This window comes from Panthera onca, chromosome A2 (assembly GCF_046562875.1).
Source record: "Panthera onca isolate mPanOnc1 chromosome A2, mPanOnc1 haplotype 2, whole genome shotgun sequence".
Taxonomy (NCBI): domain Eukaryota; kingdom Metazoa; phylum Chordata; class Mammalia; order Carnivora; family Felidae; genus Panthera; species Panthera onca.
The window spans coordinates 115,353,343-115,633,372 of record NC_138340.1 but is presented as its reverse complement, the minus strand read 5'-3'; the positions used below and the strand labels follow the sequence as shown (position 1 = coordinate 115,633,372).

At 39.5% G+C, this 280,030-nt stretch overlaps 3 protein-coding genes, 1 long non-coding RNA gene, 1 other non-coding gene and 1 pseudogene across 8 annotated transcripts; 3 read left to right on the top strand and 3 right to left on the bottom strand.

The window, feature by feature from the left end:
* Nucleotides 1-53,998: 53,998 nt before the first annotated feature.
* TRA2A (transformer 2 alpha homolog) lies at nucleotides 53,999-75,905 on the top strand. The gene is made up of 8 exons (XM_078441381.2): nucleotides 53,999-54,204; nucleotides 64,510-64,643; nucleotides 68,294-68,459; nucleotides 70,008-70,196; nucleotides 72,900-73,015; nucleotides 74,077-74,202; nucleotides 74,695-74,762; nucleotides 74,919-75,905. The coding sequence occupies exons 1-8, from the start codon at nucleotides 54,169-54,171 to the stop codon at nucleotides 74,927-74,929; spliced, it is 846 nt and encodes a 281-aa protein (XP_078297507.1). The 5' UTR covers nucleotides 53,999-54,168; the 3' UTR covers nucleotides 74,930-75,905.
* LOC144614952 (uncharacterized) lies at nucleotides 54,211-64,435 on the top strand. The gene is made up of 2 exons (XR_013553304.1): nucleotides 54,211-54,820; nucleotides 63,917-64,435. It is a non-coding gene; the product is annotated as an uncharacterized LOC144614952 (long non-coding RNA).
* A 36,956-nt stretch (nucleotides 75,906-112,861) lies between the features above and the next one.
* On the top strand, nucleotides 112,862-267,341 carry IGF2BP3 (insulin like growth factor 2 mRNA binding protein 3). 4 transcript variants are annotated; one of them, XM_060632711.3, is made up of 15 exons: nucleotides 112,863-113,411; nucleotides 114,782-114,842; nucleotides 161,403-161,451; nucleotides 220,754-220,805; nucleotides 220,898-220,961; nucleotides 230,300-230,581; nucleotides 234,586-234,720; nucleotides 235,982-236,104; nucleotides 238,229-238,364; nucleotides 239,919-240,044; nucleotides 256,422-256,538; nucleotides 260,367-260,441; nucleotides 263,856-263,987; nucleotides 264,670-264,783; nucleotides 265,067-267,341. In XM_060632711.3, exons 1-15 carry the CDS (start codon nucleotides 113,237-113,239, stop codon nucleotides 265,163-265,165), a joined length of 1,740 nt encoding a protein of 579 aa, XP_060488694.1. In that variant the 5' UTR covers nucleotides 112,863-113,236; the 3' UTR covers nucleotides 265,166-267,341. The 4 variants fall into 4 exon arrangements, with proteins under 4 accessions (XP_060488696.1, XP_060488694.1, XP_060488695.1 ...); XM_060632714.3 differs by lacking the exon at nucleotides 112,863-113,411 and adding an exon at nucleotides 113,473-114,095; XM_060632713.3 differs by lacking the exon at nucleotides 265,067-267,341 and having other exon boundaries at nucleotides 112,862-113,411; nucleotides 263,856-264,040; nucleotides 264,670-264,781.
* LOC132679282 (small nuclear ribonucleoprotein F pseudogene) lies at nucleotides 152,452-152,776 on the bottom strand (annotated as a pseudogene).
* LOC144615775 (U6 spliceosomal RNA) lies at nucleotides 158,163-158,266 on the bottom strand. Its single transcript, XR_013554398.1, has one exon. It is a non-coding gene; the product is annotated as a U6 spliceosomal RNA (small nuclear RNA).
* A 43-nt stretch (nucleotides 267,342-267,384) lies between the features above and the next one.
* Nucleotides 267,385-278,083, bottom strand: MALSU1 (mitochondrial assembly of ribosomal large subunit 1). The gene is made up of 4 exons (XM_060632715.3): nucleotides 277,636-278,083; nucleotides 275,978-276,156; nucleotides 269,596-269,677; nucleotides 267,385-268,174 (listed from the first exon to the last, which is right to left on the bottom strand). Exons 1-4 carry the CDS (start codon nucleotides 277,889-277,891, stop codon nucleotides 267,993-267,995), a joined length of 699 nt encoding a protein of 232 aa, XP_060488698.2. The 5' UTR covers nucleotides 277,892-278,083; the 3' UTR covers nucleotides 267,385-267,992.
* Between the last annotated feature and the right edge of the window lie 1,947 nt (nucleotides 278,084-280,030).

Below are 280,030 nucleotides of genomic sequence, written 5' to 3'. Positions count from 1 at the left end.
GGAGCCTGCTTAAGATTCTCTCTTTCCCTCTCCCCCACCTCCCACTCACTCACTCTTTCTCTCTTTTTCTCAAAAAAAAAAAAAAAAAAAGATACTACTTGTAATAGTTTCAAATTAAATATCAAGCACCTAGGAATAAATCAAAGAAGTGCAAGATCTATATGAAGAAAACAGTTTTAAAAAACATAGAAGAAGGGGTACTCGGCTCAGTTGGTAGAGTATGCAACTCTTGAGCTCAGGGTTGTGAGTTCCAGCCCCATGTTGGGCATGGAGTCTACTTAAAAAAATAATAATAATAAAATAACATTGAAGAAGACCTAAACAAGAGATAATATGTTCATAGAAATTGCAATGCTGAAAAATGTCAAGGGATGCAATGCAATTCCCAATAGGTATTTGTGTGTGTGAAACTTTAGCCAATTAAAAATTTTAGGAAAGATCAAAGGCAAGCACTCATGAGGAAGAAAAGAAAGTAAAAGAGGAAGAAGAGGAAGACTTGTATTATCAGATATCAAGTTTTATTATAAAGCCATAGTAATTAAGGCAGTGTGATATTGGATCAAGAAGAGACAAATACGCCAATGGAACAGAATAAAGAGCCCGGAAAGTCTCACCCATACATGGGAATTTATATTGTCATGGTGGTGATGCACAGCAATGCCTAAAAAATGGTTTCAATAATTGGTGCTAGGACAAATAGATCCCCATTTGGAAGAAAAACAGTGAAATGATACCCTTCACATCACATACAAAAATCAATTCCAGTTGGGGCACCTGAGTGGCTCAGTCAGTTAAGGGTCTGACTCTTGGTTTCAGCTCAAGTCATGATCTCACAATTTGTGAGTCTGAGCTCCACATCGGGCTCCACACTGACAGTGCAGAGCCTGCTTAGGATTCTCTCTCTTTCTGCCCCTCCCCTGCTTGCGTGCTCTCTCTCTCTCTCAAAATAAATAAACTTAAAAAAGTCGGGCACCTGGGTGGCTCAGTTGGTTGAGTGTCCAACTCTTGATTTCAGCTCAGGTCATGATCCCAGGGTCATAGGATCGAGCCCCACATCAGGCTTCCCTCTGAGCATGTAGCCAGCTTAGGATTCTTTCTCTCTCTCTCTCTCTCTCTCTCTCTCTCTCTCTCTCCCCGCCTCTGCCTTTCTCCCCCACTTGTGCTCTCTTCTCTCTCTCTCTAAAATTTAAAAAAAAAAAGTATATGTTGAAAAAAATCAATTCAAAAAGAAAAAATCAATTCCAGGTGGGTAATAGACATACATTTGAATGGCAAAACAACAAAGCTTTTAGAATATAAAATAGGAGCATATATCCATGACCTCAAGAGTAGGGGACACACCTAGGGTGCCTGGCTGGCCCAGTCAGTAGAGCATGCAACTCTTGATCTTGGGGTTGTGAGGTTAAGCCCCACATTGGGGCAGAGTTTAGTTTAAAAAAAGGCGGGGGGGGGGGGGGGGGCGGAGCCTGGGTGGCTCAGTTGGTTAAGCATCCAACTTCGGCTCAGGTCATGATCTCACAGTGAGTTCGAGCCCCACATTGCTTCTCGGCCTTTTGGCTAAGATCAAGTGTGGAGTTCAAGCCCCACGTCAGGCTCTGTGCTGACAGCTCAGATCCTGGAACCTGCTACAGATTCTGTGTGTGTGTCTCTCTCTCTGCCTCTCCCCTGCTCGTGCTCTGTCTCTCTCTCAAAAGTAAATAAACAGTAAAAATTTTTTTAAAAAATAGGAGACAGCTATTTTAAACTAATCAAAAAATACTAACTATAATAGAAAACCTGATCACTTTGACTACATTAATATTTAAGACTCAGTTTCATCAAATGACATCATTAAAGAGTTAAAAAGCAATCCTCAGAGTCTAATAAGAGATTTACAACATTATACTGTACATCTTAAACTTCTACAGAGATGAATGTCAATTATATCTCAATAAAACCAAAAAAAAATTTATAACACGTATGACCAAGAAAAGTCTTATATCTGGAATATATAAAGAACTACAATCATAAGAAAAAGATTTGAACAGGCAAATCACTAAGAAATTCAAATAATCAGTAAACGTGAAAACATATCAACTTCATATGAAAACAGGGCAATTGAAACCACAGTAAGAGAATACTACACCACCCACAAGAATGGCTAAAATTGGGGCACCTGGGTGGCTCAGTCGGTTGAGTGTCCAACTTCGGCTCAGGTCATGATCTCACAGTCTGTGAGTTCAAGCCCCGCATTGGGCTCTGTGCTGATGGCTCAGAGCCTGGAGCCTGCTTCCGATTCTGTGTCTCCCTCTCTCTCTGCCCCTTCCCTGCTCATGCTCTGTCTCTCTCTATCTCAAAAATAAATAAAAACATTTAAAAAAAAAAAAAAAGAATGGCTAAAATTGAAAAAGACTGAAGGGACACACGGGTGGGTGGCTCAGTCAGTTGCGCATCTGACTCTTGATTTGGTTCAAGTCATGATCTGAGGGTCATGGGATCAAGCCCCAAGTCAGACTCTACACTGAACATGGTGCTGCTTGAGATTCTCTCTCTCTCTCTCTCTCTCTCTCTCTCTCTCTCCCTTTGCCTCTCTCCCCCACTCACACTCTCTCCCTACCTCTCTAAAATAAAAAAAATAAAAAATAAAAAAGACTGAAAATGACAACTGCTGACTAGGAGTGGAGGAATGGGAATTTTCACTTCACTCTAGGAAGAGTAAATTAATAGACCAGTGTGGAAAAAGCATTTGGCCTTATCTACTAAAGTTGAACACAGGCCCATACATGAGCCAGCATGTCACTTCCAGGTATAAACTCTTAGAAAGGCACTCTCATGGGCACCAGGATGCATGCCAAAGAATGTTAATAGCAGTACTATTGGTATAGCTAAAAATGATAAACAGTCCAATGTCCTCTATCAGTAACATTATAGATAAATTGTGGTATCATTGTATAATGGAATGTAATATGACACAAAAATGAACCAACTACATGCAATGATATATATGAATCTTAAAAAAATAATTTTAAAAAGAAACCACTCACAAAAGAATATATACTGTATCACTCCATTTTTATAAAGTTAAAAAATATGAATAAATAATGCATACTTAGGTGTTAAAACTGTAGAGAAGAGTAAGAAAATAGTTAAGTTAATGACTGTCTCTAAGACAAAAGGAACTTTATGGAGAAGAGTTGAGACTGGGAAGAAACAATAGGTTCGAATTCTACAAATCTTCTGTTTCTTGATGTAGATAGTGGTTACACTGTTGTGGGCTTTATGATAATTAGACTACATATTTCTTTTTATTATTTATGCATTTTTCCACATATGTGGTACATTTACCTATTTAAAAATAAAAGAGCGTAAATCTGGAGTCAGATTACATTCTTTCGATTCTAGGCCCTACAGCCTAATGACCCTAAGCAAGCTTCATAATTTCTCTAAGTTTCAGTTTCTCCATCTGCAAAATGGCAGTAGTAAAGGTACATCATGAGGCATTATGAGATTAAAATGAGAAAATGGGTTAATGTGTGTAAAGCAGATTGCATAGTGCTTGGCATATGGCAAGACCTCTGGAAATATATATTGTTATCGTGATCACGTTAAAGTATTGAAGACACTGAGACCAGTAAAATCATGAGATGGTCCCTTGTGGCAGGGGGTAGGGAGGAGAAGATAAATATACGAGCAGCCACAGTGGAATATATCTGCTATACGGACAGTTTTCTCTATATATCACTGCTGTCTAAATGGGAAAAGTGTGCATGGTAGCCTGGCATAAAGGAAAAGAGAATACAGATCGTGTGCACAAAACGTGGGATAATCTAGGTAGAGATTACCTCAGCTGTCCCATACAGTAGCCACTAGACATACGTGGCTTTTTAGAACTTGCCATGTGGCTAGTCTGAATTGAGATGAACTGTTAAGTATAATCTACACACCAAATTTTGAAGATGTAATACAAAAGAATGTAAAATATCTCTAATAGTTATAAAATACTGATTATATGTTAGCATGATAATATTTTGGGTATATTCAGTTAAATAAAATATATTATTCAAACTAATTCACTCGCTACATTTTACTTTTCAAATAAGACTACAGGGTGCCTGGGTGGCTCAGTCGTTAAGCATCTGACTTTGACTAAGGTCGTGATCTCACATTTGGTGAGTTGACGTCTCACATTCAGTGAGCAGGAGCCCCGCTTTTGGTGAGCTCAAGCCCTGTTTTGGGTGAGCATGAACCCTGCTTCAGGTAAAAACACGATGATCCCCGGACGAGCCCTGCTTTTCTCTCTCTCTCTCCCTCCCTCCCTCTCTCTCTGCCCCTCACTCACTTGTGCCCTCTCTCTCTAAAAAATAAAATAAAATTGCATTTGTGCTTTGCAGTATACTTCCATTGGACAATATTGCTAAGGAGATATATGGGGTATATGGGGAAGAGAAAAAAAAAAAAAGGTAGTACAGAGCAAGAACTTAGAGGGCCTCAAATGCCAAACCAAGGAATTTTACTTACTTTGAAAAGTTCTAAGATGAAGAGATGGTTATGAATTTGTCTATGAGACTCTATCTTGTCATGTAGTATTTATGTATGTTAAATCAATCTCCTATATTAGATTGATAATAATAAATAAGAACAGATAGATTATTATCCACTGTTAGCAGACACTGGTAGAAGGCACTCAGTAAATATATGGTGAATGAATGAATCCTCCTGCTGACCTCATATGCAAAATCTCCGGACATCATTTATATTTAATAAATGCTGTTTGACAGAGATTTCCTTGGCCAAGATTCATTCAATGCTGTTTTCAAGATTTCTTACCACCTCTATTCTATCCCACATCTTGGTGGACAAAGAGAAATTAATTTGGAAGATTTGAGAGATTATAATAATGATCATTATCTTTTCTAGCACCTTACAACTTAGAAACAATTTTCTTAGATGGAATGAGATGTATTGCCAAACTCCTCACATTCACTTATCAAAGCAAGAAGTGGAATCCAAAGAATGTAATCAGCTTCTCAAATAAATTTAATCAGAGTTGAAGTCTCAGATAGGAAAGTGCCTTGTTAGCAATATAAGAGTGAAAAGGTAGTCTATTCCTAAAAGACAAGACTAGTAATATTATGCTAATAAGAAAAATAGCCTTTCCAGGGGCTAATCATGTTGTCTCTCAAGAAAAGAGAAACTGAACTGGGAGAAAGAATTGGAATTGGAGGACCTTTTTCTACTCTTATTTATGAGACAGCAGGACACAGCTCAGACCTGACGTATTGCTCAGATTTGCCGAGGCCATACAAAGAACTCTGGACTAAACCTGTAGGGAGATGTGGCTCTTTCCTGAGAGTTTGAAAAGGGGAGAACAGGAGGAAGGAGAGACAGATGAGAAATGAAGGGAGCCTCCCTGAAAGACATAACCATTCTTGGTAAGGACTAAAGAGCACGTTCAAGTTAATCGAATCTTTGTTCTTCCTCCATCATGATGTTTCTGTGATTTGCCTGACCCTTCATGGACAGTTCTATTTTCCAATATAGTATATCAAAGTGTTTCTTTCATCTGAGGGAGCTTCACATGCTAGGGGAGGGATCACCCTGAAATGTCTTTCTTCTTTGGGGTTTGAGGATGTGAGAGGAGCCTGGCAACCACAGGAAAAGCTTCTAATCAAAAGTATAAGAAGATGGCCAACAGACACATGAAAAGATGCTCAACACCACTCATCATCAGGAAAATCCAAATCGAAACCACAATGAGATATCACTTTATACCTGTCAGATGGCTAAACACAAAAACACAAGAAACAATAAGAGTTGGCAAAGACATGGAGAAAAAGGAACACTCCTGCACAGTTGGTAGCAATGCAAACGGGTGCAGCCACTGTGGAAAACATTATGGAGTCTCCTCAAAAACTTAAAAATAGAACTATCCTATGATCTAGTAATCCTACTACTAGGTATTTACTAAAGAGGTTTTTTTTAATGAAACACTAATTTGAAAGGATATATGCACCCACCCACCCCTATGTTTATTGCAGCATTATTTACAACAGCCAAATTAGGGAAGCAGCCTAAGCATTCACTGATGGATGAATGAAGAAAATGTGGTATACACACACACACACACACACACACACACACACACACACAGAGAGAGAGAGAGAGAGAGAGAGAGAGAGAGAGAGGAATATTACTCAACCATAAAAAAGGATGAAATCTTGCCATTTGCAATAGCATGAATGGAGCTAGAGAGTATAACACTTAAGCAAAATAAGTCACTCAGAGAAAGACAAATACCATATGTTTTCACTCATATGTGGAATTTAAGAAACAAAACAAATCAACAAAGGAAAAAGAGAGAGAGAGAGACAAACCAAGAAACAGACTCTTCACTATAGAGAATAAACTGATGGTTACCAGAAGGGAGGTGGGGGGGGAGGGGAATGGGTGAAAGAGCTGAGGGAGATTAAAGAGTGTACTTGTTTTTTTGTTTGTTTTTGTTTTTGTTTTTGTTTTATTTATTAAATGCCTGCAGGCTGCAGGCTCCGAGCTGTCAGCACAGAGACCTACGTGGGCCCAAGCTCACAAACCGTGAGATCATGACCTAAGCCGAAGTCAGATGCCCAAATGATCGGGCCACCAAGGCGCCCCAAGAGTGCACTTGTCATGATGAGAACTGAGTAATGTATAGAATTGTTGAATCACTATACTGTACACCTGAAATTAATATAAAACTTTATGTTAGCTATACTGCAGTTAAAACTTAATAAAATTAACAAAAAAAAAAGGTGTAAGCAAGAGTTTGGGCTGAGATACGTATGCCCCTTATACTAGGAACTCATCATATCTCACACAATTGAAATGTAGCCTACTTTACAGAAGACAGATCTTATTCATTTAAACTCCCAGATATAAATTGCAAAAAAAAGTCAGAGATGCTGCATCCCAAAGCAACACAATATACTTTCTTCTCCAGTGCCCATGGAACATTCTCCAAGATAGATCACATACTGGGTCAAACAATAAGTATAAAAGAATTAAGACCATACCATGCACACAGACCACAATGCTATGAAATTTGAAATCAACCACAGGAAAAAGTCTGGAAAACCTCAATGTAAAGAACACCCTACTAAAGAATGAATGGGTCAACCAGGCAGTTAGAGAAGAAATTAAAATATATACGGAAACAAATGAAAATGAAAATACAACAATCCAAATGCTTTGGGATGCAGCAAAGGCAGTCCTGAGAGGAAAATGCATTGCAATCCAGGCCTATCTCCAGAAACAAGAAAAATCCCAAATACAAAATCTAACAGCACACCTAAAGGAAATAGAAGCAGAACAGTAAAGACACCCCAAACCCAGCAGAAGAAGAGAAATAATGAAGATCAGAGCAGAAATAAACAATATAGAATCTAAAAAAATTGTAGAGCAGATCAATGAAACAAAGAGTTGGTTTTTTGAAAAAATAAACAAGATTGATAAACCTCTAGCCAGGCTTCTCAAAGAGAAAAGGGAGAGGACCTGAATAGATAAAATCATGACTGAAAATGGAATTATTACAACCAATCCCTCAGAAATACAAGCAATTATCAGGGAATACTATGAAAAATTATATGCCAACAAGCTGGACAACCTGGAAGAAATGGACCAATTCATAAGCACCCACCCACTTCGAAAACTCAAACAGGAAGAAATAGAAAATTTGAACAGACCCATAACCAGCCAAAAAAATGGAATCAGTTATCAAAAATCTCCCAACAAATGAGAGTCCAGGACCAAATGGCTTCCCTGGGGGAATTCTACCAGACATTTAAAGCAAAGATAATACCTATCCTTCTCAAGCTGTTCCAAAAAATAGAAAGGGAAGAAAAACTTCCAGACTTATTCTATGAAGCCAGCACTACTTTCATTCCCAAACCAGACAGAGACCCAGCAAAAAAAGAGAACTACAGGCCAATATCCCTGATGAATATGGATGCAAAAACTCTCAACAAGATACTAGCAAACCAAATTCAACAGCATACGAAAGGAATTACTCACCATGATCAAGTGGAATTCATTCCTGGGCATCAGGGCTGGTTCAATATTCACAAATGAATCAATGTGATACATCACATTAATAAAAGAAAAGAACCATATGATCCTGTCAATCAATACAGAAAAAGCATTTGACAAAATTCAGCATCCTTTCTTAATAAAAACCCTCAAGAAAGTTGGGATAGAAGGAACATACGTAAACATCATAAAAGCCATTTATGAAAAGCCCACAGCTAATATCATCCTCAATGGGGAAAAACTGAGAGCTTTCCCCCTGAGATCAGGAATACGACAGGGATGTCCACTCTCACCGCTGTTGTTTAACATAGTGTTGGAGTGGTGGCATCAGCAATCAGACAACAAAAGGAAATCAAAGGCATCAAAATTGGCAAAGATGAAGTCAAGCTCTCACTTTTTGCAGATGACATGATACTATACATGGAAAACCCTATAAACTCCACCAAAAGTCTGCTAGAACTGATACATGAATTCAACAAAGTTGCAGGATACAAAATTAATGTACAGAAATAAGTTGCATTCTTATACACTAATAATGAAGCAACAGAAAGACAAATAAAGAAACTGATCCCATTCACAATTGCACCAAGAAGCATAAAATACTTAGGAATAAACCTAACCAAAGATGTAAAAGATCTGTATGCTGAAAACTATAGAAAGCTTATGAAGGAAATTGAAGAAGACACGAAGAATTGGAAAAATATTCCATGCTCGTGGATTGGAAGAATAAATACTGTCAAAATGTCAATAGTACCCAAAGCAATCTACACATTCAATACAATCCCAATCAAAATTGCACCAGCATTCTTCTCGAAGCTAGAACAAGCAATCCTAAAATTCATATGGAACCACAAAAGGACCCGAACAGCCAAAGTAATATTGAAGAAGACCAAAGCGGGAGGCATCACAATCCCAGACTTTAGCCTCTACTACAAAGCTGTAATCATCAAGACGGCATGGTATTGGCACAAAAACAGACACATAGACCAATGGAATAGAATAGAGACTCCAGAATTGTATGGCCAAAAGTATGGCCAACTGATCTTTGACAAAGCAGGAAAGAATATCCAATGGAAAAAAGACAGTCTCTTTAACAAATGGTGCTGGGAGAACTAGACAGCAACATGTAGAAGAATGAAACTAGACCACTTTCTTACACCATTCACAAAAATAAACTCAAAATGGATAAAGGACCTGAATGTGAGATAGGAAACCATCAAAACCCTAGAGGAGAAAGCAGGAAAAAAACCTCTCTGACCTCAGCCACAGCAATTTCTTACTTGACACATCCCCAAAGGCAAGGGAATTAAAAGCAAAAATGAACTATTGGGACCTTATCAAGATAAAAAGCTTCTGCACTGCCAAGGAAACAATCAACAAAACTAAAAGGCAACCGATGGAATGGGAAAAGATATTTGCAAATGACATATCGGACAAAGGGCTAGTATCCAAAATATATAAAGAACTCACCAAACTCCACACTCAAAAAACAAATAATCCAGTGAAGAAATGGAAAGAAGACATGAATAGACACTTCTCTAAAGAAGACGTCCAGGTGACCAACAGGCACATGAAAAGATGCTCAATGTTACTCTTCATCAGGGAAATACAAATCAAAACCACAATGAGATTATCACCTCACCCCAGTCAGAGTGGCTAAAATGAACAAATCAGGAGACTATAGATGCTGGAGAGGATGTGGAGAAACGGGAACCCTCTTGCACTGTTGGTGGGAATGCAAACTGGTGCAGCCGCTCTGGAAAACAGTGTGAGGTTCCTCAAAAAATTAAAAATAGATCTACCCTATGACCCAGCAATAGCACTGCTAGGAATTTACCCAAGGGATACAGGAGTGCTGATGCATAGGGGCACTTGTACCCCAATGTTTATAGCAGCACTTTCAACAATAGCCAAATTATGGAAAGAGCCTAAATGTCCATCAACTGATGAATGGATAAAGAAGTTGTGGTTTAAATATACAATGGAATACTACTTGGCAATGAGAAAGAATGAAATATGGCCTCTTGTAGCAACATGGATGGAACTGGAGAGTGTTACGCTAAGTAAAATAAGTCATACAAAGAAAGACAGATACCATGTGTTTTCACTCTTATATGGATCCTGAGGAACTTAACAGAAAACCATGGGGGAGGGGAAGGGGGGAAAAAAAGACACAGAGAGGGAAGAAGGCAAACCACAAGAGACTCTTAAAAACTGAGAATAAACTGAAGGTTGATGGGGGGTGGGAGGGAGGGTAGGGTGGGTGATGGGTATTGAGGAGGGCACCTGTTGGGATGAGCACTGGGTATTGTATGGAAACCAACTTGACAATAAATTTCATGTTTTAAAAAAAGGCAGAGGTGAACATCCAAATTATCAAGATCATAATGACCACTGTATTTCCTAGCAGACTCAAGGTCATACTCACACACACTCAGTAGGTTAGATTTTAACCAAAGAGAAGGTGCAAATATTTATCTTTTTTTGCTGATGTACCTAACCACAAAATTACCTACATTTTGCTCATTATTTTAAAATTCAGAATGAGTACCCACTGTAAAGTAAATGAAATGATGAATTCTATAGCATTCAAAACTCACTACTATACATTTTTTTTCCACACAAGGAACTAGATTTAGAAGTTAAATCCTCCAGGGACTCCTAGGTGTTCAGTCGGTTAAGTATATGACTCCTGTTTTCGGCTCAGGTCATTTGGAATTCTCCCTTTCAAGATAAATAAATAAATAATTTTTTAAAAAAAGAAATTACATCCTCCAAATAGTCTAATTTAGATTAAAAGGATTCAATTTTTAATAATTGTGTTTGATTAATCCCAAGGATTAAGCTACTTTCCTTGGCTATGTCTTAGTTTACCCATTCATTAAAAAAGGCTAGTTATGGGGGTGATGGGTGAAATAGGTGATGGGGATTTTAAGGAGTTCATTTGTCATGATGAGCACAGGGTGTTGTATGGAGGTGTTGAATCACTATATTATACACCTAAAACAAATATTATATGTTAACTAACTGGAATTAAAATTAAAACTTAAAATTAAAAATAAAATAAAATAAATGTTTAATATATAGGTATCTCTGATTTTTGTCAGGTTGATTATAAGATCTAGTCAATCAAGATGTATGACACTGTGAATTTCAGAAAAGATGTTACATAGTGCAGAGTTTATCAATATTTTGGTCTAAGCATTACCTAACCTCATTGTGTTTAATTCGTATGATCCCGAGAGCTTTGTCTGTCATACATTCCATTTTAACGTGTTCTATAAAATTCAAACATTCCAATACATTCCCCATTGCACACTACTCAGATCAATCCTTTGGCAGAACAGATAGATGCAACCTTGAAACTCAGTGCCTGTCGGATCCATCTATTCCCACCCACATCCTGTCAGCCATCTCTCTCAGATTCCACCAAAAATGAGAGGGAGGGAATAAAGAGAAAAACTAGCAGGCATTAACGACACTCTCTCCTCACTTCTTGCCTCCCTGCTCTTATGGCTGATGATAACAAGCAGGGCACATACTCTCAGTTATCATACAAATAACTGTCAATTCAATCACTCCACACCCAAGTATTTATGGAGCACCAACTGCCCAGCTTCATGGCTAGTGCCTTGGAGAACAAGCCAAGCACAAAATAGGCCCATGCTTAATGATTTTACAAGGTGTTTGGGGAAACAAGCCCAACAAGGAGAGTAATTAAAGAGCAATATAGATATTACTAAATGATATGATACCAGTGATATTACAGAAATACAAGATAATACAATGTTTATAAAGTGCTTAACTCAGACCGTCTGGTGGATGAGTAAAGTTCAATCATGAAAGGACATTGTTAACTTTGGATCCCTATTCTTCTGTTACCAACACTATTGGGAACTCATAACCAAAATGTTCTATACAAGTACAGAGGCAATAACATGTGTGGGTAAAACATAGCAGCTAACATTTGTAGAATTTTCAAAGCATTTTTGCATTATCTCATCTAATTTTTATAACACTCTGAGAAGTACACAAAGAAGATATTATCTCAGTTTCTTTGTTGAGGAAACAAAGGCTCAGAGTAGGGACATGACTTGCCCAAGGAGACACAGACTGTTGGTGGCAGAGTCAAGATTAGAAATTAGATCTTTTGAGGGACACCTGGGTAGCTCAGTCAGTTAAGCATCTGACTTGATTTCAGCTCAGGTCATGATCTCATGTCTCATGAGATCAAGCCCCATGTGGGGCTCTATGCTTAAAGTGTGGAGCCTGCTTGGGATTCTCTCTCTCTTTCCCTTTCTCTCTGCCCCTCTCCTGCTCACATATGCACCATGTGCATGCACGCACATGCTTGCTGACATCTCGAGGACTCTACTCTTTCAATAATAGTAGCAGTCTGTTTTCTGAATAGCTGTGTAATGGGATGAAAAACTAAAAGCATTTCCCTCCCTTTTCCTGTGTATGGGAGCAACCATAAGAATGTTGGGGACTTTAGTTTTCTTTCCTACAATTTCCTATTATCCACACCAGCACCTCACTTATATTAGGTGTTCCAAATAAACATTTGTCAAGGAAGTCAACCTTAGGAGCACCTAGGTGGCTTAACCAGTTAAGCATCAACTCTTGATTTTGGCTCAGGTCATGATCTCACAATACCTGAGGTCAAGCCCTGCATCAGGCTCCATGCTGACAGCGCATAGCCTGCTTGGGATTCTCTCTCCCCTCCCTGTCTGCCCCTCCCTGGCTCACTCACTCTCTTTCTCTCTCTCTTTCTCCCTCCCTCTCTGTCTCTCAAAATAAATAAACATTTAAAAAAAAGAAGTCAATCCTATACAATATTTTGGAGAAAGATTGATTTGCTCAGGGCAGAGGTTCTCAACCAAACTATAATTCACTACCTGACTCACTAAATACGGATTTTAAAATTATTCAAGTTTCCAGAACCCAATTCATGGAAATTTTTATTCAGGGGGTCTTGAGTGAGGCCCAAGAATCAATGTTTTTAAAATGATTCTGCAACAATTCTCATGAGCCACCAGATTTGGAAACTTCTGGTTTAAAGCATCTTGTTTCTCTTTATTCCTCCCTCCCCTCAGATTAGTCTGTAGAGAAAAGCAAAAAAGTAGATGGAAAGAGGGGTGTCTGGCTGGCTTAGTCAGTAGAGCATGCCAGACGTAACTCTTGATTTTGGGGTCTTGAGTTCAAGCCCCATGTTGGGCATAGAGTTTACCTAAAACAAGAAAAGTAATTGGGAAGAGAAAGACAAACACATGGGCCTAAGGATTAACCCTTGGGAGAGACCTGCCCCAGTCCTGATGGTTTTCAGTTCCAGTCCCTTATGAACTTCAATTTGGTTTCAGCCTTTGGATTCATTTATTTAAGTATTTATTTAGCAATAAACCAGATTCTGGGAAAATAGCAGTCCCTACTCTACTGGAGTGACAGTCCAGTGAAGTCAATAAACAAATGGATGCTATAGCAGAGGATGATAAATACTATGAGGAACAGTAAATCAAGATAAGATGGAGAGTGGCAAGGGGCATGGGAACTATTTTATACAGGGAAGGTCTATATGAAATGAGTTCCATAAGACACTTCTGTATCCCTATAACAAATGTACCTTGTCTGAAGGCATCTTGATTAAAGGGATCAGTAGGATTTCCTGATCGCAGGCAACAGAAACTGATTCTAATTATCTTAAGAAAAAAAAGGAAATATATCAGGGATTCAGTGAGTCAATAAGACACTATAAAACAAAAGTGAGAAGATAGATAAGAATTGAGGCTTCACTGGAGTGTCCAGGGGGCCAACGACTGTCTTTTAACAAGGATGACCTGGTCAGAACAACTCCACCACTGCTCTGTGACATTGCTAGCTTCACAGGTACATTTAGTGAATCTTAACAGTCTCTCAGGGCACCTGGGTGGCTCAGTCGGTTGAGCACCTGACTTCTGCTCAGGGCATGATCTCGCGGTCTGTGAGTTCGAGCCCCGTGTCAGGCTCTGTGCTGACAGCTCAGAGCCTGGAGCCTGCTTCAGATTCTGTGTCTCCCTCTCTCTCTGTCCCTCCCCCGCTCATGCTCTGTCTCTCTCTCTCTGTCAAAAATAAATAAACATTAAAAAAAAATTTTTTTTAAACAAAAACAGTCTCTTCACCTAGGCATCATTTGCTCCAGACTTAAAGCTCCAGGTTTAAGAGACTGAAAAGGTCAGTCCTAAGGTGGCCACCTGCCAGTGTTCTAGCTACAAAGAGTAGAAGAGAAGGGAACTCCCTTCTGGGGCAACCAAGGAGGGGAGCACAGCACAGTATCCCCAAAAGTTGCCATCTAATAAGAGATTCACCATGCAGGTAAGGCCTTGGATAATGGCCTACCAAAAAAGGCAAAAATTCCACTATATGTTTCTGTTTCTTGCAATGTAATTAGCTGTGACATAGCCCCCAGAGGAAGGCTATACCCTAAAACCAAGTCTGAACATAGAATGTAAAATTCTGTTCTATCCCAGGACATTCAATAAGCATTAAGTGGGCACAATGCCAAGGTGTTGAAGACCCAAATGTGAGACCAATAAAAATATTTATTTTTCTAGGCTTAGTGATCCACATGGTCTAGGTGAGGAAACAAAACACATAAAAAAGAAATTTCAAAATAAGATAGCATATGCCATGGGCCAAAAAGTGTTACTGCTAATAGAAAACAGTTCAGTGTAGCGCTTAAAAGCCTTGCTCTAGAACTACACTGCCCCAATCTTGCCACCATCCCTTATGAGGAACAAAACCCTAGGAATGTTAGTTTCTCTGGGCTCAATTTCCTCATTTGTAAGAACATGGATAATAAATATACCTACCTTGTAGAGTTCTGGTGAAGATTAAACTAAAATAATCCACGTAAAACCCTTCCAACTGGGGCGCCTGGGTGGCTCAGTCGGTTAAGCGTCCGACTTCAGCTCAGGTCACGATCTCGCGGTCCGTGAGTTCGAGCCCCGCGTCGGGCTCTGGGCTGAGGGCTCAGAGCCTGGAGCCTGCTTCCGATTCTGTGTCTCCCTCTCTCTCTGCCCCTCCCTCGCTCATGCTCTGTCTCTCTCTGTCTCAAAAATAAATAAAACGTTAAAAAAAAAAAAAAAAAAAAAAAACCCTTCCAACTATGCCTGGCCAAAACATAACCAGCACTAACATTAACACATAATAAGCTAAGTTAATAGCTACAGTATTTCATCAGTATCAATTAATGCTACCGGTTATAAAAATACATCATTATTTTATGAATTATAATGAAAGAAAATCACTTCTGATCAAACTCGGATACAATACTTTCTATAACTTAGACTTTTTCTACATAATCTCATCCTCCATGCCATCAGGGATGTTGGTGACGCAGCATTGCTTAAGAGTCCTCCCTGGGGCATCTGACCAGCTCAGTCAGCAAAGCATGTGACTCTGGATCTGGGGGTCATGAGTTTGAGCCCCATGTTGGCTATGGGGATTACTTGAAAAAAATAAAATCTTAAAAAAAAAAAAGAGTGTTCTCAATGATCTCTGGGATTATCTACCAAACTACTGGCATCCATTCTGTAGGTCATTCTGAAGATCAACTACATTCAACCTATGTGGTACCGATAATGTGTTTAACTCAGTTGAAGTGATGACAATTTGAACAGCTATGACCACATTTACCTCTGACCAGACAATTACATCTATGTCGTAACTGCACCTGGCTGATAGTGATTGCAGACATATCCTGATTTCATAGATGTTAACATGTGAATTTATAAAATTATTAGAATTTATACAATTTTAAGGGACTCAGAAGATGACAGGAGTTTGTTCAGGAGTTCAAACTCTAGTTTTATAAAGTGAAAGGACAAAAAGGAATAGCTTTGACAGATGTTTGCAATGAATCATCTTTGTTGCTGTAAACTTTTAGAAAACTGTTAAAATTGTTACTATAGTGAATTCTAAAAGGAAAGCATTTTCAGAACTGCCAGGCCAAACTGATCTGCAGAGATTTTTTCAAAGGAAATTTATCTAAGGGAAATCTGCTTAAAGTTCTTCCACATGTTTAAAAATAACAACAACAGGGAGCCTGGGTGGCTCAGTCGGTAAACCTCCAACTCTTGATTTCACCTCAGGTCATGATATCACAGATCGTGGGATCGAGCCCTATGTCAGGCTCTGCACTAGTAGCATGCAGACCCTGCTTGGGATTCTCTTCTCTCCCTCTCTCTTTGCCTCCCCACCTCCCCCCACCTCTCAAAATAAATAAATAAACATTTTTTAAAATGCTCTAAAAATAACAAGAACATAAAACATAACTTCCTATGCCATCCACCTCTCTGCCTGAGTCCTATCCTTTAGGACTATACTCACAAACATAATCACTCTTTGTTCTACCTGTGGCCTACCCCAACCCACACCCTGCCAACATTGTGTCTTCTCTTTTCCAAGGTCCATCAATTCTGAAGGTCAACAATTGGAGCTGAGCTCAGTTGTGTGGCTCTTCTACTGGTCTTAGTTGGAATCACTATGCATCATCTAGCAACTTGACTGTTGCTGGGTTGTCTAAGACGGACTCACTCACATGTCTAGTGGTTGGCCTGCCTGTCAGCTTCATGTCTCTCCAAATGGTCTCCTGTCCCCAACAGGTCTAGACTACTTTAACACTAGTGTCAAGAAAACAAGAAAGTGAGAGCAGAGGCTGCAAGGCCTATTAAGACCCGGCCTAAGTACTCCACATTCTATTGGCCAAAAACAAAACAGGCCATTTCAGATTAAAGGAGGTAGATAATGAAACCAGAAAAGACCCTGAATAGCCAAAGCAATCGTGAAAAAGAAAACCAAAACAGGAGGCATCACAATCCTGGACTTCAAGCTATACTACAAAGCTGTAATCATCAAGACAGTATGGTACTGGCACAAGAACAAACACTCAGATCAATGGAACAGAATAGAGAACCCAGAAATGGACCCACAAACGTATAGCCAACTAATCTTTGACAAAGCAGGAAAGAATTTCCAAAGGAATAAAGACAGTCTCTTTAGCAAGTGGTGCTGGGAAAACTGGACAGCGACATGCAGAAGAATGAACCTGGACCACTTTCTTACACCATACACAAAAATAAACTCAAACTGGATGAAAGACCTAAATGTAAGACAGGAAGCCATCAAAATCCTTGAAAAGAAAGCAGGCAAAAACCTGTTTGATCTTGGCCGCAACAACTTCTTACTCAACACGTCTCTGGAGGCAAGGGAAACAAAAGCAAAAATGAACTATTGGGACCTCATCAAAATAAAAACCTTCTGCACAGCGAAGGAAACAATCAGCAAAACTAAAAGGCAACTGACAGAATGGAAGAAGATATTTGCAAATGACATATCAGATAAAGAGTTAGTATCCAAAATCTATAAAGAACTTATCAAACACAACACCCAAAAAACAAATAATCCAGTGAAGAAGTGGGCAAAAGACATGAATAGACACTTCTCCAAGGAAGACATCCAGATGGCCAACTGACACATGAAAAAATGCTCAATATCACTCATCATCAGGGAAATACAAATCAAAACCACAATGACATGCCACCCTACACCTGTCAGAATGGCTAACATTAACAACTCAGGCAACAACGGATGTTGGCAAGTATGTGGAGAAAGAGGATCTCTTTTGCATTGTTGGTGGGAATGCAAGCTGGTGCAGCCACTCTGGAAGACAGTATGGAGGTTCCTCAAAAAACTAAAAATAGAACTACCCTACAACCCAGCAACTGCACTACTAGGTATTTATCCAAGGGACACAGGGATGCTGTTTAGAAGGGCCACATGCACCCCAATGTTTATAGCAACACTATTGACAATAGCCAAAGTATGGAAAGAGCCCAAATGTCCATCGATGGATGAACGGATAAAGAAGATGTGGTATATATATACAATGGAGTATTACTTGGCAAACAAAAAGAATGAAATCTTGCCATCTGCAACTACGTGGATGGAACTGGAGGGTATTATGCTAAGTGAAATGAGTCAGAGAAAGACAAATAATCATAGGACTTCACTCATATGAGGACTTTAAGAGACAAAACAGATGAACATAAGGGAAGGGAAACAAAAATAATATAAAAACTGGGAGGGGTACAAAACAGAAGAGACTCATAAATATGGAGAACAAACTGAGGGTTACTGGAGGGGTTTGGGGGGGGATGGGCTAAATGGGTAAGGGACTAAGGAATCTATTCCTGAAATCATTGTTGCACTATACGCTAATTTGGATGTAAATTTAAAAAAATAAAAAATACAATTAAAAAAATAAAATAAAGGAGGTAGATAAATAGACTCCACTTCTTTGGGGGAGGAACAGCAAAATCACAAAGGGATGTGCATACCAAGAGGCACTTAGCATTTGATTTGCATCATCTCACTTACTTTCCTCAACAACCTATTAGGAAGTCACTATTGTTATTATGTCATATTACATATGAGTAAGGCTGATACACTGAACAGGTGGGATTCATTAGTTATAATTCAAAAAACAACTGTCTTTCTTTTCTCCCCTTCCCCTTCGCACCAGTTCTTTAAGGATGAAATCTAACATAAATCCTATGACTTTTCTGGTCACTCAGGTAATAAAGTATGTTTATAGGCTTCTAAAACAGTCTTAGTTCAGCATTTAAACATTTTAATTATTCAGTCCCATGTAATAGGATGGCTTCCAACTTCTCATTCTACAATGGTCATAGCACTAATTGATTCAAGCAAGAATCATCAATGAATGTTAAGCATAGTTGGTGGAAGTTTGATTAGAAAAAGGAAATTTATGTTGTTTCAATATATTTTCCTTCAAAATAATTACTCATTACAAATGGGAAAATCGTAATTTTATGGTAGAGAAATCTGGCAGATGCCATACGATCCAAACAAAGTCAACATGAGGGGTGTCTGGTTAGCTCAGTCAGTGGAACATTAGGCTCTTGATCTCAGGGTCATGAGTTCTACCCCACATTGGGCATGAAGCCTATTTAAAAATAAGAAAAAAAGTTAACATGAATAATGAAACAAACTGGCACCATATGCCTCTTCATATAAAGTGTTAAGAAGAACAGAGAGTCAGTTATGAAATACCCCTGCTACAAATGCAAAATTTCAATCTAGTCATTGGGAACATCTAATAAAGTCAAATTGAGAGATGTCCCACAAAATAAATGGACTATAATCTTAAAAATGTCAAGGTCGTAAAAGACAAAAATGGCTGAAGAACTGCCCAGATTAAAGGAGATTGAAGACACATGACACTAAATGTAATGCATGAGTGGGATCCCACTTCAGGGTCAAGAATACCTAGCACAATAGTTCTCTCCAAATATCCTATTCTAATTTCCAGCCTTCCCCTCAGGATAGGGGTGTTGTCAGCTAAGTATTGGGAAACCAATGTTCACCTACCCCTTCTTCAACTTCTGATTTGGTGATCTTACCTATCACTTTAGAATTTGGGATAGTTTATAACCATTTTGGGGGGATCATTCCAAATGGGGACAAGAAGAGTCCTATTTTAACATTCCATTACATGCGGAAACTAAGGCCTTAAAAGTTTAAATAACTTGTCCTAGGTCATAGATAATAAAAAGGAGAGTTGGAATTCCAAAATTAGTGTCTTAAATTTATTCTCACAAATTTCACGTTAGTAGATTTAGCCTGTTGTTCTGAGCAGATCTTTTTAGATCCTAATTAGGTTACTTAAGGAATTTGCTCTACTTTTTGTCTATCAAGCACTTAACTGTGATGTGATTTACATAGTCTCAGTTTACTTTTTTTTTAATTTTTTTAATGTTTTTATTTATTTTTGAGACAGTGAGAGACAGAGCATGAGCAGGGGAGGGGCACAGAGAGAGGGAGACACAGAATCCAAAGCAGGCTCCAGGCTCTAAGCTGTCAGCACAGAGCCTGACGCGGGGCTCGAACTCACAGACTGTGAGATCATGACCTGAGCTGAAGTTGGACGCTTAACTGACTGAGCCACCCAGGCTCCCCAATCAGTTTACTTTTTATAACTGTATCAGGTAGTTATTTTTCCCATTTAACTGACAAGAAAATTGAGGTTCAGAGGAGTTAAATGGCATGCCCCAGATCTCACAGCTAGTAAGGTATAAAGCCCAGAATCAAAGCCACCTGTATCTTGGGGCGCCTGGGTGGCGCAGTTGGTTAAGCGTCCGCCTTCAGCCAGGTCACGATCTCGCGGTCCGTGAGTTCGAGCCCCGTGTCAGGCTCTGGGCTGATGGCTCGGAGCCTGGAGCCTGTTTCCGATTCTGTGTCTCCCTCTCTCTCTGCCCCTCCCCCGTTCATACTCTGTCTCTCTCTGTCCCAAAAATAAATAAAAAACGTTGAAAAAAAAATTAAAAAAAAAAAAACAAAAAAACAAAGCCACCTGTATCTTAACTCCAAACTCATGCTCATAGTCACAATGCTATTCACCTCCCCACTGTATAAACTTATCTCCAGCTTTTACCTCACCTCTTTGATAAAGGATTTGAAACTATTTTTATTTAAATGCAAGGATGCATATCAGTCACAAACTGCAAAGGAGAGAAACATTTAACCCAGAAGTGGGAGGGTAGCAGCCAACTGACATGATGGAGATGGAGAGGATGATCTCACCAAAACAAACAAAAAAACAAAACTTAACAAAAGGAAGAAACTCAAAATGAGTACAAAATGAGGGCTTTCTGGAAGCAAAGGCAGACAGGAAAATCACATAGTTCTCAAGGTAAGGAAGAAATGTCAACATTCTTACCAGATCATTAGGAGGTGTGTCTACTACTGCATAACAAACCACCCTAAAACTTAGTGGTTTTAAACAACAACCAGTTAATTATGGCCCACTTTTGATCCCATGGTGACATTGGTCAACTGGGCTCCATAGCTGGGTGATTTTGGTGTTCCACATCTGGGGGCTCAAATGGTCTGGAGAGGTTCTAGATGACACACAATTCTGGCACCCTGTGGACACCTGAGAGAACTGCCCAGCTGGAATAGTAGGAGGGCTAGGCCTCTCTATCCATATGTCTCTGGGCCTCTGTCTCTGTCTCTTCCTCTCCATGTAGCCTTCTCCACATGAGCTCTTCATGTTGCCTCTTCAATATGGCAACTGGACTTCTGACCTGAGCTCAGAGCTACCCAAAGTGAGCATTCCAAGAAAGTAGAAATGGAAGCTACCAGTCTTTTTAAAGGGTAGGCCTAGAACTGACACATTCTCTCTTTTGCCACATTTTATTTGTTAACACAAGTCACAGGCCGGCCAGATTCCTTGTAGGAGAGACTACTACCCAAAGGTGTAAATATCAGGAAACATAATTCATTGGAGCCTTCTTTGGAGAATAGCTACCACAGACAGAGTTCAACTTTATTCCCTAGAATTTTACTATGACATTATTACATATATTATTTTTACTAAAATTTTATAGAAAATACAAAGGTCGGGTGCCTGGGTGGTTCAGTCAGTTAAGCATCCAACTCTTGGTTTCGGCTCAGGTCATGATCTCGCAGTTTGTGGGGTCAAGCCCTGCATCAGGCTCTGTGTTGACAGTGCAGAACATGCTTGGGATTCTCTCTCTGTCCTCCTCTCTCTGTACCTCCATGCCGTATGTCTCTCACTCTCAAAATACATAAATAGAACTTAAAAAAAATACCAAGGCATGCTACCTTTTACCATGACTTTTTACGTGACTCTTTTTTTTAAAGTGACTCTTAAGAAAGTCAAAATATAATGTCAACTGAGAGAAAGGGTATTTCTGAAGAAACCCAGGGTAATGCATTGCAAACATACTGCTTAATGATAATTTGAATTGATTTAGGGGTAAAAGAGAATTTATAGAAATAGATGGTTAACATTTCCCTTGGGTTATCCCACTTGAATATCTATTGCTTTAGGAGGGAATATTTTTTGCAGGTACAATAGGTAATAATTCTAAAACTAGTGGATGACTGTACCAATGTTCACCACCCAAAAGATCATTAGAAATATAGCCAGCGCTGAACAATATTAGATATCAGGAAAAAAGGACAATTATGTGATGTATTACTTTTTTAATGTTTTACTTTATTTTTGAGAGAGAGAGAATGCGAGCAGGGGAGGGGCAGAGAGAGAGAGAGACACAGAATCTGAAGCAAGCTCCAGGCTCTGAGCTGTCAGCACAGATCCCGACGCAGGGCTCAAACCCACGACTGTGAGATCATGACCTGAGCCGAAGTTGGATGCTTAATGGACTGAGCCACCCAGGCACCCCATGACTTACTATCTTAATAAGCCTTACCTAGATACAGGAAAGAGGCTAAAGCTAGCATGAGGCTAAAGTTGAAATTGCTAAAGAAGCAAAAATCACTCATATTTTTCCAGGATAGGGAGACATTTGGTCATTTTCATGATTTTGGACAATATACTGTACATATTTTGTCTCTGTTTGGACAGGTGTCCATCACAATCACAGAGAAGCCTTGTCTGATATTGGTGTTCTGTGAAATTATTTATGTTCAATAGGAGAACATCAAGGCATAGCTGTGGGTGCCAGGCCAGCTCACAGCAACATCAGGTGCTGATAGTACTTACATCACCAGCTGTTAGTACCAAACCAGCACCCAGACATCAGGGGCTCTTTTCCTCTGTCTCAAGTGTAATAGCAGGGAAAAAGAAAAGGAAATAATCTTAATGTCTAATTGCAGGGGACTGGTATAATAATTTTGGGTATTGTGTACCCATGTAATGGAATACTATGCAGCCATTAAAGTGGTGTAATGGAAGAATATTTAATCACATATGAAAATGTTCCCTATATTGTTAGTGTAAAGACTGATTACAAAGCAGTATTTATAGTGTAATTATAGTTTGGTAAGCTATACATACACATGCATAGAAAAAAGACTGAAAGAACATAGACAACAATATTAAAACTGACATATCTGGGGGCATCTGGGTGGCTCAGTCCAACTTCAGCTCAGGCAATGATCTGGAGGTTCCTGAGTTCCAGCCCCACATCTGGCTCTCTGCTGTAAGTGCAGAGCCCGCTTGGGGTCCTCTGTCCCCTTCTCTCTGCATCTTCCCCACTTGTGCACATATACCCGTACATGTGCATTCTCTCTCCAGCTCAAAAATAAACATTAAAAAATAGTAAAATAGGAAAAAATAATAATAATAAAATAGGGCACCTCAATGGCTTATTGAATTAAGCATCTATCTGACTTGGGCTCAGGTCATAATCTCACGGTTCATGAGTTCGAGCCCCATATTGGGTTCTCTGCTGTCAGCTCAGAACCTGCTTCAAATCCTCTGTCTTCCTTTCTCTCTCTCTGCCCCTCTCCCACTTGTGCTGGCTCTCTGTCTCTCTCTATCAAAAAATAAACTTTAAAATATAAATTAACAAAAATAAAATGAAATGAAATAAAATAATAAAATTGGCATATCTGGTTGCTCACATTATGGCAATTTTTTTTTCTGCTACTCTATATTTTCCAAAGTTTCTCAATGCAGATGTATTACTTTTACAATAAGAAAGAATGGTGTTGTTGCTGTTGCCCTTGTTGTTTAACAAGGCTCACAACATGAGTGAAAACCCAGAAGCAGAGATTCACAGACTGAAAGGACATCCAAGGGCTTCAGCTACTAGCATGCATGGAGCAAGATTTATATTGCAATATGCAAATTAAGGATACTGACTTGTATTTCTCCACAGATAAGGGTAAAAAAACGTAGTTTTGAGGACACCTCAATCGGTTGAGCCTCCGACTTCAGCTCAGGTCATGATTTCACGGTTCGTGAGTTCCAGCCCTGCATTGGGCTCGCTGCTGTGCTCAAGGAGCCCACTTCAGATTGTCTATCCCCATCTCAGTGCCTCTCCCCCACTTGCACTCTCTCTCTCAAAAATAAACATTTTTTTAAAAATAGCTTTGAATTAGCTCAAAAGAATTAGCTCAAAATAATTAAATCGACCAGTTTTCACAATAACCCTAAAACATAAATATTATTATGATTTCCATTCTACAGATGAGAAAACTCAAAATGATTAGTCAAGTAATTTTCCCAAAGCCCTATAGCTAACAAGTGGTAGAGAGGAATTGAATCCAGACCTTCTGTTTCTAGAGTCTGTGCTCTTAACTTTTGCTTGAAAAATTAAGGCAGATTTTAAACATACTTGTCATAAAATCACATAAATATTCCTGTACTCTCCTTAGACTTTTAAATTTTTTTAATGTTTATTTATTTTTGAGAGAGAAAGAGACAGACAGAGCATGAGCATGGGAGGGGCAGAGCGAGAAGGAGACTCAGAATCTGAAGCGGTCTCCAGGCTCTGAGCTGTCAGCACAGAGCCCTTTGCGGGGCCTGAACTCACGAACTGTGAGATCATGACCTGAGCCCAAGTCAGAAGTTTAACCAACTGAGCCACCCAGGAAGCCCCCTTTTGTTTTTATGTTTATTTTTTGAGATAGAGTCCTTAGACTTTTAAAATTCTGTATGTCATCTCAATGGGCCAGCCCTAAATTTCTTAAGCCAAGTAACTGACAAAAATGTTAGTCTCAAGGATTGAGCCTGGGAGATTTAGAGTCAGAAAACTCTCTTCAGGGGTGCCTGGGTGCCTCAGGTGGTTAAACATCCAGCTTCAGGTCGGGTCATGATCTCGCATTTCCTGAGTTGGAGCCCCGCATCGCATCGGGCGGGCTCCCTGCTGCCACCTCAGAGCCCCCTTCAGATCCTCTGTCCCCTTCTCTCTCTGCTCCTCCCCTGCTTACTCAGTCTCTCTCAAAAATAAATAAACATTAAAAACAAAAACAAATTAAAAGAAACCTCCCTTCAGTTCAGTAATTTCCAAAATACTATATATCCATATATGTGTAAGTAAGCATATGTAAGCAGTTTTTTTTTTATTATTACAAAGGTAATAACCATTGATTGAAAAAAATATATATCAAACATGGAAATATAGACTATGGAAACTGAAAATCAATACCATAGATTTTAATGTTTGTGTGTCCCTCCTCTCCCTCTATCTCAAAATTTATGTTGAAACCAAATCCCCAATGTGATGGAATTTGGAAGTGAGGCCTTTAGGAGGTGATTAGGTCATGAATGGTATTTGTAGCCTTATGAAAAGACCCCAGAGAACTCCTTTGCCCCTTCTGCCATCTGAGAACACAAGGAGAAAACAGCCACCCGTGAACCAAGAGGCAGGCTCTCACCTGCTGCTACCTTGCTCTCAGACCTCCTTGCTTCCAGAACTGTGAGAGATGGATTTCTGCTGTTTGCAAGGCACCCAGTCTATAGTATTTTGTTATAGTAATGTGACCATAATCACATTGGTCAGTGCAAGACTTCTCTTTTGGTGTTGTATTTATTCCTTCACTTCCAATCCTACTTCCTTCTTCCAACAGGAATACACTCCAACGTAATTAACTTGAGGTTCTTCCCACATACTTCCCTACATTTACTCAGGTAAATAGCATAGAGTACGGGTTAAGATTCTGGAGCCAGATTTCCTGAGTTCTATCCCAGCTCTGCCACTACCAGCTGTGTGACTGTGGGCAAGTTAACTAGCTTCTATGTATCTCAGTTTTGTCACCTAAAAAATAAAGAAAAAAATCAAAAAGGAAAGAAAGAAAGAAAAGAAAAGAAAGGAAAGAAAAGAAAAGAAAAGAAAAGAAAAGAAAAAAGAAATCATACCTACCTCATAGGATTGTTATATTAAATGAGCTAATAGTTATCAAATGCCAAGAACAGTGTCCAGCACATATTAGGTGATGTAGGTGCTAAATGAATGTCAAATAAATGTGCATCACTGAAAAAACATAACTGGCATTCAGTTTATTTCTCTCGATGCTTTCTTTTTTAAATCAACCATATCATGATATATAAATCTAACTGCATGCCGCATTTTAACTGTCCACTCCCTTCATGAGGCTCATCCTTAGTGTTTGTGAGGACCGAGGCAAAAGACCCAGGAGGCCTATACACCATATGTCTAAACATTTTAAAAAACATTAAGTGAAGGTAAGACACTGTAAAATTATTCCTTCTCTTTGACAAATATTCCTTCCTAAGCACAAAATAGAAACATATCTGTACAACTCTGATTTTTACATGACTTAGATTTGGCAAAAACAACAAGAGGACTAAATTTAATTCTTTTTGCCCATGTCTGGTTATTCTGTTGGTGGACTGGTGACATCTGGAGGAGTAATAATGACATGTGTAATTTTTAAATTGGATATTTAGGTGGCTCAGTCAGTTGAGCGTCCAGCTTCGGCTCGGGTCATGATCTCACGGTTTGTGAGTTCAAGCCCCGGGACAGGCTCTGTGCTGACAGCTTGGAGCCTGGAGCCTGTTTCGGATTCTGTGTCTCCCTCTTTCTCTGCCCCTTCCCCGCTCATGCTCTGTCTCTCACTCTCTCTCAAAAATAAATAAACATTAAAAAAATAAAAAATAAAATAAAATAAATACATAAATAAAATAAAATTGGAAATTTATTCCAAAACTTTTTCTTGCCTTCACTTCAATAAAATCGTTATAAAATAATAATCAAAATTTTCCCCTCATCATGATCTCACGGTTCTTGAGTTTGAACCCCACATAGGGCTCTGCACTGATGGCTCAGAGCCTGCTTGAGATTTTCTCTCCCTCTCTCTCTGCCCCTCCTTCTCTCTTTCTCCCTCAAAGTAAATGAATAAACTTTCCATGATGATGAGTGATGTTGGGCATCTTTTCATGTGTCTGTTAGCCATCTGGATGTATTTTTTGGAAAAGCGTCTATTTATGTCTTCTCCCCATTTCTTCACTGGATTGTTTTTTGGGTGTTGAATTTGATAAGCTCTTTATAGATTTTGGATATTAACCCTTTATCTGATACATCATTTGCAAATATCTTCTCCTATCCATCAGTTCCCTTTTAGTTTTGTTTCCCTTGCCTCCTGGGACATGTCTAGTAAGAAGTTGGTGTGGCCAAGTTCAAGGAGGTTGTTGCCTGTGTTCTCTTCTAGGATTTTTATGGCTTCCTGTCTCACATTTAGGTCTTTCATCCATTTTGAATTTATTTTTGTGTATGGTGTAAGAAAGTGGTCCAATTTCATTCTTTAAAAAAAAATAAAGTATTAAAATTCCCCCCTATTTTGTTTTCTACTGGCAGTAACGTCAACTTAAACTTTCTTGAGTGGTTATAGTTATTTTATAAATTTTTACTAACTTGGAGAAATCTCACTCAGCTGAAGCCATACTTAGATTTTTAAAAAATGAACCATGAGGGGCACCTGAGTGGCTCAGTGGATTAAGCATCCAACTCTTGATTTCAGCTTAGGTCATGATTTCATTGTTCGTGAGTTTGAGCCCTGCATTGGGCTCTGCTTGAGATTCTCTCTCTACTCTCCCCCTGCACTCTCTCTCTCTCTCTCTCTCTCTGTCACAAAACAAAACAAAACAAATGAACCATGAAATTTTTCAACTTTTATGTTGAGCTATAACTTGCATGCAATATAAATGTACAAATCTTAAGTGTATAACACAATACCTTTTTATGTGCTTATACACACGTACACACCACTCAGATCAAGAAATAGATCAGCTCCTCAGAAGGCTCGCTGGTTTACTCTCCAATCTGTACCCCCACAAAGTGACCACTATTCTTACCTCCATCCTTATATAACATGATAATGAAATGATACCATCACAGTGCAATATTGCAATGCATATGATAAATTATTGTTATAACAGAAAACATTACAAGTACTTTCATTTTACCATACAATGGCTTTCAGTTATATTGCTACTTCATCTCTTAAAGCCATGTAGATCCTTAGAATATTAAAGTTCTTTTTTAAAAATTTCATCATTGTAGGGCACCTGGTTTGCTTAGTCAGTGGAGCACGTGACTCTCAATCTCAGGGTCATAAGTTCAAGCCCTACACTGGGCATGAAGCCTACTTTAAAAAAATAATAATAAAAAAATAAAATTCCAATGTTGTGATACTACAAAGTAAACCAAAACAAGTATACTAATCAATTTGTTCAACATCTCTTCATTTGAGACTATATCTTAATCTATCGTGGCCAGAAATCATGCTCTATGGAAATTAGTTTGATGGTTATTTATACATGAATCTTCTTACTTATGAAATTTATATAAAACCTTTTTGTTTCTTTGGTCTAATTTCCTGATATTTCATTTGAATGGTATTGTTGTTGATCTTTTGATTTAGAAAAACTTTTTCCTAAAATTAAAGAAATTATTATTTTCAAAAGTGAAATGTAGCTATGTAAGGTTTTTTTTTTTTTTTTTTGGTAAACTTTTGCTAAAATTAGTAATAACAATGAATAGCTGATACCAAATAATTGTGACCAGCTCAACTTCAAAATAAAGTTCATTTTCCTACAAAGGCCACAAATTGCTCTTTGTTTGAAATCTTCTATTTTTTAACTTTTCTAATGCATCTTGTATCTTGTCTAAATTAAATCCAATTTGACAAAATTTAGAAACATTTTCCTCACATGTTCAAGAGTAATTTTATAGGGGTGCCTGGGCATCTCAGTAGGTTAAGCGACCACCTTTGGCTCAGGTCATGTTCTCACAGTTCATGAATTCGAGCCCCTCGTCAGGCTCCATGCTGCCAATGCAGAGCCTGCTTGGAATTCTTGCTGTCTCCCTTGCTTTCTCCTCACTCTCTGCTCCTCCCCAACTTGTTCTTTCTCTCTCAAAATAAAGAAATAAACTTTTAAAAAAAGTCCCTGAATAACAATTCATTAAAAAAAAAAGAGAGACAAAGTGATTTTTGTATATGCTTCCTCAAGATGTTCAATGTTTGAGCAGATTCAGAATGTTGTATGTGATCTTTGATTTGCTCCAAAGAATATCACTACAATTGACATGATTAAGACCAACAGATTCAAACAAAGTTCATAAATGGTTTCAGGAATATCTCTAGATTTGGTGCTAAATTATGGTATGTACACTTTTAGCAAAGCCTTTATGGTAGACTTCATCATGCATGGACCAGATCACCATCACAGACATGTACCAATAGTGGTACATATACCACTAATACATCTATTACATAGGATTTACTGGGAAAGCAAACGTAGTCTCCTAAATTCTCACTACCCTATGACATAGGCCTGATGTAGATGTTCTCAGTGCATCTTGGTCAAAGTCCCAGGGTCTGCCTAAGGCAATGGACTAGCTCTTCCACAAACACTCAATGAGAAGGACTCTGCCTGCCCCTGTTTTACATATTTATTAACTGGACTAAGAGAGTGTACAGAAGATCTAGTTTCTCCAAGAAACAAGAATATATCAAGGCACCTCAGGCCCAAGAAGAACACTAGAAGTATGTAAATCCAAGGCTGAGTTCTTCCACCCAGGGCCTTGGGAACAGTTTTGAAGAGTCTCTACCTGCTAGGAACCCTGGCATTAGCCAACAGCTTAGCTATTCCACTGCAGACAGGTTCAGTTCCACTGAGCCAGCTCTCTGGTAAGCTACCAAATGAGAAAATGTTCTTCCAGGGCCATCCAAATTTGTTTCTGAGCAGACTTAACCTTCAGCAATATTTTGAATCAATGCTTAAAATTGACAAATATTTTCTCAGTCCGTCTTTTAAGCCAAAAGTCTATACTTTTTTTTTTTTTTTACAACAGGGGTAATACCAATCAAATATTTCTTAAATTTTCACTTTGTTTTCTTACATAGTTCAAAAGTAAGTGTGTGTGTGTGTGTGTGTGTGTGTGTGTGTGTAATTATTCAACATGACTTTACACAATCTAGTTGAAGTTGATAATGTACATACTTAAGTTTTTATTTTATATATGATTTCTTCTCTCCCTTTACTAGCCATTATATCAATAATCTCATACCGAATTTTCCATCCTAGATAGTGATCATTAGTTACCTGTCTTAAATGTTTACCCATTCTGGCTTCAACTTTCAAAATAATTTATTCTAAATTTAGTTCCACTGTTTTCTGTAAATGTTGTGCTGTTAAAATAATATTACTTTAGGAGTATTACAATAATGTCCTATGTCAGTGTTTACTTGTGTTGATAAATGCTATCATTGTTTGCTGATTACTCAGCCTTTTCTTTTCCCAGCTCCAGAATAGCATGTGTGTTTTTGTGTGTGCCAGTGACATTTTTGTTCTTTTCATCAGAAACCAAAATATTTCTAGTCACAAAAACTTTTGCTGGCCAAAGCGGATCTTGAAAACTGGTTGTGAAGTATGTAACAGTATAACAAAATACATAGCCTTTAAACTTAAAGTATAAAATATAAATTCTACAGTTCTATATTCCATTTAGAAGCATTTTGGTATGAAGGAAATGACTAAATTTTTTTCTGAGTAAAAATAAAAATTCAAAGTTATAATCATCCAGTTGGAACAGAAGAATGTGATAGTCATTGTCCAGGATCATTGTTCAACAAACATTGAAAACCTCAGGGTTTCTCTTATTCATTCAATCTGCTGATTTCATATATAATTCTCAATGAATTCTATTTGCTTCAGTCAGTTACTAAACCTTAATTAGTAAAGAATGTGAAATTACAGAGATTTCATTTGACCTGTTCAAGTAGTGATATGAAAAAAATAATTTTCTTCCTGCTTTCACTGCATTGATCAGTTACTAAATCTCATTAAATAAACAATTTGTAATCTCTTCAGGAATCTTAAGTGAGTTATTCTCAACAGAAGTCTGTTTGTTTTCATTGTTTCCAATTTTTATAAATTTAAGCAGACTTCTTCTTTTTAAAGACTTTCTATTTTGAGGCCCATGGCTGGGTCAGTCAGCAGAGCATGCTACTCTTGATCTCAGAGGGTCATGAGTTCAAGTCCCATGTTGAATGTAGAGCTTACTTTAAAAGGCAGGGGGAGGGGCGCCTGGGTGGCTCAGTCGGTTGAACGTCCGACTTCAGCTCGGGTCATGATCTCACAGTCTGTGAGTTCGAGCCCCGTGTCGGGCTCTGTGCTGACAGCTCAGAGCCTGGGGCCTGTTTCAGATTCTGTGTCTCCCTCTCTCTCTGACCCTCCCCCGCTCATGCTCTGTCTCTCTCTGTCTCAAAAATAAATTAAAAAAAAAAAAAGTTAAGAAAAAAAAAAAAAAGCAGGGGGAGTGGGGGAGGTACTTGGGTGGCTCAGTCAGTTGAGCCTCCAGGTCTTGATTTGGGCTCATATCATGATCCCAGGGTCATCGATCGGGCTGGGTATGGAGCCTGCTTGCAATTCTCTCCCTCCCTCTCTCTCTCTCTCTCTCTCTCTCCCCCCCCACCTCTGCCCCTCTCCCCTGCTTGTACTCTTTCTCTCTCTAAAATAAAGTTAAAAAAAATATATTAAATACATAAAGTTAAAATACATGTAAAAGTAAAAATTCAACTGAAATTTCATATACTATTTTCAAAAAAAGTCTTTTTTCTTCTAAAGTATCCACAATTATTTCTTACATTAAAATGCAATATATAAATTATAATAGATATTAGAGTATTCAGCCAAAATAGTTTAAGTAGAGCTGAATTTTAAATTTATTTTCCTAAAAATTTAACTAAACCTTTTAACACATTTTTATGAAAGTAAAACTATTCATATTCTATCACTCAGTGTCCATTTAGTTGTCAATTTAAAGCATCAGCTTTCCATTTCAAGCATGTTATGTCTAAACCACATATACACATTTAGTAATATGAGTTGTTCGTTATTGCAAAAGTTCCTCAGCTGCTATATATATCTGCTGCAATACAGTGCTAATATATGAGTACCACAAATTGGAATACCAAGAGAGAAGCGAACAGATGAATACTCAGGGCTGTTGGGAAAGGACACTTCATTGTGCAAGAACCTATTGCATTTGTAGCATCTGAGAGGAAGGAGTTGCCAAGTAATTCATTTTCTCTCTTACATAAGCATTTTTGTCACACCAGTGTTCCCTGTCCTCCAAAGCCATGTCCATCTCCAAGGCAGGCAGCAGTGTAACCTACAGACCTACACAACAATGAAGGTGTTCATACCCATTTTTAAGGACATAGGACAAGATACGTGAATGCATTTCCCTAAAGCCTAAATAGCATGAGTAACAACAGAGAATACATTCAGTTACAGGTCAGTCCATGCTGGCCCTAAGTACCACATCACTGACCAAGCTGCCCATGTGTACTTTAAGAAATGTACTTTTGGGGAGATCCTGGGTGGCTCAGTCAGTTAAGCATCCAACTTCAGCCCAGGTCATGATCTCACGGTTCGTGAATTTAAGCTGCATTGTCAGTGCAGAGCCTACTTAAGATTCTCTCTCTCCCTCTCGCTCTCTGCCCCTCCCCCACATGCATGTGTGGGCGTTCTCTGTCCCTCTCTCTCAAAATAAATAAACTTAAAAAATAAAAGAAATATACTTTTTGTATCTTTGTGATATGTGAAGACTTCTAAAGTACAGGGTGCAGAGCAGAGGCCCCTCTTGCCCATGTCTAAGGTACTGTCCCTATGTTGCTGCCTGTCTTTTGCTACAAACAAAATTATGATAAACATTCTCATTTCTGTCTCCTTAAGGATCTGTGAAGGGTATCTCTGAGATACATACTCAGGAGTCAAATTGTTGGGATATAAAATAGAACACATTTTAATTTCACTGAATATTGATTGCTCTCTAGAACAGCTATACTAGCTGACACTCCTTCTGAAATACATATATTCCCTATTATTCCATACAAATTCATTATTTTCAAAACCAAAATGGTATGGTCCTTTACCTATTGTTTCACAGTTTGAACTTCTCATTTGTCTAGTTTGATACTGATCCATTGGCTGGATCTTTTAGGCAAAATTGTCTAACCAGTAACCACTCAATTGTACCAGCACCTGAGCCATATTTCTGCATCCTTCATTCAATTAATATATTTGTTTATCCAGACACAGATTTTAGCAAACTATTAAGAACTGTTCCAGGCACTGGGGGAACCCAAAGACAAATGAGGCATAATTCCTTACACTCAAGGACCTTGGAGTCTAGAAGATGTAATAAGAAAACTATTCCAAAACCTTGTAGAAGTCAAGATTTACTGTCATTTTCATGGAGCCTGGGTGGCTTGGTTGGTTAAGCATCTGACTCTTGATTTCAGCTCAGGTCATGATCTCATGGTTTGTGAGTTCAAGCCTTCATTGGACTCCATGCTGATAGTGTAGGGCCTGCTTGAAATTCTCTCTTTCCCTCTCTCTCTGCTCCTCCCCGGTTCCCTCACATGTGGTCTCTCTCTCAAAATAAATAAACTTAAAGAAAAAAAAGATTTACTGTCATTTTCACTTCTTCTTTTACAAATTCATTAATCCTATCAAAAGAAAGAAAGTTAGATAACCTGAAAATACATGTCCCTAGCAAACTCTCACTTCTACCAATGTGTTTACTTGGTAAGAGCACATAAATGATAATCCTTTGAATCCTTGAATAATCCTTTTCTGAATCTTTCTCAGGAGCAAAATCAGATTTGAGTCCTCTAACTTCTTCTTTTGTATTTGCTTATATCTGATCTTGATTTCATTCTCCTTGACTTTCAAAATAACAACTGTTCAACTATTCATTCTAGACCATCGGAGTGTGCTGGACACAATTCATGCAGTCTAGTTGATTGAAATTATTGAGACCTCTGCACAACTTAGATGCTTCATTTCTCATCCACCTTAGGCTCTAGTTTCTTCCAGCCCACTTTTGTTTTACCTTTTTAAGTATGAAGACCACTCTCCTTGACATAGAAACAGACTCAAAGAATTCTGCTTACTCTGCTACTTGTTCACATTACAGTCAGTGCCAAGCATCAGACCTAATCTTCCTTCATCATTTTGCTCTAAATAGGATTTACTTTTTTCATATTTATTTTGAGAGAGAGAGAGAGAATGAGAGGGGGAGGGGCAGAGAGAGAGGAAGACAGAGGATCTAAAGCAGGCCCCGCACTGACAGCAGAGAGCCTGAAGTGGGGTTCGACCTCACAAGCCATGAGATATGACCTGAGCTGAAGTCAGACACTCAACCAACTGAGCCACCCAGGCACTCCTCTAAAGAGGATTTATGAAGCTTTTTTATTTGTCCTCAGCAGATTTTCTCTTTTTTAATTTTTTTTTCAACGTTTTTTTTATTTTTGGGAGAGAGAGAGACAGAGCATGAACGGGGGAGGGGCAGAGAGAGAGGGAGACACAGAATCGGAAACAGGCTTCAGGCTCCGAGCCATCAGCCCAGAGCCTGACGCGGGGCTCGAACTCACGGACCGCGAGATCGTGACCTGGCTGAAGTCGGACGCTTAACCGACTGCGCCACCCAGGCGCCCCCTCAGCAGATTTTCAATTCTCAACTCATTTGGGGCTTTAGTGTTTTTACAGATTTATGACATTCTCTCTATTCATCCTTAGTCATATTTCCTTATTTCCATCATTTGTAAATTTTCTATTAAAATCTGAACTAATCAGAAAATACCTTAGGGGAGCCTGGGTGGCTCAGTTGGTTGAGTGTCCAACTCTTTATTTCAGCTCAGGTCATGATCCCAGGGTTTTGGGATTGAGCCCCACGTTGAGCTCTGCACGGAGCATGGAGCCTGCTTCAGATTCTCTTTCTCTCCCTCTGCCCTTCTTCCCCACTCAGGCTCTCTCACTTTCTAAAATAAAAATTGGGGTACCTGGGTGGCTCAGTCAGTTAAGCATCCCACTTCAGCTCAGGTCATAATCTCACAGTTTGTGAGTTCAAGCCCCATATCGGGCTCTGTGCTGACAGCTGAGAACCTGGAGCCTGCTTCAGATTCTGTGTCTCCTTCTCTCTCTGCCCCTCTCTCGCTCACGCTCTGTCTCTGTCTCTCAAAAATAAATACACATTTTTTTAAAATTAAAATTAAATACAATAAAAATAAATTTAAAAAATAAAGAAAATATCTCATGCTATCACACTAGCTTCAACACACCCCCTCTTTTCTTCTTCATCAAGACCATTTAAAATTATGTAATCAGAATTGAGAATCTAAGGGCAACCCAATCCTCTTGATCATGGTACATCTAGCATAGTACAGGGCAAATACATATTTAATGAATAATAATGAATGAATGAAAAATCTCTTCCATGGATTTATGCTTGTCTTTTCTTTGAACTTTATATAATCTGAATTTTTTTGTAATTTTTAAAATATGCTTGGATATCGTTATAAAAACTTACGACTTAGGTAGCGTCACTTTCTCCCTACATTACCGTCATGTTTATTTCAGTTAATTCCAATTTAAAAAAATTTTTTTTAATGTTTATATATTTTTGAGAGAGAGAGTGCAAATGGGGGAAGGACAGAGAGAGAGGGAGACACAGAATCCAAAGCAGGCTCCAGGCTCCGAGCTCCCAGCATAGAGCCCAAGGCAGGGCTCAAACTCACTAACGTGAGATTGTGGCCTGAGCTGAAGTTGAATGCTTAACCAACTGAGCCACCCAAGTGCCCCAGTTAATTACAATTTTTAAAACGTACACATCTTTCTGTGTTTATAATTACTAAAGATGTTAACTTAGGACTATGGAAGCTGCTCAGAAAAAGCCTTCTTGGGGCTGACACCCCTCACACCTACATGTAATGATTTTGTTTTTCATGGTCAGCAGAAGGACTAACAGCCAGTGACAACTGCTTTGAGGAAAGATCTGTGCCCTCTGCAAACTGTGTGTAAGGTGATATTCCATATCAGGATAGAATTTAAAGCACCTTTAAGTCCCCTGCTTATGTCCCCTGGGGTTAAAATTTTTATTTGCTTTTTTGATATAGTTGCCTACAGAAACATTTTGAGAGAATCTATTTTCTGTGTATCCCAAATAAGATGAAGAAAGATGTTGTAATTAAATGTTGCCATTAACTCACAATTTCTACCTTTGGGAAAGTTATAAAAAAGACAAACCTCTCTCCCTGCTTCCTTCAACTGTTACTGGTAATAGCTCAGCTGTCCCTTTAGGTGTCCCCTTAGGTGCTGTGGGCTGTGGGCACAACCCATCAAGGACCAGTTGTACCCAGTCTGGACCTAAGGCCGTGAAGACTACTGAAAGAATCCTGCCTTCAGCAGGAGCCTGATGACATGACAGGTAATGTCTGGACATTGCTTTGCTTTATATTTGCTAAAGAATTAAGGGGACTTAAACTGTATTAATCAGTCTTCCTTGCTTCCATCCTTTAGTTTCTATCTCATTGTAATGAAAAGAATTAAGGTGTGTTCCTGCCTAAGCAGGCAGTCAAACCCAATTTGGGGAGCCCCTAAAGCTGTTATAAAATATTAAGGCAAGTTAGAGTTACTAATTGTTCCAAAACTGTATGTTTTTCCCATCTTGTATAAACTCTGATATTTTAGATGGAACATAACCTTGGGGCACCTGGGTGGCTCTGTTGGTTAAGCATCCAACTTTGGGTCAGATCATGATCTCACCGTTTATGAGTTCAAGCCCTACATGGGGCTCTGCTTAGGATCCTCTGTCTCCCCCTCTCTCTGCCCTTCCCATGCTTGTGCGTGCACGTGCACACTCATTTGCTCTATCTCTCTCAGAAATAAATATTTTTAAAAAAAATTAGATGGAAGATAGCCTCATTTTGACACCATAGATGACTCTTGCCATTAAAAATATGTGCTTCATGGGGCACCTGGGTGGCTCAGTCAGCTAAGGATCTGACTTCAGCTCAGGTCATGATCTCATCACTCACGAGTTTGAGCCCCACATCTGGCTCTCTGCTGTCAGCATGGAGCCCGCTTCAATTCCCATCTCCCTCTCTCTCTGCCCCTCCACAGCTCGTGCTTTCTCTCTGTCTCAAAAATAAATAAAAACATCAAAAAAAAATTTTTTTAATGTGCTGTGTATTGTAAATTCCATTTATATGAAATGCCCAGCATAGGCAAGCCCAGAGAGACAGAAAGTAAATTAATGGCTGTTAGAGGATGGAGAGAAGGGAGAATAGGGAGTGACTACACAATTGGTATAGGGTTTCTTTCTGGGGTGATACAAACATTCTGGAATTAACAGCAATGATGGTTGTACAACATTATAAATAAACTAAAACTCAATTATGCAGTTTAAAATAGTTTAAATGGTGATATTTACGTTATGTAAATTTTATCTCAATAAAAAAAATTGGGAGTAGGAACCTGACTGGCTCAGTAGGAAGAACATGCAACTCTTGACCTTGGGGTCCTGATTTTGAGCCCAATGTTGCATGTAGAGATTAGTTAAAAAAATGAACTGAGACGCTTTGGTGGCTCAATCAGTAAAGCGTCTGACTCTTGGTTTCCGCTCAGGTTATGGCCTTGCAGTTTTCATGGGTTTGAGCCCTGCATCGGGCTCTGTGCTAACAGTGCAGAGCCTGCTTGGGATTCTTTTTTTTTTTTTTTTTTTTAATTTACATCCAAATTAGTTAGCATATAGTGAAACAATGATTTCAGGAGTAGATTCCTTAATGCCCCTTATCCATTTAGCCCACCCCCTTTCCCACAAGCCTTCCAGTAACCCTCAGTTTGTTCTCCATATTTATGAGGAGCCTGCTTGGGATTCTATCTCCCACTCTCTGCCCCTCCCCCACTCGCACTGTCACTATCTCTCTCAAAATAAATAAATAAACTGTAAAGGAAAATTATTTTTAAAATGAATAAAAAATGAAAACGTAAAAAAATTATTTTTAAATCTTGTTTGTTTTGCTCTAATATTTTAAATTTAGTATTGTCAAATGTAAGGGGAAATATAAAGCAACTTATATAAAGCTGCAGGAGACTGATGTTAATAAAAGGTGAGTTGGCCAAAGGGGGAAAAAAAAAGAAGGAAACATGAATCTTTGAGGCACCTACCTGCATTCAGGGACCCAATGTGGCCTCAATCCCTGACGTTGGCTTTCTAGCATTCTCACACTGCCACCTGGTGGCTTTGGATCCCCAAATCTGTCTACTGCCATACCACCCTGAAGGAGCCTGATCTCTGAATCCCCATACCAAGTAAGGTCCCATATTTATGACTGACCATCTCTTAACCATTCTTCCCTCCAAGCTTGCCCTCTTCTTGTTGTAAAGGACATGCAAAATGAATTCCTTGACAAGGTTTGAAAACCCAAGTGGGTCAGCGTATTAAGATCTACTGAACTGTGGGGCACCTGGCTGGTTTGGTCCTTCCAGCATGCAACTCTTAATCTCAGGGTCGTGAGTTCAAGCCCCACATGAGGTGTAGAGTTTACTTAAAAAAATAATAAAAAGATCTACTAAACTTCCAAATAATTGATCAACATATTAACTCAGAGAGGTAACAGAGGTAGAATTTCAGGTGCACCCCATTGTTCCATCAAATAAATATGTATTGAGCCTGCTTTGTGCCAGGCACTGTTCAAAGCCATAAAAATGTAACAGAGAATATAACTGATAAAAATGGAGCCATATTCTTGTGAAGTGAGGCAGGACAGTAAAAAATTAATGAACTAGAGTTACAAATATCAACATGAATGCATCTCATAAAAATGTAAATGTGTATGTGTATATATGTATATATAACTTAAGGTACATTGTATGAATAGGAAAGGAGTACATGTTAACCACCTCTGGAAAGAGGAAAACACCAGTTTGTAGCATTTGCTTATTTCTGTAATATACATACTACTGTTGTGGCTAATTCTGAGTTATTTGGTGGTTCAAGAACCAGCTCACAATATTCCTACAATGTTAACAATCAGCCCTTGTGAGCCTGTATGAGCATGCTCCAGCACCTACTGCTGGATTAGTTGACCCCGTCTAAGAGCATGGATGATTCATGCCTAGTAACAGAAGGGAAGAAAGAGTAACAGTAGAACTACTGTTGGGTGACTAGATAGGGTGGTAGGAGCTTATGAAAATTCTTGTTTTCCTAATGATATAGGAAGAAAGTGAGTAGAAGAGGGAAAAGTTTTGAAATTAAAGACAGAAAAAAGAGGAGTGAGGGACCAAGATGGTGACATAAAAGGCTCCTGAACTTCCCTTCTCCCATGGATGCATCAGATATACAGCTACACACAGAGCAATTCCCTCTGAAAGAAATCCAGAAATTGGGTGAGTGCATTAGCTGATTGCACATCAGGCAAATGAGATAATACCCATATAAAAATGGGTAGGAAAGGCTTAGATACACTCTCATCATAAACTCCACCCTGGCACAGTGCTGCACAATCAGGAGGAAACCCCAATTCCATTTCTTTCAGGTCAGTCCTCATTGAGGAGAACCAGCATATCCCTGAGGATCCAACTTAAAAGTTGGATCACACATCTAGTGTCCCGATTTTTAAGGCTTCCACCTAAGGAATGGGCCCCCAAATCACCTCGCTCTGAGAGTCAATGGGGCTTATATTCACAGAAAAGAACTAGTTTTCAAATATGCAATGGTGAACTTCCCCTGCCCCCAATACTTGAGCCCCACACCTGGACTCAGCACAGAGGGAACAGATAAAAATGCCCATCTCTCAGTTTCTCCCTGAAAGGGGTTAACTCCAAACTTTCACATTTACTGCCTAAGAGTCTAGCTTCTAATAAGCCTGCATCTAGGTGCTAACTGTGAGCCTTCCTTTTGAGACTCTTGGCACACCTTTTACTGGGAGCCAGTAAGAACAAAAATGGTAGTTTGGACAACACGTTTTGAGAGGCAACCAGGAGCTCAAGCCAAGCTGATTGGAAAAGTTCATCTCCTGCACAAGACCAGTCTGTCAAATGGGAGAGGTGGCTGTCTTATGTACTGCACAGAAACCAACACAGAGAGTCATGGAAAATGAAGAAATGGGAATGTATTCCAAACAAAAGAACAAGATAAATCTCCAGAAATAAATTGTAATGAAATGAAGATAAGTGATTTACCCAATAGAGTTCAAAATAACAGTCATAGAGAAGTCAGAACAATTCATAAACAGAATTTCAACAGAGATAGAAAATATAAAAAAAGTACCAAACAGCAATTACAGAGCTGAAGAATACAACTAGCTGAAAATTTTAATAGAAAATCATCAAATCACAAAGGAAGAGAATGAGAGAGGAAGAAAGGAACAAAGTAACTACAAAGCAGCTGGAAAACAACAAAATAGCAATAGTACATTTTGCAAGTTTATACTAACAATAATTAAATGTAAATGGAATAAATTCTCCAATCAAAAGACATAGAGAGGCTGAATGGATTAAAAAAAAAAAAACTGAACAATATGCTACCTACAAGAGACTCACTTCAGCTTTAAGGACACACATAGACTGAAAGTGAAGCAACGGAAAAAAATATTCCAGGTAAATTGAAACTAAAAGAAAGTAGTGGTAGCTATACTTATTTTAGACAAAATAGACTCTAAGCCAAAATCTGTAATAAGAGACAAAGAAGGTCATTCTATAATATAGAGGTCAATCCTCCCAAAAGGATATAACAATGGAAATACTTCTGCATCTAACATCAGAACACCTAAATATATAAAGCAAACATTAACAGACCTGAAGAGAGAAATAGACATCAATAAAATAATAGCAGGAATCTTCAGTATTGCACTTTCAACACAGGATAGATCATTCAAACAAGAACAGTAAGGAAACACTTGACTTAAACTGCATGGCTGTTTCCACAAAGTAGCAGAAAGGAACACCAGGAAAGAGTGGACATTTCCCAGATAGAATTATCCACCTGGAAGAGCCAGTCTTGCAGCTAAAAGACATTCCCTGTGGTCAATCGCAAGCATAGCTCTACCATCTTGTTTGTGATATCAATTATTATGATTTTGTCAAATCAACATTTGCTAAGTAAAAGCCCTGGTGAGCCATGGCTCAGCAAAGGACCATAAGAAAAATTGAGATAGGGGCGCCTGGGTGGCTCAGTTGGTTAAGCATCTGACTTTAGCTCAGATCATGGTCTCACAGTTTGTGAGTTTGAGCCCCACGTCAGGCTCTGTGCTGACAGCTCAGAGCCTGGAGCCTGTTTTGGATTCTGTGTCTCCCTCTCTCTGTGCCCCTCCCCTGATCACACACACTCTCTCTCTCTCAAAAATAAACATTAACAAACTTTTAATAAAAAATTTTAAAAATTAAAAAAGAAAAATTGAGATAAAGAAGTTTATACTCACAGGTCCTGCAAAATGTACACAGCACACCTTGGATCACATGTTTTCTGCTACTTTCCACTGCACTGCAGCATACTGCCTATGCAGAATGCTACTGCAGCTTCCCAACCCAAATTGCAAGCTCCAAAAGAAACAATCAGATTCTTCCCAAATCTCAGAGCATCGCTCATTAAAACTACTTTGAGTTGCCTCAAATGTGTTTTTCAGTCTATTAATTACCCCACAGAAGGTAAATTTCCTCATTGAGTATTAAACCAGCATGTTTCCTGACCCCAAGCACAGATCCAGCTACTATTAGGACAATTGGCTAAGATTTTCACAAGTCCCTTGCATTAATGGCAACTCCCACCTAGTGTGGTTTTCCAAGGTACCAGGCATTGTCTTTAGAAGAAGGAGACTCTGCTTCTCTGACCACTGTGTTTGTGGATGGCACCAGGACTCAGAGTCCTAACCAGTATGATAGGGGCATCTTTGCTCAGGAAGTCATGGCTTCTTGCAAAGGTGAGTATGACTGGGGCAAGGTCTTCTGTCACTGCATATCTTGCTGCTGGCACACCTCATTCCCTGATCTTATGGGATATTATGGATCTCATCACTGGCACATACTAGCACAAGATCCAATGGCCTAATATAAATATTCCTGGCTCAGGGCTCTTGGGTGGCTCAATTGGTTAAGTGTCTGACTCTTGATTTCAGCTCAGATCATGATCTTGCGGTTCATGAGTTCGATCCTCACATCAAGCTCTGTGGAGCCTGCTTGGGATTCTCTCTCTCTCTCTCTCTCTCTCTCTCTCTCTCTCCCTCTCTCTCTCTCCCTCTCTCTCTCTCCCTCTCTCCCTCTCTCCCTCTCTCCCTCTCTCCCTCTCTCCCTCTCTCCCTCTCTTTCTCTCCCTCCCCCACTCATGCTTTCTCTCTTCCAAAATAAATAAAAAACTTAAAAAAAAAAAGATTTAAAAAATACTCCTGGCTCTATTAGACACAGGAGTCCCAGTTACAGTAATTCTTGGTAACCTTTCTAAATTCCCCAGAGGAACCTCATATAGCCTATAAGGCACAGCAGGCAAAACTGTAAAAAGAGTACAGACTAAGTGAGATGTATCTGTATTTCTGAAAGAGTTACCAATGGTGATGGCCCCCAGCTCTCTTTTCCTGTTGTAGAAATGGATGCCCTCACCCAACTATACACCTGGAGGAATAAACCTAATTTCTGCCCTTTTTTATGATAGCTGCCAAATGGAAACCTATCCAAATGCTTCCTCCAGTGAAAATAATAAATACAATACAATTTTGGCCAAAGCAAGATACAGAGGGCTATGGGCTCATCATTAGAGATATGCTCGACATCAGGGTCATTAGGCCCACCATCTCTCCATTTTATAGTTCTATCCAGCCAGTTATTTTATTTTCCTTGATTTTAGAGAAAGAATATGAGCAGGGGAGACGAACAGAGGGAGAGAAGGGGAGAATCTTAAGCAGTCTCCATGCTCAGCATGGAACCCAAGGCAGGGCTCAATCCCACCACCCTGGGATCATGACCTGAGCTGAAATCAAGAGTCAGACGCTTAACTAACTGATCTACCCAAGGACCATTCATTCATTCATTCATTCATCACTCATTTATTCTATCTGGCCAGTTTTAAAGCCAGCCACCAATGAATGAGGATTAACAGTTGACTATTAAAAATTAACTATTGGCAAATAACCTCTCCTTTAGTGTCCTGCCCACCACTCCCTTGCAGTATATTCAATAAACTTCTATCTCCTTAAAAAAAATTGACTACTAACAATTGACTACTAAAAGCACAGGTTCCCACCACTATAGCTCCCATTCCCAATATTATAAAGATAATAGATGACATCCAAAGGGCTCAGGGACCCTACTTTGACATCCAAGATGTAGCCAACATGTTTTATCTGGTCCCCAAAACTGAAGCCCCATACCTCAATTTGCTTTCAGTTTTGAGGGCACCCAGTACACCTTTACTCAGCTGCCCAGGGATTATCTAAATAGCCCTGCCATTGTACATACCCTATGCAGACAAGATCTAAAGTCACTTAAACTAGGGCACCTGGGTGACTCAGTTGGCTGAGCATTCGACTCTAATTTCAGCTCAGGTCATGATCCCAGGGTCATTGGATCAAGCGCTGTGTTAGGCTCCACAGTAAGCATGGAGCCTGCTTAAGATTCTCTCTCTCTCTCTCTCTCTCTCTCTCTCTCTCTCTCTCTCTGCCCCTCTTCCCCAATCTCTCTAATAAAAAAAATAAAAAGAAATAATAAATAAATAAATTTCACTCAAACTAACCCACTGCTGCCTTTAACATCATATAAATGACATTCTCTGAGTCTGGGAAGACTTACACCTAGTAACACAGCACTTACAGCAAAGAGAATGGACCATTGTCCCACATAAGATCGAAGGACTGACCACTTCTTTTACGTTTCTCAACATGGTTGGTCAGCTGAAGGCTGCAAAATTCCCCTTGCCTCCACTCCTCACAATCAAGCCTCCCACTACACTATAGCAGGCACAGCACACATAGGGTCTCTTCATCTTTGGACAACACATTTCACATTTATCCACGCTACAGAGGCCTATTTATGCTGTTACGTGCAAATTGGATTTTTTCTACTGGGGAGAAACTCAACAACCTGCATCATGGCTGGCCCAACAAGACATGCAGAAGGCCCTGCCCTTAGTCTCTCAAGGCTTAGACTTCTGAATTGAATCACTGATGATGCTTCATTATACCTCATGTAGTCTTTGGAGTAAGCATGGGCTCTGCCCATGGGATTCTGGACCAAATATCTGCCCCAAATAGCAGCCAGGTACAAAACAAACACCAAATTTTGGCAGGCTACCAGGCCCTTGTAAAGACAAGAATATTTTAATTTTTTTAATGTTTATTTATTTTTGAGAGAGACAGAGACAGAGCACGAGCAGGGGAGGGGCAGAGAGAGAGGGAGACACAGAATCAGAAGCAGGCTCCAGGTTTTGAGCTGTCAGCACAGAGCCCCATGTGGGGCTCAAACCCATGAACCGTGAGATCATGACCTGAGCCGAAGTCAGCCTCTCAACTGACTGAGCCACCCAGGTACCCCTAAAGACAAAAATATTAACAGGCTCCCAGCTTCACACATCAAGTCCCCATCTTGTCTTGAGTCCAGGTTTCAATGCAAAAGAGACTCAGCATGGCCACTGGAAATCATACCTTTAGGAAAGGGCTAGACACAATATCAAGGGCCTTTCCAAGGTTTCCCCCATGCTTAGCCCCTTGTCCCCTTACATTTAGGTGCAGCTAGAGGCACCTTCACTGCTAGTCACTCTAATAGTCTGGGGAGCCCTTTGGGAGCAACTGTCTAACATGGAAAGGGAGTGGGTAGCAGCACCATGGTACACAATGCAGCCTGCTGAAAGGCTGCAGCATATCATCCTGCTGGCCGCATATCCCTAGTCCAGAAAAGCTCTCCTGGCCCAGCCCAACCAGCAGAGTTGGTGACAGGTGCCTGACTCTATAACAGGCCATAAAAATGAGACTCCCAAGGGCTCACATTTTTACTGACTCCTGGATGGTAGCCAATAGGCTCACAGTCTGGTCTGGACAATAACAAAGGGATAATTTCATGACTCAGGGAAAACCTATCCACTTGGAGAGAGATAACCAACTCACATATGCCAATTATGGTCAGTCATGTTTCTACACACACACACCCCAACAAACACCAGGAGCACATTATAATAATATTGCAGACTCTTTATCCAAATTACATGTCTGTTCCAAGGCCCTGTATGAGCGACCTCCCAAAGTATCAGACACAGCTCTGGACACAACTATTCCTCCAAAGATGTCATACCCACCAGCAGAGTGGGTCCATATTACATCAGACCACAGGGGAGTGACAGCACTCACTGATTGGGCATATTGTTCTTACATCTCCCTCATCCTGGCTCTAACCAAACTGGTGGTAAACAACTATCTCCCTTTGCTCCCAAAGAAAACTCTGGAAGGCTCTGGAAGACATGTATCTCCTGGGGAAACAGACCCCACTCACAATGGTAAATTGACTTGGGGGGGGCTGATGCCAGCCTCTGCTGAAGCTACTAAGTATACAACCACAGTCATTGATACCTTCACTAGGCTCCTGACCACCTCCCAGCATGTCATCTCCTTCTTAACCAGGTATATGCTCATCCCCTTTGGCTTACCATACATCATAGATTCAGATCAAGGTACCCATTTCACCTCCAAAGTTGTTTGGTCACAGGCTCTGGAATATGGAATCTTGTGGAATTTCAACCTAGTTTACTAGCCCCAAGGGGTTATAGAGATAGCCATAATTACCTACTCAAAGACTTGTTTCTTAAGCTTTTAAAATTTATCTCTGTAATCATTTTTTCAATGTTTATTTATTTTTGAGAGAGAGAGAGAGAGAGAGCGCGCAAGCGGGAGAAGGAAAGAGAGAGAGGGAAACACAATTCAAAGCAGGCTCCAGGCTCTGAGCTATCAGCAGAGTCCAACATGGAGCTTGAACTCACAGACTGCGAGATCATGACCTGAGCTGAAATCGGACACTTAACCAACTGAGCCACCCAGGTGCCCCACTTCTTAAGTTTTTAAACAATAAGTGGTCCCCAAATAGATAGAAATTTTACCCCAGGCTTTAATACCGCTTAATTTTATTAAGACTTTTTATACTGGGAATTTTATAATTTTAACACTGCTAAATCTCCCACATCAACTATCAGTCTCCTCCAAAGATTCCCCTGATAGTATTTCCAGGGAACATCCACTCCTTTCCTATCAGAGAGGATATCACTCATCTGCTCACCAGATAAATGTTCTCTTTACCATGTTGATTTTTCTTTTTTTTTTTTTTTTTTTTTAATTTTTTTTTAAATGTTTATTTCTTTTTGAGACAGAGAGAGACAGAGCATGAATGGGGGAGGGTCAGAGAGAGGGAGACACAGAATCCGAAACAGGCCCCAGGCTCTGAGCTGTCAGCACAGAGCCCGATGCGGGGCTCGAACTCACGGACCGTGAGATCACGACCTGAGCCGAAGTCGGCCGCTTAACCGACTGAGCCACCCAGGTGCCCCTCCATGTTGATTTTTCTAACACCTTGCCATCTTACACATGCTGACAGCCTGATCAAGGGCAGATTGTGCAATATGACCCTATTATAAGATAGTCCAAGGAGACAAACCTCTACCAAACTGCTTAGCAATCACGATTATACAAAATATCACTGGCCCAGACAATGGTTTAGTACCAGCAGCAAAGCTAAGGTCACCAGCTTTGCCTCACTATTTGGGTTATAAAGTCTGGCTAATTAAACCAAATTCATCAAAAATTTTGCAAAAGATTAAACCTATACCTCCAGGACTCACTAGCAGAACTGTTTAGATCTCAGAGAAAAGAAAAAAGGCCTTCTGCCTAGTGGGTGCCAGTCACATTAGGAAATGAAATCCAAACAGAAATCCTGGGATCTACAGATGCTATCAGTAGACCAAGACAAGGCCCCTACCCCACCTTAAGGGAAGAGGGAAATGACCTCTTGTTCCAAAGCAAGTACACTCATCCTTTGGTCAGTATCTAGATTGCTCGATGGAAGGAGGCCCCACCAGCTAGTTGAATGCAAATGTTTTCCACTGTGGCTATTACTCTTCTTGTGCAAAAACCCAGATAATGGTGTTGTTAGTAGACCCCTGAGGTCTAACACTATTTTAGGTGTGCTGGAATAAAATCAGCCAGGTGTACAACTGTGCCACAGGACTGATGCTGGTGGGCCCTGTAGGAAGAGCTTTCACCAGTGTTTCATGGGACATAGATTCTGACCCAAGGCTTACCTCCATCTACGTTAAAAGTTGCGAATGCAAGTGATACTTAAATGAATCACTCCATCCTGACACTATGTCTCATTATTTCCCAGGTGGAATGGCCTTCCCAATGTAGCTAAATTAGACTCCTCTGGTTGTGCCCTAATGAATTTCCTGTAGTTGTAAAGGGATAATCTCTGGATTGTAAAGCTGCTATCCACAAAATGCCCCTACAATTAATGTACAATGTGCCCATAATCTATATAAACTGTGAATGAAGTCTCCAAAAATCTTGGTCATGGACATTGCATGACCCCTGCAAGGTGCACTCCTAACTCCATGGAGTTCACAGGGATCTGTTCACCTAGTGACAGAGCCCATACTGGTAGTTCCATTCTAAGTCAGGCCTCTAGCATATTCACTTGGATTATATATATATATATATATATATATATATATATATATATATATATATTTAAGTTTATTAATATAATCAATCTCTATGCCCAATGTGGAGCTCAAACTCAGGACCCAGAGATCCAGAGCCACATGCTCTACTGACTAAGCCAGCCAGGCACCCCTAAGATTTTTATTTTTAAGTAATCTCTATACCCAACATCCCTGCTTGGGATTCTCTCTCCCTCTGTCTCTCTCTCTACCCTTCCCCCGCTCACTCGCTCGCTCTCTCTCAAAATAAATAAATAAACTTAAAAAAAAAAGGAGTTGCATGCTATAATGACTGAGCCAGCCAGGCACCCCAAAATGAGGGTCTTTTTTAAGATATATACTTGGAATTTAACACCTGCCAGCCACTCCCTTTTATAGATTCCCACCTGGGAAGGCCATCCTTCCCCTGGCAGGCCTCTACCACCCCCAGCACATCAACACCTCAGACTACGTGGCCCCAGCCTGACAGCTCACTGTTGGAGTTGACTGTATCTCAGATGGCAATGCCAGAACCCAAGAGACAGACGAGGAAGATAAAGCATTCCAGCCTCAATGGACATTGGGACTTTCCTCTCCCAGAATGTCTCCACACCGGGGGAGAAGTGACTGTGATGACTGTTAACCTCAAAACCGAGTTGCAAAAATACCTCCAGCTGATCCACCCTGAGAACCCCACAGAGTACTATTTTTCTGAAATAGCTAACTGCTTGCCCTGCGAATTTTGCATCTGTCAAAATGTTTGCAAAACTGTAAATGGCCCTGGCAGCACTAGACATCACTTCATCCTTATGGCAGGCCAAACATTCTAAACAACACTAGCCACAGTAAGGCACTTTGTTGCAACATCTCTAACTTGACTTGCTCAGATCCCATAGTTAGGGAGATCTTGCTGCTGTGTTCACTGCTCAGTGTACGAGATTACAGCTTTTGCTTTCCACCCTAGCCGTCCATGACAGACCCTACTCTCAATTTTCCCACCACAATCACCGGCACCTTCTCAACTCCTGAAACTGCTACCTACGATCCTCTTCACATCTTATCCATAAGCCCTTCCCTATTATATGCCACGACCCTGCCCCACACCACAACCTAGTGATCCAGACCTGACATGGCTATTCATACAAACCTCCAACATAGCAACCTAGGCCTTTCAAGTAAAATGGTATTGGATTTGTTACCATTCAGGGTCAGACCTACAGCCCCATGTCACTATCTATCCCACTTCCTAGTGATCAGCCCCTCATCCTAACCCTCACCCCCCAAACATCACAAACCTCATTTAGGCTAAACCAAACCCTAATATAGATCCCAAACAGGGCACCCTGTGGGTAAGCATCAAAATAATGAACTCTTGGGGCGCCTGGGTGGCTCAGTCAGTTGAGTGTCCGACTTTGGCTCAGGTCATGATCTCGCAGTCCGTGAGTTCGAGCCCCGTGTCGGGCTCTGTGCTGACAGCTCAGAGCCTGGAGCCTGCTTCGGATTCTGTGTCTCCCTCTCTCCCTGCTCCTCCCCTGCTCATGCTCTGTCTCCGTGTCAAAAATAAATAAAAACATTTTAAAAAATTAAAAAAAAATAAATAATAATGAACTCTTCACAGCAGTACTTTCTAAAGGCTACCAAGTATACTGAAACACAAAAGGCTGGACTTCACCCTTGTATACTCACAACCCCTTAATAATAAATAATGTCCCAGGGCACCTGGCTGGATCAGTCAGAGGAGTATGCAACTCTTGATCTCGGGGTTGTGAGTTCAAGTCCCACGTGGGGTGTAGAGATTACTTAAATAAAGTTAAAACTTAAAAATAATAATAATAAGCAATGTCCCATTCAAATTCTACTGTGTACCTAATTCAAGGGACCAGGAGCAAGTTCACTTGACCCTGTCCAGTCTGCAAGCAGTCCAGAGATGACCCTTATTACTGCAACATTGTTACCTCTAATATTCTAGCTACACTTTGCCACACTTTATGCTACTGGCACCTCTCCACTAGATACGTCCTGCTGTTGTGCCAAGAAAGCCATTCTTATCCCTATCCTTATTACCACTGGATGATAGGCATAGCAACACTGCTTCCATCCTAGCCAACAAAATCAAATATTAAAAAACACTCAGCATGGCACAGAAACAGACACATAGACCAATGGAATAGAATAGAAACCTCAGAACTAGACCCACAAACGTATGGCCAACTAATCTTTGACAAAGCAGGAAAGAATATCCAATGGAAAAAAGACAGTCTCTTTAACAAATGGTGCTGGGAGAACTGGACAGCAACATGTAGAAGGTTGAAACTAGACCACTTTCTCACACCATTCACAAAAATAAACTCAAAATGGATAAAGGACCTGAATGTGAGACAGGAAACCATCAAAACCCTAGAGGAGAAAGCAGGAAAAGACCTCTCTGACCTCAGCCGTAGCAATCTCTTACTCAACACATCCCCAAAGGCAAGGGAATTAAAAGCAAAAATGAATTACTGGGACCTTATGAAGATAAAAAGCTTCTGCACAGCAAAGGAAACAACCAACAAAACTAAAAGGCAACCAACGGAATGGGAAAAGATATTTGCAAATGACATATCAGACAAAGGGCTAGTATCCAAAATCTATGAAGAGCTCACCAAACTCCACACCCGAAAAACAAATAACCCAGTGAAGAAATGGGCAGAAAACATGAATAGACACTTCTCTAAAGAAGACATCCGGATGGCCAACAGCCACATGAAAAGATGCTCAATGTCGCTCCTCATCAGGGAAATACAAATCAAACCACACTCAGATATCACCTCATGCCAGTCAGAGTCGCCAAAATGAAGAAATCAGGAGACTATAGATGCTGGAGAGGATGTGGAGAAACAGGAACCCTCTTGCACTGTTGGTGGGAATGCAAATTGGTGCAGCCACTCTGGAAAACAGTGTGGAGGTTCCTCAGAAAATTAAAAATAGACCTACCCTATGACCCAGCAATAGCACTGCTAGGAATTTACCCAAGGGATACAGGAGTACTGATGCATAGGGGCACTTGTACCCCAATGTTTATAGCAGCACTCTCAACAATAGCCAAATTATGGAAAGAGCCTAAATGTCCATCAACTGATGAATGGATAAAGAAATTGTGGTTTATATACACAATGGAGTACTACAGGGCAATGAGAAAGAACGAAATATGGCCCTTTGTAGCAACGTGGATGGAACTGGAGAGTGTGATGCTAAGTGAAATAAGCCATAAAGAGAAAGACAGATACCATATGGTTTCACTCTTATGTGGATCCTGAGAAACGTAACAGAAACCCATTGGGGAGGGGAAGGAAAAAAAAAAAAAAAGAGGTTAGAGTGGGAGAGAGCCAAAGCATAAGAGACTGTTAAAAACTGAGAACAAACTGAGGGCTGATGAGGGGTGGGAGGGAGGGGAGGGTGGGTGATGTGTATTGAGGAGGGCACCTTTTGGGATGAGCACTGGGTGTTGTATGGAAACCATTTTGACAATAAATTTCATATATTGAAAAAAAACCAAACCACTCAGCAATTATCAACTACCCTAACCAACCACATGCAGACACTACATCATATTCTGAGTCTGATGCAGCAGTAGTAATGCTCACTAGTACAAAGTAGTAATGTATAACCAATTGGCATTAGATTTCCTATTGGCTAAAGGGGGTGGAATCTGTTCTTTACAGGGCACTTCTTGCTGCATGGACATTAACAACTCAGGACAGGTACAGGCCAACCTCCAGAAGATGTGTCAAGATTTATATATCACTCATCATGTAACCAAAGTATTTCAACAAATTTTGTGACTCTTCCAATAGCTGTTGTGATAAACAGTTTCCCCTGCCTCCCAGGGCCTCCCCTTATGCACACCTTAGATGAACCCGCCCCCCCACACACACACATAGAGTTTACTAAAACCTCACCCTTTTTTATTTGAACTGACAAACAAAATGTGAGTCGAGAGCCTCAAACCTCTCCACCCTCAGACCCTAATAAAGGCATGTGCCCCAGGTCCTATCACTCTCTCTGCCCGTATCTGCCTTGACCTCCCATGTGGCCCTGTATGTATGTATAGTATGTGGCCCATACTATGTATTCTGTCTAGGGTTGTGAGTAATAAACTTCTCTATCTCAATTTCTCTTGTGGTCGTTTATTGACCCATATCCACCCCAGGGCTCTCCTTAACAAATGTTGATTTAATAAATTCATGCCAAAGCTTTTGCACAGCAAAGGAAACCATCAACCAGAGGGAAAAGCACCCTATGGAATGGGAGAAAAATTGCAAACCATGTTGTATCTGATAAGCGGTTAATCCCTAAAGTATACAAGGAACTCATACAAAAAACAAAGAACCCAATTTAAAAATGGGCAAAGGACCTGAATAGACATTTTTCCAAAGAAGAAATATAAATGGCTAAGAGGTACATGGAAAGATGCTTTGGGGTACCTGGGTGCATCAGTTGGTTAAGTGACTCTTGATTTGGGCTCAGGTCATGAGCTGATCCGATTGACTGTGAGATGGGAGCCCCAGATTGAGCTCTGTGCTGACAGCATGGAGCCTGCTTGGGATTCTCTCACTTTCTCTCTGCCCCTTCCCCACTTACGTGCTCTCTCTCTCTCTCAAAAGAAACTTTTTAAAAAAAGATGCTCAAAATCACTAATCATCAAGATTTGCATAACTTATGCAAATCAAAATCACAATGAGATATTACCTCATATGTGTTAGAATATCTATTATCAAAAATATAAAAAATAACAAATGCTGGCAAGGATGTGGAGAAAAGGGAATACTTGTACACTGTTGGTGGGAATATAAACTGGTGCAGCCACTATGGAAAACACTAAGTAGGTTCCTCAAAAAATTAAAATTAGAACTCCTATAAGATCCAGCAATCCCACTTCTGGGTATTATCCCATGTTCACTAAAGCACTATCCACAATAGTCAAGGTATGGAAACAACCTAAGTCTCCACTGACACCTGAATGGATAAAGAAAATGTGAGATATATATATATATAATATACATATATATATAATATATATGTATATTATATAGCTGTTATATATATCTATATATATAGATATATAGATATATACATATATATAATATATATGTATATTATATAGCTGTTGTATATATCTATATATATAGATATATATCTATATATATTATATAGCTGTGTATATAGATATATATATATCTATATATATTATTTATCTATATATCTATATATATCTATATATTATATAGCTATATATATCTATATAGCTATATAATATATCTATGTATATAATATAGATATATATAGATATATATAATATTCAGCCTTGAAAAGAAGGAAATCTTGCCATTTGTGACAACATGGATGAAGTTTGAGGGTATTACGCTAAGTGAAATAAGCCAAGCAAAGAAAGACAAATACTGCACAGTATCACATATACAGAATTAAAAAAAAAAAAAAAGTTGAACCCAGAGAAAGAACATTGGTTACGAGGGCTAAGAGGTCAGGAAAAATAGGGAGAAGCTGGTAAATGGGTATAAACTTTAAGTTATGAATAAGATTTGAGGATCTAACATGGTAACTATATTGATAATACTGTATCATATAATTAAAATTTGCTAAGAGAGAACTTAAGTGTTCTCACCAAAAATAAATAAATAAATCAAATGGACTGCTTGAATTGAGATGATGGAAGGATTGCAGTTAAAGTCAATGACAAACTTCATAAGTAAGCAAGTGACTGAAGGAGAGTGGAGAGCAAGAGTCTTGCAGCAAAGGAACACAAGGAACTGAGAGTCTAGGATGTTGGAGCACGCATCTACATGGGTAGCGAAACCACCAAGTTTAAGACTGCTGCAGTGTTGAAGAGGGCAGAAAAAGAGGAGCAAAGTAAGTGACTGCATCAAGGAGAGACAGTGTTTGATAAAGTCTGATATGGAATTCAAAACTGAACTTATTACAGGGAGTGGTCTGACTCTTGATTTCAGTTCAGGTCATGATCTCATGGTTGGTGGAATTGAACCCTCATCAGACCCTGCGCTGACAGCACGGAGTCAGCTTGGGATTCTCTCCTTCCTCAGCTCTCTGCCCCTCTCCCATTCGTGCAGAGTGCTCTGTCTCAAAATAAATTAAAAAATTTAAAAGAAATTGACACAGTTGTCTTTGCGTGGAGACTGGAGCCAGCCAGGAGCGAGGCAAGGAACTGTGATTTTTCATTATAAACTACCTGCGCATGTATTATGTCAATAACATTACAAAGGGCAAAAGGTTGAAGAAAAATAATAGAAGTGCTGAAAATACCCCAACATAAAACCGTATTAATTAAATACTGTATACGCTCCCTGTTTTTTTCTGTACCATCAGAATCCATTTTGAAAATATTTAAAGGGCCCAAGATCAATAAAAGCTCATCTGGCGACTGAAAATCTTCAAAACAACTGACGTTAAAAAGGGGCCCTAAGTTTTGAGACCACTCAGCCGAGGATTCGATTCCAACGCGCCAAGGCTCAGCATACACGCCATTCCCCCACCCGCTAGGCCGGGACCGCCACAAAGCCTCGCGGGAGGCGGGGCCATGCCGTCACAGAGACGTCCCGCCCCCTTACGTCGCGCACTAGGAGGCCAGAAGGTTTCTGGCGGGGCCGGCGCCATTTTGCCGGAGCCTGCGACCGAGTGGGAGTGGAGTGGAGCGGCCGTTGTTGCCGACTCTTTCCTCCTCCCCACGGTCCAGTCAGCGGTTGATTAGGCCATCGGCCCTCAAGCCGAGACTTGTCTCTCATTTAGTTTTGGGGAGCGTCTGGCCGACATGAGTGATGTAGAGGAGAACAACTTCGAGGGCAGAGTGAGTACAAAGCCGCGGGAGCCGTCTTCGGCGGCGGCCCGATGCTCGGGGTTTCACGGGGACGAGCGCGGTCGGGCGGGGTTGCGGGGAGTCCTGCGGGGTCCCGCGGGGAGCAGCCTCTGGAGCCATCACGGTTGTTTCCTCACATACCAAGATGGCTTCTGGGTTCCACTCTTTCCCCAAACACCACGGATAACCCCCTCTCCCCCTTTTTTTGGAGACTGACTGATAACCTGGACTCCTAGGTCCGATTTCCCCCCGCAGTGGCGCGCTCCCTTCTCCCCACCCCTGAGGCTTCCTTATCTCTGTTCCGAGGAGTGGGTCCCCGTCGCGGTGGGGCGGGAGGAGACGGCAGGGAGTTCCCCTCCGGCCGGATAGTGGTAGGTGCTTCCTGCGGTGGCATTTCTGGCGACCCCGAGCATCGTAGAGGGTCTCGGGGTCGAAACTGCGCGGGGCTGTTGTCCGGGCGGGGAGAAGCTGGCGTGGGACTAGCTGGGGCCTGTGTCTCCTTGGCTCTCTATTGCAGTGAGCGGCCGCGTCTCTGTTGGAACCGGCGGCGTTGCGTCTATAAAGGCGAAAGCCTTGAGGTTGAAGGTGGGACGAGCCTAATGAAGTGGTTAGTCAACGACCGCACCGACCCTTAAGCGTTCTTAAGACGAGAGCTGTGAGGGGAAAACTACGCAAGGAGCCCTTTCCCCTTAATGTCCCTTCTACTTTCTTTTCACTTCAAAATGAATGTGGAAATGCTATAACGCCTGATTTTTTAATTCCTTGATGTTGGGTTTTTTTCTCTCTTCTTTATATCTCAACTTCTAATGCTTTCCTTCCTATGATCTTTCATCTAAAAACCACTTCTTTACAGGTCTTTACGGTAAAAAAAAAAAAAATCTTACATAACTGAACAAATTTTGTGGCTCAGTATTTTGAAAATAGCTAGTCAGTTTATACTGTTCTCTACTCAAAACGTTACCTGAAAATTACAGGCCCTCTCCCATTTCTCTCCTCACCGCAGCCCCCAGCAAAGAGGGCCTCAGGGATTTTCATTATTTGGGGTCGATGAATATAAACATCACCAAGATACGTTATCCTCAGCCTAAATACACTAGAACGTTAATCAGTGTTTGAGTTCTACTTCCGAAGTTACCTTACAGTGGTAATTGGTGGAAGTGGTTTAGTGTTAAACCCTGAAAAGAAAATCCCCAGGCAGCATGTTCTTGCTGTTGTGTTGGTATTCTGGTTACTAGGGGAAACGCATAAAAGCCTTTAAGGTGTGTGCTGGTTGGAATGAATTTTGGCTTTTTTAGAAGTTCGTAATAAAAGTACTTAGAAGCAGACAGTTAAATCGGAAGGTTGATTGAGGCTTTTATTCTTTGTGAGGAAAGAGATTTAAATAGGTTAGAAACAAAACTTTTTTAATGCCTGTAAGATTGGATTTTTAAAATGAAATCTGGGTCACAGATACAAGTGAGTAGTCGAACCTGCTTATTTTTTAGTGTGGCGTATTGATTGTCCCAACAAAACTTTTTAAAACTCTTCTAATAAAAATATGTGGTGATAATTATAAGCTGATTGTTTTGATAACATTAGGTAGTTGTGGGAAGAAATTTGGCTGCCCATTAATCTTTCCTTCCGTTGACTTTAGTACAGAAATTTATTTTTTGTTAATGTTTGTTTTGATTTGGTTTGTGGGGAAGTGAAGAGGACTACTATTTGGGACCTTGTTGTCCTTTAAGTTCTTACTTTTTAATTAGTCATCAAATTGAGGAATGGAACAAGTTTGGGGTAATTGACACTTTACCCACCTAAGAAGGCAGTATATGTAAGATCCCCACCCAATTTTAAGCTAAAATGTATGTAGGCATTAACATTTTATGTTAATAGAAAACGGGTTCTTCCTCCTCCCTGCCCCTTACAGTGTTTACTGTCATAGAAAATATTTTTTGACATGTGATACCCAAGTGTATGTTAGTGTAAATGAACTCAGTAGATTGAATAATGCGTTCGCCCACCCTTACCTGTTACATCTTTTTTTTTCTTTTGTAGGTTGGGGTAATTGTCTTTATTTGTTATTGGTTAAAGAATTAGAAGAATGCCAGAAGCTTTTCTGAGGGTGTACTTTTTTCTTTTTTAAAATTGTTTCTTACAACAGTTTAACATTCACTAGTGCTTTTGGTTTCTAAACTGTTGTGATTTCTTAGCTGCTAGCCAGCAGTTTAAAAAAGTTTTTAAACAATATAGTTGTCATGTTATCTTTGTATCTAAATGTAATGACCATTTAGAAACACTCAAAAAAGGATTTTCAAATGATGTTTTTGAGGTTTTTAAGTAGTTATACTTCAAATTTTGTAACTAAAATGAAGTAGAGAAAACATTGACGGATCAGTTGAGATTTCATTTGCTTTACCTTTAGAATAAATAGCACATATTAACCCCATGTTACTGAAAAGATATTTGGAATTAGAGGGCAACTTTTTTATAGCATTTCAGAATCTTAACCACACCACACCTCCTCCCCCGATTTTTGATATGTTTTCTAATTTATTCCTCACGATACTTTTGTGAGGGCTAGAGTATTCTTAGCCATTTTAGAAAGTAAAGCAGGCCTAGAAGACCATGCCAGGAATCTGAGATTTACAGGTCCCAGTCCATTGCTCATTGCATACATTATGCTGTATATATTTTGATTTACTTTTTAAAAAGGAGCACGTGTACTTGAGCATCTCAGACATTAATAGAGTTTGTGAGAAACAGTTTACAGGAGCTTAATTTTCCACTGTGGATTAATGTTTCTTCCATTGTAGAGGACTGGAATAAAAGAACGTGGGGAAAGAAAATATAACTGGCTGAATTTTGTTATAAGTAACCCTAATAGTTAACCCAATCAAAATTCCCTTCTGCCTAAGGTAAAACTGTCAAGCATCTGCTGCCTTTTAAGTAAAGGTCAGGTGTTCTTGAGGGAAATAGAACTTGGATTCTAATTTGAGGTGACTGTCAGCTCAAATCTGGGTAAAAGTATATAATCACGTTCCCAGCGATAGAAGTAATAAGGAATTCAGAAAATGAAGCTGGGTGATTTTGTGAGGTAGGGGAAAGGGAAAGCTTTACCTAACACTGGATCTTACAGTTAAGGAATAGATGACAATGAGGAGGTTGCTGGTGCAGTAATAGATGATAGATTTGACTAGATATGCAGTTAGATAATAGAGGGTTTTGAATTCTAGATTTAGGGATTTGGACTTAATCCAATATGCTATAAGAAGGCATGTATGGATTCTTAATTCTGGGAGTGGCATAATGAAAGGAAATTTAGCAAAGAACAGAGGGACTGGTGGTACAAGAAGAGCAGCAAGGCACACGAGGTATTTAAGGAAGGAAATTGTAAAGACTCTGGTCCGTAAAGAATGAGACATTTTTACTTTAAAATAAGTAGTAGGTTCCTTAAAACAATTTGCTTGGGACATGTATATTAAGTTTACAGAAATATTTTATTTTTTAAAAATTTTTTTTCAACGTTTTTTATTTATTTTTGGGACAGAGAGAGACAGAGCATGAACAGGGGAGGGGCAGAGAGAGAGGGAGACAGAATCGGAAACAGGCTCCAGGCTCCGAGCCATCAGCCCAGAGCCTGACGCGGGGCTCGAACTCACGGACCGCGAGATCGTGACCTGGCTGAAGTCGGACGCTTAACCGACTGCGCCACCCAGGCGCCCCAGTTTACAGAAATATTTTAAATGGAAATGTCTTTCTGAGCTGAGAGTGAGGCTGGTACTTGAGCTGTGCCTTTCCATGTCATCTTCATAAAGAGTTGTTTGCTTCCCACAGCTTCGATTAAAGTTAGGATTTAGGTCTCCAAAAAATGTTTAGACTTCTTCATAGAAATTATGGGGAATGGAAATTTTCATTTTACTTATTCACCCTCTACCCCTAATTTTTTTTTAACGTAACTTAGAATAACGTTAAGTCCGTTTTTTTCTCATTCATTGGCCCATGGTTTTTAATAGAGGTTAAAGATTTTCATGTAGGGTCTATCTTATAATTCCACAGTTGAAGAGGAAAAATGCTACTTGTCTCCTTTTCAGAGTTTGTTAGAGCTTCTTGAGTAGCTAGAATATTTTTAAGTGACTCCTAGTGTTCCTCTTAACACATGATATGGTTTGACTGGATGACAGAAGCAAAGAGCAAAATAAAAATTCGTCTGTACCAGTTTGGAATTAAAATGTGTGTGCGTTAAGATATTTTGTTAAAGAATAGCAGAAATATCGGAAGCTTTTTTCTTCTCTGAATCCTGATTTGTAATAATTGGGGTGATGATTGAGCTATTCAAAATCCATCTTGGTGACTGGCTTCTTTTTAAAAATAAAATAAAACTGGGCTTAAAATTTTTCTATTGATGAAACTTTAATAAATGTGGGAGTACAAGGGAGGTTTGCGCTCTCCCTTCCTTTTAAAAAAATAGGAATAAAAAAGAATCTCTATTTTACAGATAAGAATGTCAGCGTTTAGCTTTTAAAAATACTTAGTTCAGTTTCTTAAGCAATTTAATTTCATATATATCATCACATCAACTTGTTACAAAAGGGTAAGACTTTCTTTCCCATAGTAGTGACAGTATTAAACTTGACAGTCTTGTTTTACGTTTAATTTATTTATTAAAGTTAAGTGCTTTCATCCAGTTTTAATGCTTTTTTTATTCCCTCTGTTAAGCAAGGAATTGCTAAACTTAAGGAAACATTTTTAATGCTCAAATTTTAATATTTGAGATTCTTTCGCTGCTCAATATAGGTAGAAGGTAGGATTTCTAAAGGGAGCAATGTAACTAATTGTACCCCCAGTGCAGATTTGTCACAGATGCTTAATGATTCGTGCCATTCCAAAAATGAGAATAAAAAATCTTGAGATCTGAAAGAATGTGAAGGGATTTAAATATTTAGGAATGAGCTTTGTTTACGGATTTACAGAATTTATTTACCTATGGTCTGTGTAGTGTAACAAGTGTGAAATGGCCAAGGATAATCAATAGTTTCTTAGAACCTTCCTGACAGTGTAAAAACCTACTCTTTGATACTATCATTGGGTGCTCAGGCATCAAATAACTAACCCTGGGACCTTTGTAAAAGGTATATAGTCACATGCTAAATTAGTTAATACTGATTGTTATTTGTTCACCTGTCCTACCAGATTTAGCAGGACAGAAGTGCAGGTGAGGAAGTGTTAATGATCAGATGGGGAAAAGAATCTGGAAACACTGTTTAAAAAAAAAAAAAAGTTAAGAGGGGAATAATGAAGGAAATGTGGTTTCCCCTCCCTCCTCTAGATTATTGCCAATATATAGTTGTATATAATCCTTATTGTCTCATGATTTTCACCAAAATGAAATTTTGAATTATGAGTGACTAGGCCTGACCAATCTGAGGTAGAAGAAAAGTTATTTTTTTTAAACTAAGGCCCTGTAGTTTACTCAAGATTCATAAATATTCCCATGATATTAGAAGATGAGAACCTAAGAAATTCTATAGCAGGTTCTTAGTAAAATTTTTTAGCTATTATTTATTGGCTTTTAATATAACTAAATTTTTTTCATGTTAAAATTGGTCATAGCTAGCCAGTTTATTGACCACACTTAAAATTTGTAGAAAAGGCTATAAATATTTCAGGTGATTTCATGGTTGTGACTAGTTTATATTTCATTATTTATGCATAAGTAACAATTCTAAATTTCTTTAAGCATCTCCAAAATTATTCCAAACTGTAGAGAATGTAAAGACAAAGTGTTAGTATATCTGTGAGCCTTTGCAGATGGAAAGACCACTTTAACCTCACTTAGAATGCAGCACACAAGTGTTTTCTTTTTAAGGAATTACTCTGATAGCAGTTATGGGTTAAGACAGTGAAAGTATTTCTTTTATAAGCTTAAGAGTCTAAGAGAAGCAGCCTATCATACTCAAGAGGAAGGAGGCAGAACAGCTGTTTATGTAGACTGAAATTAAAGAATTGGATAAACACAGGTTTCCAATAAGCCCTAAAGAATGAAGTTCTTAGTACAATAAATATTATAAGCTATTTGAGTATTTTAAGTACACCACCCCCCCCACCCCCCCACCCCGCTTTGGGACATAAAATTTGCCTAAATGCACTAGTGTACTTTTATGGACATAGATTTCCAATTTCATAAAGTAGTGGGAAAATATATTTTGAGAGAGCTTGTTTTTTAAAGTTTATACTATTATCATAGAAACTTGAATTTGTATAAACTTGGCACTATTGGTATGGAATTTGCATTGCCATAATATTAGAATGGGTTACAGCTTAGCATTTATATTGTGATGTGTTCATTTTAATGGGCTTTCAAGTACTAAACATATATGTTGAAATTTTTTTCTTCCATCTATTATGATACTAGCTGTATTAAAAGACTGCAATTATTGCTTACCTTAGGAATTGTTCATGTTCTGCAACAATGTGTGCATATGTTTAATAACCTTTTTTTCTTGATTAAAAGAATAGTACATGGTTGTTGTAGTTATGTACGGTGTGTAAAATGCTGCTGTATTTTAACACAGATTGCTTGAATTGGATATACCGTGGTACATTCCTAGTATTGTGGTTAGCTCTCTCGTTTTTATTTTTGGCTGTGTCCTTCAGCTGCCACCAGAGGTACCTTGATAATAAAGAATAGTTGAAAGAACCGACACCGTTTAAGCAGGTTGTACTATGAGAACTTTCTGCCTGGCTTCTGGTTTATAGTAGGTAAGGTAGACTGGAAGCCTGTTTAAGATTGCTTATAAAAATTTGGATATGACTTGGTTGAGTCATTCTGTCCATTTTTTTTATTTTAATGGTTGTTGGATCCAAATGCAGGTTACTGAAGAATTTGCAGAATTTCTTGACTGGGCAGCTTTAAGAGCCGATTCAGTGTAATCAAGTGAAACAGGACAGATAACAGCCCTTCTCAGTATTTTATTTAAGTTTTATGTATTTCTCCGGGGGAAAAGTTGAAGTTATGATTTTGTAATAAAGATAAGTCTCAAAGGTAGAAAAGGATAATCTAGCATTTGTCCACAAAGGTTGTAGGTTGGTGTCTAATGCACAATTTAGTGAAAATGGTACTTCGTACCAGCTTTTGACAAATAAGTTACTTAAAAATGGCAAATATTAATTGATATGACCATTTTTCTTTGTGAAGACTGTTAACTATATCAGTTCTTAGAATGAGGGGCCTTTTTTTTGTATTACAGTAAAAATTCTGAATTAGTAGTTTATTCTTCAAGTTAAGTTCACTGACAGTTACTAATTTTACCTTTTTAGATTGTATCTAAATTGTTTTCAGAGGTTAAAATGATAGTGACAACTTTGTAACCAGTTGTTAACAAGGGAGGTAAGAGGACTGTTTCTTAACCTTGAATGATTCCATGAAGAAATTTATGCAGATTTAAGTTTTCATGATAGAAAAACTGAAGGATAAGCAACAAAAGAGGTATTAGGTGTTTGTGAAACCTTAGATAATTAAAAAGCAAGACTTCTTTTATTTTTTTTAATGTTTATTTATTTTTGAGAGAGACAAATGGACAGAATGCAAATAGGGGAGGGGTAGAGAGAGAGGGAGACACAGAACCAGGCTCCAGGCTCTGAGCTGTCAACACAGAGCCCGAAGAGGGGCTGGAACTCATGAGCTGGGAGATCATGACCTGGGTCACAGTTGGCCACCCAACCAACTGAGCCACCCAGGTGCCCCAGCAAGACTTCTTTTAAAATAGCCTAATGTCTTTTGAAAAAATACTCTGTCATGTCTTAATGTTTTAACAAACCAAAAGGAAAGTTTAGTTTTTTCCAGTAAGTTCTGTGCCAGAACTGAGATTGAAACTTTAAATTTTAAGATGTTACTAAGTTAGCTTGTTTACATTAATTTCTAAGAAATGGCAATTTTCAGCACTATTGAATAATTTTCAGTTGTTATATTTATTTCTGAGGGAAGACTTGAAAATCAAACATACACATATTTGGACCATAATATTTTTACCATGTACTAGAAAGCTTCACATAAGCATTTAAGAAAAAACTTAGATTTTAATATAAGACTGATTTATACAGTTGTAAAATTAAACATTTTACGGTGTCACAGAGTATTCTGATATGTATGTAAACATGAACTGTGGTCATATAGTGTTTCATCTACTGCTGTTCAACAGCATAAATGAATAACATAGGATCTGTGTTATAGAAGGGAAAGCAGAGAGGGGAAGATACTCTTTTCACCTTAATGAACCAGCCTGTGTAATGCTTCAATTACAAGCAAATTGGCCATACTTTTTTTTTTTTTTTTTTGAAGTACAGAATATGCTGCTTTTACAGTTTTCAGTGAATGAAAAAGCCTAAATTGCTGTCCCTGCTCCAGTCATCTGTCCAGGAATTTAGAGACTATAGAGAATTTAGAGAGATGTGGTGAAAGACTTACAGGTAGCTAAATGGGAAAGGTTGATATTGAAGGAAAAGGTAGCTATATGTTTCAGTTTTGTTTGCATCTGAAAAAATAAATAGGCCTGGCAGCATTTGTACAGTTCTTGATAAGTAAATCTTTGGACATTAAACTCAAAGAGAAAGTTTTAAGGAAGTTGCATGATAGTCTTATGGCATAAATGAAAATGCGTGTGAGGTTGGGGTAATTATTTACAATGATAATCAAGGCGTAAATGGACAGAGAAACCGGACTGTCCCATCCTACTTTGGTCGTAATCATATATCTGTCAGATTAAGAAACAGTCTCTTATTCAGTTTTAAATCATTTGATTTGGAAAGTTTTGATTTATATCCAACTTTTTCAGAAGCCAGTCAGTTTTCTGATATAGGATATAGTTACTGAAGGGAATATATGTATGTGTAACTGCATAAAACATGGAAAACTAATAAAATTGGTGGGATCAAAAAATAAAGACCATGATACTAATTGTATAATTTTTTGTACATTATGATACTTCATGATAATACAGAATATTAAAATGGCACAGTTGCAAAATTACATGTATTAGTAATTTATAAGCCAAAGGGGGCATTTTAAGAATTTCATGTCCTCTTTTCCCCGTAAGTTTATCTTTGTGCTTTATTTCAGAACATATGTTTCTGGTTAAGTTGGAGTGTGCAAAGATAGTGGTCAAACATAATTGGGAAAAGATGTTAGTAATTTCACTAATTTTTTTTTTTTTTTTTTTTTTTTTTTTACTTTGAACATCAGCATGTGTTCTCTAATAATTGAGTTTAGGTAGATGTGTGCAAATTTCAGCCCAGAATGCTTTGCTTTAACTGTATCTTGGTATCTTAGCATGGCTTAGTGAAAGCTCATTTTAAGATAACTAAGACTTCAAGTTATAAATTAGTAAATACTTAATACATACGTGGGGGGGATTACAGTTAATGTTAGATTTATGCTTGGATTAATTATTTATATTAAAATTGTTCACATTTTAGGAAATAGGATGAAACATGAAAGGGGAGGAGGGTGAAGAATATGGTAAAAAACATTTAGAGAAATTCAGTAAATTTTCTTTGTTAGAAACTAGACTTTTGAAAAATTTTAAAGATTATAAAATTGTTTTTTAATAAACTAGTTATTTGCACTTTACCTGCTGGCTTTTCCATTTGGTAGATAACATTCTGAACTCCAGCAGAGTTTTATAATCCCCACGTGCTTAAATATACTAAATGTTCTTTTTCCATTAAGGTTAATGTTCGTGAAGAAATTGAAGAGTTTTTTCCAAGAATGTGGAAGATAAATCAAGATAAAAGAAGGCTAATGAAAAGTATTAAAGATCAGAAAATTAAAATTGAATGGGGGAAAAAATTGAACAGAAGATTGGTCAGATAGAAGCACTTGAATATTTTTTTTAAGGCTATTTTGAATTGTTTGAATTGGGGAAGAATACACGAAGTATGAAAAATGAAAAACTCAATGAAGAATGAAGAGAAGTAGAAAGCAAGAGTGAAGTAGAATTAAAAGAATCTGGAAGAATGAATGGGTCCTAGGTTAAGTAAATGTATGGTTTATGTTCCAGTGTCTGTATGATCAAGTTGTAGATGAATTTGCATGATTACTTAGTTAATAGAGAATTGGTGATCTGGTTCAAGTAGGGAATTATTGAGGACAGTTAGCAGTATTAACAATGGGTTATTAATGAGCTGAAATTTTTTCTGGAGGGTGTTGCCTAACCATTTGTTTTTCAGGAGCAATCAATATAAATAATTACGGTACTTTAAATGTTAGGTGTTAGGCATCTACGTGACCAGTGCCATTTGTAATACTGTCTTCTTTGTTAGGAGTCTCGCTCTCAGTCAAAATCTCCAACGGGAACTCCTGCTCGTGTAAAATCGGAGAGCAGGTCAGGATCTCGTAGTCCATCAAGGGTTTCCAAACACTCTGAATCCCATTCTCGATCAAGATCAAAATCCAGGTAAGTGTGCTTAAAATAGTACTTAAAATGCTTTCCTTGGATTTTTCAGAGCAAAGTGGTTTTTTACTAAATTCCTTGTTTTTGCTGCATTTTGTATAAAGATTAGACCAAAGACCAAAGAAATTTCATCCAAAACATGAAGTAGTTTTTCTCAAACTGTGGAGTTTAGAAATGAATGTTCTAGGGGTGCTTGGGTGGCTCAGTCAGTTAAGTGTCAGTCTCTTGATCTCGTTTCAGCTCATGATCTCATGGTCTTGGAATCTAGCTCCTATTGGGCTCTGCACTGAGTGTGGAGCCTGCTTGGGATTCTCTCTCTCCCTACCCCCTTCCCTACTCTCATGCATGTATGCTCTCCCAAAATAAATAAATAAAAGATTTTTTTTTTAATGAGTGTTCTAGATAAAGATTTAGATAAGGCAGAGTCATCTCCAGTTAACCTATCAGATGCTGGCTGTTAATATAGATTCAATATGTATTGATTGATTTAAATGCATTTGGCATCTGAGGATTGGTTTTTTATTTCAGTATTTGTACAACCAAAAGGTAAATTTCTCCATTGGATACTTGGCATGTAATTTAGAGCGGAGAAGGTTGATGTGTCTATGTTGTACTGGCTATCACAGTGATTTGAGAAGCTGTTTCAAGATTCATATTCCAGCTACATCCTTTACCTGAAGATTGTGACTCAGTAGGTCCAGGTTGGAACTCTTGTCGATGTAATTTTTTTTTCTTTTTTTTTTTTTTTTTAAGTTTGTTTATTTTGATAGAGATGGAGATAACATGAGTCGGGGAATGGCAGAGAGAGAATCCCAAGTAGGCTCTGCACTGTCAGTGCAGGCTGCATGTGGGGCTCAAACTCACAAAACCATGAGGTCATGACCTGAGCCAAAACTGAGAGTCAGATAGTGATGCTTAATTAACTGAGCCATCCAGGCGCCCCTATAATTTCTTAATTGGAGACATAATTTCTTTGTGTAGAGTTTGTTTGCAAGGGAGCATGAGACAAAAAAAATCCATTAAAAGGCTATACTTTTCTTGAGTCCACAGCTATCTTTTCTGTCATATCCACGATCCAACTTGATTCACTAACCACTCTAATTAAATCATGTGCAGAATAGCACTGTGTAGAATTTGGGTGTGCAAATGGAAATGAGCATGTTTTCATTTTAGGACCTTCACACTTGTTGTTCTCGGCCTAGAATTCTCTTCCCTCAGATATTCAATCACTTAATTCATTCTCTGTGTGCCACCTGGGAACGTTAAAGAACATACACACCTTATTGCCTTACTCTTAATTTTTTTTCGTAATACTTACCACTATCTGATTCAGAGAAAAGCTTAGGCACTCCTGAAGGGTTTTTAATTTATGTCATTTATCATTACTGTTTAAAAATAACAGTTGAAGGGCACCTGGGTGGTTCAGTTGTCTTAAGTGTCTGACTTAGGCTCAGGTCATATCTCAAGGTTCATTGGTTCTACCCATACATCAGGCTCTCTGCTGTCAGCACAGAGCCTGCTTTGAATTCTCTGTCACCCTCGCTGTCTCTGCCCCTTCCCGCCCCGCAAAAAATAAACATTTTTCATTTTTTTTAATGTTTATTTATTTTTGAGAGAGTGTGAATAGGGGAGAAGCAGAGAGAGAGAGGGAGACACAGAATCCAAAGCATGGTCCAGGCTCTAAGCTGTCAACACAGAGCCTGATGCGGGGCTCGAACCCATGAACTGTGAGATCATGACCTGAGCCGAAGTCAGACACTAAGCCAACTGAGCCACCCAGGCGCCCCAACAATTGATATTTTAAGTGACAGGATTTCTTATTAATGTTTGTTTATCTTTTACAGTGAGGCTGTAAATTAGTGTTAAGGAAAATGGGAAATCTCTATATCTTAAATGTGCTAGGAACTACATCTCCAGGTCTTGCCAAGGAACTTTTGCTTTTGCTTTTGCTGTTCCTAGAATACTTTTCCCCTGTCTACCTAGTAAAATATGTCTCCCAGCTTCATTGTTAGCCTTCTTTGTTTTGAATAATCTTCCCTTGTTAGTTTAATTCTCTTCACGCATGTGCTCTCTTTTTAGACACTCTGGCCCTTAGCATGTATAACATTTATTGAATGCCTTAAACAAATTATTTTGTAAGACTGTGATCGCTCCATGGGGTGCCTGGATGGCTCAGTTGGTTAAGCGTCCGACTTCAGCTCAGGTCACGATCTCGCGGTCCGTGAGTTCGAGCCCCGTGTCGGGCTCTGGGCTGATGGCTCAGAGTCTGGAGCCTGCTCCTGATTCTGTGTCTCCGTCTCTCTCTGCCCCTCCCCCGTTCATGCTCTGTCTCTCTCTGTCTCAAAAAATAAATAAACGTTAAAAAAAAAAAAGGACTGTGATCGCTCGCTCCTGGTCTGTGTGTTTATCAAAGATGGATCATGTGAATAGTAAATAAATAGCAGAGTGGCTGGAAATAGAGAAAGGAGAAGAACTAGGGAATCAGCAGGGGAAAGACAAGTGAGATGCTGTAGTAAACTTGAAGAAATGAAGACTGTTAGACATGAAGACTATTACACGGGCATTTAGGTTGTTGGATTAATTTAGGAGATGCTGGATTGCAGTGGGCTAAAGAAAGATTGGAAAGGAAATGACACTTAACAGTGAAGGGAATGTAGAACTATATTGAGAAGATGGTAAGAATCAAAGGATTTTACTGTGGTGATAATGACAGTTGGTGATTGGTCTTTGTTATGGTAAGATACACATAACAAAATTTACAGTCTTGGAGCACCTGGGTGGCTCAAGTCAGTTGAGCTTCCAGCTTTGGCTCAGGTCATGATCTCACAGTTCATGGGTTCGAGCCCCGCATCGGGCTCTGTGCTAACAACTTGGAGCCTGGAGCCTGCTTCAGATTCTATGTCTGTCTGTCTCCCTCTCCCTCTTCTTCTGTCCCTTCCTCCCTCCCCCTCTGTCTCTTCCTCCCTCCCCCTCCCCCTCCCTCTCTCTCCCCCTCCCTGTCTCTCCCCCTCTCTCTCTCTCTGCCTGCCCCTCCCTCACTCACATTCTGTCTCTCAAAAATAAGTAAACATTTAAAAAAAAAATTTTTTTTTTTAATTGACAGTCTTAACCATGTTTAAGTGTGCTATTGAGTAGTGGTATTAAATACATTCACATTGTGCAACCATCACTACCCTCTGTCCCAGAACTCTTCATTCTGTAAAACAAACTCTATACCCATTGAACAGTGGCCCCTTGTTTTCCCCCTCTCCCAGCCCTTGGCAGCCACCATTTTACTTGCTAGCTATATGGTTTTGACTACTCTAAGAACCTTATATAAGTGGAATCACAGTATTTGTCTTTTGGTGGCTGGCTTGTTTGCCTTAGCATAATGTCCTCAGGGTTCATCCATGTCTCAGAATATTGCAGGATTTCCTTAGTGCTTGTTTTGTGTTTTTCTTTTAAAAGAAGATAGAGGTGTAATATGCTTGTAAGGTATAGTGTGAAAAGAGTGAATGTAGAAGGGATAGACTGAGAACAAGATGATTGTATGATTAAGAGAACAAGAAGAATATACTTGCCTCAGAAAGTAAAAAGGAGCTGGGGTACATGTATAAATCCTTGGCATTACCCATTTGCTTCAGTATTTTCACTTAAATTTATTTCTCTCACAGGTCGAGGTCAAGGAGGCATTCTCATAGACGTTACACTCGATCCAGATCCCATTCTCACTCTCATAGGAGACGATCTCGAAGTAGGTCATATACACCTGAATACCGGCGTCGTAGAAGCCGAAGTCACTCTCCAATGTCTAACCGGAGAAGACATACAGGCAGCAGGGTATGTAGTTTTAAAAAATTAATGAAAACTTATTTTGTCTTAGGTGTTTAGTTATAGCATAATATCTTGCTTTCATGAGACTAGACCGTCTTTTTGGATTTTTTTTTGTTTTTGTTTTTGTTTTTGTTTTTTTTTTTTAACATTCATTCATTTTTTTGAGAGAGATAGTATGAGCGCAGGAAAGACAGAGAGAGAGGGAGACACAGAATCCAAAGCAGGCTCAGGCTCTGAGCTGTCAGCACAGAGCCTGATGCAGGACTTGAACTCACGAACAGTGAGATCATGACCTGAGCCAAAGTTGGACACTTAACTAACTGAGCCACCCAGGCACCCCTAGACCGTTATTTTAAACGGTCCAGGGGGCACCTGGCTGGTTTAGTCGGTGGAGCATGCGACTCTTGATCTTCAGGTTATGAGTTCGAGCCCCTCATTGTGTGTAGAGATTACTTAGGAAATAAAAAATAAATAAAGTGATATTCCAGAAACATCCTTAAGCATATGAATATTATTTATATTCATTTAAATATATTTTATTTTCTTGGGGTACCTGGGTGGTTCAGTCAGTTAAATGTCCAACTCTTGTTTTCAGCTCAAAATGTGATCTTATGGTTCATGGGTTTCAGCCCCAACTGCAGGGCCTGCTTGGGATTCTCTGTCTCTCAAGATAAATTAAATATTAAAAAAAATATATTTTTTATATATTTTATTTTCTTGACTTTTGAGTGAAAAGTTGAAATTTGTGAAGAAAATATATGTTCTACGAATTAAAGTGAAAAACTGAGCTGAAAATATTGAGATTAAAAACTTTTGGTGGAGGCTGAGGGAAGCTGGCAGGGAAATACATGTAGTAATAATAATAGCTAACACACATTCAGCACTGTGCAGAGGTTTTCAATGCATGTAATAGATAAGCAAGTTGAGCCTTGGATATGTGACATTGATGTTTGGATTTTGGCTAACTGGCAGAGTCCAGGTTTCAACCAGGCTGCTTGCCTCAAACTTCCTGTGCTTAACTTTGGTGCTGTGTTTTCCCTCTATGTGATACTGAATCATTTAACTGTAACGGAATCTGCTGTTATTTAATGATGCTTTGAAATGTGTAAGTACATTTTTCAAGTTAGGATTGTGGGAAAATTGAAAGAATATCCTTAATGAAAATGGAGGAAAGCACTTAAAGATGAAGTCATATTAAGTACAAATCTGTAAGGTATATAACATTTGAATAAGCCACGAATAAGGCTTTAAATTTAAACTAGGATGGATTCTTTGGATACATTCTGAAAATTGCAGGACTAGAAATAGAAAGTAGGGATGTTTTTATTTAGGATACAACTGGATGTATACTCCAAAGAAGGGGTGAGTGTACTGTATGTAAACTGTAAAATATTACTCATCTGGGTTTTTTCCTCTTAAATTCTTCTTTCCAAGTAACTTGAAGTAGTGTATAGTCTTTGTGTATTAGATGAGGTGTTCAAAGTATTTCTGTGTGGCTTAATTTTTACTTCAGTTTGGAGCTTGAAATTAAATCACATCTTAAATATTCAACAGGCAAATCCAGATCCCAACACTTGCCTTGGAGTGTTTGGCCTCAGTTTGTACACAACAGAGAGAGATCTTCGTGAAGTATTTTCTCGATACGGACCATTGAGTGGTGTCAATGTGGTTTATGATCAGCGAACTGGACGATCACGAGGATTTGCTTTTGTTTATTTTGAAAGAATAGATGACTCAAAGGAGGTAATTTTATAATTATCTGTCAATTTGACATTTTTGAGGTACATAATTATAATGTCAGGTTATTGTTAAAAGTTGACTGATAGTCTCCCAGTTCCATAACATGTTCTCTTTCATTCCCTGACCTGAGTCTATTCAAACTCTTCCTCTCAGTGTTACAGTTTGGAAAGTGAGATGTATGTGTTTGAGTTAATAGAAAAAATAAAGCATATGAATATTCTTCTTTGACTAAGTCTTATTCATACTCCCAAGAAGGTGATTAAACTAACTTTCTAGAAATTCTATGGTATTTTCAGTTGTCTGGCAAGCTCAGTTGGTGGAGCGTGCAACTCTTGATCTGGGGGTTGTGAATTCAAGCCCCATGCTGGGTGTAGAGATTACTTAAAAATAAAATCTTTTTTTAAAAGTTAAAGAGAAACTATATAATATTTAGGTTAATCTGTTTAATTTTGTGTCACATGAGCTCCCCATGTATAGAGTGTGTTTCCATTCATACTCATCTATTTTTGTTCTATAATTAAAATATACCTAGAAAAAACTGGTCTTTTTTCATTTCTTTTCTTTTTTTTTTTTTTAATTTTTTTTTTCTTTTTTTCAACGTTTTTTATTGATTTTTGGGACAGAGAGAGACAGAGCATGAGTGGGGGAGGGGCAGAGAGAGAGGGAGACACAGAATCAGAAACAGGCTCCAGGCTCCGAGCCATCAGCCCAGAGCCTGACGCGGGGCTCGAACTCACGGACCGTGAGTTCGTGACCTGGCTGAAGTCGGACGCTTAACCGACTGCGCCACCCAGGCGCCCCTCTTTTTTCATTTCTTGTTTTTATTGCCATTCTTCATTTTCCTAATAGTGATCATAATCAATATCAATGATTTGAAATTGTGCTATTTTTTTTTAAGAAATTGCTTTTTTAATTATTTTTTAAATTTATTTTGAGAGAGACAGACACAGTGTAAGTTGGGGACAGGGAGAGAGAGAATCCCAAGCAGGCTTTGCGCTGCCAGTACAGAGTCTGATGTTGGGCTTGAATTCACAAAACCATGAGATCATGACCTGAGCCGAAACCAATGGTCGGATGCTTAACCAGCTTAGTCACCCAGGCACCCCGGAAGTTGTGCTATTCTAATGTATTTGATAGTGGAATATAAAGGGAGCAGTAGGCTTACTTTCTCTATACTAGAGTTCATAGCGATCGGGTTAGAAAATTCCATTTTAAGGAATTTGAAGCCCATTGTTGAGTTTTCATCAAAACTTTTTTTGTTCTTATCGAACCTTAATAAATGTCGGGTACCTGGCTAGTTCAGTTGGTAGAGCATGTGACTCTTGATCTCAGGGTCGTGAGTTTGAGCCTCACGTTGGTACTATTTTACCTATAGTAGTTATCCAATTACTATTTTACATGTGATAGTAGTTGGATATGGGTTGTTTGTTGCTCTATGTATGAACAGTATTTGCGACATAAACAGTCATAATAAAAGTTCGCATATTTTTCAAAAATAATAGATGCTAGTGGCATCTAGTGGATAGAGGCCAAAAATGATACTAAACATCTTACAATTATAGTGCACAAGCTAGCCACCCACAACATAGAATTAGCAGTCCCAAAGTGCAAAGGTTGAAAAACCCCAGATAATTCTAACAAAATAATCCTCCAGGTTGTAAATCATTTATGTAATAGACGTTCTAATTAGCATTCTCTAAATGTTTTAATCTGTCAAATATTACCTTTTTTGGTTACATATTTGTGATTTATTTCTGGTCTCAAGGGATAAAGTTATAAGCTTAAAAAGTAGCTGGAGGAGGTGCCTGAGTGGCTCACTTGGTTAAGCAGCCTGCTCTTTGATAATCTGCTCAGTTGGTGATCTCCTGGTTCATCCCAGTGTCTCAGGGGCTCCGTACTGAGCATGGAGCTTGCTTGGGATTCTCTCTCCTCTCTGCCTCTTGTGTGTGCTCTGTCTCTCTCAAAAAAAAAAAAAAAATTAGTAAACATTTTTTTTTTTTTTTAATAAAAATACTAGGATATCTGACCTGAAGTGAAGGTTGTGAAGTATAAAACAATACCACAATTAAGATTTTTTTAAATATGAAACTTATTTGTCCTAGCTCTTGATTCTTCCCACAACCACTCCGCCTGGTTTATTTCCTTTATAAGATAAAATGAAATTGGTTCCAAAGAACTTTGTAATGTACTTGAATTATTGTCACATTTATTGGTATTCGTGCCAAAGGGCAGAATGTTAGGGAATGTGAGCACAGGTATAAAGACAGGAGCATTTGTTGGCCGGTTTAAAAGTTCTTTTATATTTGGAGTTCACTAGGTGGCGGTGTGTTACCTAAGAAATAGTTTTAGGTGAGCTGAATGGCAGTTTCTGCTTTGAGTTGCCTAGACTGAAACTAGTAACTGCAGCCTCGAGAGTTATGCAGGCTTCCCAACTTGTGTGGTTTTTTTCTCTGTAGCTGCCCCCAGTGTTTAAGCAGAGGGATGCTTAAGTGTCTGTGTGTACATTAGAAAACTCAATACTATTGACATGCATAGAGCAAGGATTAATAATATAAAATCCTGGTCCTTATTGTTTAGGAAAGAAGTGTTTAGAGAATTTTAATTTTTTTTAACTTCAAATGGAAAATGTGTTAAATTTGTTGGCAGTTTTAGTAGTTTCTTCTTAGTAAAATATGCATGACTTTCTGTGCCTGTTCTCTGTTAAAGGCAATGGAAAGAGCAAATGGAATGGAGCTGGATGGTCGAAGAATTCGTGTGGATTATTCTATTACCAAGAGAGCGCACACACCTACACCTGGCATCTACATGGGCAGACCAACTCAGTAAGATAACATGTTTTCTAAGCTAAACTGTAAGAGCCAGAAATTCACCAGAAATGCATGCAAATTTTTTTATTAATTAGCAGATAAAATGATTTTTTCCTATAATTAGAATGGAAAGCTTAATTTGTACATATTCTAATATCTGTTTGAGGAGGGGGACAAATTAAAGCCATCACAGTTGTTCCTGACTCTTTGCTTGATGCTAATACAAATAGAAAAATTATTAAAGATGAGAAAAATAGTGTATGCTTTTAAGCATTCTCTTTCTATTCTTACATGACTTTGGAAGCCTTGTGAATAGGGAAGGGTTATTGGATAGTGATACATATTTTTTTTTTAAGTCAGTTTTCACATTGCAGAAAATAAAGAGGCTTTTATATATGTTTTTTTTTAATATAATACAACCAAAGACAGTATTGCTAAGAATGAAAGAAGGAATTACTTTCAGTTATTTTGAAGCCTGAGGAAAATGTAGGGTTTGGCAAGGAGAGCCTACAGAAAACTAAAGTGAAAATAATGTACCTATGATTAGGAGTTGGGAAAAGTACAGGAGAAAGTGCTTAGAGTTTAAATTCACTGCCAAAGTCTTATAAACCAGATCTCAAAATTGTTGTAGTGATGCGCCTCAGTGTAAGGTAGTTAATTCTTTTTGCTGTTCCGGGTTGGTTAACCTTTTTTAATTCATGATGTTTATTAATTGCATCTGAATTAGTCTTAAGGACTCACATCTTAAGCATTTTGGTACTGTTTCCTAGCACAGTGCTTCATTTCACCTTGTTGAAAAGAAAAGGTCCTGCTGGTTTGAGTAGTATAAAAGAGCAGTTTATAATTTGGAGAGTTTTGGGAAATCATTCCTGGTTATTTATGTAATGAATAGGAAGCCAAAGCAGAATAATACCATGGGAGTCAGCAAAGTGAGATGTGGAGGTAACCGACGCGAAAAGGGATAATCTTTCTTTCTACATTGTCTTCCCTCCTTCCTCCGTTTTATTTAAGCACCAGTTGGTATTAAATGATACTGGAAAATCACATTGATGTAAAATTTTTATATTTTTCTGTAGTAGTGGCGGTGGTGGTGGCGGAGGTGGTGGTGGAGGTGGAGGAGGTGGCAGGCGTCGGGATTCTTACTATGATAGAGGATATGATCGTGGGTATGACAGATATGAAGACTATGATTACCGGTACAGGTAATGTTTTAATTTGTAATTTTCATTCTAAATTAGATTATAATAGTATTTAGTACTTTTAATTTTTGTTTCATATACATTAATAAAATATTTAAAATAGATTTTACAGGGACATGCCTAGGTGGCTCAGTTGGTTAAGCAACTGACTTCAGCTCAGGTCACGATCTCAGTTTATAAATTCAGGCTCTGCACTTTTGCAGAGCCTGCTTGGGATTCTCTCCCCCTCTGTCACTGCCCCTCCCCCACTTGTGCTTTTTTTCTCTCAAAATTAAGTAACTTTAAAAAAATAGATTTTATATGATGGTTTCTTGAGGAAGGGGGAAATTATTTTCTCAAGATTGAGAACAGAGGTCAGTAATCTGTATTTGCCAATATTTTGTTGTGTCATATGCTTGCTGTTCTAGTATTAATTGGCACACAGAGAATGTAATGGTTATTTTCATCTGCCTCAGTGATTATGTGGTATGCAAAGTAATCTTTTATTTCCTACAGAAGAAGATCACCTTCTCCTTACTATAGTCGATACAGATCACGATCAAGATCTCGTTCCTACAGTCCACGTATGTACACTTTTACTTTGTGGCATTAAGAACCATTCGTAATCAATGGTTTATTTTAGAAAATCAGCATATATGGAGATTGTTCATAGTTTGACGAATACTAGGCAAGTCAAACTATAATTGTCATTTTGACTTTTATTTTTTGCTCTCTTTCAGGACGCTATTGATAAACAGAATGGTTGCAGATGAGGACATCTTTCTCTCTCTCTCTTTTTTTTTTTTTTTCTTTTTTTTGGTTTAGTTTGGTGTGTTTCGTTTTTTGTTTTTGTTTTTGTTTTTGATTTTGGTTTGGTTTCTGTTTTGTTTAATTCTGGATTTCCCCAAGCTTCTAATCCTTACTCCTTTAAAAAGAACCTTTGAAAAAAAAAATCTTTGGTTTATTTACCATCTACACTTTGTCAGTTGTATTGCTGTTTCCACCCCTTTTAGTATACTCTTAAAGATGTAATTGTTGTCATTTTGAGTAAACATCTTAAGTAAAAAAGGAATCCCCAGTGTTACACTTTGTAAATGTTTTTTTTTTTTTTTTCCTTTGCTTTGCTTTTACAGAAAATTAACTCCTGGCTAATCAAATGAGGAAAGAAATGATCTTTTTAAAGCTTCTTTTGTGTTAGATATTGTATTAGACATTGTACTAGAGACCTGCATTTAAAACTCCTTTTTTAACAACTTTTGGGAAAGATAGTAACACATAAAGTAGTTCAGTCATGTCAAGTTTGTCTGGGGTGGCATGGAGCAGTCAAATAGTGTAGAAAGTTTGAAGCTATAAAAGAAAACACTTGGTCATTTCTTTTGAAGAATGAAATTTTTGAGCCCTAAAAATTGTCCTTTTTTTTTCTTTTTTTTTTTTTTTAAGAGATGAAAAGCTTGTGGACTCCTACAAAACATGTTGTATTTAAAATACATCTGTTAAAATTTAAAGTGTGATTTTTGTGTTGAATTTATTGAAGTTTAAGTATTCCCTTAATCAGTGAAGGACAACTCTTATTTATTACTTAGAGCAATTGTATACTTTGCTGTTAGAAATTTTGGTATTGGGACAATGGTTAAGCAGGCTATTATTGTATAGTATAGAGTCCTTAGAAGATAAGTGTGAGGAAAAGTAGTCTCCTTTCAAATAAAAGTTAATTTCTTTGAAAATGAGACTGTCTCTTTTATTGTGGTAGAATGGGAAACTATAACTGGATTGATTTGGGAACCAGTCCCTTTCCTAACATATTTGCTATACCTGATTGTATAATTCTGTCTCTTCCTCAGTCTTTAAAATTTTTTTTAAGGTTTATTTCTTGAGAGAGAGAGACAGAGTACAAGCTGGGGAGGGGCAGAGAGAGAGGGAAACACAGAATCTGAAGCAGGCTCCAGGCTCTGAGCTGTCAGCACAGAGTCTGACTGGGGGTCAAACTCATGAACTATCAGATCATGAGCTGAGCTGAAGTTAGACACTTAACCAACTGAGCTACCCAGGTGCTTCCTCTTCCTCTTCCTCCTGCTTCCCTTTCTGTCAGCCAAGTTGTTGATACTGACAGTATTCAATACCAAGCACCGTGGTGAAGGAAAGATAATATGGTGTATGTCTTCAAGAAGCCCACATTCTAATAGGGAACATACTCTAATGTTAGGTGAAAGTGTTTTAGCAAAGAGGTGGATTATGTTTCAGGCAACTTTTATAAAAAAGGATAGGAGTGGGGCGCCTGGGTGGCTCAGTCAGTTGGGCATCCGACTTCGGCTCAGGTCATGATCTCGCGGTCTGTGAGTTCAAGCCCCGCGTCGGGCTCTGTGCTGACAGCTCGGAGCCTGGAGTCTGTTTCGGATTCTGTGTCTCTCCCTGTCTCAAAAATAAATAAACGTTAAAAAAAAGGATAGGAGCGTGAGCTTTGTTTTCTCCCTCAAACAGTGGAGATAAAATTAGATTATTTTAATGTATGTAATAGACTGATGAAATCTATGAGATTGAAGTGGCCTTGGGCTATTTTTTAAGGATTTTGTTTTAAGCAATTTCTGCACCCACCATGGGGTTCAAACATAACCCCAATATCAAGAGTCACACATACCACCAACTGAGCCAGCCAGGTATCCCTATTAAAAAACTTTCGGGGGTGCCTGGGTGGCTCAGTTGGTTAAGCGTCCAACTTCGGCTCAGGTCATGATCTAGCGGTTCGTGAGTTTGAGCCCCACGTCGGGCTCTGTGCTGACAGCTCAGCCTGGAGCCTGTTTTGGGTTCTGTGTTTCCCTCTTTCTCTGCCCCTCCCTCCCTCCCCCTCTCTCTCAAAAGTAAATAGTTTAAAAAAAATTTTTTTTAAGCTTTTTCAAAATGTCTTTTTAAAAGTTTTTGCCAATAAAGAATAGCCAGAGATCAATCTCTTGCTGGTTCCTAGAGAATTTAGCTCTTTTAATTCAAGTTATTGCTTTTTTAATTTGAGAGAGAGAGAGACTGAGTAGGGGAGGGGCAGAGGGAATCTCAAGCAGGCTGCACACTTGTCAGCACAGAGCCTGATGCGGGGCTCAAACCCACCAACCTGAGATCATGACCTAAGCCAAGACTAAGCAGATGTTTAACGGACTGACCCACCCAGATGCCCTTAAGCAAGGTTATTAAAAGACTTGGAATTGCCCTGAAAGAACCATTAATCTGTTGACTGTAAAAGTACTTTAAAGATTTAAGCAGCATTATCACCCACAAAAATAAAAACATTAGCCACAATCTGTTAGAGAAAAACCTTGGAGAAGAGACAGTAAACATCAGAAACAAAACATGTAGATGTTATGTACCTGCTAATGGGAAGGAGAATAGGGGAGTAAGGGGGACACAATTTTAAATAGGGTAGTCTTTGCAGGCTTCCCTGAGGTGAAATTTTGAGTAAAATCTAAGGGTGATAAAGGAGGGAGCCTTGTGCATACCTGGAGGAAGAACATGCTAAGTAAAGGGAATAGCAAATGTAATAGCCTTAAGGCAGTAGCATACCCAAAATGTTGGAGGAGGAGGCCAGAGAAGGCCAAGATGGTAACCAAGGGCTGGATGCTGCTGGAGAGAGGAAGGGAGTGGGAGGGGTGGTTTCAACAGTCAAGAAGCAAATTCCTTTATAGAAAAGGGAACTTTTTTTTTTTCATGTTTTTATTTATTTTTGAGACAGCATGAGCAGGGGAGGGGCAGAAAGAGACAGACACAGAATCCAAAGCAGGCTCCAGGCTCTGGGCTGTCAGCACAGAGACTGACACAGGGCTTGAACTCATAAACTGTGTGATCATGACCTCATCATCATGCCATCATCATCAGCCAAAGTTGCAGACCTAACCGACTGAGCCACCCAGGTGCTGCAAAAGGGGAACTTCTATCAGAAGTAGTGAGTGCATGGGTGTAATGTTATGTATTGAATATTAGGATAGATATTAGGCTCAAGGACTTTAAAGGCTAGATGTGTTAAATTGTGTAAATGTACAATTAGAAAAGGTTTTAGGAGCACCTGGCTGGCTCAGTTGATAGAGCATGTAACCTGATCTTTGGGTTGTGAGTTCAAGCCCATTGGGTGTAAAAATTACTTAAAAATATAATCCTTAAAGGGCCTGGGTGGCTTGATTTCCACTCAGGTCATGATCTCACAGTTGGTGGGATTGAGCCCCACATTGGGCTCCGTGCTGGCACCTGAGTGGCTCAGTCAGTTAAGTGTCTGACTTGAGCTCAGATCAGGATCTCACAGTTGGTGAGTTCAAGTGCTGCCTCAGGCTCCACACGGACGGTGCAGAACCTGCTAGGGATTCTCTTTATTTCTCCCTCTCTGCCCCTTCTGTGTGCTCTTTTTCTCTCAAAAATAAACTTAAAAAACAAAACAAAAAACTTTCATACCAATGCCAAACTTAATGCTTTGCATGTATGAATTTTTTTTTTCCCACCCAAGTAATTTAAGTGGATTGAATGATCAAAATATGCATTTTTAGGGGCGCCTGGGTGGCTCAGTCTGTTGAACGTCCGACTTCGGTTCAAGTCATGATCTCACGGTTTGTGGGTTCAAGCCCTGCGTCAGGCTGTGTGCTGACAGCTCGGAGCCTGAAGCCTGCTTCGGAATCTTTGTCTCCTCCTCTCTCTGCCCCTCCCATGCTCATACTGTCTCTGTCTCTCAATAATAAATAAACATTAGGAAAAAAAAAGTCTCCATTTTTGTGCTATGAAGTATACATTGAAAGGTAAGATGAGGGCGCCTGGGTAGCTCACTCAGTTGAGTATCTGACTTTTGATCTCAGGTCATGATCTCAGTTTGTGGGATCTAGCCCCACATCAGGCTCTGTGCTGACAGCGTGGAACCTGCTTGGGATTCTCTCTCTTCCTCTCTGACCCTCCCAAGCTTAAGCTGGAGCACACTCTCTCAAATGTACCATTGATGGGAGTCATGAGTATAGACAAGAAAATTTTAACTTTCAAGAAAGCAAACAGGTGCAAGCTTTGCCAATTTAACCTCCCATCAACAATATAGGAGAGAGAGGTCTTGAGACAAGATGTTGAAATTTTACTAAAGGAAAATAAGCTATACTCTGAATTATTTACACAACAAAATTGTTTCAAAGTGAAATTACCACTTTATAAAAACATAAACAATGTGGCCAGAAGAACTAATGGAGGAACTCCTCTGGCTCGGTAAAGCATGTGACTCCAGATCTCAGGGATGTGCATTCGACCCCTAGGTTGGGCATACAGTTTAAAAGAAAGAGCTAATGAAAAAACTACTGAAACTAGGGAGAAAGTAACACTACATAATGTTAGGACAAAAATGCGTACTGTGGAATCCTGTATACTTGAAATGATTCTTCACTAATTCTGTGCATTTGGGTAATTGATCCCCAAAAGCCTATCCACTTGAGAAACCCACACATGCCGTTTATAAAATTTGAAAGAAAGCTATTGCTTAGCACAAACCAGTCATGAGTCCCAATGGTATACTGTGCTGTGCAATTTACATGTCTCTGATGGTAATTTAATCCAGGGATAAATTTTTATGGCATAATTTTCAGGCTTATATAAATTTTCAGGCTTTTGTTTGTAAATCTGAGAGGAGAGGCATACTCTCTTGATGCAGGAAATGTAACTGTCAAGATGCATTGAACAGTGGATTGGGGATAAAGTTGACAAATTTGGGAAAATTCAGACTATCAAAAAGAGGGCCTAGGAGCACCTGGCTACTTCATGAGGTTGGTGGACCCTGCAGCTCTTGATGTCAGGGTTGTGGGTTCAAGCCCCATGTTAGGAGTGGAGCTTACTTTATTTAAATATGTATAAAAAGGGGGCCTAAATAGGCTATCCTCTCCCTTCAGAGGCGAGCATGAGCACATGGGTACAGGTGCTACAGTTTTCTAACAGTGGTGTTCTGATCACGTTAATTTGGGAAAACTTAAAGTATGTACAGAGGGGACATTGGAGTGTTGGTGTTTAATTTGTATAGTTTTGGTTGGAGAAGATGAAAAGGTTGGAGATGGATGGTAGTGAAGTTTGCACAATGTGAATGTGCTTAATGCCATAGATCTGTGCACTGTTAACAAGTATGGGGTGCCTGGGGTGGCTCAGTGGGTCAGGCATCCAGCTTTGGCTCAGGTCAGTGATCTCCTAGTTCATGAGTTTGAGCCTGCATTGGACTCTGCACTGGCAGTGCAGAACCTGCTTGGTATTTTCTGTCTGCCCCTTACCCACTTGTGCTCTCTGTAAATAAGCTGTTAAAAAAAAATGGTAAAAATATGTAGTTTACCACACACAGACATAGTAAAAAATTGAAACTCCTTAAAGATCCACACATATCTAATTTGGTATTATTTCTCTCTGATGTATCCTGCCATTTGATAGTTATAAAATGATTAGGTAGCCAAGGAGGCATGAAGTTTGCTGCATGGTTGGTGCCTGGAACGGTGTCTGGTGTGGAGTAAGTGCCCAATAAATGTTTTTATGAATGGATGGGAATAGTAACATGGGAAAAAGATTGGTTGGGTCCATTAGCTAACTTCCCAGTCAGAAGGTTCCATCAAGTTAGGGGTGCCTGGATGGCTCAGTTGGTTAAACGCCTGACCTCAGCTGAGGTCATAATCTCACAGTTCTTGAGTTCTAGCCCTGCATCAGGCTCTGTGCTGACAACTCAGAGTCTGGAGCCTGCTTTGGATTGTGACTCCCTCTCTGCCCTTCCCCTGTTCACACTCTGTTTCTCTCACAATTAAACATTAAAAAAAATATTTTTTAGGGGTGCCTGGGTGACTTAGTTGGTTAAGTGCCCAACTTTCGCTCAGGTCATGATCTCAGTCTGTGAGTTCAAGTCCCCCGTTGGGCTCTGTGCTCACAGCACAGAGCCTGGACCCTGCTTCCAATTCTGTGTCTCCTCTCTCTGCCCCTCCCCTGCTTGCACTCTGTTTCTCTCTCAAAAATAAGCATTAAGAGAAAATTTTTTTAATTAAAAAAAAGTTCCATTAAGTTAAAGAACTAAAGCATAAAAGGAGTATACAGAAGGGATCTAGGCTGAAAGTATATTCAATCATGATGACCCTAAAAACAGAATTGGTTTTATTATGAACCTGTCTAATAAAGGGAGAGAAATGACAATTTAACAATTATGCAAAGGATTGAGTGCTTAAGTCACCTTGAAAGTTCATTTGTATGGAACACTGAGATTCCTGATGTCAGATAAGTGAAGCATTCTGATATTTACAAAATCAAATGCAGAGATGTCAGTGGAAAATGTTCTTTTTTTAAATTTTTTTTTAATGTTTATTTTTGAGATAGCGCGTGCAAGCAAGCAAGTGGGGGAGGGGCAGAGGGAGAGAGGGAGACCCAGAATCCAAAGCAGGCTCCAGGCTCCAAGCTGTCAGCACAGAGCCAGATGCAGGGCTTGAACTCACAGTCTGTGAGATCATGACCTGAGCCAAAGGTGTACACTTAACAGACTGAGCCACCCAGGTGCCCCTTTTTTAATTTTTTTAATTTTTTTTTTTAATGTTTATTTTTGAGAGAGGTATAGCACAAGCAGGGGGGAGAGGCAGAGAGGTCTCTGGGCTGACAGCTGATGTGGGGCTCAAACTCCCAAACCATGAGATCATGACCTGAGCTGAAATCCAACGCTCATTTGACTGAGCCACCCAGGCGTCTCCAAAATGTTGTTATTATTTTTTTTTTTTTGAAAACAAAGACATGAATTTTGTTTTCCGAGTACTGTATATTAAAGATTATTTTCAGGGGCGCCTGGGTGGCTCAGTCAGTTAAGCATCCGACTTCCAGCTCAGGTCACGATCTCAGGGTCCGTGAGTTCAAGCCCCCCGTCGGGCTCTGGGCTGATGGCTCAGAGCCTGGAGCCTGCTTCCCATTCTGTGTCTCCCTCTCTCTCTGCCCCTCCCCCGTTCATGCTCTGTCTCTCTCTGTCTCAAAAATAAATAAACGTTTAAAAAAAAAAAATTAAAAAAAAAAAAAAGATTATTTTCAAGCGGGCACCTGCCTGGCTCAGTTGGTAGAGTTATGACTCGATCTCAGGGTTGTGAGTCAAAGCACCACGTCGGGAGTAAAAAGTAAATCTTTTAAAGGGTAATTATTTTCAGGGCACCTGAGTGGCTCAGTTAGTTGAGCATCAGACTTTTGGTTTCTGCTTACATCATAATCTCATAGTTTGTGCCCTGCATGGGGCTCCATGCTGGTGGTGCAGAACCTGCTTGCAGTTCTCTCCCTCTGCTCTTGCTCTCAAAATGAGTAAACTTGAAAAACAAATTATTTTGGGGGTGCCTGGCTGGTTCAGTTGGTAGAGCATGGGATTCTTGATCTTGGGTTTGTAAGTTCAAGCCCCACGTTGGGTGTAGAGATTACTTAAAAAAATAAAAATCTTTTTAAAAAGTTATTTTCACTAACTTCTTTGTAAAGGCATACATGTATTTGTAATTTAACTTTTAATACAATATAAGTTATTTATATGGTCTGGTTCCTCAGGATTTAGTGTTTTCCCTTTTTTAAAAAAATACATTCTAATGTTTATTTACTTTTTTTTTTTTAGAGGGTTCCATTTATTTATTTATTTTTTTCATACTGAAGCTTTTTTATTTTTTTATTTTATTTTTTTGTTTTTTCAATATGTGAAATTTATTGTCAAAATGGTTTCCATACAATACCCAGTGCTAATGTTTATTTACTTCTAAGAGAAAGAACCCAAGGGCGTTGAGGCAGAGGAAGAGGGTGGGGAACAAAGATCCAAAGCAGGCTCTGAGCTGACAGCAGCGAGCACAATGCAGAGCTTGAATCCATGAACTGGAAAATCATGACCTAAGCCTAAATCAGACACTCAACTGACAGCCACCCAGGTGCCCCTACCCTTTTTTTTTTTTTTTTTTTTAACTATTTATTTTGAGGCAGGGAGGAGCAGAAAGAGAGAATCTCAAGCAGACTCCACACTGTCAGCACAGAATCTAATGGGAGCTCAAACCCACATACCATGAGATCATGATCTGAGCAGAAATCAAGAGTTGGATGCTTAACTGAGCCACCCAGGCGCCCCTAGTGTTTACACTTTTTTAAATACCATAAATTTATATTTTTTAAGTTTATTTTTAAGTCCTCTCTACATCCAACATGAGGCCCAAACTCATGACTCCGAGATTGAGTTGAATTCCAACTGAACCAGCCAGGTGCCCCATTAATACCATAAATTTAAGTATAAGACATGAGGAAAAAATATTTGTTGTTTTCTATACATGGATCCTGATTCCATTTGTGCACTACTGAATGGGAAGCCTGATAGAAACATTACAATATAAATCCCAAATTTATATATACATTTAAATGGAGTTTCAGAATGCTCTTGTTACATTCATCAAGGTGTCATCTTAAATTCCGGCAGACATTCAGATACAGAAAATTCTATCAGCCCACATTTGGCATCATACTTTGGAAAATATAGAGTGGGAAGCAGAATGCAGTAGGGCAGTATGGCATTCCACAAGTTCATATATAGTCCACACAGCAGTACAACTTGGTGCAAGGTGATGAAATCCACACTGTGTGGAGCACCTGGGTGGCTCAGTTGGTTAAGCGTCTGACTCTTGATTTTGGCTCAGGTCATGATCTCTTGGTTCTTGAGTTCAAGCCCCAGGTTGGACTCTGCACGGACAGCACGAAGGAAGCCTCCTTGGGATTCTCTGTCATCTTCTCTCTCTGCCCGCCCATGCTCTCTCTCTCTCTCTCTCTCTCTCTCTCTCTGTGTGTGTGTGTGTGTGTGTGTGTGTGTGTGTATCTCTGTCTCTGTCTCTCTCTCAAAAAATTTTAAAAAGGGGGAGGGGTACACCTGAGTGGCTCAGGTGACTTCAGCTCAGGTCATGATCTCACAGTTCACGGGTTGGAGCCTGTGTTGGGCTCTGTGCTGACAGCTAGAGCCTGGAGCCTGCTTTTAATTCTGTGTCTCCCTCTCTGTCTGCCCCTCCCCGACTTGTGCTCTGTCTGTCTCTCAAAAATAAACATTTTTTTAAAATAAAGGGAAAAAAATACATCTCTTAAAAAAAAAAAAAAAAGGAAATCCACATCCTGCAAGTGCAGGACTCTCCTTGCTTTGAAAGTTTTATGCATTGGCACCCAATATCTCTTGTAACAATTCCATAGGTATAGCTTCCAAAATTCCTGGAAAACATGCCCTGTTATGTTACTGCACTTGGAAGCTTCACAGTACAGTGTCCCCATCAGATACAGTTCTAGTCTAGAAGTCTAATTTACTAATCAGGTCATTTTTGCCATAAATAAATGTAATAGATTTGACAGTTATCAGGGTGCCAGAGAAACAAATGCAACGAAACAAATGCAATGAAAGGTCATTTGAAAGGTCAAATTCTCATGCAAGTGGGGGCAGGATTTTGTTAAAGGAATAGAGTCCAGAATAGATGCAAGTACCTATGAGAATGTACATGATAAATGTGACATTTCATATTGGTAGAAAAAGGACAGAAGATAGTACAATTGACTCTTTGGAAGGAAATAAATTTACACTCTTGCCTTATACTACATTAATATAAATGACAGGTGAATTAAATGTGTAAATATAAAAAATAAAGCTATAAATTAACCATTTGACAACCACAATAGTAGTAAGGCAAGCAAGACTCCTCAGTGGTTGCTAAAACTAGTAGGTATAAGGTTTTTTTTTTCTTTTGAGAGAGAGAGGGCGCAAGTGAGCAAAGGGCAGAGAAAAAGGAGAGAGAGAATGGGGCTCCCTAAAGCAGGGCTAGGGCTCACCCAGTGTGGGATTCAAAGTCACAAACCAAACCGTGAGATCATGACCTGAGTTGAAGTCAGATGCTTAGCTGACTAAACCACACGCAGGCACCCCAAAGGTATAAGTTTTAAGGAAAGATGAGAAACACAGTCTGAAAATCTCTCCCTGCAAGCTACTTGCTAATTACTAAGGGAAAAAATCTGTATAGTTTTATACCAGGGAAACCTGGCAAACTCCCCTTACCTAAGTGATCAAAATTAATATCACCAGTAGTGGGACTAATGGACATTATATGCTTCCTGATGGGATGAACTAAGGACAATATCACTTGTTGCATTCCATAAAAATACATAATGATTCTAATCATATGGAAAAACAGGTAACTACCAGTCAAGAGACATTCTATAAAGTAACTGATCTGTATGCTTCAAAATTCCCAATGTAATGAAAGAGAAAAATTGCAGAAGATTCCAGATTAAAGGAGACTGAAAAGACACAAAAGCAAGCAATGATTTGTTTTATTGTTTTGTTTTTAAAATATTTTTCAATGGGGGCGCCTGGGTGGCTCAGTCAGTTAAGCATCCAACTTTGGCTCAGGACATGATCTCATGGTTCATGGGTTTAAGCCCCGCGTCGGGCTCTGTGCTGACAGGTCAGAGCCTGGAACCTGCTTCAGATTCTGTGTCTCTCTCTCTGTCCCTCCCCCGCTCACACTCTATCTCTCTCTCAAAAATAAATAAATGTTAACAAAATTTAAAAAGTATATATTTTTAAGTGGTTTATTTTCACTCAAAAGGATTCATACTATTTATTAATCATTCTTCTAGCACTTCTTAAAATCAGTTTCATTGAGGTATAGTTTACACAAAATCATTCACCATATTTAAGTGTACAATATGATTTTTGACTAAATGTGTACAGCTGGGGTTTACATTAATTTTATAATCTACTTCAACAGTTACAGAGAGCTGTACAGAAACTTTTTCATATCATCAATTATGCTTAGTACTTCTTTAGTACTTATTAATTCTTTTTTTTTTTTTTTTAACGTTTATTTATTTTTGAGACAGAGAGAGACAGAGCATGAACAGGGGAGGGGCAGAGAGAGAGGGAAACACAGAATCCGAAACAGGCTCCAGGCTCTGAGCTGTCAGCACAGAGCCCGACGCGGGGCCCGAACTCACAGACCGTGAGATCATGACCTGAGCCGAAGTCGGACGCTTAACCGACCAAGCCACCCAGGCGCCCCAGTACTTATTAATTCTTGAATCAACTTTCCAGACAGATTGAATTGGTGTGAAAAGAATGTTAAATTTAATCTTAAGTAAAAGTTAAGTAAGTTAAGTCCTTGGTAAACTAAGGGTTAATCTACTCTTAGGTAACAGATGTGTCATAACAAAACAAAGTGATAACAGTGATAACCAAAATTTTATTTAGTAAAATAATTTTAATTCTTTGGCCTTTTAGTCTGTAGAGATTTAGTAAAGGTCCTGTAATTTCCACAGTAAATTACAATTAGACTTAATTTTAAGATGTGTGAAGATTGTTAAAAGTTGTTTATTAGATTAAAAGTTGCAGGCTAACACATTTAAAATTTTTACATCAAGAGTTGAAATAAAGGGTCAGTGCACCTGCATGGCTCAGTCAGTTAAGAGCCTGCTTAGGAATCTCTCTATCTCTGCCCCTCCACTGCTCAGGCTTTCTCTGTCTCAAAATAAATAACTAAACATTTAAAAAGTAAAATAAAGAAAAGAAAAGAAAATACTATTTCAGGGCACCTGGGTGGCCCAGTCAGTTAAGCATTCAACTCTTGATTTCGGCTCAGGTCATGATCTCGCAGTTTGTGAGTTCGAGCCCCGCACTGGGCTCCATGTGGCAGTGCAGAGCCTGCTTGGGATTCTCTCTTTCCCCGTCTCTCTGCCCCTCCCTCCGTCCCACTCTCTCTACTTCAAAAATAAATAAATAAACTTTAAAAAAAAAAAGGACTTTCTAACCAAAAGTCAATTGAGAAAATTCAATTAACCAGATCACTCCAACACATGATCTAAACTTTACTATCTCAACATGAATGCTCATAGAAACGGCCCTAAATTTGAGTTGAAGTTATGTTGATATTATATAGTACTTCAAATCTGAATTGGACATTTAGATTTAGAATTCTCAGTCATCTCTTGGACAACAGAATACTAATAATACATTTAAAAACCTAATTGACAGTTTAAATTATTTATATATCTTAGAATATACACAAAACATATATTTTTTTGGGCGCCTGGGTGGCTCAGTCGGTTAAGCGGCCAACTTCGGCTCAGGTCATGATCTCGCGGTCCGTGAGTTCGAGCCCTGCGTCGGGCTCTGTGCTGACAGCTCAGAGCCTGGAGCCTCTTTCAGATTCTGTGTCTCCCTCTCTCTGACCCTCCCCCGTTCATGCTCTGTCTCACTCTGTCTCAAAAATAAATAAACGTTAAAAAAAAATTTTTTTTAACACCATATTTTTTTTACTTAATAATAGCCAAACTAGTATGAAAAGGTTGGTTTTAAATTTACTTATTTGGTCTTAAATTTAAATAACCACTTTTAGGAATATACCTTAGATATACGTGCATATGGGCACATATACATGAATATACATAAATATGTATAAAAATGTTTCATGTATAAAGTATGTATGAAAATATGTATAACATTCCTTATCAATGCAGCGTAGAAGTCCATCAACAGGAGACTAGTAAAATCATATAATGGCAATCCATTCAATGGAATACTGTTACTAAAACTTGCAAAAGAGGGGCTCCTGGGTAGCTCAGTCAGTTAAGCGTCTGACTCTTGATTTTGGCTCAGCTCATGATCTCACCATTAGGGAGTTTGGGCCCCATGTCAAACTCCATGCTCACAGCAGGGAGCCTGCTTGGGATTCTCTCTGCCCCTCCCCCACTCACACGAGCACTTTCTTTCTCTCAAAATAAATAAACAAACAAACAAAAATAGCATGATTATTACTTAAAAAACAAAACAAACAAAGAAAAAAACCTTGCAGGGGCGCCTGGGTGGCTCAGTTGGTTAAGCATCCAACTTTGGCTCAGGTCATGATCTCCAGGTTTGTGAGTTGGAGCCCTGCCTTGGGCTCTGTGCTGACAGCTCAGAGCCTGGAGCCTGCTTCAGATTCTGTGTCTGCCTCTCTCTCTGCCCCTTGCCCACTCTACTCTCTGTCTCTCTCTCCCGAAAATAAACATTAAAAAAAAAAAAACTTGAAAAAGAAAAACACTTTAAAAATGATATAATCTAAGGCACCTAAGTGGCTCAGTCTATGGAGCATGTGACTCTTGATCTCAGGGTTGAAAATTCAAGCCCCATGCTGGGCACGGAACCTAGTTTAAAAAAAAAAAAAAAAAGATGCATAAATAAACCCTAAAAAAAATTTTTTTTAAAGGGGTGCCTGGGTGGCTCAGTCTGTTAGGCGTCTGACTCTTGTTTTCGGCTCAGGTCATGAAATAACAGTTTGTGAGTTCAAGCCACGCTTTGGGCTCTGGGCTGTAAGTTTGGAACCTGCTTGGGATTTTCTCTCCCTCTTTCTCTCTCTGCCTCTCCCTGACTTGCTCTCTCTCTCTCTCTTAAAAAGTAAATAAATAAACATTAAAAATTTTTAATAATTTTATTTCCTTTATTTTTATAATTTTTTTAATGCTTATTTATTTTTGAGAGAGAGAGAGAGACAGAATGTGAGTGGAAGAGGGGCAGAGAGAGAGAGAAGGAGACACAGAATCTGAAGCAGGCTCCAGGCTCTGAGCTGTCAGAGCTCAGACGTGGGGCTCGAATTCACAGACCTTGAGATCATGACCTGAGCTGAAGTCGGACACCTGACTGAGCCATCCAGGCGCCCCAAACATTAAAAAAAAATTTTTTTAAACGATACAATCTATATGTACTGATAAAACCAGTACATATTCATATTCATAAGGTGAAAAACATCAAAGTGTATAGTAGTATGTATTCTATGCTGCCATTTATGATTTTGTGTGTGGTGTATATACGTACATGCATGAAATGCAGATGTGTACATATTTGCTGTAAATACTTTGGAAATACATGTGAAATGGACATGGCAGTTTCCTCTGGGGAAGGAAATAAATTTATTGCAGGTCGCATATTGAAAGAAGACTTAATTTTCACAGTCCATTCTTTAGCACTATCTCAATTTTTTTTTTTATTTTTTTTTTAACGTTTATTTATTTTTGAGACAGAGAGAGACAGAGCATGAACGGGGGAGGATCAGAGAGAGGGAGACACAGAATCTGAAAGAGGCTCCAGGCTCTGAGCTGTCAGCACAGAGCCCGACGTGGGGCTTGAACTCACGGACCGCGAGATCATGACCTGAGCCAAAGTCGGCCGCTTAACTGGCTGAGCCACCCAGGCGCCCCTAACACTATCTCAATTTTTAAAAAATCAATGTTTATTGTCTATTTAAAATAATTTAAACAGGGGCGCCTGAGTGGCTCAGTCAGTTGAATGTCCAACTTCAGCTCAGGTCATTGAGTTTGAGCCCCTCATCAGGCTCTATGCTGTTAGGTCAGAGCCCGCTTGGGATCATTCGTCCTCTCTCTCTCTGCACCTCCCCCACTCATGCTTTCTCTCTCTGAAAAATAAACATTTAAAAACAAAATAAAAATAAAATCCCCTCTAGAACAAGATACCCCTTAGATTAGGTAGTTTAAGGAAATGAGTCTTAACCTAGGGTCCATGGCTAGAAACAATGGATGAACTTTAGAGAGACTGTGAACATTTAAATATATACTCAGAACTAGATGTGTTTGTATGTGTGGATATTTTTTCTAAACAGCTTAATACTCCTATTGGATTTATTCCTAACCCTGCCCAAATAAAACATCATGGTCTTTTAGAGAACAGAATTGAAGCTATGTTTTGGTTTGAAAATCATGAGTGGAAATAATGGATGTTGGGAACCCATATTTTTCATTGTGAGAAAAGAAAGATAGAAAGATGGAATAAGGGAAGGTGAGGAAGATCTCTGTTGGTAGGGCTTGAACTGGAAGTTATCAACTGGTGCTTTCTTTTATTAAAATATGTTTCCTCAGGCTCCTGGGTGGCTCAGTCAGTTAAGCGTCCAACTCTTGATTTTGATTTTTCTCAGGTCATGATGTCACAGTTCATGTGATGGAGCCCCACATCCAGCTGATGGTGCAGAGCCTGTTTGGGATTTTGGGATTCTCTCTCTTCCTCTCACTCTGCCCCTCCCCACTCACACACCTGCTCTCTATCTCTTTCTCTCTCAAAATAAATAAACATTAAAAAAACATTTCCTTTTATCAGTATTGCCCTCCCTCCAGAGAGAGACAGAAAGCTTAAACAGACCAATTTCTAGAAGAAATAGATAAATTTATTTAAAAATGAACCCAGGAAAAGACATTGATCCCTTTTTGTAAAGTATTCTTTCAAATCTTCTGTAAGTATAAATTCATTTAAACAAAAACTAAAATAGGGGCACCTGCCTGGCTCAGTTGGTAGAACATGCGACCCTTGATCTTGGGGTCATGAGTTTGAGCCCCATGTTAGGGGGAGAATTTACTTTGAAAATAAAAAAAGAATAAAATGTCAAAATATTTCAAAACTATATTTTGAAAGGAGAGCACTGTGGTTAAAGCATATTCAATAATAATAAGCAAAAAACTGGAAAAATCTTACCTTTATGGTAAGAATGATCCTGGGTTTAGGCACCAAAACCTCATGGAGACACATGTGTTGTTCCACTATTGGTGATGCTAGGTTTGATTACTTTGTTAATGTGTTGACCGCCAGACCTCTCCACTGTAAAATAAATACATTAATTAATTAATTAATTAAAAATAAAATAAAATAAATTCTTTTTTCTTTTAAAGAAAGGAATGAGTGGGGCGCCTGGGTGGCTCAGTGGGTTAAGCGGTTGACTTCGGCTCAGGTCATGATCTCGCGGTCCGTGAGTTCGAGCCCCGCGTCCGGCTCTGTGCTGACAGCTCAGAGCCTGGATCCTGTTTCAGATTCTGTGTCTCCCTCTCTCTCTCTCTGACCCTCCCCCGTTCATGCTCTGTCTCTCTCTCTCTGTCTCAAAAGTAAATAAACGTGAAAAAAAATTTAAAAAATAAATAAATAAATAAAATAAAGAAAGGAATGAGTGACCCAATTCCTCCAAAAACACTTCTATAATGGGGCAGCTGGCTGGCTCAGTTGGTAGAGCTTGTGACTCTTGAACCCCACGTTGTGAGTTCAAGCTCCATGCTGGGCGTGGAGCCTACTTAAAAAAAAAAAAAAAGAACATTTCTAGGGGCACCTTGGTGGTTCAGTCAGTTAAGTGTCCGATTTCGCCTCAGGTCATGATCTCGTGGTTTGTGAGTTTAAGCCCCGAATTGGACTCTGTGTTGACAGCTTGGAGCCTGGAGCCTGCTTCTGATTCTGTCTCCTTCTCTCTCTCTGCCCCTCCCTCCCTGCGCTCTGTCTCTCTCTCTCTCAAAAATAAATAAACATTAAAAAAATAAAATAAAAATAAGAACATCTTAAAAAATTTTTTTTGATGTTTATTTATTTTTAATTTTTCACTGTTTATTTTTGAGGGAGAGAGAGACAGAATGCGAGTAGGGGGAGGGTCAGAGAGGGAGGGAGGGTCAGAGACAGAGCCCGATGCAGGGCTTGAACTCACAAACCGTGAGATCATGACCTGAGCCGAAGTCACACGCTTAACCGACTGAGCCACCCAGGCACCCCTAATGTTTATTTATTTTTGAGAGAGACAGAGACAGAGTGTGAGCGGGTGAGGGGCAGAGACAGAGGGAGACACAGAATCCAAAGCAGGCTCCAGGTTCCAAGCTGTCAGCACAGAGCTTGAGGCAGGGCTGGAACCCACGAACTGTGAGATCATGACCTGAGCAAAGCCAGGCGCTTAACTGACTGAGCTACCCAGGTGCCACAACAATAAGAACATTTCTATAATGTATGTCGTATGAATCACTACTCCTGGGCTTGTTGAGCATATGGAATATCACTTAACTAACTACAATGCAAGTAGGCTTAGAATACTTTTCAGCAGGGGTGCCTGGGTAGCTCAGTTGGTTAAGTGTCCAACATCTGCTCAGGTCATGATTTTGCAGTCCTGTGAGTTCGAGCCGTGTCGGGCTCTGTGTTGACAGCTCAGAGCCTGGAGCCTGCTTCAGATTCTGTGTCTCCCTCTCTCTCTCTGCCCCTCCCCAGCTCACACTCTGTCTCTCTCAAAAATAAACATTAGAAAACAAACAAAAAGAATACTTTTCAGCAGATTAATCCTTTGGAAAACAAATCATGGCATCATATTGTAAGAAAAAAGAAACTAGTGTCATATTGTTTAGTACATAGGCAGAAAAGTTAAAAAGATTTTGAAGTTAAAAAGATTTTGAAAGATCACCTATAAGATACAGCTATACCATACTAGACAAGAATACACTGACCTTAGCACTGTGTCTCATTATTGAATACTCTATGTATTTTTTTTTCTTTTTTTTTTTATTAAAACAAAATTTTTTTAATGTTTATTTATTTTTGAGACAGAGAGAGACAGAGCATGAACGGGGGAGGGTCAGAGAGAGGAAGACACAGAATCTGAAAGAGGCTCCAGGCTCTGAGCTGTCAGCACAGAACCTGACGCAGGGCTTGAACTCACGGACCGCAAGATCATGACCTGAGCCGAAGTCGGACACTTAACCGACTGAGCCACCCAGGCGCCCCAGAATACTCTATGTATTCTTAAGGACTAGTTTCATTAGTTTTGATTTTTTTGAACCTTTGACTAGAATTCAGGTTTCATTTTATAGGTAGTAGAATCAGAAGAGGAAATGATATCCAAAGGTCCATGAAATATGTTTGCTCCCTCTCTCCTTAAAAGTGATGCTTTAATAGGGTTTCTTCTTGGTGATGAAAATGTTCTGGAACTAGATAGTGGTGATGGTCACAAGACATAGTGGATATACTAAATGCCACTGAATTGTACATTTTAATATGTACATTTTATTTTTCTTAAAGATTTTATTTTTAAGTAATCTCTATACCCACCGTGGGGCTCCAACTCACAACCCTGAGATCAAGAGTCGCATGCTCTACCAACTGAGCCAGCCAGGCACCACTAACATATACATTTTAATATGATCAAAATGGTGACTTAAAAAAAATTTTTTTAATGTTTATTTATTTTTGATAGAGAGAGAGTACAAGTGGGGAGGGGCAGAGAGGAAAGGAGACACAGAATCTCAAGCAGGCTCCAGGCTCTGAGCTGTCAGCACAGAACCCAATGCAGAGCTCGAATCCAAGGGCCATGAGATCATGACCTGAGCCAAAGTTGCATGCTTAATTAACTGAGTCACCCAGGTGCCCCATGTGATTTTTTTCTTTTTTAAGTAGGCTCCACATCCAGTCTGGAGCCCAGTGCAGGGCTTGAATTCACGACTATGAGATCAAGACCTGAGCTGAAATCAAGAGTCAGACACTTAACCAACTGAGCCACCCAGGCACCCATAGGATTTCTTTTTTTTAAATAATTTTTTATTTTTAGAGAGAGAGAGAACGCAAGGTCGGGGGGGGGGGGGAGAGAGAGAGAGAGAGAGAGAGAGAGAGAGAATATTAAGCAGACTCCATGCTCAGCATGGAGCTTGACATGGGGCTTGATCCCACGACCCTGGGGTCATGACCTGAGTGAATTAAGAGTTGGATGCTTGGGGCGCCTGGGTGGCTCAGTTGGTTAAGCATCCAACTTCGGCTCAGGTCATGATCTTGCGGTCCGTGAGTTCGAGCCCCGCGTCGGGCTCTGTGCTGACAGCTCAGAGTCCAGAGCCTGTTTCCGATTCTGTGTCTCCCTCTCTCTCTGACCCTCTCCCATTCATGCTCTGTCTTTCTCTGTCTCAAAAATAAATAAACATTTAAAAAAATTAAAAAAAAAAAAAAAAGAGTTGGATGCTCAACCAACTTAGCCACCCAGGCACCCCTGATGCTAGAATTTCTAAAGATTGGTGCCTGAGGACAAAAATCCACTCACCCCTCCTCTCACCTTTTAAAAAGTGAGGTTTTTGAAAACATGAGTCCTGTCACAAGTATAACTTTAGATGGAAATGTATTATCCTTATCATATTCTTCATTTCTTCCCAGCAGAATAACTTAATTACGATCTATATCCCCCTGTTAGCTGTGACATATGTTTCTCCAAACAATATTTAAATACTAAATGGCAAAAACTAAGCAGTAAAGAAAGTCATCCTGGGGTAGCAGTTTGCTGTTTCAGGAGAATCAGTAAAATTTTACAGTTGGAAAGGACTTTCTTTAAAGATCACTTAGTCCAGCCCACTCATTTTCAAATTAGGGAACAGCTAGATAAAAACGTACAAGGCTAAACCTCTGTGTGACATCATTTAGGTGAGTTCAATTTATTTAATCATTAATAAGAGTAATTAATCATTAGGTAAGAGTATCCTACATTTGGGAATATGACAACATGCTGATATGATAATTTCTACTTAACCACTTTACACACCAATCAACACCCCGATCAACAATTTTTTTTTTTCTCTGTCCATTTGCTCAAGAACATAAAGAGTGCAAAATAAGCTTCAGCCTAGGTAAGAGTGAAGAGGAAGAATGAGGGGCTTTGCTCTGAGCCAATAACCATTACCCTGGAAAGAGACTGAGGAGTTATCATGTATAATTGCATTTAAACAGCAACCTGAAATGCAGTCCCAAGAAGCCTGAAATTTACTCACCCTGGCTGATACTCACAAATTACTGAAGAAGTCTTTAGACAATTTTTACTTTCACAAATTATAGTGAATCCATGCCTGGATGTTGAATATTGCTTCCAGAACAATGGAAGGAAGACAGAAGTCTGGGAGAAGGCAACACATGATCAAAGGCATCCACCAATGAATAATTTTAAGAGATAAGACTGGAAGAACCAGGATATTTATAATCTAGAAAGTCAAAATAAGAGGATATATGACTGAGTTTCAAAACATTGCTGAAAGAAACGGGGGGGGGGGGGGACAAGTGTGAACTAGTTAATTAAATCCAGGTATTTTTTTTATTTGTTTTTTTATTTAAAAAAATTTTTTTTAATGTTTATTTTTGAGACAGAGACAGAACATGAACAGGGGAGGGTCAGAGAGAGAGAGAGAGAGACACAGAATCCGAAGCAGGCTTCAGGCTCCAAGCTGTCAGCACAGAGCCCTATGTGGGGCTTGAACCCATGAACCATGAGATCATGACCTGAGCTGAAGTCGGACGCTCAACCGACTGAGCAACCCAGGAGCCCCTATTTTTTTTTTTAATATAATTTATTATCAAGTTAGCTAACATACAGTGTATACACTGTGCTCTTCACTTCGGGAGTGGATTCTCATGATTCATTGCTTACATATTTAAAATTAGCGTGCTTTCCATCATGAGAGATGTTTGGGGGGCAGGGGGCATTATTTTCTTTTTTTTAAGTGTTATTTATTTATTTTGAGAGAGACAGAGACAGCTCGAGTAGGGGAGGTACAGAGAGAGGGGGAGAGAGAGAATCCCAAGAAGGCTCCGTGCTGCCAGCGCAGAGCCCAATGTGGGGCTCGAACCCATGAAACCATGACCTGAGCTGAAACCAAGAGTCAGATGCTTAACCGACTGAGCCACCCAGGCACCTCAGGGGGAGTTCTTTAGAGAGTACATAGTGAAGTTCTTGTGATCCCTTGACTGCCAATTTCTGTTATGACAAGAAAAACCAAGAAACCTCTGGGTGACAATAAAAAATTAAGAAATATTTTATTTGAGGGTCTCCTGGGTGGCTCAGTTGGTTAAACGTCCAGCTTCGGCTCAGGTCATGATCTTGTGGTTCATGGGTTTGAGCCCTGTGTTGGGCTCTGTACTGACAGCTCAGAGCCTGGAGCCTGCTTCAGATTTTGTGTCTCCCTCTGTCTCTGCCTCTCCCCTGCTCACACTCTGTCTCTCTCTCTCTCTCTCTCAAAACATAAATAAACATTAAAGATATATATTTTATTTGATACAAGTTATTTTATGGAGTGTCTGGATGGCTTAGTCCATAGAGCATGCAACTCTTTATCTCAAGGTCATGAGTTCGAGCCCCATGTTGAACGTGGAGTTTACTTAAAAAAAAAAAAATAATAGGGGCGCCTGGGTGGCTCAGTCGGTTAAGCGTCCGACTTCAGCTCAGGTCACGATCTCACGGTTCGTGAGTTCGAGCCCCGTGTCGGGCTCTGGGCTGATGGCTCAGAGCCTGGAGCCTGCTTCCGATTCTGTGTCTCCCTCTCTCCCTGCCCCTCCCCCGTTCATGCTCTGTCTCTCTCTGTCTCAAAAAAAAATAAATAAAACGTTAAAAAAAAAATTTTTTTTTAAATAATAAAAATAAAGAAGTGTTGTTTTATGAAGGCACTTTTATTTTAATGAAGGCACTTTGGTATTTTCATTTCAGATATGTTCAAGAAGGGTTTACAGAAGTTCCTAAGTAAAAGCTTTAAACTGGGCCATTAAAGAAAATTAAGAGCATTTTGGACACATCACTGACATTTTTAAGGATTGCATGAATGACATTTATATGCTGCCTCTTAAGGGATGGTGGGCAAGGACCACACCGTATGCATCAATCTCTATACTCCACAGTGCCCTACACATTTTGAGGCCGAAATATTCGGTGAAAAAATAAGTAAACACCACTTCACCAAATGTTGCTTTTTTCTTTAAGTTTGTTTATTTTGAGAGAGAGAGTGCCCGCGTGAGCAGGGGAGGGGCAGAGAGACAGGAGAGAGAGAATCCCAATCCAGCATGGGGCTCAAACTCATGAACCCTGAGAGCATGACCTGAGCCAAAATCAAGAGTCAGAGGCTTAACCTGACTGAGCCACCCAGGCACCTCTCAAATGTCTTTTAACGACACTATTAAACAGAGAATTGCAGAGTTGAACAAATCCAGTTCAAAGTATACCCAATACATAAAAGTCTTTACAGAAAAATGTATCTGCCATACACATCATTTTCAGAATGTAGTGATTATATATGTATTTTTTTTTAAAGCTAACCAAACAATGAAACCTTATGACATTATACTACTACATTTTGGATGATGCTAACTATTTGATATTGCCTATCATAAAATAAGAAATGTGGGGCGCCTGGGTGGCGCAGTCGGTTAAGCGTCCGACTTCAGCCAGGTCACGATCTCGCGGTCCGTGAGTTCGAGCCCCGCGTCAGGCTCTGGGCTGATGGCTCGGAGCCTGGAGCCTGTTTCCGATTCTGTGTCTCCCTCTCTCTCTGCCCCTCCCCCGTTCATGCTCTGTCTCTCTCTGTCCCAAAAATAAATAAAAAACGTTGAAAAAAAAAATTTAAAAAAAAAATAAGAAATGTAAAAATTGGGGTGCCTGGCTGGCTCAGTTGGTAAGGCATGCAACACTTGATCTTGGGGTTGTGAGTTCAAGCCCCACTTTGGGTATAGAGATTACTTCAAAAAAAAACCATAAAATGGGGCAGCTGGGTGGTTCAGTTGGTCAAGCGTCTGACTTTGGCTTGGGTCATGATCTCACAGTTTGTGAGTTTGAGCCCTATGTCAGGCTCTGAGCAGCCTGCTTGGGATTCTGTGTCTACCCGCTCTCTCTGCTCCTCCCCCCAGTCGTGCTCTGTCTCTGTCTCTCTGTCAAAATAAATAAATTAAAAAATTTTTTAATGTAAAAATGAAGGATTCCATAAAAATAAAAGCATATATTTCACCATCTGAAAATCATAGCTATTTTAAAGTGAAAGGTAAAATGAGTTTACTGTAACTTCCTAGAACCCCATTTGATATTTTATATGAAGTTCTCAGCAACTTTAATTTTTTAACCCAAGAACTGTTGTTTAAGGAGTTTAAATCAGATTGGCTCTTTTTCTGAAAATTTTGCCATTTCCTCTTTTCATACAAGACTACCTCAGTAGGACTACATCATAAACGCTTCATGTTTACTCAGGATATTTTGCCAAACGTGATGAAAATCATTCATAATAAGCCTTTAAAAAGTTTCCTTTGAATTAAATTCTCTCTATTCTTTTTTTTAAAATTTTTAATGTTTTTATTTATTTTTGAAGGAGAGATTGAGACAGAGCATGAGCAGGGGAGGAGCAGAGAGAGAGACACACACAGAATCAGAAGCAGGCTCCAGGCTCTAAGCTACCAGCACAGAGCCCAATGCGGTGCTCAAACCCACAAACTGTGAGATCATGACCTGAGCCGAAGCCAGACGCTCAACCAACTGAGCCACCCAGGCGCCCCTAAATTCTCTCTATTCTTAATTTTTACAAGTTTATGTATGAATAAACTTCATGATACCTTATCTGATCTGACTGTACTGATAATGAATTACGGTCAAAGATTTTTCATCAGCCTTATAAAACTGAAAAGTACAGAGCTCCAACATATTTTGGTTCAGAATTAGTTTATAATCTCAATCCCACAGTGGCTTATTTTTTCTTTGAAACTCGGTCACCACATGCCTTTGACTATTATTATTTTTAATGTTTTATTTGTAAGTAATCTCTCTGCCCAACGTGGGGCTTGAAGTCACAACCCCAAAATCAAGAGTCACTCACTCCACCAAATGAGCCAGCCAGGCACCCCCAAATTCATATTTTAAAGTTCTCATATCAGAGGAGAGAGAGATTGTTTCTAGTTTCAAGGATCAGAGACACCTTCATTGAAAATAATGTTTCAGTTGAGGTCAAACCTATATGTGTCTAAGCTCTGAATAATCGATATATAATTATTTTAAGTTCATTATATTACATAATAAAAGAACAGAAAAAAAGAGGTAAGTTTAAAATATAAAGTGCACAATATGTCTACCTTTGAATGTGTCATGAATGTGAAACATTTTCAACCTGAAAAAAATAACAGGTTATGAATTAAAAGAAAAAAATAATAAACCCAAATCTGATTATCTTCCTTGTTTTCAAAGAATTATTAGTTCTGGATTTTAACCATAATGACTTCTCTCATTAAAAACATATTTAAATTTTTGCAGTGAAATAAAAGTTTTATCAAATAAAAATCTCTTATATTGCATTATTAATAACTCCAAAGTAGCAGAACCAGATTAAAAGACTTTTATTTTTTTTAAAGCCTTTTATTTTGGTAAGCACTGGGAACTATAAACTAAATAAGCTAAATAATCTTTTCTGCTAAGTTATCATTGAAAGTCTTCATCTACTTTCACATTTAAAAATTTGTGTTAACGAAATACCCTTTCAATTTGCCTAGACTTTAAAAATTTTAGTCTTTGAAAAAAATGGACATGTCATAGGTGAAAGCACCACCCAAATCTCTTTTGATAAATTCCAGTTAACTGCTTTTTTGAGGGCATTAAATTTTATTATTTTAAGCAATTGAAAACTAAAAAATGTTTTCTAAATCACTCAGTTTGATCCATCAAACTTCTCCCTCCTTCATTTCATGAGAATGAATTAAACACATAAAATGCACAGGGATACTCAAATCACAGATATTAAAGCTTGAGTCCTATAACTGTGCTTATGTTAAATATTTAAAATCAAGTTTCATCGGCAGAATTTTTCCTTCGAGCCCTGCTATTGCCATTATTTTTGCTAGGTTTTCAAATGCACCACTGCTAAAGCTATTTTGCAAGGAGCAACCATGCTGAAGTTCTTTAATTCTATGGAAAAGTTCCTTTTGAAAGTTGCACAGATGAATGTTTCAACTCTAAAGGGGAAAAGCCCAAGCCAGAGATAGTCACTACAGCACAAATGAAAATTTTATGTCTTTTTCCTAAGTTATTCTTGCAGAATTTTTCAAGAAACCACCAAGAATACAAGTAAACATAAATATTTAAACTGAGCACTTTAAATTATTTAAATTCAGTATATATGATTTAAATGTAATGATATTTCGTTTCCCTTTAATTTGATCTAGAATATCTTCCAATTGGTCTCAAGAAGCTGCAGTTATTTTTTTTAAGTTTTTATTTTTTATTTTTTATTTTTTTCTGTAATCTCTACACTAACACAGGGCTCAAACTCAGAGCCCCAAGATCAAGAGTGACATGAAGAGGCTCCAGTTGTTGTTCTAATTATCTATAATTTGTTTCTATACAATTAAAATATCTAAATTGATATATCTTCAGAAATCTAAAGGAAGCAATTAGAAAACTAATTTAAAAGCCAACTGTAGTTATTAGTAAACATTCATACCGATTGATCATCTACTAATTTGACATTTGACTCATCAATTTTTAAATTCTTGACCTTTTTTTCCTTTGTTTACTCTCTTTAGCCCATAAATTCTGTAAAATGGTAATAATTTCTTATCTAAGTTCATATGAAGCATGAGGATCTGATTCTAACAAAGGAAACCATTGATTATAAAAGACTGTGGAGGTGTCTGGCTGGCTAAGTCAGTGTAGCATGTGATATTTTGTCTTGGGGTTGTGAGTTCAAGCCCCTTTTGGGGTATGAAGAGTGCTTAAAAATAAAATCTTCAAAAAAAAGACTTTATTAAAAATATTCTTTTAATGTTTATTTTGAGAGAGAGCATGTGTTGCACACTTGAGGGTCAGAAAGAGGGAAAGAAAGCATCCCAAGCAGGTTCTGTGCTGTCAATGAGGACATGAACCATAAGATCATGACATGAGTCAAAATTAAGAGTCAGATGCTTGACTAGGCCACCCAGGGGCCCCTGATCTGTGGTATTTGAATAAGCTTTCTTTTCTCTGAAACTGGTTACATGTACACAAAATACGGTTCTCTGTATTATTTTCCAGCAGTAATCTCTTCCCCTCTTGGATTTTATAGAACTTTCTGAAGTGGTCCAATAATTTCATTATTTCATTGATGTATCTGGTCTTACTCCTTTTCCTGAAAACTAAATTCCAAAAATATTTGTAGAAAGCCTACTCAGTGCTCTGTTGTTGTGAAAAAGGTAAAGGATGGTGAATGGTGTAAATAGTTTAAACTGTCTTTACAGCTGTGGAAACAAAAGCCAAGAAGGTTAAAAACAAAAACAAAAACAAAAACAAAAACTGACCCAGGGTCACAGGAGGTTCAGCTATATACATAGAAAACAGGTGCCAGTGTAGTATCCACAATTTATGAAGATCAACAGATTTAGAAGTTTAAGTGTAAGCACAGGTTTTTTTTTTTTTTAATGCTTATTTATTTTTGAGAAAGAGCGAGCAAGTGGGGGAGGGGAAGAGAGAGAGGGAGACAGAGAATCTGTCAGCACAGAGTCCAATGTGGGGCTTGAACTCACAAACCATGGATTCATGATTTAAGCAGAAGTCAGGCTATTTAACCAACTGAGCCACCCAGACGTCCCAGGGCCACTTCTAATTCAAAGACACAGCCAACTGGTTGTTGTGCTCTTAGGTTCATGCATCTCGTTAGGAGTGGGAAGCCAGGAGCATTTATCACCAATGACCACACTCTGTACTGGTGTCAGCAAATAAGAGCTCATGGCAGTTGTGCTTCTGCAAACTGTTCTCCAAGGATCCAATACATAGGAGAGGAGGGAAGAGTTTGGATTACACCATGGGGAGATGTGAATGCGCATGTGCATGCGTGTGTGTGTGTGTATGTGTGTGTGTGGTAATACACAGCTCCCCCCACCCCTGAAATTTCCCTAAGGCAAAAAGAAAAAATCCAAGCTCACTGTTAAACTATTGTTAATATAGAGTAAATAGGAACATCCCATTTTTGAAGTTTAATATGAGGAGGAATTTCTTAGCTTGCTGCTAAGAATATGTGAGGTGGTTATTAACCCCTAGAGGTCCTGATGTAGCTAGCTGGGTCTTGGATCCAGTTTTTGAGAGCACACAAGAGAAATCCTGGGTGAAAGAAATCAAGCGATCTTCTTCCTTACCAGCCTTTTACATTGAACTGATTTTTACCTGTTTGGGATACTTTAAATGAGATTCTGAGCAAAATTACTAAGATAAGCCATTATTTTTTCCCCCAACATCTCTTTTACTTCAAGGATTTTGCTTTAACTTTCAATGATGTACAGAACTTCTTGTTAGGATAAATGTAGGTGTTTTTTCTTTGTTTGTTTGTTTGTTTTAAAGTAATGTATTGGATCTGGGCAAACCTCCCCGTAGGTCTGTTTACTTACCACCAAAAATAGGGAAAAAAAGTATTTGCTATTATCTCGCACTCAGAACTATTAAATGGTTTCATTCCATGATAAACACATCTCAGCCCTGCCACTGAACTAGCTGTGTGTCTATGTGCATTGGACCTTCCCTGACCTCAATTTCCTCAACTGTAAAATGGGAAACTATTTTACCTAATAATCCCTAATACCTAATAATCCTTCCAGTCTGCAAATTATAGAATTGTTTTACTATGAAACAGCTTCTACTGAAAGTCATATTTAAAAAGATACTTTGTATAATTCCCTAATTAAAAACACAAACAAAAAAAAAATCCAAATTTATTTATACAAAGTATCCAAGAATTTGGAATATATATATAAAACAGGGGAGATGTTTTCCTATATTGAGTCTTATAGTGCTAGCCTGCAACATACATTGCCTCAACCTCTTTCTCTTTCTATTAAATAAAATGTGTTACTAGTTTATACTTCCAAAGACAAAATGTTAGCTACCAAAATTATAGTTTAGAGAAACTGTAACTACTTACAATAGTGAATCTAGATCTTCTGGTTAATACAGCCTTTTCCTGTTACAAGCACTATAAACACTTCGACTTCACTCTATACCACAGAGTCTGCTTTCTTAACTTTACATCAACTCTAGCCTGGATTTTTGAAAACAATAATTAATTTGCATATTATATTGGTATATCCATAGTTGAGTTCAAAATCCTATAACTTCATATTACATTGCACAATCACTTTGATAATGCCACTGTGTGGCAAGGTGCTTGAACTGTATTGCTTTCAAATTTCTGTTTGAATATACAACCTCTAATCAGTTATATATACATAAAATCAAATTATCCAATATTCTTAAATTCTTGGTTTATTTTTTAAAATATCAGTAAAACCTGTTTTATGAGTTTATAAATGCCATTAAATCTGTTGGCTTTTATTTCTTTTTAAGACTTTTTTTATTTTTAAGTAATCCCTACACCCAATGTGGGGCTTGAACTCAAAACCTGGAGATCGAGAGTTGCATGCTCTACCTACTGAACCAGCCAGGCACCCCTAATATATTGGCTTTTAATAGGTTACATTTCAAGCTTTCATGGAAAAATTAGAAGGAAAATAAACATATTTTAACCTATAGATAATAGATTTTAACAAAATAATTAATAGTCTTCAGCTTAACTTTCGTGTTTTTGACTTTTCCTCGAGGAAACATGAAAAAAAAAACCTTTAACAAATTAAGTAAAATTTTTTTTATATCACAAAGTTACATTAAATGAAACTATAAACTATTAAAGAGATTCTTCCCAAGTTAATTAGTAATATCTGGATACTAACCATACATTCAAGTTTTAACCATTAACTGTTTAATCAATGGAAACTAGAAACCTGATTACTAGATTTTGTTGTGGGAAGATACTTTCATTTTTGGCTTAATCAAGAGTTCCACAAATAACAAAAACAAAAAAGAAAACAAAAGGAGTTTCACAAACATGCTGATTTTGATCTTTTTTTCTTGCTTATGTATCTTCTGTCTTTGGGTGTAAGAGACTTTTCCATTAACTGCCATGTGTGAGAGTAATTCAGCTTATTATAACATTAGCAGAACACTGGTATAGATAAGAAAATACATGCACTACTTATTGCAAAATAAATGATAATAAACTGTTTTGTTAATTTAAAAAGCAATGGTTATTCTTCATCTGTTTAAAATCTCTAAGTGTTAAAATGTTTGGCTATGCTAACATAACGTGACCCTACCCTACCTTCTTGGTAATGAAATAATTTAGGGATATTTAATAATCAAAGAAAGAGAATATCTTACAACAATAGTAAAATAGTAATAGGAATGGACTATCATTGATTGAAACAACATTCTTAACTTAGAGCCACTGAGAACTTTACTGGTGGTCACCTCTGAAGCAACATTACAGTTTAATCCATTTCCTTGTCCGTCAATAAATATCAAAAGAGCAGTAAATAACAGGACCCAGCTTTCCCTTAAAATCTGAGTTTCCTCTCCACATTGAGGTTTCAAAACATGTTTCAAAACAGCAGCAGACCATATCTTTGGCTCTTTTTTTGTCAAGACATTTTGTCAAATAATGCTACTTTGATTAAAACAAGTTATCAACATATAGATTGTGTGTACAAACAGAAGTGGTAGACAATCCAACAGAAGAGTTTTGTGATAACTTCAGATTTTGTAAATAAATTCGACACCACTTTCAAAACAGGTCATCATCTTATTCTGTAACTTTTAAAATTGATCACATACATGTTTTAAAGATGTTATTGGGTATTTAACGTGTATACTAAAATAGTCTTTTAAAAATAGAAAAGAAGGCACAGAAACATGAAAACATTTTGAATTATTTAAATTCTAATGTTGATGTACTAATAGCATCCTAATTCCAGTTCAATCTGTATTTACTCTTCTCTCTCCAGCTTCCAAAATAAACTGAAGAATTCTGATGGTGAAGAAAAAAGTTTAATGATAAAATTGTGCTTACTTTGCCTGTTTTAACCTGCAGCCTCAGAATTTGAACACAAGTTCTATCTTGCTTCACAAATCTCCACAAAAGGCTTCTCAGCAGGAATATGTGTATATATTCTCATGTCCAATTGCACACACTGACTGCATTCCATACCCAACAAAACTGCCCTCAACTAGATTTGTTGCTGTCGAGGGGAAAGAGCAATGTTATCTGTAACCCTATTATCTATTTTAATGGATGAAAATACCCAATTTTTTTGTTAATATTTAAAACAAAATTCAAATTAATTTGTTTTAAAAGTTCACAATATTGGTTCTAAATTAAAATAAAATTTGAATAGAATTATTGTTGCCAGAGGAAAGCACATATAATGCATTACACTAAAATTTTAGATTTTTTAGTTTGTTTTTTATTGGGCTTTTTATAGATGGCCATTCACTTAAATCAAAACCAAAAATGTCATTTTATTCTTGGTAGTAAAGAAATATAAGAGCAAAAAAATTACCATAAGATGTATGGTAATAGAATCAAGGAGCAAAATTCTAGGCAATTTTCAACAAACGAAAACAAAACAAGGTGACAGCATTCTACATTGAATTGTCCCAGAACAAAATGTCAACATAACAGAGACCATACATGTTTCGGAAGTAATAGAATTGATATTTTTTTCTTTTTTTTTGTGACCTTTGTTAGTGTCCTTTCATGAATTAGATTTTTAATAGCTGGATTAGAAATATAATGTATTAGAATTAGAAAGAATCATACAGTTATGTTAGCTTAATGAAAAATATTCAATAGTAATATATTTCTAACTTGTTTGTATCAAATTATACACATTTTAAGAAGTCTTTACTAATATTTTGGGGGGTAAGATTTAGTTAGTTTTAAATTATTCTCCAAGTCTTGGAAAGTGCTAGGAAAAACATTTTTAGATTATAAATAAGATATGAATCGTTTACAAAGAAAAATAACATTAAAAATAGAGAAATTACTTCAATGACCGGCACAGGACACCCCCTTGCCAAAATTAAATAAGGGAAAACTATCACACAGGTCCAATTATTGATATTAAGCCTCAGCTCAAATAAAACTTTGCCTTAGGGAAGGCAGTGGCAACTGTCATTTTAAAAATAATTTATTGTAAATTTGTCATTTGAAAAAAGCAATAAAAAATACCACCAACTTTTGTTTTTAAGCAAGCTACCCCCAAAAAAAGAGTTAAAAATTTCCAAACAAGTGTTAGGCACAAATTTTAGGACAAATCTTTATAGTGTCAATTTTGATAAAGATTTCAGATCTTTAGTTTTGTTTTCTTTTCTGCTATGTCTCATGGTCTCAGATTCTTAAGAACTTCAGCTGAAGTTCTTTGAAGTAATGATAATTCTCACCTAGCCTGCTGTTTCCATCTTTAAAACTGGGATCATCATACTAAGAAGCTCAGGACCAAAATGTAAACTGAACTCAAGAGGGAATGAATTTTAATGAGTCAAAGTGGAAATGGTAATAATGGTCTATACCATTATTCCTGCAAGTAAGGAATTTACAAATATACTCTGCCTTATTAAAATCTAAAAATTAACTTTCTATTTATAGACAACATGAGGAATTCCTCAGTTTATCTCTAAAATCATCTAGGAGCTGATTTGTCTATAGCTGATTTGTATATACAGGTCACAAAACCTGCTGTTTCATGAAAGGGACTTTTAGTTCCCAAATTTTGTGGAATGGGATTCTGGAAAAGAACTGGTCAGGAAAACAAAGGGTTCTAATAAGAAAATGGTAACTTAAGATATGTCTTTTAAATGCACGTGTTAGAAAACGCTGAACACTAGCCATAACCTCAGCATGTGCTTTGCTTTCCGGTTATCTGAGAGGAGAGTAGGTTCTTATTGTTCTTTCCAGTGGGATTTCATGCCTGGATTACTGTCCCATTTTGCTCCATTAGTTAATACATACTCTCTACCACCTTCCCTCCACCTTTAGCAAGGAAACCTGCAGGATAAATGAGTTACAACCCAGAAACCAATTTAAATGCCCAACTCTTCTCAGCCTCTCCACACCCCTCCCCCCACAGACAAATGCCTATCTTCTTTGTTTTCTGTGGCCGGTCAGCAAATAGTTATGTACACACACCAATTACCAAAGACTCTTTCCACTAAAGGTCTCATTCCTCCTTCCTCCCAGGAGAATAGCAATAATAATGAATATTTTAAAGTTTCGCTCAAGTGAAGCAATAACATAAAGGATATAATTGCAATAAAAGGAATCATGTTTATCTACCACTTTAACATCATGTGTAAAGTTACCAGATAGATTAAAATTCTCATTCCTGACATAATAGTTGAAAATTTAATAAACCAATTTCTCCTAACCAGAACAAAGTTTATTAAAAGAAAAATATTGGTTATAGAAATCTTTGAATTCAAGAAAACATTTGAAAATATCTCAGGTTTTAGAGTTTTGACTTGTCCAGATTAAATTTGGAACTTTTTTTTACAAATTGAAATTTTCTCTAAAAATTCTTTAATGTTTTTTCTACTGTGTCATTTTCAAAATATAAATATTACAGATTATGTAAGTCCCAACTCAAAATCACTTTACAAATAATCCTCTTCGGATTTAACATTTTTTTAGGTGTTTAAGGGTTATCTAAATTATTAACTCTATAATCTTCAGCATTACACTATAAATGTAGCCTCTAAGCTTTAATTTGTTCAACTCAAGAGAAACCATTTGTAAGTTACTCAGTTTCTGAGAAATAATTTTACATGAAAATTTCAAAAATACATATCTATTAACCACTTTATTGAAATGTAGTGAAAATATATATACAAAATGTAAACAAAATAGGTCTGTATTTTAGAAGTTTTTCTTTCCTGATTAAGTCAGTTTTTAAAATTTTGTTTTAAAGAGTTGCTCAAATACCTTTTAGTTTTATGGTAGGTAGTCATTTACATTACTTAAATTAGTTGGCTTTTAGAGATTAAAACGAAAGAACAAATATAGTTTTTCCAAAAGAACTTAGGAGGATGATGTAACATCCCTACTAGCTAAGAGTTAACAATATAGACAAATTTTGAACTCACAGATTTAAACCGATTCTCTCAAAGTTTTTTTACTGAGCAATTATTGTTTTACTGTTTTTTTTTTAACCAAATCAAGTACTCTGTCAAGACTTAAAAAATGAACAATTATTTGTGAATAAATTATGTTGTATTTCTGATTAGTACATTTCATTTTCTTTAGATAATGAAATAATTTGAGTCTGTTATGAAATTAGATATAACAAACAAATTCACACTTCCTTCTTTTCTGTCATGGCCAGAGTTCTGATCTTTATTTTTGAGAAGAACAATAGCAACTTATGTATACAAATACAAACGCACCAAAGACACCACTACCTAGAATACAGCACTACAGATGTTAGCTCTTTCAAGGTTAACCAAATTAAATAGGATTATTCGTTTGTTTTGTCCTTTTCCAAGACAAACCCTTATTTATGTTTCTCACCGTCTCTACCAAACCTCAGTAAAATTAGAACATTTCAGTTACAGAAATCGCTAATCCTACAAGGTCGGTCTCAGCTTCTTTGGTCTTAGGGCAGCTTCAACGAAAACGTGGTCTCGGCATAGTTGACTTTACCCGGAATTTTTCGTTTGCTTTTTTTGGAGGGGTTGTTTGGTTTTGCTTAAAACAACCCTGTGGACCACAAAAGGGGGTTAGAAAGGGAGGAGGCAGAAAGAGTCGGTTTTTCTAGAAGCCCAGGAAAATTCAGGTATCTGAAAACGTATTTTCTTGTTTTAACTAAAAAAGAGGCATAAATTCTAAGATGTTGGAAAGGGGCAGGGAGCCTATGTGACTCCAGCTGGTGAGCATGGCGCAAACCGAGGACCTCCGGCTGCTGGACGTTGGGGGAAGGGTGGGGACTCTGCGGGCACCACGCGGTCAGCCCAAGGGGCGGGCTCCACACGCACACGAACTATTTTCTACTCTTCCTTAGTTACCTCCCTTTTTCCTCCTTGGGGGTTGGGGTTGGGGGCTCGAAGTTAAAGGGCAGGAAAAATGAGAACACGAAGAGAACTCAATCCCACCCCTCAACAACAAAACCAATGAGAGGGAGCAAAGAGTTATTTTCGCGCCACAAAAGATGGAAATCCAAGGGAGGCTCGGGGTCCAATGAATGGAAACCAGCAAACAGCTCCGGCGGAGGCAGCCGACGGTGATAGGCTCCCTCCGTCCACCAATCGGGTGAGCGAAGAAGGCCCCCCCGCCCCCTCCCCAGTCAGGGGCGGTGTCTCTCTCCACGCCGGTTGCTCAACTTGGTCTCGGCGAGTCGGCCCCGCGGAGCGCGAAACTCCGCCCCGGGGCCGCGTTTGCGCGCCGCGTGCCCCCGTCTCGCGGCCCCGCCCCGCCCCGGACCGAGGCTCACGGCTGAACCAGGGCTACTTGCAGTCTCTCTCCGTGGGTACCAAACCTCCCCCAGCGCCAGGCAGCCCTCTCGTACACTCGAAATAGGCCTGAACACACGCTGCCTGGTCGGTTGCCGCGGCCCGCGGGCGGGCGGGCGCACGCTGGAGGAGGAGGACCTCAGGTGATGTGTGGCGAGGGGAACTGTAGAGGTTCCCCTGACCCCCACGTCCAACTCGTCCATAGCTCGGCGCGGAGGAACAGACCCCGAGGCGGAGCCAGGAAGTGCCTGTCCCGCCACAGGGCCAGTGATCGAGGCCCTCCGAGGCGAACAGGCGATCGACGAAGGATCTTCACAGTGGGAGCTGCAAGAATCCCGCCCTCTTTTTCCGGGCAGAGCCAGGGGCAAAAGGAAACAGCCCCATCTTCTCATCTCCTGGGGCACTATTTCTGATTTTAAACAAAAATTACTGAAGGCAGATTCTGGAGAGCAGAGTTAGGTTATCACTTATCATGCATCTGGTTTAAACACTTAAGTCCAGGAGAGCTGTTTGAAGGAGCAAGAGTATGTTAAAAAACACCTATGGGGCCCAGGCGAGGACGCGGCGGGCATTGCGTGCCCACCCCGCGGTAAGGACTTCGGCTCTCCGGTGGTCCCAGAAGCGGCCGGGTGTTAGGAAGGGTAGCATTAAGAATGCCCTTTGTTTCGCCTCTACCTGCTCAGCCTTCGCTCATAACCTGTGGATACAGCAACGGTAACCGACCTTCTAAACAGTTTTTCTCCTTTAATAGTACACTGATCCATAAACATTTTTACTGCCTTCAGGAGATAAGGAGTAGGTGCAGCTGTCCAAAGAGTAAACAGGCTGCAGTTGGTGACACTCAGCCGCATCAGAGCACACACAATAGGTGGGATTCTCTCGTGGGGTTAAAATTAGGAGCTGCAACTGCTTCGGCAAGAACTCGAGTAGCCCATATGCAGTGTTAATTTCCTGTGTGAGACTCCTTGGAAGACTGGAAGTTAGACTAACCTTACATTCATTTTTGAAAATCCACTAAAGATACTTTTGCACTTGAAATGCCAGTAAAAAGACAGTTACCCATGTTCTTTTTACTCAGCCAGTGAATACATAGTTACCCCTTAAGTGGTTGGAAGACTGGAAGTGGAGTGCACTGTATTCACCACCCTTTGATGTCTGAGCTTATAGAACTCCTGTATGTTTTTAAGGTCCAAGAAGGAGTATCCAGTTTGTTAAAATAATACACAGATTAAGTTCACGAGTTCCAGGAACATATTTCATCAAAACAGCACACAGTTGTCTTAAATTCCAGCTGTTAGATGTGTTTGATAGTGACCGACAGCACGGGCTAGTATTTATGGAAAATAAACAATTTATCCCATGCTTTGGAAGTAGATACTTCCTTAGGTCGCAGTTTTAGTAAGAGCAAATACAGTGACCAATCCAGAAGGCACCATTCAAATGACTTTGGAAGCAAGCTGAATATAGAAGATTTGTTCTTAATGAAAAATTACTAAAAGCTAAATGATCAAAAGACTGGTTTGCAATATTTAAAGAGATACTTAGAAAAGCAAATATTACTAAGTGAGTGAAAACACATTTCTCCAAATAGCTTTTGATCACATGCGACAGGTACATGAAAAAAATTTAATCATTTTTGATATTTACATTTTGAGTACTATGTAAGTTAAAGGAAGAATACATATTTTTTCTTTTTTAGAACAAAGGGCTTCTTTTTAAAAACATGAAAAGGAAAATTAAGCTCTTTTTAAAAGTTAAACCTAACCATAAACTTAAAATCTCACCATCCAAATGTTCTTTATAGAACTCATAATATAGTTCTAAGTATTATTACACAATAGCACATCGATCTCATAAAGTAAAAACATTTCACTAAATTAAATGTCAATGAAAATAGTGTGAAAGTGAGTTTATATTTTTTATATTTAAAAAGTTGGATTTGCTTGGCAGAAAAAGAAAAACCTGTTAGAAAAGTTGCATTTAAAATGGATGATCTGACACCTTCCGGTTCCTTAACACAAAATTATAAGTTCCTTTTAAAAGAAAAGATGTAAATGCTTCATGCAATAATTCCCACATGTTGAAAAAATTATGTCATTCATCTTTTAATTGGAAAACATACACTTTTAAATGCCATACACAGATTTGACAGAGAAACGAACTCATCAATTTTAAATACTGAAATGTTTCCATTTAAATCATATTTTCTCTATCACACAATATATTTTCTACTAAGAGTACCAGGTCTTTAAAGATTCCTGTTTATATTTCCCTGCTACATAAAGCGAATTTCATTCGCTTTTTAAAACTAATCATTTTTCGTCTTTTCCATGGAATACCTGTTAAAAATATACCACAAGTAACTGGTGGAAATGAAGCTTTTGAGTAGAGTGCACAATCATTAAACGGCACTTGCAGATTTCCACAAGAACCCGAGCACTGTGTTCATTTCCGTATTCCTCTTCTCCAGTCTACATTTTGTTGGCCCAGTAAAAGGCTTCACCGGGCCCAGACCCTCCCCCACACACCCACCATTGTACTCGTTACATCCAGGGGAAATTATGAATGGTTCTCATGGCCAAATGCTGGCAAAAACGAGGCAGAAAAAGATTTCAACAATTTTTCAAGTGCGAATATCACCTAGGGGTAACGCAGAGCGGTCTTCCTGTTTTAAGAGTCCCAAGTTCTCCAACTAAAATTCTTTAAATAAAAGTACCAGCCTACCCCACTCCTCCTCCTCTGGAAACTACAGGAAGAAATGGTTTCCGTTTAGATACCGACTTGTCCCACTATGACTTCTCTCCTCCGGCCTCCGAGGCTCGGGGACCCCCCCCTCCCCATCCCCACGCCAAATACCTCCGCCCCTGCGCTCCCCTCCCCCACTGGTGGCCAAGCCCGCCCCCGGCCTCATTTATCTCTGAGCCTTTTCTGAATCGCGCAACCAATCGCAAACGCGAAGCCGAGAGCCAACGCGAGCGCAGGCGGAGGAGGTGTCGCCCAGACACCCGCCCAGGACGCCGCGGGCTCCCATCCCCCACCGCCCTGGCTCGGGGCCGCCCCACTTCCCCCGTGCCCGGGCCCTTGAAGGGTGCATAAGGTGGGGCGCGTCTGCCCGCTTCTCTCGCCCCCTCCCATCCCACCCCCTCGCTGCGTTTCCGCCCCTGCCAGCTCTGGAAACGTGCTTGCGGCTTTGCAGAGGTTATACTTCAAATGTCATCAAAGCCACAAGGCGAGTTCGAAATTGCGACTCTTTGGGTTTGTTAATTACCTATTTAAAAAAATCGAATATTTAAAACTCTGGTAACTAGAGCTGAGAAATTGCCTAATTAGCACCTCCACCCGAATCTCATTAAAAAAAAAAAATCTTCCCTTCCTCCCCTCCCCCTCAGGATCCGCCCCGACCAGATAACCCTTTCTAAACTCTGTTGTGACAATCAGCGCCGCCAGCCGCGCTCCCCTCCGCGCCCCGGCTGAGGCTCCTTTAGCATTTTTTTTCCCCTCTTCCTCCTCCCTTCTCAGGGTCTCTCGCTCAAGCTCCTTTCCCCTCCCCCTCTCTTCCTCCTTTTTCCCCCGAAACCCACTCTAATTCAGGCGCTGGGATTCCTCACGTGAGACGTTGATTTGTAGTTTGAACACGTGGCTCATTCAAAAAGCCGGACACTCGGAGCGGATTTTTTCCGCCTCCTGCGCCTTCGTCCCCCCCCACCCCTTCCCCCTCCCTCCTGCCAGTCACCCTTCTGGGTTTTTTTTTTTCTTTTTTCTTTTTTTTTTTTTTAAGGGGAGGCGGCGCTTGCCCTCACGTAGTGTGATATTTTCACAGTCCGCTGGCCGATGCCAAAGGGGTTGGGGAGGAAGAGACAAAAAGTAGTTCTTCTCCCCTCCTCCTCCTCTCCTTTTTTCGCTAATCCCGCCTCCTCCTCAGAGTTAGGAAGACTCGTTGATGCGTTTGGGTTGTAGCAAGGCTTTTTCTTTTCTTTTTTTTTTTTTTAATATTCAGAAAAGGAAAAACAAGAACCTTCGGATTTGATTTTTCGCTCGTCGTTCTTGTTCTTGGTTGTAACTGTGTTGGTGTGTTTTAACGGCGAGAAAACGAAGAGAACAAAACCCGCCGGAGCCCTCCATCACTGTGGGTGGTTTTAATTTTTCGTTTTCCTGTGAATTTTTTTTTTAAATAACAACCACTCTTCACAATGAACAAACTGTATATCGGAAACCTCAGCGAGAATGCGGTCCCTTCGGACCTGGAAAGTATTTTCAAGGACGCCAAGATCCCGGTGTCGGGACCCTTCCTGGTGAAGACTGGTTACGCGTTCGTGGACTGTCCGGACGAGAGCTGGGCCCTTAAGGCCATCGAGGCGCTTTCAGGTGGGCCCGCCCCAGCCCCGCCGGCGCGCCCGCTCCAGCCCCGCGCAGCCCGCCCGGGCCTGCCAGGGTCGCGCACCCGGAGCTAGGCCCGCGGCTGCCACCGGGGCGTCCACACAGGGCCCCAGGCCCAGGCGAGAGCGGGCGGGGAGGTGGGGCGAGGCCCGGGCGCCCACGCGCGTGAGGTCCAGGGTGCTTTCTTCAGCTTGGGCTCCAACCCGGCTCCCCTCCTCCCGGGGCGTTGCGGGCAGACGGCGGACGCGCTGTCCAGAAAGCCCCGGTGCGGGCTCGGACGGGAGCTGGGCTGGGGGAGGCGCGACCGCGAGCGCCGGACTCTCAGCGCTTGCCCCGCCCGGGCCCAGGCGCGGGCTCCAGTCTCCGGCACGCCGGGCCTTGGGGGCCGAGCGCGGACGCCCGTTTCTTCCTCGCTCCCTCCCTTCCTCCTTCCTTCCTTCCTTTCTCTCTTTGCACGTTATTTACGGTGTTGGTTTCGTAGTTCCCCCGTCTCCCCCCAGACCCCAGGCGCGGGAGAACACAAAGTGGCCTCGACCCTGATGCAGAGTGAGGCCGCGGGCTGCTGCCTGAACACAGGCGGCCCGGCGCTTCCTCTAGATCCTGCGGGACGCAGGCTGGTGCGACCTAGGTTCCACGCTCAACCTCCCCGCGTCCGACGAGCTAGAGGGGCAGGTGGGCGAGGGCGGCGGGTGGTCGCGGGCAAGGGAGCCCTAGCTGCGGCGCCCTGCCTCGGCCTTTCTCTTCGCCCCGGCCTCGGGGGGTGTCGGGGCATGCTCCGCGCGCGCGGGACCTTGCGTGGCGGGGCTGCGCTCAAGTCCCTCCAGGAGCCCGTGTTTTTTTTTGCGTGGCGGGCGCCGCGCTGTCCTTCGCGCCTCGTTCATTCTGTGCGGAGGTGCATCTTTGGCGGTGCATTCTGCGCCTACCCTGTTCCTAGAGGGCCTGGGCTTGAAGTCGGAGAAGGGCCCTGCGTCCCTCCCTGAAAAAAGCCAGCGTAGCCGGCTCTTCGGAGTTTGTCTTATGGGAGTGTCCAGGGAGGTGGGCGGAAGGGCCGTCGGTCCTGGGGCTGTCGTGGGGTTGGGTGACCCCCTGAGGTGGGCGGAGGCGGCCTGGGGGTAGAATGTTACCCAGGTGGTGGGCTAGCCAGTCGACCCCCGCCCCCCCAACTGTAAGTTGTACACACAGCCCCGAGGGGTCAGCTTTCCACCCGCGCGGGTCCGGGCTTCCCTTCCGGCCTTGAGACGCATCCGTGCCGTGGGGGTCTCTGGTCACTTGTGTCGCCGCTTAGGCTGGGCGGGTCCTTCTTGCGGGAAGAGCGGCTAAACCCAGCCAACTGTCTCCCACCTCTTGTATGTCCGCAGGTAAAGTGGAACTGCACGGGAAATTTATGGAAGTTGAGCACTCAGTCCCAAAAAGACAAAGGTGAGCTTATTTATCATGTTCTCATTAATTCTTTTCTCACTTTTTTATTGGGAGGAAAGATTCAACACAGCTGAAAACTTCTTTTTCTCCCATGCTTTTTGGATGGCTTTATTTTATGCTGGATGGCTCGGCGTTTCTTATTCCTTGCATTTAAGTTTATGGCAGGTGTGTGCGGGCGCGCTGCTAAGGAATAAAGGTCTTGTGTGTGGTTCTTGCCACTGGATTATTACTGGTGAAGTCTCTCAAAGAAGCCCTCACAGCTGTATGTTCTTCTAAGGTGCTGCAATAGGAAATCAAAGTCTTGAAGGGTGATTTGGGGACTCTGTAAGAATTAGGAAGTAGTGGGTGACCCTCTTCCACCCCCACTACCCACCTACAAGTACAGGATAGGGGAAAGCCGCTGCAGACACGCGTGGGTGTGGAGTGCCTTTTCTTCTCTGCCCCCAGTTGGCGGCGAGGAGTCAGAGAGGCCTCGGAGGCGGTCTGTGTATCTGAGAAGAGTGAAATTTGCTGATTGGAACACGTGAGTGAATGCCTGGGCTTCTCCTGCCCAGAAGCGCCTTTTCAGTCATTCTAGAGTTACACAGGTTGCTGCATACCAGCCTTTTGTTTCCCGCCCCTTCCCCCCCCCCCCCCCCCCCAATATTTTTGCTTAGAAATAACCACCAAGAGAGCGAAGACTAAAGATCTGTACTACTTACGCACTGGGATTGCACTTTTTGGAGAGCATGTGTAGTGTGTCACTTTACAAAACGTTTGGAGACTGTTTTAACCTCTGGAGTATTTTGAAGAAATGGCTCCTTTCTCAAGAGCAGGCCAGATTCTCGCTCTGTCGCTAACTGGAAAGGCGCTGCTCCCTAACTGGTGCTGGGTTTAGCTTGTGCTTTTCTGGGTTTTACAAGGTGAGGTTAGAGTTTCTGCTTTTCTCCTCCCATTCTCCCCGCTTCTAAACCTGGGCTAAGCAATAAGCTGAAAGTTAACCTAAATAAACTAGGACTGCATGTGTCTGGTTGGATATAGGTGAGTGTGTGTGCTGGAGGGCAGGAGAGGGTTGCTGTGCATTTCTCTGGTGCTCTGCAGAGAGAGATGGCTGTATAAAATGTCATCATCTGCTTATTTCTATATTGAGCTCTCTTTCAGGTAAAGCATTTTTACAAACCTTGTTTTTAGTTAGCTGGAATTTTGTGGATTTCTCTTGTTCATGTACTTAATTTTCATTAGGACAGTTGAAAAGACATTTGTTGGATGAGATAGGTTTAGTTCCAGTTGGGAATTTTGGTGGGGTCAAGTTATTTCACATATAGAGGGGTATTCTTTGTTAAAAGCTTCTAAAACAATAGAAAGGTACTGAAAAGTATCTAAATTGATTTCTCTCTAATAGGAATTAGAAAATTGAGGGTAAAGTCCTATCTCCTTAAAAAATTTAAAGGCATAGTCTAAATTGTATACCTAAGGGGAAAAAATGTAAGTACATTCTGCAAATTCTAATTGGTTTCATGTTTAGCCTGCGTGTCCTAATTTTCTTCAAATGTTGAATAAAAAAGAGGCAAATGGTTGTGTCGGACTGGCATTTGAGCATTTGAGAGTTTCTAAATTTAAACGTTAAATGTCTGGCATTTTTCAGATACAATTTATGGACCTGCATGTAAATGCAGATTACTTAGCTTTGCTCTCCTGATTTTCTTTTCTAGCCTGGTGTGAATTTCTCCCCATGTGTAGTGAATTAAATTAAAAACATCTGGTAACAGCCTGTTTTATTCTTAAAGACTTTTGCCCAACCTGAAAAACGTACTTGTTACTTTATAACGAACAGGGGTTCCTCTTAGGAAAGCATATAAGGTAAAATGCCACCAGTGGCAGCAAGTATTTATATCAGTGGGTGCTTTTTCGTTTCATTAACAACGTAGATTAAAATTTCAGGCTTTATTTGGCTTACCTTAAAATGCTCAGTATTTTTTAAAAAATGTTTTAACATTTGTGAGAGAGGCAGAGGCAGAGAATCCTTAGTAGGCTCCACACTGACAGCAGAGAGCCAGATGCAGGGCTCCAACTCAGGAACTGTGAGACCATGACCTGAGCCAAAGTTGGACGCTTAACTGACTGAGCCACCCAGGCACCCCTATAATGCTCAGGATTTTAAATAACTATGTTAGTAGCAAGTAGGAATGAGTACGTTGGAGACAACTATTTACAGATAGGGGGAACAATCAAGTAAGTCCTTTTCTAGTGTTGAGATGGTGAAAAACAAAAGTAGAGGTTTCTTTTTCTGAGGGAAATTTGCTGGAAATCTGTATTACAGTCTTGTAACTGAACCTTGGAACTGTGATACAGTTTCCCTTATCTGGACTGTTCCCCTGTCTGAATAGGCTTTGGGAGAGGGCTGAGAAGACAACCCTGGTGAGTCATGCTTAGCCCCTATAAGGGTCAAGCAGTTGTACTGGTGACCGTGCGTTGAATGCTGCAGACCAGTCCTTGCCAAGTGAGCCTGCTGGACTTCTGGGTGGAGTTCTTTGTGCTGAGCAGCCCTTGCATTCCATCCCATCACCATGTGGGCATCTGAGGCAGGCACACCCACATGTGCAGTAGTGACCTTTATACCTGCTGTGCAAGGCATGTTGGGAGCCTGGTGCTGAAGAATGCTTATGGCAGCACTCTGAGATGGATGAATGGGCTTGCAGCAACTAAACAAGGCCCAGGAGGCAATTTGAAGCTTTGACGTGCTGGCCCAACTCTGACTGGGAGCTGAGCTGGGTAGGGAACCTTTCAGGAAGGGGCACTGTTGAGTTTGGTTCTGACCAAGCTTAGCTCCTGATTTACTGAAGTCTCCAGGGAATGTGGAAGGAATGTTGCTTTGCTGCATTCAGATATCCCTCAGTTGTGGAGGATTATAGCACTATTTCACAGAGTTTGAGAGCCCCGTGTCCAGAATGAAGAGAAAATTGCACTGAGTATCTGTGATAGTGTTGCGCTTTCAATTTCTAAAATAAAAGCTCTAGCACATGAATACTTGGCTTCCCTCTGAGGTATAATCCTAAACACTCCCTCCTCCCCGCTCTGCCTTGTTGGATAAGGGTGGGTGTAAAAATTGTGTGGCTTTGAAGTCTGTAGCTCTCTTGGATTGGAAGAACCACTGGTATCTTGTGGGACCTCATAGGTGCCCATCTGTGATGTAAATCGAACCGATTTCCTTTTTTATATTGTGGGCTGTTGGGCCTGGGAGAGGGAATAGGAAAGTTTCTGACACTCTTGGAACAGAGAGGATGGTAGTTTTAGTTGGTTTGTGATGACTTTTTTAAGTTATGAAAATTTTTCACATTTTTGGTTTTTTATAGCTTAAACTTGCTTATGATTTAGCTGTCAGTATTAAGATTATGTGAAGGCAAAATATATGTGAATAAAGAATAAAAAATAGTAGGATATTATAGTTAATATTTTTTCCAGGAAGGATCCATTAAGCCAGACTGGTGTCTCAGCTCACATGTCGGTGTTTTTTGTTTCCTTAAAAAATGAAAATGAAGTGAACAACTTATTTCCATATTACAATCTTGAGGTTAACATGTAAATTAGACATAGTATAAACTTTTTTTAAATGATTTATTTTTTTATTTTTTGGAGACAATAAGAGTAGGGGAGGGGAAGAGAGAGAGGGAGACACAGACTCCAAAGCAGGCTCCAGGCTCTGAGCTGTCAGTACAGAGCCTGATGCGGGGGCTCGAACTCCTGAGTCGCGAGATCATGACCTGAGCCAAAATCAGACGCTTAACCGACTGTTGAGCCACCCAGGCTCCCCAAATAGACATAGTAAAAAAAGTTACTGGAGTTTTAAATGTATCTTACTTTGAATGGCTATTTAAAAGCTAGTGCTGCATTTTAACCACTGTTCGGTATAGACTGGGATGGTGTGCAGTGTGTACATTAGCTAGGGCATATGATCCTGTTGTCTCGGGCCAAGAAAAGTTGCTTTCTAATTTAATTCTTTAAAAGTTTTTATTTATTTTATTTTGAGAGACAGAGCACAAGCAGGGGAAAGGCAGAGAGAGAGAGAGGGAGATAGAATCCCAAGCAGGATGTGCACCATCAGCGCGGAGCCCAGTGTGGGGCTCGAACTCATAAACTGTGAGATCATGATCCCAGCCAAAATCAGAGTGCCCCAAAAGCTTGTTTTTTAATGCTGAACATTTGAACGTAGGCATGAACAGTTGTGTTGGTCCTTGATTATTAGTTTGGTACAGGTGAATATCGTGAGTTAGATTTCTCTTACAGAGATGTGGGGTTCTGAATGTTAGGAAACTCTTCATGGCTGGAAAGAATCATAAGCAGTGTCTTTGGAGTGCTCAGTTTAAGGTCAGTAGTGCATGACTGCTTAAATGATAGTAGCCAACAAGATTTTTCTTGATTTCATGTTGTTTCCTCAGTACAGCTTGAGGGAGAGTAAAAGATTTCTTACTTTGGCATTATTAGAATTAAAACATATAAGTGAATGTTGATAAGTAGCTTCTGTGTGGCTGTCCACAGTAACAAGGAAGACATTATGGAAACATGACATGTGCCTGGAGCCAGTGGGAATTGAGAATCTTGGCTTCTGTTTCTGGCTTTCCTTTTGATTTATTTGTGTGATCACTTACATTCTCTGTCCATGCCAAATGCCACTATAATAAACTAACGGGGCATAGTTTGTTCTGAGGTTTGCTGTTCTGCTTGAAATGAGTTACCAGCTAAGGCTTAAAAATACCTTTTGGAACTAGATATGAGGTTTTCCCTGTAAGGAGCTTGTATTTGCTGTTGTTTGGTAGCTCAGTTACTTTTGCGTGTGTACCCCTTTAGGGCAGTCAGCAAGAGGGAAATGATCTTTGTCATATTTTGAAATCCTTTTGTGAGCCATACCATTGCAGTTAATGTGTTGTTATAGGTCTTGGATTTTGTATTAAAGTGAAGCTGTTGAACCACCTGGATATATATTTGAAGCAACTCTTTGTAATTGTCTTTAACAGTGTTGAGATACAAACTTTCCTAGCGGTGACTAATTTTTGAATTGTAGGATCTATCTATTTTTTATTATATGATTTATGTATCCACCAACTTTGGCAGTTGGTTTAGTCTGGGAGGATGGAGAAAGGCTGTGCTATTCTTAGCCAAGTTTCCTTTATTAACTGTTGCCTCTGATTCAAGCTTCTAGAGTCACAAGACAGGAGGTGGCAGTGTGGTAGCAGTGACCAAGGGATAGGATTGGCGTTTTAGTTAGAACTCTGCCCCATAAATCTGATGTTTAAAAAATTGGCGTGAATCGCCAGGGTTTTGCTTGAAAGCTGGTGGCAGATACTTTTCAGTGCTCTATTAAAACTGAGGGTGTAATTTATCATGGTCTGAAACTGCTGTTGGGCAAGTATTGGTAAATAAACACAGTTGTAAACATTAATATAGTATGTGGATTTTCTTGCCCTGAAGGGGAATACATAGTACATAAATTATGCATTGTAGAGAAGTATCTTGAAACCATTTAATTTGATTAGGAGGTAGTTTGAAGTTATTATACATGGATTCTTTGAGAAATCTAATCGAACTATAAATTTCTTGTAAAGATTTTATTTTATACCCAATGTGGGGCTCCAACTCAAAATCCTGAGATCAAGAGTCACACATTCCACCAACTGAGCCAGCCAGCCCTCCCCCCCCCCCCCCCCCCAAGTGGATCTCTCTAAGTTAAGAGAGGCTTAAGTCCTTAGGATAGCTGGCATTATCACTTAGTTGTTTAGAAGTTGATTCCACTGTTATCTTGGTGTTTCCAGTTATCTCTTGCTGCATAACAAACTACCCCAAAACTTAGTGACTCAAAACAACTTATTTTTCCTCACGATTCTCTGGGTCTGCTTGGCGATTGTTTCTGTTCCATGTGGTGTCATTTTGGGTCATTTACTGAGCTGGTCTAAAATGTCTAAGGAGGCTTCATTAACATGGCTGGCCTCTTCGTGCTGGTCTACGTGACTTTTCTCCACAAGATACCTGAACGCTTGGTAGTAGCCCTTGGCTGCCAAGTGAGAGTAGAAACTGCTAGGCCTCCTAAAGGCTAGGCCCAGAATTGGCACATTATTCTATCCCATTCTGTCGACCAAAGCAAGTCACAAGGCCAGCACAGATTCAAGGGGGATATGGAAGTAGTCTCCATCTCTTGATGGTAGAGTGGTATGAATGTACAGAGGGGAAGGAATTGATAGTGTGACAGTCTTTGTAGATTGTTTTCCATACATAAGAGGAGGGGAGGAGTAGTGGCTTCAAAGTGATGGGAACCTAAAATATCTGAAAATTGCATTTAGCACTAGAAATGGGGAACCAGTTTCCATTGTAATATTTTGGCAAGAGATGATATTAGCTTTGGAGGTAATGAATAGTGGTCAGTGTGTATTTTGAGAGAAACAGTTGTGAGGATTTGCTGATAGATTAGATGAAAGCTTTGAGAAAAGTAAAGCATGATAAGATTTTTTGGTCGGGGTGCCTGGGTGGCTCAGTTGATTAAGCATCCAACTCTTGGTTTTGGCTCAGGTTGTGATCTCACTATTGATTAGTGAGTTTGAGTCCTGCGTCAAGCTATTTGCTGTCAGTGCAGAGCCTGCTTGGGATTCTTTTTCTCTGACTCTCTGTCTGCCTCTCCCAGCTTGTGCTCTCTCTCTCTCTCTCTCTCTCTCTCTCTCTCTCTCTCAATAAATAAACTTAAAAAAACTCTCAGTAAAAACCTTTTTTTTTTTTTTTTTTTTTTTGGCGGGGGTGAGGAGGTCAGAAAAACTAGATGGAGAGTGGTGTCCTTTACCACAATGGAGAGTATTGGGGAAGGAGCAAATTCTTGGGTAGAAATCAAGAGCTTCATTTTTGGCATATTATGTCTCTAATGCTGGTTAGAAATTTAAGTGAAGAAGTCAAGTAGGTAGTTGAATATATCAATCTGGGGCGTAGGAATTGGAGGTGAAAATTAGAGGTGTTATTAGCTTGTGATATTTAATATCCTAGAATTGGACAAGATTACTAAGGGACTGAGTATGGGGCTTTAGGAGGGAGGAGAGACCAGCAAAGGAGAATGAGGGAGGCCAGTAAGGTAGAGGAAAGCAAGCAGAGTGAACTGCTTCTGGGAGGGAGATTCATGGAGAAAGCCTGTGGATAGGAAGGTGTAATCAACACTGGAATATCAGTGAGAGTTTGTGATTTGGATGGATGAATGTGAATGGGATTGGTATTAAGTCTCCGTCTTCTGGTTGGGCAGTAGGTAGATGGAGAGTGATTTACAAATTTTGGAGCAACCTGGACTGTAGCCTTTCTTTCAGAAGTCATTATCTTAATTTTTTAACTTTCCAGAAACGACTCTGATCATGTTATATTTATAACTTGCTAGAGATGGAAGAGTCCTAAGTTTAGTAGATAGATCCTCTTGCCCGTGGACAGGACTTGTTTGTTTGAGTTGACCTACTCTCTGGCATCTGTTTCAACAGTTGTGGTGACTGAGCTCACTTTCTAGATAACCCATTCTACTTTTTATTAATATGCATTTGGAAAATTCTATGAAGCTGGCTTAGGTTCCAAGGCAGCGTAGACCAAGTCCATTGTTTCTCTGTGGTTTTCTAAAGACTTGATTTGAGGAGGTTAACTAATTGGAATTAAAATAAAAACTTAAAAAACAAAAACAAAAAGACTTGATTTGACAAGCAGGGTTGAAACTATTGGCCAAAACATTTATGGATATCATGGGCTGAGTTTAAAATACTTGAATCATTTTATTATTTTAGGATGCTGAATAAGTAAAACATTCCTTCCATTTTATTCATAAAAGTTTAGCTATAAGAAATACAAGAAACCTTTTGTATAAAGTACCCTAAATTGCCTCATTTTCGCTTATTTAAAAACCCGGTCCTTAGTAAAGCAGCTTTCTCCTCAAATTGTGAATCCTGGTTTTGGCCACAGAAGTCACCAAAACCAGGTGATGTGTTAGATCAGTTGATTGGAGACAGATGACTTGATCTGATTAACTTTTTAAAATGTGTATTTATTTTTGAGAGAGGGAGGGGTGGGAGGGGCAGAGAGAGAGGGAGACATAGAATCCCAACCTGGTTCTGCACTTGTCAGTGCAGAGCCTGATGCAGGGCTTGAATCCATGAACCGTGAGATTATGGTCTGAGCCGAACAAAATAGAGAGTCAGATTCTCAACTGACTGAGCCACCCAGGCACCCCTGATTAATGCTTTTTAAGACTCGGTTTATGCAAGTCCTTTGATCAATAAAGTACTACTTTCAGAATGTGTCCAACACCTTCTATTTTAAGAAAGGCAAACCAATGAAAATGAGATAGCGCAATAGATTTTTTAGTGGTATTAGTTATTCTACCAAAGGATTCTCCATAAAGATTTGAGAGAAGTGACTTGCCCAGGGCACTGCAGGTAATTAGTGGAACCCATTTTCCACATCCTTTGACTCTGCCCTGCCTTCATTCCTCTCATTTAAGTTGTCAAATCCTCAAAGTGGCTTACACAGCAACTTGCTCATGTTTGCAGTGGCATGTTGGAGCAGAGATGTCCTGTTTTCTTACTTTCTCTGAAGAAAAAAGAAATCTTGTTTGGCTTCTTTCAAGGGTTGATTTATTGTCTTCCTGTAGGAAAAAGACAAGTATAGGTATTCTGGAATCTGGGGCTTACTATAGAGTAAAAACATCTGGGTGTCCTGTTTCAAGATGGAAAGAGGAACTGCTTCTTCCTGGAAGGTTTTTTTTTTTTTTTAATTTTTTTTTAGCAGCTTCATCTTGATATAAATGAACTGCAGAGAAGTTGGAGGAGGGCCCAACAAGGTATGAGAGTAGAACAGAAGGCATGAGGAGGTAGATGCCATGGCTTTGTTGCAGCCATATGATCGTGACTCCTGGGGTATGTTTTAGATTGCAAAAGAGGTAGATGTGTCCGGAATGGCATCCATGGTGCCTGGTTGTTCCAGCTCTTCACCAAGTTTAGTAGGATCCTGGCTTGCAGAAGGAAGTTGTTTAAACTTGGGATATTGTTAAGAATTAGGAGACTGGGGGGAGGAATTGTGCTGGAACTTTCTGATTAGGAGCCTTGATGCTTTTACCATGTGCCCTTGGTGAACTGAAGGGCATCGCCAGAAGAATGTGGGACATGAGGTCTAAGATCTGGGTTTGAATCCCAACTCCATGTTCTAAATGCATGATGTTGAGGGGTGCTTGGGTGGCTCAGTTGATTAAACTTCAGCTCGGCCAGCTTCAGCTCAGGTCATGATCTTGCGGTTTGTGGGTTTGAGCCCTGCATTGGGCTCTGTGCTGACAGCTCAGAGCCTGGAGCCTGTTTCAGATTCCATGTCTCCCCCTCTCTCTGTCCCTCCCCAGCTCACACTCTGTCTTTCTCTCAGAAATAAATAAATGTTAAAAAAAAAAAAAAAAAAGTTTTTTTGTTGATGATTAAGGTTGAGGAAATGGAAGCTTGGGGAGGTTAGAATAATAGTAAAGGATGCCTGATAGGATCTTGGGGACAATTTTTAAAGCATCAATGTACATTATCATTCAGTAGTAACCTCGGTGGTTGATGTTGTATTTTTCCACTTGAGATTCAAATACGAATGCTGGATGTAGATTACAATTAGTGATAACAGAAATAAGAAAAACTTTGGTTCTGATTTTGAATGTGGATTCATGTAAGTAGAAATCTGTGAGTCGTGTGTTTTTGGGTTTTTTGCAAATGGAGGAGCATTTTATTTTATTTTTTTACTACTTAATTTTATTTATTTATTTTTAAGTTTATATCCAAATTAGCATATAGTGCAACAATGATTTCAGGAGTAGATTCCTTAGTGCCCCTTACCCATTTAGCCCATCCCCCCTCCCACAACCCTCTAGTAACCTTCAGTTCTCCATATTTATGAGTCTCTTCTGTTTTGTCCCCCTCCCAGTTTTTATATTATTTTTGTTTCCCTTCCCTTATGTTCATCTGTTTTGTCTCTTCAAGTCCTCATATGAGTGAAGTCATATGATTATTTCTTTCTCTGACTCATTTCACTTAGCATAATACCCTCCAGTTCCATTTAGCATAATACCCTCCAGTTCCATCCACGTAGTTGCAAATGGCAAGATTTCATTCTTTTTGATTGCCGAGTAATACTTCATTGTGTATGTGTATATATATGTATATGTATATATGTATATGTATATATATATACACACACACCACGTCTTTATCCATTCATCCATCGATGGACATTTGGGCTCTTTCCATAATTTGGCTATTGTCCATAGTGCTGCTATAAACATTGGGGTGCATGTGCCCCTTCTAAACAGCATCCCTGTGTCCCTTGGATAAATACCTAGTAGTGCAGTTGCTGGATCGTAGGGTAGTTCTATTTTTAGTTTTTTGAGGAACCTGCATTCTGTTTTCCAGAGTGGCTGCACCAGCTTGCGTTCCCACCAACATTGCAAAAGATGCTCTTTCTCCACATACTCGCCAACATCTGTTGTTGCCTGAGCCATTCTGACAGGTGTAGGGTGGTATCTCATTGTGGTTTTGATTTGTATTTCCCTGATGAGCAGTGATGATGATTTTTTCATGTGTCAGTTGGCCATCTGGATGTCTTTCTTTGAGAAGTGTCTATTCATGTCTTTTGCCCATTTCTTCACTGGATTATTTGTTTTTTGGGTGTTGTGTTTGATAAGTTCTTTATAGATTTTGGATACTAACCCTTTATGCGATATGTCATTTGCAAGTATCTTCTCACATTCTGTCGGTTTCCTTTTAGTTTTGCTGATTGTTTCCTTCGCTGTGCAGAAGCTTTTTATTTTGATGGGGTCCCAGTAGTTCATTTTTGCTTTTGTTTCCCTTGCCTCCAGAGACGTGTTGAGTAAGGGGTTGCTGTGGCCAAGATCAAAGAAGTTTTTGCCTGCTTTCTCCTCGAGGATTTTGATGGCTTCCTGTCTTACATTTAGGTCTTTCATCCATTTTGAGTTTATTTTTGTGTATGGTGTAAAAAGTGGTCCAGGTTCATTCTTCTGCGTGTCGCTGTCCAGTTTTCCCAGCACCGCTTACTGAAGAGACTGTCTGTATTCCATTGGATATTCTTTCCTGCTTTGTCGAAGATTAGTTGGCTATATGTTTGTGGGTCCATTTCTGGGTTCTCTATTCTGTTCCATTGATCTGAGTGTCTGTTCTTGTGCCAGTACCATACTGTCTTGATGATTACAGCTTTGTAGTATAGCTTGAAGTCCGGGATTGTGATGCCTCCTGCTTTGGCTTTTTTTCTCACGATTGCTTTAGCTATTTGGGGTCTTTTCTGGTTCCATAAAAATTTTAGGATTATTTGTTCTTGCTCTATGAAGAATGCTGGTGTTATTTTGACAGGGATTGCATTGAGTATGTAGATTGCCTTGGGTAATATTGACATTTTAACAATATTCTTCCTATCCAGGAGCATGGAATCTTTTTCCATTTTTTTGTATCTTCAGTTCTTTCATAAGCCTTCTATAGTTTTCAGAGTATAGATTTTTCACCTCTTTGGTTAGATTTCTTCCTAGGTATTTTATGGTTTTTGGTGATGTATGACCTTTTTAAAAAAAAATCACGGTGTAACCTAGATACAATATTAACAGCTTGAATTTTTACATGTGTATACATTCAAATTAATTCAGAACACATGAAATAAAATGTGAAAAGACTTGTTTTTCAATCCTCTCCATCTCCATGTATTTCCCAGGTCTTCCAGCTGGCAATTTGGTTTATTATTTTACAGAAATTCTTCTATGTATGTGTTGATAAACATTTTTAAAAATTTATTTATGTATTTGAGTGAGACAGAGAGCAAGTCAGGGAGGAGCAGAGAGAAACTCCCAAGCAAGCTCCCGGTGGCCAGCCAGCACAGAGCCCAATGTTTGTAAAAAAAGGTAAAAGTTATGAGGATTAAGTTGTGACAGTTTGTAGCTTGATCACCTAGGGTTTATGTTCTCCTAGACTTAGAACCATAGCATTTTGAAGTTTGGGTTTTACCTCAGAGACTAATAATCTGTGAGAACTTGACTAAGACCTATTTTGAGGAAAATTTTGATTAAAAATTAGTTTCCAAAACCAAGTGCTACTCATCTTGCCACACTAGCAGGGCAGATGATGATTGGAGAGCTTGATGAAAAGAACCTATGATGATGGGGCACCTGGGTGGCTCAGTGGGTTAAGTGTCCCACTCTTGATTTCAGCTCAGGTCATGATCCCAGGGTCCTGATATCTAGCCCTGTGTCTGTCTCCACACTGAGTGTGGAGCCTGCTTAAAATTCATATTCCCTCTCCTCCTCTCCCTCCTCTCCCCCCTCTCCCTCTCCCCCTTTTCCCCTCTCCCCTTCTCTCTTCCCCACCTCTGTCTAAACAAAACAGAAAACAGACCATAAACACCTGTGATGGCTTTCAGCTATGGAATAAGTCATGGGATGAGGATGAAAGGTACAACACAGAGAATGTAGTCCATGGTGCTCTGATAGCCTTGTATGGTGAGCGATGATGGCTGTGCTTGTGAGCAGAGCATAATGTATATACTAGTTGAATTACTATGTTGTACACCTGAAACTAATGTAACGTGCGTCAAATATAATGAATTAGAAAATAAAGAACCTGTGATGGTAAAGCTGTTCAAGAAATGATTGTGTTCTCCCCTGTGATTCCCAAATGTCTGTTTTAAAAACAGTCAGGGGCTCCTGGGTGGCTCAGTCGGTAAAGCGTCCGACTTCAGCTCAGGTCATAATCTCACGGTTGGTGGGTTCGAATCCCACATTGGGCTCTGTGCTGACAGCTCAGAGACTGGGGCCTGCTTCGGATTCTGAATCTCCCTCTCTACCCCTCCCCCGCTTGCGCTCTGCCTCTTTCTCTCAAAAATAAATAAACATTAGGAAAAAATTAAAAACAGTTGCTTTTGCAAAAATACAGAGGCTCTTGTGTTGATATTTTTTTTTTGAGATAAGTGGTTTAGAATTTAAATTTTAATGTAATTTTAGTATTTTTGGGTGCTAGTATACCTTTCTTTTATGTTTATTTTGAGAGAGAGTATGCATAAGAGTGTGAGCATGTGAGTGGGGGGAAGCGCAGAGGGAGAGGGAGGGAATCCCAAGCAGGATCCCTGCTGTCAATGAGAAGCCCATTGGGGGCTCCATCTCAGGAACTGTGAGATCATGACCTGAGCTCAAATCAAGAGTCCGATGTGCAACCGACTCAGCCACCCAGGTGCCCCTAGTTGACCTATTTCTGCATTTTTCTTTTGAGATTCAGAAATGAGTTTATTTCCCGTGGCTTCCACAAATGGTTTTTTTTTTTCTTTTTTGAAGATTTATTTATTTTTGAGAGAGAAAGAGTGCAAGAGGGGAAGGGGCAGAGAGGGGTGGGGGGCAGAAGATCTGAAGCCGGCTCTGTGCCGACATCAGCAAGCCTGATGCGGGGCTCTAACTCGCAAACTGTGAGATCATGACCTGAGCCAAAGTCAAGACACTCAACTGACTGAGCCACCCAGGTGCCACAGCTTCTACAAATTTTTAGTTTAACAAGCATAGATTGAGCACTTGGGCTCGTGGTTAGTGCAGTGCTGGGTTTCAGGGGCTAGAAAGAAGAGTAAGATACTTGTTCTGAAGAAAAAAGTACATGGAACATAGTAGCTTTTGCTTTGTTGTTTCAATGCCTGGGTGATATTTTTGTCTTGGACACCAGCAGTGATTCACTATGGCAGAGGGTGGATGAATACCTCTGCAGGTAAAGAGAAGGTGTAAATATGTCACGGGGTATATATGGTATACCCCAGAATCATGGAGAGTATTAGGCTTAGCTGGGTATTGGTACAGCCAGCCAGAGACAGGTTCAGGGAGAGACGTTAAGGTAGACAGAGGCTAACTGTGTCCAGTGGAGATGGAAGAGGCAGGAGGGACAGCAGGAGCCAAGGCATGTAAGTGCGAAATATCTTGGTTTGTGTAGGGGACCTACAAGCTGTTTGGGATTAGAGAGGCTCAAGTGTGAGGCAGCGTAGTGATGGAGACTGAGCCTACAGGAGTGCTGAGAGCAGTCTGTGTGCTCGAGGAGCGACCATTATTTAATTCTTGATGTGTTTAACTTTAGGGGCTCAGTTGGTTATTTGGGATCATTATGCAAGACTTGATGCCTAGGTTAATGTTGGGTTCTGCTCACCAGAGATCATCTAGAAATGCTTTTACCTCTGAAGTGCTTTGTGAGAACAACTGTGCCCCAGCACATTCCATGGGATTTAGGGCTGTTTTTAGCCTTCTGATGGGGTAATTAGGGTAAATCATGATAGGACTAGGAACCCTTAGTAAGGCTGTCAGAGCCAGTGTTGTTGTTATTACCTTTTTTAGGTTATGTATGACAAGATAGTCCTGAGTAGCGATGATTAAAGCACCTGGTATTTGATTTTTAAGGCATCAAATGATAGAATGAACCATTGGAGAAAAATGAGACCTTTCTGTGTGCACATACTGTTAAATAAGCAAAATGAGGGGCCGCAGTAAAGCCCAACAGTGGGGAGGGCCAGTGACATCTTGCTTGGAATCACCAAGACCTCAGTTGGAATCCTTGCTCAGCTCTGTGATCCTGGGCAAACTGATTAAACTCTCCGAGCCTCTCAGTTTATCTATAAATAGGGGCAGTAAAACCTATTGCACAAGGTTGTTGGGAATTAACTGATGTTTGTAAAGGATTCCTTGGAGTATCTGACACCTAAGTGGTATTGTCTCATATTAATAAGCTTGTATGTTTACATATGGCAATTGAAAATAAAAGGTAATTATTCTCGCATAATCCCATGATTAATGTCTCATATGCACATAGAAAGGTTTCACGTTTCTTTGTAGAATGAGTTGTGTGTTGTGAATAAGACTTTGTACTTTATATCTAGATGTATAGGTTTTAGGATTCCTAAAGATCTGTATCTAGTTGTGAACTTGTCTTGAGATACTGTTTAAAAACAGAAATAGCTAGGAGATAAAGAACTATTATTTTCAAAGAGGGAGACAACATAGTACAAAAAATGTATAAAAAATAAAGTACACAGGGGCGCCTGGGTGGCTCAGTTGGTTGAGCGTCTGACTTCAGCTCAGGTCACGATCTCACGGTTCGTGAGTTCGAGCCCCACGTCAGGCTCTGGGCTGATGGCTCAGAGCCTGGAGCCTGCTTCCCATTCTGTGTCTCCCTCTCTTTCTGCCCCTCCCCCATTCATGCTCTGTCTCTGTCTCAAAAATAAATAAACATTAAAAAAAAATTAAAAAAAAAAAATAAAGTACACAAAAGTGGCAGTTCAGAAGGAGATATCTAAAAAGATGCTTAATCTTGGTAATTAATAGACAGAACTTGCCTATTAAAATGGTCATTTCCTTGTCAGTTTGGGAAGAAAACAAGGTTGATAATGCCTGGTGTTGGCAAGAGTGTGGAGGAATGTAGAGAGTAAATTGGCAGAGACTTCTTGGTTTGTTATTTAGCAGTATCTGTTAGTAGAACTTAAAATGGGAATACCTCTCAACCAAATTTCATGGAAAACAACCCAGTTCTCATGGTTTTCTGCAGTTTGTAAGCATAGTTTTCAATAATATTGTAAAAGATCTCCAAATCACAGGTCTTGGTGAAAAAAATCTCTGGGTAGGAGTCCAGACTACTTGCAGATAAATGTTTTGGTTTTATTATATCACTCATTACATTTTAATAGGTATTATATACAGATAATTTGGATCTTTTAACGTTGCCTACTTTTCAAGCAGAGAGGATCTCTAGCCTTAATTTGACTGGGACATTTAACAGTTAACCATTTCTGAGGTTTAGAAGGTAGATTTTTTTGTTAGAGTTTATTTTGAGAGCGAGAAAATGATTGGGAGGAGGGGCAGAGAGAAAGGCAGTGGGGGTGGGGGGGCAGAGAATCCAAAGCCGGGCTCTTTGCTGACAGCAGAGAGCTTGATGAGGGGCTTGAACTCAAAAACCTGTGAAATCATGACCTGAGTTGAGATCAGTAGTCAGATGCTTAACCAAATGAGCTACCCAGGTGCCCCTTGTTTTTTGTTTTTGTTTTTGTTTTTTTTTAGAGCTCTACACCAGACATGGGGCTTGAACTCATGACCCCAAGATCAAGATTGAATGCTCCACTGACTGAGCCAACCAGGCACCCCAGTTTTGCAGTATTTAATGGAAAATCGGAAGTAACTTAAATGTCCATCCAAAGACAATGTACTGTCGTCTTTTATTTTTTTTAATTAGTTTTTGAGAGAGAGAGCACACACAAGCAGGGGAGGGGCAGAGAGAGAGAGGAGACACAGAATTTGAAGCAGGCTCTAGGCTCTGAGCTGTTAACACAGAGCCTGACGTGGGGCTCAAACCCACGAACCGTGAGATCATGACCTGAGCTGAAGTCGGATGCTCAACTGACTGAGCCACGCAGGTGCCCTGAAAACGTACGTATTCTAACAAACTATACTGTGGCACATGTTGTAGCAGTTACAAAGAATGATAAAGATTTATATGAGATGACTCTCGAAGAAGAAATTGAAAAGTCAGTTATGGGATAACTCGTAAAATATAAGTATTTGATGGGACGTCTGGGTGGCTCAGTTGGTTAAACATCTGACTTCAGTTCAGGTCATAAACTCACCATTCATGAGTTCGAGCCCCTCATCAGGCTCTGTACTGACAGCTCAGAGCCTGGAGCCTGCTTCAGATTCTGTGTCTCCCTCTCTCCCTGCCCCTGCCCGGCTTATGCTTGCTTGCTCTCTCTCTCTCTCTCTCTCTCTCCCCCCCTCTCCCCCCCTCCCCCCTCTCTCAAAAATAAACATAAACAATTTTTTTAAAAACAGGTTTTTGGAAACAAACCTTTAATGTGCACATGTTGGTGTAAAAACATAGAATGAGATCTGGAAGATTGCCCACCATAAAGAGTGGTTGTCTCCTCAAAAGGAAACTAATCGCTGAGGGGAGAGGCTAATGGTGGACCCTTGGTTTTACACCCTGTTCTAATGCTTGTCAGGTTTTTCGTTTTGACCCTTTAAGACTTAAAAACTCAGGACCCCCAAGGAGCTCTTGTTTGTTTTTTTATTGATCTATATATAATTCATTAGCAATAAACCGAATAATGTTTAAAATTACTATTTTTAAACGAATAACTAATAAACCCATTATATATTAACATACGATTTTTGTTTAAAAAAATTTCTAAAACCAAAATAAAAATGAGGAAAATGGAATTAGTTGCAATTTCTGCAAATTTCTTTAGTGTTTGGCCTAATAGCTGGGTACTCAATTACTTCATGGAATTTACACAGATGTGTAGTTAGAAAAGGAAAGGAATATTTTTAATCATCTCTTTAGAGAGGCTCTTGGGTGGCTCCGTCAGTTAAGCATCCGACTTTGGCTCTGGTCATAATCTCCTGGTTCATGAGTTTGAGCCCCATGTAGGGCTCTGCGCTGACAGCTGGGAGCCTGGAGCTTTCTTAAGATTCTGTGTCTCCCTCTCTGCTCCTTACTCGCTTTCACTCTCTCTCTCTCAAAAATAAACATTTAAAAAAAAATCATCTTTTTAGATAATTGTGGATATTTTTTGTTCCTACGCCAAAACTCAACAAGTGGTAGTTTAAGTTTATTTTTTTAATTAAAAAAAATTTTTTTTGACATTTTAAATTTATTTTTGAGAGTGAGCAGGGGAGGGGCAGAGAGAAAAGGAGACACAGAATCCAAAGCAGGCTCCAGGCTCCAGGCTCCGAGCTGTCAGCACAGAGTCCGACGCAGGACTCGAACCCACAAACCGTGAGAACATCACCTGAGCCAAAGTCAGATGCTTAACTGACAGAGCCACCAAGGTGCCCCTGTGAAAGTTTATTTTAAAAAAATAAAAAATAAAAAAAATCCCTCACTGACATGATTTCACATTAATGTGATAACCCACATTTCAGCTAGCCTTTAGAAAACTACCATTTGTTGGGGCACCTGGGTGGCTCAGTTGGTTAAGCATCCAGTTCTTGGTTTTATCTCAGGTCATGATCTCACAGTGTGTAGGTTTGAGCCCCACCTCGGACTCTATACTGACAGCAGGGAGCCTGCTTGGGATTCTCTCTTTCCCTCGCTCTCTGCCCCTATCCTGCTCACTCTACCTCTTTCTCTCAAAAAAAACATGTATACATATAAAAAAAGAAACTTGGGTTGTATTTTGCAGCTAGTGCCTGTGAATGCAGGGACGACTACAGTTTAGTGCCACTGCTTTGGTTCATGCTAGGGTGCCAGTAGTTTACCCACCATTGTTTTTGTCCCATTTGCTTTAGCACAGATGTCAACATAGTGAAAAAGACAAATAACATCTTAGTGTAATAAAAATCGTTTTGACTTCTTGACCTCTTGAAAGTGTCTCCGGGAACCCTCAGGGACTCCCAAAAGGGGTCCACATATCGTACGTTGAGAATGGCTGCTGTACACTAATGTGATGTTGGAAATTATTTGTATTAGGTTCTCCTGTGAATATGTATTTATATCATAACACAACAGATGGCAGGAACAAGTGAGGACTTTGTGCAACTCCATGGCATGTGAGCCTCGATAGGGAGTCTTACACTAGTCAGTTTGTGACAAACAGGTGTGGGAAGAGCAAAAAAACAAAAGGAACTAAGCACAAAGGAAAAATCCAGGTGCATGAAGGATCGAATATTTAGCGTAAATAGGGAGCACTTCACACAAATGCATATGAGCAAAATGAAGTGTGTTTGGACTTTTAGGGACCCTCCGTCATGGTTTAAGTTGTTTAAGCCAAAGTGAACCCCACATGTTGGCTACACGTCTTATCTCAGGAAATGAATAATCTCAGTACCTTAGTTATTCCTAAAACATTGAAATAGAATTGTTAGAATCTCAGGGCATCATCACAGTTTCCCAGTTTCTTCTGGCGGTTGGGGTGTTTTGAAGCTAGAAGCTTGTGGTGACTCATTGTGTTTGTGGTGATGACCGAGTGAAGAGTCCTGCCTCTGACCTATTTCAGCCAGCTTTCCTTGCCCGAAGTAACTGTGGGTTAAATTTAGAAAATAACTACTTGTGTTGCTATCACAGGAGAGATACTTTTCTTTTTTTTTCTTGTAAGAATTTTAATACAACGAATGACCTTTCGTGTATTTCACTAAGTCTTTTCCATTCTGTGTATTTTTTTCTGGTTTGAGAAAGCTCAGTAGCTTGCTGTTATGTTATCTTTTTGCAAATGGTTCTGTTTTGCTGGTCTTGGATCTTAGCAGCTTTTAAAAGATTGATTCAACAAATTTTTGAGTATTTACTTCTAGGGACTGGACTGCTTTAGGTTCTTGGGAGAGAGAATTAGATGGAACATACAAACAGTCGTGAAGCATAGGTGTAGGTGTAGGGCTGTCTTGCCCACTGGAGCAGCACTGGTCACAGTGACTAAGCAATTGAAATGTGTGTACTCCAAATTTAGATACTGTATATGTGTGAAATCCATACCAGATTTTGAAGACTTTGTTGAAAAAGAATTTTTTTAAGTTTTATTTTTAAATAATCTCTGCCCAATGTGGGGCTTGAACTCATAACCCCAAGATCAAGAGTTACATGCTCCACTGACTGAGCCAGCCAGGCATCCCTCTGTTGGTAATTTTTTTTAAAGTTTGTTTATTTTGAGAGGCGGAGTGTGTGTGCGCGCGTGCACGAGTGGGGGAGGGGCAGAGAGAAGGAGAGACAAAATCCCAAGCAGGCTCCGCTCCATCAGCTCACATCCCAATGTGGGTATTCGAACTCATGAACTGTGAGATCATGACCTGAGCCAAGGTCGATAGTCCTAACGCTTACCTGACTCAGCCACCCAGGTGCCCCTCATTGATAATTTTTATGTTTCACTTACTGCTTTTTACCTGAATGTGGCTACAGGGAAATTTAATATTATGTATGTGCCTTGCATTTGTGACTTGCATTATTTCTGTTGGACAGCACAGATGTAGAGAGGAGAGATGGACAGATGTGAAGTGTGTTGAAGGCTACAGAGAAAAATAAACCTGGGTAAGGAAGCATGAAACAATTGGCAGGGGGTTAGTTTTGATTATTTCATATCAGATGATAAAGGAAATCCTCACCAATATGGTGCCGCATGAACAGAGGCTTATTAGAGCTAAGGGAGTGAGATGAGCAGGCAGGTAGGTGCCAAGTGGGGAAGAGTGACCGAAGCACAGGGGACAGCCAAAGCCCATGCATTCTCATTGCCTTTAAGTCAATAAGGAGGCCGTCATGTCTGGAGTAGGGCAGGAGAGCTGTAGATGAGTATGCATGTTGGTGGATAGGAATGGAATGAGGGGATGCCATGGAAAGGTTTTTAGAAGAGACAGTTCTGACAAAATTTATCTTTATATGTTTATTTACTTTTGAGAGGGAATGAGAGAGTGCATGTGTGCACAAGTGGGGGAAGTGCAGAGAGAGAGAATCTCAGGCCTGCTCCACACTTAGTGGGGAGCCTGATCCCACAACCTTGGGATCACGACCTGAACCCAGATTAAGATGGGACGCTTAACCAACTCAGCCATCCTGGTGCCCCTGATGAGATTTATCTTTAAAAGGGAATTCAGAACAGTTGATGCTGGAGGTGGAGATGGAATGGGATCAAGGAGACTAGGAGATTATAATTGTACAAGTCAGAGATGGTGGTAGTGGGACCACAGCTATTGAGGTGTGGTGGTAGTAGTGTGGTAGTAGCGATGAATGGCTAGAATCTACTTTTTTTTTTTTTTTTTTTTTGAAAGATAGAAAGAGGACGCAGGGGAGGAGGGCAGAGGGAAGGAGAGAGAATCCTAAGCAGGCTCCATGCTCAATGTGGAGCCTGATGTGGGGCTCGATCCCACAACCCTGGGAACATGACCTGAGCTGAAATCAAGAGTCGGATGCTCAACCAACTGAGCCACCCAGGTACCCCAAGTGGTTAGAATCTTCTACTTTGGAGGAAGAAAAAAAAGTTTGGGCAAAGTAACAGGGGCTGGGTGTAGGGAGTAATGACTGAACCAAGGATACCTCGACAGTTTATAAATTGCTTTAGCTAAAGCACCTGGAAAAATGAAGTTTCCACTAATCATGAGGAGCAAGATTGTGGGAGCAGTATGATGAGGGATAGGGGAGACAGTTCAGTTTTGCCAGGTTAAGTTTGAGATACCTGTTAGACACGTGGAGATAGGATAGTGACAAGATAGTAAATGGAGGAAGGGGGAACCAGTGAAGGAGCCTGAGGACAGGCCCATGAGGTGGGAGAAGAATCTTGAAAAAGTACCTGGAGGTATATACTTACCATAGTGTTTAAAGTAGTAAGAGTCATCAGCTGTGACAAATGATGTAGAATAGGGTGAGAATGGAGTTGGCAATGTTACCATTATTGGAGTCTTGATAGGTGGAGTTTTGATGGAGCAGTTAGGACTGAAACCCTGAACGGTGTGGGTTTGTGAATGGATAGATGGGGAAGAGGTAGAGACAGTAAACATGGGTAGGCTTTCAAGTAGATTGCTGTAAAGACATCAGAGGAATGGGATGGGAGTTGGAGGAGTTGTGGTTTAAAGGGAAGGCTTTAAAAACTTTATTTCAGGGGCGCCTGGGTGGCTCAGTCGGTTAAGCGTCCGACTTCGGCTCAGGTCATGATCTCGCGGTCCGTGAGTTCGAGCCCCGCGTCGGGCTCTGTGCTGACAGCTCAGAGCCTGGAGCCTGTTTCCGATTCTGTGTCTCCTTCTCTGTCTGACCCCCCCCCCCCCCCCCCCCCCCCCGTTCATGCTCTGTCTCTCTCTGTCTCAAAAATAAATAAATGTAAAAAAAAAAAAAAAACTTTATTTCAATTTACAGGAAAGATGTAAAAACAGTACAGATTATCCATATACCCTCTATCTAGTTTTCTCAAATGTTGGTTTTGACTCCCCTACTTTTTCTGGAAAATTTAAGAGTAGGTTGCAGAACTACTGCTCTTCACCTGTAAGTACTTCAGTGTGTGTTTCCTAAAAACAAGAACATTCTAGGGGCACCTGGCTGGTACAGTTGGTGGAGCATACAACGCTTTTATTTATTTATTTATTTATTTATTTATTTATTTATTATTTTTGAGAAACAGAGCGTGAGACGGAGACACAGAATCTGAAGCCGGCTTCAGGCTCTGAGCTGTCTGCACAGAGCCTGACGTGGGCTCAGACCCATCAACCATGAGATCATGACCTGAACTGAAGTCAGATGCTTAACCAACTGAGCCACCCAGGTGCCCCTTAAAAAATAAAATCTTAAAAAACAAACAGAAACCCTCAACATTCTGTTACATGACATAGTAAAAGTACCAAAATAAAAAGTAACACTGATACAATAGTGTTTAATCTGTAGATGTTCTTCAGATTTTGCCTATCGTCCCACTAGTGTCTTTTTCTTTGATCCTGTATTGAACCCAGGATTACATATTGTATTTAATTGTGATGTGCCTTTGGTTTCTTTTAATTTTTGTTAATGTTTATTTATTTTTTATTTTTTTATTTTTTAAAAATTTTTTAATGTTTGTTTATTTTTGAGAGAGAGAGAGAGCACAAGCAGGAGAGGGGCAGAGAGAGAGGGAGATACAGAATCCGAAGCAGGCTCCAGGCTCTGAGCTGTCAACACAGAGTCAGACGCGGGGTTCGAACCCACAAAGCAACTGAGCCACCCAGGTGCCCCTTTAAGAGAGAGAGAGGGAGAAAGAGGATCTGAAGCAGGCACTGTGCTGACAGCCCCATTTGGGGCTCGAACTTAGGAACCTTGAGATCACGATCCGAGTTGACTGAACCACCCAGGTGCCCCTCTTTGGTTTCTTTTAATCTGGAACAATTCCCTAGTCTTTTGTCTTTCCTCTCCTGTATGTTTTTGTTGCTATTGTTTCCTTAAGACCTTTATGTTTTTGAGGAGTATAAGTGAGTTATTTTGTAGAATGTCCCTCAATATCGGTTGGTCTGATGCCCCTCCTCCCATTGTTAGCATCAGGTTATGGGTTTTCGGTGGAATACCGTGAGAGTAATTATGTCTGCTAGGCTTCTCTAGTGTAAAATTAATATTTTCTCCTTTGTATTAAGAATCTTGTGGGGGGTTTTTTTAGACTGTGAAAAGATCGTATTTCAGTTTATACTTTCACTAGTTTTAGCCTTCAATGAGGATTCTCACTTGAAACCATTATTACTGTAGTGACTGCCTTATAATGGCTTTCTAAATGTTACTTTTCCTATATTTTTTAGTTGGAATTTTACTCTAAGAGTTTTCCCCTCTTCATTTCATTTGTTGGTTTCCAGTAATATGGACTCACTGGTTTGTATTTTACAGGTTATAGCATGTTACTCTTATTTTGTTGTTCTGTTGAAGTGAGGGTTTTTAAGGTTAAGAGGTATTAGCATGGTGGTGGTATGCTAAAGGCATGATTCAGCACAGATGGAAAAATGATTTTGATAATCTAATGTCCAAAATACTAGATGAAATCTTACATGCTAGTCTAGTGTTTCATTTTAGAGGAGCAGCTTTGTACTTAATTTTGAACACTTGAGTGCCTAAATGCAATAAATCTAATATCTTTGACTCTCTACTGGGGATGTCTTAGAACTAGTGAAAATGAGGTCATTCTTCATGTGTAGGACACATTAAGTCTAAATTCAGATACTGTGTCCCCTGAAAATGTGTTAATAAGTGCTGTCTAATGTACACATCACTTATAAAAACTGTTAATCAGATGTACGTTATTTTTTTCCATACCAGCCTAACTTAATTTTAGCTCATGATCATTCCTTTTTCCCAGTCAGGTAAATTTTGATGTGCTAACTTGATAGTGTGAAATTGGTAGAACATTGCCATACATTTCTTCAGTGTTTCTGTTTAATCTTATGTCTCTTGGTGAGTGATGAGCACGCTGAAACAAATCAAGTATAATCTTAAGCTGTTTTTTTAGATAACATATTATATACAGAACACCCACAAGAATTAGGTAAAACTGGGGCGCCTGGGTGGCGCAGTCGGTTAAGCGTCCGACTTCAGCCAGGTCACGATCTCGCGGTCCGTGAGTTCGAGCCCCGCGTCGGGCTCTGGGCTGATGGCTCGGAGCCTGGAGCCTGTTTCAGATTCTGTGTCTCCCTCTCTCTCTGCCCCTCCCCCGTTCATGCTCTGTCTCTCTCTGTCGCAAAAATAAATAAAAAACGTTGAAAAAAAAAATTAAAAAAAAAAAAGAATTAGGTAAAACTAGTTTTTTCTATGGTAATTAAAAAGGTTGGAAGATTTAAGGGGTGCCTGGCGGCTCAGTTGGGAGAGCATGTGACCCTTGATCTCAGGGTTGTGAGTTCAAGCCCCCACCTTGGGCATAGAGCTTATTACTTAATAAAAATTTAAAAAATAGTAAAATCTTGAAAGAGGTTGGAAGATTAAAAAAACAAAGACAATACACATGGCAAAGTTGAAACCATAAACATGATTAAAATGATCTTTTTCCCTTTTCCAAATGCAACCACTGTGTAGTTTCTTGTGTTTTTGGAGGAGAGGTTTGTATACATATACATAAGCATCTATGAATGTGCACTTTTTAGAAAAGAAAACAAAAATGACTTAGTTCTGCCCCTTACTGTTTAGAAGTTTTAAACAGTTCTTTTTTTTAAGAATTGTATTATTATTTTTTAAGTAACCTACACTGAATATGGTGGTTGAACTCAAAACCGCAAGATCAAGAGTCACATGCTCCCCTAGATGGAGCCAGCTGGTTGCTCCTTAAAAAGTAGTTTTTAGAGTGCTTTGGAATCTGGAAGGAGGGAAAGTTGTGGTAATACAGTATGTTCAATACTACTAAAAATAGTGGAGTCTTTTTTTTTTTTTTAAAGTAAACTCTACATCCAACGTGGAGCTCGAACTCACAACCCTCAGATTCAAGAGTCACATGATCTGTGTATTGAGCCAGCCAGACACCTGCAAAATAGTGGAGTCTGGATTGAGGAATATATTTACCTATATCTGGCCTGATAATGCATTAAAACTTGTTTAAAGGTCTTTGTTTACTAGTAGGATATTAATAATATGTTAAGTTTCCTTAGTAGTACTTGTTACAGATCATTATAATTTTTTCTTTTTTTAAATTTTTTTATTTTTAAGGTTTATTTTTGAGAGAAAGACAGAGTGCTAGTGGGGGAGGGGCAGAGAGAGAGCGAGGGAGACACAGAATCCAAGCAGGCTCCAGGCTCTGAACTGTCAGCACAAAGCAACACAGGGCTTAAACTCATGAACTGTGAGATCATGACCAGAGCCAAAGTTGGATGCTTAGCTGTCTGAGCCACCCAGGTACCCAAGATCATTCTACTTTTCTGAAAATTCCAGCATGTGGTTTATTTCCATCATCAGTTATGGAAGGAAGAAATTTTTTGTGCAATAATTAACCAAAAATATAAAAAGAACAAAAATCCCCCAAACCTCTGAAAATTTCAGAGCAGGCCTTTTAAAGAACATGTACATAAAATATTACATTAACTGGAACTAGTTCAGTGTTCTAAATTTAATTCTCTTAGTGTTTTTTTCCCCCAAAATTGTTTGTTTAAAAAAAATTTTTTTTAATGTTTATTAGAGCACATGCTCAAGCATGTTTATTAGAGACAGAGAGAGAGGGAGACAGGATCACAGAGAGAGAAGGAGACAGATGATCCAAAGCAGGCTCCTCAGTGTCAGCACAGAGCCTGATGTGGGGCTTGAACTCAGAATGGGTGAAATCATGACCTGAGCTGAAGTCAGATGCTTAAACCATTAAGGCACCCAAGGCACCCTCCAAATTCTTGTTTTTAAAAAGAGTTGAAATACTTTACTTTTTTTATTTTTTATTTTTTTTTATTTTTTATTTTTATTTTTTAAATTTTTTTTAACATTTATTCATTTTTGAGAGACAGAGTGTGAGTAGGGGAGGGGCAGAGAGAGAGGGAGACACAGATCTGAAGCAGGCTCCAGGCTCCGAGCTGTCAGCACAGAGCCCGACGCGGGGCTTGAACTCAGGAACCATGAGATCATGACCTGAGCCGAAGTCGGACACTTAACCGACCGAGCCACCCAGGCGCCCCATGAAATATTTTACTTTTAATCTGTTGTTTTTTTCCTCCCTCTAATGGTGTTCTTAAACTACTTTTCTGGGTTCCTAAGCTGCTCTTTATTTTTAAAATTAGAATTTTTGCAGAAAAATCTTATTAACATAACTGGAAAAGACTGCAATTTGATTTGTAAGCCTAAAGGAAGGATTTTAAGGAAGGAAATATTTTATTTATTTATTATTTTAAAGATGTTATTTTTAAGTAATCTGTCCACCCACTGTGGGACTGGAACTCACAGCCTCAAGATCAAGAGTTGCATATTCTACTGACTGAGGCAGCCAGACACCAATACTTAAACCTTTTAGTTAATTTGAAATAGTACAGCTTCTTGAAATCTGGGGTTGGGTGTCAGGAAAGTTTGAGTATGTATTATGTATCCTTGTTATTACAGTCATAAAGAAAACAGGATAATGCTGAGTTAAAAGTTTTGAAACTACAATTCTTCATTATTTGAACAAAACTTTAAAATTCCCAAGATGACATGAACCCATAGCCAGTTGATAATAAGTCTGTTTCAAGAGATTGTTTTAGGGGCATCTGGGTGACTCAGTTTCAATTAAGTGTCCGACTTGGGCTCAGGTCATGATCTCGTGGTTGAGTCCTGTGTCAGGCTCTGTGCTGACAGCTTGGAGCCTGGAGCCTGCTTTGCATTCTGTGTCTCCTGCTCTCTCTGCTGCTTCCCCGCTTGCACTCTGTCTCTCTCTCAAAAATAAACAAACAACAAAAAAAGTTTTTGTTTGTTTTAAGGCTGTTGGTATTTGCAGGTTGACTTCCTGACTTACTTGCAGTTTTTTTCTTTCAACTTTTCTGTGGAGCCCTGCCAATGGTAACCAATGTGCCCAGATGGTAGGGAGATAGAAAAGCATTAAACCTACAGTTGTGAAAGAGAAGAATTAACATTTTATGGTAATTTTATTCATTTGAAACAAATTTGTATGAAACGTACATTAACATCTTTTTAGCCATTGTCCATAATCGGCAGTAACTTTAATTGCATAGCTGGACTTAGTCTTTCAGACTGATTAGATACTTTGCAGTTTCTGGAAGAGGTGGGAGCTCTTAAGATTCTGGAAATCTCTTTAGTCTACAGGATTTTAAGTTGTGTGTGTTCTAAGTAAATCAGATTTAGTTCTGTTTGGTTGTTTTCATGCTATTTGTTTGGATTCCTGTCATGACTCTGAACTTACAGGCTCTTGAAAAGATAGACCAAATTGCACATACAGCATTTTTTTCCTGTTGCTTATTTCTACTTGTATGAGAATAAAGATAGAATTCTACTAGTTTTGGGTAAGTGGGTGGCTCATAGGTCAAGTGTCTGACTCTTGGTTTTGGCTCAGGTCATGATCTCATGGTTCATGAGTTCGAGCTCTGCATTGGGTTCCGTGCTGACAGTGTGGAGCCTGTTTGGGATTCTCTCTCTGCCCCTTCCCCACTTGGGCAAAATAAATAAACTGTCTCTGTCTCAAAATAAATAAACTTAAAAATAATTCTAGTTTTTTAGTTACTTATTATAAAGCCTTGCCAGGTCCCAAAATACAGTTCTAAACATAGCAGTAAATAAATATTTAAATGATATCCAACAAACAGTTCTGTAGGGAAAGGAATTAGAATCCCAAATATTTGTAAATGAAATTGTATTTTTAAATTTAAGATGTGTTGGGGTTTTAGTCATCAGTAGAGTATGCTAAATGTAAGTGTATGTGTATGATGTAGGACCTCTTAGAAATAAAAGATTAAAACTTTGACCTAGGTTCTTTCCCAGCCCTTCTGAAGCCTGAGTAAAAATTAAAATGACCTGATGTGTGGAGAAATGGGTGGTGTGTTTGTGTTCTGGCGTGCTGCCTCCTGGTGGATAGTCCGTCTTGATAGCTTATTTGCATTTGTTTCTACCAGTCAGTCTTGAGGCAATTAATTAAAGTGCTTGGCTGCTTAACACGTTCTTAAGTGTTTTGAAAATGCATAAGCTTTTATTTCAACATTTTTACAAGGTGTTAAAGTCTAAAGCCCAGCCCACTAAAATTTTAATGCCCTTTGCAGATTGTTAACGACAGATTTAGTTTGTGATGGTTTTTCTACTAGAAAAGCTTTCAGAAGGATTAGAGCATTGAGGAAAGGGCTGGGGGTGCAGGGGAGGAAAGGGCCATTTTAAACTGTTGATGTCTATATTATAGAGAAAGGCTGAGGGTAGGTAGATGTGCTGTGGGTACGTTTGACGGTATGTTCTGTGCAAAGGTGAGAGCCTTATATACCTTTGGTGCTCAGTGCCCCGGCTCCTTGTGATTTATGCTAAACTTTTTGGCCAGTTACATTAACGTGGTAAAGAGGACCAAACAATCTTTCAGAGACTATGTCCTCCATGGATTTGGAGATGTTAGTCATAGGTACTGTGTTTTTGTAGATAATCACACTGATACTTATTTATTTTAAAATGTGTTTATTTTGAGAGAGAGGGAGAGAGAATCCTAAGCAGTCTCTGTGCTGTCAGCACAGAGCCTGACGCGGGGCTCAGTCTCAAGAACTATGACATCATGACCTGAGCCGAAACCAAAAGTGAGATGCTTAACTGAGCCACCCAGATGCCCCTGTTATTATTGTTCAAGATTTTATTTTTCTAAGTAATTTTCACACCCAATGTGGGGCTCAAACTCAGAATCCTGAGCAAGAGTTGCATGCTTCAATGACTGAGCCAGCCAGGTGCCCCTAACAGCACTGATTATAAGCATGATATTACATTCTAGATTGTCCAGACTGAGCCAGCCAGGTGCCCATGACAGACAGTTTTAACATGTTACTTTCTAAATATGATGCTGAAAGTGGAGCTATTGAATTTTCTAGCATCTTGGTTTAAATTTATTATGTAGATTTTACCATTACTGCTCCTGGAAATTTGTCATCTTTTTTTTTTTTCAGAATATAATTGGAAGTCTGAATATGATTTGGAAACATGAAATATATTACTGAAGTTTTAAAGAAAAAAAACACAACTAGATTATCATAGAGCTTTTTTTTTTTTTTTTTTTTAAGTTTTATTAAATAATCTCTACACCCAGTGGGGGGCTCAAACTCCCAACCCTGAGATTAAGAGTTGCATGCTCCACCAATTGAGCCACCCAGGTGCCCCTAAAAGACTAATGCCTAATACTTTAATGTTATTTTATCAAGCGACTATCCCATCTAAGCATATGGGGCCCTTGAAGGGACTTCCCAGAAGAAGGGAACTTCTTGAAATGCCAAATTCATTACATCTTTTATTGTCAGAGTTATTTGTCTTACTCATGTGTCCTGTTAGCTGCTGGGTGAGGCTGGGTGTTTTGGTTACCTTGAAATGATTTACTCTGTTTTGGTGTGACCTCCTTGGTCCTCCTCTGAAAGGTGGATGTAAACTAGACAATTTCGAGTATTTTCTTCAAGAGATTGAGATTTATATTATTATGATTATATTGGACAGTTTTCTTGAAGATCTGTATAAGTGATTTTTTTCTTACACAGAAGCTAAATAGTAGACCTGTAAAATTAATGTATAAATAGCATGGAAATTGGAGTTCAAATTTGAATTTGACTTTTCATTTACCTGCTTTTTGACCTTGGTTAAAAGAATCCCTTGAGACAATTTCCTTAATCTATAAAGTGGGAGTATTAATGCCTACTGAGCTTGGTTGTTGGTATAAGGACACAGCGTAAATATATTTCAAGTGCCTGACATGATCTTTTACCCCTTAGGAGTAACTGAATAAATGGTATCTGTTATTTTAATTATCAATATTGTTGAAATTTAAAAATTGATTCTTAAATTGTACTTGGGGCATAAATAATCTGGAAATGATTAACCTCCCTGGGTATTTCTGACTTTAGTCTGGCTAGCTAGGAAATGAAACTTTTTGGGGTGCCTGAGTGTCTCAGTTAAGTGTTGGACTCTTGATCTTGGCTCAGGTCATGATCTTGTGGGTTCATTAGTTTGAGCCCCACATTAGGCTATGCACTGTCAGTGTGGAGCCTGCTTGATATTCTCCTTTTCCCCCTCTCACCCCCCCCCCCCTCGCTTGTGCATGTTCTCTCTCCCAAAATAAAATAAACTTAAAAATTTTTTAAATGTTCTATTTCATCTGTGGTATCTCTTGTTTGTATCAGAATTGGCATAAATGCACATTGTATAAAATTTTTGCACAGTGCAGTGATTCTTTTTAAGTGAATAGTACAGATAATTTCATTAACATACATTGTATAAGATAGAGTTTTGTGGTTATTCTATATTTGAAGTTTAACTGTAGTTATTAGAGCAAAATGAATCTTGCACTATCCACCCGAGGCAAAAAGAGACTGTTGTCTAAAGCAACAATTTTAGAACCTTTTAGTGTTTCTGAAGTATGGGAAATGCTAGTGTGGTTGAAGGTCATGTGAGTGAAAAGTACTTAAAGTTTTTTTACTCTCAGACAGTTATATCAACTTAAATCATATTTTTCATCTAAAACTTCCTTTCTCATGTTACAAGTACTAACAAGCCCACAGTTTGATTTTGATGGAATTTATCATTTTCGAAGATAGTGACTTCCAGATACTAGAGAGCAGAAAAAAAATGTGGAAATTTCAAAAGTACTACAGTAGAAACAACAATATAATAAATCCTCCTTACCTGCCACCTGGCTTCAAGAATCACCAGCTGATGACCAGCCTTTTTGGATATTAATACCTCTGATGATTTCTGAAGCAAATTCAAGATAGCAAGTATATTATGTTCCTAATTTCTTCAGATTGCATCTTTAAAGACAAGGACTTAAAAAAAAAATAGACAATACCATAATTATAAAAAACAATGGCACTAATTCACTGATAATGAAAAGTCTCATTTTTCCCAGTTGTGTGTGTGTGTTTTAATAGGCTTCACACCCAACTGAGGGTTGAACTCACCACCCTGAGATTGAGTCTCATGCTCTGCTGACTGAGCCAGCCAGGCGCCCCTTAAGTTTCCATTCTGATTTTATTTTTTAATGTAAGCTGTAAGCTTAACATGGGGCTTGAACTCAAGACCCTGAGATCAAGAATCACATGCTTTACTGACTGAGCCAGTCAGGTTTCCCCTAAATATATATATTTTTTAAGAATTTATTTTTTTTTTAACGTTTATTTATTTTTGAGACAGAGACAGAGCATGAACAGGGGAGGGGCAGAGAGAGAGGGAGACACAGAATCTGAAACAGGCTCCAGGCTCTGAGCTGTCAGCACAGAGCCCGACATGGGGCTCGAACTCACGGACCGTGAGATCACGACCTGAGCCGAAGTCCAACGCTTAACCGACCAAGCCACCCAGGCGCCCCACCCCTAAATATTTTTTTAAGAATTTATTTGAATTAGGATTTATGTTAAGTTCTGTACATTGGTGATTGGTTGATATGTCTTTGGGTTTTTTTTTTTTTGTCTTTTTTTTTTTTTAATGTCTAGGTTCCCCATCTTTTCTTTGAAATTTGTTAGAAAACTTAGATATTTGTGTTGGAGAGTTTCCCAGGGTCTTGATTTTTGCTGATGTGGTGTCTTTTAACATGAACCTCTGTCTGCAGAGGACACCGTAGCTCTAGAGAATTAATCATATTCAGTATGCCTGTTTTTTTTTTTTAATTGGCAAACATGTCATAGGCAAGACATGAGAATGTTTTAATATCTTGGCCAAGTTTTATTTGTTTAAAGGAATAACAGATTCAAATAGTTTTTTTCCTGTGAATTCAAGGATAGATATAGATGAGGAAGCATGTTGCAGTGAAGTGAACCATAGATTCTTCAATGTATTCTTCCTTAAGTAGTATAAACATACTTTTTTGGTTTATTTTTTGTCTAAACAGAAAGAAAAGTAGCTTATTAAGCAGGAAAAAATTGGCCACTATCAGGTTGGCAAGGTAGCATCGTGTTTATATTATTTGTTGTTTGTACTCCCTGCTGAGAGAAAGATTGATTATCTGCAAAGTTGAGTAAGGTTATATCTTTGGAGAAAAGCAAGAGTTGGGTTGCCTACCTAGGGCAAGGGATGTCAGATCAAGGTATTTAGATCAAACTTATACTCTTTCTTCATTTTCTTGCTACATAAGAATTCTTTTTATTTTTTATTTTGAGAGAGAGAGTGATAGCTCGAGAGCGGGAGCAGGGGAGGGGTAGGGCGAAAGGGAAAGAATCCTAAGCAGGCTCTGTGCTATCAGTGCAGAACCTCACTCAGGTTCTGAGTGTGGGGCTCAAACTCAGTAACCGTGACATCATATCCTGAGCCAAAGTCAAGAGTCAGTTGTTTAACCTACTGAGCCACCCAGGTGCCCCAGATTGTTACAGTTTCTAAAGTTCATGAGTAGGGGATAGAACTTAATAACAGTAAACTTTAACCTTTTCACTTAAAAAAAAAAAATCCGAGGATTTAGGATTTACCTTAGATAAGGACTACATCCAGTTCGCAGTAATGTAAAATAAAAACCATTAACGTAGAGGGGTGCCTGGGTGGCTCAGTTGGTCAAGTGTCCGACTTCAGCTCAGGTCATGCTCACAGTTCGTGAGTTCAAGCCCTGCGTCGGACTCTGTGCTGACATCTGAGAGCCTGGAGCCTGCTTCAGATTCTGTGTCTCCCTCTTTCTCTGCTCCTCCCCTGTTCACAATCTGTTTCTCAAAAATAAACATTTAAAAAAAAAAAAAAAACACGTTAATGTAGAGATACCCATATATTCAAAATATAGCACTTTTTTTTTTTTTTTTTTTAAATACAATGCTTAAGAGTTTAATCACCTTGGGGTTAGTCAGTGGAGCATGTGACTCTTCATCTTGGAGTCATGAATTCAAGCTCCACATTGAGGGTACAATTGACTTGAAAAAAAAAATAGTTTAGTCACCTTAAAACACCTCTTCTTGCAGATACAGTTATAGTTCACTTAGTGATGGTGACTTTTTTATTTATTTATTTATTTATTTAATTTTTTTTTTTTTAACATTTATTTATTTTTGAGACAGAGACAGAGCATGAACGGGGGAGGGGCAGAGAGAGAGGGAGACACAGAATCGGAAACAGGCTCCAGGCTCTGAGCTGTCAGCACAGAGCCCGACGCGGGGCTCAAACCCACGGACCGTGAGATCATGACCCGAGCCGAAGTCGGCCGCTTAACCGACTGAGCCATCCAGGTGCCCCGTGATGGTGACTTTTAAGTGAGGAATAATTAATCTATATGAAACTTTGTTTCTTGATCCTGAAATTACATTGAGAAGCAAAATTTGGTAAATTAGTTTTACCTTTCAGTATCAAGTATACCAAATTTTAAAACAGCTCAGTCCAGCTGAAAGATGTAAACTGTATATATATGCAATTTTAAGGTTTCTATTAGCCACAGTAAGAAGTAAAAAGTAACTGGTAAAATTAATATTTGTATTTTATATGAACCAATTCATCTAAAATTTTAGTCTTTTAACATGTGATCAGTATTGAAAATAGTTGAAAAATTTTAGATCGAACTTAGCCTCTTTCTTCATTTTCTTCATCTTCAAAATCTGTTACATTTTATACTCACAGAATAATTCAGACTGGACTTGCCACATTTTAAGCCTCATGTGGCTAGTGGCTATTCCATTGGACAGAGTTGTTTTAAGACCTACAGCTTTTAAAATAACTTTTTTAAAAATGAGTCTTGCTGGAAAAAAATGCGTTGGTATTTATAAAATTAGTTTAACTGTGAAAAAATATGGAATGATTGTCTCTTTTTTAAGAGAAGGATTAATTTTCAGTGTGACTCAAACATATTACAGGTTTTGTACCTAAGTATTCCCTTGTGATCACCCTAATTTTCAAGGAAGATATGTGTAATAGGTTTTATTGTGTTAATGTGCTTTAGAGTTACACAGGCCATGAGCTTTTTGTTTAAATAGTGACTCCCTAATATTCAACTGCATGTGTTCCTATGGTTGGTTGAAATACTGGTGATGACTTTTTGGTTAAAGGCTCATTTTCAGATTAAGTTAGTTATGAAGACTACAGAAATCTTTGGTTATTCAGGAATCAAGGATCAAATCAATTTTCGAACACTATTCTGTCATATTGCTTTGCATGTATCTTAAAGAAGTGTAAGAATTTTGTATTCCTCTATCGATGGGACATTGTCTCCTATTGATGGGACATTGTCTCCTATGAGCAGTGTGTACTTGCAAGCATTAGTAATAGACATTCAGCCTTTCTTGGACCCCACCAAGTATATGGACCCCATCCATATACTTAGGGCTATGAGACTGTTGTACACAGATGAAGATGATGAGGTGTGCAACTTTATTTTTTTTATTACATTATTATTATTGGTATTAGTATTTTAGGGAAAGGGGGAGAGAGAATCTTAAGCAGGCTCAGCGCGGAGCCAGGTGCGACTCTCGATCCCACAACCCTGGTATCATGACCTGAGCTGAAATCAAGAGTTGGACGCTTAGCTGACTGAGCCACCTTGTTTTGTTTTGTTTTATTTTATTTATTTTATTATATTTATTTTATTTTGAAGTTTGACAGGGAGAGAGAGAATGTGAGTGCGCAAGCAGGGGAGGGGCAGAAAGGGGGAGGGAGAGAGAGAGAGAGAGAGAGAGAGAGAGAAAGAATCCCAAGCCACCTAGGCTCCCCAAGGTGTGCAACTTTAAAACACAAATACACCTCTTTTATTTGAGGGGACTAAAACATGGACGTGTTCCCATGGGGATCTGGGAGCAAGGGGGTGACAGAAGAAACACTTGAGATTTTTACTTAGAATTTTTGTTGATGGTGCCCGGATGTCTCCGTTGGTTGAACGTCTGACTCCTGATAACAGCTCAGTCATGATCTCGTAGTTGTGTGGTTGAACCATGTGTCAGTTCAGTGTGGGGCTTGCTTGGGTCTTCTCTTCTTCTCTTCTCTCCTCTCCTCTCCTCTCCTCTCCTCTCCTCTCCTCTCCTCTCCTCTCCTCTCTCTCGTGCGCACTCTCTCCCCCTCACATGTGTGTGCATTCTCTCTCAAAATAATAAACTTCACAGAATAATTTTTGTTTATTCCTTGTTTGAGCAATGTTGAGTAAATTGCAAATTATGAGCCAGGCAATTTGCTAAGCACTTGAACATACAACAGTGAATAAGATGGAAATAATTTTGCCCTCCTGGAACTTGCCCCCTACTGATATCAGTAGATATCAGTGGTCCCCAGAGAATCTGATTCAGGAGGTCTTCATTGGGGCCCTGAAATCTTTAAGAAAGTCCTCCTGGGTCTAACGTAATTGATCCTTAGACCGCACTTGGAATCATATCTTTACCTTTATAGTTGAGGGGACAACATACTTTGTCTTATTTTCCTTTCTTCCATCCAGTATTCGGTTCACTAGGATCTGGCATCCTCTTTAACTGTTGGAGCAAATATGTTTTTCTTTACAGTACTTGTGACCTTCTGTCAATTCCGTAAGTGAATTCAATTTTTGACAGATTATTATTTTTTTCTTTTTTTAAATAGGCTCCACGACCAGTATAAAGCCCTTTCACAGAAATTCTTTACCTGAGATGTACCTGATTTACCCCTAAATCTCCATGTTGCTCCCTCCTTCCTGTTTGTACGGACCATTTTTTAAGACTGTCCTAAAATGTCTGATTTCTTTTGCTAGACTGTAAAATGTTTGGGAAAGAGAAAACTGGTATTACAACACTAGTTAGAACTGTTGGAATCTATAACTGGTTTCTCTTGCTTCATTTTATGTTACACTACAGGTTGGAAATAAGGCTGATTCCCCCGTAACAATTAGTAAGGTTTATTTTATAAAACAAAAACAAAATTTGAAAACTGCCCATGATTCTACCAGCCAGAGTGTGTAATGATCCCTTTTACCTGGATCTCTGGGTTCTGTGTAGTTTTCTCTATTTACAAGTTTAAGGTCTTTGAGCATGTTACAGCTTTATATAAGGAAATAACAACAACAAAAAAGAGAATACTTGAGTTAGAGGCTATATCTCTAGTCAGAGGCTTTGATAAGAGATGACCAAGTCAGTGATTAGTCAGGGTTATTTATGCCAGTTGCCCCTTTGCATCAGCAAGGTATATTAAACTTTTTAAAAATTGAGGTTGACCTTTTAAAGAGCTACTTAAAATTCTTAACTGTATAAAATAAAAAAGGAGATACTTGTATGTAAATATTGAATACTATTAATACAGGTAATTAGCAGTTTTGAATTTGGCTGAGTAAAACTGCTTTTTACATATAAATTGAATTGGTTGGGCACAACTGGAATGAAAATCTGAGCTAGTACAGAGTGCCTCCAAGTGGTGGATTTAAGAGGCTTAAAAGTGGTCCAAATGTGGACGATGTATCCCACTTGTTTGAATAAGAAAACAAGGCAAAGAGAAACCTGTTAATATTAGACTTGGTTTTCTCTTCCTGCCTTCTGCTGGTATTAGCCCCTTAGATTGTGATGAGAGCCTGAGTCTCCTTATGAAGTGGGAATTTAGTGATTCCCTTGATTTGTATAAGTACTGATGGAAAGGGGTGTGATAGAGCCTTTTGGAAGAAATAAGATGAAGAAAATACACATTCAGTATCTGTAGGTAGTTTGGACAGAAGGTTGCAAGCCTTAATACATTTTTGTTTCTTGCATTAGGACTTACTGTGAAATGACTGGCTTCAGAAGTGCCTGATGGCGTGTGTATACAGTTGTCTTGGGCAGTTGAGTTAGCCAAGTTTTCAGCATTGTTGCCTTCCTTTCTTGTTATTAATACGTAACCTTGTCCTTTTAATGTCAGTATTGAGTCTTGATGTGTAAATGATCATCATATGGTTTAAAGCTGTAGGGAAAAGTGAAAGTTTTGTGTAGGATTAACCTATACTTGACCTTTAGGGCTTAACAAAAATTATAGCCTGTAATTTTTCTGAAGTCATTTGATGTGGTTACATTATTGGTTGGATTATAAGTGAAATCAATAAAATGGAATATAGTGTAATTAAGGGGATAGGCTCTGGAGCTAGAATGCCCAGAGGTATATTCTGACCCTGCTACACATCAGCAGTGTGTGTTTGGACAAGTTAAACTTATGCTGTTGTTTCCTAATCGATAAAATGCTGTGAGGGTTGAACGCAGACACTGTCATAAGCAGTGTGTGCTGCTGTAACAAAATACCACAGACCGCGGGGCTTAAACAATAGATATTTATTCATCACAGTTTTAGAGCCTGGGAAACCCTCAAGGTGCAGGCAGTTCTTTCTGTTCTTGATAAGGGCCTGCTTTTCCTGGCCTGTAGAGAGATACCTCCTTGCTGTGGCTCACATGGCCTCTCCTCAGCATGTGCTGGTGGAGAGACCCCTGGTCTTTCTTCTTGCAGAGATCGCAATCCTGGGTGCCCAGCTGGCTCAGTCAGAAGAGCATGTGACTCTTGATCTCGGGATTGTGAGTTTGACCTCGGGGTTGTGAGTGTGAGCCCTGCACTGGGGGAAGAGATTACTTAAAAAATAAATAAGTTTTTTTTTTTTTTTTTTTTTTGGAAAATTTTGTTGTCTAGAAATAGACATATAAAAAATTCCCCACAAAAGATGCTATTCTCTCATTTCCCCATCTTCTTCCTCTTCTTCAACACCCCTGATATAAAGGACTTAAAAAACTTCACCCAAATGTCCAGACAATACTCCATCTATGTGTTCTTCTGTGTTTGCAAGCTGCATGTTCATATAGCCATCTACAGATACCAAGGTAGCCTTTGTACTCCATTCCCCCTTAAGTTTCACCATTACCGGCCTTCCTGTTAATCCATTCAGGAAATGTTTGCGGTCGAGGGGCAAACTCATCGCTACTATAAGCAAATGCTGTGGGCTACTCGCCGCCAATCCAGCTGTTGTCTGTCCCTCATGACTGGAGTAGCTATGGTTGGGTGCGAATCACGGAGCTTCAATAAATAAATTCTTAAAAAAAAAAAAAAAGATCATACTTGTATTATGGGGGCTCCACCCTCATGACCTCATCTACACCCTAGTACTTTTCAAAGGCCCCTTTCGTACGTAGTACCATTACAAGGGAGATTGTGGCTGCAACATAGGAATTTTGGGAGGTGGGAGGTGCAGGAACAAAAGCATTCTGTCCATAACAGACATGAAGCGTTTTCTTGTTTAAATTCTTTTTTTAGTTTATTTATTTTGAAAGAGCAGGTGAGCAATTGGGGGGTGGGGGGAGCAGAGAGAGGGAGAAAGATAATCCCAAGCAGGCTCCCTGCTGTCAGCTTGGAGCCAAAGGTGGAGCTTGAACTCACAAACTGTCAGATGGTAATGTGAGCCGAAATCAAAAGTCGTACACTTAACCGACTGAGCCATCAAGGCCCATCTTGTTTACTTTCTTACCTGCTGTCAGACCTTACAGTGGAAGACAAGATGCAAATATCAAAGACACTTGGCAACAACCTAGTAATCTAAAATTTGAATTGAAAGTAATCAGCATGAACACGTGGTTTATTTCTCTTTCACACAAAATGTATATGTATTTTCCAGCTGTGGCCTAGGAGCAATGACCAACCCAATAATAATGAACACGCTAGTGACTAGATTGTGTCTCAGTGTATTATTTCTGATTAAAAAGGACTAGCGCTTTATGTAGAAAAAGCTGATTGCAGATGGGGCTAGGAACTGTGCCGGCTGAACCTGGATTACAGTGTTGTAACAGAAAGCAAAGGAGTTCTCCTAGATTATTGGAGTCCTGTCACAAGATGCAGGAGTCAATATGAAGAAGCTTGCATTGACTGACTAAAGATGAGGTATTTGGAGCATCAAAAGGAATTAATGCATTAGATTGATACACTCAAAATATCTATGACTGTGAATTTATGATACTGAAAAGAAGTAAACATTTGGTCCTCTTTGGACAATGCCAGAACGCCAATTCCTTATTCTGAAAATACAATTGTGAAGTAACAATGCCTTTGAACTGCTGAAAGAAGAGATAGAGATGAGGATTTTCATGAAGCTGATTTATTTTGGAACGAAAAGTGCTTTAATGAAAGGTGCTTTAATGAAATTGCTGAAACGAAATGGTACCTTAGAGAAATGTACAGAATGCCTTGCAGATGAAGAGAGGCATTTATGTCCTGGCTAGTACCCTTCCCTTGTAAACTGTGTATTGTCTTGAGGGTTTCATCTCCTTTGCTTCTAGGCTGCTCTTCTACTCTTCTGAGGCGTTGGAGAAAGCCCTGAAGTAAAACAGAGATGCCTGAGTGTGTGCTTAGGGGTGGAAGGAGGCAGAGCAAACCTCACTGTACCTAGGCCTGTCTGCCACAGCTGTGGATGAAATCAGACCCGAGTGAGGGGTTGTGATAAGGGGCACAAAACCATCCGCTGCAGAAGGGATAGAGTCAATTATTTATCCTGTCTTCACTGTACCTACTGTGCTTCAGAGTTACAAATATTTGACAAGGGAAAGTGTTTCTTTGTTTTTAAATAACGCTAGGTTTTTGGGTTTTTTTTTTTAATGTTGTTACTTATTTGGGGGAGAGGGGGAGAGAAAGAAAGAGGATTGGAAATGGGCTCTGCGCTGACACCAGAGGACCCGATGTGGGGCTTAAACTCATGAATTGTGAGATTGTAACCTGATAACCTGAGCTGAAGTCAGATGTTTAAGTGCCTGAGCCACGCAGGCACCTAAGAGAAAGTTTTTGTTTTGTTTTTAATACTGATGGATCGGTTCATTTATTCATTCATTCATTTTATTTTTGAGAGAGGGCACAAGGTAATCCCTGGAGGGGCAGAGGGAGAGAGAGAGAGAGAGAGCACGCATGAGCGAAATGGGGTTTGAGTTCTACCTGAAGTGGGAGCTCACCCAGTGGGCTCAAACTCATGAACCATGAGATCATGACCTGAGCGAAGTCATGCTTAACACCTGAACCACTCAGGCACCTGAGAAAGTTGTTCTTAATAGAAGAACTCAAGCTAAAAAAAAAAAATAAATAAAAAATAAGGCATGATAAAATGAGAAAGTTAGTTTCAACCTTGAATGAAATAATGGATTTAGGTAGTGATCATTCATGATTGCAGCATCACAGAAAGACAGCTAGAGATAACACATCTCCTTGCAGAAGTATAAAACACTGCTTGTGATAAATTATTGTATCTCCCCGAACAAACAACAAGAAAAAACAAATTGAATCTTCAGATCTAATTACTACATTTACAGGGGACAGAGGAGAATACTAAACAGCACCATGGGGGTGTAATTAGCAAAATCCACGCAGTGAAGAATCTATAGGACAAATGACAGGATTTGGGTTTTTTCTCCCCCAAATAAGTTGCAAGGGGGAAAAAAAAAAAGGAAACATGGGCTATGAGACTAGAATCATAATCAGCCAAATGCAGTGTATAGCTCTTTTGGGATACTGATTGAACAAATTTGAAACAAAATTGAAAAATTGTAGAACTGTGACTAGATATTTAATATTAAATTTTTGTTCATTTTTAAGGATTGATAATAGTATTTTGCCTACTTAATCATTTTAAAAGAGAGATGAATATTCATAAGTAAAAGGCATAAGAATGACAAATTTGGTGCAATGAGTACATTCCAGGAGACAGGCATTTGGAGTGGGAGAGAAGCATGGGTAGCTTCAATTGTCTTGTTCTAATTATTTGGGTGGTTGTGTTCCTAGATGTTTTATGCTTTATAATATAAAAATATTACATATCATTGTATATGAAATTCAACATACCAAACAATTACTGAAAATGACACAAAAGGGATACAGTGGATAAAATTCAGAATGAGTAATCATGCAGGATTTATGACCTGTCAAATAAATGGCAAAAAGAACTCTGCACGTATGTACATCTGGTTGGGATCTTTTCTTTCCTTCCCCTTCCCTCCCCTCCCAAGCTCCACACCCAATGTGGGGCTTGAACTCAGAAGCCTAGGTTCGTGAATCACATGCTCTACCAACTAATCTAGCCATGCACCCCTTAACTATCATCAGAATCCTGATACGAATAAGCCAGCTGTACAAAGATATTTATTAAACAACTGGAAATAGAGTGGATATATGATATCAAGGAATTTTTGTTAAACACTTTGAGGAGCAGTGATGGCTTTATAGTTTTTTTTTTTTTTTAAGTTTTAAATGTTTTATTTATTTTTATTTTTTATTTAAAAAATTTTTTTTTTTTTAACATTTATTTATTTTTGAGACAGAGACAGAGCATGAACAGGGGAGGGGCAGAGAAAGAGGGAGACACAGAATCTGAAACAGGCTCCAGGCTCTGAGCTGTCAGCACAGAGCCCGATGCGGGGCTCGAACCCAGGAACCGTGAGATCATGACCTGAGCTGAAGTCGGACGCTCAACCGACTGAGCCACCCAGGCGCCCCTTAAATGTTTTATTTTTAAGCAATCTCTATACTCAAAACCCCTAAATGAAGAGTTGCGTGCTCTACCGACTTAGCCACCCAGCCATCCTTAAAGATTTTACTTTTAAGTAATTTCTACACTCCATATGGGGCTTGAACTTAAAATCCCAAGATCAAGAGTTGTGTGCTCTACAGACTGAGTCAGCCAGTCAGCCAGTTTTATAGTTATTTAAATTTTTTTAATGTTTTATTTATTTTGAAAGCATGCACATGCTTTCATGAGAGAGGCAGAGGGAAAAAGAGGGAGAAACAGAATCTGAAGCTGACTCCAGGCTCTGAGCTGTCAGCACAGAGCCATATGCGGGGCTTGAACTCACAAACTGTGAGATCATGACCTGAGCTGAAGTCAAAAGCTTAATGGGCTGAGTCATCACGACACCTCTATGGTTATTTTTAAACAAAAGTCCTTTTATAGCTGTTTACTGATGTACTTCTGCATGACAGGCCATGTAAGTGGAACTTGGCTGGTACTGGTTTGAGTTATAGATAAACAAAATAAGGTGATCGTACTTAATAAATGAACCTGGTATGGCATATGGAGGTTGATATTTTTCTAGTTTTATGTAATTTTGAAAATTGTTACAAAATCAGTTTAAATCAGTTGCATTGATTACTAAAGATCTTGAAGATGCTCTTTGGAATCTATGGGAGCTTCTCTGTTGCTCCCTTATTCTGTAATTAAACTTGCTTCTAATAGTATTTTTTCCTAGTAAAGAGTATTGAATTGTCATTATAACTAATATTTCAAGCACAGTAAGCATTTTTGAAGATTTTTATCTCTTAGCTGAGAACTTAAACTTTACCTCATTTTTCCTTGTTGGGGGAAACCTTTAAATTCTATATGATAAAATAAATTGTTAAGGCTTTTTTTTTTTTTTAAACAATAGTTGATTAAATGTTCTGGTTTTTCTCTCTCCTTATGAGGTGTAAGAAAATCATTGGAAATGCTAGTAGTTTCTGGTTAGCAGAGCTGTGAATTCTTGTGTTTTTCTTCCCCTTTATAGATGATAATAAATTCTATAATCTATATTTATATAGATTTAAGTATCAGTTGATTGTTTAACTATCAGTTGATTGCTTCTCAGGTGCCAAGCACTGTTCCAGTTTCTGAGAATGAGACACTCTAATTGGTCTCTGTTCTCAAAGTGTGTGTTTCCTATTGTTTTTCAGGTGTATGTCAGGTGGAGGTAGAATACCAACTTAATTTGCTTCCTGATAGTTAAACTGAACTTTAATGATTAGGTAATCATACAGTAGATATGTATCAATATCTATTTTCTTGACTCTTAACTATTTAGGATCAAACCTAAATATAACGTAATGTTAAAAGCTGGGATGGGAGATGAGTGAAGCAAGTGATTGTATTTTTTTTTCTTTTTTAAATGGATGAACTTGACAGGGCCCCTGGGTGGCTCAGTCGGTTAAGCATCTGACTTCAGCTCAGGTCAGGATCTCTTGGTTTGTGAGTTTGAGCCCTGCTTCGGGCTCTGCACTGACAGAATGCTTCACATTCTGTGTCTTCCTCTCTCTCTGCCCCTTGGCTGCTCACATTCTGTGTCTCTCACTCTCAAAAATCAACATTAAAAAAAACAAAAAAATGAATGAACTTGATTTACTTATAGTATTTTTTCATAAAATCTAAACTTGTTTTATTTATTTGTTGGTTTAAAGTGATCTCTACATACAATGTGGGGCTGAGAGTCATGACTGAGATAAAGAGTTGCATGCCCTACCAACTCAGCTAGCCAGGTGCCCTCTGGATTTACTTGTATTAATAGGGGGGAAAACCTAATACGGGGGGGGGGGGGGAGAAAAGAAAAATCACTTGGAAAACTTCTATATAGCAAATTTATATGTAAAAAATGTGGAATGCTTCATGAATTTGCATGTCATCCTTATGCAGGGGACATGCTAACTGCTCTATTGTTTCAGTTTTAGTGTATGTGCTGCCGAAGGGAGCATGGATCACGCAAGTGATGGGGCTTTGTGTACAGCCGACCTGATAAGTACAGTGGGGTGGGATGGATTTTCTCAAGTACTCACCAGGTCAGAAGTTTGTTTTTTTGTGCTGGATGGTGAGAATTCATACCTTTGCTGGGACGCTTGTAATCTTGAGCCTTTTGACTCTTAAACTGGTAAGAAGGGAGCATGGGGTTAGGAGCAGAGTTTTAAATAAGTTACTGACTGATAAGTGGGAAAGAACAACTCTAGATGTGAGAACAGTAACTATATGAAAATAATCCTGATGTTTGTCTAAAATGAAACTTGAGAGAATCCGATAATGGAAACCGGACAGCCGTTTAGGAAAAAATTATTTTGGAGTAACTACCAATAAGTAAATGGATGTTGGATATACATTTTGAAGAATGCTTTGAGAAAACATGGCTAACGGATTACTTCTAATATACGAAAGATGGTATTCTATTCACAGAATTTCTTGGGAGCCCTGTGAGGTAGATACTTGTTTTTGTGATAAGAATAATTACCTGCTAGTTGACCTAAACTCTGTATGTACACTCACAGGTGTACTTGTGGAGAAAATTTTTGGTAATACGTATACCCACAAAAGAGTCCAATGGGGATGAATACTTAGTTACTTAAAACTGTGCTGCTAATTCTTACTGTCAGGTGCTTGAATGAAACTTAGTACTTGCATATGTGTAGTTGGATGTGTGTAGTAAATCTTAACTTCCTTGGTTACTCAGGATAAATAATTACATAATGTTGAGTAATATTTCTGCTGCCTACAGCAATATATAGCAATTGTGTAATCTGTGTATTACACATCTTGGTAGAGTATATTCTTAAAGGCTTTTATGGGAAATATAAAATTTATATATACAGAAGCAGAGCGAGCGCATGTGTCTTGCAGCTTTAACAATTAATAGCACATGAGTTACTATGAAAGAAATCCTAGGCTTAGCATTTCATGTGTAAATTCTGAGACTAAGGTGGTAGTTGAAATTTTTTTCTCTTAAATTGACCTGCTGTCTTACCATCTCTATGGTGTATTGTCCCGGATGATTGTGCTTTGCTTTATGGTCCCATAAAAATAATTTAAAACTGCTTTTTCTTCCTCCTTAGTTTACAAACAGGATGTACCTGAGTTGGGTTAACTTACATGTTGTTTATAGTTCCCTAAGGGATAGGTGGTATCTGGTGTTTGTTCTCGTGCTTTGAGGGGAATGCAAGAGACAAAGGACTAGGTTATGAATCTGATCTTGTGGTTTGCTGTGGTACCTCAAAATAAGTGGGTTATTTGACCAGGAAGGAAACTTCTAATTTTAGAAGTTAAGTAATTTAATTATTTCACTTGATATGTTAAGCCCAGTTGCTAATCTTTTTCTTTTTTTTTTTTTAATATCTAGTTGACTATAAATTTCTTTCCCTTCTAAGGAGGTGATTTTGTGTGTGGCACCTATGGTACAATCTCACATAATTGATATCTCTTCCTCCCTTCCTCCCTCTGACAGCATTTAAAAAAGGGTAGAAGAAGAGAGGATATATACATTACAGTAAATATTGTATATAATCAATATTATGTGACCTACATATTTACATATGTGGGCATGTGAACTGAGGTCTTTTTTTTTTTTTTTTTTTTTGGTATTGAGATAAGAAAATTTAATGAATCAGAGTGGTTAATAATAATTACACATGCAATGAGTTAAGCAGTATCCAAACGATTTACATACATAAAATACCAAAGAGTTTAATGGACAACACAAAGATTCATATATGTAAGATGCTGAGACATTTACAATTGTGTTAGGTGTCAGTAAAACCATGTAGTAATAAAGTATTTTGTATATATAACAAGTGAATATAAAAAATGCTAAATAACTCTAATAACAAGTTTGAGTGGGTAAGGAGACAAATTGACAGCATTTTTGATGAATAAAGACATGATGCACATTTCCAAATGGCAGCCAAAATAACCTCACTTGGGAAGGTTTTAGGCCTAACAAAGTCCATAAACTTGATGAAGGCAGAAATCTTAAATATATTTTTGAGTATTATGCAATGACAATAGAAACCATCAATTTAAGTGTGATCAAAAAGTAATATCTAGCTAAATGCATATTTCATTTAAGATCTTTTATATAACTACTAGCTAGAGAATTCAAACATGACTTTTTCCTTAAGTTCTTATTTTAATTTGAGTTAGTTAACATACAGTGGTAAGGTCAGGATTTTAATGTTTTTTTTGTACCATGGAGTCCTTTGGTAGCCTGAAAGTTAGGGATATCTTAGGATGTTTTTCAAGGCATAAAATACATAGGATGATAGGAAGTTAATTATTTTGAAATACATTTAGTAAAATGTTAAAACTCATAGTTAAAATATGTACTTAACATAGTAAGTTCTAGCAACATATCTAAGTTTAACAGTAATGGGTGTAGATGATAAAGGTCTGCAGCAAGTTATAGTGATACAAAAATATCTGATGTTAATGTCAAAATTACAAGTAGTGTGATTCTACTCAACTTACATGCCAACATTCATAATTAAAGGAGTGCTAAGTTTCATGTAGGGGATAGTGAAAAAATAAATCAGTGGTTTTTACTCCCCCTCCACCCATCCAGATTTCCCAAATCTGTCTATGGTCCCCTTGGCTGTGATCTCAGATTAAGAACATTTGTAGTACGGCCCCATAAATTAAAAATTTTTTTAATGTTTATTTATTCTTGAGAGAGAGAGAGTGAGCACAAGCAGGGGAGGGGCAGAGAGAAAGGGAGACAGAATCTGAAGCAGGCTCCAGGCTCCTCAGCTGTCAGCACAGAACATAATGCCGGGCTTGAACTCCCCAACTGTGAGATCATGACCTGAGTTGAAGTTGGAAACCAACTGAGCCACCCAGGCGCCCCAGTGTGGCTTTTAAAATAAGCTGTAATAATCCAATGCTGCTGGATCTCCAAATGGTCTCAGTATGCATCCTGTGATTAACTTTGTCTCCTTTTTCCTTCTTTGGTTGTGTTTTCTTACTGCGAATTGCCTTGTAGTTAATGTAAATATTTTAAAGCATCCATGGTGGCTATTAATGTCTTTGGCTTTCATACTCTTTTTTCTTTTATAAAACATTTTAATTCTTCTGCAGGATCCGGAAACTTCAGATAAGGAATATTCCGCCTCACTTACAGTGGGAGGTAAGAATTTCTATATTTAAAGTTAAGATTTCTGTATTTAAGCTTATTGTTTTTAGTTTTTCGAAGGGTTTTTCTCGTTCCCTCAACTCTGGGTTGTGCTAAAACACAAAATTCTTCTCTCTTGTGTATGTCTTGCTGTGGGCTTTTCTCTGCAGGAGCATAGTGTCTCTTAAAAATCTGCTCATTAAAATAAAAAAAAATCTGCTCTTTGATATACTTTAATGGGGTAGTTTTCCTCATTCAGTCCCATCCTAACAGAATCTTGTTTGGGATCTTTCTGATGAGTTCGCCAGTTATATTTAAATATGAACTTCCCTCCTTGGCACATTTTTTAAAGACACCTACCTGCTATTTATACTTTATTTTAAAATGTGAGCTCAGCTTTCTTTTGCTCAGATGGTGGCACTGTAGTAACTGTATAAACAAACCATTTAGCACAGTTGAATAGCCAGTGTCCATAATTGCCAAAGGATAATAATGACATCATGGTTAGAATTTGAGGTATCAGTGGTTGAAGAAATAAAATGTCTTTTGACTCTTGCTGATGATGGAACCTGAAAGTTCTTAAAATTTATTTGGGAGAGATGGTGCAGGGAAAACTCCTCAGTTTGCATGTATTTTTAATATAAAAACAAAGAGTAACTAGCTTTGTGTGTTTCATATTAGTTTTCTGAAATGACATTTGGTGAGTCAGTCACTAAACCAGAACCTTCACCAAAATGCAAAGGATGGTTGAAAGGTTTCTTTTATGGTCAATTAAGGTGTGTTGGTCTGAGGTATGATTCGTCCAATGTCCCAGTTGGTAACAAATCATTTATGCTCATGATATTTTATACAGCATTTATTTTCAGAACAATATAATTGGGTTTAAACTTTGCTGGAAGAGGTGGTTCTTTGATATATACTGAATATTTTCCAAGTTATATAATGTATAGAAAGTGTATTTTTGTAGATGGAAACAGTGACTTTTAAGATTAAACCTAATGGATTTTCCTGTTTTAGATTAACATTGGTTTAGGAACTTGAGTAGCTTGGAGCCTGGGTACCCAAATCAAGTGTCATGGTAATCAAGATTACTGATTGGATCCCCTTATTTTAACATGGGCCATGTTAAATATGAGTTTCTGTTTGAGAACTAAATCTGGTGTAGCTTTCAATGAAATCGTCAAAATGGTAGTCGTCAATTTTAAGTGAGTGAATATTGGCGTACTAGCATATCAGCTGTAGGCAAGTGGCAGTTCATTCATAACATCTCTTCAAATTTAGATTACAGTGACTTCTGAAGCATTTACTTTATTGTATTTTTGGTGGCTTCTCAAGCTTTTAGTTTACTGTATTATTTCTCATTCTGGATAAAATTTAATTTATGAGAATGAATCTTTATTTGCCATGTACAACTTTTTCTTTTATATTTCATTTTATCCTCCCACTAATCTTTTGAGGTAAGGTGAAATTGGAGATGTTAACTCCATTTTCAGATGGACAAATATGGGCACAGGATTCAAAGAATTAAGTAGGAATGAATACTAAATTGTAAGCTTGGAACTAGACTTTGAAACTCTTGACCTTTGACCTCTTACATTTTTTAAAAATGTTTGAAATACTGATAAAACCAATTTGGTGAGGAATAGAATGAGTTATTGTGATGTTTCCTTTCCTTGAAGACTTGAATGAACACCATCTGTTACTTCCTTTTTGACATGAGTCACTTTTTATAACGTTTTATTTGTACATACTGAGTATGGTGTCTGTCTTGTGCCAAAGCCTTATCGTAGGCAGTGATAATTTTGGATTTAAAAGTCCAGATTGCCTTTATAATGGAGGGGTTAAACTTTGAATCCACTCATTAATCTTAGTTTCACTGATAATGGAATGGCCAGATGTTGCATACTTCCTGATTTGATGAAATAGCAAATACACAGAAACACGGGTGAAATATTCTTGTCTAAAAAATAGAGATTTGACTGTATTCAATTTCAGTCTAACTTTGAATTACCAAAACTAGAGAGGATAGAGGCACAACTTTAAATGATGCCACGAAGAAACAACTAGTCAAGCCCAGAATGTGAGACATTCCACAGGACAAAAGATACTGTTCTACTAGTCAAACAATGGCATGTTAAAACGGAAGGCAACTGGTAAGGAATAAGTCTTAAAAGGATAACAAAAAAGCAAGTGTATACTTAGAATAAGTGATTGGTGAATCATGTAAATAGTCCCTTCAAGCAGTGTGAAGTATTTAGAAAAGCCTTAGTTTTTTTTGTAGGTGGCCTTTGGGGTCAGACTTGGAATTGTATCCTAGCTTCACTACTTTATAGTTGTGTGATCTCTGAGCAGGTTTTTCTGAGCCTCATTTTCCTAATTTCTAACATCAGGATGAGGATAGTAGCCACCTCATTGGGTTGCTGTAATCCTTTATGGGTTGATGTACACTAAAGCCCTTAAAAAGTGCTTGATATGTATAAATGCACGCTACGTTTTAGCTAGGAAATGAACAACAAATTCACCTCCTCTTAACCTTGAGTTCTGGTGCTTATCTCGGTCAGGTCCAGACTGGAGCCAGCAAACGCTAGGTATTTCATCAGGGGAAATTTAATGTAAAGAATTACACAGGTGCTGGAAGACTGCAAGGGAAAAAAGAGGATCCAGAGGCGGTGGCTGCAGGGAGTAGTTACCATCCTGAAGGCTGAGGTGTCGAAGCAAGAAGTTGAGATGATTAGATCTTTGTAACTTGGAAAGAGAGCCCTGAGTAGTTGAGACTCTGAACAAGGGTTGTAGCTGCTCCCTGGCATAGGGGAGAAAGAAGGGAGGTGATAAAGCTGGTTTTAGGAGTGCCCATGGCATTTAGAGACTGAAACCCACTGCTGATACGAACTGCTGACAAATGGGGGAAGAGCCTGTCTTATCTCCTCCATTGTCTTCCAGTCTGTGAAGCTAACGGAACCATAGGCAAAGGAGTGCTTTTATTTTTATTTGTTTTTAATTTTTTTTAATGTTTATTTATTTTTGAGAGAGAGAGAGAGAGAGAGAGAGAGTGTGTGTGTGTGTGTGTGTGTGTGTGAGCGGGAGAGGAGCAGAGAGAGAGGGAGACACAGAATCCAAAGCAGACTCCAGGCTCTGAGCTGTCAGCACAAAGCCTGACACAGGGCTCGAACCCACAAACGAAGATCATGACCTGAGCCGAAGTTGGACGCTCAACCAACTGAGCCACCCGGGCGCCCAAAAGGAGTGCTTTTGAAGAGTGCAGAGTCCTAAGCTCAGCATTGAAAAGTTGAAAGGTGGACCTGGAACCAAGAGCTTAATATCCAGCCAGAGTTCTAACCCACAAGTGAAATTCCTCCCCTGTTCTGCCAGTCCTGTTTTAAGCCATTTTCTGTGAGGTCACTGCAGAGGTGACAGAATCTGGGACCTTGGTAGAAACACTGGATGTGATGCTCTGTGGCATTTTATTAAATCTGTTGCTGGATCATTAATTATTTTATTCCATTATGACTTTTTTTATATTTGTGTTCGTGTATTTTTTATTTTTTCTTTATATTGCCATATACTGAATGATCAGAAGGGGATTCCTTTCAAGTTCTCTGTGTAGTGCATCTTGCATCCTGGGTATGCCAGGCAGAGGTTAAATGGTTTCTAACTATGTAGTTATGGTTAATGATAAAGCACTTAGGGGCCCTGGATTGGCCAATTGTTTGACTGCTTAAGTGTTTTTGGCAGATAAAAATATGAAGAAACTAACTTTGTGAAGGACCTACTGCTGGAGAATTAGGTGGTTTTGTTTTCCCCCCAGTATGTGGAATGTAGCAGTAGAAGGGAAATAGAAGAAAATTTTGTTTCTCCACCTCCAATCCCCTTGCTTGATATACTTGGAAGATTTTTGGTGTGACCAAAATGCTAGAAGGGCCACATCTACAAAGAGTCCTGATGGCCTACAGACCTGGGTCCTCAGATGCCCAGAGGGACGTGGACATGAGTGCTAAGGATTTGAGGGGATGCCTTCTTGGACAAACAGCATGGAGGTGTGGGATTGTTAGAGTCCCAGCAGAACCCCGGACTTTAAAAGCCTTTGAGAACACTCGGTTTCTTCTTACTCAATGTCTCAGATGGGCCCCATTTCCTAAATTTAAAGAATCTTTCTGCACTTAAAAAAAAAATTGCCAAAGCCTCAGGAAAGGACTTTTCAAGGAGAATTTTTTTCCAATTTCATTGTCTTACTACTGTCCAATCTAAATAATCAAAATTCCTAATAAGTACTCACAGAACTCCAAAAAGGAGTACCTTCTCTGAAAGAAATGTAAGACTCAATAATTATGTAAATGAAATGTTTTAAAGGTTGAGTTAGGTTCTCATTTTGGGGTTGGGCAGTAATAGTAGAATGATGTTCCCAGAGTTACTGGTTTACTGTCTGGGAAAACAGTCTGTGCTACAGTTAGTTGTCTTCATCTGAGGTGTTGTACATGATGATACCCTGACATTGGCCATGACTGAAGACACTGTATTTTCTAAGGCAAAGATTTGAATATGTATGTGGTCTGACAAATACTTAGCAGGATTGCATACTTTGAAATCACAGTCTTGGTAGAAAATCCAGAATGTATGCTGGCTTTTACCTCAGGGATTGGATATCCAGTTTTTCCTGGATTTAACTGAGCTGGGAAGATGAGTATCTTGAGAAGAAACTAAAGAGATTTCCACAGCGTAAGGTCTGTTTTTGCCATGTGTGTAGTCTGGTGTGATTGAATAAAGGAAGCAGAAGCTGTCTCGCAGGCTAAACATAGGGGATTAAAGGGAGTTTCTTTATAACTAAAAGCATCCTGCATTTGCATCCAGTCTTCCGACATTTATGAGTTGATCTCAGGTTCTTGACATGGAAAACAAGTAACTATTATACTAAAAATGAAAAACCAAAGGTGTAAGTTGGAATATGCAGCATAAAATACGGTTTTCTTCTCCGAGCAGAGTTCTTAATTTTATCTTTCAGAGGTCTTTGTGGTGCTTCATATGAGCTTGAAGCAATTTTTTGGAAGTGAGTGTATCTTGTAAGAAATCTTAGGAGGCTCTGCTTTTGTAGGGCCACAGCACTGCCTTAACAGAACACTTTAGTGTTTGGCTAGTTTGTTTTGAGCCTCATTCCTAGTGACCAGCTTTGGAAAGTTGACTTCTAGGGTAATAGGGAGTGTTAGAACTTTATAGGCTTCCTTCATGATGAAAAGAAGTTTATTCCTTTGTAGTTGGGTGGTGGGGAGTGTTGGGTTAATAGTAAGATATAGTAGGAGGATGTAGCAGAACTTCGAATAAATTACATTCATGTTAGTAGTGTCTATTGTGTGGTAGAAGGGCTAAAGCTTTAGAGAGATGCCTGCATTTCAGACCACAATGAAAGACCTACTCTACTATAAACAAGGTAGAAACCTCAGAAAATGGACCTTTTGTGAGCTGAGGCAAGTACTGCAGAATGGAGAAATTCACATTGCACTTAGAAGAATGCTTAATGGAGGCAAGGTGTAGAGTCAGAAATTTCCATAAGATTAGCTTCCATTAGCTTTGTAAAGCTAGTAGCATCTCAGTGAAGTCTGTTACTTTCTTTCCGTATGGACTCTGAATGTAGTAAGAAAGAATGATTACAGTAGGACACCTTGGCTGTTCTACTAGGAAGTAGAAATAGCAATATTGTTAAGCTAGGCTCTAGCAAAAGGGAAACCAAAGGAGTCTTCATTGAGAAAGAAAAAAGAAGTAAGCAAGAAAGTAGTGATGCCATGTTATCTAGTCTGGGAGGAAGACAGACAACAAAGCTGTAGCATAGTTACCTAAAATTGTTCAAAAAGAGCCCTTATAGTAAGCCTTGGATGAATGTGTCCTGAGAATTGGAAGACTGTCTTGGAGATGGAGGGAGGTGGGATGACTTCCAAGTAAAGAGATTTAGGCCAAGGCCCTGGATGGAGTCAGTCAGGCGAAGTCCCTGGTGGATGTGTTTAGCAGAAGGAATTGTGATTCATCTTCATATGTCCAAGTGCTGATGTGTGTTTGGTGCTCTGGTCAGATGGTGTTTGGTCCGTGGTGAATACGTGAATTAATGATGAGCAGAAATTGGATGAGACCAAAGCATTTAAGCATAATTGACAGTGAAAAGCTAACAATACAAGATACTCAAACAGCAAAATACCTCTCTAGACACAGTGGGGTTGACATTAGCCATGAACTGAAGGAAAAGTCACAGGAGGTGTTGATGTTGATTATTACAAATAACCCATTTAAATGTTGGCTTTTGCAGCAGATATCTTAGCGTTGTAAATAAAGTAGTAGTAGATAAGCAGTGTTCTCTTGGTAGGTGATTTTCAGGCTTTTCTCTTTTCTTCAAAGCACATGGTATGGCAGAATCCTGGTGTACGAATATAAAGACCGAGCTTTTCAAAGGTGGCATAGAACCTTGTCTGCTGGTTCCCTCTTTGGCCCCTGGGGAAGTTTTGTGGGACTGTTTGAAAATCACTATGACAATTAGTATGAACAGTTGTTAGAGCTAGTTGATCTCTACCAAATTTTGAAGGCCCATAAGAGGCAAGTGGAGACCGTTGACACAGACAGGTGATCTTTTTTCCACCACAGCCTGACTCTGAGTACTAGCCTATAAATAGCTGACACTTATTGAACACTTACATGGTAGGTGCTGAATTAACCCGTTTTATCTTCACAACAGTCCCATGTCCCCACTTTACAGATGAGGCAGCTGAGGTACAGAGAGGTGAAGTAACTTGCCCAGGGTCACGCAACTGGAAAGTGGTAGAGTTTCTGCTCTTAATCAGGTTACTCAAACAGAACACTTCCCCCAAAAGGTAAGTTTCTCTTTCTTACAATTATCATCATTTATTTGCTTTCCGCATGTCTCTGAAAGTGTGACAGTGAACTCAATAGAAAAAGGATTCTACTTTTTCAATAGAAAAAGGCTTGGAGAAAAAGGATTCTATTTTTCAATAGAAAAAGGCTTGGAGGAAATATATGGTGATGAGTGATGAATGGGGTTGAACAGCTTATTTGAAGAAGTTACTGGTAAACTTTTAGAGAACCGTGGACAGCGGCGTTCTTTATGCATCAATGCTCTGGGATGGGTTGGACTTGGCCTCATTAGAAATGACTTGGTGTGAGAGGCACGCAGGGAAATGTTACAGGCATACAGGCAGAGTTAACCTATTGCCTGTATATGGACAGTATTTGAGGCAAGTATTTCTGGTCCCAAGGTTCTACCTCCCTGTGTTTACCAATGTCCGTGCACTATGTTGCCTGAACTTGTGTCCTGTGGTTCCATGGATCTTCTGAGATGGTTATCTCAAAGGTTTCTAGGCCCTTTATTTAAACCTTTATTTAAAGGTTTATTTAAATAATAAATTAAACCTTTATTTAAACAATATCAAAAATAAAAATAGGCTAGTATGATAAGGCACCATGTTTTCTGACCTCAGGGTCTTTGTATGTGCTATTTCCTCTGCTAGGACAGTCTTCACTGGACTCAATGTTACTTATTCTTAGACTCGTGTTCCCAAATTCTGCTGTGCGTTAGAATTATCTAGGGAGCTTTAAAAGAATTTTGATGCCCAGACTTGATACCCAGTGTCAGCCATTGTTAATATATGGTGAGCCAGTCCTGTTTTGTTGATAGCTCTACTCTCTTCACCCTTTTCCAGATTATTTTGAAGCTAGACATGATGTGATTTCATTTAGTAAATACTACAATATGTATCTCCAAAAGATAATGTCTCTCTATTAGTTGACTAGGGCTGCTGTAACAAAATAACCACAAATTGCGGGACTTAACAGAAACTTTTAATGTCACAGTTCTGGAGGCTAGAAGTCTAACAAGGTGTTAGTGCACTTGTATTCTTGGGAGTGCTGTTAGGGAAGCATCTGTTCAAGGCTTCTCTCTTCTAGTAGTTCCCTGGCTTGTGGTGGTGAAACTTCAATCTTCATGTGCTATTTTTGCTGTGGGTATGTCTGCGTTCAAATTTCTCTTTTTTAGTATTTTATTTATTTTTTCAATAATGACACGATTGTCATTTATTTATTTATTTATTTATTTATTTATTATTTTATTTTATTTTATTTTTTAAATTTACATCCAAGTTAGCATATAGTGCAACAATGATTTTAGGAGTAGATTCCTTAGTGCTTCTTACCCATTTAGCCCATCCCCCCCTCCCACAACCCCTCCAGTAACCCTCTGTCTGTTCTCCATATTTAAGAGTCTCTTATGCTTTGTCCCCCTCCCTGTTTTTATATTATTTTTGTTTCCCTTCCCTTATGTTCATCTGTTTGTTCTCTTCAAGTCCTCATATGAGTGAAGTCATATATTGTTTGTCTTTCTGTGACTAATTTCACTTAGCATAATACCCTGTAGTTCCATCTGTGTAGTTGCAAATGGCAGGATTTCATTCTTTTTGATTGCTGAGTAATACTCCAGTGTGTGTGTGTGTGTGTGTGTGTGTGTGTGTGTGTGTGTGTGTGTGTACACACCACATCTTCTTTATCCATTCATTTGGGCTCTTTCCATCCTTTGGCTATTGTCGATAGTGCTGCTATAAACATTGGGGTGCATGTACCCCTTTGAAACAGCATACCTGTATCGCTTGTAGTGCAAGTAATTTCTCTTTTTTCAAAAAGTTTGTTTATTTATCTTGAGAGAGAGATAGTGGGACAGGGGCAGAGAGGGAAGGAGAGAGAAAATCCCAAGCAGGTTCTGCACTGTCCATGCAGAGCCTGATATGGGGCTCGAACTCACAAACCATGAGATCATGACCTGAACCAAAATCAGATACTTAACTGATTGAACCACCCAGATGCCCCCAATTTTCTCCTTTTTTGTACATACACCAGTTCTATTGGATTAGGATCCGCCCTAATGACCTCATTTTTTTTTTTTTTTTTCTGTTTCGTTTTGAGTAAGCTCTATGCCCAATGTGGGGCATGAACTCATGACCCTGGAGATCAAGAGTCACATGCTCTACTGACTGAGCCAGCCAGGTGTCCCCTAATGACCTAATTTTAACTTGATCTCTATAAAGATGTGGTCTCTAAATATGGTTACAGTCTGAGGTACTGGGAGTTAAGACTTCATCATATGGGGGCGCCTGGGTGGCGCAGTCGGTTAAGCGTCCAACTTCAGCCAGGTCACGATCTCACGGTCCGTGAGTTCGAGCCCCGCGTCAGGCTCTGGGCTGATGGCTCAGAGCCTGGAGCCTGTTTCTGATTCTGTATCTCCCTCTCTCTCTGTCCCTCCTCCGTTCATGCTCTGTCTCTCTCTGTCCCAAAAATAAATAAACGTTGAAAAAAAAAAAAATTAAAAAAAAAAAAAAAAGACTTCATCATATGAGTTTTGAGGATACACATTTTAACCCATAAGAGTCTCTTAAAAATTCACATACTAAATGTATAGTAACTGTAATATCTGATACAAATCTAATCGTTTGTATTTAATTATGCCAGTTTCTAAAAGGTTTGTTTGAATCAAGGTCTAAGCAAGACTTTTTTTTTTTATGTTTGTTTATTTTTGAGAGAGACCAACAGGCAGAGAGAGAGGGAGACAGAAAATCTCAAGCAGGCTCTGCCGTCAGTGCAGCACCCTGTGTGGGACTCAAACTTGTGAGTCGTGAGATTGAGCCCTGAGCCAGAATCAAGGGTTGGATGCTTAACCGACTAAGCCACCCAGGTGCCCCTAAACAAGATCTTTTTTAAGACATTTAATCAGTAGGACCTCCCTCTCCCCTTTTTTTGGTGTTGTGTATTTATGGAAGTTGACTTACTCTGCAGAATGTTACACATTTGTATTTTGCTGAACCACATCCGTGTGTGATCCCTAACGATGTTCCTTTGACCCTTATGGACTTGGATTAGATGTAAGTTCAGTTTTTTCTTTAGACAAAACGAAATAATAGGTGGTTATGTATTCTTCCATTAGGAGGTATATAATGTCTGTCTCTATGATATGACATGCCATTTGATCGTTGCTTAGATTCATTATTGTGTGGTCATAGGATGGTGACATTTTAATTCTACAGTTGCTTCATTTATTTATTGGAATGCCTTTGTAGACTTGTCATCAGTTTTTTTGATCACCCTGACACAAAGTCCCTGTAAGAGAGACAGGAAAAATACTTAGTTCTTCCATTTATTTTCTCTTATAAAATATGGGTGCCTTGGTGACCACTGAGGATTTTTGTTTTTACCAATGAGTTTTTATGTGTATAATTATGAGCTCATGGGTTTAAACATATTTGGGTTTCAAAATTATTGGACTCATTCATATGGACACTTGTATTATTCTAGTCTCGAGAGACTTGCAAATGCTTTGGGACCATGCCAGTGTCCTTTCAATGCTATCTCAATAGTCTTCCTTGACTTGGGGTTCAAGAACCCCTGGTTCATTTTGTATGTTTTCTGCTCCACAGTCTGGAATCATCCCTTTCTGTCAGGAGCCTGGTTCCTTGGGAAGTGGTATTGAGAGACCACAGAATGATCATGCCCCTCTTGGGACCAGAGTCACTGGCCTTTGCTTCATTGATCATTTTGTTCATAACATTTATGCTTTCAGTTCCTTTCCCTGAAGGTTTTAGTTATAGCCACTCTTCTGTGCCCTGACATATGTTTTTCCATTCCTAAATGTGAACATTTCTCTGTGATTTACTCTTGTTTTTTCTTAGAAATTCTACTTGTTTCTACCTGTTGCTTGGCTTCTTGCTTGGAAGCAAACATGCCCTGGAATATGCTTTGAATTTAAGGTGTCTATAACTGAGTTTCTTTCCTTCTCAAATCATTTCTTGGCTTTCTCTGTGAATTTTAATACTGCTGAAGGCTTGGTCTTGTGGTCACCTTTGTTCTCTCTCCCTTTTGCTTTCCGGCCATAGGACACTGAGTGTCCATAGTCTCTTGTCCCTTCCCACCCCGCAATGCTTCCTTTGGTGTTCTTTCCTGTACCAATGGCCACCACCCTGTAGAGGATCCCCAGTCCTAAGTCAACCGTTATAAAGCATCTTACCATGTATAAATGGAGAAAACAGAATGTAGGTACAGCCACCCTCTGAGGTCTGACCATGAGGGCTCCTGCGTTGTGTTCTCAAGCTTTAAAGCTATCTTTAGAAGTGCCTGAGCACTAATTTTAGGATTCAGTGTTAGTGCCAAGTTGTGAAGTTGCTCTTTCAGTTTCATAATCTGCAAATGAGTCCTGAAACTCTGCAGATGAAAACAATTGGTCTTTCTGTTTCAGTCCTGTTAAACTACCAACAGCTACAAACAGATCGTTCATGGTTGTAAACAGGAAAGGTTGTAAAGAGAGTCTTTGGTTTCAGTACTATTCACTTGCAGTCCTGGCAGATCCAAGAAGGAATAATTAGTAAATAAATCTCTTTCATTTATTTGGGTTTCAGGCAGAGCTTTCTACATGATTACCATACTGCTTCACAGTTCAGTTTGGTGATTAGGAATAAGTATGATCCTATGAATAAAGACTGAGGAAAAGAAGTTAACTACTAGGGGTAGGAGATAAGGCCAGAGTTATCCAAACTTTAGTGCTTTCTGACCACACAGCTAAATAAACAAAGTAACTTTTACAAAGCCTATTTAAAAACTATAACCTTTTTTTCTTTTTGCATGGGATTGATAGATCTTTATGTTCTAAGCCTTCAGGAGCCCTCAAAATACCCATATCCTTGCTGTTTTCTGTGCTAGTTGGTACCCTGAATGTGAGCTAAGAAGTTGTCAGCTGGGGCGCCTGGGTGGCTCAGTCGGTTAAGCGTCCTACTTCAGCTCAGGTCACGATCTCACGGTCCGTGAGTTCGAACCCCGTGTCAGGCTCTGGGCTGATGGCTCAGAGCCTGGAGCCTGCTTCCGATTCTGTGTCTCCCTCTCTCTCTGCCCCTCCCCCGTTCATGCTCTGTCTCAAAAATAAATTAAAAAAAGTTAAAAAAAATTTTTTTTTAAAATAAAAAAGAAGTTGTCAGCTGAAGAATGCTGAGAGAGGGAGATATGTGTCGTCATTACTTGAACACTTCTTATACCAAGTAAATGGTGTCTCTTCCAATACCACTTCTAACTCTTCAATACCAATGAAGTGTACCACAACTCCAGGTTAAGGGATTCGTCTAATAGGACAGCTTCCACTTCTTTTTTTTTTTTTAACGTTTATTTATTTTTGAGACAGAGACAGAGCGTTAATGGGGGAGGGTCAGAGAGAGAGGGAGACACAGAATCTGAAACAGGCTCCAGGCTCTGAGCAGTCAGCACAGAGCCCGACGCGGGGCTCAAACTCACAGACCATGAGATCATGACCTGAGCCGAAGTCGGACGCTTAACCGACTGAGCCACCCAGGCGCCCCAAGGACAGCTTCCACTTGTGATGCCAGATGCAATGGGATGCCCAGGCTGTTTACACTTATGCCTGATTACAAATTTGGAGGGTCTCACAGTGGCATGCCCTCCCACCCCGATAATTCACTAGAATGGCTCACAGAACTCAGGAAAGCACTTCACTTACTATCATCAGTTTATTATAGAGGATACAGCTCAAGAAATGGAAGAAATGCATAGGGCAAGATGGGGGAAAGGGTTGCGGAGCTAACATGCTCTCTCCAGGTGTGCCATTCTCTCTGCGTCTTCATGTGTTCACCAATCCAGAAGCTCTTGGAACCCATTTTTTGGGGGGTTTTTATGGAGGCTTCGTTACATGGGCATGATTGATTGAATTAATCACTCAGGCCCATGATTCAGTCTCGAGCACTTCTCTTCTTTTTTTTTTTTTTTTGGAGAAGTAAACAATATTTATTGGTTCTTGCTATCTTTAAGCAAGCTAATAAAGGCAATTTGATATTTCTGGCACACAAAAGTTGAAATTATAACCCCTGAGGGTATACAAAATCTCCATATAAAGACTTTTTTTTTCTTTTTTCTTTTTTTTTTTTTAATATATGAAATTTATTGTCAAGTTGGTTTCCATACAACACCCAGTGCTCATCCCAAAAGGTGCCCTCCTCAATACCCATCACCCACCCTCCCCTCCCTCCCACCCCCCATCAACCCTCAGTTTGTTCTCAGTTTTTAACAGTCTCTTATGCTTTGGCTCTCTCCCACTCTAACTTCTTTTTTTTTTTTTTTTTTTCCTTCCCCTCCCCCATGGGTTTCTGTTAAGTTTCTCAGGATCCACATAAGAGTGAAACCATATGGTATCTGTCTTTCTCTGTATGGTTTATTTCACTTAGCATCACACTCTCCAGTTCCATCCACGTTGCTACAAAAGGCCATATTTCATTCTTTCTCATTGCCACATAGTATTCCATTGTGTATATAAACCACAATTTCTTTATCCATTCATCAGTTGATGGACATTTAGGCTCTTTCCATAATTTGGCTATTGTTGAGAGTGCTTCTATAAACATTGGGGTACAAGTGCCCCTATGCATCAGTACTCCTGTATCCCTTGGATAAATTCCTAGCAGTGCTATTGCTGGGTCATAGGGTAGGTCTATTTTTAATTTTCTGAGGAACCTCCACACTGCTTTCCAGAGCGGCTGCACCAATTTGCATTCCCACCAACAGTGCAAGAGGGTTCCTGTTTCTCCACATCCTCCATAAAGAGCACTTCTCTTCTTTGCAGTGACTGGGGGAGTGGGGCTTATAAGTTGTAACAACCCAATCATGCCTTGGTCTCTGTGGTGACCAACCCCCATCCTAAAGCTATCTAGGAGTACACCAAGAGTTGCCTCATCAGAACAAAAGACACTTTGATCACTCGTATCATTTAGGAAACACTAAGGGATTTAGAAACTCTGTGTCAAGAACCAGGGACAAAGACCAAATTGTGTGTGTGTGTGTGTGTGTGTGTGTGTGTGTGTGTGTGTGTATTTTTTAAGTTATTTGAGAGAGGGGGTGAGTGCACACGAGAGGGGAGAGACAGAATCCCAAGCAGGCTCCATGCTCGCAGTCCGATGAGGGGTTGGTTCGGTCCCACTTACCCTGAGATCATGACCTGAGCTGAAATCAAGAGTCAGATGCTTAACAGACTGAGCCACCCCGGCACCCCCAAATATATTTCTTATTATGCCTCAGGAGACTGTCGTGTCTTCAGTCCCTGGCATCGCTTGACACAAAACTTTTCAAAGAATGAATGGTCGAATAAGAAGTCTAATGGTAACCATATAATTTATTCTAGAGGGGTGTTCAGGTGATTTAGAAGGAAGCATTCATAAATCAAATAGATAACCAGGTAGCATGAGTTGAAAAAAGAGGCCAAAAGAAATGATCTGTGGTGAGATGAAAGCGGTTAAAAGCCATATGTCAGTGTCCTGTACAGCACAGCACGTTGGGCCCCCTCCCCTTCCTAACCTTTCTTCCCCTCTTGCTTTCTCTGTACTGTTAGTGGTTTACTTATAAAGGATGCAAATCAGGGTATGCCACAGAGCTTCTCCCCCTCACATTCTCTTCTCCTCAGCTTTCTGTTTTAATTACTTTTGGTGAAAACACAGAAATATGTTTAAACAAAGCAAAATTTTAAGTTTTTACTTAAGTAATTTACCATGTTAATTTACCATATTTAGGTTTTCACTGCTTATAAAGCTAATTAAGCAGACTGCAGTGGAACTGAATCAAATATGAATTTGGGTCTGTTAACGCCATGATGTAAACTATAGTGTAATCAGGGGTGCCTGGCTGGCTGAGTGAGTAGAGCGTGTGACTCTTGATCTTGGGTTCGTGAGTTCCAGCCCCACGTTAAACCTAGAGCTTCCTACCTTCCACATATTCTCTTTGAAGTGCCTGGTTAAGTCTTTAGCTGTTTATTGGGTTGCTATCTTACTGGGTTTTCAGAGTTTTTCATATGTTATGGATAAAAATCCGTAGTCAAATATGATTTACAGATATTTTCTCCTAGTGACTAATTGTCCATTTTCTTACCATTGTTACATCAAAAAAATTTAAATTTTTAATGAAGTTCAATTTATTGATTTTTACCACCACCTTTTTATGGATAGTACTTTTGGTGTCTTGTCTAAAAACTCTGTCTAAATCCAGGTTATGAATGTTTTCTCCTGTGGTAAAGTTTTACACTTAGATCTATGATGCATTTTGAGTTAATTTTTTATTTTAATTTTAATTTTTTACTTTTTAAATGTTTATTTTGAGAGAGAGAGCAGGAAGGGGCAGAGAGAGAGAGAGAGAGAGAGAGAGAGGGGAACCCAAGAAGGCTCCATGCTGTCAGCACAGTGCCTGATGTGGGGCTCGAACTCATAAACAGTGAGATCATGACCTGAGCCGAAATCAAGAGTCAGACACTTAACCGACTGTGCCCCCCAGGAGCCCCTTGAGTTAATTTTTTAAAATATTTATTTATTTTGAGAGAGAAACAAAATGAGTGAGCAGGAGAGGGGCGGATAGAGAGGGAGAGAAAATTGCAAGCAGGAGCAGTTTGCCCAGAGCCTGATGTGGGGCTCCATCCCAAGGATCATGAGATCGTGACCCTAGCCGATAACAAGAGTTGGTTGCCTAACCAACTGAGCCACCCAGGCGCCCCTATCCTTTTTCAAAATTGTTGTAGTAGTGCTAGTTACTCTGCCTTTATGTATATATTTTAGAACAAGGAAGTCTATGTATCTGCACAAAAATCCTGCTTGGAGCAATCAGATCCTATATGTTTTTTGTGAGAGTCATACTTACGTGTTTAAATTTGGGGAGGGGTCTTGTATCATTGTATGTGGTTTTTAATTTTTTCATTTGAAAAAATTTAATTTTTATTTTTGAGAGAGAGAGAGAGCTCACGCGCGTGGGGAAGGGGCAGACAGAGATGGAGACAGAATCTGAAGCAGGCTCCAGGCTACTTTAATGGTAGTAAAATACACATAAAAATGATCATATAACCATTTTTAAGTGTATAGTTCAGGGGTGTTAAGTGTATTTACATTGTTGTGCAACCAATCTCCAGAGCTGTTTCATCTTGCAAAACTAAAACTCTATACCCATTAAACAACTCCCCATTTTTCCCTTTCTCCAGCCCCTGACAACCACCTATCTTTCTGTTTCTGTGAATTTGACCACTCCAGATACCTCACCTAAGTGGAACCATACAGTATTTACCTTTTTGTGACTGACTTATTTTACTTAGTGTGCCTTCAGGGTTCATCTAGGTTGTGGAATGTGTCAGAATTTCCTTTTGAAGTCTAAATAACATTCTATTGTGTGTATATACCATATTTTATTCATTCATCTGTTGATGGATACTCGTATGGCTTCCACTTTTTGGCTGTTTTGACTCTGAGGCTGCTATGAACCTAAGTGTACAAATATCTCTTTGAGACCTTGCTTTCCTTTTTTGGGGTGCATGTGGGTATATCCTGAAGTAGAATTGCTGGATGATAAAGCAGTTCTGTTTTTAATTTTTTGGGGAACTGATGTACTATATTCCATAGCAGCTACACCATTTTATGTTTCTACCAATATTGCTCAAGTGTTGCACATCCTTGCCAACACTTGTTGTTTACTGATGTATTTTATTTTATTTTTAATTTTTTTTTAGTGTTTATTTTTGAGAGAGGCAGCAGGGGGTGGGGGGCGGGCAGAGAGAGAGAGAGAGACACAGAATCCGAAACAGGCTCCAGGCTCTGAGCTGTCAGCACAGAGCCCGATGCGGGGATCGAATTTGTGAACTGGGAGATCATGAGCTCAGCCGAAGTTGGACATTTAACTGTCTGAACCATCCAGGTGCCTCTTGTGTATTTTTTAAAAATTGATGTATTTTTAAAAAAGCGGGATTTCCATTGTATGTGTTTAAACATATATTCCATTATATATCACTCATATACATATAGGTTATATGTATATATAATAGGTTATATATATAATATATAGGAGATATATATATATAAATCAGTCTCTGTGCCTGTCGTGGGTCTTGAACTCACAACCTCATAACTGAGAGTTGCATGCTTGATTCCATGAACCATGAAATCATGACCTGAGCCGAAATCAAGAGTTGGATGCTTAATTGACTGAGTCACCCAGGCACACCAAGGTTACTTTTTTCTTAAGTTTTATTTGTTTTAATATGTACAAAAATGTTTAATTTGCATACGGACCTTAATATTTTGTAACACTGCCAAATGACTAGTTCTAAAAGCTGTGTATTTTTTAATAGATTGCTTGGAATTTTCTAATTAAACAATCATGTCATTACAATGCATGGTTACACTTCTTTTCCAATCTTTATGCCTTTTATTCCCTTTTCATGTCTGTTACATTGCCTAGGACTTTCTTTTTTTTTTTAATTTCTTTTTTTTTTAATGTTTATTTTTGAGAGAGAGAGTGTGCGAGTAGAGGAAGGGAGGAGAGAGAGGGAGACACAGAATCCAAAGCAGGCTCCAGGCTCTGAGCTGTCCGCCCAGAGCCTGATGCGGGGCTTGAACTAAAGAGTTGTGAGATCGTGACCTGAGCCGAAGTCAGACGCCCAGACAGCTGAGTCACCCAGGTGCCCCTGCCTAGGACTTTCAATGAAAATAGACATCCTTGGCCTTTTCTCAGTCCTTGTGATAAAATATTCACTTTTTGACCATTAAGTTAAATGTTAGCTGTAGATGTTTTGTAGGTGTTGTTTATCAAGTTGAGGATGTTTTCTTCTATTCCTGGTTTGTTGACAGTCTTCATAATGAATGAGTGTTGGATTGTGTCAAATACCTTTTCTGTATAGATATAATCACAAAGTTTTTTTAAGGCTGTTATTATGATGGATTACATTGATTTTCAAATATTGAACCAGTTTTGCATTCCTTGGCTAAACTCTACTTGTTTGTGGTGTTTTACTTATTTTAAAAGTTTATTTTACTTATTTTGAGAGAGAGCAAGCACGAGCACGGAAGGGGCAGAAAGAAAATCACAAGCAGGCTCTGCATTGTCCTGGGGTGCTTGATGTGGAACTCAAGCTCACCAACTGTGAGATCATGACCTGAGCTGAAATCAAGAGTTGATTGCTTAACCAGTCGACTGAGCCACCCAGGTGCCCCTATGGTGTTTCATTTTGATATATTGCTTGAATCAATTTGCTAACACTTTTGTTGATGACTTACTGTGTCTTTGTTCCTGAGGGATATTGATCTGGTTTGTGTGTTTGTGTTGCCTTTAGTTTTGTAACTGGGATAATACAGTCTCAAAATGTGTTGAGAAGTGTTTGTGCTTATATTTCTGCAAGAGAGAGTGCCGAGTTGGCATTATTTCTTTAAATGTTGGATAGCATTTGCCAGTGAAACCACCTGAGCAAAGAAATTTCTTCCTCAGAAGTTTTTATTGGTATTTTTTTTGTTTTTCATTTTGTTTGCTTGCTTGTTTTGTTTTATTAAACTCAAAATCAATTTTTTAAATAGTTATAGGACTTCTCTGGCTATTTTCATCTTAGGTGTGTTTTGGTGATTTATAGTTTCTGAAGAATTGATTTATTTCACCCACATTGTTGTATAGAGGGGAATAAAGTTTTGTATTATGGTTATCCTTTAAATTCTGTGGGGTCTGTAGTGCTGTCTCTTTTTATTCTTGTTATTGATAATTTTGCCTTGTCTCTTTTTCTTTCTCTCTCATTCTCTCTCTCATCATGTTTGTCAGTCTTGCCAGAGGTTTATCCATTTTATTGTCCCCCTCCCCACAAAGAACCAGCATTTGGTTTCATTGATTGCTTTCCTTGTTTTCAGTTTTACTGATTTTGCTCTTCATTATTTAATTCTATTTGTTTTGGGTTTATTTTGTGTTTTTTCTACTTTTTTAAGGTGGAAGCTTGGGTTATTAATCTGAGACCTTTCTCCTTTTCTAATATAAGCATGTGATGCTGTGAATTTCCCTTTAAACACTGAATTCCATAAATCTTGGTATAACTTAAAATTTGATTTAAAAATATTTTCTAATTTCCCTTGAGACTTTTCCTCTTTGACTTATGGTTTTTGTTGTTGTTTTTGTTTATTTATTTTGTAGTATGTAGTTTAAATTTCCAAATGATTGTAGATTTACCTGTTATCTTTTTGTTGCTGACTTTAAGTTTAATTCTATTATGACTAGTGAACATACCTTGTATGTTTATGCTTCTTTAAAATCTGTTAATTTTTATTTTATGTCTTTGTTTTAGGACAGATACAGTGTGTCTTGGTGAATGTTTCATGTTGTTGGGTAGGGTGTTCTGTAAAAGTCAAATAGTTGCATTTGGTTGATGCTAATCAGTTTTGTGTATTTGGTTATTTTTGATGTCTTTAGTCCATCCATTCCTAAGAGTGGAGTATTGAACTCTCTCAGTATAATTGTGGGTTTCTCAGTTTTTCTTTATAGTTCTGTCATTTTTTGGTTCATGTATTATGAAGCTCTTTTGTTAGGTCTATATATTTTTAGGTTTGCTGTGTTTTCAAAGTGAATTGAACCTTTTATCTCTGGTAACTTTTTTTGCTCTGAAGTCTGCCTACTTCAAGATTAAATATCACTTTACCTTTCTTTGGAGTACTGTTGGCATGATATATCTTATTGTATCCTTTTACTTTGAGGCTACCTGTAACATTATAGTCACATTGAGTGTTTTTTAAGTTTATTTCTTTTGAGAAAGGGTGGGGGTGGGGAGGGAACAATTGGAGGAGGGGGAGAGAGAGAACACCAAGCAGGCTCCGTGCTGTCAGTGCTGAGCCTGGTGTGGGGCTCGATTCCACTAACCGTGAGATCATGACCTGAGCTGAAATGAAGAGTCATATGCTTAACTGACTGAGCCACCCAGGCACCCCTCATTGAGTTTCTTAAAGACAGGTTTTGTAAGCTCATTAGTAGCATCCTTAGTCTCCATCTATTAGATGCCAGCGCCTCCCTGCCTCCCTATGTTGTGATCATCAAAAATGTCAACAGAGGGTTAAATAGCTGATGAGGATTAAGGAGTACACACTTTGTGGTGAGCACTGGGTGTTGTATGGAAGTGTTGAGTCACCTGAAACTAATGTTACACTGTATGTTAACTGGAATTCAAATAAAAACTTTTAAAAAAGATAAAAATGTCACCAGACATTGTCAAATACCCCCTTGGGGACAGCATAATCCCCCAGCTGAGAAATACTGCCCTGTAAGTAATGTGTTATTTTTCTCTGGCTGCTTTCAAGATTTTTCTTTTGTCTTTGATTTTTTTTTTAATATGTATGTATGTATGTATGTATGTATGTATGTATTGAGAGAGAGAGGGCATGAGGTGGAGAGGGACAGAGAGAGAGAGACAGAGTCCAAAGCAGGCTCCAGGCTCCAGGCTCCGAGCTGTCAGCACAGAGCTTGATGCAGGGCTCAAACCCACAGACTGTGAGATCATGACCTGAGCTGAAGTCAGACTCTCAACCAACTGAGCCACCCAGGTGCCCCAGCTTTTGTCTTTGATTTTCAACAATTAGTTTATGATGTGTCTGGAGATAAATTTCTTTGGGTTCACATTGTTTGGGGTTGTGGAAGGAAAACGACACAGTTTTTTCACTGTGTAGTGAAAACCCCAGTTCTTCCCTACTGTGTGTTTTTCTTTTTCATATGTCTGCTTTATTAATAGAAGACCTCGATTCTGACACTTCTGGTCACCAAATGTGTGGTGGTTTGTCCTACAGCAAGCAATTCTCTGTGACACTAGCTAGGTAGCCTACAATTTTAACTTGATTCTAACACTGTCTACTTGGGGGTAGTGTCAGATCCAACAGGGTAAGGGGGTCAGTCCCACAAGACTGCTCTCCTGACCCCATCAGATGGCAGTTGAAAGCCCAGGCTATCAATCACTTGTGCTTCTGGCCAACTGGCTATAGGTAGGAGGTTCCAAAGAGTCTCTCCTTGAGTTCAGTTAATTTTCTAGAGCAGCTCACAGAACTCAGGGAAAGAAGCACTTATGTGTTTACTAATTTATTAAAGAACATGATAAAGCTACCCATGACCAGATGAAGAAATACATAGGGTGAGGTCTGGGAGGTACCCAAGTCCCCATGGAGTTGGGGTCTGTTACCCTCTGTCCCCATGGAGTTGGGGTCTGTTACCCTCTTGATATGGATACATTCACCCACTTGGAAGCTCTCAAAACCCCCTGCACTTGGGATTTTATAGAGGCTTCCTCATGTAGGCATGATCAATAATTTTTTTTAAAGTTTATTTATTTTGAGAGAGAGTGCTTGCGACTGGGGGAGGAGCAAAGAGACAAGGAGAGTGAGAATCCCAAGCAAGGTCCATGCTGTCAGCATGGAGCCCGACACATGGAGCCCCTCAGGTGTCCCCCTCCCCTTTTTGTTTTAAAGTTAGGCATGATGAATTATTAACCCCATTTTTAGCTTCTCGCCCCTTTCTTGAAGATGGGGAGTGGTCCTAAAAATTCCAAGCTTCTAGGGACATCTGGGTGGCTTAGTTGGTTAAGCTTTCTACTCTTGGTTTTGGCTCAGGTCATGATCTCACAGTTCATGGGTTTAAGCCCCGGGCTCTGTGCTGGCAGTGCGAACCCTGCTTGCGATTCTGTCTCTGCCCTTTCCCCACTCTCTCTGTAAAAATAAACAAACATTAATAAAAATTCCAAGTTTCTAATCTTGGTGTGGTCTGCTACGATGACCAGCCCCCATCTGGGAGCTCACCCAGAGTTGCGTAGGTCGAAGGTGCTCCTAGTGCTCTTACCACTTAGAAATTTACAAGAGTGTCAGGAGCCTTGTGTCCGTGGTGGCAAAGACCAAATGTTAAAACAAGAGCTGCTCCTAGTGTTTTCATCACTTAGGAAACTATAAGGGCTTTAGGAGCTCTATGCCAGGAAGGGGCTATGAGGCAGAGACCAACCAATATAATATTTTCTACGTCACAGGGCTTCACTGAACTTTACAAATCTGTAGGTTTATTATCTTTTGCCAAATTTGGAAAATCTTCAGCCATCATTTAGTCAAAAATATTTTCTACAAATACTTTTCCCTGTCTGACTTTCTGGGATACCGATAACATGAAAGTGGGCCTTTTGATGTTTTCCCATAGGTCACTGAGCCTCTCATGTGTTCAACCTTTTTTCTCTCATTTGTTCAGATTGAATAATTTCTATTGATTTGTCTTCCTGAGCAGTGGCAGTTTCTTGTTTCTAGTTGTCTGTTGAATCTGTCCATTGAGTTTACTTTGGTTATTGTATTTAGGTTTTAAATTTTTATTCATATTTTGTACTTTTGGGACATTTTCTATCTTTCCTTTTCAAGAGTTCTCCCCCTTTGTGGAGCATTTTTATAATAGTTTCTTTAAAGTCATAATTTCTACATCTGTGGAATTTTTGGCATTTACATTTGTTGATTGCCCTTTCCCATATGAGTTGAGATTTTTCTGCTTTTTATGCCAACTAAGTTTGGATTGTATCTTGGACACCTTGAACATACAGTACTATGAACTCTGGGTCTTGTTCAGATTCTATGGAGAGGGTTAATAATTTTCATTTTAAGATGCGGTTGACGCAGTTGGCTTCAGGCTGAAAGTTGCAACTAGCCTGTGGATTATGGTTCCAATTTCACTTCTATTTTTGAAGCCTTTGAAGTACTCTTTGGATCCGTTTCACGTGTACACCATCCAGTGGTGGCCAGTTTGGGACCTGGGCGGTGACCTTTCCCAGGTCTCAGCTCTCAGAAGCTTAGGTATGTTGTTTAGTTTCATATACAAGCATGCATATATTGAGACTAAGCCTAGGAACCCCTAAACAACGTCATGCAGTTGCTTTCCTGAGCTAGCGTCTTTCCATGAGCTGAGTCCTTAGTGCTTCCCTCTTTGGTTCTTTAGCCACAGAAGCTAGGGCCTTAGTTGTGCACTTGTAACTGCACCCATGTCTGGGGCTAAATGGTAGGAGGACAGAAGAAAAAAAGCAATGTAATTCAACCTACCCTCTTAGAACCACACTCTTCTCCTCCAGAGTTTTGGGTGCCGCTTTCCTGTTCCTCGTGCCAGAGCCACAGGGCTTGTCTTAAAGTTCTGACTTTGCGCTCAAACAATTTCCAAGTTTTGAACTGTCCTGAGTCCAGGCTGAAGCATACCAGAGGGAGGGAGGAGTGATAAATCACCTCAGGTGCAGTGTTGTTTCACACTCCCCTATTCATCTGCTACCATTTACTTTTCAGTCTTCAGATAGTTGCCTCATACATTCTATCCAGCTTTTCTCATGGCATTTCATGAGAGAAACAGGGTAGAATATGCCTACTCAATTTTCTGTGGATCCAGAACCTGGAACTAAAGTTTAAATCGTTCCTTTGAATAGAGTTTTTTGTTCCTTTTGAATTTTAAAAGTGGTGAGTTGAATCACTTATTTCTCAAAAATAGAATAACTACTCATATACTTAGGATCAAGGTAGCTGTTGGTTGAAATGAATTAAGGCTGAACAAAACCTTAGCTATCGTTTAACAAAAGAAACCTATTCAAACCGTCCATGTGATTCAGCACTAGAGATGGGTGTGTAAAAACCTCCACTTGTTGGGACGCCTGGGTGGCCCAATCAGTTAAGTGTCCGACTTAGGCTCAGGTCATGATCTCATGGTTTGTGAGTTCAAGCCCCACTTTGGGCTCTCTGCTGACAGCTCAGAGCCTGGAGCCTGCTTTGGATTCTGTGTCTCCCTCCCTCTCTCTGTGCCTCTCCTCCTGGTGCTCTGTCTGTGTCTCTCAAAAATAACTACACGTTAAAAAAAAAAAAAAAAAGAACCAAAACTCCACCAAAAAAAACTCCACTTGTTGCTTTTTTTTCTGTTACTTCCTACCGCTGAAATTAATGAACAAAACATACAAGGTCAACATCGGGGAGGGAGAGGGCCCAGGCAGGGGTTTAGAACAGTAAACCAGTTGGGAATGGCAGGGCGTTCTTAATCCTAATTGTAATTTTAGCATCAGCAACCAGAAAGGCAAGGTTGCCTCAGTACTCGGGGCATTTCCTCCTTTGTGTTTTTGCATGGCTCAGTGCCCTACTTTGTCATAACCAAAACACAGTCTTACCTAAGTTGAGAATTTCTACCCATGTAGGGATGAGAAAGACTGTAATTTTCTGTGGTCCTTCCTAGATGTTGAGTATATAGGCACTGACATCTTTTCAGGATTCCTCAGTTTTTGGTACTTGTCTGGTGAACAAAAGATAGTGTTGAGTAAGCACTGGTTGAGCTGAGAGTCTGAGCTTTCCAGAACATGATCATAAGCCAAATTGAGATCTCTGTGTTCACCTTGGTAGATTCTTGATTGGTCTAAGGTTGTTTTCTGTCACCCCTTCTCTATGTACAAGTATCTATAAGAAAATATTGGAATGAGGGGCACCTGGGTGGCTCAGTCAGTTAAGCGTCCAACTTCGGCTCAGACTTGTGATCTCACAATTTGTGAGTTTGAGCCCCGTGTTGGGCTCTGTGCTGACGGCTCAGAGCCTGGAGCCTGCTTCAGATTCTGTGTCTCCCTCTCACTCTCTGCCCTTCCCCCATTTGTGCTCTGTCTCTGTCTCTGAAAAATAAACGCTAAAAAAAAAAAAAAAAATTAAAAACATAAGAAAATATTGGAGTTGTGTAATTAGCTTAGTTGAGTTGATAATGAATTGATACTTCATATTTTTTTTATTCTTCCTCCTCATCCCCCTCTTTTTTTTTTTTTTAAATTGTTTTAATGTTTTTATTTATTTTTGAAGGAGAGAGAGACAGAGCATGAGTGGGGGAAGAGCAGAGAGAGAGGGAGACACAGAACTTGAAGCAGGCTCCAGGCTCTAAGCCGTCAGCAAAGAGCCCGATGTGGGGCTCGAACTCACGAACTGTGAGATCACGACCTGAGCTGAAGTCAGACACTTAACTGACTGAGCCACCCAGGCGCCACCCCCCCCCCTTTTTTTTAATTTTAAAATGTTTTTATTTAACATCCCTCTCTTTACTCCTCTGCTTTTAAGTTAGGTCAACTTAGCATTCACATGGGGAGTCCAGACCATGGGCAGGGCAGTGTGCTAAACACTTCAGATGAATGAGAAATGGAGATACATGACAAGGTCTTGGAGCTAACGTAGAGTGGGATTCATACCAGGAACCTGAGTGTGAAGCCCCCTTTCTTAGCCAGTGCTATATATAAACTCTGTAGTTCTGTCATCTCTTAGGTAAAACTAAGAGTGACCTTTACTTTACACTCCCATGCAAGTCTACGTAGAATTTTGAACACCAAACTCACCAGTATGTTTTTATTTAGATAAACTATAATTTCTTACTATGTTTGACTTGTAATGAGCACCTGGATATTTAAATACGTAGACTTGGATTTTCAACCCTTGGAACTATACCCTTTTGGTTTTTTTTTTTTTGTTTTTTTTTTTTAAGTTTATTTATTTTAGAGAAAGAGACTCACAAGCAAGCTCTGCATTGTCACCGCAGAGCCTGACATGAGACTTGATCTCACAAACTGTGAGATCATGACCTGAGCAGAAATCAAGGGTCTGGACACTGAACCGACTGAGCCACCCAGGTGCCCCGGGAAATGAAATTTAAAGTCCATCAAAAAGACAAGCACTGATTTTTATTATTAGATTTAAATGCACTCTGGCAATGTGCCATAAAATTTCTAAATGCTTAATCTCCATTTCTAAATTTACCTTATCACTGTGTGGTCTCTTTATTGTCCCCTTTCTCTCCCTAGAAAAATTATTCCTCTTAGAAGATTTTGGTCCCATTCTCCCTAGTCAAATGCTGCATACCCCGCACCTCTTTGGTTGCCTGTAAATATTACTTTTTACCAAGCTACTGTAGTGTATAATAATGGAAATGAGCTTAACTACCCTCACTATCAGGGATGCTTTTTTATTCCAGGATAGAAATTTGCAATGTGGTTTAACAGGCGTAACTCAAACTGTTTTTGATTTCACTTTAGGTTTATATACTGAAAATCCACTTTGCTTTCTGCATGCAAATCCACAGGGAAGCAGTGACTTTTCTAACCTTAATTTCAGAAGACTTCCTGCTCTGTTTGTTCATACTGTGAGTGTCATAGTGATTGAAGATTATTCACATAACAAGTCAGGAAGGGTCCTGGATCCTAAAGTGCTTCGGCAGTTCATGTTGGTGACGCTGATGGCAGAGCCCCTCAGCTGGGGAGTAAGCACGTGGGAAGTAAGCACTGCTGTGGAAACGAGCCAGTTTTGCTGGAGTGACTCAGTCTTCGCTGTGACCAACTTCGTTTTCTTAACTTTCGGGTTCCTCTAGAACAGCAGAACAATGATCGGGTTTTCATAGGGACCTTTCCTCCAAATATGGGTTAAAAATCTGAATTTTGATAGCATCTTGAATACCTACCCTCTTCCAGCTGACTCAATTCACATGCTGTCTTTCTACTGTGATACATAGGGTTGGCTTTGGCGTGTTTGTAGAAGTATTTATGGGATGGACCTAGGCACAGAGTCATAAGGTGGCTTTTGAAGTTGTTCTCAAGTGAAATGGAAGTACTGAGGCCTTTAGGTGGTGTGTATAAGGAACGCAATTTGGTTGAAGGATGTGATTTTATTGCCTGCCTTGCTTTGCCAAGCTAGGTCAGCTTTGTTGGGATGGCCTCCTTTGGTTGTGATGTCTGTGTGATGGAGGTGGTGGTATGCTTTGAAGAAGCCTTGTTCTCAAAATGTGTACCCTGGAGGAGCAGAACAAAGCCAGCTGTAGTTCTGAAGCCCAAAACCCTACTCACATATGGCTCAGAGGCTGTTTTGGTTTTTGACTTTCACAGAATTGAGTTGTGTTAGAAATGTATTCATCTTAGATGGATTTATGTATACATGATAAAACCCAAAAAACAAAAACCCAAAGTAATACTGGGTGGAGAATTACTATACATCGTTTTATTCCATGATCTTCCATCCTAGAGAAATAGGATATGGGAAATAGGAATGTTTCTTCAGTTGCTCAGTTTCTGTGTGCCTCTCCTACATACTGAGAACTTGGTTAAAGATGTGTACTTTTTATATCATGTGTCCTGTAGCCACCAGTCAATAACCCAATTCTGTTGTTTAAACCACAGAAACAACTTTTTCCAATGTCAAAAGAAAAACTGGCTCATCTGGTCTCAGTGGGTACTGTGGACTGAGTGTTTGTGTCTCCCCAGAGTTCATGGTGAGGCCCTAATCCCCAAGGTGATGGTATTTGGAGGTGGGGCCTTTGGGAGATAATAAGCAAAAGAGTAGAGCCCTGTGAAGGGGATTAGAGCCCTTAGAAGAAGAGACACGAGAGATGGTTGCTCTCTGCCATGTGGAGATAAAGCAAGAAGGGGAGATAGACCAGGAAGAGGGCCCTTACCAAGGTACCAGTCATGCTGGCACCCTAGTCTTGGACTACTACCTCTAGAACTATGAAGAATTTCTGTTGTTTAAGCCACCCAGTGTATGGTATTTCTTAGAGCATCCCAAGGTGATGAAGTTGTAGGAATGTGGTACCTTCCTTAGGAATTTAAAAATGACTTCCAAAATTCCGTATTGGGGAAGATTTCAAACCTACACACCTAGAGAAAATAGTATAATGAGCTCTCAGGTACTCAGCTCCAGAGATGATCAGCATTCTGTTCTTGTTTCATCTGTATCCCTTAACTTTATTGTTATTTTCTGTATTATTTTAAAGCAATTCAAGGGTAACTGATGGCACAGAAAATTTGTTTGACATATTACACATAAACATAGGGATATTAGTTTGTTGTTATGCTGTAAGAAATTACCACAGACTTGGTGGCTTAAAACAACAGAAATTGATGCTCTTAGAATTGGCTCCTGGCTCCTGATGCCAGGAGTTTGCGATCAGTCTCTGTGGGCTAAAGTCAGGTGTTGGCAGGGCTGGTTCCTTCTGGAGACTCTAGACGAGGATGCATCTCCTTGTGTTTTCCAGCTTCTAGAGGCCACCTGGTTTTCTTGGCTTGTGGCCTCTTCCTCCATCTTCAGAGTGTATCATTCCAGGCTCTGCTTCTTTTGTCACATGATCTTCTGACTTGGATTCCTCTTGTGCCCCTTTTATAAGGACCCTTGTGAATACATTAGGCCCATTTGGGAAATCTCCCTGTCTCAAGATTTTAAATTACATCTGCAAAGTGTCTTTTGCCATAAGAAATAACATTCACAGGTTTCAGAGATTAGGAGGCAGACACTTTCGGGACCATTATTCAAACTATGACAATAGGACGCTGTGCGGTCAGCACTCAAATGTCAAATAAATGGCAGGGCTACAATCCCAAGAGTGAGGACTCTAATCACAGGGAAAAACATGAAGATTAAATTCCTTAAAACCTGGAGGGATCTCTATTCAAATAGTCTTCAAAAAAATTTTTTTTAATGTTTTTATTTTTGAGAGAGACAGTGTGAGTGGGGGAGGGGCAGAGACAGAGGGAGACACAGAATCTGAAGCAGGCTCCAGGCTGTGAGCTGTCAGCACACAGCCTGACACGGGGCTCGAACTCCTAAACCGTGAGATTATGACCTGAGGTGAAGTCGGACGCTTAAGCGACTGAGCCACACAGGCTTCCCTGGGTGATCTCTATTCAGAACATAGCTTATCATTTTGTGTAGAGGATGTGGCATCCCCATCAGATAACAAGGAAGAAGGAGACACATGTTTGTGTCAGGCTTGGTGCCTTTTGAGACATAAGAGAAAAGACTGCTGTGGTCTAGCATCAGATTCAAGATGATGCCAGTATGTGCCTCATCTCATGTTTGACCTTGGCTAGCTGATAAAACGGTGCTCTCTTGGGCCTAGTGCTATTGTGATCTCCCTTCCCAGAGCTGCTGAGCCCTGCCCTTCCCCTTGTTTGCTCCTACCTGTTTTTATAAGCGTTTGTTGAAACTGTTGGAGTCTCTGCTGTGTGCCACAGCTGGATCTGCTGCATGGAGCAGCTTTGTATTGTATCAAGTCAACTTCTCTGGACTCTACAAAAAAATGGGACTCTTCCTTGCCCTGATTTTCCCTAAATCTTTCCAATGTCTTGCTTACTTTCCATATAAATGTGGGGAAGTGTTTTCATAGAATATAAGACAGAAGTGATGGGGTTTCCATTACCAAACATCAAGCAAGCCCCAGAACGACAGAGTAGAAAGACTGGGAAGTTTGCAGGCAGCTCCTTGCAGACTGAGACTTTGTGTAAAGATGATTCCCATTCAGAGCCTCTTGCCCATCTGTGGTCCTTTGAGGATACTTGTGAGAACCAGTGCCTCACCCCATAGTTTATTATAAATGCACTTATGCAAGGGATATGTCCTTTGGCTGGAATTTTTATCCTCCTCTATAGTGAACCACTTTCCTTCCTTAACCCCACCACGCACTTAGTTTCAGAGCTTTTGCCACACGTGTTTTCTAAGAATCCATTCTCTCCTTTCTCTCTTTCTTAATTCCTATTAATTAGCCATCTAACTAAATGTCATTTCTTTTTTGTTTTTCAATGTTTATTTTTGAGAGAGAGAAGGTGGCGGGGAGAGAGGCGGAGAGAGAGGGGGACAGAGGATCCAAAGCAGGCTCTGTGCTGACAGCAGGGAGCTTGATGTAAGGCTTGAACTCAGGAACCATGAGATTATGACCTGAGCAGAGGTCAGATGCTTAACCAACTGAACCATTCAGGTGCCCCAGATGTCATTTCTTCTACAAATCCTTCCATTTTTCTGCCATATTTGCATTATTAGGTGTGTCTCCTATATTTCTCCCATACTTAGCACTATAGTACCACTTAGCACTTCATATTTTGTCTTCTGACTTTTTGTTTTTAATTTTTAATGTTTATTTTTGAGATAGAGACAGAGTGCAAGTGGGGGCAGAGAGAGAGGGAGACAATCTGTAGCAGCCTCCAGGCTCTGGGTTGTCAGCACAGAACCCGACACGGGGTTTGAACTCAGGAACCGAACCGTGTGGTCATGACCTGAGCTGAAGTCAGACGCTTAACTTACTGAGCCACCCAGGTGCCCCTTCTGACTGTTTTCTGTTCCCACATCAGACCCTAAACTTTGGGGGCAGAGGACATGCCCCCAGTCCCCCACATGTTGTTCTCAAAGAACCAGAACATTCCTTGGTGTGGACTAGCTGATTACTATCCATACCCTGAACATTTATTGGTGGGAAATGTACTCAACTCTGTAATAGATTAAAAAAATAATAATCTCACTGGATTTAAGGGGTAGAGAAGGTAGGTTTAAAGAAAGTAGAATGTAGGGGTGCCTGGCTGGCTTAGTTAGAGGAGCATGTGGCTCTTGATCATGGGGTTGTGAGTTCAAGACCTATGTTGGGTGTAGAGAAACTTGAAAAAAAAAAGTGTAAATTTTTTGTCCCAGGTCACTGAGTTTTATTGAAGTAAAAATCAGTTCACTGAAGTTTTTTTTTTTTCCTTAAATGATGTGTTTATTTTTTTGAGAGTAAATTGAAAATTGAAATCTTGATACAGTTGAAGAGCTATAGAGAACTATGTTGGGCTCTTCACTAGTGGGGAACAGGTTGTGCTTTTAGAAAGATTTGTTGCAGTGGGATGCCTGAGTGGCTCAGTCATTTGAGCATCTGACTCCTGATTTTGGCTCAGGTCATGATCCAAGGGTTGTAAGCGTGAGATCAAGCCCAAGTTGGCCTCCATGCTGAGTATGGAGCCTGCTTAAGATTCTCTGCCTACCCCCCTTTGCCCCTCTTCCCTGCTTGCATTTCCTTTCTCTAAAAGGAAAATAAAAAGATACCTTGCAGATATTTTATCTTGCTTTGGCTACTTGTTTTAAGTTAATCTCTCTACCCATAAAGGGTTTGAACTCAGAACCTCTAGATCAAGAGTCACATGCTCCACTGACTGAGCCAGCCTCTAATAGTATTTTGACTTAAAATTTAACTTTGTATTTTGGGGGAAGCGCTTTTCTTTTTTAATTCTTGTTAATTTTTTTTAGTTTTATTTAGTTTTATTTTATTTAGTTTGAGAGAGAGTGAACATGAGTCGGGGGGGGCAGAGAGAGAGAGAGAGAATATTCCAAGCAGGCTCTGGGCTCGATCTCACAAACTGCAAGATTATAACCTAAGCTGAAATCAAGAGTTGGACATTTAAATCCAACTGAGCCACCTGGATGGCCCCCTGCCTTTTCTTTTCTTCTCTTCTCTTTTCTTCTCTTTTCTTTTCTTTTCTTTTCTTTTCTTTTCTTTTCTTTTCTTTTCTCTTTTCTTTTCTTTTCTTTTCTTTTCTTTTCTTTTCTTTTCTTTTCTCTTTTCTTTTCGAGAGCATTCAAGCGCAGGTGAGCCAGGGAGGAGGGCAGGGGGAGAGAGAGAGAGAGAGAGAGAATGAATGGATGAATGAATGAATTAATGAATGAGTATCTTCAGCGTGTGGAGCCTGATGCAGGACTTGATCGCACAACTCCAGGATCACCACCCAAGTGGAAATCAAGAGTCGGTCGTTCAACCAACTGAGCCACCCAGGCGCCCCTCTCTTTTTTTCTTGTTTAAAGAAAACCCTCAGAAATGTTAGTGTCGAAGGAATGAGTCACAAAGACTCAGAAGCATCGAATGATGCTCCTTATGGCTGTGTTATTGAGCAGGCTGTGCCCCCAGATGCTCGCCTCATTAGGATAGATTAATGTTAAGCTCTCCTGAGTTTACACCCATCATTACCTCTGTGTTCTCCTTTCTCAGCAAATCTCATGCCCATCAGATCTGAGCCTGTTCTGTGTACTTCCACTGAGCCTGATCTGTGTACTTCCGATACTCCAGTATTGTTGAACATGACCTGAAGTTAGCTAGCTGAACAAGTATTTCTGATTTCAAATAATCTTCATGACTTCTTTTCCATAAAAAACATGACAAAATCATGTTAATTTCTTGCTTAACTAAATATGGGCGAATATTTCATCACCTACATCTTTGTTTCCGTAAGCTAAGAATTTTACCCTGACTAGCTGTTTAATTAATGCATGTTTAATAAGAGGACCTTTGCTCATATGCTTCCCTCTGCTGCTAGAGACAGAGCTTTGTAGTACAGGATAGAGCCTTTCTACTTGGAACAGTTATTTTCTGCTGACTGGGTTCAGTGTTGTTTTTTTATTGAGTTTAAGGGTCACCTCTATCTTACGGTATAGAGTTTTAACTTTACCCCTGACTTCATACTTAATTTTTTTAACCCTGAATTTCTTCTGGCTTTATTTTTCTCCTGGAAAAAAAAAACAACAAAACTCTTGTGTTGACTGTCTCTTGTAAGTTGTTTTATCCTTTTGGAAAGTAGTTATTTGTAAGTCATGTAGGGTTTTTTTGTATCTAAAACACCTTGGTGTATGAACTAGATTGATGGTTCTCTCCTTGTAGAAAATCAGCCTTTTTTATTTTTGTTAAGTTTATTTTGAGACACCACGTGCATGAGCCGGAGAGGAACAGAGACAGAGGGAGAGATAGACTCCGAAGCAGGCTCCACACTGTCAGCGCAAAGCCCGACACAGGGCTCAAACCCACCGACGATGAGATCATGACCTGAGCTGAAATCAAGAGTCAGATGCTTAACCAACTGAGCCATCCAGACGCCCTGAAAACGAGACTCTTAATGAGACTAGTTAGTTCTTAAAATCCAGTACATCCAAGAAATTGTGGTATGCACATATGTAAGATTCATTACTCAGTTTAACAAAAAATCATGAAAGAGTGAATGGATTTGTGTACCCCTTACAGTAACTGTGGCCTCTCAAGGATCCGATCCATTGGTCAAGGATCAGTGGTGGGAAGTCCAAGGTGCTTGGGTTGCCATGCCTCCTTCCTGCCACAGCAGGGGGACTCTGCAGCAGAGCGACTCTTTTCCTGCTGAGTCTAGATTAAGCCTCAGATTCCTTCTTAAACAATATTTAAAATAATCACAACCAAAAGCTAAATGCATGAAGCTAAAATGCACAAAGAACATTATTCGTCTCCTTAGGTAAATGATATTTTAAAAGCTTATCCGTTTCAACTTCTATAAATCTCTATTAGGTTCTGTTTCCTTGAGATATATCTGCTACCTTGCTCATAGATACAGCTTGTCCCACTGTGTGAAGAGAGCACAGGGAGTACATTGTTGATCTGAGATGTACCTGTCCAGATCATTCATCGGTCCTGCCTGTGTTCTACACCTCTGACCTCTCACAGCTTGTTTTCCTTTGGGGGTATGGTTTTTGAGTCTCTGAGAGGGCAGGGTTCACAACTGAGTATAGTATCCTACATGGATCTAAACTGTGCTGTCGCACTGTAGGACTTGTCCTCTTCTTGACATTTGTTCAGTGAAGGAGAGAGGACATGCCCGCGTTCCCTGGACATGACACTTTGATTACAGTTGAACTAGCTTTTAGGTATTAAGAATTTTAAAGTATTACTGATTTACATGTTAAAAGGTGTAGAGGTTTCTAAGAATGAGGTTCTGCCTCTTAACTATGCTGTTTGGTGCTAACTTGAAGAACCAATCAAGGTGATGAGTAGTGATGTGATGGGCACAGAGTTTCTGCAGAGGAAGGGCTCTTCTGGAAGACCATGTGGGCAGAGAACATGCTGGATTGGATGACAGCAAGTTCTCCTTGATGCTGGAAGTTGAAGTAGGTTAGCTCTAAGCAAGGTGATGTGACTTGCTGAGTGCCCCCTAAAGTACTGAGATATCAGGTTATCCTTTCTGTGAACTCCTGAGAAATTGACCACTCACCATCTTGAACAAGGAGCTATGAGGAGTTCATTTAAATTTTTAAAAAATTCTAATTCTAATTTTTAATTAAAAAAAATACTGAATATAGTTGAAACACAGCATTAAAACACCTGTAATGCTATTATCCGTAAGTAACCATTATTGATAGTTGTGTATTTTGTTGAGCTGTGTATAGGGTGAGCTAGTTAAGTGTCTTTGGATTTTTCCTTTAAAATGGTTTTCCATTTGTGATACTTAGAATATCAGCTATTTCTTGAGCTGAGCCTTTGTGTTATCCGGGACTCTGAAAAGTTTACTGAGGGGTACTTAGGTGGTTCAGTTGGTTAAGTGTCCGACTTCAGCTCAGGTCATGATCTTATGGTTCGTGGGTTTGAGGCCCGCATTGGGCTCTGTGTTGACAGCTCGTAGCCTGGAGCCTGCTTTGGATTCTGTGTCTCCCTCCCCCCCCCCCAAAATAAATAAACATTAAAAAAAATTTGTAAAGTTTACTGACAGTGTTTTCTTTTCTCATTTGAGGTTTAGCCAAGCGTTGGGAATTTTTTTTTATAGGTCAATGAGGGTAGGGACTGCTGGTCCTGCCTTCTTGGCCACATCTGCCATACCGTGGGCAGTATTGGCCATCCATTTACTACCAAGCAGGAACTGTGAATGTAGAGAAGAGCAATCTCTTCGTTTTTTGGTATGTTCCCTCCACCCCCCCAAATAACTTCTGGAACCAGATACCTCATCTTTTTATTTTTATGGGGCTAGCCAAGCTGGTTAGGACAGTAGATGACACCAGTGTTGTACATTTAATGTAAGAGCACTATATTTTATACCATGATATCCTAGAATGACTATAAATGAAATTTACTGGGTTCAATTTTTAGTTTTGTTTTGAGATGGTTAGCAATGAATGTACTTGCTTCTTGAACTAAATCCATTAAAAAATGTTTTTTAATGTTTGTTTATTTTTGAGAGAGAGACAGAGTGTGAGCATGGGAGAGGCAAAGAGAGAGGGACACAGAATCTGAAGCAGGCTCCAGGATCGCAGTTGTCAGTGTAGAGCCCAATGTGGGGCTCAAAGACACAAACCGTGAGATCATGACCAGAGCCGAAGTCAGATGCTTAGCCGGCTGAGCCACCCAGACACCGCACTAAATGCAGTTTTTAATGTATGTCTATTTATTTTGAGAAAGACGGAGAGCAACAGCATGAGTGGGGACAGGCAGAGAGAGAGGGTGAGAGAGAGAGAATCCCAAGTAGGCTCCATCCAGCTCATTGCCGAGCCCACCCCCACAATTCTGGGATCATGCCCTGTGAGCCAAAACCAAGAGTCCGATGCTCAATGAACTGAGCCACCTTGTCGCCCCTTAATGCATTTAAGAGTAAGGGCTAGAAGTGGTGGTTAATGAACATTCACATACAAACCGTAACATTCCTTTGTCTTGTGCAAGTTCTTACCTTGATTTTATTTTGCCTTCTGTATGGTACAATTTATTCAACAAGAGTATGTATTGGTCATGTCTACAGACAACTGTCACTGTTTATTTTATTTCTACCCACAGTGTGTGTTTGTTTAAAATCATTTGGATGAAACATTTGAGTTACTTTGCCTTGGTTTGATGATACTTGGTCCAAAGGAAGTCCTCTGTTGTACCTTGGTCTTTGTTAACACAGTTCTTAGTTTGGTGTTTTGTTTGGGTCTCAGTTCTCAAGAAGTTAAAAATAGATCTTCATGGGCCCCCAGTAATAGGTCAGAATGTCTGAGTGTCTTTCAAAGCCCATCACAGCTATCCTAGCTGTCCTGGCACAGAGTGAAAGTGTTACGGAGGGGTGAGGCTGTTTTAGTAGGCACAAAATTGAGATTAAAGAAAGGCAAAGATGAACCTAAGGTGATTAGGCTTCTTGGCCAAAGTGAGAGTCTTACGCAGTATGGAATTGTGGCTTTGGCATCTTTGTGCTGTATACCTTAGACCAAGAGGAGGGATGGGAAGGGATAAGGCATGGTGGTGTACTTTGAGATTCTGTGTTTAGTTCTAGCTGGCATCTGAGAGATTTCATTCCTGTGCAAGAATGGGGTTGTCACAGAGAGGTTGCCTGCTACCCAAATCTTCCAACCAGCCCTACTTGGCACAGGTGTAGTGGTTTACTCAGTCAAGTGGTATTCTTTGCTTGCCTTTGGCTCAGTTGTTTTATCTGTATCTTTAGCTATTGGTCAGTCAGGACAGGTCAGGTTTTGTTTAGTTGGTACTTTGGTTTTGAACTGCTTTTTTTCAGAAGCCCTGACTAAAGTAATGACCTACAATGCCTCTCTGCCCCCATTATAAGTAATAAAGATATGTTAGATAAAACTTGGCAAGTAAATGACAAAAAGTCTTGGTGTGTTCTCATTTCTATGTAGGTATACATATAAGTTGAATTAGCATATTGGAGTGTAAATTTTTAGGCCCTTTGTGGTTACAAAACTTCTGTTGAAATTTTGCAGTTCTTAATACTTATCCTAGTAATAGATGAGAATAATTGTTCACCCTTATTCTCTCCAGCATAATTTGTGCCAAATAATTTAAAATCTTAGCCAAGCTTATCTGCAAAAACTGATAGTATTATTTTAGTTGACATGTTTACCTAACTTTGACCAGTAGTGAAACTTTTTAAATGCATGTTGACTGTCTGTCTTTGGCTGTTAGTTCTATTTCTGGCCTGTTTACTCAGTGTATGTCTGATAGGACTTTTCATACTTCCTGGGCAAGCAGTATTTATAATGTGTAGATAGTAAAGATTTATCATCTAATTTCTTTTTTTTCCCCACCTGTGTAGGCTTATAATTTTATAAAACAATACTGACACTATTCCATGTAATTTCCTCCCATTTGTTCTTCCCTCTTAAACGTTTGAGCCTCTTCTCATGTCAAACGTTCATGGTAATTCTCATTTTCTTATTGATTTATAACAACTTAAACCGTATTACTAGATTTCTTTCTTTTTTGGGGGGGGGGGTTAATGTTTATTTAGTTTTGAGAGAGAGAGAGAATCCCAAGCAGGCTCTGCACTGTCAGCCGTGATTCAGGGCTGGAACTCATGAACCATGAGATCATGACCTGAGCCAAAGTTGGATGCTTAACTGACTGACCAGGTGCCCCTAAAGTACACATTTTTGAAGCATTCAATTTAAGTTTTGGCAGAGGTATATACTTGTGAAACAATCACCACAATAAGAAAAAGAACATAGCTATTGCCCAAAAGTTTCCTTATGCCCTTTTAGTACCACCCATTCCTCCCCTCAAGCACCTACTGCTCCGCTTTCTGTCATTATGTGTTAGTTTGCATTTTCTAGAATTTTATATAAAGAGTCCTATGTACTCTTTAGGTCTGGCTTCTTTCAGTCCACGTAATTACTTGGAGATCTACCCAAACTGTGTGAATCAGTAGCTCATTCCTTTTTATATCCGAGTAGGATTCCATTGTGTGGGAGTACTACAATTTGTGTATTGGTCCGTTGGTGGACATTTGGATTGTTTTGTTTTTGACTATTATAAATAAAGGTGATAGAAAAATTCATGTGCAGGGCTCTGTATGGATGTGTACTTTTGTGGGGACACACTTGGACTTCCAGAGTTGAAGATGATTTTAACCTAAAGACATTCGAGACTGAACAGATTTCGAAAGAAGCCTATTGAGGGTTTCCTTTATCTGACTGAGGACAGAAACTTCTGGAGGCTGACATAAATACCTTTCCAGGGGAGTTTTACTGGCCTGAAAAAAGACCATTTGCTCCTTTATAAACAAACATTATCACAAGCCTTAGCTCCCACGGGTTCCAGCAATGAAGCCTTTTCTCATCCCTCCTTATTCTCCATCAAGTTAGCCATATAAATCCCCAGCTTTACTGGAGAAACACTTCTTCTGTGTTTCCACATGTGTATATGAATAAACTCCCCCCCTCCCCCCCATTAATCTGTCTGTTGTCAGTTAAATTCACAGGCTCCCCAGTCATGGAACCTAAGTTGGTAGAGGAAAAGAGGTTTTCCTCCCACACTTGTATTTCTCTTGGGTGAATTCTAGGAGTGGAATAGCTGGGTCATAAGGTTATCTAATTCTTTTAAAACTCTGCACACCTGTGCCAGGCTTATTTATATGGCCAACAGTCTACTTGACTTGAAATCATATTTAGATCCCTGTACACAATTAGCTAAATAAATATCATTAGTGCAGCTTCATAAAGTGTATTTTATTAAATATTTCTCAGTACACACATTTCTCAGTAGGTGAGCATAATATATGTGTAACATTTAAGAAACTGCCAAACTGTTTTCCAAAGTTGTACCGTGTTATGTTCCCACCAACAAGTTATGAAAGCTTTGCTCCTGAAGTGTACAAATTCAGTGGTTCTTAGTATATTCATTGAGTTGTGGAACATCACCACTATGTAATTTTAGAACATTCCCATCACCTCCAAATCAACCCTGTATTCATGTAGACTCACTTCTCTTTTACACCTCTCCAGCCCCTGGCAACCACTAATCTATTTTGTCTCTGTGGATTTGCCTATTCTGGGCACTTGAAATACACATCATACAATACGCAGCTTTTTGTGACTGCTTCCACTTAATATGTTTCAAGGTTCATGCGTGTTGTAACATATATCAGTGCTGCTGCCTTTTTTTTTTTTTTTTTTTTTGAGTTAGGCTCCATGCCCAGTGTGGAGCTTGAACTCAAAACCCTGAGATCAAGAGGCAAATGCTGTACGGACTGAGCCAGCCAGGAGCCCACTTCATTTTTTTTTTTTCTTTCTAAAGTAAACTTTAAATTTTAGAATAGTTGTAGATTTACAGAAAAATTACGAAGGTCATACAGAAAGTTTCCATGTACATGCCAGCCAGTCTCCCCTGTTATTAACGTCTTATATTAGTATGGTACATTTGTTCACATTTAATGAACCAGTGTTTTGAGGTCCTAGTTTATAATAAACTAAGGTTCATACTTTATTCAGATTTTCTTAGTTCTTACCTAATGTTACTCATGTTTTCCTGGATCCCATCCAGGGTATCACATTACATTTAGTTGTCATCCCTCCTTAGCCTCCTCTTGGCTGATAGTTTTTTAGGCTTTCCTTATTTTTGATAACCTTGACAGTTTTGAGGAGTGTTGATAGGGTATTTTGCAGAATGTCTCTAGAAGACTTATCTAAAACTTATCTCGTGATTAGACTGGAGATATGGGTTCTGGGGAGGGAAACCACAGAGGTAAGATGCTGTACCTGTTACATCATATTAAGAATGTATACTGTCAACATGACTTATCACTGTTGATGTTAAGGCTTGATCACCTGGATGAAATAGTGCATGTTGGATTGCTTCACTGTAAAGCTACTCCTCTTCCCGACCCCTGTCCCAATCCCCTTTCTATATTGTATTCATTGAAAGGAAGTCACTGTGTATAGCCCACACTCAGAGAGTGGGGAGTTATGTTCTACCTCCTTAGGGCAGAATATCTAACATAAATTATTTGGAATTCTTCTCCATGGACATTTGTCTTACTGACCTGTATATATACACTTCTATGAATATATCTCTTTGTAATTAGAGTAAACTAAATATTACTTGTTCTTCATCCCTTTTTGTTGCTAAATAATAATCCATTGTGTAGCTGTAACATTTTGTTCATTCACTCATCAGTTGATGGACATTTGGATGGTTTCCACATTTTAAATATTGTGAATAACGCTGCTGTGAACATTTGTGTACAAGTTTTTGTGTGGGCATATGTTGTCATTTCCCTGAGTAGGGACCTAGTATAGCAATTCCATCAGGAATTGCTGACTCCTGTGGTAACCCTATGCCTGATGTTTTGAGGAACTGCCAAACTATATTCCAAAGTGATTAGATCATTATACAGTCCCACTAGCTACTAGTAAGGGTTCCAGTTTCTCTGCATCTTTGCCGTCCTTATTTTAGCCATCCTAAAAGGATACAAAGTGATAGATATCTCATTGTAGTTTTAATTTGAATTTCCCTAATTACTAAAATTATTGAACATTTTTTTCATGTATTTGCTGTTCATAGATTTTTTTTTTTTTTTTGGTGGTATGTTCTATTTAAATCTTTTGAACATTTGAAAACTTGTTTTCCTACTGAGTTTTGAGATTTCTGATTATATATATATATATATGTATATAAATCTATAAAGTATGTATTCTGATATAAGCTTTTTATCAGATAAGTACTTTGCAAATATTTGCTTCCAGTCTTGTCATTTGTGTGTCTCCTCATTTTCTTAAAAGTGTCATTTAAAGAATATAGGAAGTAATTTTCATTTTCTTACTGATTTGTGTCAACAGTATGCTCATTCTTTAGCCATATTGGTAGATCTTTAACTTGAAAAAATGTTTCACATCTTTAAAGCTTTCTAAAATGGGTAGTTTGAAACGTATACAGATTTAAAGAGAGTAGTATAATGATTGACTCCATGAGCCTATCCCCTAACTTCGATTATCATTTTATGGCCAATCTTATTTCCTCTATATGCTACCCCTCCCTTCCAACATTAGATCCAAATAAGGTCCATACTTTGCAGCTGGTTGATTTCTCTTAAGCCTTTTTTTTTTTTTTTTTTAGTTTATGTATTTTGAGACAGAGTGTGCACATGTGCACAAGTAGGGAAGGGGCAGAGAGAGAGAGAGGGACAGGGAATCCCAAACAGGCTCCATGTTGTCAGCACGGAGCCTGACAAAGGACTCAATCCCATGAACTGCAAGATCATGACCTGAGCCAAAATCAAGAGTCAGATGCTTAACTGACTGAGCCACCCAGGTGCCACCCCCCACCCCCGTTTTTTTAAGATTTTATTTTTTAAGTTATCTTTATACCCAACATGGGTCTTGAACTCACAACCCTGAGATCAGGAGTCTCCATGCTCCACTGACTGAGCCAGCCAGTGTCCCACTTTGAAGCCCTAAATCTTTGGATTTTCATTCCATTTTGTTACCTTGCTATTTGTGCAAGAAACTGGATTTTTTATGCTGTTACAATAGATGAGTTGATTTTACGCTTATAGTTTGGTTTCTCAGTCCTCTGTATTCTTGTGAAGTGGTAGTTAGATCTAGAGCAGTGATCTTCACTTTGGCTACGTGTTAGAACCACCTGGGGAGCCTCACAAAAAATTTGAATGTCCAGGCCATATTTAAATTAAACATAACTGATTAAATCAAAACTCCAGGGTTAGGGCTATTTTAGCTTCTCCGAGTGATTCCACTGGGTTGCCCACAAAAAGTTGGGCGATATGCAGGATTTTCTTTTTCACCGCCCCCCCTCTCTTTTTTTTTTTAAAGCAAGAATAATTCATAGGTGGTAGTACAAATGTGTGTCAGGAAGCACATACTTGGTTTTCTTTTTGTAATTGAGCATCCGTAGTTTTTGAGTAATCGATTATTTCATGAAGGGAGGCAAAAAGGGACATTTCAGTTCTCTCCTTTCATTTGTTAATTGAGACACTTTTATAAAGAGAAACTTTGGCAGAGATACTCTTTGGTTACTGTGAGATTCATTTCGTGCAATAAAGGCAATGTTTGATTCTGTTTATTTACCAGTTCTGGGTTCTTCAGTGGTAACGAAGACTTATAAATATTGGAGTTTATATACTCAGTACTTGAGTTTATAATATTGATTTGTGTCTCAGTCTATTTTTGTTAGCTTTACTGATAGTTTGTCTTGTTTTTAGCTGGTGGGAGCTCTTTCAGGTTGACTCCTGGGTCCTTTCGCCAGTACACCTGTGTGAAGAAAGCAAAGAAGCTAACTACATGTAAACGACACCAACGTGTAAACTAAAAGTTACTCTCATTTTTGTAAAGAAAATACATACTGCTTAAATAACAGGTCAAACAAAGTGAAAATTTCCATTGACTAAGAGGTTTAGTGAAGAAGTTTCTGAACATGCTTTAGTTTTTGGCTATACACATGTGGTTATTGACATACATGGAATGACCTAATCAGCACTGTTTTGCAGACCTAGTTTTCCGTGTCTGTCAGGTGTCTTGTAGAGATCCTTTCATGGCCATTCTCTTTTAATAGCTATATAATTGGAAGAGACTAATTTATTTCTTTTGTTGGTGTATAGATTGTTTCAAGTTTCTCATTCTTAGAAGTAGGCCCCCCTTTTCTTATGGCTTCATTGAGATAACCACATGTCTGACAATTTTCTGTTGAAGGTGTACAAATCAGCGGTTTTTAGTATATTCACAGATAATGTGTAACTGTCACCACAGTTAATTTTAGAATATTTTCTTCAGCTCAGAAAGAAATCCTGTACCCTTTAGCTATCACTATCACCTCTTTCCCTCACCTACCCTTTAGCCTTAAGCAACCACTCATCTTTTTGTCTATATAGAGTTGCCTATACTGGGCATTTTATTAAAAGACCATCATTGTAGTCTTTGTGTCTGGCTTAAACTTAGCAGAATGTTTTCAGGGCATCTCTGTGTTGTAGCCTCTATCAGTACTGGCTTCCTTTCTGTTGCCAAATAATACTCCGTTGTATGGATATACCACATTGTGTTTACCCATTTACTCATTGAAGGACATTTTGGTTGTTTCTACTTTTTTTTTTGGCTATTGTGAATAATGCTCTTGTGAACATTCATGTGTGTGAACATGTTTACATTTCTCTTGGGAGTCTTGAAGCAACTGTTTAAGGTTTTGAGGAACTGCCAAACTGTTTTTTTAGAGTGGCTGTACCGCTCTGGAATTTACGTTCTTAGCAGTAGAGCTCCAGTTTCTTAACATTCTTTGGTCGGTTGTCTTTGTGATTATCTGACCTTTTGATTATAGCCATCCTAGTGGATTTAAAGTGATCTATCATTGTGGTTTTGGTTTGCATTTCTCCAGTGACTAATGATGAATGCCAAGTATCTTTTCATGTGCTTTTGGCAATTTGTATATCTTCTTTGAGGAAATGTCTGTTCAGGTCCTCTGCTCACTTTTATTTTATTTTTAAATATTCTACTTAATTAATATGCAGTGTAATATTAGTTTCAGGTGTACAATATAGTGATTCAGCAATTCCGTGCATCACCCAGTGCTCATTGCAAGTCTACTCCTTAATCCCCATCACCCATTTCACTCACCCACCCTCTACCCATTTTTAAATTGGGTTGTCTTTTATTATGGAGTTCTTTATATATTATAGACATGTCACTTACCAGCTATATGGTTTCCATGTTGGCCTGCATGTAAACATGTAAACCCATCCACTCACTTGTCCTAATATTTGTCCTATACCTCCATCAGTATTCATTGAATGTATGTGAATAATTAGTGTTAATGACTAGCTTATCAGAGTGATCTATGTACTTAGTGTTTCCACACCTCGCTTTGCTTAAGGAAAATGAGTCATTTTGTTACAGGGTTCTGAATTTTGATTTTTATACTTGTCTTAGGTGTCATTAATGAACAGGGCCATTTTTGTTTGACTTTAGAGGTTATAATACAACAATCACACAAAAAGTGGTGGGGGATAATTATTGGGGTGGCAGATGATGCACTGGTTGTGAAATAAGTGAGTGTGTATTTAGCTTGACTTCTGGTCATAAATGAAATTCTGACAGATATGGTGCTTGAGTTTTTTTAATTTTAGAAAAATTGCTAAAAAATTTTGGTTTTTTGTCTATAAAATAAGAACTCCCCCCCTCCCCCCCCCCCCCCCCCCCCCCCCATGGCATAGCTGAATCCTGGGAAATCTAGTCTTGGAAAAAATGTGGTGAGATTAAATTTCATTTTACTCAGAAAGTCTGCACTATTCTCTGAAATAGAGGAACATTTTTTTCTGTGGACCTGTTCTTGTGTTTACAGATTATGACCTATGTGGTGAAATTTTAGTGAATGGCACAAATAATACATCTTTGCCCAAGAATGATTGTTAAAATTGTTGAGAAAATATGATGTTAATTTGTAACTTTGACTTTTGAGGTAAATTTGAAAAATCAGTCATCACTTTAATGAATACAAAGAACTTCTATTTTCCTATTTTCTCTACTAATATATAAGCTTATCCAAGTAGAGAGTAGATGATGCATCCTCCTACACCTGTCAACCAGCTTCATTCAGCATTTATCCACTTTCTGCCCTTTTTGTTGGTGTTAAAGAGCTTTTGAAGAATAATTTTCCATTCAGTGTGGTGATCTTTCAAGAAATGTACATTTTGGTGTAATGATCACTGGCTTTAGAGTCATGGGGGTTCTGAATCCCAACTCCCCATGTCCTTGCTGTCTTGACTGGGCAAGTGGCCTTTTCCTCTTAGAAGCTCAGTGTTCACATCTTGGTAACAGGTTTAATATCTACCTCTGAAGGTTGTCTGGATGATTAAATGAGCTAATGTATGCAGAGAATCAAAAGAATGTTTGTTGCTAATTATAGCATGTGAACATAGAGCTGCCAGTGAGAATGGGATCACCGTTGCCATGCTGGATTTCCAGTCTGTAACTGTGTGCTGAGGCCTACTGTAGATCTAACAGTGAGGTAGAGTCTAATTCTGACGTAGACAGACGGATGGCCATTCTGTTCTCTTCTATACTTTCCTATGAATAGAAAAGACAAGCCCTAGGATTAAATACAAGGTGCTTACTATGGTGGATGGGGTGAGGACACGTGTACTAGGGTTCATAGGGCTGCCATAACAAATTCACACAAACTGTGAGAATTAGAACAACAAATCTATTCCCTCACACTTCTGGAGGCAAGCAGTCTGAAATCAAGCTGCTGGCAAGCCTCTCTCCTCACTTCTGGTGGTTGCCAGTAGTCTTTGATATGTTTGGCTTGTAGATGTATCACTCCAGTCTCTGCCTAGGTGGTCACATTGTGTTTTCCCTGTGTCCAAACTTCCCTCTTATAAGGATGCTGCTCATTGAGTAGCATTCACAGATACTGGTGGACTTGAATTTTTAAAGGACACAATTCCACACATAGTACAGGGAGCTAACCAAGACTATGGGTGATCAGGAATAGCAATCTAGCAGGTAATACGATCTAAAATGTGCTTCATTTTAAAAGTGGTTATTAAGGAATTACAGATCTTGTTCAGTTTACTGTGGGATTATGTGGGAGTAAACCCATCATAAATTGAGAATATCGTGAGTCAAAAATGCATTTAATACACCTAACATGCTGGGGTGCCTGGTGGTTCAGTCGTTTGAGTGGCCAACTTTGGCTCAGGTCATGCATGGTCGTGAGTTTGAGTCCTGCATCAGGCTTGCTGCTGTCAGCAGCTCTCTCTGCCCCTCCCCTGCACGCGCGCTCTCTCTCTCTCTCAAACAATAATACATAGACTTAAAAGAAAAATACACCTAACCTACCAAACACGATAGCATAGCCTAGCCTACCTTAAATGTGTTAGAACACTTAACATTAGCCTACAGTTGGGCATAACCATCTAACAGAAAACTCGTGTCATAATAAAGTGTTGAATACCTCATGTAATTTATTGAATACTATACTGAAAGTTAAGAATAGAATTTTTTTAAGTTTATTTATTTTGGGAGAGAGCAAGCAGGGGAAGGGGCAGAGAGAGGGACAGACAGAATGCTAAGCAGGCTCTATGCTGTCAGTGCAAAGCCTGACATGGGGCTTGAACTCACAAACTGTGAGATCATGACCTGAGCTGAGATCAAGAGTCAGATGCTTAACTGACTGAGCCACCCCCGAAAAACAGAATAGTTTGAAGTCCATCAGTTGTTTACTCTCTTGATCATGAGGCCGCCTGTGCTGCTGCTGCCCAGCATCACAAAAGAGTGTCTGTCCTACCACATATCACTAGCCCAGGAAAAGATCAAAATTAAAAATGCCAACTATACTTCCTACTAAATGCATATCACTTCTGCACCTTGGTAAAGTTGAAAAATCATAAATCTAATCATTGTGAGTTAGGGACAGCCTGTAGTTGGGAATGGGTGAGAGGTGAGTTTGGAGAGCGGTACATGATAATAGTCTTGAACTAAATAGTAAATAAAAACAGTAGTTTGGGTGGATTTTTCTCCCTGAGAGCCCTGGGTAAACTCAAGGGTTTTACATTCAAAATTCATGTAATATAGTGGATTTTTGTTGTTTTCCTGGCTGAATACATGGAAATAGCCTTTATATAATTGAGGAATTTAACAAGTTATTCCAATCTTTCTTAGAAATTGGTGCTCAGATTTCCAGTCCCACCTGCTGCTAGGATGTAGAGAGCTGCCCATGGCTTGGCTTCTTAGATAAACTCAGACTGATTCATTTGTGAGCAATAATAGAGATATGGCATCACCATGTGGGTGGCAAGTATGTGAATGTATATTTTGTTAATTATTTCATTAAAAAAATTTTTTTTGACATTTATTTATTTTTGAGAGAGACAGAGCATGAGCAGGAGAAGGGCAGAGAGAGAGGGAGACACAGAATCTGAAGCAGGCTCCAGGCTTCAAGCTGTCAGCACAGCCCAATGTGGGGCTCGAACTCACAAACTTCAAGATCATGACCTGAGCTGAAGTCGGATGTTTAACTGACTGAGCCACCCAGTCGCCCTTATAATTTTATTTTGTTTTATATTCTTTATAGTGTTATATTAGTTTCAGGTGTACAATATAGTGATTGAACAACTCCATACAGTAGATGTATGTTTTGAAGTGACCAGGTAGAAGCCAGAAGAACGTATGGTTTCTACACCAACTATGTGCTGGGAATGGCAAACTCTAGACCGGACTCTGGGAATCTGTGCAGTTGGAGATGGAAGCAGTTAAGGGAGGAGTGGTTTGAAGACTAGAAAACTGAGATTTTATTTATTTGCAACATCTTTAAAAATCTTAGATGAACTTGGTTGGCAAGTAAATAGAGCTGCTAAGAGGTGAACTCGATTTCCTAAAAAGCTTGCCATTAACTACATTGTCTTCTAACTTTTACTTTACTGTTAATGTGTACCTTCATTACTATTAAAAGGTTTAAAATTACTTGAGCATACCCACTTCTAGTCCCAATTCTTCAGTAATAGGCATTATCCAAGTTGGAAATAAAATATTTTCTAAATGGCACATAACAGGATTATGTTACAATCAGAGGGGTAAGATCTGGGTGAAAAGCTTGTGCAGTAAAATTTTGGACCAAAAGTAGTACTCAAGAGCTAATTAGCAGTTTTTAAGTATAGCAAATATATAGCTGGGCTCCAGGTTAGGCTTTGATCTTGAATAATACACACTACCAGTGACTGAGAACGATGGGTGAGTGTGGGGAAACTCCGGTTTGCCCCGTAGACACTCTTGCCCCACTGGACCAGTAAATTTCAGAAAGAAGAAATCCCACGAACATCTGTTTGGGTGTCTTTTATCAATAGCTTGGCAATATTGTGATGATTTGTCCACCCCACTGTTGAAAAGCAACTAAACTTAGGAAATGTATGTCTGTCCTAGGAAACAAATAGCAACGGAGGGAAGGATTCCGCTTCTATCCCCACTTTTTCTCTCTTCCAGCACTGTCTTAGCAGGGTTCTGGTCGGTTATAATGTGTTGGTGTGGTAAGGATCTTTCTTTCCTCTGCCCAAATAATTCATGCACTTGGCTCTGCCCTTTGTTCATTTGTTTCTCTAGAACTGTCTCCAAGTGAGAGCCTTAAGGATACGGGAGAACACTATTTTCTCGGCATTACTTTTTTTTTTTTTTAAACAATTTAAAGGCCAATATAATCCAGTTTGATGTTGTCATTTTTTTCTTGATTGTAGGATTACATGTTCATTGTACAATATTTGGAAAAAGAGAAGGAAAGAAGAAAAAGAGTCTTTCTTCCCAATGACAATATTGTTAAATGACTCCTAGTTCAATCTGGTAGGATAGGCATTTTTCAACATGGTTGGATTGTGTTATACGTAGAAGTTTATACTGTTATGTCTTAAACATTCTTTTTAAGAAAATGGAGCTATAATTCACATACTATAAAACTCATATATTTTTTACAGTTTATTCTCAAAGAGCGAGACAGAGAAAGGGTGCATGAGTCAGGGAGGGACAGAGAGAGAGAGAGGGAGAAAGAGAGAATCCTAAGCAGACTTTGTGCTGTCAGTGAGGCTCAATCCCATGACCGTGACATCATGACCTGAGCCAAAATCAACAGTTGGGCGCTCAACTGATTGAACCACCCAGCTACCCCATACAATTCATATTTCAAATCAGATATTTCAGTGTTTTTTAGTATATTCACGAGGTATAAAGAACCATCACCACCACTGTGTAATTCTGGAACATTTTCCATTATTCCAAAAAGTAACTCCATAGCCATTAATAGTCACTGACCTCCTTTCCTTGGCAGCCTCTTCCAGCCCTTAGCAACCACTTTTCTACTTTGTCTCTATAGATTTGCCTGTTCTGGAGACCTTATATAAAAGGAATTATTATAGGGTCTTTTTCACTTAACATTTTGAAGGTGTATCCATGTTATAGTATGTACTTCATTCCTTTTTATGGCCAGACAATATTCTAGTGTATGATTATACTATATATTGTTTATCCATTTATCAATTGCAGGTATTTTATTGTAAGGCCCCATAGAACCCAGTAGAATAACTAATGCATATCTGAAGGAATAATTCTTAGGGGAAATAGTCTTTATCAGTATTGACTTTGGAACCAACCTCTTTTTTCTACTCCAGCTGTTTTTATTTTTCATTTTAAAAGAAACTTTAAATAGGGGCAATGGATAAAATGCCAGCATCTGGGATGATCTACCACTTTTGGAGGCCACTGTAATCTTGGGTATTTTTCACCTCATGAGATGAGTCACTTTTTTTCCCTTTTTCTTTTTTATTATTGTTTTTAATGTTTTTGAGAGAGAGTGCAAGTGGGGGAGGGGAGAGAGAGGGAGACACAGAATCTAAAGCAGACTCCAGTCTCTGAGCTGGAGTCAGCACAAAACCCAACCTGGGACCCAAACCCACAAATCACGAGATCATGACCCGAGCTGAAGTTGGATGCTTAACTGACTGAGCCACCCAGTTGCGCCTCTTTTTTTTTTTTTTTTAAGTTTATTTTGAGAGAGAGTGTGTGCACACACAAGAAAGGGAGAGAGGCAGAGAGAATCCCAAGCAGGTTCCACACTGTCAGCACAGAGCTCGATGCTGGGGTTTGATCTCATGAGCCATGAGATCATGACCTGAGCCAAAACCAAGAATTGGATGCTTAACCAACTGAGCTACCCAGGCACCCCTTTAGTGCCTTCACCCGTGATAATGTTGGAATTGTAATGAGGATTTAGAACTGCCCTCTTTTTCCCTCTAGTAATTTGTAGCTGTTTGGAGTAATAATCCCTATCTTTCTGCTCAAGGAGTAAATAAGTGAGTTATTGAGACTTGTGTTTACTTCTGGGATTCCTTAGTCTTTCTATGTTTGTTTGGAGAGCTGGGGGCTGAGGCCTGGCAGGATAACCAGGCAGCCACTGCTGTCTTAGTTTTCTGCTGGACTCTCTCCAGACTCTGTGGCGTGTTGGGGTAGGCCACATATAGCTTAGTGTTCAAGGTTTGGAGGCTGCTGTGATTGAGGGGACTGAAGAAAAGACAGCAGGTTAATAGCCTGTACTGTGGAAATCCATGCAGCAGTTAAAAAGAATAAGCTAATTTTGTCTTTACCAACATAGACTGACCACTGAGATGACAGATGAGAGGAAAAAAAAGCAAGATCAGTAATGTCCTACTTTTAAGTTACTTAAAATCTGCCTCAGTTTATTCATCTTCATAATGTGGAAAATAGCTACACTGTGAGGAGTAATTGAGAAAATATATGTAAAGTGGTTAGAACTGTAATATATTTTATGAAAATTAACTTAAAACAATTCTCTTCTATGGGTGGATGTGTGACTAAGCATCCACACATACTTAGAAAAAAACTCGAGGGGTGCCCAGGTGGCTCAATGGGTTGGGCGTCTGACTTCGGCTCAGCTCATGAACTCACAGCTCGTGAGTTCAAGCCCCACATCGGGCTTTGGGCTGACAGCTCAGAGCCTGGAGTTTGCTTCTGATTCTGTGTCTTTCTCTCTTTCTGCTCCTCCCCTGCTTGTGCTCTCTCTCTCAAATAAATATTTAAAAAACAAAACTTGAGCTACCATTGACAGAATTATGAAAGTAATCATTTTAGAGTGTGTAATTCAGTGGGTTTCTGCATATTAACAAGACTGTACAGCCATCACCGCAAATTCCAGAGCATTTTCATCACTCCAGAAAGAATACCCTACCTGTAAGCAGTCACTCCATTTCTCCTTTCTCTCAACCCCTGGAAAACACTGGATATATCTCTATGGATATACCTATTTTGATAAATGGAGTTGTATAAATATGTTACCTTTTATGTCTGGCTCAACTTGCACTTAGGGTAATGTTTCCATGGTTTATCCATACTATAGCAGGTGTCTGTATTAATTTCTTCTTATGGTTGACTAATAAATATTCCATTTGTATGTAAACCCTACATTATCCACTGGGGTTGCTTCTCCCTTTCAGCAATTGTGAACAATGCTTGTTAGGAACATAGGTGTACAAATAGCTCTTTGGGTACCTGCTGTCAATTCTTCTGGGTATATATCCAGAAGTGGAATTGTTGGATCGTGTGGTAATTCTGTTTTTAATTTTTTTTTGAGGAACTGCCATAGTGTTTTCCATAGAGGATGCACTATTTCACGTTTCTCCCAGCAAAGTATGAGAATTCTAATTTTTTCACATCCTTGCCAAGACCTCTGTTATTTTCCTTAAAAAAAAAAAAAAAAAATGATACCCATTCTAATGGGTGTGAAGCAATCTTACTATGGCTTTCATTTATATTCCCTTAATGATTGGTGGCATTGAGCATCTTTTCATGTGACACATACTTGTAAAAACATTTGGAGAGACGCATCAGACTGAAAGTGATTTCCTTAAATGTTTGGGGGAAGTAACTGGTTTAGAAGCAGGTGGTCAAAAGGGACCCTAACTTTATGTTACTTGGAGTGTTTTACAAGTATTGCTGTTAATAAAATGTAGAACAAATTAATGCTGGTTAATACTTTAATCTGATTGAGATATATAGAAATACAGTATTTAGCACTTGTAACGAGGGCTACGTAGTCTTGTTGACCCTTGGGGTTGATAAAGTTCTTTTGTATCAAAGGCTGATTTTCATCTTCCAGCATTGAAAGGATTGAACTGGCTTCAGTATGTGTCACTATATTTTATTTTGTGTGGGGAAAATGAGGCAATGTAGTTGACCAAGTGGTTAACAATGTGGGCTGTGGAATCTGACAGTGGGGGTTTTAAATCATTTGTCTATCACTTAACTACCCAAGTTGAAACACTGTTAACTTCCCCTTGTCATAATTAACGCATCTATTAAATGAGATGTTCCCTTATGGGATTTTGTGGAATGAGATGAGTTAAAATAGATAAAATATTTAAGACAGTGCTTCTACTGGAAAGCACCCAAATGTTATCAGCCATAATTCATTACTGAAAGAAGGCCAGTGTAGTTGGAGAGAGTGGCATTAGATGATGAGCATGTCACACAGGGCCTTCAGGGCACTTGTTAGGGATTTTGGATCCTTTCCCCAATACAAAGGGAAGCTCTTAGAGTTAATAGTAGGGTGTAAGTTGATTAGCTCAACTTTTAAAAATCAGTTTAGGGTAGTACGGTCTAGTAGAAAGAAAATGCAGACCACTTAACGCAATTTAAAATTTTCTAATTGCCGTGTTGAGAAAGTAAAAAGGAAAACAGGTGAATATTAACTTTAATAGTATTTTAATATGTCTGAAATATTACAATTTTAACATGTAATCAATTATTTAAAAAATTGAAATATTATGTATTTTGTACTAATCAAATGTGGCTAATCCACTTTTCAAGTGCCCAGTAGCCACATGTAGTCAGTGGCTAGCACACTGACAATACAAGCCTCACTGTTTGAGAACAAACCATTGAAATCAGAAATGAGTATGGAGAGACGATCTTGGAGCATTCTACAGTAGTGCAGAGAGGTAGGTCATGGAGGCTTGGTCTAGTGTGGCAGAAGAGAGCAGCATGCAGGCCCAGAGCAATGTGTAGGTGGACTTTTACTGATGAGCTTCTTGGGGATGAGGTGAAATTTTCGAGGCTTTAAAGCAAGGTTTTTGGTATTTGTAACTCTAGACGGGGTCACCATTGACTCTAAAAGGTAGGAACAGGAGAAGTGAACACAGCATTGGGTTTGGGCATAGATGTCCAATCATAAAGTCCAGCCCGGTAGGAGCTCCTGAGGGCTTGTCTTCTCTGACTTTGAGCTCTGTGTGTGTCTTTGGTAACCTGGCCTTTTGTCTCTCTTAGTTGCTCTGATCACATGATTTTATAAAATTCTAAATTACTGTTTCTTCCTCATGTTAGGGGATCTAACTTGCGGAAGTTGAGGGTGCCTAGAAAGTTATGAGTTTGCTCTGTGTGCCTCTAATGCTGGGACATTTTTGTGGGATGATGGAGGCAGAGATGCCCTCTGGGTTTTATCAGTGATAAAGATGTTTGCAACATGACTTGTGAGGTTGTGGAAGATTGGGTCTGTGTGTGTTGGCCTTCTGAAGTTGAAATTTGTTTACAGAGTTGGATGTGAGAAAATGGTTTGTTACTCAAATAAGTATGATGATAACAGTTTAGGGAAATTTACATTAAGGTGGATCTTTTTGTTGTTGTTTCTTTTAATAGAGCAGGTGCAGGAGGGGCAGAGGGAGAGAGAGAGAATCCTAAGCAGGCTCCACACCCACAAGGGACCCAACGCAGGGCTCGATCTCACCTTCATGAGATCATGACCTGAACTGAGATCAGGAGTTGGGGGCTTAACTGGCTGAGCTACACAGGCGCCCCACTCCCCTCAAGGTGGATATTTCTTTAAAATTTTTTGTATCTGTATTTTGTACCAATTTTACAAACGTTTTGGGGTACCTGTAACATAGAGGTGTTCTTTGTTTATTAATGTAGGTAGTCTTCTTATAGATGATATAAAAGAATAAAATTACTGGATTGGTTTTATCCATAAATAGCAACAAGTTATTGTTGACCTGTAGTTGAAGGAAGTTCCCTTGACCTCCACATGCCTGGCTCCCCAGAGATTATCTTGTGGAGGTTTTTTTTTTTTTCCCCCTTGCTCTTGTTGAATAAGGAATAGTTAAAAATAACTTCTTTCTGGTAAGCCCTCCCCAAAGTCTGAGCCTAGTTTTGGTATTTGGAAGCTTTATTGGTGTGTGAGTGTGGATGCATGTGCATGTATTTCGGAAGGTGTATAGTAGGGCAAGAGAGCATTAAATACCTGCTTTGAGTTTTAATTTAACATTTTTTAATGTTTATTTTATTGATTTTGAAGTTTATTTATTTTGAGAGACAGAGCGAGTGCGGGAGGGGCAGAGAGGAGAGAGAGAGAGAGAGAGAGAGAGAGAGAGAATGAATGAATGAATGAATGAATCAATCAATCAATCAATGCTAAGCAGCAGGCTCTGCACGGTCAGTGCGGGCCTGATGCGTGGCTCGAACTCACGAGCCAAGAGATCATGACCTGAGCTGAAACCAAGAGACACTTAACTGAGCAACCCAGGCACCTCTTTAATATTTATTCTTTTTTTTTAAAATGTTTTTATGCTTATTTATTTTTGAGATAGAAACAGAGCATGAGAGGTGGAGGGGCAGAGAGAGAGGGAGACACAGAATCTGAAGCAGGCTCCAGGCTCTGAGCTGTCAGCACAGAGCCTGACATGGGGCTTGAACCCACCAGCTGTGAGATCATGACCTGAGCCGAAGTCAGACACTCAGCTGACTGAGCCACCCAGGCGCCCCTGTTTATTTTTAAGAGGCAGGGGGAGGGGCAGAGAGAAAGGGGTACAGGATTCGAAGCAGGCTCTGTGCTGACAGCAGAAAGCTTGATGTGGGGCTCAAACTCCTGAACCGTGAGATAATGACCTGAACTGAAGTCAGATGCTCAAAGGACTAAGCCACCCGGGGGGCCCTAACTGGTTTTTATAATGGCTGTGGCTTTATACTTCTTTATCTTTTTTATATGAATTCGTAATAAATACTTGTTTGCTTATATCAATCACTATAGACTTCTAAAGGAAGCTGGAATTAGTTTCCTTTGCTCTTAGACAAAAACTATTTTGTGGCTTCTTTTTTAACCCTTTAGTTTTTGTTGTGCCTCACTGAGCTAAACACAGTTCTCAGATAACAAAGACATGGTCCCTTTCCTTATAAAGTTTATTTTTTAAAAAAATTTTATTGCAAGTACATAGTTTCTTTTTAGAAAAAAAAATTTTTTTTTGAGAGAGTGTGTGCAAGGCTGGGGGAGGGGTAAAGGGGTGGGGGAGAGAATCTTAAGCAGGCTCCATGCTCAGCGCAGAGCCCAATAAATGGGGCTCAATCTCACGACCCTGGGATGATGACCTGAGCTGAAACCAAGAGTCAGACACTCAACTGACTGAGCCACCCAGGAACCTCTCCTTCTAAAGTTTAGAGGCTAGTGTAGCTCTTTGTGGAGGAACCACAATGAAGGTGGTGGGGCATTTCTAGAGGCGATTTAAGAGAAGAGATTAGTGCACTAGACTGTAACCCCAGCACTGTCCCATCATCTTTTGAAATGCATGAAGCAAACAAGGAGGGTTTAGATTCTATTGTTATATGATAAACAGCTTAAGTATGGAAGTCAGTATAACGGTTAGGAAAAGATTATTTGTGACACACCTGACAACTGATCACATCACTGTGGTTAATAATGACTAGTCTAGTGGGAGAATGAAGATCAGTGAAGAGATTATAAAATGACACTGCTTTCATTTATAGGATTAGGTGAGCTCAGGTGCTATGGAAACGAGGGTGCTTTACTCAGTCTTCAGGGTGTGACTGGAGCAGTAGGTGTGTGGGAAGTGTATTGAAGATGATGGGAGAGGTAGGCAGCACCAGATCACTGATGATCTCCTGTACCAGGTTGAAGTTGTGACAGTTTCTGTCAGTAGTTTGAAGCCACTGAAGAGTAGTAACTTGTACCAGGAGAATAGTCACGGGGTGGTGGACCGGAGGTAGGATACCAGTCAGACTCTCAGTTCAGATAGTTCAGAGCTGATAGGACCTCAGGAGCAGCGGGTATAAAGAATAAGTAGTCAGCAGAAGGTCTGTCTGCAGAGCATGAATTACTCCATGCCCATAGGGGATCAGCTGAGTCACAGCTAGTTTCGTTGGGGGCAAGGGTGGTGGTGGTGGATGTGGTGCTGCTGTGGCAGACGAAATCTGATCATGTGTGAGACAAAGATCGTTTTTCAACTATCTTTATCTCAGTGTTTTGTGTATGAATAGACCAGCCTACTAGATTGAAGAGGGGCATGAAGAAACTTACCTTGATAATGGTGATGGTCTCAGGAGAGTATACATAATGGCAAAACTGATCAAATTTTGTGCAGTTTATTACACTTCAGTATTCTTCAGTGCTAAAAAAAACAAACAAACCAAAACCTAGGCTATTATCTAGTAATACTGATCTTAGTTATTCTTTAACAGCTTTAATGAGATATAATTCACATACAGTTCACCCACTTAAAGTGTGTTTTTCAGTGTTTTCTAGTATAATGGATAAGTGCAACCATCACCATAGTTGATGTTGAACCTTTTTAATTGTCTCAAAAAGCAACCTCTTCTGCTACCACCCTCTACATTCCCACTCACCAGCGCTATGCAACAACTAATGTACTTTCTGCCTCTATAGATTCCCCCCCTCCCTTTTTAAATTTATTTATTTTTGAGAGAGACAGAGACAGTATGACCACTGGAGGGACAGAGAGAGAGGCAGAAAGAATCCCAAGCAAGCTCCATGCTGTCAGCCCAGAGCCTGACATGGGGCTCAATCTCACAAACTGTGAGATCATGACTTGAGCGAAACCAAGAGTTGGGCACTTAACCAGCTGAGCCACCAGGTGCCCCTAGATTTCCCTTTTCTGGATGTTTCCTAGTAATGGAATCACTTAATACGTATTTTGTGTGTGGGTGTGTGTTATTGGCTTCTTTTACTTAACATAATGTTTTCAATGTTCATTCATGTTGTAGCATATGTCAGTACTTCATTCCATTTTGTGGCCAAATACTATTCCATTGTATGGCTGTACTACATTTTGTCTATCCATTCATTAGGTGATGAGCATTTAGATTGTTTCCACCCTACACAATTGTGAATGATCTTAATTCTCTGCAGCTGTGTGAAGGGACAATGCTAATCTTTGCATTTATCATGAGATTCTATTTCTGCATTTGGAGGAACTTTTTTTTAAAAAGGCTGAATATTTGAGATTTAATTTTAAGTCCTAAATATATAAAAAAGGGACATTCCACTAAGACATTTTCTCTGGGGCTTTGTTTTGATGCCTTCTTTCCCCTCCAGTTGGAATTTAAGACTTACTGAAGCAGAGAGAAATGTTTCCTTTCTGGCTTGAGTAAAATAATTTCATTTAGGACTGGGAATTTAAGAGATTTGTGGAAACGTTGGAAATGGGCAATGGAAGTTTTTATTTTATTTTTTACCTTTAGACAAGGCTGTTTAATTTAAAACATTTGTAGCCGAAATAGATGGGAGAGGTAGAAAATACAAGATGTTCTAACACCTGAGAGGAGACCAGAACCTAGGGGGTGGGTGGTTTCAGTGACAGATAACTGGAATGTCTGTCTTCCTAGTTAATGCAGGGTGAATCAAAATGTCAGAACTTATCAAGGGTAAGTTGTATTTACTCTTCGAGTGGGTTGAACTGGCATGATCGAATTCAGTAGTCCTGCTTGACATAGCACATTCAAATAAATGACTAACTAATAGACTGAAGGGAAACGGGTTGCTATAGCACTGCCTAATCATTTGGGGGATGGAAACCCTTTTGGGATTTGGAAATCTGATTGGGCTATTAACAGTCCTTCCTCCATCTCTCACTTGTGATTAGCCCCCCAAATTTTGGTATAAAGCTTTGAATTAAAACAACAAAGACCCATTGAAATCCAAATACAGGTTGTGTTGTTAACTTGTTTCTTAACTAGTACTTCTTAATTATTGATGTTGGGCCTGGGTTTTTTGTTTTGTTTGTTTAAGTTTATTTATTTATTTTGAGAGAAACAGAGACAGTGTGATTGGGGAAGGGGCAGAAAGAGAGGGAGAGAGACAGTGTGGGAGCTGCTAGATGCGGGACTTGAACCCACGAAGCCCTGAGCCAAGAGTTAACCACTTAACTGACTGAGCCACCCAGGCACCTCTGATTGGTTTTGTTTTGTTTTGTTTTGTTTTGAAGGATTAGAGTTTTGTGGTTTTTTTTGTTTTTTTGTTTTTTTTGGTTTTTTTTTTTTGGTTTTTAGAGTCAGGTTTATTTAAGTATAATTTACATACAATAAAATTCACTAATTTTATTATAATTTACATATAATAAAGTTCACTAGTTTTAGATTGTAGTTCCTAATTACTTTGATAGAGATGTTACACATTTTAACACATCGTTGACAACCAGTAGCATTTATTATAGCAATAGAAGGTGCAACTACAAGCAATTTTGGTATTTTTTTTTCTTTCTTCTTCTTTTTTTTTTTCTTTAGTAAACTCCACAGCCAACCTGGGGCTCGAATTTATGACCCCGAAATCAGTTGCATGTTCTACCAACTGAGCCAGCCAGGTGCCCCCAAGCAATTTTGTTTTGAACATATTACGCTTTCTACAATATATGCATTGAAAATTTTGAGGTCTATTTCATTGATTTTTGTAAGTTAAAAAAAAAGTATTTATTTTATGCCTGTGTATGTGTATATATTCTATATTTAAATATAAATATATGTATGTATATATATGTATAGTAGTACAAGTTAAGGTGGTATAAGCTAAACTATGTGGAGACTAATGTATTACTGAACAAATTGTTTTTAGAAAGAATTAAGAATGATGTTTTATTTAAATTAACATTAAACTGGCATTCACTCCTAATGCCTACACTCCTTCTGTATCACTACCACCACCATCTCCACCTTTTAGAGTGCCTTCCACTTAAAAGCTAAATCTTAAATACTGGATTTACCTTTCCTGCTGCTTTACTTAAAATGGAATGAATTAAAGTGCCTTGTTAGAATTCTGTTAACTTACGTACCATAATTTTTTGGTATTGAAAAATTTGTGATTTAAAATTATAGGTTGCCTTAAAAAGTGTTTTCAAAGGCATTATATGCTGCTTATTACCTCTTTGGATGGCATTGTGAGAGGTGTCCTGTTTTTTGGCCTTTATAAAATAGTCGGTGATCAATACTACATGCACAGGAAATTCACCTGTAAACCACGTAAGCACTATTATAAAGAGTATTGTTTCTAATAAGCTATACTAGGATTTCCTCTGGGTAAGTGTTCACTTCACTTATGAACTATTTAAATATCTTTTTGTGCCTGTACATTCTAGGCACTAGGGATAGTACAAAAAAATTCCTGTTGATGCAGACTGTACATTTTAGTGGCCAAGACCCAGCAAATGAAAATTTATGTAGTCAGCTAAGTAGTCTGAATTAAAAATAAAATATTGAGCTTTATGACTTAACAATAGCTATAATTAGAGACAAAGATTAGTGTGCTTCTGTGATAGGCCCCACTCAAAGGGAATTCACCACATCAAAATTCACCACATGCAGTATAAAAATAGGTAACTATTCCATTAACAAATAAGTATTTACCCTATTTTAAAATGGGGGAAAAAAAATTGAAGCTCACCCCTAGACAAACCTTGCTGTAAATTTCAAACTGGAATCTGTAGACAAAATAAATGCCTGAAAGATACCACATGAGATGAACGTTTGTTTAGAAGAAATTGCATAAAGTTGGGAATTAACATAAAAATTTATTTAATGTGTTTCTCACTGGTTTACTATGTTCTTGGAGGCAGAAAACATTCTGAAGGGGCTGTCCTTTAATTTTGCAATTAAACTGATAAGTGGTTCACTATAAATTAATAAAAACTTGTTTTACTTTTCAAGAAAGACTTTTTACAGTTCTTGGAAGCTAAGGACAGTCAAATTTGGTTTATACTGATGAGACGAGATGTACATCTACATTTTATACTATAAAAGAATTTAGTTACTGTTTTAACAGCTTCTCTTTAGAATAACATGCTCAGAATAATGCAACTACAGGAAAAATGGTAAAAACATAGTTTCAAATTGTACATTTTCCAACAGTATTAAATTAATTTCAGGTCATTTAGGCTAATCTTTAAGACAGGTAGAATATCAACTATTCTCTTCATACTACCAGTCTGCCTTGAGAGTAGTCTGTTCTGATGTGCCCATAGTAGCTGTAAAAGGAAGTTCTTTGAAAAGGAACATTTTACTTGGGGCCTTGTCTCAAATGATGATGTGTTGATAAATGTATGAGAATTACATGCTTCTTTATTCTCCAGCCTCAGGAATCAGGCGGTTATGGCTTTGAACACCTTGCTGAGCCACTTAACTTCTTGTTTCACCAAAGGAAATGAGGTTAAAGTCAGGGATCTGGAAGTAGGCAGGAGAGAGAAGCCCTCTACGAACTTTCTATGGTGCCCTTCCCTTGCTTCTTTAGTCCCAAAACCCCAGTTAATTTCTTTTTTTTTGGCTCTTTTCCATCACAGTTACTTTGTGATTTTAAAACCTATTTCTGCCCTTGTTAATAACTTGGGAAATTGAAAATTTGTAATTTTTTCTCCCCCTCCTGATAGGTGCTGGATAGTTTACTAGTCCAGTATGGAGTGGTGGAAAGCTGTGAGCAAGGTACATGTCTTCTCAATTGCGTTCAAATTTTTAAAAGGAAGGAAATAGAAAGAAAACTAACTTTTTTTTTCTTCACTTTTCTCTTCCTCTAGTGAACACTGACTCGGAAACTGCAGTCGTAAATGTAACCTATTCCAGTAAGGACCAAGCTAGACAGTAAGCAGTTTGAAACTTTTAATCTATACGTAATAACTAGGTTAAGTTTAGTGCTTACATTTTGGGCTGTTGGGTAGCAGAAATAAATTTTATTTTGCACAGTTTGACCCTGCAATTCTTTTTAAATTTGAATGTCTAATAAGAATCTGTATTAGTAAAGTTTTACTACATTTTTCATATGTCTTTAATGCCAATAATAGAGTGGTATTGTATGACGCTGCATTACATCCTATTTGCAAAAAGCTCTGGGCCTGGGTATCCTTGCCAAATTACGTAAAGACTTGTTGTTCTTACTGATACATAACATTGCTATTTTATGTAAAGCTGGTAAGTTGATCATGTGTTAAACTACCACCGGTGTTAAATGTTAAGTTTTCTTGGTCACTGATTTTTTTTTTATTGATGACAATTATAATTTAGGAGCATGCAGACATTGGATCAATGTAATTTGCTTTTTGATTTGAAAAACATATTCCAATGCAATTGAGAGAGGCAAAACTTTGCAGATCAAAAAATCTCCCCTAGGAAAAGATAATTCTGTAGGCTTGGGAGTGATCTAATGAACTGGCTGAGCACTAGAGAAAAGAAAGTGAGGATGCCACACACACTGCCTTGGATAGAGCTACTCAGAGCACAAACATGCCTAGGAATGGCATGCAAGTGCTGAGTGTCAGTAGACCATGGAAGTCTTAACCACCTCCAGATAAAGTACAGGCAGGAACAGACTGCCTGTTGTCTCTGTGTGGAAAGGTGAGAGGAAAGACCATGCTGGCTGACCCTGAGCCCTAAAAGGAAAAGATGAAACCCCCTGCAAGGGTGGGAATAGAGCTAGGTTACCAAAAGTAGTACCCACTCAGGGAGGGACTATGAAAGGAAAGATAGGGCTGGGGAGATGGAAATTTGCATAACCCAAATGGAGCTTTATTTTTTTAAATGGTGATATTAACATGGTTCAAAATTTTACAAGGTGCAGAGATGTATACAGTGCAAATCTTCCTTCCAATATTGTCCCCAATTACTTTGTTTCCTTTCTCAGAGGTAACTAACAACACGGAAGACAGATGTGTGAATATTTCCTCCTTTTTGCACACATGATACCTTAGGATTTGACTGTATGGATGTGGAATGACTTAGTCCCAAAATGGGTATTAAGTTGTTTATTAAATTTTTAGCAGTTATGAACAGTGCTATAGTGAATCCCTTTTTGCATGTCATTTTGCATATATGTGAATATCGCCTTAGGGTTAAATTCCTGGAGTTAAATTTACTAAGTCAGGATGTATGTACTTTTTTGTTGTTGGATAGCGAGGCTGGCAAGTTAGCCTTCATAGAGTTTGAACTACTTTAAATTTTCATCAGCACCCTGAAAGTCCATTTCCTTTTATTCTCCCTAACATGGGGCTTCATCAGACTTTGCTGATCGAGGAGATTCACCTTTAATGTTTTAATAATGAAACTTTGGATATGTTTAAAGGTATATTATTTTTACTTCTGTTTGTATCCTTCCTTCATTTGAAAAAATTCAAGTTCATAGAAGGTGTTTGGATATTATAGAAATTATGATGCAAGTTGTAAAACAAACTTTTTCTTCAACCAAATCATGTTAGGGGAAAAACGGGAAAGTAGATTGGGGTATCAAAGTGAGGGCAGTAAGAACGCAGAAGCTCCATTTTTTCTTCTATACTTCAGTCTTTACAAAGATCTGTAATGAATACTTGGTAGAGTCATCTCTCTGTTACACAGAATATATGAGATAACATTCTAAATCTAAGGATATTCAGAGATCGAGGCCTTTCCTAGTTGTCTTATTTGAAAACTTATGTGAGGCTAGGTAAAGGTGGAAATACTTAATACTTATTTTTTTTTTTTTAATGTTTATTTGTTTTGAGAGAGAGCACAAATGAGAGAGGATCAGAGAGACAGAGAGAGACAGAGACAGAATCATAAGCAGGCTCCACACTGTCAGTGCAGAGCCCGTCGCAGGGCTTTATCTCACTATCTGTGAGATCATGACTTGATCCAAAATTGAGTGTTGGACACTTAACCAACTGAGCCACCCAGGTGCCCCAACAGTTACTTACTTATAAGGAGACTTAACTTACATAGCTTTGAAGAGACATAGAAGGACCTTAAGTAGAGACAGGTTGACATTTAGCACTCCCCTCCCCCTTAAAAAAATTCCAACTTCTTAAGAGTACAAGCACAAGAAGTGTAGACTGGCTAGTCAAAGCAGAAGTACTGTGGACATTAATCTTAACATGACAGCAATGTGAATGTGGAGACATTTTTTTTAATCTAAAGATACTTTGTAGTGGTTGTTAGAAATTGGCAGGGTCCTGTTGATCCCAAGGAGGGAGGAAAAAATGTTTAGGAATTTTTAATGTAGGTAGTTAGGTAACCTAAACAAATAAATTGGACAGTTCAATGAGGGAAGTAGTCATCATATCCCTTATTCTAATAGTTAATCAGGTAACATTTATTGATTACCAGCTATTGACCAAAAGATAGGAATGAATAAAGGCAAAGTCCTTGACCTCAAGGATGGGCCTCCCTGTGACAAAAGTAATGGAAGGGGATCACCTGATTTTAATTCCTGACCAAGTTGAGTTTCTTTATAAGATATTGGGTTTTCTCCCCATCAAGAATTCCTGAAATCAAAGAGAATTAGAAAACAATTGTGTATTTAGAGAAAGTTAATAGTTTTAAAAAATGGACAAAACCAATTTTGTGAAGCAATGCTGTGAAGATTGTCTATTAAACTTCTTTAGTAAGTTTTGAAAAAAGATGTGGAGTACATTCTCGTTCTGTGAGAATTTTATTTGAGAGACATTGGATATAATGGAGAAAGTATGGATTCTGGGGTCACAGGACTCTGACTATAACCTTCTCTGATCTTTAGTTTTCTCAGCTGCAACATGAGAATTGACAAAAACCAAATATATTCATGCATATGCACATCATACTTACAGAAAATGGTCTCATCAAATGGCCTGGCACATAGGCACCCAGGAAACAGGACCTCACATTCAGCCCTCTGGTTCTGGGTTGCTTCTAGAGTAGCTTGAAGTGGTTTGAGCTGGGGAAGGTTGGTCCCTCTAGGACTGGCCCCACTGAACCTTGGATGCCTGCTCTCTGGGCTCTAGCATGACTGTCTGCTGCTTACACTAGCCTGGCATGATTTCTCCACAGCCTTTCCTTGGCAGCCATCTGAGCTCACACCTTCAGGTAATCAGAGCTGAATTGATAATCTCATTTGACTTCTTTCCTTATCATCTGTTACTCAGAGTCCACGTAACTGGGATGTGCTTATGTGGTATGAGTAGAGCACAGAGGCTAAGAGGATATATTCCGGAGTCCAGTTCCATAGAATGGACTCTGCGCCACCACTTTTCTCGCTGTGACTCTGGTCAGATTAATCTGTTTGAGCTCACCCCAATCTTGTAAAGGGGGAATAATTACAGTCCTTAGCTAATGAGGCTGTTGAGAAAAACCAACAGAATGCCTCCAAAACAGAACTGGCCACCGACACTCAGGAATTCGCATCCTGGTTGAAAAAGGTCTGTGACTGCCTCTTTATTACTGAAACCTCTATGGTTGCCACTTTTAAGAGGATTCTTCAGTAAGGCTATGTCTCTAAAAATTTAACATGGAAATCTCTGCCACCTTCTGGCTAAGAAAAATGAAGGTTAATAATTAATACATTACTAGGAGATACATATATTTGTTTTAATCTTAAGTCTTTACTGATTCGTTAAAATAATTTTTAAAATGGGTAAAAAATGAGGAAAACTTTTAAAAAACCATTAAAAACAGAAGTACATATTTTAGTACTGTTCCTTAGAGCAAGACAAGCTCTAAGATCTCTAGATCTGGGTCTCTAGATCACCTATTTCCTCTGTGTTCTGGAGACACTTAGATAACACAGTCAAGGACAGACCTTATTCGAAGGTTTGTAATGTGTGACAAAAAAAAATAACCCTTCAGAATTTGTAGGCATTTAGTTCTTATGCTTTCTTTTCTTTAGGATTTTTTAAAAGTTTTTGTTTGTTTTGTTTGGTTGTTGTTGTTGAGATAGAGAGCAGGAGCAGGGGAGGAGCAGAGAGAGACAACACACAGGATCCCAAGCAGGCTCTGCACTGTCAGCACAGAGCCTGATGTGGGTGTGAACTCAAGAACCTCGAGATCATGACCTGAACCAAAATCAAGAGTCGGATGCTTAACCGACTGACCACCCAGGTGCTCCTAGGGTTCTTATTTCTGATGTTTATTTGTTTGTTAGAGAATAGGAATACAGTCTATAGTTTGAAGCTGTCATTGCAGATGCTTTACATCCATTTGAAGGAGTTTTTGAAATAATATGACTGATGGCTAAGGGGGAGGAAATTTATCTTTATGAAAATTATGTAAATAGAAGGTTTTGGGAAAAGAAATGACTGATGAAGCAGTGAGACAGTGGAATTTCTTGTCATTTTGCCATTCAGTGATAACACTGTTAAATTTGCCATCAAGTTTAGTAGACATTGTCCCATGTCCTAACTTAATTAAAAAGTGACAAAGGTAATTTTGTAGAGTTTTGCAGATTGTCTTGCCATTAACTGTATTTATACCATTTGTAATCTCTGTGTATTATTTTTGTCCCTGCTGCAGTCTTATGTATCTAGTCCTCTACTGCACATCTAGGTTGCTTGCAGTTACCTTTCCCCTTTTAGAACCATTTTAGTAATAAATGCCTTTGCAGATAAATATTTAGGTTGCATCCCTGCAATGTTATTACCAGATATTTAGTAATTCAAAAAAAAAATTTTTATGTTTGTTTATTTTTGAGAGAGCACAAGCAGGAGAAAGGCAAGAGAGAGAGGGAGACACAGAATCTGAGGCAGGCTTCAGGTTCCAAGCTGTCGGCACAGAGCCCAATGCAGGGCTTGAACTCACGAAACTGTGAGATCATGACCTGAGCTGAAGTTGGATGCTTAACCAGCTGAGCCACCCAGGCACCCCAAAGTGTAGTAATTATTCATGAATTGTGCCTCAAACTCTTATTCTTGCTACAAGGAAAAAACAGAACTGTGTGACTTTTTCATAACAGCTAAACCTCATTTTGTTAGGAACTGTGTGATATACAATAGTGAGGTCTGGAATTTTAGAGTTGAAGGAGACCATAAATCTAATCTTTTAGTTTTGTCAGCGAGAAGGCTAATGCCAAACAAGAAAAAGACCTTTCCAAGTTACTTGGCTACTTACTGTTTAAGTTGAAATAGAATTCTGGTCCCTGGTCGATCTTCCTTTGTACTGCTCAGAACTGTATGTATTTTGGACAAGATGAACTTCTATGGGCCTCAATTATTCTTTCTCTCTCTTCCTCATCATTGACTTAAACCACTTAGTCTCTCTCTCATGGTCTTTTCAGCTCTATGCTGTGACCCACCCCGGTAAACTTTTTATCCATACAATTAAGTGCTACCAGCTAGCAAAACTACTTAGGACCTTCTGAATAACCCTTAAAACCACATCAGAGCAGTCTTGTAATGATGGGAAACAGGATCCTGAGTAATGTACTTGTTGGATAAACATCTTTGAGTTCAGTTGAACTGAAATACATGTGTTTTGAATAATTATGATAATTGTTTATCACACATCTTACATATATAGTAGGTTTGGTGAAAATATTATAATGTTGGCCCCATGGACTCGGCAGACCACCAGATGACATAGCTGAAATTCAAACTTCAGGCATAAAAAGACGACAGCAGTTGACCTAAAATTCAAACACTTAGAATCTTTAATCATAAGGAAGCCATTGCTCACAGTTAGGTTACTCCTAACCCTTTTTGGCTGTGTCCAAGTTTGGAGCACTGTGGTTTGAGGGGTCCAGGATTCTATTTAGTTGGCAATTAGACAGTAGGATACACAGAGTATGTGCTGAATGCTCCCTGCTGGGAGCAGTCTGAGTCTGGAGTGTTTGAGACCTAGGCCGTACACAGATTTACTGGAGCCCTGTGCTGTCTGGCTTTCTGAGTGAGAGAATTTTTCTTGTTCCCTCTGAGAAAAATCTCCTTTTAAAGTAAAACATAGAAGTTTGGGAGTTATTTTCTGCTAAGTTGAGAGAGTGGTTTCTTGGGGGCCATACAAGTATAGATAGCTCTATACTTAGAAGTGGCTGGTAATTTACATATATTTTATATATATATATATATATATATATATAAAATATATGTATTATATATAAATTTATATATAATATATAATATATATATTATATATATGTACACACACACACACACACACACATCTGTTTAGCCCCATTAGAGAAGGGGTCTATGTCTGTATGGTCCTCTCTCTCCAAAAATCAATTCTTTACCTTTTTTTGTAGCATTACTGACTTATTTCCACAAATTTTACTTATTTTCTTCTGAAGCTGGCAATACTCAAGTGTATAGTGGGAAAAAGGGTATTACAGCAAACTATATTGCCTTTTGCCCATAGATATCATTGATTCGTTCATTAGGTTCAGCTTCTCTTAGGTTTTAAGAACCTTCAGTGATCTATTTTACCATGGCCTTTGAAAAGGTTTAAAGTTGCTTTGAATGAATACCTAATTGGTTGAAACTTGGGCAGTTCCAACTTTTATAAGTTTACATCATAATTGTTCATAAAATTTCTCAGCTGTTGTAATCCTTTAGAAATAACCAAAATATTTTATGGTCCTTAATCCACATTTTCCTTAAGAAAAAAGAGGAGAGGGAGAAGGAAAGGAACAATGTGTTAAGGTTCTGTTACAAAAGCATTGATAAAAGAATTTGTGCTGTGAACCTGCCATCAGCCTGTGAAACTCAAGAAAAGAATGTCCTGTGAAATAGAAATCACTGAGAAATATTCTAAGATATACTGTATTTGGGGAAAAAAAGCAAGAGCTAAAACTATATTAACTCAATTATGCTTTTACTTTGTAGGCATTTTAAAGTAATTTTTAATTAAAAAATGAATGCGCAGTATTATTGATAATCTAGAAGCCACACTCTGTTCTTTCTTCTATGTGTGTTCAGATATGTATGTGTGTATTTGTGGGTATAATTCATAAATTTTCTTATTTACCAGTTTTATTGAGAAATAATTGACCTACAGCACTGTGTAAGTTTAAGGTGTAGGCACAATGATGTAAATATATTATGAAATGATTACCAATGTAAATTAGCTAACACCTGTCATCTCATACACATTTCCTTGAGATGAGAATGTTCAGGATCTACTCTTGTAACAACTTTAAAATACACCAAAAGCACAGTTAACTGTTACTGTGTTGTACATTATACTCCTAGTACTTACTTATTTTAAAATTGGAAATTTTTACCTCTTTTTAAAGATGTTTTAAAAATTTGAGTATAGTTGACTTACCAAGTTATATTTGTTTCAGGTTCAGTTATGCTTTTAAAGAGGGCACTGAACACAGACACACATGTATAAACATATGGAAAGTACTGGTCCATTTGCAGATGTTATCATAGTTAACAATGATTCTGGGAAGTGTCTGGGGTGGGGGGTGGTGGTGATGGGGACAGACAAAGCTCTGTTCGATTGTGATCTCTTACGAGTTCACTCGTGTGCTAGGCACTGTGGGATAGCCATGAAACAGGGGATTCAAGTAAGAACAGAGGGCAAAATTCTGGGTCCTGAGAACAAGCAGCATGCCTTGTCTGGTTGTGTAGGCCCATCTTGCAATTCCGTGCTTCTGGTGCCCTTTTTGGTGCTAGGATCATCATCTTCTTCTTTTTTTCCCCCTTTCCATTCACGTCAGAAACTGAATCTGCAGATAAGGAAGGCAGTATGTGAACCAGAAATGATAACTCTGGGCAACTAGAGAGAAACTGCTTCATTCCTGTTTCTTTGGTTTTGTTTTTTCCCTTGCCAGGGCTGAACTCCGTGCCCATTGGGACAGAATCTGAGCAAAGAATTTGAAGTAACCCTAGAGAAAAAGTGTGGGATCTTTGTTTTTAATTTTGTTGTATACTGGGGAGTGTATATTCTTAGGAGTATTTATGTGCTTTTGAAATCTTGGCCATATCTTTTCTATCAATTTTTTTGTTGAGTTATCCGCTTAGAAAATAGGTAAGGTACAACACAAAAATGTAGATGAGTCTCATGAGATGCGAGACATGATACTATATAACGTGTACTCATATGTACTTACTTGTATAGAATTTTGAAACAGGCAGAATTAATCTATGGTGTTAGAAATCTAGGGGAGGGGAAATTACTGAAAAATGCCCTGGTGGGGCATTTGGGGCATTGGTGCATCCTAATTCTGGATCTGGATATGTACATTCACCTCGAGGTGTATGCTTAAGAGTGGGTACTTTTCTGTAATGAGGTTTAAAAATGAAGAAAAAAGTAGAGCTTCTCTCAAAATAGAGAGATGGGTGGGTAAATGGATGCATGCATGGATAGATAGATAAAGTAGAAAACAGCTTCATTTGCTTTTTTTGATTCACTAGCACCCCTGCCTCTGCCGCAAATCAGATCATAAATTCCACAGGGTCAGGAACTGCTTTTTTCTCAGACTTGCTCATGAACTGCTGAGAATTTATTGACTGACTGATTAGCCTAAGTATTAATTTGTATGTGTCTCCCATGAGTGCTTTAAGGATATTTGTCCTGCAATTCTTAAAATGTTTTAATATTTTTGTTTTTCAAGAGGGTGAAGTGGGGGATGTACATATTTCTAACATCTTTTCCATTCTGATTTGGAAAAACCAGACAAGACAAAGACTGTCCACTCACTTCTTTGAAATTTAGGTACTCATAAGCTGTTATTAACCTCACGGGTAATACCATTTTTTTTTTTTTTTAACGTTTATTTATTTTTGAGACAGAGAGAGACAGAGCATGAACGGGGGAGGGGCAGAGAGAGAGGGAGACACAGAATCGGAAGCAGGCTCCAGGCTCTGAGCCATCAGCCCAGAGCCCGACGCGGGGCTTGAACTCACGGACCGTGAGATCATGACCTGAGCTGAAGTCGGACGCTTAACCGACTGAGCCACCCAGGCACCCCGGTAATACCATTTTTAATCAAACTCTGTTGATTAACCTTTTTTATTTTCTATTTTTCATTGGTAAGTGGCAAATATGTTCCCTTTGGAAACTTGGTCTTCTACGCGTGTGCGTGTGTCTGTGTGTTTGGGGGTTGGATTGTATGTGTTTGGAGTTTACTACTCGCTCAGTGGCTTTGTTCAGAATTTTTAGAAGTGGTAATCCAGAGTGGAAAGAGATGGTTATTGCTTTGCTGAAAGGTTTATATATAACTCAATTTCTCTTCCCATACTCTGCTCCTTGTCATCTTCCAGAGCTTTAGACAAACTAAATGGATTCCAGTTGGAGAGCTTCACATTGAAAGTGGCCTACATCCCTGATGAAATGGCTGCCCAGCAGAACCCCTCACAGCAGCCCCGGGGTCGTCGTGGGTTTGGGCAGAGGGGCTCATCGAGGCAGGGATCTCCAGGATCCATCTCCAAGCAGAAACCGTGTGACTTGCCTCTGCGCCTGCTGGTCCCTACCCAATTTGTTGGAGCCATCATAGGAAAAGAAGGTGCCACCATTCGGAACATTACCAAACAGACTCAGTCAAAGTGAGTATTGGTGAGGCTGCAGTGGATGTTAATATTTTCCCCTTTGAATTTTAATAACAGTAAGTTCTGGTACTTGATGTCCTTCTGAGTGTGGCCATGATTCCTCCTTGTACAGTATTTGGGAATCTGGAAAAACCTTGTGATTTGATAATCTGAGGCAAAACCTTAATCTCAAAGAGAACTTCAAATTTGCACACATAAATGGAAAACAAATGATACCTAATCCACTTCTGATGAGGGAGGCACTGGCAAATAAAAGGGCCACTACTTGCCTATTCTCTACTCCCCTATCCCTGTCCCCAGTCCTACCCCCAGTGATACCTGCCTTCAGTGTTTTTGGAAGTAATTTTCTGGGTCCAGTACAGAGGTAGTTTTTCAATCATGCTTTATGTCGGTAAAGAATCATTCAGTTTATGCTCCAAATTTATCCCATAATTAAGCCATGTGGTTGGATTAGCTTATTCTTTAGGATGTTAATTTGATAGTTTTAATATGCAAATTTTAAGGGATTGGAGATTGTCCATTAAACATTGGAGCTAGCTTTGCAGGAGTAGAAAGCAAGAGCTGTGTGTTTTTATTTATGACGGTAGCCCCAGTGCTGAGCACATTGTCTGCTAGGTAGAAGACTCTCATATTTATCAAATGAATGACATGACTGTATGTAAATTACATTTAGTGCCCTTAAAATACATCTAAGAGGGGCGCCTGGATGGCTCAGTCGGTTAAGCGTCTGACTTCAGCTCAGGTCATGATCTCACGGTCCGTGAGTTTGAGCCCCGCGTCAGGCTCTGGGCTGATGGCTCAGAGCCTGCAGCCTGCTTCTGATTCTGTGTCTCCTTCTCTGTCTCTCTGCCCCTCCCCTGTTCATGCTCTGTCTCTCTCTGTCTCAAAAATAAATAAACGTTAAAAAAATTAAAAAAAAAAAAATACATCTAAGATAGTCTTTAAAAGTTTCAGTGCATTATATGTTGATTTGCTTATTAACCATCCTGTTAGGCTCTATGTGGATCTTTTGACCCAAAAGAGCTTGACAATGAACTGTCCTCACCCCTTGTTCTGTAAAGTGCACTAAGCACCTCTCTGGGGACAGTGGCTGCCATAGTTTGTGCACTGGAGAGAGGTGGCTGTGTCATTGTACACAACAATGGAAATGGAAATGTCCTTGGACCAGCTACGAAGATGAATGGATGATTTTGCGTTTTAAATTTGTAAGTAAAGTAAGGAAAATGACTTTATTGTATGTGGTCCATGGAGTTAAGCAGTCTTTCTCTGAAAGTACAGCTATGGTACTATGTAGGTCTTGATTATGTATGTTTGTTCCCCTGAGCTTAACAGGATGTTCATATTTATCGCAAGCACCATGCCAGTGTTGAACTAGCTGACTCATTTCTCCTGCAGAAGCGAAATGAGCTGTGTTTGGTGGGGTTGCATGCCCACTCTACCTGCACGGTGATGTCTGATCCTGCCCTCCCTCCCCCTGCTTTGAAGCAGGAAATGTGGGATACTGGTAACCTTTGTGTTAAACCAGTGGTCTTTGACTTCATAATGTTGGGAGTGGGGAAGTTTTAATCTTAAATTTGCCTGGTTTTAATATTGAAATGGAAGGGCTCCTTGCTTTCCTTTATCCACTGTTACCTGCAGAAACTAATTATTAAATGGTTTCCCTTCCTTGTCCTGGGGCAGATTAGAGTTATTCTTTTAAAGCTACTCATTTCCTTGTCAGAGGAAAGAGCTTCTATGAATTAAATTGAACTGTTTGTTTTATTAAGGCAGGAAGATGGAGGATGGAAAGGGAAGGGAAGCAATTTTTGTTATATCCGATGATTCATTTGCAGAGTTCTGCCAGTGGATTTAATTAACTCTTGGCCATTGAAACTAGTCATTATTAGATCTTCTGTTTCTGGAATGGTCTCAGAGGACTACCCTGATCTATAAAGCAATATTCCCTTCTCTCAGAGGATCAGAGTTTAGTAATCCTTAACACGGGTGAATGGGTGGAAATAAACTAGATTAACATTTTACCTACTAGAACATAAGCAATACTTAACAGTGATTGGGAATTGAAATAGTGGTTTGGAAAGATAGTTCCTGAGATTGGGACTTAACCTGAGATATTTTTTTAAATTATTTCTAGACAGCTCTTATTTGTTTAATTTCTACATTGCCTTTTTTTTTTTAAAAGGTTCTGGAAATGTTTTTAAATTTAAGTATAATTAAGCTACAGTATTATTTTCAGGTGTATAGTACCATAATTGAGCAATTGTATACACTACTCAGTGCTTATCATGATAATATATTCTTAATATTACTCCTTTATCTCACCCATCACCCCACCTACTCATTGCCCTTTTAATTCAGAGATGAATCTTCAGGTTTCAAACATTTAGAAAAATGAAATGCAAACCTTGATGTTATTGGTGTGGTGAAGCAGCCGTTCTTAAGGCCAGGCGTTGTGTAGCTCTTCTAGTGTTTGAATGGCCAGAGGGACTCACAAGTATTTAATTTTCCCCAAACACACTTTTTCAGATAATTTTCTTTCTTGTACTTCTTAAATGACAGAAGACTCACTTTGTATTTAATTAAAAATAAGCGTGCACATTTTTAAAAAGGGGGCGGTTACCTTTCATCTTATCCCTGGAAGTATTGTTAAGTTGGGAATCTGTCTTTATAGGACTTATTCCTTGTATCTGCTAACATGGGTAGCTTTAAAAGAGAAATCCTAGGGTGCCTGGGTGGCTCAGTCGGTTAAGTGTCTGACTTCTGCTCAGGCCACTATCTTAGTTTGTGGTTTTGAGCCCTGCATCGGGCTCTGTGCTGACAGCTCAGAGTCTGGAGTCTGCTTCAGATTCTGTGTCTCCCTCTCTCTTCGCCCCTCCCCGGCTTGCCCTCTGTCTCTCTCTTAAAAGTGAATAAACATTAAAAAAAAAAAAAAACAAACCAGAAACCTTATCATATGTATTGTTTCTTCTTTCATGTAAGATGAAGGACCTCTTACGGTGTTGGTAGCTGTAACTTCACAACATGTTTTTTAAATTATTTTTTTTACTTAAACTTTAACCAGTCCAGTATTGGTTTCAGGAGTAGAATTCAGTGATTCATCACTTATATACAGTACCCACTTGTGGCTCATCACCACAAGTGCCCTCCTTAATACCCATCACCTGTCTAGCCCATCCCCCACCAACCGCCCTTCATCAACCCATAGTTTGCTGTCTATCATTAAGAGTCTCTCATGGGGCGCCTGGGTGGCTCATTCAGTTAAGCGTCCAACTTCGGCTCAGGTCATGATCTCATAGTTCGTGAGTTCGAGCCCTGCATCGGACTCTGTACTGACAGCTCAGAGCCTGGAGTCTGCTTGGGATTCTGTGTCTGTCTGTCTCTCTCTCTCTGCTCTTCCCCCTCCCCCACTCGTGCTCTGTTTCTATTTCAATAAATGGATAAGCATTAAAAAATTTTTAAAAAAAGTCTCTTGTGGTTTGTTTCCCTCTGTTATCTCCCTGCCCCCTTCCCATACATTCATCTGTTTTGTTTCTTAAATTCTACATATGAGTGAAAATCATAAGGTATTTGTCTTTGTCTATTGACTTATTTCGCTTAGCATAATACATTCTAGTTCCATCCACGTCATTGCAAATGGCAAGATTTCATTGTTTTTGATGGGGTAATATTGCACTGTGTATATATATACCACATGTTCTTTATCCTACATCAGTTGATAGATATTTGGGCTCTCTCCTTAGTTTGGCTAATGTTGATACTGCTGCTACAAACATTAGGATGCATCCATCAAATCTTTATTTCTGTGTCCTTTGGGATAAATACTTAATAGTGCAATTGCTGGGTTGTAAGGTGGTTCTATTTTTAGTTTTTTGAGGAACCTCCATACTCTTCGCCAGAGTGGCTCCACTAGTTTGCTTTCCTGTTACTTTGAAGTTGATATTCCAGACTCTGTAATTGTGAATACATGCTTACAGTTCTCCTTTTCTCCTTGTGCTCACTGTAAGAATCGATGTCCATCGTAAAGAGAATGCAGGTGCTGCTGAGAAGTCCATTACTATCCTGTCTACCCCTGAAGGGACCTCTGCGGCTTGTAAATCTATTCTGGAGATTATGCATAAGGAAGCTCAAGATATAAAATTGTGAGTAAAGAGGATTAAGCTGTGAAGAGGTTGATATTCATGCTGCTTTATTTTGGACTTCTATGACAGAATTCTTAGGCATTGTCAACAAACAGGGCAGTGCTGTCCTGAAGAGCTGTGGTGGTAGGTACTCCTGAGTTGGTTATAAAGTAGAAGTCTTTTAAGTATTTTATTTTCAATCATGTTTGGATATGGGGTGGTTGGTATTAATGGGGAGAGTCTAGCTGTAGGAGAAGGCACCTATGGGATAGGAAACCCACCTGAGAACCAAGAAATCTTGGGGTTTACCGAAAATGGGCCTCAAACCCTGACTCCCTTACTCGGAGCCCATGGGAGCTCTGTTCTTATTGTCTGCCCAGCCCTACTCTGCAGCAGCGGGGAGTATAGAGGTGGAGAAATCTCTAATCCTGTGCTAAGGCAAACTGGAGATTTATTTGGGTGTTTGAGGTTGAAACTCTAAATGCCTGTTCCACAAGAACTTTGAACAGAGGTTAGGTTCTATGCCACTTGAGCTTATAGTACAACACTCTCCTAAAAGGAGAGAGCTGACTAAGGTACTGGAGTTAGCCTGGGGACCTAATCACTAGCACTTAATTTGTAGGGACCTTTAATATGTATTAAATGTATTTTAGTTGTAAGATGTTACATGTAGCTTTGTTATAAGTTCATAATTCTTTAAAAAAAAAAAAAAAATTCGGAAAGGCTCACCATCCAGATAATGCCGGTGATATTTTTCAGCAGTGATATGTATCACTTGGAAATTCAGAAAGGTACACAATGAAAAGTGAAAGCCCCCCTTCGTGCTCTTATACTCTTCCCCTAAAGAGTAACCACCGTTGAGTTTCTTCTGTTTCCTTCTGTAAATTGTGCATGTATCTCTAGGAATGTAGTTCACAATTTATAATAAAATCCTATTGTTTTGCATTTGTACATTGTGTTCTGGTATTGGGGATTTAGGGATGTTGGTTTGAGTAAGAGGTGTTTTCAATGAGCTAACAGAGTCTACCTTGGAAGATATTCCCTGAGATGCATGGAAGAAAATGGTTTTAAAAGTTACCTTCCAATACTTGTTACTGTTTTTTTTGCCCCCTCTATTCATGCATTGCTAGAATGGAGGTCAGTGGACTTTAAACTCAACCTAGCATAATGCTTCCTATATCGTAGGTAAGAAGTAAATGTGTAATGAATGGATATTGTCTTTTTACCCAAGAGAAGGTTTACTTCTCCTGATTGCATGGCCTTTTTCTTTTTTTATTTACAGCACAGAAGAGATTCCCTTGAAGATTTTAGCCCATAATAACTTTGTAGGCCGTCTTATTGGTAAGGAAGGAAGAAATCTTAAAAAAATTGAGCAAGACACTGACACTAAAATCACGATATCTCCGTAAGTGCTGCCTTGCTTTCTTTGAGTTAGAAATTTTTCTAGCACTGTGAAGCTGTGGGTTGTGTATTATACAGAGCCGCTCCCATCTTTCAGGAGTCTGAGCTACCCTGTACCAACATACTTTTTTTTGTTTCTCCAACTTAATCTACCTACTATCTGTTTCTAACCCATATTGAAAGCATTATCTTTTCCTCCTAAAGAGGCAGAAAGCACTAAATACTTTACATTCATACTTTCTAGCTGAAGTCTTGGTCAAATTTACTGATCACTACTCCCACAGTTGAAATAAGTAACCCAATTTATTATCTACTGCTGTGTAACAAATTATCCCAACATTTGACAGCTTGAAACAATAGTAAACATTTATTGCTCACCTAGTTTCTGTGGGTCAAGAATGCAGAAGCAGCTTAACTGGGTGTTTCTGGCTTGGGGTCACTTGATGTTGCTGAGAAGTTCATGCTGACTGTTGATGTGAGGCCTTAGCACATGGTCCTCTCCCCAGGGCTGCTTGGGTGTCTTTAGGACAGTGGTAGCTGTCTTCCCCCAGAGTGGATTATCCAAGAAAGAGCAAGATGGAAGTGACAATGTCTTTTATAACACAGCCTCAGAAGTCACACTCTATCATTTTTCTAGTATAATTGACACAGGTCATCTCTATTCAGTGTGAGAGAGGACTGGGCCCACTGGGGAGTAGGTCATCTTGGAAGCTGGCTGTCACACCTTGGGTCTATGAATGCTCTGAAATTGTATGGAAAAGTTTCCCTTTCTGGGGGTAACTATTCTTTACATCACAGTACCCAAAAAAGATGAGGTGAGAGGAGATTGATGAACTAAGGAAAAATGCTAAGGAAAGACAGGCAGCATGTTCATGCAGCAAGGAGTTTTCAAAGAAGGGAGTGGTAGGAAATAGGAAAGTCCTGCTTGATTGTAAAAAACAAAAACAAACAAAAAAAACCCCACAGAGTGTCTTGAATTTTACACCCCAAAATGAGAGGGTTTTGAGAGAAAAAAATCTTAAAAGCTATTGTAAAGCAGCTATTAGAAAAAAGCTAATATAAAATGCTTGGCAGGGAGAGGTGGGTTGAGACCAGAGATGAGAAATACACTTTTTCAGTCTAAGACAAATAGTCTTCCTTGTGTAGATGTTTACATTTTTAGCAAATAAGAGAAAAGGTTAAGGAATAATAACCCATTCATCTGGCTCAAGTTGAGCTTACGGCATTCTGCTAAGTAGTGAAATGAGGATTTTAACTCTATAATTACGAAGGAGAGCTCTACCAGTTTTCCGTATCCTTTCAATCTATGTACTTAGTCTTGTTTTCCATGGTTAAGAATCTCCCATTGCTTTCCTCTCAAGGCTGTTGAGTGGCTCAGGCTCAGGCAGTCTCAATTGTCATCTCAGTGGATTATGAAGCTTCAGCAGAATCTTGGTCAAGCAGAGGGTTTCTGAATACTGCTAAGGCCTTCTAATGTAGGGTCTATATGGCCATCAAGGGATCATGTTTTTAATTTAGTCAAGACACATTGATTTATGTTATTTTCTCCAGCTTACTTTAATCTAAACTCTAAAATTACTGGCAAAAAGTAAGTTTAGACACATGAATTCTGGTTTGCCTTTTTGGAATATTTCCATGTTTATTTCTTGCTTGTGACCCAGAAAATGCAATTGCATGAGACTGCCAATTATGTTTAGAATTGGTCCACGCAGTCTAGGAACATCCTTATTAAAGTTTTTGTACATCTGGTTCTTGGTTTCCACTAAAACCGTACACCCCTGTGATCATTTTCTTTACATTTCACTGTTGAATTGTTGTGAAAAAAGTTCACTTAACTTAAGTGGTCAAGAAGTACACTGTGTTTCAAACATGGACTTAAGTGAACTGTGTACACCCAGTAATTTCTGTTGAGAAGACTGGAGGGGAAGTATTTTCTTCGGCAGCTTTACAATTCTTGGATTCCTATCTTTTGGGGCTTACTCATTTTTCATCATGTCTGACCACCCACTTTTACATACTGCCAGCCACCACAGTTGGGTTTTAATTGCCATCTGTGGCTGGACTGTTATTAACTGTCTTCCTTCTGTAATTTCCATTCTTTCTCTTTTCCCTCTTTTTCATTCTGCAGATTGCAGGAATTGACGCTGTATAATCCAGAGCGCACCATTACAGTTAAAGGCAACGTTGAAACATGTGCCAAAGCTGAGGAAGAGATCATGAAGAAAATCAGGGAGTCTTATGAAAATGATATTGCTTCTATGAATGTTAGTTTTAATATGGAGGACGTGCCTTTATTTTGATGAACAGTTAAAAGATGTTTTCAATTGCATTAATCCTGATGTCGTTAATGGTGGCAGCATTAGATGTAGTTTCTAATTGATTTTTAGCACCATAGTGAGTGTGCCGTGGGATAGTTTGGAAGACCACAGGCTTTGACATCAGGTTTGGCTGTCTGTGATTTTAGCAAATGGTATATAGTCTTGGAGCCTTAGCTTCCTTATCTGTTAAATAAGGCTAATACTTTCCTTAAAAAAGATGAGTATCTTCTGCACAATGTTAATTTGAAGATTAGTAGAGTAGGAACGTGGGCTTAAGAGGTACGTGAACTGGGTTTGAGTCCTAGTTCAACCACTGATTAGCTGCAGCTCTGTTCTCTTGGACAACTTACCTGTTCTCCAAGCATTGGTTTCTTCATCTGTGAAATGGGGCTGTTGTGCCTACATTGAATGCTTATTAGGACTGGGATTATAATAGATACCACGCATATAAAAGCAACTGTTAAGAATTCAAATTTTAATTTTAATTTGGTTAGTCATAAACCTTGGCATTAAAAGAATTAAAAATGACAAAATAATCTGTGGAGAGCAATGAAGGCAATTAAAGTGAATTGCTGACCTTCCTGAGTGGATGGAATGGTGCAGAAAATGTAACATGTCTGTAGTCCATTTTGAATTTTCAAGTAAATGAAAAAAACACTCCTCGGTTGGGCCTGTCATCTGAAACACTACATGTGAAAGAAGGGAAATATAAAAATAATACCTTTGTGTGAGAGGAACCTAGAAATATGCTGATCATTTTACCTCCCATGACTGGCTGCCTTATCTACCTTCCCATTATAACTGCTCATCTGATGTTTCAGAGTCAGTTGCGAGTTAATCCAACCCATACACCTTTTAAAGAGATTCCCAGGTATGCTCACGTCTCAACTGTCATCTCCACTTCACTTCCTCAGCCCTTATAAAATTCAGCCAACACAAAGTCCTCTTTCTGGCTCCTGGATACACTCCAAAGATATGTCTAGTTGCCATAGTTGTATGGGATGGGACCTGATTGCCAAAGATCTTGACTTTTAGACTTTTAGACCCACGACAGCCAAATTTTATCGAAGGAGTAAAGATCTCTTAATAATACCTTTTTCTGTATATCTGGTTTGCTTTTCAGTGCACAAATCTCGTTTGCTTACTTCTTCAACTAATGCAAGGTTTTCAGTCTGTATTTACTGCGTGCCCATAGCACACAGAGTACATATTTGTCTAAGCACTGTGAGCTGATCATTAAGGAAAGCGAGTTGAGAAAGCTAGTGTAGCTTCAGATCAAGGAGGGGGCAAATGAGCACACAGATTTTAAAATATCAAGAAATGTAAACAGATATGTGCTCAAGTATAATAACATGGAACATCTGCTCTGTTCTAAAATTTGAGTCATAAAATGATTTTTTTTATTTTTTTTACTAGACGAGGTCACAATCTGAATATTGTCACTTATAATTACACTTGATTTTTTTAAATGTAAAATGAGGGACCTTTTTACTATTGCAGCTTCAAGCACATTTAATTCCTGGATTAAATCTGAATGCCTTGGGTCTGTTCCCACCCACTTCAGGGATGCCACCTCCCACCTCAGGGCCCCCTTCAGCCATGACTCCTCCTTACCCACAGTTTGAGGTAAGATAATGTACCTTGGCTTTCTTTATGGGTGAGCGGGATGCAGTCAGAGGGACACAGTTATTAGACTTTGTTGCTCTCGAGTAGGGTGACATTCGATGCTGATTGTAAAACTTGATCCCCATATGATCTATCAGTTGAGAGCCAACACATGCTCTCTAGTTCATATCAGTAGAACCTTCCTACCTACCCCTTTGTAGAAGGGACACGTGAAATATTCTTTTGAAGTTTTTGGGTAGTAGGGTTGTCACCATGGGCTCTTAAATCTCCAAAGAAAAGTTTGAGACTTTAGGGAAGGGGAAAGAAGTTATTTTTAAATGTTGAAAGATAGGACTTTTAAAAGGCTTCCTTCATCTTAAACTTCACGTGGAAGTCAAACGCTTTGAAAGGTCAATAAAAATGTGTTTTCCACTTTGAGTGTGCTTTTTAAACAGTGAGCTCCAGCTAGTTGTGCTCATGGGTCTCTTGTGCGTGTGTATGTGTGCAACCATTAGACAGCTTTTATTTGTTTTGTAAATAGGTAGACTATTAAGGAACCTTATTTTTATATTTATTTCTTAAAAATAGCATTTTTTCTGAGGTTGGAAATAGGAGACCAGTGATAGTATAAAAATAATTGCAGTATAACATATACCTTGTAATTTTTTTTTTTAAAAGTAGTTCACATTCTGTTGCGTTATCAATGATAATTAGAGGTAGAGAATCATCATGGAAATAACAACATTCTAGGATCTTCCCTTATGGATTTGTTTTTACATCTCTCCCTTCCTGTTTGACTCTTTCCTTCTATATGCTTTGAGTCGTACCTCCTATTCCAATTCAGGGAAATGTCCAGCTGGAACAGCTTGGGGATTCCAATATAACACTGCCTAGACTACATGTAGAGTAAAATGCTCCTGGAATTGTACTGATAACAGATTGCTGAGATTGTTCATATTTTATCCCTGTATGAATGAGAATTTCCTAGGCCTGTCTTGAACCACCTGTGTTGGGTGTTGTTTACTTTTGGCCTCTTCTTGTAGTGTTTCTGCTTTTACAGTCAGCAACATTTGCATCTTCCCCTACAACTCACCAGCCACCCTGAACACGTTTGGTCCTGGAAACCATATAACAAAGCCCATTCATCTATGGATAGGCATCAAAATTTCAACCCCATGACAGTGTGAATAGATCTATTATGCATTATCTGAAGCTTTCCACCACAGCTAAAGGTGATATGAAGTAGTTGACATGTTTGTACTTTGATGCTAAAGGGGCTAAGGGAAGGATCTCTGGGATGAGAGCCCAGGTTCAGTCCAGCTCTTCCTGCGCTTTGTATCACCATAGGTCACTCTCCTCTTCCCTCTGGGTTTGTCTTCTTGCTGCACAATGAAGAAACTGAACCAGGACTCTTCTCTCTCTCCTCTCAAATCAGACATTACTAGTGTTTACAAAATTCAATAATATAAAAAGTTTAAGAGGAGGGTAAAAGTGAGCCTAAAATAGGAATTTGAGAGAATATGGACTTAAGGTCTAATTTGCCTATTTCTTTATTATAAATAGATGAATTTGTCATATTACTGAGTTTAAGGCACATGTATCTCTGACATTTCTGTGTCAAGCAGCATTGATTAAAATCTACAAGGAGCTGATTATTTAAAACAACTCATTGCTGAAGAAGCTCTTATTTATTTACTTATTTATTTATTAATGCTTATTTTTGAGAGTGAGAGAGATAGCATGAGCAGGGGAGGGGCAGAGGGAGAGGGAGACACAGAATCTGAAGCAGGCTCCAGGCTCCGAGCTATCAACACAGAGCTCGATGCAGGGCTCTAACTCACGGATCATGAGATCAATGACCTGAGCCAAAGTTGGACGCTGAACTGACTGAGCTTCCCTGAAGAAACTCTTATTTAAACTACATCTCTGCTAGCTGCTCTAAACTAGCTTTGTCTTTGGGCACACTCCTTAATCTCTCTGTTCCTCACTTTCCAGTTTGTAAATTGAGGTGTCATTTAAATTCTTTCCTCTCTATTGGTTACAGGTAAGGCCTTTACTGGTTATCAGTAAACTCTCTCACATTACGAGTGGTAACATTATAGAACATTCTTGGACATCTGTCTTTTACACTTCTCTGGCTGCTTCAGTAGCAAAAACTCCCACAGTGAATTGCTAGGTGTCTATTTTTAAGATAGATACATACATACATACATACATACATACGTACATAAATATTACCCAGAGTTGGTCAATTTTGTGATGTAGTGATACAGTTTTGTGTAATGGGTTCTTGTGTTCTTAGGAAAATAAGGATTGTTTTAAGAAAAGTGAGATTGTATTTAAAACCTTTCCAAAGGACTTTTTTTTTTTAAATTTTTTAAAAATGTTTGTTTATTTTTGAGAGAGAGAGAGACAGAGACGGAGTGCGAGCAGGGAAGGAGCAGAGAGAGGGAGACACAGAATCTGAAGCAGGCTCCAGGCTCTGAACTGTCAGTACAGGGTCTGACATGGGACTTGAACCCATGGGCTGGGAGATCATGACCTGAGCTGAAGTCGGACGCTCAACCGACTGAGCCACCCAGGTGCCCTTCCAAAGGACTTTTATTATTTAAATCTTTAGTGACTTAAGCAAGTAAAGATTTTGTTTTAAGAATGGGAGAAAGGGGTCAGTGAACCATGAGTAAATGTAAGGAAGATCTCACTGGAACACATGGTCTTGGTTTTCCCTGAGATTTTAAAACTAAATTGAGTAGGTATAATTAGAAGTAGCCAGTGAGATCAGGAGAAGATGGAGAAGCTGCCGGCAGTAAAGGCAGAAATACTGCTGAAGGGAAGGAGCTGAGAACCCCCTAAGGACCTGGTGGTTTTGTGCACAGGACAAGGGAATTCTTGTCTTAAAGGGAAGAAATGTGGATAATCTTAGCCTGCATTCTTTGCAGAATTCAAGTAGGCTTTTGATTCTACATGTATGCTGGGTAGTGATATAATGGAATCCCCAAGTTCATATGTGGACATTTCTCTAAATTGGTGTAGGAGGTACCATTCAAAACACAAAAAGCTAAGAAAAAAGACAAATCTATCATCTGTCTAGTTGGTATAATTAATAAATTAGGGTTATAATGCATGTGTTTTCTATGGATGAATGTCTTATTGTGATTTCTCTCTTGATTTAAACCTACTACTAACTTTATCTCTGTGTATTAGTCTTAGACCTTAAAGAATGTGTCAGGAATCATCCAGAAAACTTAAAAGGGAAAGGACAACTGCCCTTTTCTCCAGAACAGAAGAAATCTGTGCTTTTGTGGGTTTTAACGTGTTTGCAATTGCCTCTCCTCTTAGAAATAAATACATAGGTATATAATTCTGTCTTGGAAATTGGGTATATATTTTTACTAACTTAAAAAAAACTTTTTAAATGTTCATTTGTTTTTGAGAGAGAGCACGAGCAGGGGAGGGGCAGAGAGAGAGGGAGGCACAGAATCTGAAGCAGGCTCCAGGCTCTGAGCTGTCCGCACAGAGCCCAATGTGGGGCTTGAACCCATGTACTGCAAGATCATGACCTGAGCCGAAGTTGGACATTTAACTGACTGAGCCATCCAGGCACCATATTTTTACAAACTTTGGAGGTAATTATTAATGGGAGCATTGTACTATTTTTAACTTTTCACCTCAAGGACATTCATCTTGATATTAAGCACAGTATCCTCACTTTTAAGAAATTCGGCACCAGGGGCGCCTGGGTGGCTCAGTCGGTTAAGCGGCCGACTTCAGCTCAGGTCATGATCTCGCGGTCCGTGAGTTTGAGCTCCGTGTCGGGCTCTGTGCTGACAGCTCAGAACCTGGAGCCTGTTTCAGATTCTGTGTCTCCCTCTCTCTGACCCTCCCCCGTTCATGCTTTGTCTTTCTCTGTCTCAAAAATAAATAAACGTTAAAAAAAAAAAAAAATTCGGCATCAGACCATTATTTAATGTGCAGCCCATATTTAAATTTCATAGTTACTCCAGTAATGTTCTATTATGTAGCTGTGTTTTCAGTAAAGAATCCAATTAAGGATTATGCATTGCAGTTGGTTGTCATGTCTCTCTAGTCCCCTCTTATCTTTGCAGGAGTCCATCCCTGCATCATCCATTCCATTTGGTGTCACCTACTCCCTACCCACCACTTGTTTTCTTATTTATGGCATTGAAAAACCCAGGCTAGTGGTTAGTGTCGCCTAATTAGGATTTGACTGATGCCTCTGTGTGATTAGGCTCAGGTTATACCTTTTTCCGGGAAAGAATACCTTCTCTGTGTCTCACTGGGAAGCAGATAGTGTCATTGTGTCTCATTGTTGGTCATACTGTTTGATCGTACAACTAAGGTAGTGTCTGTCCAATTTCCACATTGTAAAGGTACCTTTCCCACCTATGATTAAGACTGGTGTCTGGGTGACTCCGTTGGTTAAGTGATCAACTTTGGCTCAGGTCATGATCTCATGGTTCATGGGTTCAAGCCCTGTGTCAGGCTCTGTGCTGAACGCTTGCTCAGAGCCTGGAGCCTGCTTCAGATTCGGTGTCTCCTTCTATCTCTGCCCCTCCCCTGCTTGTGATCTCACTGTGTCTCTCAAAAATAAATAAATGTAAAGAACAAAATAAAACAAAATACTTTAAAAGAGAATATGTATCTTGCCCTCCAGTCTTTCTCAAAGTGGGTATAATCTCCATTGCTGCCATTTGCCCAATCACATTATTACTATTTTTATGTCTGTTGTTTTTTTACATTTATTAGTTGGCAATGTTCTGTAAAGAAGACTTTCTCTACTTTGTGCTTTGTGAGGGAAAATGGTTTTTTGTTCTTTACATTAGAATTACCCCAGACCTTTTTTATTAGAATCCCCCAGGGTAGGGGTTGGGGAGGAGATGAAACTCTCAGGGATCACTATTTTGGAAAGCTCTGACTGACCCGAGTGTGGAGGTAGCCAAGGTTAACAACAGCTGGTCTGTTTCTTTTCTTCTTCTTTTTTAATGTTTATTATTTTTGAGAGAGAGAGCGGGGGCGGGGCAGAGAGAAGGAGACGAGGAATCTGAAGCAGGCTCTGAGCTGTCAGCGCAAAACTGGATGCAGGGCTCGAACTCACAAACTGCATGCAACATCATGACCTGAGCCGAAGTCGGGCGCTTAACCAACTGAGCCACCCAGGTGCCCCAGCTGCTCTGTTTCTTAACTGGTTAAGAACCTGTACCTCGCCTTGGGCTTCTATGAATCAAAATCTCAGTGGGAACAGATGGAAGCTAGAAATTTGTGATTTTTGTAAAGGTCATCAGGAGTTTTTTTGTTGTCCATTCATTGTCAAACTGCTACTGTGCAAGCAACAGATACTATTCTATGGAAGAGGGACTCAAATGTTGGAAAAATGTCTATCAAGGCTAATGCATGATAGATAATATTTGGGATAAACGTAAATACATAACGACTCAGGCATGCCCCTCTTTCTAGGTTGTTTGGTGCTTTATTTTAAATGTGGTCAAAAACCTACTCCCTTTCTCTGGATCACCTGTTAATTCCAACTCACAGGCAAATATCAGGCCAAGATGTCTGTGGGATGCTGCCATATGTCTGTTTTCATGCCTCTAAATCTATTTTGGCACACTATGTGTATCAAGATTAGCTTTGGCTATGTATTACAAGAAAAGAAATGGTTTAAATGAGTTTTCCTTTTTCATGAGAAGAGTTGAAGGGTAGACAATCCAAGGCTGGTAGTAGTTATGTTGTATCATCTAGGACAGGTGCTCCTATTGGCTTAGCATGCCGCCTCCCAGCCCAGGATGACTGCTCAGGTTTCAGCCATTGAGTCTGATTCCAGCCAGCAAGGATGAAGGATAAAAAAATCAACAGCCACCTCATAGGACACTGCCTGAAGATAGCTTTTTACACTTCCACTGGTGTCTTGTTTGCCAGAACATAATGTCTGTTATGTCTACCTGCAAGAGAAGCTGGGAAGCAGTGTCTCTAACTGAAGAGATGAATAAATCTGCCCTACTGAATTGAGCAGTGTTACCTGTAAAAGGTGTCTCACAGAGCTTTGGGAGGGTGGAGGTGAGCTTCTAAGTTCAATCGGAAACAAAATAAAAACGACACAAAAAGAACCCAGGATGATCTAAATTAATTATAGAGCACAGAATTCCATGATTCAGATTCCACTCCTACAGATAATTTTCATCGAAAATTAAAGGGAAAACACCATTTTCAGAGAATTGTTGTGTTTCTGGATGCCAGTTAGAGTGAACTGTACTTCCAGATAGCTGTCAGGCAGTTTTCTGATTTAATGTTTTAAGGGAACAATTCTTTTACCAAATTCTGTTATAGTATATAACCTCTTTGTGGGGGAGTACTTAGTTGGAATAGCTTTGCCTTCACTGTATATTATTAGACTTTGTTCTTTTTCTAAACTCCGTTCACTAATAGTCTTAAATGTACCTAGTAGTCACCACTTTGAGAAGCAAACTGTTGTTTTTAAAGGCAATAATTAGGGGCACCTGGGTGACTCAGTTGGTTAAGCGTCTGACTTCAGCTCAGGTCATGATCTCGAGGTTTGTGAATTCGAGCCCCGCCTCTGGCTCTGTGCTTGACAGAGCCTGGAACTTACTTCAGACTCTGTCTCCCTCGCTCTAAAAAATAAATAAGCATTAAAAAAAACTTTTTTAATAAAAAATAAAGGCAATAATTAAGTTTACTAAAGCTTTATGGGTTTTTTTTTCCTCCTTACCATTTCTTCTGATATTCCCTTTATTGCCGTTGGCTTCACTTTTCTTCTTGCTGAAGAACCTAGTATTGTAGGTCTGTGGGGGTCTATGATACATTTATTTAAAAACTGGGTTAGAGGATTAAAGGTTGGCAGGTGTTTGCTCTCAACACGTGAGGATGCACCACAGCTGCCATTCGGCATCTACAGCTGCTGATGAGAAGCTTGTTGCTCCTTAGAAGTTCTCACAGGGAAGTCGGTTACTTACCAAGATCATCTCTCTATCCTTGATGGCCTGTAGGTGAGCAGAGAATCTCTTTTACTTTCAATGTACATTGCCTGGTAAGAAGTAGGTTTTGATGACTAAACGTTTCAAAGACTCTCTCTTTTTATGTATAGCTCTCTCTCTTTTAGGGTTGTTTCATTTTGCTACTCATGTTTTCCGACTGCTGCTTTGTAACATGAAAGGAGAATTGATGCGCCTTGACTTGGGATAAATCCCTTGCCTCTCTTCCATTCCAGGACTTGGCCCACACTTCCCCCCTCAACGTATTCTAACTGGAACCTGCCAGGTAGATTTTTTCCTAATACAGCCAGAGTTGGTTCTTGCAACAGACAAAAAGTCTCTAGTTCCTGCCTAGCAGCTGGCTCATGCAGTACTTAATTGGCAAACTTTGAGTTTAGAAATGACAAGAAATGCTCCTTTCAAAAATGCTCAAACAGTAGGGAAGAGGCAGTTGGCAGCTCATGCACAGAGCAAGAGCTGAAATTGGCATAGCACAGAACAGCATCCATAGCTGAATGGTATTTCCTGGCGTTTGGTTTGGCAGAAGTTAGCTCAAGTGCTGTTGTCTTCGTAATTTTGATATCGTCTTTGGAATCTTCCCAGAAATCTCCAAAACAATAGCGTGATCTTAAAATTGCAAACTTTATCAAAGAGGCAAGAAAGATAAACATTTTCTTAGGTTTTAGCTAGTTCAAGGTGCTCCATCAGAAACAAAATATTTTGTGAGTTGAAAGGATTTTGAGATCAGTTCTTAGTGCTCTACTCCTTAGGATTTCTTACTGTAGGTACAGGTCTTTTGTCAGTAAAATATTTGCAAGTAAATCACTCATTGTATACACTTATTACCTCTAAGAGGCCTTGGTTATGTAGCTATGGGAGAAATTTTCTCTGGCGCCCCCCCCCCCCCCCCCCCGCCCTTTTATTTTTAAAGACTTCAGTATTCTGTTCAGGTCATAGAGTTGAGTAAACTTAATTTCGGTTCCAAACCCAAATCCATTAAAACAAAACAAAACAAAAAACCCAGGAGTATCTATTTTACAAACCAAAGGGAAACACTGGCATCCTTCCAGGTTCCTGAAGGCTGGTTTTGTTGGCTGGCACGCATGTCTCCATGCCTTTGTGATGTCTTAGATTCTGTTCCCCACAAAGTAAATGCACTTAACCCTACTGTTTGCTCATTCTTGTATCTCCTCATGATAGATGATTAGGAATTACTCACTGGCAGACTTTACCAGTTACGCAAACTTCAATTGAGCAGCTTTGTTCTTACGTTACTTCAAGTTACAGAGTCTGTCAAGAAGTCCAAAGGAAGTTTTGCCGGTAGGCATCTGGCAGAAACCCACTGGGAAGCAGCTTGGGTCATGTGACTGTCCTTCACCTCTGAAGTTTTTGTAAGAAGCATTCAGGATAATGCAGCTGAACATTAACTTAAATGCAAAGAATGTGTAACAAAGGGTGATGCTGATGAATTTTTTCAAGCTTGAGCTCAGAGACTTAAGAATCACAGGTGAAAGAGGCTTATCAAAACCCATTGTTCTGGCTACTTAGTTTTGTAAGTAAAAGTTAGGTATCCAAATCCTGGAAACATGGCTTACTATGCAGACGTCTGTATAGCAGTAATTTGTACCACAGAGACAGTTTAATGATTATCAAACAGACAGGATGATTATGCAAATTACCTTATATTCCCAGAGGAAAATTTCCTTGAAAAGTAACCTACAGTCAGGGAGATGCTTGGTGAATAAGGAATTGGCACAGAGGGAAATGGGTGATGTTCAGACGTCTGATGAGTCAACTTTTTATTAATGTGCTATTGCCAGGGACACAGCATTGCCCATGGGTCTGGGGTGCCACCTCCTCGTTTGTTTGGTTTGCTTCTAACACCGCTTTTTATGTTTGACAGGTTTTCTTGTTTCTGTTTTCATCCCAGCACAGAATACTTTTCTGTCAGCATACAGATTCTTCCTTGATGTCTTCACCCCCTCTTTGTTAATAGTCCTTTCGGCCCTTCTCTACTGACCACCATTCCTTTTCCAAAGCCTCACACAACTTTTAAATTTGTTCTTAATCTTAGTATTGGATTTGTTATCTCCTACTCAATTTCCGCTCCTAAAAATCAACAACAAAAAAAGCATTGATGGCCTTTCTTCACTGTGTCAGAAAGATTATTTTGCTTTTATTCAGCTTTCGAGGCTGCAACATAGGTTTTCCCTTGGAGCTTTTCTCCTCACAGAGCCGTCTTGAGTTATCTTCTAGGCGAAGACACATGCGTATGCTGTGCTTGTGAGGGCGGCTCTGCAACTTTCACTCCAAGGATGATGCCTGTTAACGCTGGTGCTCTCAAGACGTACAGAAGTTGCTCTCTGGGATCAGTCCCAGGAAGAGTGTTCTTTACTAAGCAAATGGATATACTGAGGTATACTGAGTTATGCAGCCGATTTGTCTTGAAATGAGCTGCTGGAAAGCTTAGAGCTAAATGTATATAACAACAACATTCCTGGCTTCATCTTTTAGATTCAGGTCTTTATATTCTCATTTCTTCGTTGCCTCTGTTTTACTTCTGGATTACTTGTATTTTCTAAGCAGCCTAAAATCTTTCTGGAACAAGGCCCAGGAAACAATTAATTATGCAGTCCTGGCAAAACACAATGGGGCAGATCTGAGCAAGTTACACATTAGGTTAGTCTGATCATTAAAAAGGTCTTTATGACTGTCAGTCTCAAAACAAAAGTATATTATTGAGAAGAACATGATGTAGATGTTCTCAGATAAAATACTTAGGTCCTATCTTTACTTTAAAAAAAAAAAAAACAAAAACTGGTTAAGATTAATGTGTTTGTTATACCATAGGGACCAGAATGAAAAAGTATTAACATTGAGCACAGTTTATGGTTAGTGTCCACATTAATTCAGTTATTAAAAAATAAGAAAGGCCTTAAAGTGTCCCTGTGGAATAAATGGTACGTGGTAATTGCACAAAACACTGGCAGGCTGTGAGATACAGTGCTTTGCACACAGAGGCACTATTCTTAGGACTGGGAAATGCTAAAGAATGAAATAATTTTATTTAGTGTTCTTTGTTGGTGTATAGACACAAGTGACTTGGCCAAGCTGTGCTGGACAGGCCCCTCTCACAGGTCTCCACAGTCAAGGGTTCAGTGGGAAGGCAAACCCTCTTCTCGTGTATGTGTTCTAAGAGTGCTTACAGAGCTACAAGGGAGGCTTCATGTAGCTGACAGCTGTGTTAAGACCTGCATTGTGTTAGGATGTCCTGGGAAACACTGGGAATAGCAGCTTGTAAAGAATATAAGTACGTCTACATATGCTAAAGCAACAAAACCCAATGATTTTCATCAGTAATATTTCCTGGAATTGAATTTTAGATTAACTCTTACCGGAAATATTAGGTACATGTGGGTTATAGATCAAGGAAGAGACACAGAAGAGCACAGTTTAGATGATTTTCATTTGTAGAAAACTAAGCATAGGATCTAGAATCCTGTGTTGCTGGACTTTTCATAAGTGTGAAAGGCGTGGTTCAAAATAAAATGATTTTCCCTTTTCCTTAATATATCCATTGACCATAAGATAAATGTATTAGTATGAGAACTTGGAAATAACTTGTCAGGTAGGTTTGTTTGTTTGTTTATATTGACTTTTTAAAAATTTATTTTGAGAGAGTGAGCCTGCATGTGAGCAGGGGAGGGGCAGGAGGAGAGAGAATTTTTTTAATAGATTTTTTTTTAAGCTTTATTTATTTATTTTGAGGGAGGGAGGGGGAGAGAGAGAGAGAGAAAGAGAGAGAGAGAGAGAGAGAGAGAGAGAGAATCCCAAGCAGGCCCCACACTGCCAGTGTGGAGCCGAATGCAGGGATTGAACTCATGAACCGTGAGATCATGACCTGAGCCAAAATCAAGAGTTGGACGCTTCACCGACTGAACCACCCAGGTGCCCTTGAGAATCTTTTTGTTTGTTTGTTTTGAGAGAGAACGTGAGCAGGGGAGGGGCAGAGAGACAGATGGAGTGAGAATCCCAAGCAGGTTCTGTGCTATCTGCGCAGAGCCCAATGAGGGGCTCAATCTCCCTACTGTGAGATCATAACCTGAGCTGAAACCAATGGTCAGATGCTTAATCAACTTGAGCCACCTAGGTGTTCCTGTCAATTTTATTTTTTTCAGGTTTGTTTATTTATGAGGGGGTAGGAAGGGCAGAGATGGGGACAGAGGACCTGAAGTGGGCTCTCTGCTGTCAGCACAGCTTGAACTCATGAACCGTGAGACCATAACCTGAGCCAAAGTTGGACGCTTAACTGATTGAGCCACCCAGGTGCCCCCAACCCCATCTGTCAATTTTAAATGTTAATACTCTGACCATCGCTTCCATGACATAAAATCTTAGAAGTATTTGTACAGGGGCACAAGATTTATGTTAGAGACTTGATTACAGTATTATATAAATTAGTGAAAAAATGGGAAACCAAACTTTCTGCAGATCTTGAAAGTATCACCTTCAGCTGCAACAAAATAACAGATAAAGATGAAGGAATTTTGAATTTTTTCTTGAGAACTTCTCGGAGATGTGGTTATTTTATTCTCAACAGTGGAAAAAAACATCAAAACTCTAAGTTATAAAGTATTTTAAACAGGCATAAGATGGGTGTGTGCAGTGGACAACAGACCTGATGCTTTCAGATGCTTGTTCTCTTGGAGCATCTTTTTTTTTTTTTTTTTTTTTTTTTGGTGGGTGATTCAATTAAACTACTTAATCATTAGGTTTTTTGAAAGAAATTTTATAATTTCTTTATATATAGGTATAATATAGGTATAATTGACCTATAACTGTGGTTTCAGGGGCACAATGATTGGATATTTGTATATATTGCACAATGATCACCACAGTAAGTCAACAGCCTTTACCATAATTTTTTTTTCCTTGTGATGAGAACTTTTAAGATCTCTCGGTGCAACTTTCAAATGTGCAATAGAGTATTAACAATAGTCATATCAAGGGGCTATCTTTGATACCGTTTTTTACACATTGATCACAGGTTTAAGCTTTTGCCAACATAAGAAATTTCTTTTGACTCAGGAAATCATACCAAGGCAGATGGAAGAGTGATAAGGCAGCACCTCCTCAAGTGAAAGTTCTGTTGGGCTGTTTTTCTTAAGAGTCACTTTCAAAGCACATCCCATACCTGCTGGAAGTAGAGTTATGCCCTTTAATTTTTTTTGTTTTTCTTTTTCTTTCTTTTTTTAAGAGAGCACAAGTGGGGAGAGGGGCAGAGGGAGAAAAAGAATCTCAAGCAGGCTCCATGCTCAGTACAGATCCTGACGCAGGATTTTATCTCATGATTATGAGATCATGACCTGAGCCAAAATGGAGTCAGACTCTAAACTGAGCCACCCAGGACCCCTCTGCCCTCCATTTTAAAAGAATAAATATGGCTCAAGAGCTAGAGAAGCCCAGGTTTGAATGCTGGTTACAATACCAGTCAGTATATTACTGTGTGCATCTCTCTGGCTCAGTTTTCTCATCTTTAAAAGGCAAATGTTGGGGTACCTGGGTGGTTCAGTTGGTTAAGTGTTCGACTTTGGCTCAGGTTATGATCTTGCGGTTCATGAGTTTGATCCCTGCTTGGGGCTCTGTGCTGACAGCTCAGAGCCTGGAGCCTGCTTCAGATTCTGTATCTTCCCTCTCTCTCTGCCCCTACCCAACTCGCACTCTGTCTGTATGTCTGTCTCTCTCTCAAAAATAAACATTCAAAAATGTTTTTAGAAATGGGAATATTGTTAGTTTATGTTAGTTGGATGGGTTGTGAGGTGTAGATGAGGTAATGCACCTTACACAGAGGAAACACAAACTCTTGACACTCCCTGATCATACCTTCTCAAATCTGAAGTTTTGCAGGCTTTCTACACATCTCCCACCATGTTAAACACAAAGGTAGCACTCAGATGTTACATGAATGGCTTAACTGGAATCCCACCATTCTGAATGGGAAACTTTGTGTATAACTTGATAATTATCAATTTTAAATGTTCAGACCCTTTGTCTCCAGCTAAATTTTACCTATAAGAGTTTATATAACAGAGGTATACAAGGGCACAACTTTTTGTACAAAGATGTGGTTGCACCATCACATGAATTAGTTGAAAATTAAGTACACACACACGAATGCATGCACCAAGATAAATCAGTAGTCGAGTCTAGCTGGAGGAATGCCCTACTAATAGGTGAGGGAGTGGCATCTGAATGACGTGGGAGGAGGAGATGCAAAGTGTATCTCTATGGTAAAAAAACAAACTAGAACACATTATTTGTAGGATGCTCCCATTTATTTACTATTTTCGGTTCATTAAATCTATTTCCTCCCCCTGAAACGGGTCTGCCTGTCCTTACCTCGTTTTCCACGTCATCTTTTCCACTGGGTTTAAGTCATTCTTCCAGAGAGTTTTGCTTGAAAGAATTGAACTTTTTGGGCATGGCACTTTATTGGGTATTGAGTTGATCATAGAGGTAACGGTTATTTGGGTCAGTGTAAATTTTCCTGATTGATAACTTGAAGAAAAGTTTTTTACATTTTCTGATTTAATGACCTTTTATCTTTTTATCTTACCTAATACTTCCTTTTTCTCATTTCAGTTTAACTGGTAAATAGGCAAAGGTTTTCCTTTAAAGAACCAGCCTGGCCTTTTTGTTATTTCCAGACTGTTAACTGTTTACTAATTTATTATTTTTTTTTAATAGTTTTATTTTTAAGTTTGAGAGAGAGCATGTGTGTACACATGTGCAAGTGGTGGATAGGGAAGGGGCAGAGAGAGGGAGAGAGAATGAATCCCAAGCAGGCTCTGGACTGTCAGCACAGAGCCCAAGTCAGAGCTTGAACTCACAAACCATGAGATCATGACCTGAGCCGAGACCAAGCGTTCGACACTTAACTGACTGAGCCCCCCAGGCGCCCCTGCTAATTTAGTGTTTAAAAAAATCTTTGCTTCTTGGGGGCACCTGGGTGGCTCAGTCAGTTAAGGGTCTGACTTCACCTCAGGTCATGATCCCCCAGTTTGTGAGTTCAAGTCCCTCATCGGGTTCTGTGCTGACAGCTCGGAGCCTGCAGCCTGCTTCAGAGTCTGTGTCTCCCTCTCTCTATCTGCCCCTCCCCTACTCACACTCTCTCTCTCTCTCTCTCTCTCTCTCTCTCTCTCACTCAAAAACAAACATTAAAAAAATTTTTTTAATAAAAATTTTTTGCTTTGGAGGAAGGAAACTATAAAGACTTCTAAAAAAAAAAAAAATTGCTACCAAATAATGTGAGTAAACTGTCCTGTGGAACAGCATTCTGGTAAGTGCGTATTGAGGGCCAAATAGCATGGCTGATGCATCCATATGTGTTTCTGCTGTTGATCATCGTTATCTCCCCATAGACCCAAGGTACTGAGTGCTCCATTCTCGCTGCTTGCACTCTGGGCTTAATAGGGAGAAGATGGAGTTGATAATGCTACTGGTAATTTTTGTGTTGTGAGAGTGGTGGTCATCTGGTGGACCAATATTACATAGCACAAAATCTGTATCCACTTACAGTAAAAATGAATAAGCCCAGTACTGCTGTTTTCTTTGACTAAGATTTTCAGAAACTGAACATTCTAAAGATTTTCCTAGTTCCTGGGATGCTTGAAAGCAAAACTTTGGCATGTTTGAGACTTTTTACCAATTTGGGAAGAGTTTTGTAAATTAGAAATTAGATGGAAGCTGTTTTATGGCTGTATGTGAACATATGACAGTACTGAGGGACCAACTTGAGTACTGGACAATGGAATCTATAGTATACTACATAATAGGAATGGAAGACTTAAGACAGAATTCTGTGAAGTGTTTCTTACCAAGTAGTTAATGTGTACATTTCTTATTGCAATATATCTTCTAATATCTCTGTAAATCTTAGTTTAGCTGTATTTTTTTAAATGCATATTAAATTTTACTTGGTTTATTAAGTTGTGTATCATCTTAAAATAACTTTTGGCATAGGGGCAGCTGGGTGGCTCACTCAGATAAAAATGTTTGCTTCTTGATTTTGGCTCAGGTGAAGATCTCATGGTTCATGAGATCGAGCCCCACATTGAGCTGTTTTCCCTTACCAGCGATTCTCGGTCTCCCTCTCTCCTGCTCGTGCTCTCTCTCTCTCCAAATAAATAAAAAATATTTCTTGGTATATGTAGGAAATCTATACCTGCTTGTCAATTTTTCTGTAACCGAAAATTGCTCTTAAGTGTTAGAAAATAAAATATTTAAAAAAAACATTTCTTGGAATGAATTTCTTAGAATTCTCCCTGGAAGCATGTTTTCTTGTTAGAAAGTAAGTATTAATGTGTGAACATGTGCACTGCTTCTAGCATCTTAGAACCTGTAGCTCACCATAACATCACTGAATTTTGGATTAGCCTATTTTTTTGGAACCCAGTCCACTGTGTCTCTTGAGTGTGTCCTTTAACCTTACAAGAATGACCATCTGAAAGGAGACAACTCAGGAAGGACATAGTTGGCTTGAAGGGGGAAGTTGAGATGCGAAGTACATGGATAAAATCCATTTTTGAAAAATCTTTCAGGAGTTAGCCTTCAAAATGTTTTCTGGGGCATCGGGGTGACTCATGCAGTTGAGCATCCAACTCTTGGTTTTGGCTCAGATGATGATCTCACGGTTTATAGGTTCGAGCCCCGTGTCAGGCTCTACACTGGTTATGCAGAGCCTGCTTAGGATTGTCTCTCCCCTCTCTCTCTGCCCCTCCTCTGCACACTCTATCTCGAAACAAATCTTTAAGAAAAGATTTTCCAATTTGTCCATGTGTAAATGGCAAAGGAAGGGCAGAGATGAAAGGAATAAAGAATTATATGGGAGAGAATCTTAGGGCATTTTACTATTAAAGTGATAAAGTTTTATTCTAGTCCTGTACTCTGCTTGGGTGTGGTGCATACTGAATGGTAGCGGTAAGGTTTTACACTATTTAGTCCTATGTAACGACACTCAGGAGTTGTTCCCTTTGAGAATAGGTATGTGTTTACGAAGCAAAACCTACATGGATAAGGTGTAGAATAGGTGTCCTTGGATACAGTTGTTTGTTGATGTGTAGCCCAGAATTTCATTTACTTGTCAAGAACCTAAACTTTACAACATTTACGTATCTTTTAAATCTGTACACCAGTGACATTCTAAAGTTGAGGCAAATAAAGTGACCTTTTAAATTGAGTGCTTTCAAGTTGGACAGGAGATCTTCTCAACTTTAGGTAAACTCTTGTCAACTTCCTAATATTTCTACTGTATGAGAATGCCCCATCCCTATGACAATGATAATAGCGTGACTTGTACCCAATTCACATGTACGTCCTGTCTTTCCAACAGCAATCAGAAACGGAGACTGTTCACCTGTTTATCCCAGCCCTGTCTGTCGGCGCCATTATCGGCAAGCAGGGGCAGCACATCAAGCAGCTTTCTCGCTTTGCAGGAGCTTCTATTAAGGTACCCTTTTGCCAGCTGTGGCTCTTAGTGCCTTAATGACAGTAAGTTACAGAAACACGAGTCCGTCCTGCCACTTCGTAACTGGAATTAAATATTGCAGTGTATGCTGGGGTTACACGTAGGGTGTGACAGAAAACCGCAAACAACAGTAGCTTCAACATAGTAAGTCGAATTTTGTCTCCAGGAAAAATAGTCAGGAATTGAGTAATCCAGGACTGATAATGGTGGTTTTGCCCCACCAAGTCCTCCACCTAGATTGCTTCCAGCTGATCATCCCTAGGCAGGGCCTTAGTCCCTCAAGCTCACAGATGACCCTATGCACTGCTCTCCCAATCAGTCTGTGGTCCAGCCAGTTGGAGAAGACAACAGTAAGATCCCTTCTCTTATAAAGGCTTCTTACTAGCTGCCAAAGGGAAATGCAGTCCATGTATGTTTACCTAAATGTTTTGTTACAGAAAGTGGGATAACAATTATCAGGGAACAACTAATGGTATCCACCAAATAGATAATTGTGTGTTCTGAAGATTCTGTGTTTTGATACGCTGAGAAATAGTATAATATCAGATGTACAGGTCATTGTGTTTTAAGGAATGCACAAGTTGATAAAAGTTGGATACAGTGACAGTTTCCTTCATGAAAATTATCAATCTTTTGGGGTGTTTTTTGTTAATGTTTTATAAAAATTTTATTTAAAAGAATATAGTACACAACAAAGCTACACTCAGATGTTAATAGCGTGTTTATTTCCAGCTGTCCCAAAATGGGAAGAAGCACATGTTCATCAACTGGCAAATGGATAAACTGTGGTGAAGCTATACAATAAATATTAAGAACAAACTATTGAAAAATAAGAACATGGTTGAATCTCATGACACATGCTAAGGGAAAGAATCAGACTCAAAAGGCCACATACTCTCCGATCCATTTTTATGAAAATATGGGAAAAGGCAGAAGTACTGGGATAAAGAAAAAGTCAGTGGTTGCTAGGAATTAGAGGTGGAAGAGAGGCTTGAATACAAAGCGATAGCAGGAAGAATTATGGAGAATGACAGAACTTTTTATTTTGATTGATGTGGTGATCTGCCTATGCATTTGTTACAAAAGAATGAATTTTACTGATGTAAATTAAATAGTGAATAAAAAAGGCAAAACACAAATAGTCCTCATGTGCTCTCCTGTAGCAAAAGATAACAAAATACATGAACAGGAAATGGGGCCAAAATAAACAGGTAAAGGAAAAGAGATGGTAAACAATCAAGTAGTGAACCAGCTTTACTATCCTGCTAGTTTCCTGATTAAAAAGAAATCTTGGGGGCGCCTGGGTGGCTCATTTGGTTAAGCGGCCGACTTCGGCTCAGGTCACGATCTCACAATCCGTGAGTTTGAGCCCCGTGTCGGGCTCTGTGCTGACAGCTCAGAGCCTGGAGCCCGTTTCAGATTCTGTGTCTCCCTCTCTCTCTGCCCCTCCCCTGTTCATGCTCTGTCTCTCTCTGTCTCAAAAATAAATAAACGTTAAAAAAAAAAAGAAAAAAAAGAAATCTTGGACACATGCAAAAAGAATGTAGTAGACTGGCTTGGGGGAAAACCTGCAATGAACATTTTATGAACAAGAATTTAGTATTTAGGTATTCACTTGTTTCTCTTTTAGGCTTCATGTCTGTTAAGTAACAGACATATATTTGCTATTGTTAATATAATTACTTGTGTTCACTTGTTGGACATGAAGTTTGTTCCTAACTTACCATGCACATAGTGCAGTGATGGACAAAATTTGCCAAATTGTTAAAAAAACAACCTTATTCTGTAAGTCGATAAAAATAGATCTGGTGAGCCAAAGGGCATGTGTTTTCAGGCTTCTCAGAGTAGGCCCAGGCCTCCATCACCAGTATTAACAAAAGAAATCTAGTCAGAAAGATAAAGAATGCTATCTTTTTTCCAGGGGTTTCTTGTGAATAATTCTAAGAACTTAGACTAAAAATTAGTAAGTGTCCCTCATAAAGTAGGAATAATATTAGCATGGCTCTAAGGTGATAGAGGGAGAAAGCACTGACTCCATTAAAAATAAAACATTCTTGGGGCGCCTGGGTGGCTCAGTCGGTTAAGCGTCCGACTTCGGCTCAGGTCATGATCTCGCGGTCCGTGAGTTCGAGCCCCGCATCGGGCTCTGTGCTGACAGCTCAGAGCCTGGAGCCTGTTTCAGATTCTGTGTCTCCCTCTCTCTGACCCTCCCCCGATCATGCTCTGTCTCTCTCTGTCTCAAAAATAAATAAACGTTTAAAAAAAAAAAAAAAAAAAAAAAAAAAAAATAAAACATTCTTGGGGCACCTGGGTGGCTCAGTTGATTAAGCACCCAACTCTAGATTTTGGCTCAGGTCATGACCTCACACTTGGTGAGTCTGAACCCATATCAGGCTCTGTGCTGACAGCATGGAGTCTGCTTGGGATTCTCTCTCTTTTCTCTCTGCCCCTTACCTGCTTGTGTGCATGCTCTAAAATTTTTAAAAATTGTATGAAAAAAAAAACAACACCTTTTTTTTGTGTGTGTGTAAATATGTGGAAAAGTGTCTAGTAGCTTGTATAAGTAACTGAAAGTGATCATATTGAGTGGTAGAATTTGAAGTAGCTTTTATCATATCCTTTGCTTCCTATTCTTACATAGTAATAATATATTTTATAAATAAGAATTTGCTTCTTGCACAGCATTATGTCTAGCAATTTTTTTTTAATTTGAGAGATTGAGCAGGGGAGGGTATGGGATGGGGGAGAGAGAATCTTAAGCAGACTCCACATTCAGTGCAGAGCCTGATGGCAGAAATTGATCCCATGACCCTGGGATCATGACCTGAACCAAAATCAAGAGTCACATGCTCAACTGACTGAGCCAACCAGGCACCCCTAGGAAATTTTTCTTCTTTTAGAACAACTCCTACCAGCTGGGTCCCCAAATCCTAGAACTCTGGAAGAATGCTCATTTCCTCTCTCTTCAACATTTCCCCCAGCTCAGGCTGTTTGTGTGATTTCATATATTCTGCAAAAATAGAAAAGTCATTTTGCTTCTGCCAAATTAATGTTAATTTCGTATGTTACTCTAATGAGCATATTCTTCAGGGCGATTTACCAATTGTCTTAGATTTGTGAACATATCAACTTCTTGCAAATACTGAAAGCCTGGGGGTTCTGATGCATGTGGGCCAAAGACCACATTTTGAGCACCACTGTTTTAGTGTATAGGAAGGAACATGGGTAGTGGAGACAGATCCGGCTCTCTCCAGCTGTATTAGCTATGTGATTATGAATGGGCCACATAACTGAACTTGTTCAGCCTTCACTTTTCCCTCTGTAGAGGCAGCACCTCATTACTATCTAGTGAGGATTAGCTGAGGTTAGGGGTGGACATTTATATCCAGGCTAGGCATGGTGTTAAGTGCATAGTTGACGACAGTAGCCATAACCAGTGAACCCAGATTAATCACTGCCGCTCTACAACTTTCTTCTACAAGACTTTAATTCTACATTTCTTTTTTTTTTTTTTTTAATGTTTATTTATTTTTGAGACAGAGAGAGAGAGACAGAGCATGAATGGGGGAGGGTCAGAGACAGGGAGACACAGAATCTGAAACAGGCTCCGGGCTCTGAGCTGTCAGCACAGGGGCCCGATGCGGGGCTCGAACTCACGGACCGCGAGATCGTGACCTGAGCCGAAGTCGGCGCTCAACCGACTGAGCCACCCAGGCGCCCCTAATTCTACATTTCAAGAAGGCTGGTTTTGTGTAATGATATTACGGTGTCACCTGAAAGTGTCATTTCCCCTTGTTGTGTCTGTTACAGATTGCTCCGGCTGAAGCACCAGATGCTAAAGTGAGGATGGTGATTATCACCGGGCCACCAGAGGCTCAGTTCAAGGTATGTGCTCTACTGTGTGCACAGGTAACAAATGAATGGATTCGAAGAATGTTAATGCTTTCTTTTCAGGAACTCCATAACCTGGCTTCTCCCTTAAATATATCTAAAACTCAGTAGAAGGAATCTCCCAATGGAAGTTTCTAAGACTAAGAACCCAAATTTAATTTTGAAAAATCAACCAGACTCTGTTTTAATTTTGAGAATTTTATAATGGTTGCTGGGTTTACTATCTCCCAAGGGAGAATGTGCTCAGTGCCTTGTTACTATATGAAGGTGAGACTTTTAAGACTGAAATTTACAAACCTGTGTGGTTAATATGCCTCAGAAAACTTACCCCCAAATTTTTCATCTTGTTCTTGAAAGACCTTAACTTTGAATATAAATGCCCCCCTTTTCTTGTTACCCTTGGGTTAATTCTGAGCCCTTGTTCATAGTCTAACCACAAATCACTCTAATCCTTCCAGTTTTAGAAGTAAAAATCATAGGAACTCTTGTGGTATTTGTCCTGATGTGAACCATTGCTCATATTTATTCGAGTTTGGGGCCGTTGCAGCTGGAAAGCCCCTCCCTGCATACTGAGAGTTGATGAAGACCAGAGACTGGCCAGCTGGGCTGCTGGTTCAAATCCTAGCTCTGTTATTTGCCTTTGTATGACCTTGGGCAAGTTAACTTTGACTGGCTAGTTACTTAGCTATAAAATAGGGATTAGAATACCCAAAAGGTTGAAACAAGATTGTAAAGTGTAGAGAATATATCCAGTGCTTAGACTATCACATAATATGAATATGCTGGTGGTAATGTTCAGCACTCAGGGTGAATCAGACTAAGACTCTGCCAAATTCTCAATACTTTTGAGTACATGATTTCTCCCATAAAACTTAGTACAAGTGTTGTAAAAGCAACTACTGAATTACAATGTAACTATTTTATCCCAAACCCGTGTCTTCTTCTTAGCACCTAGTAGTAGCTGTGTAACAGGACAACTCTTCAACCTTAAGCCTTAGTTCCCTCACTTCTAACATGTGGCTAGTAACAATGTCTACCTCTCCCTAACTCCCCACTTTTAAATTGTCACTTTCTTTGACCTCTCTGCTGTGGGACATTTTCCACAAAAAGTCCAAAGCTTTTTTCACTTCCTTTACAGGAAGAACAGGAAACAAAAAGGAGGTGCTTTGAGATGTGGGTGCAGTTGGCTAGGCTCAAACGCAGGTGAAGACATTTCCTCCCTCACACCAGCCTTCTGGTCCAGGCAGTTCAAGTCCTAACTCACAAATGTTACAAACTGCTTCGTATCCTGAACCTATAGGATCAGTCACCTTTGGTTGGAAATCTTAAAAGATAAATGTAAACATCAGTTCTTGCATGTTTCTTCTTGGTGCTGAGCTGTTACTTCTTTATAAGTGGAACTACTGTCTTGTTATTCCTATGATTGTATGCTGGGAAATTCAGTCTGTTTCCTTCCATCCTTCAGTGCCCATGTGGTATAATCATCTTAAATGCAACAGTTAAGAAAAACTGTAATGCTTAAATATCATTTATGTGATCAATGATAATTACAAATGCATTATTTTAGACATCTAAGGAGTGGTAAACTTCCTAACCCATATTTTTTCTTAAGAATTCAAAAACTTGGGGCGCCTGGGTGGCGCAGTCGGTTAAGCGTCCGACTTCATCCAGGTCACGATCTCGCGGTCTGTGAGTTCGAGCCCCGCGTCAGGCTCTGGGCTGATGGCTCGGAGCCTGGAGCCTGTTTCCGATTCTGTGTCTCCCTCTCTCTCTGCCCCTCCCCCGTTCATGCTCTGTCTCTCTCTGTCCCAAAAATAAATAAAAAACGTTGAAAAAAAAATTTAAAAAAAAAGAATTCAAAAACTTTTGTTTTGAAAGAGGCATATATATCCCTATGTCGTTCGACTATGTTAATACCTATTATCTGTGGCCTGAGACTTTTGAGAATGAATGAAATATAGGGTACCAAGATGAATTTTGTTTGTTCTGTAATACCCTGTAATGAGTTTATCATTTCTGCACAAGTGAAAATGTGTTGGGTACTTTTGTTTTGATTTGCCCTGGTAGCCTGTCAAGTTAAACCAACTGACTTCTTTATCCTTCGGTATATACTAGAGCAAATTAATGGTTGTACGTAATAGGAGTTTTGTGTTTTTTTTTAATATTGATGTTTTGAGAGACCCTGTGTGCACAAACGGGGGAGGGGCCGAGGGAGACTCCCAAGCAGTTCCACACTGCCAGCACAGCGCTTGACACGGGGCTTGATCTCATGAATTGTGAGATCATGACCTGAAGCGAAATCAAGAATTGGATGCTTAACCGACTGAGCCACCCACACACCCCTATAGGAGAAGTTTCTTAGGTACAGTGTCTAGATATGCAGTAGGTATCAGGATGTGTTGACTATAAATATCTGAAGTGTGTGTTAACTTGATTTTGTAGCCTTATTACAAAAAGAAGCCACATGGGTAAGATAAAGAAATGTGTTTAAATAAAAAAAATACCTTTTCAGCAGGTAGGAGCCTGCCACAGTTCACTCTGTAGTTTTCCCCATCTCTTATACTCAAGTAATATGCAATTACTTTCTTCCCTCCAGTAGGAGAGGGTTTTACCTTTTAGTTGGCTAGTTTAGTGTAGGATAGGAGGGCAAAATGGCCTTTTGCCCACAGAAATGATTTAATTTTACTTAGGCTGACTACTTTTTATTTTTTTTTTAAATTTTTTTTTTTCCAACGTTTTTTTATTTATTTTTGGGACAGAGAGAGACAGAGCATGAACGGGGGAGGGGCAGAGAGAGAGAGGGAGACACAGAATCGGAAACAGGCTCCAGGCTCCGAGCCATCAGCCCAGAGCCTGACGCGGGGCTCGAACTCAGACCGCGAGATCGTGACCTGGCTGAAGTCGGACGCTTAACCGACTGCGCCACCCAGGCGCCCCTACTTTTTATTTTTTGATGTTTATTTGAGGGCGGGTGGGGGGGTGGGGGAGAGGGGCAGAGAGAAAGGGAGACAGAGAATCTGAAGCAGGCTCCAGGCTCTGAGCTGTCAGCACAGAGCCCAATGTGGGGCTTAAACTCTTGGACTGTGAGATCATGACCTGAGCTGAAGTCGGATGCTCAGCTGACTGGGCCACCCAGGAGCCCCGAGGTAGGCTGACTACTAATTGCCTTTAACTCTTTTTGTTCAAAGAATAAACCGTATTCTTTATTCATTCAGTTGCCACCTCTGTGGTGCGTGGTTGTTAATGTGAACCTTCCTAAGTTTGCCTCTTAGGCCATCTGCAACAGTCTATTAAATGCAGATGTGTCCCTGCAAAGGGGGCTATTCCAGTGGATATGAGCCATCTTTAAAGTTAATAGACCTTTTTTCCTACATGAATGACACTGATAGGATATGTTCTCATCTGTAGGCTCAGGGAAGAATTTATGGAAAAATTAAAGAAGAAAACTTTGTTAGTCCTAAAGAAGAGGTGAAACTTGAAGCTCATATCAGAGTGCCATCCTTTGCTGCTGGCAGAGTTATTGGAAAAGGAGGCAAAACGGCAAGTACTTCAGCAAAACCTGTGCAGTGGTATGAAAGGGAAAGCGTTGAAAGGTACTTAGGAGTTCCAAGTCCCTGAATTTTGGCTAATTAATAAAAAGCAGGATCATCTGGGCCAAGGTTTGGAGAAGACTGCCTTTTGTCCTTCCTGAGTGTTGGTATCCGCTACTAGTGAAAAGTAACGCCCCTTGAGACCACTCTGTGTGAGAGGGCTAACGCAGTAGGGGCAGTTGGCAGTTTTCAGCCGAGGGAACGTCAGCTATTTTTGCATGCTTTATGGAAAGAAATTTGTTTTTAAATTTCATCTACCTTTACATATTACTATAACAAGCAAATGGTTTCCAGTTTCTCTTTAACACCTGTAACGTCCTAAGTTGTTTTCAAAGCTGTTTACAATTTTGAAGTAATTGGGAGTATACGATTGGGAATCAGACTTTCAGGGTTTGAATCTGGTTCTGCCATTCACTTGTTTAACTGGTCAATTTCCTTGGCTAAGTCTTAGTTTAATCATCATGAAATGGGCATAATACTGATAACCTGATAGAATTATTGGTGGATTAGAAGAAATTTGTAAAGCCACAGTTTAGTGTTTGGCACATAGTAAGTGCTCAGCAAATGGTATTTTTTTTTTTTTTTTTTTTTAAGAACCTTGATTTAACAAGATCTGTATTTATCTTTTCCAGGTGAATGAGCTCCAGAATTTGTCAAGTGCAGAAGTAGTTGTCCCTCGTGACCAGACACCTGATGAGAATGACCAAGTAGTTGTCAAGATAACTGGTCACTTCTATGCTTGCCAGGCAAGTGGGCTCTCATGTGATGGACAAGCTCTTTTGCTTCTTTGACAAACGAAGCAGTCTTCCCCCTGGGTGTGCCCTCACCACATATAAATATTTAAAGTCGTTTGGTGCTAAACATGCTAATCCCTTTTTAGCAGGTGATTTCAGAGACTCTACTAGCAAACTAAACTAGTACGGATCTTTAATCTACAAATCTGAATCTGAAGTTGTTGGAACGGAAGGGTAAAATAAATTTTAGTAACTTTTGATCGGGTAGAAATTTCAAAGCTTTCTCCTTTCACAGGTTGCCCAGAGAAAAATTCAGGAAATTTTGACTCAGGTAAAGCAGCATCAACAGCAGAAAGCTCTGCAAAGTGGACCACCTCAGTCAAGACGGAAATAAAGGCTCAGGAAACAGCCCACCACAGAGGCAGATGCCAAACCAAAGACAGATTGCTTAACCAACAGACGGGCGCTGAACCCCTAATATCCAGAATTACATGCACAAGTTTTTACCTAGCCAGTTGTTTCTGAGGACCAGGCAACTTTTGAACTCCTGTCTCTGTGAGAATGTATACTTTATGCTCTCTGAAATGTATGACACCCAGCTTTAAAAAAAATAAATAAAAAATAAAAAAAAAAGGGGGGGGAGGGAAAGAGAGGAGCTCTGCACTTCCCTTTTGTTGTATTCTCAGTGTAACAAATATTCTAATTTTTCTTAATATACCCCCTGATGCCAGAAATTGGCTTAATGATGCATTCACTAAATTCATAAAATATAGATTGCTCCCAAATCCAATTGTTAAAATTGGATCAGAATAGAGTTATTACGGGAACTTAAGTGTTAAGCTATTAGCATAGAAAAACCGTTCTCAGTTGTATTTGTACCTAACACTAACACGAATAACCTAAGGGAAGTGCTGAATGGTGTTGGCAGGGGTATTAAACGTGCATTTTTACTCAACTACCTCAGGTATTCAGTGATGCAATGGAAGCAAAATTGTTTTTGTTTTTGGAGAATTTTATATACTTTATAAAGATAAAAAGCCCAACAGTTTTTTAAAAAAAAAACTTAAAATTTAATTAGCTGACAGGAAAATAACTGAGAAAAATTTTACTCCTGACTGGTGACAGTAAAGCTGGAAAATTAATTTCAGGTTTTTTGAGGCTTTTGACATCATTAGTTGGAAAATCCAATAAACGTTCAGTGATATGGAGCAGTGCCTATATTTGGAGAGCAGCAATACCATTTAATTTTTCGTTTATGGTAGGGAATGTTTTTGATGGTACTAACAGAGCAAAGTGGTTGCAGGAGGTTTTGGAACGGCTAGTTTAAATGGCTTCAGGAGACTCCGGTTATTTGTTTGGCTCTGTGATTAAATGCAGAAAAATGCTTTGTGCTTTAGACTATCACTACCTAAAGGAAGCGTGTCAGTCAAGAGATGCAGCCCGTGGACCATGAACTGACTGGCAAAAAGCAAGTTTCAGCTTGTCTTACGGGGTGCTTAGTTTGCCAACACATGTCAGACCAGTTGGTCTAGGGTTGGAGCAGCCCCCAAAAAGGATTGTTTTGTGAAGACCAATGGGGCACTCAGATGGTGTGACAGTGTTTAAAGGCAATGCACAGGCTCCATCTCCGTGGGCCGGGCACTGTCATGAGCCTCGCTAAGCTATTTCGGGGACTTTTAAACAATGATAAATCAAGAAAAATGTAAGGCCACCTAAAATATTATGTAAAATACAGCAGGATTTCTGGGTTCTCTGCAACCAGTTATTTGAAAATAAGTCAGAAAGTGGAGACTACCAGAAATCTTTTTGAAATATAATTTGAGTATGAGGACACATTTGATCTTTGATATTTGATACTGAACTCATGTGCCCATTCCTTAACTTGATGGCAAAACCCGGTATGTACAATTATGTGGGTGTGGGTGGTCTCCAAGGCCATTCTGCTCTCAGAATTGTGTTGCTTTTGTTCATTAAATGATCAGTCATTATATTACACTGATCTGAAGGGCCTATATATAACCCTTTAGAAAATAATGGCCTCATTTCTATTTCAAGATGAATTTCTACGAACTAGGTAAGTTTTTCTGAAGATCACTGTTAACAATTAGACATTTTGAAAATGACTTGAAATGTTTTCCTAAATGTTTCCAGAAAACCAGTTTATTTTGTAGTTTTAGCCAAAAAGTGCCCTTTGTCACACGATTCATATAGCATTCATAATGTTTTCATACAATGAATTGCAAAAATTAAAATCAGACTGGCTTTCTGGTTGGATTTCAGGTGAGATGTGGTTAGGCCAGAGCTCTTCCTCAGTGTTTGATTTTTCCCATATTTGTTGTTGTTGTTGTGTGTGTGTATACACACACACACACACACACACAGATAGGTGCTGCATTTATATCTGCTGGTTTAAAATTTTGTCATATTTCACTTCTAGCCTTTAGTGTGGCAAATCATGTTTTACTTTTAATTAAGCAATGGTAATGGAGTATCTAATTCTGTAATTGAGTTTTGTACTCACCGCACATGGATCATTCCTCATCTGTAATGTGCCCCAAATGCAGCTTCATTTTCCAGATACCTTGATGCAGAATAAAGTTTTTCATCATTAGGTGCAGCTTGGTGTATGGTATCTTTTATTTCTGGTTTTTCAAATAAACATGAATGTTCAAATTTGGTCAAACTATAAACAGATTTTTAGTAATACTACGTCAGTCTCAAGGCAAGTACCAATATCAAGTGGTACATTATTTTCTACATTCCATAGTACTTACTTTGGATCTTTATAATATTGGTACATATGAACTAAAACCTGTAGGTTTTAAGTAACAACACCAGTGGGGCAGTTATGTGTTTTCTGCTTTATTAAAAAAAAAACCCAAAACCTGGCTATTCCATTCTACCGAATAAGATTTACACTTACGCAAAATTAAACTGTGAACAGAGAACACAGAGGCCGGGGCCAGTGTTAGCTCCCAGAAATCCTGCTGGGATCTCAGGAATAAAAACAATATATTAAAATTTTAATTTGAACGTATTGATTCTTGGTGTGAGGATTAGCTCACTTACCTACAATTTCCACATTCATTTAGCATGAGTGCCCATAAATAAGACTTGTTTTGACAACAACCTGACCAAGTAGGTGGGGTTTCATTCAGAGTTACATTTTTAAGTGACTCAATCCAAATGTGATAATGACTAAAGCAGTTCATATTTTATTCTCATCTGAACTCCACTGGAGTCAGGGATGAAGTGTCCTCTTCTATTCCAAGAATGAAGTCTTCGGGTAATGTCTCAGGTGCTATCTGAGCTAACTGGTCATCATAAGAACGTAGGCTCCATAATTTCTCTAATTCATAGGTCTCTCTGGTTTCTGGAAGCATCAAATGAATCACCATGCTGCCTATCAATCAAGGACAGATAAGAGTTAAGACGAAGAAGCAGTTCATTTGTTTTTATTCTTGTGCTCTCACCCACCTCTATGATAGAATAGTGGTTGTCAAAGTATGGGCCCTAGATTAGCATTAGCTGAGAACTTGCCCGAAATGCAAATTCTGGATACCATCCCAACAAAAATAGCATAGAAATGATGCTGTGCTTTTCTCCGTGCATCATACAGGAGGTACATGACATCGATACATAACTAGTGATGTTAATTAACTTCATCCTAGTGATTAAAGGTGGGCTAGTGGAAGAAAATTCTCCATGGGTGTCACATTTCTGCACATCCTGTGAGCAAAACACAGACTGCCTTTTGTTCTAGAAGGTCTTTTAAGGATGACTGCGTAGTGAATAGTGTCACAAAAACATACCATCTCCCTCTAGAGCAAAGGACAGGCTTGCTTACAGCAGTGGATCTCAAAGACCTTTCAAATTTTCACAGTTGGGGCTGGAGAGAAGGGAGACTAATAAACATCCTACAATACACAGGGTATATATCTCCCTACTCCCACCTGAATCACCTGGTCCAAAATGTTAAGGACAAAGCTGAGAAACCCTGGCTTAATGGCCTTGGCAGAAAAAGTGTCTTCCATCACAGCAAATGGCGGGTCTGTTTCTTGCCCATCATAAAAGATGTAGCTACCCTAACCTACGGGTTCCTCTCTCAGAACGTTGTCTGCAGATGTCATCTGGCCCTATGCTGCTCTCTCTATAGACATGGGCTCAGGGAACCTGCCCACCCACCCGCCCCCCCCCCCCCAAAAAAAAACAAAAAAACTGCTGGCTGTTACTGTGATGAGTAATAAAATCATCCATCCTTCATCTCTAACCCAGGACTAGCCTGGAGTTTCACCAATTCCCATGAAACGGGGCAGCTAACTTGTTAGTTAATAAGAATCTCAGACCCTTCATAATTCTTGACAGTGTTTTTCCCTTTGTAATTAAGTATCTTAGGGGGAAATACTTTGAAACTATGTATATATTAATAACCAAATTTGTTAGGTCTTTTCAAAATTCCAGTCCTCTGTTCTTGTCCTTCTCAGTACCTGGAATGCCCTTTAACTTGACCTCATCTGAGTCATCCTAGGCCAAGATATGTACTCCCCAAGCCTTCTACTACCACTAAGGGATCTCTCCCATCTCTGCCATGTTACCTGTTCAGTTCTCCACCGTCTGTCTGACCTGCATGACTAGTTAGAGACCCATCACATTAGGTGAGAATTTTACATGCGAATAAGACCACCTGGGTTATAATTAAAACTGAATATAAACCTCAAAAATTTTACATGAAAAGCACAATCTGATACCCTTTTGCAAATGAACACAGTTCCAGATTAGGACAAAACCAAATATTTATCTGTAAAATATGTCAAAATAACTTACCAAAGTCCACACACAGCCAGTCATCAGTGTCCTTCCCTTCAATCTTAACATGAGGTTTGCTTTTACATTTCAAGTATTTGTACTGAAAAAAGCCAGATTACATATTAAAGAGGAAGGATGGAGGAAGTCTCTGTTCTCACCAAGGATGGTCTGTTGGCATAATTTTCTTGATCTTAATTTTGGAACTAGCTTACTCATTCCTCTTAACTGTACTCCATAATAAATAACTTGAGGAAACTTTCTCCCCTTACACCCCACCTACCTCCTATACCTCTCTACTGAATCCTCCCGCCCAAACCCTTCTGAGAGGGCCATCATACTCATCCACCAAGGTGATGCCTCATCTCTGAGGCAGAGAGACCCAAGCTCACTCAACATCTGGTCCTCACCTATATCCACCGCCTAAATGACAATGTTAATTGGATTTTACCATCCCATGTCTCTATTCCCAACAGGTCTTATGAATGGTCTAAAACAACAGATATACTAATATCAGACAAAATAGACTTTAAATCAAAAACTATTACAAGAGACAAGAATATTATATGATAATAAAGGGTCATATAACCCAGAGAATATATTACAAACATGCACCAAAAACCAGAATTCCTAAACATATGGAAACAAACATGGACAGAACTGAAGGGAGAAACAGATGACAACACAATAATACAGACTTAATACTCCATTTTCAATAATGGATTTAAAAAACAGACAAGATCAATAAAGAAGTAGATGACTTAACACTAGAGACTAACTGGACCTAACAGACATTAAAGACCATTCCACCCAACAACAGAATACACATTTTTCTAAAGGGCACACATAACATTCTCCAGGACAGATCCTATGTTAGGCCACCAAACAAGTCTCAATAAATTTAAAAAGACTGAAATCACACACGGTATATTTTCTGATCACAATGAAATAAAACTAGAAATCAATAGAAGGAAAACTAGAAAAGCCACAAAATGAGTCAAGAAATCACAAGGGAAATTAGAAAAGCTCTTGAGACAAATGAGATTAAAAACACATCAAAACTTAATGGGATGCAGTGAAAGCAGTGGTAAGAGGGAAATTTATAGCTAAATGCTGCCATGAAAAAAAAAAAAGTTCCCAAATCAACAACCTAAATTTACACCTTAAAGAACTAGGAAATGAAGAAAAACTTGAAGCTAGCAGAGGGAAGGAAACAATGGTAAGAGAAAACTAATATTGACAAAAATTCATGAAACCAAGATTTGGGCCTTGAAAAAAATAGACAAAATTATTTAACAAATCTTTAGCTAGAGTAAGAAAAGAAGACCCAAATAACTAAAATCAGAGCAAGGGGACATTACTAAGAAGCAAAAGGAATTATGAGTACTATGAACAATTCTATACCAGCAAATTGGATAATCTAGACAAAATGGACAAATTCCTAAAAACATAGAACTAAGACTGAACTGAGTTTGAATCACTAATTGAAAACCTCCAAACATTATTATATCTCAATTAAAAAAAAAAAAAAGCTTGGTGGGAATGGGAATGCAAGCTAGTGCAGCCGCTCTGGAAAACAGTATGGAAGTTCCTCAAAAAATTAAAAATAGAACTACCCTACAATCCAGCAATTGCATTACTAGGTATTTATCCAAGGGATACAGGTATGCTGTTTCAAAGGGACACATGCACCCCAATGTTTATAGCAGCACTATCAACAACAGCCAAAGTATGGAAAGAGCCCAAAGTCCATCGATGGATGAATGGATAAAGATGTGGTATATATATACAGTGGAGTATTACTCAGCAATCAAAAAGAATGAAATCTTGCCATTCACAACTACGTGGATGAAACTAGAGGGTATTATGCTAAGTGAAATTAGAGAAAAACAAATATCCTATGACTTCACTCATATGAGGACTTTAAGAGACAAAACGATGAACATAAGGGAAGGGAAACAAAAATAATATAAAGATAGGGAGGGGGACAAAACATAAGAGACTCATAAATATGGAGAACAAACTGAGGGTTACTGGAAGGAGTGTGGGAGGGGGGATGGGCTAAATGGGTAAGGGGCACTAAGGAATCTACTCCTGAAATCATTGCTGCACTATATGCTAACTAATTTGGATGTAAATTAAGAAAAAAAAAATTTTTTTAAATTAAAAAAAAAAAAAAAAAAAAAAAAAAAAAAAAAAAAAAGCTCCAGGGGTGGGGGTTGGGGGGCAAAGAGAGGGGAAAAAAATCTCCCAACAGAGAAAAGCCCTGGACCAGATTGTTTCACTGGTGAATTCTACCAAATAAGTAAACAAAAGCTAACACAAATTCTTCTCAGACTCTTTCCAAATACTCAAGAAGGAACACTTCCTACCATTACCTTGAAACCAAGGCCAAAGACACTACAAACTATGGATCATTATCCTTGATGAATACTGATGCAAAAATCCTCAATGAAATATTAGCAAGCCAAATTTCAACAGCATATTACAAGAATTATACACCATGACTGAATGAGATTTATTCCTGTAACGTAAGGATGGTTCCACATGAAAATCAATCAATACAATAGAGCACATTAACAAAATAAAAAAAGCCACAGAATCATCTCAAATTTATGCAGAAAAGCATTGAACAAAATTCAACACACTTTCATGATAAAAATACTCAACTAAGAATAAAAGAAGCTACCTCAAGATAATAAAGGCCATGTATGATAAGCTCACAGCTATTATCCTACTCAATGGTGAAAGAATGAAAGTTTGTCCTCCAAGATAAGGAACATGATAAGAATGCCCACTTCGGCCACTTCTATTCAACACACTGCTGGAAGTTCTGGCCAGAGAAATTAGAGCAAGTAAGGGGGGGGGGGGGTACCCAAATTGGGAAGAAAATAATAAAATTATCACAGTTTACAGACAACATGACTTAAATGTATAAAACCCTAAAGATTCCACACAAAAAAACCTGTTAGAATAAATGAATTCAGCAAAGAATTAGAAAATAGAAAATTCCACCCTAAAATGTATATGTAATAAAAGGACCCCAAAAAGCCAAAAACAGTCTTGAAAAGGAAGAACACATTTGGAGCTCTCAACTTATTGATTTCAAAACGAACTACAAAGCTGCAGTAATCAAAACAGTGAGCAAGACAGACTTATGGAATGAAAAAAAGAGCCCATATAGTCAAATGATTTTCAACAAGGGTGCCAAATCCGTTCAATAGGAAAAAGGCGGTCTTTTCAACAAACAGTGCTGGGAAAACTAGATATCTATATGCAAGAGAACAAAGTGAGACCCTTACTTTATACCATCTACAAAAACTGACTCAAAATGGATCTAAGATTTAAAAAAATGACCCACATTTCAGGCTTAAATATAGGAAAGCCTTCACAAACAGTGGAAAGGCTTCATGACACATGATACAGGACACTGAATTTCGCGATTCTTTCTTGGATAGGACACTGAAGGCACAGGCACAAAAACAGATAAACTGGACCTTATCAAAATTAAAAACTTGGGGCACCTGGGTGGCTCAGTCGGTTGGGTGTCCGACTCAAGTCATGATCTAGCAGTCCGTGGGTTTGAGCTGTGCTGACAGCTCAGAGCCTGGAGACTGCTTCAGATTCTGTGTCTCCCTCTCTCTGCCCTTCTGCCGCTCATGCTCTGTCTCTCTCTCTTTCCCTCAAAAAATAAATAAACATTAAAAAAAATTAAAACCTTGGGGGTGCCTGGGTGACTCAGTCGGTTAAGCACCTGACTTCAGCTCAGGTCATGATCTCACGGTTTGGGAGTTCGAGCCCCGCGTCGGGGTCTGTGCCAACAGCTCAGAGCCTGGAGCCTGCTTCAGATTCTGTGTCTCCTCTCTCTGCCCGCCCCTCACCCCTCCATGCTCATGCCCTGTCTCTCTCTGTCTTTCAATAATAGATAAATGTTAAAAAAAATTTTTTTTTTAAAGCAAAAACTTGTGTGCATCAAAGGACACTATCAACAGTAACAAGGCAACCTACAGAATGGGAGAAAATATTTGCAAATCACGTATTTGCTTTGGGATTAATATCCAGAATATATACACAACTACAACTTGACAACAACAGCAACAACAACAAACTCAACCTGATTAAACCTTAGGCAAAAGACTTGATTAGGCATTTTTCCAAAGATATACAGATGGCCGATAACACGTGAGAGGATGTTCAACGTCACTAATTGTTAAAGGAATGCACATCAAAATCACAAAGAGCTGCCACTTCTCACCCATTAGGATTACTATGATCAACAGCCCAGAAAATAAGAAATATCAGCAAAGATATGGAGAAATTGGAACCCTTGTGCACTGTTGGTGGGAATGTAAAGTGGTGCGGCCACTATGGAAAAGATCATGGTGGTTCCTCAAAAAATTAATGGCAGAATTACCATGACCCAGTAATTCCACTTCTGATATTAAAAGCAGAGACATGAACAGACATTCTACACTCCTGTTTACAGCAGCATCGTTCTGTCTCCCAAAGGTGGAAGCAACCCAAATGAAACTCGAGGGATGAATAGATAAAATGTGATATACACATCCAATAAGATAAAAAGCCTTAAAAAGAAGAAATTATGAGACAGGCCACAACATGGATGAACCTTGAAAACACGCTAAGTGAAATAAGCCAGTCCTGAAAGGACAACTAGGGTATGATTCCACTCACATGAGGTACCCAGAGTAGCTGAATTCATAGAGACAGAAAGCAGAACGGTGGCGGCCAGGGTATGGAGGGAATGGGAAATCACTGTTTCATGTGTACAAAGCTTCGGTCCTGCAAGATGAAAAGCCTTCTGGCGATGGATGGTGGTAACGACTGCACAATGATGTGAATGTAACTGATGCCACTTAACTGTACACCTAAAAAATGGTTAAAATGGAAAACCTCTCGTTCTTCTTATATCTCTCAGTCCAAAAGTCACTTCCAAGTCTTCATCTTACTCCGTCCCACTATTACATGTGACAGAGACCCTGGGACTGTCTTAAAACTCTTCTCCATGCTGTCTTGGTTCCCTCTCTGTCTCTCCAACTACTACTTTTTTGGAATCTTCCTTTGCTTTGCCATATTGCATCAAAGGTCCCCCTCTTATTTTACCACCCTTCTCTAGGCCATCCTAGCTACTGTTTGGGTCTTAACTGTCCCCTCTATGACGAGTTTTCAACAAGGTCAGAGAGGTTATGTTCTCCTGTAGAGTGTTATCAGAATCGGCTAAAGGCCTCCAAGTACATCTTCTTCCTCATTTCTGATGCCTATCCAGTCCAGTTAGAAAATGAACTGCCTGGGGCGCCTGGGTGATTCAGTCGGTTAAGGGTCCAACTCTTGATTCTGGCTCAGTCATGATCTCACGGTTTTGTGAGTTTGCGCCCTGTGTCGGGCTCTGCACACTGGTTGCTCAGAGCCTGCTTGGGATTCTCTCTGTCCCCCTCTCTCTGCCCCTCCCCTACTGTGCTCTCTCTGAATCAATCAATAAGAAGGGCATTCCCCTTCCTCAACTAGGCCTGTGAATCTGGAGGGTAAGGACTAAATCTTTTTCATTTTTATCTTCCCAGTACCCAGCACAGTACTTGGAAACGCTGGATACATTCAAACATTTAAATTAAACTACAGGCAGGGGCACCTGGGTGGCGCAGTCGGTTAAGCGTCCGACTTCAGCTCAGGTCACGATTTCGCGGTCCGTGAGTTTGAGCCCCGAGTCGGGCTCTGGGCTGATGGCTCAGGGCCTGGAGCCTGCTTCCGATTCTGTGTCTCCTTCTCTCTCTGCCCCTCCCCCCTTCATGCTCTGTCTCTCTCTGTCTCAAAAATAAATAAAAACGTTAAAAAAAAAAAATTAAAAAAAAAAAATTAAACTACAGGCCGGCAAGGTCCAACAGAACTTTTGTGCAATTATGGAAACGTTTTATAGTTGTGCTGCACAGTACGGTAGCCATTAGCCACAAGTGGTCACTGAACACCTGAAATATGGCTAATACAAGTGAAGAACTGAATTTTTAATTTTAAATTATAATTAGCCACAATGGCTTAGTGGCTACCACAATGCACAGTGCTGCTCTAGAAATCCCCCCTGGGTCATCTAGCCTGCCTCAAATTATTTATTTTTATTTTCATTTTTATGTTTTTATTTGTACTTTTTATTCATTTATTTGTTCATTCATCACTCATTTATGACCACAAGAGACAGGGATCAGAAACACCCTGATCCATTTATCCCCATAACTTTCACTATCAAAAACATAAAACAAGCATGCAAATTCTGAGAATTTGGGCTTCTTGTATGATCTCATATGGCTTTCCTTTTTTTAAGTGTTACTCCTCAACATGATGCACTGGCACTATTCCGTTAAGTTAATGATTCCAAAGAGGAAAGAAAGCATCCTACCATTTTCACAATGTAGTAGGCCATGGCATGCAAGTGTCGGGTAGATGTTCCACTACCAATCACAAAGTAATCTGTGTATTTCAATTCCGGAGGAACCTTGATCACGCAAATGTCTCTTGCATTCTCTTGCCTCAGAAGTGAAACCAGCATATCGATGTCAAACTTGGGGCCAGTATGATCTGAAATGCACAAAGATTCACTTGTGTCACGTGGCCAAGGAGACGACACTACATGCATGGAGACGCAGCAGCTAACAATGAAACTGCTCCTCTATGAGGGTGTTTAGATCTAAAGTGTTTTGAAAGACAGCAGGGCCCAGACCTCCTGGAAACTAAACCTGTGGTTTCGCACAGCACCGCTCAACTTTCATGGGAAGACTGCTCCCGTTACACAGAGCCACCATACATCCTTTGCTGTCACCGTTTGCAATAAAACCATACATCCACCACAAATGACTTTTGTTCACTAATACTTGAGGAAGTGAGCGATACACCTCAAACATACACAGAACTACAATTGTGAGCCGGAGGAGCTCTTAGGTAGTATGTGGTCCACAACCTTCACTTGAGAGATGAAGAAAACTAGCCCTGGTAGAATTAGTGCACCAGCCCCAAGCCATGGCATCCAAGTGTCAGGTAGAAGTTCCACTACCAATCACAAAGTAATCTGTATACTTCAATTCTGGAGGAACTTGGTTCACGCAAATGTCTCTTGCATTTTGAAAGAGTTAAAACTTTAAGGGTGATTTTCATTTTGAATCCTCGAGTTTTTCTTAGAAAGGCCTTTGGGTTATGTAGCAACTGTTATCTGTGCAGACTTAACTTTTTTCTGTACAGATGTGCATATTTTCTGTCCTTTACCTTGGAGTATTAGAACATGTAAATTTAGGGGCGCCTGGGTGGCTCAGTCGGTTAAGCAGCCGACTTCGGCTCAGGTCGTGATCTCGCGGTCCGTGAGATCGAGCCCCGCGTGGGGCTCTGTGCTGACAGCTCAGAGCCTGGACCCTGTTTCAGATTCTGTGTCTCCCTCTCTCTGACCCTCCCCCGTTCATGCTCTGTCTCTCTCTGTCTCAAAAATAAACGTTAAAAAAAAAAAAAAAAAAAGAACTTGTAAATTTATAGCTTTCTCTTACATTCCAAAGCTGATTCCCAAGAATCCAGGATCTAAGTCCACTAAGACCTCTCCCTCTCACACCTAACTTTTCACAGATGTACTCTATTTACAACCACTCAAATTTCTAAAAACTTGATAATTAGAGGGCTTCTATTGGCTCCGTCTCCTATTAGCGATTCTTATGCACCTCTTAGACCCCAGCCCCTTGCTCTTCCTCAGAATCCTTACTCCCTAACACTTGCGGCAAGTCCAATTCTCGGGAACCCTAAGAAGAATGTGAAGGGAGCTGAGGATGGTGAGATTGTGATGCCAAAGGTACGGTGCGGCCTTTCGGACGCTTGGGGTTTTGGAGACGTCAGTTCATCTCCTGGCCTGTTAAACACACAGTTGGCGCCAACACCTGTGAAAACCCTTCCAGCTCTAGAGCAGTAGGAGTTTTGTGACTCCAAGAGAAATGCATAAACGGAGGAACTCAGAGCCTCCTCGCTGGGACCCGGCTCCCGGCTGCCCGGAAGGGTCGCCGCCGCCCTCCTCCAAGCCCGTACCTGCTGTGCTTGACTCCGGCTGCCCCTCACCGGCTGCCCCCTGAGCCCGCTCCTCCAGGCCGGGTCCGCCGTGCAGGCCGCGCGCGTGATCGGGAGTCAGGCAGGCCCGGCCGAGCGCCGGTCCCGCCTTATGCCACCCCGCGGCCAGCAGCCCAAGCCGGGGCCCCGGGCCCGCCGAAGGCCCAGCTCCCGGGGAAAGGGCCCTGCACCACAGCAGCGACCCGAGTCGCCGCGCCACAAGCCCGCCAGAGCCCATCGCTGTAGCCCAGCGACGATTCACCGGGCGGACCTTAATGGAGCCCGAGTGGGTTCTTCGGCTTTCGATTGGCTAGGCCAATGCGCGAAGGCCTGGGAAATTGACGTAAGGAGAGTGGGCGGGACCAGGACACAAATACGGGGGTCATGGGCGGAGTCTGAAGGCCAGTGGGGACGCTGATGACCCGGAAGGGATTGTTGGGATTAGGTTTTGTAGGAGTCTAAGGAGAATTTGACTGCCCACTCTTGCTGTGACCTTCGTCATAGTGCATTGCACCACGTTGTTCCCCCCCCCCCTTTTTTTTTAAAGTCCATCTTCCTTCACTGCAATGTAAACAGCATGAAGGCAGAAAGTTTTGTTTTTTGTTTTCAACTCTTGTCTCCACAAAGCCTGGAACAGGCTGAATGTTTAGAAGATGCTGCTGTTGATGGATGGAAGCAGAAAAATGTTTACTTTTAGCCCAAAAGGCTGACTATGGCCTGTACAGTTCTGATAAGGATAAAATGCTTACTAGTTGCTACGTTCTTAAAGGGTCTCGTGACTGCCTGTACCTCTCACCCATGGTTAATATCTGGCTGAATTATAAGTAGCAGAGAAATCTTATGAAAGTAATTTTGTGAGTGAAAGTTCAAAGAAGACATTTATGATCTAATATTCCCTGTACATCCCCGTCCCCACCTCCAGCACTAAGCATATAACCACCAGTTTCATACAGCAAAAATGAGGCTCTTTCTGCCCAAGAGTCCTGTCCCCATGCTACTTAAATAGACTTAATAAGGTGCACTGTAAAACATTTCAAGAATTCTGTCTTGACCATGGTGCTAATGAACCTGCAACAATTACACTGGAATTAGGACATAAAACATCTATTACCAAGAAAAGTATCAAGATTCCCTAGCAAATTTGAAATCTCATCTGGAAAATCTGTTATTCTGGGCTCAGGTGGGATGGGAAGCAGAGGTGTAAAGGGCCGTTTGGAAAACGTTCTTAGCAGATTCCCCCTTCATGTACACTCCCCATATTGTAGTGTTCAGTACAACGGCCTGTATTGTGGTGCCCACCTCTGTGAGAACAAGGAGTGCTGAGGCCCAGTTATAGTATTAAACCATAGGATTTGAGAGCTAAAAGAGACCTAGGGAGGAAAAACCACTTGCGCATAGCCAAGCACTGCAGAGCCTGAAGTGGGGTCCAAACCCATGAACAATGAGATCATGACCTGAGCCGAAACCAAGGGTCAGACACTTAATTGACTGAGCCACCCAGGCACCACCCAAAGGTTTTTTTTGTTTGTTTGTTTTGGTTTTAATTTAACTTCTTGTCTTCGTTCTCACTTCCTCAGTCTGAGCCCCCCATTAGCTCTTATCTAATTACCAAGACAGCCTCCTACCTAGCTCTCCTATCACCAATCCATCTCTACTTTTTCCATTCTTCATGATGCCATGCTGTCTGCTAGAATTATTTTAGCCTCATCTGCTACCTGCTGTTTTCCAAGAATACCATAAAACATTTCAATGCTGAGCTTTGCACATGCTATTCCATTGTTTAGCGTGCCCTTTTCCACCTTTTCACATGATGAACTCAGACTCACTCTGTAGGACATACCTCAAACATTTAGGTATAGCCCCCACTCTCTCAGATGGTCCACCAATGAGAAGCCACCGGCAGTGCTCTGGGATGCCCTAAACCACAGGGTCAGTGCTTCATCTTATGGCAGTCCTTGATGCCCACTTCAGACTGGATTCCCTGTCCTTACAGCAGGAAGATCATGCCAGACAAACCAACACACAAAACATCTGAGAAAACATGCAACACAGACTTGTGCTCCATGGGGACTTTGGGGGGAAAAGATAGTGCCTTAGCCCTACATTTATAAAATAGTGAGTCCATAGTGCTCCTACTCTGTTTAAAAGGATTTGCTCCCCCTTCCGATTAGGAGGTTTACAAACAGGAGGACAAAACAATTAAAAAAAAATTTTTTTTAACGTTTACTTATTATTAAGAGACAGAGAGAGAGCACGAGCATGGGAGGGGCAGAGAGAGGAGTAGACACAGAATCCGAAGCAGGCTCCAGGCTCCGAGCTGTCAGCACAGAGCCCAACGCAGGGCTCGAACTTGCGAACCGTGATATCATGACCTGAG

What these genes read in the sequence shown, in the direction of transcription:
- TRA2A (XM_078441381.2), top strand. Translation starts at nt 54,169, where the DNA reads ATGAGTGATGTAGAGGAGAACAACTTCGAGGGCAGA. An exon ending in GAATAGATGACTCAAAGGAG is followed by an intron (nt 70,197 to 72,899) that starts GTAATTTTATAA and finishes TCTCTGTTAAAG; the next exon opens with GCAATGGAAAGAGCAAATGG. An exon ending in GACTATGATTACCGGTACAG is followed by an intron (nt 74,203 to 74,694) that starts GTAATGTTTTAA and finishes TATTTCCTACAG; the next exon opens with AAGAAGATCACCTTCTCCTT.
- IGF2BP3 (XM_060632711.3), top strand. Translation starts at nt 113,237, where the DNA reads ATGAACAAACTGTATATCGGAAACCTCAGCGAGAATGCGGTCCCTTCG. An exon ending in ATGATATTGCTTCTATGAAT is followed by an intron (nt 238,365 to 239,918) that starts GTTAGTTTTAAT and finishes TTACTATTGCAG; the next exon opens with CTTCAAGCACATTTAATTCC. An exon ending in TTGGAAAAGGAGGCAAAACG is followed by an intron (nt 263,988 to 264,669) that starts GCAAGTACTTCA and finishes TATCTTTTCCAG; the next exon opens with GTGAATGAGCTCCAGAATTT.
- MALSU1 (XM_060632715.3), bottom strand. Translation starts at nt 277,891, where the DNA reads ATGGGCTCTGGCGGGCTTGTGGCGCGGCGACTCGGGTCGCTGCTGTGG. An exon ending in GCCGGAGTCAAGCACAGCAG is followed by an intron (nt 276,157 to 277,635) that starts GTACGGGCTTGG and finishes TGTGCATTTCAG; the next exon opens with ATCATACTGGCCCCAAGTTT. An exon ending in CTGGCTGTGTGTGGACTTTG is followed by an intron (nt 268,175 to 269,595) that starts GTAAGTTATTTT and finishes CTTGATTGATAG; the next exon opens with GCAGCATGGTGATTCATTTG.